This window comes from Anolis carolinensis, chromosome 5 (genome assembly GCF_035594765.1).
Source record: "Anolis carolinensis isolate JA03-04 chromosome 5, rAnoCar3.1.pri, whole genome shotgun sequence".
Taxonomy (NCBI): Eukaryota; Metazoa; Chordata; class Lepidosauria; order Squamata; family Dactyloidae; genus Anolis; species Anolis carolinensis.
The window spans coordinates 197,287,740-197,576,097 of record NC_085845.1 but is presented as its reverse complement, the minus strand read 5'-3'; the positions used below and the strand labels follow the sequence as shown (position 1 = coordinate 197,576,097).

At 40.0% G+C, this 288,358-nt stretch overlaps 12 protein-coding genes across 30 annotated transcripts in view; 9 read left to right on the top strand and 3 right to left on the bottom strand.

Annotated features, from left to right (window-relative positions):
• LOC100567459 (endonuclease domain-containing 1 protein) overlaps positions 1-6,839 on the bottom strand; it is an 8,679-nt gene extending 1,840 nt beyond the window's left edge. The window contains exons 1-3 of the mRNA XM_003220740.3: positions 6,703-6,839; positions 3,842-4,130; positions 1-1,943 (exon numbers count right to left, since the gene is read on the bottom strand). The exon at positions 1-1,943 is cut by the window's left edge and continues 1,840 nt beyond it. Of these exons, the coding sequence (XP_003220788.2) occupies positions 1,398-1,943; positions 3,842-4,120 (825 nt within the window). The 5' untranslated portion in view covers positions 4,121-4,130; positions 6,703-6,839 and the 3' untranslated portion in view covers positions 1-1,397. The remainder of the gene's footprint in view (positions 1,944-3,841; positions 4,131-6,702) is intronic.
• Positions 6,840-11,487: 4,648 nt separating this feature from the next.
• On the top strand, positions 11,488-23,790 carry nudt9 (nudix hydrolase 9). 2 transcript variants are annotated; one of them, XM_062983312.1, is made up of 9 exons: positions 11,488-11,573; positions 13,165-13,291; positions 15,187-15,423; positions 18,036-18,131; positions 19,329-19,415; positions 20,223-20,334; positions 20,937-21,083; positions 21,275-21,359; positions 22,543-23,790. In XM_062983312.1, exons 3-9 carry the CDS (start codon positions 15,227-15,229, stop codon positions 22,698-22,700), a joined length of 882 nt encoding a protein of 293 aa, XP_062839382.1. In that variant the 5' UTR covers positions 11,488-11,573; positions 13,165-13,291; positions 15,187-15,226; the 3' UTR covers positions 22,701-23,790. The 2 variants fall into 2 exon arrangements, with proteins under 2 accessions (XP_062839382.1, XP_016849025.2); XM_016993536.2 differs by having other exon boundaries at positions 13,165-13,427.
• Positions 23,791-25,850: 2,060 nt separating this feature from the next.
• twsg1 (twisted gastrulation BMP signaling modulator 1) lies at positions 25,851-48,109 on the top strand. Its single transcript, XM_062983313.1, has 5 exons — positions 25,851-26,251; positions 30,930-31,093; positions 39,249-39,348; positions 41,687-41,953; positions 43,473-48,109. Exons 2-5 carry the CDS (start codon positions 30,971-30,973, stop codon positions 43,652-43,654), a joined length of 672 nt encoding a protein of 223 aa, XP_062839383.1. The 5' UTR covers positions 25,851-26,251; positions 30,930-30,970; the 3' UTR covers positions 43,655-48,109.
• Positions 48,110-52,521: 4,412 nt separating this feature from the next.
• c5h6orf120 (chromosome 5 C6orf120 homolog) lies at positions 52,522-56,897 on the top strand. 2 transcript variants are annotated; one of them, XM_003220726.4, is made up of 2 exons: positions 52,522-52,645; positions 56,062-56,897. In XM_003220726.4, the coding sequence occupies exon 2, from the start codon at positions 56,067-56,069 to the stop codon at positions 56,628-56,630; it is 564 nt and encodes a 187-aa protein (XP_003220774.2). In that variant the 5' UTR covers positions 52,522-52,645; positions 56,062-56,066; the 3' UTR covers positions 56,631-56,897. The 2 variants fall into 2 exon arrangements, with proteins under 2 accessions (XP_003220774.2, XP_008108477.2); XM_008110270.3 differs by lacking the exon at positions 52,522-52,645 and adding an exon at positions 54,460-55,012.
• A 960-nt stretch (positions 56,898-57,857) lies between these two features.
• phf10 (PHD finger protein 10) lies at positions 57,858-79,820 on the bottom strand. Of its 2 annotated transcripts, none has more exons than XM_003220738.4 (12): positions 79,651-79,820; positions 74,434-74,540; positions 73,765-73,895; positions 72,511-72,594; positions 71,966-72,099; positions 71,424-71,573; positions 70,127-70,236; positions 69,335-69,482; positions 68,541-68,693; positions 62,153-62,261; positions 59,706-59,894; positions 57,858-58,078 (listed from the first exon to the last, which is right to left on the bottom strand). In XM_003220738.4, exons 1-12 carry the CDS (start codon positions 79,717-79,719, stop codon positions 57,993-57,995), a joined length of 1,470 nt encoding a protein of 489 aa, XP_003220786.1. In that variant the 5' UTR covers positions 79,720-79,820; the 3' UTR covers positions 57,858-57,992. The 2 variants fall into 2 exon arrangements, with proteins under 2 accessions (XP_003220786.1, XP_008108476.1); XM_008110269.3 differs by having other exon boundaries at positions 72,511-72,588.
• Positions 79,821-83,248: 3,428 nt separating this feature from the next.
• On the bottom strand, positions 83,249-97,805 carry dcp1b (decapping mRNA 1B). 3 transcript variants are annotated; one of them, XM_062983311.1, is made up of 9 exons: positions 97,507-97,805; positions 91,518-91,558; positions 91,221-91,343; positions 90,565-90,631; positions 89,572-89,707; positions 88,856-88,990; positions 87,496-88,320; positions 85,182-85,433; positions 83,249-84,997 (listed from the first exon to the last, which is right to left on the bottom strand). In XM_062983311.1, exons 2-9 carry the CDS (start codon positions 91,546-91,548, stop codon positions 84,917-84,919), a joined length of 1,650 nt encoding a protein of 549 aa, XP_062839381.1. In that variant the 5' UTR covers positions 91,549-91,558; positions 97,507-97,805; the 3' UTR covers positions 83,249-84,916. The 3 variants fall into 3 exon arrangements, with proteins under 3 accessions (XP_062839381.1, XP_008108474.1, XP_008108475.1); XM_008110267.3 differs by having other exon boundaries at positions 91,221-91,348; positions 97,507-97,712; XM_008110268.3 differs by having other exon boundaries at positions 85,182-85,430; positions 91,221-91,348; positions 97,507-97,711.
• A 2,837-nt stretch (positions 97,806-100,642) lies between these two features.
• Positions 100,643-115,589, top strand: LOC100564321 (claudin domain-containing protein 1). Its single transcript, XM_008110266.3, has 5 exons — positions 100,643-100,801; positions 108,567-108,865; positions 111,575-111,679; positions 112,283-112,420; positions 114,601-115,589. Exons 2-5 carry the CDS (start codon positions 108,580-108,582, stop codon positions 114,816-114,818), a joined length of 747 nt encoding a protein of 248 aa, XP_008108473.1. The 5' UTR covers positions 100,643-100,801; positions 108,567-108,579; the 3' UTR covers positions 114,819-115,589.
• Positions 115,590-119,534: 3,945 nt separating this feature from the next.
• Positions 119,535-138,098, top strand: mysm1 (Myb like, SWIRM and MPN domains 1). 2 transcript variants are annotated; one of them, XR_010006933.1, is made up of 21 exons: positions 119,535-119,669; positions 120,871-120,946; positions 121,092-121,162; positions 122,078-122,155; positions 122,277-122,303; positions 122,874-122,952; positions 123,361-123,459; positions 124,273-125,006; positions 126,032-126,162; positions 126,846-126,949; positions 129,403-129,480; positions 130,160-130,248; positions 130,803-130,857; positions 130,941-130,991; positions 131,458-131,532; positions 132,599-132,787; positions 132,987-133,119; positions 133,986-134,091; positions 134,189-134,246; positions 135,446-135,740; positions 135,773-138,098. XR_010006933.1 is itself a non-coding variant. In XM_003220724.4 (20 exons), exons 1-20 carry the CDS (start codon positions 119,605-119,607, stop codon positions 135,608-135,610), a joined length of 2,463 nt encoding a protein of 820 aa, XP_003220772.1. In that variant the 5' UTR covers positions 119,535-119,604; the 3' UTR covers positions 135,611-138,098. The 2 variants fall into 2 exon arrangements, 1 of the variants encoding a protein (XP_003220772.1); XM_003220724.4 differs by having other exon boundaries at positions 135,446-138,098.
• Positions 138,099-140,693: 2,595 nt separating this feature from the next.
• Positions 140,694-156,794, top strand: cep78 (centrosomal protein 78). Of its 3 annotated transcripts, none has more exons than XM_062983308.1 (17): positions 140,694-141,018; positions 141,645-141,913; positions 143,223-143,398; positions 143,484-143,556; positions 143,683-143,786; positions 144,877-145,051; positions 145,954-146,067; positions 147,315-147,379; positions 147,497-147,602; positions 150,109-150,126; positions 151,096-151,231; positions 151,473-151,518; positions 151,837-151,980; positions 152,674-152,751; positions 153,710-153,876; positions 154,480-154,633; positions 156,064-156,794. In XM_062983308.1, the coding sequence occupies exons 2-17, from the start codon at positions 141,661-141,663 to the stop codon at positions 156,568-156,570; spliced, it is 2,316 nt and encodes a 771-aa protein (XP_062839378.1). In that variant the 5' UTR covers positions 140,694-141,018; positions 141,645-141,660; the 3' UTR covers positions 156,571-156,794. The 3 variants fall into 3 exon arrangements, with proteins under 3 accessions (XP_062839378.1, XP_062839380.1, XP_062839379.1); XM_062983309.1 differs by lacking the exon at positions 140,694-141,018 and adding an exon at positions 141,036-141,171; XM_062983310.1 differs by lacking the exon at positions 150,109-150,126 and having other exon boundaries at positions 140,819-141,018.
• Positions 156,795-167,509: 10,715 nt separating this feature from the next.
• On the top strand, positions 167,510-182,779 carry rab18 (RAB18, member RAS oncogene family). The gene is made up of 7 exons (XM_003220723.4): positions 167,510-167,690; positions 174,759-174,814; positions 177,116-177,177; positions 178,639-178,711; positions 179,317-179,435; positions 179,532-179,598; positions 181,084-182,779. The coding sequence occupies exons 1-7, from the start codon at positions 167,623-167,625 to the stop codon at positions 181,254-181,256; spliced, it is 618 nt and encodes a 205-aa protein (XP_003220771.1). The 5' UTR covers positions 167,510-167,622; the 3' UTR covers positions 181,257-182,779.
• Positions 182,780-185,498: 2,719 nt separating this feature from the next.
• Positions 185,499-200,676, top strand: rbm17 (RNA binding motif protein 17). Of its 2 annotated transcripts, none has more exons than XM_062983307.1 (12): positions 185,499-185,657; positions 185,942-186,082; positions 187,765-187,881; positions 189,568-189,734; positions 190,957-191,054; positions 191,652-191,708; positions 193,959-194,121; positions 194,842-194,993; positions 196,737-196,810; positions 197,716-197,814; positions 199,663-199,735; positions 200,371-200,676. In XM_062983307.1, the coding sequence occupies exons 2-12, from the start codon at positions 185,960-185,962 to the stop codon at positions 200,472-200,474; spliced, it is 1,227 nt and encodes a 408-aa protein (XP_062839377.1). In that variant the 5' UTR covers positions 185,499-185,657; positions 185,942-185,959; the 3' UTR covers positions 200,475-200,676. The 2 variants fall into 2 exon arrangements, with proteins under 2 accessions (XP_062839377.1, XP_062839376.1); XM_062983306.1 differs by having other exon boundaries at positions 196,734-196,810.
• Positions 200,677-205,023: 4,347 nt separating this feature from the next.
• pfkfb3 (6-phosphofructo-2-kinase/fructose-2,6-biphosphatase 3) lies at positions 205,024-283,223 on the top strand. Of its 10 annotated transcripts, none has more exons than XM_062983302.1 (17): positions 205,024-205,174; positions 262,024-262,149; positions 263,169-263,265; positions 264,300-264,366; positions 264,902-264,976; positions 265,077-265,133; positions 266,178-266,302; positions 266,585-266,792; positions 267,058-267,204; positions 267,634-267,738; positions 268,016-268,145; positions 268,690-268,752; positions 270,571-270,752; positions 273,880-274,065; positions 276,422-276,444; positions 278,402-278,452; positions 280,648-283,223. In XM_062983302.1, the coding sequence occupies exons 1-17, from the start codon at positions 205,159-205,161 to the stop codon at positions 280,652-280,654; spliced, it is 1,665 nt and encodes a 554-aa protein (XP_062839372.1). In that variant the 5' UTR covers positions 205,024-205,158; the 3' UTR covers positions 280,655-283,223. The 10 variants fall into 10 exon arrangements, with proteins under 10 accessions (XP_062839372.1, XP_062839370.1, XP_062839369.1 ...); XM_062983300.1 differs by lacking the exon at positions 205,024-205,174 and adding an exon at positions 249,351-249,767 and having other exon boundaries at positions 273,880-274,053; XM_062983299.1 differs by lacking the exon at positions 205,024-205,174 and adding an exon at positions 249,351-249,767.
• The last annotated feature ends 5,135 nt before the right edge of the window (positions 283,224-288,358 follow it).

Below are 288,358 nucleotides of genomic sequence, written 5' to 3'. Positions count from 1 at the left end.
AGAGGCTGGATGGCCATCTTTCAGGGGTGCTTTGAACACGATTTTCTGCTACTTGGCAGGGGATTGGACAGGATGGCCCATGGGGTCTCTTCCAACTCTACTATTCTATGATTCTCTCACTCCTACCTTGGTCACAAATACGGTTGGTGGGGATAAGAGAGAGGGCCTTCTCGGTGGTGGCTCCTGGTCTCTGGAACTGTCTCCCCAGGGAGATCAGATTGGCCCCCACCCTGTCCACTTTCTGCAAAGACTTGAAGACGTGGATGTTCCAACTCGCTTTTGAATAATAGGTCAGTTGTTATTTATTACTGCCTAGTCTTAATTGTTTACTGACCTGATCTCCAGCACCTTATTCCCACTCCTGATTTTTGTCCTGCATTTTGCACATTCCTGCCCCTCCCTTGTAATTTTAATAGCCCCACCTTTCAGTCTCAATATCTGCTGATGTATTTTATGATGTTTTATTTTACTGCTTAACTGTTTTAATTGTATTGCTGTTGTGTTTTAACTTTTATTTATTTTGACCTCTGGGCTTGGTCCCCATGTGAGCTGCTCCGAGTCCCTTAGGGGAGATGGAGGTGGGTTTTAAAATTTTGTTGTTGTTGTTGTTGTTGTTGTTGTTATGGACTTCACTCCCACAATTCCTAACAGCCTACTGGCTGTTAGAAATTGTGGGAGTTGAAGTCCAAAACACCCAGAAAGCTGAAGTATGCCCTGCCCATGCCTGGTTTAAGCCAAACTTTCAGCACCTCTGTCCACTGTGCTGAACTCCTATTTCCAAAATAGGTTCAACATATCAGAGATCTCATTTATCATTCAAGCTTAAACCTGGAATGGAATCATTGCCTGACTGACATGAGAGTCATCTGTCCAGCACTAACTACCCTGTTTCCCCTAAAATAAAACATCCCTGGAAAATAAGACCTAGTAGAGGTTTTGCTGAATTGCTAAATATAAGGCCTCCCCTGAAAGTAAGACCTAGTAAAAATTTTGTTTGGAAGCATGCCCGCCGAACAGAACACCAGAGCATGCAGGATCAATAAACGTATGTACCATAGATAGTTGTACATGGAAATAATGGTAGCTATGCCGTACCACTGGCTTTTGCATTATGGTCTATGGATGTATTGTGGAATTAATGCAATTTGACATCACTTTTACTGCCATGAATCAATGCTGTGGAATCATGGAAGTTGTGGTTTGGCGAGACACCCGAACCCTTGGACAGAGAAGGCTAGAAACCTCATAAAACTATAACTCCAATGACGCCATGACAGTTAAAGTGGTGTCAAACTACAGTAATTCTACAATGTGGATGCATCCTATTTCTGGAGTGGAAATGGAAGGCCACTGAAGCAGTCATTTGGCCCCACTACAAACTCCTGAGTCTAGTGCTTTTATTCGCGCGGACAGTCATCGTCAAAGAGGAGGATGGAATTCCGATTATAGAATTCGGCCAGCTTGTCCTCCAACTGCCCCAAAGTGAGAGTCTGGACTACATTCTCGTCATTCCTGGCAATGATGGCCCAGGATCTCATGTGATTGTTATCTACGACGCAACAGGCAGCCGACCACATGTAGCTGGGCTTGTTGACCCTTCCTCCGGAAACGTAGTTGTTCCCCGGCACGGCTCCCACCACGGCAAAGGTTTCACTGCACCCCTCCGTGTTCCTCGCCATGGTTGTCTGCTCGTAGTTGTTCCAGGTGCCACCGTTCAGCTTGATGTTCTGGGGCACGATGTTGGTCAGGCTGAAAGTGGAGGCCTTGGCGTCCTTGTCGGGCTGGTGCCCGTTGGGGTTCAGGTGCCCCCGGTTGAGGCCGGTCAGGTTCTTGTAATCTTGCAAAACGGCCTGGCTGTTACGAAGCGCCTCTTCTTTGGAACTGCTGTCATATAGGAAAGATCCTTCCGATTCCATTTCAGTTTGGAAGCTTGAATCAACAAGCTGTAGAGAAAAGGGGATTAGATCAGGCATGGGCAAACTTTGGCCCTCTATGTGTTTTGGACTTCAACTCCCACCATTCCTAACAGCAGGTAGATATTATTTGCAATTAACAATCAAGCTTGCTAATTTATTTATTTATTTATTTATTTATTTACAGCATTTATATTCTGCCCTTCTCACCTTCTCACATTGCACACATAAAGGCAAACATTCAATGCCATAACATAGAACAGAGACAGAGACAAGACGCAGGCTCGGGCTGGCCTCGAACTCATGACCTCTTGGTCAGAGTGATTTGTTGCAGCTGGCTTGCTTTCCAGCCTGCGCCACAGCCCAGCCCAGAAGATGGGGAGGTTTCCCATGATATCAGATTAGGTCTCCACATGGAGGGAGTGAAGGATAATTGCAACATCCACATTTGCTTCAAACAGACAAGGGTTCTTTCTCCCACCCTGGATATTTCACAGACATAAATACACTCCACTCGCCTCATTTCCAACAGACATCTGAACAAACCTCTGAGGATTCTTGCCACAGATGCAGGCGAAACATCAGGAAATAATTCTACTGGGACATGGACATACAGCCCAATGAAGCTCACAGCAACCCAGTGATTCTGGCCATGAATGCCTTCAACAACACATTTACATATTGTAGGCAATGTAACAAAGGGGGCAATTAACATTATAATGGGGCAAGAAGTAACAACTACCGGAAACAGATTCATGTACATCTAGAAAAGATATTAAATACAAATTTTAAAATGACACCACAAATGTACCCTTTGAACATGCCCGAAGAAGAATTGGAAAGGAAATATGGAAGATTTTTTTTTTACGTGACAGTGGCAGCTCGGATAGTATACGCTAGATATTGGAAAACCTCAGAGGTACCTCCCTTAGCAGAACTGGAACAATATATTATAGAGTTGCTGATGATGGACAAAATAACGATACAGTTAAGAGGAGAACCTTTAGAGAACTTTGTTAATGAATGGCAACCAATGATCCAACATCTCAATGTAAAATTAATCTAAAAATGTACATAGAGGAAGCTAATAGACTGAAGGCAGGGAGGAAACTGATATTAATTTGGAATTTATCATATTTTTATATGTACTACTCAAATAGAAAACTGTGACCCCTTATTGAAAATATATTGTCTGAGAAATGATTATGAAAGACTAGTAGATGAAAGTATTGCACTGTATGCAACAAACACTTGCAATGTAGGTATACTTAAATGAATGAAAATAAATAAATATTATCTATATATATAAAAGGGTAATGAAATTTCAGCCTAGGACAAAACAATAGAACCACACATTCCAGAAACACTAAACTTGGCAGCACAACCCCTCATCCATGCCTCTACATTCATACAACAAAAAGAAAAGAAAAATAAAGTCCTAATTAGAGGGAGAGGAATAATTGTTTTTATCCCATTGCTGCCAGTTAGAAGGCTAAGCTCCGCCTACGTGGTCTCCTAGCAACCCACTCAGTCCAGGGGACAGGCAGAGTTAGGCCTCACTTAGGCCTCTTCCACACTGCCTATAAAATATAGATTATCTGATTTTAACTGGGTTATATGCCAGTGTAGATTCAAGGCCCTTCCACACAGCTATATAACCCATTTATAATGGACTTAATGTCAGGGGAAAACGTTTACCCTTTACCTTAACTACCTCAATACTTTATTTCCCATACCACCATACTTCGCCACAGCAACGCGTGGCCGGGCACAGCTAGTATATATATAATGGGGCAAGAAGATGTCAATGGCAGCACTTGCCTCAAATAGTGATACATCTTGTTCTGACACAATTAATATGCACATAAATGAACAATAGAGAGAGGTGTTGAGCCAGAACACTCTGGAACTCTTGCTTCTTTTCTTACCTGGGGTTCAACCATCCAAGTACTTGGTCTCTTCGCCGTCCCAGGGTTGTAGATGTAGGCCGAGTACACCGGGATGCGGTTGTCTTTGTCGTACAGCGTGGCGTAACGATACTGGTTCTTGTAACGCTGGCAAATCCGAGCAGGACGCGAAGGCTCAAGCCCAAGACTTGGAGGGACCCCTCTGAAGAAGAAGTGGGGACAGGTGTCCTCAAAAGAGGTCACCACCTCGCCGTTTCCTGGAGCGCCGTACCAGCTGATGAGAAGCAACGCCAGCAACATCCTGTGCAGCCTGTGAGAAAATTGAGAAAATGGGCAAGTCCTACAGCAGATGGAGTTCTGGAGTGAATTGTTTCTCCTCCTTTTCATTTATGGTGGCACCTAGGAAGCTTAGGAGAGTGAGGAAACCCACATGGTTCCAACTCGCAGAAAAGACCAGTAAATGTAATAATAATAATTAATAGAGTAAAATGATAAATGTAACCATACCAATAATAATAGAGAAAAATAATAAATATACCATATATACTTGAGTACAAGCCGACCTGAAGATAAGCCCACCAGGACCCTCACCCAAGTATAAGCCGAGGAGGGGGTTTTTCAGTCCTAAAAAAGGGCTGAAAAACTAGGCTTATACTCGAGTATATACAGTACTTAATTGTTGTTAAATGACTGTGTGTATTGCTATATACATAAGGGTTGTTGAGAGACAAGTATTGTAATGAAAGTTTAAGTGCTGTGAATGCATTCTCCAAAACTAATGATTAACTAGCAACTTAGATGACTTTTTAAAAAGCCACCTGTTCAACTTCACACAGAGTTTTCTTAGACACCTTCCACACAGCTGAATAAAATCCCACATTATCTGCTTTGAACTGGAGTATATGGCACTGTGGACTCAGATAACCCAGTTCAAAGCAGATCTTGATATTGATATTGCCTTGATATTCTGATTTATAGGGCTGTGTAGAAGGGTCCTTAAGTGAGGAATTAAGTTAGTCCTCCGTATCCTCGCATCCTGCATGAACTCAACCCAAAATAATGCGATAATATTATGGGGGGAAAGGAGTCCAAACGCAATCCTTGATTTTACTGTACATCAAGCTGATGTGAAGGGATGCACTTTTATAGTCTCCTGCATTTCATAAATCCTCAGGATCTCTCTGACACTCATTTATATAAGGGACTTTATTTTGCCATTTTGTTACATATAATGAGACTTAAGTGTCTGGGATTTCAGTATCCACAGGGGATCCTAGTGGATACTAGGGATCATTGTATTCAAAGCGGGTTTTGCCAGTTCCTTCCCATGTAATAATAATAATAATAATAACAACAACAACAACAACAACAACACTTTATTTATATTTCACCCTATCTCTCCAAGGGGACTCAGGGCAGATCATAGTACACATACACTGCAAACATTTAATGCCGTTTGGACAGACAGGACAGGACAGAACAGCAAGAAGGGGGTATGTTGTCTTGAAATCCAGTTTTTGTTGCCTTGGAAGTTGAGCTTGGATTCAGTCACAGGGGAGTGCTGTTGCTCCATTCTCTATGATGAAGAGCCATCAGGACTTCCTCCTTCCTTTTGGTCACTGCATTTCTGGTCTTATTTTTAATGGCGTAAAATACCTCCCCCGCAATTTGCAGTACCTAATTTCTCTACTTACAGCTCTAAACTGTTTTTGAACTGCTCAGGTAAACAGTAAGCTGGGTTTGATGGTCGGGTGCTCATCCCAACCAGGCTTCGAACTGGCCACTTTTCGGTTTGTAGATCTTATTACTGCTGGTGATTTACCAGCTGTACTACAGCCCAGCTCTTGATGTTTAATTATTGGTGGTCTCCCATCCAAGCACTAACTAAGACTGACCCTCCTTAGCTTCCCATTTATACTCGCTAAATTCAGGGAGATTGACAAAGACTATCAGTCATGGCCATGTGAACAATGTATTGGCAATTAGTAGCGTATCACTGCCCAGAAGGACAAAAAAAATGGAACCTGTTTCCCAACTTGTTCTATAAAAATGCCCAGGAACAGAATATCTGTATAGATGATCTGTCCTAGCAACAGTGCTTCCAAAACCAGTTCTCTTTTCAGAATGACAATGATAAACAAACATCATGATGTGTATTCTGTCATTGTATTCTACCAAGTGCAAGGTCCCTTCGTAATCGACTAAAGAACTGGATACAGCCGGCAGGCGGTTAGGAATTGTGAGAGTTGAAGTCCAAAACACCTGGAGGGACGAAGTGTGATCATGCCTGGTATAGATGATCTGTCCTAACAGATGCACCTTTTGGGATAGGATGCAAGTCTAAACATGAATTATAGAACCCCAGAGTTGGAAGAGACCTCGTGGACCATCCAGTCCAACCCCCTGCCAAGAAGGAGGAAAATCGCACTGAAAGCATCCCCAACAGATGGCCATCCAGCATCTATTTACAAGCGTCCAAAGAAGGAGCCTCCATCACACTCTGGGGCAGAGAGTTCCACTGCTGAACAGCTCTCACAGTGAGGGAATTCTTCCTAATGTCCAGGTGGAATCTCCTTTCCTGTCATTTGAAGCAGATGTTCCACATCCTAGTCTCCAGGGTTGCAGAAAACAAGCTTGCTCCCTCCTTCCTATGACTTCCCCTCATATATTTATGAGAGGTAATAAATTAATTACTACTACTACTACTGTCTTTCCTCTTTTACCGGAGACCCAAAGCAGCTACACTGTGCCATAGACCTTCACTCGATTGATTGACCTTCCTGCCAACATCTCAATTCAAATTCACTCTGCTTTGACCTCTATGAGCTTCTTTCTTTTCCAATCACACGACTGTCTTTTAAAAAGAAGGAAAGTGCTTTTACCTTGTGGAAGGATCCCTGTGGGTTAGTTGTCAGTCACCACGCAGAGCATGTGGGCATATCTATCTAGGGACCCGGGAGCTGCTTAAATACCTTCCAAAAGGAAGGTTATCTCGTGTGATTAACTTCCTCCAAGAGTCCCTTTGGGGACGGTTTCCAAGCCATGTGGGTGGAAAAGGCAAATCAGAAGAAGGTGGTTCTTCTGGAGGGATTTCTCAAGGCCAGATCAAGGTCCCCTTTACTGTAAATGTCCCAAGATAGTTATGGGACAACTTTTTTATGTAAGCTTCTGTTGTCCCTTTCGTGAGAAAGTGCCCAGATGAGCTGGCAGCTCCTATCCAAATATTTACAATCAGCCTTCCACTCTGCCTTGACCCTGAACTGGAAATGTCACAAACATTGTGCACTTTGTTTCTTCCTTTGGCTTTTAAGAGGACGTGTCTCAGCAAACAGTTTGTCCATAAATGTTGATTTCCCAATAGAATCTAAATCAGAGTTCCTCAGCCTGGTATCCCTCCAGCTATGTCAGATGCCAATCTCCATCATCCGCAATTTGCATTGGGTGTAACAGCTTGGGTTGATTTCTCCACAAAAGTCAACATTGACGCTGAAATACAACACGGCCTGAGCTCTGCAAGTGCAGCATTTTTCCAAATGAGGCAGAGAGTGTTTGAGGATCAGGACATTCATAGGGAGACCAAGGTGCTTGTTCATAAAGCCATAGTCTTCCCAACTCTGTTCTATGCCTGTGAAATATGGACCATCTACAGATGTCACATTCAACTTCTGGAATGATTCCACCAACGTCGCCTCTGGAAAATCCTGCAAATCTCTTGGGAAGACAGGTGGACAAATGTCAATGTAATGAAGTACGAATTTTTGGTTTACAGATGTTATGTTTAATTGTGTGTTTGTGTTTTAAAAGGGTAAGTATTACAGTTACTGCATCTCAGCACTCAGAGGCTGGTTGCCATGGAGAAGTGGGCGGATCCAACTGCTGTTTAGTTGAAGAAGTGCAGAGTTTAAAAAGAGAGTCAGTCTGTGCTCTGATGAGGCACAGGGAAGATTGATCCTAGGTTGAGGGGATCAAGGGGACTCAATTGGTCATTTTGAGTCGGTTTGGTCACTTATTTAATGTAGTCTGTGTCCTGGTAAGGAACAGAGAATCTGTGATCGTATATCACAGGGGTGACTGCGGTTTAAAAGTAGCAGAGAAAGAAGTGACACTTTAGAGAGTTTGACTCATCTCATTCTAGTATTGTAACTGTTAATAAAAATTCCTCCAAGTGAGAAACAATATTGTAACCACTAAGATCTGTGCCTGAATAAACTTGTTCTTGTTTTTCCATCATCGAAGCCTCTGTCGCATATATTATAAACCAAGTTACGCTACCATCTAAAGTGAATAAGAAGAAGAAAGGGGGAAAAAAGTAAAAGGTCTCCTCCCTGAGTCTTTGGTGGTTGCATCCTTACAAATTGGTGGCAGTCGTAATTAGCTCCTTACAAATTGGTGGCAGCGGTGGGATAAAAAAATTCCCCCCTGCCTGAAAGAACCTTAGTTGTTCTTAGTTCTTTACAGTCTCTATTCTGGAAGAAGCAAAGACCACCAGCATTGAAGCGATGCTCCTACGCCATCAACTCCGCTGGACTGGCCACGTTGTCCGAATGCCCAAAGATCAGCATCTCCCAAAGCAGTTACTATACTCCCAACTCAATACAGAAAATGTAAGGTTGGTGGACAGGAAAAGAGATTTAAAGATGGGCTTAAAGCAAGCCTTAAGAACTGTGGCATAGACACCAAGAACTGGGAAGCCTTGAGTGCTCTAACTGGAGGTCAGCTGTGAGTAGCAGTGCTGTGGAATTTGAAGAGGCATGGATGGAGGGTGAAAGAGAGAAACGTGCCAAGAGGAAGGTGTATCAAGCCAACCCTGACTGGGACCATCTTCCACCTTGAAACTGATGTCCTCACTGTGAAAGAACATGCAGGTCAAGAATAGGACTCCACAATCACCTATGGACCCACCGCCAAGACCCTACTCTTGGAAGGCCATCATATGTATTTTTTATCCTTTACAATTTAGCTTGTAAATCGCCTAGAGCATCTTGAATGGAGGGCAATTAATAAGTAATTAAATGATGATGATGATGATGATTGAACACAGTACTGTACTGTCCAAGTTGTGGGTTTGAACTGTTGACCCAAAGAGTGTCACAATCAAATGTGCTTAAACAAAAAAAAAAAGTTGAATTTCAATTTCCTTTTCCCACACTTGGAGAATTCCCCCAGCAGCTGAGCTTTTGGTGTTGTGATGATGACAAAGTATATGTGTGTGGCATGAAAAATACAGAGCAAATTTGCCTAGGATTTGCAGTCGCAGCACAATTGCCACAATATGCAAAAACCCACTCCATGTGAGTCACTCGTCTCTTTGGATCTTCCCTAAAACCAAAGCCACAGAGTTCCCTTTTTCCTCTTCCCACAACCCCAGTTCTCTCACTCAAAGCAACCTTTGCTTGGCATTGTGCTGTTAAAAATTAAGTTATATTTTTTTGGAAGTGTAACTGTAGTCCATTGACTCTTTTGAGGGATTTCTGGCTGAGGAGGAAAGGACATTAAATGCTTCTACACCAGTGGCTGCCAAATGGTGTTCCACAAATGCATTACCGGAATTGCACAAAAAATTATAAAATAAAATGGATTTTGAAGTACAGCAGAGTCTCACTTATCCAACACTCGCTTATCCAACGTTCTGGATTATCCAACGCATTTTTGTAGTCAATGTTTTCAATACATCATGATATTTTGGTGCTAAATTCGTAAATACAGTAATTACTACATAGCATTACTGCGTATTGAACTACTTTTTCTGTCAAATTTGTTGTATAACATGATGTTTTGGTGCTTAATTTGTAAAATCATAATCTAATTTGATTTTTAATAGGCTTTTTCTTAATCCCTCCTTATTATCCAACATATTCACTTATCCAACGTTCTGCCGGCCCGTTTACGTTGGATAAATGAGACTCTACTGTAAAACCGTCTGAGGCCAACTATTTGATTCACAGTTTCCGTCATAGCTATTTTGTGCTAGGTAGGTATATACTGGCGATTCATTTCCATGTTTCATAAAAAGAGTGATACATACATAGTTGATTTTTCACACTGATTTCACATATTTTTTTAAATCTACAGTAGAGTCTCACTTATCCAACATAAACAAATTAAGGACAGGATTAGCTGCCTATAGGAATTTATGAGTGCAGTACTCAGATATAACCTAACAAAGAAGTGTATAGATATAGAAAGGATTAGCTCCTGGCCTAAAGGAATGAATGAATGCATCGTTCACATACAACCATGAGAGGGCAGGGTATAGATAGAAAGGATTAGCTCCTGGCCTATAGGAATGTGTGTATGCAGTGCTCAGATACAACCACTAGAGTGCAGTGTATTGATAGAAAGGATTAGTTCCTGACCTATAGGAATGTATGAATGCAGTACTCAGATACAACCACAAGCAGGCAGTGTATATAGAGAGAAAGGATTAGCTCCTGTCCTAAAGAAATGTATTAATGTAGTGCTCAGATAGAACCACAAGAGGGCAGTGTATTGATAGAAAGGATTAGCTCCTGGCCTATAGGAATGTGTGTATGTAATGCTCAGATGCAACCACTAGAGTGCAATGTATTGATAGAAAGGATTAGTTCCTGACCTATAGGAATGTATGGATGCAGTACTCAGATACAACCACAAGCAGGCAGTGTATATAGAGAGAAAGGATTAGCTCCTGTCCTAAAGAAATGTATTAATGTAGTGCTCAGATAGAACCACAAGAGGGCAGTGTATTGATAGAAAGGATTAGCTCCTGGCCTATAGGAATGTGTGTATGTAATGCTCAGATGCAACCACTAGAGTGCAATGTATTGATAGAAAGGATTAGTTCCTGACCTAAAGAAATGTATTAATGTAATGCTCAGATACAACCACTAGAGTGCAATGTATTGATAGAAAGGATTAGTTCCTGACCTATAGGAATGTATGGATGCAGTACTCAGATACAACCACAAGCAGGCAGTGTATATAGAGAGAAAGGATTAGTTCCTGGCCTGTAGCAACATATGAATGCAGTGCTCACATACAGCCACAAGACAGCAGTATATAGATAGAAAGGATTAGCTCCTGGCCTAAACAAATGTATTAATTTAGTGCTCAGATAGAACCACAAGAGGGCAGTGTATTGATAGAAAGGATTGGCTCCTGGCCTATAGGAACCTACGAACCTAGTGCTGAGAAACAACCACAAGAGGGCAGTATAAATAGAAAGGATTAGCTACAGAGTTACACAAAGTCTGAATTTGCATAAGCCATGATCTGTTTCAATGTATTCAGTTTTTTTCAGAACAAAGGGAGTATATACAGGTAAGGTTACAACAACTGATAATTTAAAAACTCAGTAATAGCTCATTAATGACATTGGATCAGAAAAAAATAGTTTAGAGCAGCCTAAATATTGCAATGCTGTGTAACTCTATACGTTTCTATGTCTATGGTTCATTGACTGAGCGAGAACTTGGACGGGATTGGCTCTTGGACAGTTTAAAGCCCGCCTATGGGTGTGGTCAGGCTGAGATTGACGTTGGGATCTCTGACGTAATGTTTCTCAAGATACGGGACCTAAGAATGGAGAGCTCGAAGACTATTCGTCTGCATCAATGTCTTTTTTATGCAGTGTCAGGCAAACGGGGAGGAAACAGCCAATGGCTGAGGGTGAGGCGGGCATTCTTTTCCTGTAATAACCAATCACGGGGAAGAAATTTCTTAAAGGGGCAGGTCCTTCTGGGGTGCAGAAAACAAGGAAGGAAATTGTATGGAGGTGAGAGTGGGCTTTTCTATAGATGTAAAATATTATGAAATTGGGAAAATATAGTATTTTTCTGCATTAAATAATTTGCAGACTAATAGTAGTACTGTACTAATGTTAGACTAATAATTAGTTTTATTGTAATCATGCCATTATATAGATAGTATACAATATTATAACATGGGTAAAGTGTGGATTTTGTCTTGTGTATTAATAATTTGCATTAATACGATATTAATAATTACACAGTATCAGTATAATTAATATAATCATGTAATTATATATATATATATATAGTTATATATAATTATAATATACATATATCTACTTTTAATTACAGTAGAGTCTCACTTATCCAACATAAACAGGCCGTCAGAATGTTGGATAAGTGAATATGTTGGATAATAAGGAGGCATTAAGGAAAAGCCTATTAAACATCATATTAGGTTATGATTTTACAAATTAAGCACCAGAACATCATGTTATACAACAAATTTGACAGAAAAAGTAGTTCAATACACAGTAATGCTATGTAGTAATTACTGTATTTATGAATTTAGCACCAAAATATTATGATGTATTGAAAACATTGACTACAAAAATGGCTTGGATAATCCAGAGGCTTGGATAAGCGAGGTTTGGATAAGTGAGACTCTACTGTACTTACAACTGGCATGTAATTATTACTACTTTTTATAATTATTCTATAATTAAATGGTGAATAGGGAGTTCTGTTTCAAACACCCTGTAGATTGAACTGCTCCTCTTGCCTGTGGTGTAGGAACCGATCCTTACTCGTTCCATGTTATTTTTGCCTCTAGCACCAAATTTTCTGTTAACGAAGTAATGCCCATTAACATAGCCATGTTGCATCAGTATGCAAAGGGATCCCATGGCATCTCTGATACTTAGTTAAGACAAATAAGTGGGTGACATAAGCTTTTGTAGACTTGAGTCTATGAAATCTTACGTTACCAACTTTCTACTACCCTATTTCCCCTAAAATAAAACATCTCCAGAAAATAAGACCTAGTAGAGGTTTTGCTGAATTGCTAAATATAAGGCCTCCCCTGAAAGTAAGACTTAGCAAAGTTTTTGTTGGGAAGCATGCCTGCCGAACAGAACACCAGAGCATGCAGGATCGGTAAATATACATACTATAAAGTGTTGTACATGGAAATATTGCTAGTAACAAGAAATTCTTGATAGGATTCACAGTTTGTCTGGTTATGCTAGTTTATGACGACAACTACTGTACAGTATATATTAAAAATGTTAATTTCTTGTTCAACAATAAATGTGAATTCTTCTTCATGGAAAAATAAGACATCCCCTGAAAATAAGACCTAGAGCATCTTTGGGAGCAAAAATTAATATAAGACACTGTCATATTTTCGGGGAAACACGGTACAAGATCCCCTTGCAAAGAAGCTGTATAATTGCTCTTAAGTGGCTGTGGACCACATTATTAAATTGTGTATGTTCACTGCAACAGACCAAACATTGGAGATAAATATCTTATTTAAGATCTCTAACCAAATGTGCAGATTCCACTCGGAAGCGTGATGTAACATAACGAAATGGCTATCGCTTTGTTTTCTAGAGAACAAGGAATATAAGGAAACAACATTCAGATGAGTCATAGTTGGTCTCCTCGGTGTCCAGACTGTGCCACAAATACTGGACCGTTCTCTCTGGAGAGACACTTTTTTCCGTGAAGACGCTCCATGGTATGGCAAGGGGATTCCTGGTCCGGACAGTTGCTGTCGTTTCTCTCACTGTGACTCTGTCTGCTGTTGCTGCTAAACCTCCTTCCTGCCGGCATTTCTATCCACTGCTCCCAGCTGCCAAGAATCTTGCCTTCAGGTGCTTATCTCCTTGTCTGGTTTTTCCACTCTGTTGTGCACAGATCGATGGGAAAGTGTATTTATAGTCCTTGATGCTGAAATAGCCAGATATTTTGTGTTGGAACAGGTGGGGAATCACTGCAGAATCACCAGGACCATCAATAAAGGTGGTTCAGTGTTTAAACTTGTAGAATTGGACTGATGGTTTGTAAACTAAAAGTTCACTAGGTTGCTGTGAGTTTTCCGGGCTGTATGGCTATGTTCCAGAAGCATACTCTCCTGATGTTTCTCCCACCTCTATGACAGGCATCCTCAGAGGTTGTGAGGTCTGTTGGAAACTAGGCAAGTGGGGTTTATATATCTGGAATAACGTCCAGGGTGGGAGAAAGAACATGTCTGTTGGAGGCAAGTGTGAATGTTGCAATTAGCCACCTTGATTAGCACCGAATAGCCTTACAACTTCAAGGCCTGGCTGCTTCCTGCCTGGGGGAATCCTTTGTTGGGAGGTGTTAGCTGACCCTGATTGTTTCCTGTCTGGAATTCCCCTTTTTTCTGAGTGTTGCTCTTTATTTACTGTCCTGATTTTAGAGGTTTTTAAATACTGGTAGCTAGATTTTGTTCATTTTCATGGTTTCTTCCTTTCTGTTGAAATTGCCCACATGCCTACGGATTTCTATGGCTTCTCTGTGCAGTCTGACCTGGTGGTTGTTAGTGGTCCAGTATTTCTGTGTTCTTAAATAATATGAGGTGTCCAGGTTGGTTCATCAAGTGCAGGACTGGATAATTCTACATTGGGACTACCAAACACAACACCCAAACATTAATCAAGTAACATGAAAAGCACTGCAGACAAATCCAACTAGAAAAGTCAGCCATAGCAGAGCATACAGAACAACATGCAGAAAACATTCACACTTGCCTCCAACAGACAAGAGTTCTTTCTCCCACCCTGGACATTCCACAGATATATAAACCCCACTTGCCTAGTTTCCAACAAACCTCACAACCTCTGAGGATGCCTGCTATAGATGTGGGTGAAACATCAGGAGAGAATGCTTCTGGAACATGGCCATATAGCCTGGAAAACTCACAGAAACCTAATAATAATAATAATAATAACAATAACAATGTAATAAACTCTGATGCCAACGATATGGTGGTTGCTTTTCCTATGTTCTGTAGAAGGACTGGAAACTTACTGTTAAAAATCAGGAAGAAAACTGATATTTTTTGGAGGAATGTTTGGTAGGCAGAGAACGTATAGCTGAGATTCCTGCAAATCATGAAACATTTCATTCAAAAGCTTCATCTTTTTTTTCCAGCTCCTTAATACTATGACAAAAGTTTACTATACTGGCATTAGCTGATACACTGATATACCCATACCATAGTCTGATATTGTCAGCTTGCACAGAAGGGTAAAACTATACTTTAAGGTGAATATGAACTTCCTGCAATTACAAAACATTTCCGCTTTTCTTCATCTACATTTTTTCACTGTTGAAATTATATATTAGACCAGGCATGGACAAACGTCAGCTCTCCAGGTGTTTTGGACATCAACTCCCACAATTCCTAACAGCTGGCTGTATTAGACCCGGGTATTTTCTTGTATTGCTGGCAATATTTGTAGCCTAGTGTTCGTTATTTACTACTGAAATTATGTATTAGGGCTTGGTGTTTTCTTGTATTGCGGACAGTATTTGTAGCCTAGTGTACATACCAGGGGAGCAAATAATTACTTTGTGTTGTGTGTAACTCTTACCTTTATCTTACAGCCCCTCTTCAGGACACGTATTTCACAGCTGCACTATTAAAATGTCTGCCTGTAGAAATTGGAAAGAAAAGGTGCATATCAAAGCTAGGACCTCGCCATATCCAGGATCGAGGGTCGAACGCTGTGAAGTGCCCAACAATAAAGTGGCCTGGTCAGTTGACTGGAAAGACTACTGCCCTGTGGAATATACAGCTCCCTCCGTTTTGGCAGGGCCCCAGTGGGCAGATCCAGAGATTGGGTGAGTATTCCTGGTTGGTTGACTTGCATTGGAATAAATATAATGCTGGGGAGGGTTGGAGGCAGTAGGAAGGAAGGTCATATTACAAGGAAGCCATGGCTCTCTTTCATAAGGTCACCATACACTGAAGTCAGTTTGGTGAAACAACAGCGGCAGGTTGTAAACTAGAAGGAAAGGCTGGTGTTTGAGGACAACATCCCACTTTGTTTGATTAAATAAAATGACGGGTCGAATCACATAGATATGACCAGAAACTAAAGGTTTGTGAATCTCTTGGAGATAAGCACATTTGTGCTCATACTGGATATTGGAACAATCAGAAATTCAGAGGAATGACGTTTTGGTCAGTAATAACTTCCATAATCATTGGTGAGTGCATTCAAATCTACTCCAAGCTCATATATCAAATCAGAATAATTCCGGACAGCCAAAAATCACTGAAGGATGCAGTCCTTAATAGGGTATCTATTAGGTTTTCCTAACACTACAGAAAAAAATTATGTTCCTGGTTTGAAAGTGTTATTTCCTGTTTAAGTGTGCGTGTTGTGCTTCCACAAGATTTCTCACTGTTTACTCCTGTTAAGCCCTCATTTAGTTGGAGATTGGTACAGTAGAGTCTCACTTATCCAACATAAACGGGCTGGCTAATATGTTGGATAATAAGGAGGGATTAAGGAAAAGCCTATTAAACATCAAATTAGGTTATGATTTTACAAATTAAGCACCAAAACATCATGTTATACAACAAATTTGACAGAAAAGGTAGTTTAATATGCAGTAATGCTATGTAGTAATTACTGTAGTTAAGAATTTGGCACCAAAATATCACGATGTATTGAAAACATTGACTGCAAAAATGCGTTGGATAATCCAGAACATTGGATAAGCGAGTGTTAGATAAGTGAGACTCTACTGTATTTTATGAATACTTTGTGGGGTTCGTCTAGATAGCCTCTTCCTCCTTGAGTTTGAAACCTCCCTGTCTCTTTAAGACTCCTCTCAGGATTAGAGCCTTAGCCAAGTCCCTTCTAGCTCAAGTTACATCAAATCTATATAAAAGTAAAGCCACAAAGTAAAGCCACGTTTGAAATATAACAGATTGAGATCCAATTGAAGCTATATTAAAGTAACATCCAGTCAGAACTTTGGTTGTGCTTCAAGGACTTTAACTCCCTTCACAAAGACTGTAAGTAAAACTCTGGAAGAGAGAAAGTTTGAAATCTGTTATTTAATAAATTATTTTTTACAGCATTTGACCTGTTCCCTGTATCACAGACACCTTCCAAATAAATAGCTAGTGCGGGGGGGAGAACAGTGCAGTACTTACCGTACTTTGAAAGTAGTTGTTACACTTCGTTTTTGTGGCTGCCATGAACTATATTGAATTGGGTGAGACTCCATATTCATTGAAAAATGAAGTTTTTGCTGTTTAACAAACCTTTTTTTTATGATGGAACCAATTAGGAAATGACATTTATAACCCAGGAACAAAAATTGTGTTACATAGTGAACCTGTTTACTTGAAAAATAACTTCTACAATGTGTTTCTCTACTACATTCAAAATAGCTAACAGATTAATAAGATAGCTCAGCCTTACACTCTTTTGCTTGCTGTAAGCTGCCATTTAGCTGGCTTAGGCCCCCAAGTAGAGAACCCAATGTGAGGAAAGAGTTAAAGTTATCCAATACTTTCCTCTGTGGCTTTCGTGTCTCCATGATGTAATTGCTAATTGTCCTACTGCGTATGTCAGGCAAGGTTTGGCTTAATAGTGTAAACTGGCTGCCTTCCAGGTGTTAATTCTTCCAATTTTTGTATGGCATAATTACCCTTACTTTGCAGTTCTGAAATCAAAGATGAATCAATCCAACTGGTTGGTTTAGTCATAGTTGCACATTATTTTGCGTCACCGAATAATCAGACTCTGGCTTAACCTGTTGGAAATTAAACAGAGCCTTCACAGATTGAAATGGCTCATCTCAGGCTCTTTTAGTGGCAAGATAAATATTGCAGACTCCTCTTCCATTTCTGACTGATCAGTGGAGGCTCAGTAATCGAGGGAAAAATGCATACTAATATATACATACAATATAGCAAGCAATCTCAGTGATATACATAACAAATAAGTAGTATAGGAGACTTGTAGAACATATTTCCAACATATTCTCTGCCTCAAACTCTGAAGTTAATCAGATATGTCTGTTTTAACATATAGGCATTTTTGCAAACAGAAACAGAAGATGCATCATATGATGTGCAACATCCTTACAAAAACATTTGCTAACGAGTGCACTGCCTGTGCAAAGTTCAAAATACTTTAAAATATGTTCAGTGATGCAGATCTTGTATCATTCCTGTTGGAAAGCTTATTCACAGCACTGTTATAAGAAAGTTGGGTACTTCCCAAGTAGGCATTAAGGCCTGAAAAAGTTACTTGAACTTAAAAATAGAGGTTTAACTAAAAGCACCAGGTATCTATCACTGTAGACTTCCATTGGGGATCATACAGGTGCCAGAAATGCAAAAAGGTCAAATACAGAGACGTGGAATTTTGGTAATCTGTGTGAAGTATTTTCATAAACTATTTCAGTAAATTTTTTTTTTCCTTGTAAAGGGCTAAAGATTTCTCCCCAAAGTTCAATGAAATGGATGGGCAAGTGGACAGGAGGAGCCTGAATGGTTTATATGTCATGGAAAATGGAAGGCCCAGGTATGTGAATGTGTCAAAGTGCATGCAAAGTATGTGTGTGCAGACATGAAGGTGATTTTTAATGCTGTTTGTAATGTATACAGATGGTTCAGTTTCTCTGCAGCTCACAGCTGAAGGAGCATAATGAGAAGCAATTTTTGGGGATAAAATTATCCTATATGTGGTGTTCAGTCTGTGATTAATCATTTACACAGGGATGTTAACCAGTGGCATCACTAGGGCTGTATTGGACTGTACTACAATATTATATCTAATATATCAGAACATTTGACAAAATCAGCCATTATAAAAAACAACGAAAACATCAGTGTGTTCTCATAGCATGTGCAGATGAAACCACATGATTTGAAGCATCACTGTAATTGGGTAAGAGCAACATCTCTGAGTGGAGCACATGTGCATTAGAACGATCAAAAAGCAAGTTAGCATGGAGGTTTAGCCTTGTAGGTGTATTGATACAGTCTGAGGAAACTGGAATTATAAGAAATATTTTTGTGGCTGTATCTAACTACAGGGATCTATCTGTCTACTAAAACTGTACACAAAAATGTTATGGACAGCCGTTTTAGTTTCATTGGGTACATTCACACATGCCCCTTTTAAAAAATCTGCACATGAAATAAACTAATAAGACACCTTTGAGGATACCCCTTTTAGCTTTAAGAACCTCAGTCATGTTTACACCACATCAGAGAATGTAGAGCCTTTAAACTAGTAGCCTTTGAGTTTCATTTAAAAGGCTTCCAGATTTCAAGAACAGTTTGCCAGGTGGTTTTTCGTGTCAGGAGCGACTTGAGAAACTGCAAGTTGCTTCTGGTGTGAGAGAATTGGCCGTTTGCAAGGACATTGCCCAGGGGACACCCGGATGTTTTGATGTTTTTACCATCCTTGTGGGAGGCTTCTCTCATGTTCCCGCATGGAGCTGGTGCTGATAGAGGGAGCTCATCCATGCTCTTCCTGGGTTGGATTCGAACCTGGCAGCCTGCAGGTTAGCAACCCACCTGTCAAGTCATAAGCCTTTAACCCACTATGCTACTGGGGACTCCTAGTTTGGCAGGTTACATTTTAGTATAGATTTGAACAGTTGCTGTTAAAGAAAGGCAAACTTAACATTTTTGGGGAAACATATGGAAATGTATTGGAGTGGGTCCTTTACATCCCAGCCTTGCATTCATCTGTGTTGTGTTCACATTTCAGGAATCCTGTGGGCAGGACAGGAATCGTGGGCCGAGGCCTCTTGGGACGCTGGGGACCAAATCATGCTGCAGATCCTCTTATAACTAGGTACGTGTTGCCAGTCTAGAGAGAAGATAGAAATGTACATCTGTGTATGAATTTTAAAAATACTGTATGACTCCCATATCTGCAAGGTAAATATTCCTGGACTTGCCACAGAAATATGAAAATGCAGTCAATAGTGAATCCCATTGAACAGGTTCAGGAGCATATGATAGAATTATGGTAAGGGATCTCAAATATATCTAGAGCAGTGGTTCCCAACCTTTGGACCTCCAGGTGTTTTGGACTTCACTCCCACAGTTTCTAACAGCTGGTAAGCTGGCTGGGATTTCTGGGAGTTGAAGTCCAAAACACCTGGAGGTCCAAAGTTTGGGAATTGTTGATCTAGAGAGAACATATTTCCAACACTTCTAGGTCCTCCAGCATCACTTATGGTCAGTATCTGATGGAAACATACTATAGAATCATGCTGGAGAGTTCAGGAGTGGCATTGCAACCTTTTAGAAACTCCAAATGAAGATATCATAGAGAATGTGTCATCGATGCCTAATATTCCCATCAAATCTTTAAAATCATATGTTTGCACTTAATAGTGATCTGGAACAGCCAAAGATGGCTTGTTTTCACAATAAGAATGTCTAGGTGAAGGCAGCAAAGGAGTGATTAATGAAAGCATCTCTCTGATAGCATAGGTTGCCATTACAACTGGATTTGAGCCTAGATCAACTGTCCTATGAAGAAGCATATATTCTTAAGATGACTTCCTTGGGATCTAATTGTTCTAAGTGTTTGGAACTAAACTAATTAACGATTTTTTACCACCACCACCCTGTCTCCGATCATTTCTTGCAGGTGGAAGCATGATGGCAGTGGTAATAAACTGGCTCACCCAGTATCTGGAAAAGACATCTTGCAGTTCATTGCAATCAAAAGGAAGGATTGTGGTGAATGGGCCATCCCAGGGGTAAGAAGAAGAGCACTGACAACTGATTTAAATCACTTATCAAAGTGATTTCAGTTGCTTTTTAAAAGGGTACTGCCGTTCAAAAATGAGTGCATTATTTCCAGAGACATGAGCAACAGGCTATTAATTCTTATATGGCATCTTGGGCTGTTAATAGTATGAAACAAAGATGATGTCAGGAGATCACTGTCAGATCTCTATTATTATTATTATTATTATTATTATTATTATTATTATTATTATTATTAGTTTGAATAACATTTATTGGAAAGAATGAGTTGTGAACTCACTCTTCCTTCCTCCCGTGATAATTACAGCATATACCTTCCTTCTCCAAACTGGTGTTTCCAGGCACAATTCAGAATGCAGATGATGATCATTTGAAGACTTGTATTGGAAAAAGATGGCATATTAATTAATTTCCACTTCCCGCAAAGTTGCTGTAGAAGGCATGGGCAAACTTCGACCCTATAGGTGTTTTGGACTTCAACTCCCACAATTCCTAACACCTGGAAGGCTGAAGCGTGCCTGTGCTATATGAAGGTTGTATGTAGGTAATAAAACATTTCTTGAAATGATGCACAACAAGTGATGTTTTTTAGGGAATGGTAGACCCAGGGGAGAAGTTATCTGCTGCATTAAAACGAGAATTTGGTGAGGAGGCTTTGAACTCCTTACAGAAGACGCCGGCTGAGAAGGAGGAGATGGAGGAGCAACTCAACAGGCTTTTCAACCAGGAAAATTTTGTGGTGAGCCATTTTTTTCTCTTCTCATACCATGGTGATACCATTAAATATTGAATAGAGTAATTAGTGAAATTGTCTTCCACTGCATGGGGAATTGTCATCAATTTCTTACTAATAAGCGCCGGGTGGTAGATAGGGTAGTAATATTTAATTGATAAACATTTTGATTAATAGAGTATTACATTGGCTTTCAGGTATATAAGGGATATGTGGACGATCCACGGAATACAGACAACGCTTGGATGGAGACAGAGGCAGTCAACTACCATGATGAGTCTGGTATGTAATGGTACTAGTTCCCTCATTCAGACATAGATCCTCCTCGTGCTATTAGAAAACTGTGAATGTAGAAGCAGACTTCTTTTTCAGTTTGTATCCAGCATTGACTTCCTTGCTTACAGGTAATGGAGGAATGAAAGAAACTTAAGAAACGTTTAAATACCAGTTGGCACAGTTACTTAAATTTCGACTACACTGAAATGTAAACATTTTCTGCAAACTCATCTGTGGGTCCATCATGTTCACAGGTTTATAGTCTGCGGTGGGAAACTGCTTGACATTTCTTGGTAGGGCATAATAAGGAGAAATCCACCTCCATTGTGTTTATTTGTATAGGGTAATTTCAAAAAGGAGAACGTATTCAAAATATAATGCAGCAATAACAATAGTTTTAGCAGATCAGAAACTCTTTAAGCTAGAAGTAGAGTGAATGAGCTTCAGTGATTACTAGAACAGAGTCAAACTTGAAAAGTTACAAAAGCCTTTATTAAAAGAACTACATTTCTATTTAGGAAAGTTAGGGCCTGGAGACATCTTGTCTCTCTCCATGCTTACAGGAGAAGAAGACAATAAAGTACTTGAGTGCCTGACATTCTGGTCTGGAAACTGAATAGAGGCATATCCCTGAGAAGTATTAATCTAACAAACAGAGACAGGCAGACAAAGAGGGCAATGGGAAGGGCTTTCCCTGCTAACGAACCCATCTGCCTTGTCTATTTCTTTGATGAGGACCATAAACTTGTGCAGGATGCGATTGACACTGTTCCAACACTGTGTGCCAAATCTCATCAGCAGAGAATTAAACATGAACATGGCACAGAATCACAAAACAATAGAGTTGTAAGGGATCACATGGGACATCTAGTCCAACCCCTCCCTAAGGCAGGTATGAGCAAACTGGTCGTCCAGGTGTTTTGTACTCCCAACTCCTATAATTCCTAACAGCCAGTAGGCTGTTAGGAATTGTAGGATTTGGAGTCCAAAACATCTGGAGGGCCGAAGTTTACCCATGCCTGCAATACAATGTGAGAACATCAGCCACAAAAAGTGTTGAATGAAAGAAAGAATTATTGCTTGCCTTTTGCTTTTGCAGTAGAAGCTGAGATGGTGTGTGAAGGGGAAATAAAGGATCTGGAAATTAAACCAAGGCCTTCATCTCTCTCGCTTTCTCTTCCTGTAACAGGTGAAGTAATGAATAAGTTACATCTCGAAGCAGGAGACGACGCTGGGAAAGTAAAATGGGTTGACATTAGTGAAAAGCTTAAGCTGTATGCCAGCCATGCCGACTTCGTCAAGCTTGTCGCAGAGAAAAGAGGAGCGCACTGGAGAGGAGATCCCTAATTTTATCGGCCCTGATGGAGACTCACAACAAAAACCTAAATATGTCAGATGGAATTGTAAATGTTTATACTATTTCAAGGGAAACATAATTGATAAAGGAAGCTAAGTCCTGTTATTTTAACAGGAGACACTTAAATATGTGTTTACTTCTTCTACTAAAATCAACATACTCTTCTCTTTTTTTGTATTATCAAGTCATTAGATAAAACGCTTCCTCTGTCTATTATGTCCAGGAAGAAATTTGTGAGCAAGGATTTATTTTGTTGTGATTCAAAAGCATTTTAAAGCTGCCTTTACATTACATTTACAACTGCAAATGTTTCCATGATTCTCAGAGACTGGAAATACTTTGCTGTTTACATGCTTCCAAAAGGGTAATGAAAATGTTTTATATCATTTAAAATATGATTGATACACTTCCTTTTCTGTTGCGATTGCCAGATTGTTTAATGATCACTTTAATAATAACCACTAGAATCTGGATTTCAACTTCATCAGACAAACCAGCAACTATGGCAATTGTCTTATGTTATCAGAGTTACATATTTTTAGAGATGGGGAAAAAAATCCTCACAAAAGAAAAACCTCATGTAGATTTCAACTAAGAGGCCCTGATCTGAAATGGAAAAGAAAGCTGGAAAAAAATAAATAAAACATACTGGGATCTAAAGGAATCCTGCATATCAATGTGCATGGCTTAGGGATGGTTTCTGATAAAGCTTTTGCTCATTATGCTATACAGAATCAAAGCACTCCTGACGTATTATTTTAGTGATTGAAAGGCACCCAGAATCTCCAGGAAGCATGCTGCCCTTTGAATCCTTGTCATACATGTTATTTGTCTGAAACCACCAGCAGTTTTATAACCTGTTTCCAAGTTCTTACGACTTCCAGGACCAAAAAGTCCCTTGTGCCTCTTTGAAGGTTAGCTTTACCCCTTTGCTATTGTTGAGATGTCTTCATGGTGCGACATGTTTAAGAAGTCATCTTCCTTTCAACACTAACCTGGATGCTTTATAGATGGGTCAAATTTTGCAGCGTATCACCGATAATGCAAAATTGTGATGCCAATAAATGCTCAAATGGTGCATTCCCTGGAGTGATGTGCTTGTCTCCTTCGAACATGACATCAATAAGGGTCAGAATTGTATGCCTGAACTTGTGGTGTCAATTGAGATTGATTGCAAATGTAGAGAGTTAATACTATATGGAATTATTGGAAACTAGGTGGCTCCAGATCTGGCAGTTATATGCAACCTGCAGCCAGTTTTCATGGGATTTAAAGCATAAAACAGTGGAGGATGCTGGGTTGCTATGAGTTTTTAGGTCTGTATGGCCATGTTCCAGAAGCATTCTCCCCCGATGTTTCACCCACATCTATGACAGACAACCTCAAAGATCGTGAGGTCTGTTGAAAAACCCTGTAAGTGGGGTTTATATACCTGTGGCAGGTCCAGGGTTGGAGAAATAACTCTTGTCTGTTTGAGGCAAGTGAGAATGTAGCAGTTGGCCACCTTGATTAGCATTGAATGGCCTTGGAGGATGCCTTTTCCAGGTCCAAATGGTATTCATCGTGATATTGTGTCAATCAGATATTTTCTATAGTACAATGGCAATTTCATGGTTTGTGTATTCATTAATAAATTGCAGTATCACCGTTCTAACACGTCTATATATTATCTGACTTTATAATAATAATAATAATAATAATAATAATAATAATAATAATAACAACAACAACTTCATTTTTATACCCCGCCTCCATCTCCCTGTGGGGACTCGGGGCGGCTAACACAGGGCCAAGCCCAAATTTCCACAATAAACAAAATTAAAAATACATTCACAATAAAAAACGTCATTAACATTTAACATTATACAGATCAAACCAACAAATTAACAGCAATATAATGGCGAGTAAAACTGTCGAATAAGAACAAGATAGCAAAAAGGCTGGGCAGTGCTTTTACAAATGTCCAGCAGCACCAATTTCCATAAAACGGTTCTGTTCTTGATAGATGGAAACACAGCATTGTGAGATTACAGTAGAGTCTCACTTATCCAACATAAACGGGCTGGCAGAACGTTGGATAAGCGAAAATGTTGGATAATATGGAGGGATTAAGGAAAAGCCCATTAAATGTCAAATTACGTTATGATTTTACAAATTAAGCACCAAAAACATCATGGTTTACAACAAATTGACAGAAAAAGCAGTTCAATACACAGTAACATTATATAGTAATGACTGTATTTATGAATTTGGCACCAAAACATCACGATATATTGAAAGCATTGACCAAAAAGAAATTGGCTACTAACAAACTGACTACAAATAAAGATAGAATTGCATAAAAATGAACTTACAGTAGCAACATTGTCGGAAATTAAATCCATAAAAAGTTCAGTCCTTGCTGCCTAGAGAAACAGCTGTGGATCGGGGTGGGAGGCAAACTTCGTTGGATAATCCCGAACATTGGATAAGCGAATGTTGGATAAGTGAGACTCTACTTATCCAACCTTATAAGCCCATCCTTATGTTTTATTGCTGTGTTTTTAGCTTTGTCTTATTAATGGTTTGATTTTAATCGTATGTTTTAATTTTTCATTTGTGCGTTTTCAGTATTTGATGTTTTTGTATGTATACTCTTTTGCATTTGTAAGCCGCCCTGAGTCCCTGCGGGGAGATAGAGAATAAAATTATTTATTATTATTACTGTATTTCCATTTCTCTAACTTGGTGCTTGCTGAGAGCATAACTAGAGTAGAATAGCTTTACTGTCATTGTGATATTGCACAACGAAATTAAATGCCTTCCCAAGCACACACAACAAAACAACACACCCATCCCTCCACACATCAATGCAAAAGAGTTCAACATAGCCACAGTTCTAGGATAAAAGCTATTTCTGGGTTTGTTTGTCCTTGTCTTTGTCACCCTGTATCATCTGTCTAATGTCAATAATATTTAAAAAGTGATATTTTTTATCTAGTGTGATGTAGTTTTTAGTGTAGTACAGGCCTGGGCCAACTTGGGCCCTTCAGGTGTTTTGGACTACAACTCCCACAATTCCTAGCGGACTCAGGCCTCTTCTTTTCCCCCCTCAGCCGCTTAAGAAGAGGCCTGAGTCCGCTAGGAATTGTGGGAGTTGTAGTCCAAAACACCTGAAGGGCCCAAGTTGGCCCAGGCCTGGCTGGCACCATAAGAAATGCCACTAAGTCACTATTAATGACTGAAGCCGAAGGGAGGAAGGAGGAGACGGAGGGCCCTGGCTTCTCTTCCCGCCTCCTCCTCCTCTTCCCTCCCTCCTTCCCCGCCTGTGAGGAGAGCCGCTGCCCGCGCTGAGGGAAGAGAAGGGAGACTCGGCTCCACAGTTTCAGCGACGACGACGAGGACGAGGAGAAGCAGCAGTTGGGCCTGGTCGCGCAGGAGAGACCTCCCGAGACAGTAGTCGCCGCCTCCGCCTGAGGTACCTCTGCCCCGCCAGGACTTCGCAGCCTCAGCGTTGCCTCAGCAAACATCGCAAGTCTTTCGGAGCCTCTGCGTGACTTGGGTAAACTTAACTTACTATTAGTTCGGAGTCACAGTATTACTTGAGTGAGCTTAACAAGTAGTTATGAGCCTCAGCGTTAACTTGAGTGAACTTAACAAAAAGTTATGAGCCTCTTCATTACTTGGGCCGCAGCGTTACTTGAGTGAGCTTAACAAGTAGTTACGAACATAACAATTAGTTATGAGCCTCAGCGTTACTTCAGTAAATGTATCAATAAGTTATGAGTCTGAGTATGACTTGAGTAAAGTAACAAGAAGTTATGAGCCTCTGCATGACTTGGGTAAACTTAACTATTAGTTATGAGCCTCAACATGGCTTGAGTAAACTTAACTGCAGTAGAGTCTCACTTATCCAAGCCTCGCTTATCCAAGCCATTTTTGTAGTCAATGTTTTCAATATATCATGATATTTTGGTGCTAAATTCGTAAATACAGTAATTATATAACATGTATAACATGATGGCGCAGGCTGGAGAGCAAGCCAGCTGCAACCAGCTGCAATGAATCACTCTGACCAGGAGGTCATGAGTTCGAGGCCCGCTCGGAGCCTATGTTTGTCTTGTCTTTGTTCTATGTTAAAAGGCATTGAATGTTTGCCTATATGTGTAATGTGATCCGCCCTGAGTCCCCTTCGGGGTGAGAAGGGCAGAATATAAATGTTGTAAATAAATAAATAAATAAATAAATAAATGTTTTGGTGTTTGATTTGTAAAATCATAACTTAATTTGATGTTTAATAGGCTTTTCCTTAATCCCTCCTTATTATCCAAGATATTCACTTATCCAAGCTTCTGCTGGCCTGTTTAGCTTGGATGAGTGAGATTCTACTGTATTACTTGTGAGCCTCTGCATTACTTGAGTAAATTTAGCAAGTACAGTAGAGTCTCACTTATCCAACATAAACGTTGGATAAGCGAATATGTTGGATAATAAGGGATTAAGGAAAAGCCTATTAAACATCAAATTAGGTTATGATTTTACAAATTAAGCACCAAAACATCATGTTTAACAACAAATTTGACAGAAAAAGTAGTTCAATGCGCAGTAATTCTATGTAGTAATTACTGTATTTATGAATTTAGCACCAGAATATCACGATGTATTAAAAACATTGACTACAAAAATGCTTTGGATGATCCAGAATGTTGGATAAGCGAGGCTTGGATAAGTGAGACTCTACTGTATTAGTTATGAGCCTCAACATGACTTGAGTAAACTTAACTATTACTTGTGAGCCTTTGCATTACTTGAGTAAATTTAGCAAGTATTTAAGAGCCTTAGCATAACTTGAGAAAATGTAACAAGTAGTTATGAGCCTCAACATTAACTTGAGTAAATTTCACAAGAAGTTATGAGCCTCTCAGTATGACTTGGATAAACTTAACAGTTATGAGCCTCAGCGTTACTTGAGTAAACTTACAAGAAGTTATGAACTTCAACGTGACTTGAGTAAACTTCTCAAGTAGTTAGGAATCTTAGTATTACTTTAGTAAACTTAGCAAGAAGTTAGAAGCCCCAGTGTTGCTTGAGTAAACTTAAGAAGAGGTTAGAAGTCAACATGACTTGGGTAAACTTATCAATTATTTAGGAGTCTCTGTGTTACTTGAGTAAATGTAACAAGAAGTTATGGACCTGAGTATGATTTGAGTAAACTTAACAAGTAGTTATGATCCTCAACATGACTTGGGTAAACTTAACAAGAAGTTATGAGTCTCAGTATTACTTGAGTAAATTTAAGAAGAAGTTATGTGCCTCAACATGACTTGAGTAAACTTAACAAGTAGTTATGAGCATTTCTTGAGGTGAAAACATGGTTTTATTGAGTAAACCTCACGGCGAATAAGTAGTTGTGGACCTCAGCCATGACTTGGGGTCAAATGTAGTTCTGGATCTCAAAGGCCCCTTGAATAAATTGTAACAAGTAATTGTGGGCCTCAGAGATAACTTGGATCAGTAGTTACAGGTTTTGGAGATAACTTGGAAGAAACGTAAACTTAGTGAGTAGTTATTAGGTAAAATGGACCTCAGAGATCACTTCAGTGAACTTTAGGGGTAGTTACAGGTCTCAAGAGATAAATTGAATGAACCCAACTAGTAGTTGTGGGCCTCACTGTTGGATAAAACCTTATTCTGGACCATCTAAAACCACTTGAGTGAACTTGTGGAGTAGTTACTTGTCACAGAGATAACATGGGTGAACTTAACATGTATTTATGCCTCAGCATTGGAGGGGAAAGCGGGGTACAAATAAACATAATAATAATGGAAGTTCTGGACCTCAAGATTGCTTGAGTAAACTTAGCAAGTAGTTATAGGCCTCAGAGGTAACTTAGGAGAAGTTATGGGCCACGGCATCACTTGGGGTAAAACATAGTTCACTTGAGTAGTCTATGGGTCTCTGAGATGATTTGAGTGAAAATAATGAGTACTTAATTATGGGCCTCAGCATTATTTGGGTAAAGCATAGGTTTGGACCTCAGAGATAACATGGATAAATGTAAGTAGTAGTTAACTTAGCAGGCACGGGCAAACTTTGGCCTTCCAGGTGTTTTGGACTTCAACTCCCGCAATTCCTAACAGTCTACCTGGAGGGCCAAAGTTTGCCCATAGTTGTCTGATCTTGGAAGGGTCAGCTCTGGTTAGTACTTTAATGGGAGCTCCCCCCCCCCCCCCAAAAAAAACCAAAAAAAAACTCAGGTGCTGCTGGCTCTGTTTCAGAGGAAGGAACTGGCAAAACCTCCTCTTGAGTATCTCTTGCCTTAAAAATCGTATGAAAATCATAGGCTTACCCTAAGTCGGCAGGTTCTTTGAAGGCACATATATATACAGAAAGAGAAAACAACTGTTGTGTTCTTAGTCTGACCCCTTTCCGTCTCCCCTGGGTGCCAAATCCGCTTTAACAGAGTGTGCCAAAAGTAGGGGATCTGCTTTGGTCTCTCTTGGCTTAGTCCTCTGCCTTTTGGCACATGCATTTGCTTTCCGTGGAAACATCTGTTTTCTGTGTGTTTTATTATAAGGAAAACACTTCAACACCTTAGAAAAATTTCCTTCCAGTTGTAAACTCAAATGGACAGCATGGTGATTAACCAACTCAAGTTGTTTCTATAAATTCGAGGTGGAAATTTCACTCATTTTGGCTATGAGTTCCTTGTGTTTGAGTTGGAAACAAGGATCCTAGCAATCACGTTAAAACAGTGGAGTTGTGTGTTTTCTGAGCTATATGGCCGTGTTCTAGTAGCATTTTCTCCAGATGTTTCACCTGCATCTTCAGAGGATCTGAACTTTAAAGCAGCTCTGAGTGTTATTTGCAAGTTTGCTTCACTATGTAAAAAAGAATAACAGATTTAGAAACGTAATTTTTCAATACTTCTAGAAATTATTTTTACATCCATAAAATAGGTGAATACTTTAAATATATTAATTGGCTAAAAGATAGCTTTACAAAGATAGGATTTGCAGCTTCTATTGGGACAGGTTTGAAGAAAAGTCAAATTTATAATGATTTGAATGGACGATGAATATAAACAAGTCCCATGGGATTTGTCTGTACTTCACAGCTTTGATTTATATGGAGATCAATCAGCCTATCTACACATTGGTGACATATTAAAGGGAAAAATCTATAGGTGGATTTGTCAAAAATTCAATTCTGTCACGTAGGTGTTTGACTAAGTATTTTCAAATGTTGAAAAGAGGAAATGCTTGACAGAGAATGGGATAATATGTTATATCCTGCCTTGCAATATTACTGCTGTAAAGTGTCCTGAAGGCACTGTTAAACTACTAGCTTGTAGTTCAGTAAAGATGCACTTAATGAGCATTTAAACACTAGGTTCTCATACGGTGAATAGACCAGCATGGTTTTCCTGATCTACAGCTTCCAGAATCTAGCAACCAGCATGGCCATTAGCCATGATGCTGGGGAATACTGGAAGTTGCTGTCCAAAATGTAACATATCCAGTCATAGAAAATGGTAGAGTTTATTTAAGGAAAAGTGTTTGTGATACTTGTTTCTTGATGCTCTGTTATTTCTGGATTGTACAACTAGATAGCATGGGTTTAGGAGGCTGATAGTTGGGGCTGAGACAAGTATGTAGTATAAGTTAATATGAGTCAGAGGCAGAACCCAGACATTGTCGAGTTTCACCATTCACAAATGCACATGCTGTGCTAATACAGTATCACTCAAGGAGTTCTGTTCATCAAGATTGGGCATTTATCCAGTTCCCTGTGGCGCCATCCGATTTAAAAGCTTGTTTGTAAATTAATACAGCAATACAGCTGGTGCTGAAACACTCTGATGTTATGTTAAAACATGTTCTCATTTCTTTGTGTATCATTACTTCCCTGGCTAAACTGGCAGTTCTGTAAAGGACCTTATTTAGTCACAATGCATGTATCTCAATGGCTGCTATTTGTTTTTAGAACAGTTGTCTGGGCCACATTTGGAAATATGAAGTCTTACAAGAATGAGAAGTCTACAGGAAAGTGTCTGGTTGACCTATGATTATATAAGAGCTTCTGTTTATGCCACATGTGCTTTTGATTTGAGCATCAAAAACCCACAGAAACAAAAATAAAGGAAGAGCTGCTTTAGAAGAATTATGTTGCAAAGATGAAAAAAAATTAAGCTTCCGCCTCAATAAATGTGGGCTCCTTGTGCTGCTTTTTATTTCAGTGCTGCCTGACAATTCCAGAGATCTTCCACCTGCAAGAAAAATGAAGTTGTTGTACTTTGGAGTGCCAGTTATAATTGGGCTGCTGTTCTTTGTCTGGGTCCCATCATCAATGGGGTGCAATAAGGCTCTGTGTGCTAGCGATGTCAGCAAGTGCTTAATACAGGTATGGAAGGAAGTTTTTGTCTTTTGAATGAATTGAGGGAGGAAAAATCCCTGAGTTTGTTTTGTAGTGATAGCATGCATTTATATGAGTATGAACAAAACCACAAACTTAGAATAATTACATTAACTAAATTTATGTAGATTACTTATGTTGAAGATTTTGTGTACCTTCGTTTTGTGTTTACTTTTGTTTTATGGCTCTGATTCATCTTCATTAAGCCATTCATAAAATCAGAATCTATCAAACACTACCCAGTTTTAATCATGAATTTTAACCTTGCGTCTTGTGTTTTAATCTTTGTTCCATGTAGCTTAATAGATATATAACTACGTTTCAATGTGTATATTTTATAGAAATATCTTTAATATGTGTATTTTATAGAATGTTTACAATGATTATGTGTTTTAACTATGTTGTAACCCACCTCGAGCCATGAGGAGAGGCGGGTAAGAATTATTATTATTATTATTATTATCATTATCATTGAGTCAGACTTATTAATAGGATGACAAGGTACTTAATGTTCATTTTAAAATTTGTTCTTTTCCTTATAATATAAGCTTATCTGAAATTTCTGTGTTATGTTACCTTAAACATTAGGCTTACAGAGTTCTGTAAATCTAGATTTCTGTTACAAATATTAAACTAAATGTGAAACCAAAGATTCTTCAAGTATATTTCTTCTTTCATGGATGTTGGGAAAAGCAGAAAGAGCCTTCTCAGCAGCTTCCCTGAAACTTCGGAACCTCCTTCCTAGGGAGGTTAAAATGCCCCCTTCCTTAGTTGGATCTACACTGCTGTATTTGAAATTCCTCTCTATGGCAGTGTAAATCCAGCTATAATTCCAGCCCCAGCTGTCCTTCAATCACTAAGCCTTTTTATTTTGTAGGCTTTCAAAACAGAAAGTGTTAGGGGTGCTGTACTGTATTTTCTAAACTGGTTTTAATAGCTTTTTATCTTTTAAAAATTCTTTTAATGCTGCACATAGAATAATTATATTTAATGCTTAATTTTTGTATGTTTTTAATTTTATTGTTCTTTTAAAATGTAAGCCACTTGGAATCCCAGTTTTTTTGGGGAAAGCAGGATACAAATAAATATAATAATAATAATGGGCTATATTCCAGAATCATTCTCTCTTGTCATTTTGCCCACATAAATGACAACAATCAAAAACAAAAAAAATTCCAGACAAGAAACCATCAGGGCCAGCTAATCGCCTCCCAAGAAGGGATTCCCGCAGACAGGAAGCAGCCAGGCCTTGAAGCTGCAAGGCTATTCAATGCTAATCAAGGTGGTCAGTTGCGACATTCACACCTGCCTCAAACAGACAAGAGTTCTTTCCCCCACCCTAGACATTCCACAGATATATAAACTCCACTTTCCTATTTTAGAACAGACCTCACAACCTCTGAGGTTGCCTGCCATAGATGTGGGTGAAACGTCAGAAGAGAATACTTCTGGAACATGGCCATACAGCTTGGAAAACTCACAGCAACCCAGCAACACAATATTTCTGACCTCAATTAAGTTATGATGTAATTGTTTTCCCTCATAAAGGCTTTTGCAAAATTGCTATTCCTACATAATAATGTGCTTATTGTGTATAATGTAAAATTATACACCACAGCCTTTGTTGAGAGTCAGTGTAGCAGAGTGATTTGAGCCTTAACTTTGGAGAGCAGGGTTTGAATTCTTGCTTGGCCATGGAAATGCACTGGGTGTCCAAGCAAGTGGCCCAGCCTTCTCTAAGCTTCAGGGGGAGGCAAAGGCAACCTCTCTTTGAACAGATTTGTAAAGAAAACCCCATGATCAGTTCAGTTTAGAATCAACATAAACTGGACTTTAAGACACATAGCAACAGCCACTGTTGACCCAATTAATTGTTGCAGCATTTTACATTGTGTCTTGAGAGCCAGCATGGTGTAGAGTTGAGAGTTTGACTATAACTGATGTTTGTTTAAAGAATTGTGTATGTTGTTTAATGGAGCGGTGCAGTGCTGGGAAAGCATGCAGGGATAATGGGGAGATGACTATCAAGGAAATAATGTACTAAAAAGGAGCCAACGCTAAATAATCTGGAAACTTTTAGCATCAGTGTCCTTTTGCAAATCATGGGGAGGAGAGAAAGGAACTGAACTTCATCGGAAAGTAAATTTGTTCTGGACTCTTAGTACTCGAAAGGCATCAGAGTCCAACTGATATTTGAAGTTAAGTAGGATCAGCCCTGATTTGTACTTGGATAAGAGTCTGCCAATGAATACCAGATTCTATAGTGAGATTTCAGAGGAAGGAACTGGTGAAACCACCTCTGAGTATTCCTTACCCTGGAAAATTCTTATGAAAAATTCATGAGGGTGTCATAAGCTGACAGGCAACTTGAGTACACATACCTTATACTATACTATCATAGAAAAAACTGTTCTTATTGACAGGTTTTTCAAATTGTAGTTGATGAGAACTTGCATTTGAGATGTAGCACCTGCTAGAGCAGTGGTTCCCGATCTGTGGTCCATGAACCACCAGTCCCCAAGAGCTAAAATATAGTCCGCGTTCTCACCGTTACTACACCGTTGCAGCAAAAGCGACTGGTCTCGCAAAACCCTCTTATAGTGCAAGGGCAATGGGGATGTCAGGAGGGGAGAGGATGACTACCCACGAAAATAGGTAGTAAGCCTCCTGACTGCTGCTTCTCCTCCTTCCCCCTGAGCGGAGCATGTTCCTTGGTGTCTTCATTTTTTAGGCCTGTTCCTGGGGTTATTTGGGGTTCAGAAACTAGAGCTGATGTAGTCTATCCAATGCAGTTTTCTGAATCAGCATCCCAATAACCAAACCGAATCTAAAGTTGACCAAAAACTGATTTGTAACCCTTTTGGTACTAATGCTGGAGGGTGGTCCCTGGTCAAAATGGTCACTGGTCAAAAAAAGGTTGGGAACCACTGTGCTAGAGGCACGGTTTGAATTGAGAGAACTGAAAAAAATACTAGGTATGATCTAGGGGGAAAAAGCCAAGAATTCTGGGAAAGTCTGCACTTCTGTCTTCATGCTTTTCGTTTTTAATGTATCTTAAACACTATTTTGCTAATCTATGAATTCTTGATGAATCCTGCATCAAGGCCTGCTTTGTGGCACTGAGGATTAAGGCTAAGAAACGTCATGGCTGCAATATGTTTGTCTTTTTACTAATGTTTGGAAAAAGATTCTAAAAATAGTTCAGAGACGTTTCATGTTGACTAAAATATATATAGCTTTCTAAATTTATGACAGAAAGCATCTGTTTTGGAGTAAAGTCTGCCCTATTCACTTTTCCTGTTGGCTGGAATAAACTTCAGTTTTATTTCCTGAAAAATCTATAGCTGAAAAATATACTGCTTCACCTGATTTTGTTTGGAAAGAAGAGATAGAACTTACAACAAGGTGTTATTAAGTCTTCTAATAGCCCTTTCCAGTTTCTTGTTGGAGGTTTAGAAGGTGAGATTCTGTTGGGAGGATACAATGGCCAGTTGAACTGAAGGATTTCAGAAGTCTACAACAGTGAACTGCAGAGTTGACCAGGGCAAAAGCAAGTTGTATAGCAAGGTGGTTGCTTTGAAATAAAAATAACCTTTATCTGCCACCTTGAAAAATAAAATCATGCATCTAATCCAGAGAATAGTAGTCATATTTAAATCCCATTAAAACTTAACAAACATAAGTTACTCATGTTTAACTTTCCCATTGATTTTAATAGGCAGTGGGACCTAGTATTATCCATTATCTGTTTCAGCGGGAATACATGTAGATCTGGGCAGGAAAAATGAGAAGCACAAATATAAAATGGATGGCACCTGGCATGTGGAAGGCACTTCGCGGTTTTAGTAAACCACAAGCTAAATATGAGTCAACAGTGTGATGTGGCAGCCAAGAAAGCCAGTGTAGTCCTGGGCCACATGAACAGGAGTGTAGATCGAAGGAAGTAATAGTACCACTCTATTCTGGTGTGGTCAGTGCTCACCAGGAATACTAGGTACCACAGTACAAGAAGATTGTCAACAAGCTGAAATATGTTCAGAGGAGATATAGATGGCAAAAGATCTGGAAACCGAGTCGCATGTTTCGAGTCATATGAAGACTGGCTCAGAGACCTGTATATGTTTAGCTTGGAGGAGAAAAGATAGGTCTTACTTATCCAACATAAACGGGCCAGCAGAATGTTGGATAAGCAAAAATGTTGGATAATAAGGAGGGATTAAGGAAAAACCTATTAAACATCAAATTACATTATGATTTTACAAATTAAGCACCAAAATATCATGTTTTACAACAAATGGACAGAAAAAGCAGTTCAGTACATGATAACGTTATGTAATAATTACTGTATTTACGAATTTAGCACCCAAACTTCACAATGTATTGAAAAATTGACTACAAAAACATTGACTACTAAAAGACAAACTACGTTGGATAATACAGAACATTGGATAAGTGAGACTACTGTATTTAAATATCTGAAGAGATATCATGGCAAGCAGTGGCAGTCAAAGCAGTAGTTTTTGGACAGTGCTTATCTGCAAGCCATCCTCTGCTGGTGTGATAAAGAATGATAGAACTGTAGGCAATGGGCACAAATGTGTTAATGGTTTCTTACCACATTACAGAGAAAGAAGTCCAATTGGTCCTTTTGATCAGATAGCCTTATAAGCAATGTTTTCATTGCTTTAGGTCACAAACTGATTGATTTAGACTGAAAAATGAGAAAAGAGGTACCACCTGATTATTAGAAAGAGCTTCCTAATGGTAACAGCTGTTTGACATTGGAATACACTGCTTTGGAAGGTGGTTGACTCTTACCCCTTGAAGGTTTTAAACAAAAGTTGGAGGATCATCTCTCAGGAATGCTTCGTTGTGTATTCCTGCATGGCAGGGGATCAGACTTTATGGCCCTTGGGATTTTGCTCTAACTCTTATGATTTTTTGTTACTGGGAATTGAATGTATCTAGCATTTAGTCTGTACTCTAAAGAAAGCAGAGTTCAAAGTATCCACTGACCCTGTTTTAGAAACATAATTCAGGACCTTGGACGTAATTTTTCAAATTTGGACTAAAATCTAGGGACAATTACATTGCCCACCAGTATATTTGCCACTAATTACCTCTGTGAGTGGACCAGTTGTGACTTCCTTTTTGTAGATTGAAGCTGGTGATTGCTGTGGATAGAGGTAACCAGGCCTTGAAGTTGAGACATAGAAGGAAGAAGCAGGAGGAGAGAAAGAGATTAATCAAGATGTATTGCAGTGCAAATTTGTATGTTTGCTTACAGTAGCAGAAGAGATTGCACGAGTTGTACTGATTTCTACAGAACGCAAAAGGGTGGTCCACATAAATATTTATTGTATCAGCTCTGTAACGGATGTAAATGGGATTAACAGTTTGTTGTCTTAAGACATGTTTGTTTTGTAGTGTTTTCCTGGATGACTCTTTTTCAACCTCTTAGTCATTTCTTTTCTGAATGTTTTGCCTTTCGCAACATTTTTGGCACGTTGAATTGTAACGGATGGATGTTCTGTATGTCCTACAAGTAGAAAATCCAGAGCAAGAAAACGTATTCATGTGTAACCTCATTTACTTAAATGGATGGATTAATAATACAGTTGGTCCTCTGTATCTATAGATTCTTTATTCGTGGATTCAGCTATCCATGTCTAGAAAATATTTTTTTTAATTCCAAAATGCGGACCATATTTTGCCGTTTGATATGCCGTTGTTTATAATGGGACTTGAGCATTGACTGATTTGGGTATCCTAGAACTGAATCCCAGTGGATACCAAAGGCTCCCTGGAACAAAAATGCATTGCCATTTTAGAGACAATGGTAGTGAAGTCAAAGGGTTGCACTGTCTGGTAACATTATTCACTTTACAATGTGCAATTAAAAATAACTCCTTAAATTAACAAATTATTTTATAGTATCGTGATAGTCCTTGCAATTTCATGTAGAAAGCAATGCAAGCCAGTACATGTTTTGGTAGCATCACAGGCAAAGTGAGCAATTCAAAGGCCACATGCAATTCAGTCCCATCTATACTTTTTAAAAAGAGGTGCCCTGTTTATCCCAGTGGGCAAGAGGGTATATTCTGAAAAAATCTTTATGGGTGGATTAAATTAAATTAAGATAATTTCAAGTTCAAAGCAGTAAGAGTAATATAATCTTTTATTATAGGTAAAAAATTCTACATTAGAAACATCAAAGCAAATATGTGGAGGAGAGTAAGTACGAAAGAAGATTAAATGTAGAATTGAAATGTGAAACCTATGGTAATTACAATGAAAAAATTAAACAAAACCAAATACTAGGAGGTAAAATTGTTATTACATACAAAGACTATGCCATGCAAAACAGGATAGTTTCGTTCTTGTTAAAGTTTCCTAAATAAATGCAATTCAAAATAAAACACATAAAAGCATCAAATAAAATAACCTTGGCATATAAAATTCTGTAAAGCAAAATTAGAACTAATTTGGACTCTCCTAAAGAAAATAGAGTTTTAGAATTTTAGCTTAAATGATGCGTGTATACCCTCAGTTGTCTGAGGCGCAGGGAATTTTTAATATATGTTATAGTTTTTAAACTGTTAATAGTTTTATATGGGTTATGAATTGTGTAATCTGTTTGTTTAGTTATGATGCTTTTTGTTGAATTTTTTTTGTCTGTAATTTTGTTGCTTTTAAAACTGTATGCCGCTTTGAATCCCAATCATGGGAGAAAAGCAGGATATAAATAAATAAATAAATTTCCATAAATCCAAACTAGTTAATACCATTCTCTTGCATTTCTGGGTATGTAGTAGAGCAGCAAATCAAATTAAGCTACGTAACTATTTTGCAAAATAATAAAGGTATAATACACAATATGCATATTAATTTGCACATAAGGACTTTTCGCTATTCTGGTATTTGGGATTTTGTTGAATTCCATTCCTCTGTATGTCTTACTGATTTTCAATAATTCTTTTTCTAGATTTTCCATATTTTATATGAAACTAGATTATATTTTTCCATGTGACAATCAATGTGATTGTTACCAGCCAATTAAATATCATAGATGTATGTGAGTGGGAAAGTCTTAATAGGATTGCTTATGAATAAAATAAAATAATCTTGCAGTATATGCCATTTTGAAGAAAAGTCTTTCCTGAAAACCCGTATATTGGATACAGCCTATCTTCTGATTTCATCCCAGACTTCAAAAGCATGCACAATAATATTTTCCATACATTTTATTAATACTTAGTGGTGTCAGATACCGACAGTAAATTAACTTGTAGTAATTTTCATTTAAATTGACACATATTTTATTTGCCATCCTTCTGTCAAATACTAGTTCTCATTCTACTTTGCTTATTTCTGATACTATCAATGTCTCCCAACATGTTTCATAATAGTCTCATTTTATTAAATCTGGTCCAGTAACAAGCAGTACAACTTTCTCAACAAACCCTGAAGGCTTTTCATTTCTAACACCATTTTTTTCAAACTGTTCTCAGTCAACTCCATCATATTCAGTTGCGTATGTAATGTTTAATCTGCATAATTGGAACCAAGATGGTTGATCTAGTTTCATCCCAGACTTCATTTTCTAAGAACATCTCATCATTTTCATTTTCATGTCGTAACAAGTCCCAGTGTGCTGTAATATTGTGTGATACTTGTGAAGATTTCTCACCAATGATTGAAAAGCTACCATTATAAAAAAAAACTTACAAGGAAAATGGTCCTCATCATTCATGTCTTTAGAGTTTGTATGTATGTGTATATGTATATACATATAAACTTTACACATATATGCGTGCACACACACGCACACGCACACACACATGGGGGGGGGGGCGGTTCAGCCCCTGAGTTACAAACAGATTCTGTAGGTTTGCTGTTAAGTTGAATTTGTAAATCAGACCAGGTTTATTTTCTAAGTGCAAAATCAATTCATTAACTTTTCATTTTGTTTGAAATGTGATACTGACGTAAGCACTGGTCATTGCTTATTTTCTATTGGGCATCTCCTGTACAAGACACACATTTTTTATTTATGATTTGTAATCGGAGCATGTTAGGAAGGACAGTGAATTTATGGGGATATTTTGCGTGTAGACCCAATGAGATATGGTGTGTTTTGCAGGAGCTGTGTCAGTGCCGACCAGGTGAAGGAAATTGCTCTTGCTGTAAGGAGTGCATGCTTTGCCTGGGCACTCTTTGGGATGAGTGCTGTGACTGTGTTGGTAAGTTCATTGCTTTATTTTTATTGCCTACCTTTCCACACCTGCATGAAATAGCAATGACTTTTAAGGTTCAGATCAGCCCCACCAGTAGAAGGTTAGGTACTAGTCAATTTCATATTGAATTTTGATGGCAGAGTAGAATTGACAGAAAATTAACACACGGCTGACAACTCATATGGATGGGGTGACATGTGCAGCAACCTTTCATATTTAAATCAGTTTCAGAAAATCTCTGCCTTATTATACAGAAGAGTATAAGAACTATTATTACTATAGTGGTATTGTTATCCCACTTTCATCTTTTAAATGAGGCTCTAATTGGCTTACAATACTAAAAACAATATCACAAATTAAAACCTACAGTATATAGTCATTAATATCAAATTAAACAGAGCTGTTAAAAACAAATAATTAACAATCACATAAACCATTAAAATCACAAAAATAATTAAAATATTGCACAGCAACTCGTAGCTCATTCTTAAAATGTTTCTTTTTTCAAAGCCGGGACTGGACAAAAAAAAAAGCTTCAACTGGACAGATGTTTTGTTTGGACTGGGACGTGTTGTGTATACTAAAGAAAGTACAATCACTTCCTCTGCTTTTATAAATATGTAAATACTTACAGCAATAGCAAATCTCTTCTGAACAAATCTCACCAAGAAAACCCCATGATAGGATTCCCTAGTAGCTGTAAGTCAGAAACAACTAAAAGATACACAACAACAAACTTTTAAATGGCAATTTAAATGATTATATAGTGAGTGGCTTACAATAAAAGAGTTATGATACTTGTTTAGTGTTTAAGTTAAATAGAGGGAGGAAATTTATCAGACCACAAGTAAAGTTCAGGTGAAGTAATACAAATTTCCTTATTAACACGGAGAAATCAAGCAAAGTGATAAATGAAATAGAGCTGCAAAGCATATGGACATGATTTCTGTATTTTATCTGTGTGAACAAATAAGTGGCATTTCTCTTGTGCGAACATGTAATGTGGGTTTAATTCTTTCCTCAGATGTTATGATGTTCAGCTGTAATTCTGGCAAATGACTGAACTCATTGCTTAAACTGACAAAATCATAGTCTTGAGCTATGATGAAATAGTGTTTGCATACATTAACATGCCATATTATTTCTTTTCCATTTGCAGGTACACCCATTTTATAAACACAGGTATTTGAGATTAGTTCCTTGCCTTTCTCTTTGGTTTTTGTCAAGGGGGCAGGCTAACATTCTGTTGTCGTCCTAGTGTTTCTTGCTGCCAGCACTGGTTGAATAAACATTAGGAAAATGGTCTTTTCGTGATTATATAGGATATATAATATTAATATGTTTTTTTCCAGCTTGCTGGGAAGTAGGATATCCTGGGATTGCTCCTCCTACTGGTTTTGACAAGCAGGAATATGCAAATAAAGTCTGATGACCACTCCCTAGTACAGAACCAACCTATTTTTAGTTTCCTACCTGCCTGATATAATTATTTGGTGTTGGCCTTCTGTATTCCCTAACTAAAAGAAATAATTGTTTCACTGCATTGCAACTCCAATACTTGACTCCCAATCTGAAGAGCCCATCCTGAGGTTATCTTTCCTCAGACCTTGGTGAAAAGCCTGAGGAAGGATGCTAGATATCAGAAAGGTAGTTCCACACAAGCTGCAATCCATGCAGGTAGATGGGGACTCTAGGCTATATCCACTTGCCTGCACCTACATAATTAAAGAGATGAGATCTCAAGTCTTCCCGTCTTTATTTAATTATCCTGTAGCTAAAAGTTCTTATTGACATATGGGTTCAAGGAGAAGACTCCTGAATTTACCAGCATATAAACTCTGCTGTTCTCTTGGGTCCATGGATTCTGTTCTCCTTCTGCAGGAACACTTAACTGCTTAAATAAGAGAAAACTTCAAACAAGACAAAACCTGAAAATTGACAGATCAAAAGCCAAGACCTGATCTTGACATCAGGATCTCAGATTTCATACATTATCAGCAGAGTTCAACCTGGTGTTCAAATACAGACAATGTTAGTTGGTAGTACCAGGCAGCTATGCCTTTAAGGGAGAGACATTCCACATCTAGGGTGGTACAGCAATGAAAGCCTTCTCCCCTCTTTCCACACGGATTATGGCTATAGATAATGGGACATACAGTACCACTTTACAATCCCTGGTAAGTATGTATATAAAAAGGAGGCACTCTTTCAGACTTCCTAAAAATGTATTTCCTTACATGTTAAAGAAGACGCAATAAGGCTATTGAATTCATAATACTTTTTTTTTTAAAAAATGCGGCATAATTTTGACAGCTTTTCATTTCCTTTTGCTTTATATTTCTAGGTATGTGCAATCCACGCAATTACAGTGATACCCCTCCTACTTCCAAGAGTACCGTGGAGGAGCTTCACGAACCCATCCCTTCTCTTTTTCGGGCACTCACAGAAGGCGACACTCAGCTGAGCTGGAATATTGTTTCCTTCCCTGTTGGCGAAGAGCTGTCGCATCATGAGAACCTGGTGTCCATTTTAGAGACGGCAAACCAAGCCCAGCATCAGAATGTTTCTGTTGCAAATAACAATGTCCATCCGTCTTACTCCAGTGACAAAGGTAAAAAATTGATGTTTACTGAATAAGGCCTTTGCTAGTTGCTTTTATAAGTCAGTTATTAAAGAGAGAGATGGAAAACAAGTGATATATATTTGATTTTGGGAAAGTGTGGATCCCTGTTTAAAGGGCTGGAGATGCAGGCATGGGCAAACTCTGGCCCTCCAGGCCCTCCAGTTGCTTTTATAAGTCAGTTATTAAAGAGAGCGATGGAAAACAAGTGATATATATTTGATTTTGGGAAAGTGTGGATCCCTGTTTAAAGGGCTGGAGATGCAGGCATGGGCAAACTCTGGCCCTCCAACTCACACAATTCCTAACAGCCGATAGGAATTGAAGTCCAAAACACCTGGAGGGCCCAAGTTTGCCCATGCCTGTGCTAGAGAGTTGCAATATGGCAGTAGAGGACCAGAACCAAAATTAAAGATAATTGCTATTCTATACAAAGAGATAATTGTGCCAATCTGTTTCATTTTTATAAAAATGCAAGTGGAAGGAGTCCTAAAGCATGAGTCCTTAATGAAGTTATTTCTCCTTCCATTTTCATGGGCAGTGAGTTCTGAACCACAAAGGCTTATATAAAAATATAAAATACCAGTGAAGCCTCATTTGCTTGTTTTGATAATGGAGAAGTTTCACACTGCTATTATTCTGTGTGGGATCTATTTTCCTGTTAGCATTTTGGATCATATATTGGATCAAGGAAAATATGGTTTCCAATACCCTGAATTTGTTTCCTTCTATAGTCTCTTACTCAATGTGTAATGATATGAGATCAATTCAAAAGATAGTAACGCATGGAAATATTAGAAATTAATTTTAATCTTGTGTGTATTTCACTGCATTACCTAGAACAGAAGGTGGAAATCATGCAGTCCTCCAGAGGTTATTGAGCTCCACTTTTGAACATGCCTCATTATTGCTGTGCTATGTCAGCTTGTTGAAAGTTGCTGTTCCATGATGTTTTGAAGAGCCAAATATTTCCCACCCCTGACCTAGAAGCTTAGAAATTATTAGAAGTACATTCTGCTTTGTTTTTTTCCCCACTGCTAGTTGAAATTTTGATGAATCCCTCTCTACGTATTTGTCCTTTTATGCCACTAATTAGTTTGAATCTAATTATTTTAGGCACATTCCATGCCAGTGTTGAATGTCTGACCTGGATATTTCCCTCAGCACAAATACCCTTTGTTAAGTGGAATGTTGTTACTTTCCTAGTTTCCTTTGGATAAGATATGCAATTTGCAATGGTTCCAAAAGCATGTGTTTTATATCCATTACTTAGTTATGATTATACATCAGGCATTATGGGAGTTGGAGTCCAGAACACTTGGAGGGCCGAAGTTTACCCTTTCCTGGGATACACATGCCTGGGATAGACAGGCCATTGGTGCTGTAGAGTCTTGGGCACTTGGGTGGAAGCAGCAAAAGGATAGTATGGAAAAAGCGTATTTACTTGAACAGTGTAGGTTAAAGAATTCTCAAAAAACTGAAGTCTTTTTCCTTTTTCTTTCCCTCTTAGAGCGTATGTGTACTGTGGTCTATTTTGATGATTGTATGTCAATACATCAGTGCAAGATCTCCTGCGAATCCATGGGTGCCTCTAAATACCGATGGTTTCACAATGCCTGCTGCGAATGCATTGGGCCTGAGTGCATTGACTATGGCAGTAAAACTGTAAGATGCATGAACTGCATGTTTTGAAGCTGGCAAACAAGGTTTTAATATTATAGACACCAAAGGTATTTCTTATCGGTAACGATTGAGCTTGGAAGTATTGCTTGAGACTGTAACAGTGGCCAGACAGTTGCAGGGACCAAGAGATGTATACAATTTTTAATGTGCAAGTTTACACCCTCATCATGTAAACAGTATTAGGAAATGCTTAGTTTCTTTATTTTTCATTTTAATCAGACACCATAGTCGGTGTTTTGATTAGATGGTTTCATGTTGACCTGAATCGATGAAGTTAACTAATAATATCGTGAATATCTTGAGTAACCTGATCATGAAGTTTCGTAAACATTGAAACCCAGAATCCTGAACTATAAATTCTGTAATTATTTGAACTGACCACATACTTCCAAATATTTGGATTTAAACTGTTGCGTAGCATATTGTTACAGACTTGCATAGATTTCTATTATGAGAAGTCTTTTTAAAAAGTTGTCAACTCTAAGAGATCATCTCCATATAGGCCAGTAAAAAGGAAAGAGAATTGATACTGGATTTTGCATCATGATCCCCCCCCCATGAAGCCATAAATATCATTTTTTGAAGCAGATTTGCTAAATTTTATAACATATTCTTTCTTTTGCTTCCCTGAATTCTTGGCTTCAGTGAGGCTGTTAAAAGTGGGCATGCATTGACTGGAAATTCAATGTACAAATAATGCTGAACTTGCCAAGTAATGGTACTTTGAACAGTAGCACAACCTGTAAAGGAAAAGGATTGCAAAGTATTTAATAAATACTGTGTATTATATAACAACAAAATAATTCAGTTGTGCAAGCATCTATCTAAAAATAGTATTTTCAAAAATAAAAATACACCTTAGGATGTTTTCTATTAAAAGTATGCATTTGAGAGTTCATATGCATTGCATTTTCTGAGAACACTGTCTATAAATTCCCCAATTTATTGTTGACGATATGTGCATAGAAATTGACTTTTTGAGACACACACACACAATATTATCTGGCTGTGATATGTGGCTGCATAGAAAGTGTTACGTAGGAACAGAAAGGCATCCAATAACCAGACATAGCAAGCCAAAGAAATAGTTGGTTGTTTAAGGTTTTATAAGGGGACTCTGTCACTCAGTCATATCATTGACAGTCACTGAGCACTCCTTTTCTGGCACTCCGTTTTCTGTCTTTCATGTTTTATAATACTGCGAAAGCAAACAGCACTAATCATATCCCTAACAGGGCAGATCTTTCATTCAGCACCTTGTAGGTGCTATAGGACTGTGCCTACTTTTTGCAACAATAAATATCACTATCCCCTGATTTTTTAAAATTAAAATTCAAGAGTAGCTAGTAACACGTTTCTTCTACGTGGTCTCTGAAATATGCACCTGATGTAGTTTCCTGTGCCAATCGCAGCTGTTTTGGATTCTTGTGAAAAGCTCTAAAATTAAGGGGCTCCAATCCCGCCCATCCTCCCAAGATACAATGTGGTGGTCTGGGTTGGAGCCTCAGTACTTTTTTGCCGCAAAGCAGCATGTTCAGATCTATTTCTCTCATTGGATTTAACAAACTTTGATTGCAGACCGGATTTCAGTTATTCTTTTGGATTACCCATTTCTGTGAGCAGGCCAGTATGACCTCTGCCCTTAAGGACTGTGGTTCCTCTGAGGAGGAGCTCTCCCTGAGTGACTCCCCACTCCCTTTGCCTGCTGTGTTGCCAACCAGGGGACTTGCCAGCAGCAGACCTGTTGGAGTTATTGGCGGTCCAGAAGGCTCTGCTCTCTTTCGAGCCCAACATTCTAGAATGGATTCAAATTGTAACCAACAACACGACCACAGTGCTCTAGGTGAACAAGCAGGGCAGCACTCATTCCCGGTCTCTCCTTATTGTCAAATAACCATCTGGGACTGGTCCATTGCTATGGGCATTTACCTTGTGGCTACTCACGTACCAGGCACTGAGAATTCCAGGGCTGATCTGCTCAGTCAGATCACTCGATCTACCCACAAATGGTCCCTCCACCCTCAGGTGACCAGTATCCTGTTCCGCAGATGGGGGTTCCCCAAACAGACCTATTTCCATTCCCACACAACACAAAGTGCCAGTGGTACGGGGCGCACCTTCCTCAACGACATGTTGGTTGCCTCAGGGATGCCTTTCTCCTAGATTGGACGTCAATATTTTGTTACCTGTTCTGCCTCTACCATTACTCACCAGGGTCATATCCAGGATCAATTTGTTTAACTGCCACTCAGACTGGATCTCCTCTCTTGCCACAGCAGGCAGATCTTCCATGCTGAGATCAACCATCTTTGCCTGATGGCATGCATATATCACCTCGCAGCCATCGCAACCAGCAAGGCATATCCTGGACTTGGCCCACAGGCCTTCCACAAAGTTCTCTTATCGTTATAAATGGCAACGCTTTTCCACGTTTTCTTGGCAGTTGGGTGAAGACCTCCTCGTAGCATCTATTGCTTCACTCTTGGATTTTATTGTCTACTTACTTGACTCAGGACTTTCTCATCATTGAAGTGCTACTTGACATCCATCTCATCCTACAGAAGGGCGGCAGGCCTTCCATCCATTTTATTAATCCCTCTAGTTAAAACTTTTCTCTGGGGATTTAAGAACTTCCTACCCTTGTAGGAAGGCTTGTAGTCAATCATGTTGGCTGGGTGCGCCAGCAAGAGCCCATTCCACCAGAGCAGTGTCTACTTCCACGGCTTTCCTAAGGGGCATTTCTTTAGAAGATATCTGTCAGGCAGTGATTTGGACGTGTCACCCTTTGTCACCCATTATAAATTGGATATCCAAGCCAAGAGAGACGCAGCCTTTGGCAGCTTGATAGTCTGCATCAGGTGCGTATTTCACAGAGACCACATAGAAGGAGGATAGGTTGCTTACCTGTAACTGTGTTTCTTCAAGTGGTCGTCTGTGAAATTCGCACAACCCCTCCCCCCATCATCCCTACATTTGTCATTCTTTGGTACTTGATTGCTGCTTTTTCGGCACCTGAACTGAGGCTCAGACCGCCACATATCTTGAGAGGGTGGGCGGGGTTGGAGCCCCTTAATTGCTTTTTACAAAAATCCAAAACAGCTGCAACAGGTGCAGGAAACTACATCAGGTGCGAATTTCACAGATGACCACTCAAGAAAACACGGTTACAGGTAAGCAACCTATCCTTCATTCTGTATATTTCCTTGTAGATTACAGGCAGTCCCAGAGTTACAAACATCTGACTTACAAACTAATCATAGTTAGGAACAGGAGTGAGACAACAGGAAGGGAGAAGAATCTTCTCCTTGGAAGGAAGGGAAATCCACTCCTGGAATAATTATTATCGGGGGGAGTTATCTCCACTGAAGCTTTCCCATCAATCCTTGTTTCCACACCAAGCCAAAATTTCCAAAATCCCATTTTCACAGGGACAGAAAGTGAGGTGAAATCTAATGAACAGAGACACAGATAGCAAAACAAACTCCACATGGGTGTTAACCCTTCCCTGTGCTATCCAAAGCTTTTAGAACAAACCTACAGAAACTCTTGTTCGTAACTTTGGGGCTGCCTATAATAGCATTAATATTTGCTGAGAAATATGTGGACTGTCAAGCTACGTTCATTAGCAGAAGTCGGTTTCACACATGATGCGTCTTTCCTTTTCCTCAGAGAGTACTTATTGTGAGCTGTGCCTTACAGGGATGGAATGAGAGGGTCAAACAGGAAACCTTACACAAATGGCATAAATAGTTCTCCACATTCATAAAGCTGGCTATACACAACTCTTCAGTCCAGGATCTATGGCCAGTCCTATGAATGAAAACAAGTGAATTACTATATTTTTGCACTGTTTTTTTTTTTGGTCTGATGTTAAGGACTTCACACATTTCTGATTTATCTGAGGGCCTTCTTTTCTGAAGGAAAGTGTAGCCACTGCCAGCTCTCTAATTAAAAGCTCCATCTTGAAAGGTGGGGGGAAATGAGTCATGAATATTGGATGCTTCTAGGTTTTATGCTGCCGCACAAAAACCCCACTTTTGCATAGCCAAGAAACGTGTTCAGTTCCACCCAGTTTATAGCTTTTCAGCAATTGGAAAAAAATTATGACTGCAGATATTCCACCTCAAAATTTTTTAAAAAAATAAGCGAGTCAATATTTTTCTGTTTAAGAATCTGTTGCTATGGATTTGTCAGATGTTCCTAATAGTATAATGAGCATTACAGGAAATGTTAGATGCAAAGGTAGTATTTCCCTATTGTTTTTTTCCCACCTGTTTTTATGAGACACTTTAAAACCTGGAAGTAGCCTTTAGTGAAGATCCAGTTAATTTAAGAGGTTGTAGTTCGTAATACTGTCTTAGAAATTATCTAAGTGTATATAGAGTTAAATGATATACAGTATAAAATGTATTTTCTTAGACTTTACATTTTTCATGTAATATTTTAATAAATGATATCTATTTAGCCGTGTGGTTTTCTTTTGTCATTACTTTCTGCTTCAGGTGTTTTATGGTTGGGCCTAATCATATATAACACATTGCTTGTCATTCTCAGAGGGCAATTTAATAAACTTTTCCCATGTTTTATGATAAAACCAGTTGGGAAATGACATTTATAACTCAGGAACAAAAATCACGTTACATAGTGTCAGGTGACAAGTTAGTATTATTCTCTCATCTTCTCACCAGATATACTTTGCAATGAAGTGGGACACTTAAGTCACCCTGAATTCAATGCAGATAACTCAAATCAGTCGGTTCTTTTATTTTTCTCTTTCATGGACACTATGTTTTTTGGAAGTTTGTTTAGAGCAAGTCCATGGCTTTTTAGGCTTCTTCTTCCTGAACAAATAGGGATTCACTTTTTGAATAATAAGAATTATATGAAGTCCCAACATTTTAAGGTTAACGGGTTTTGCTATCTAATGGTAGTGATGATAACAATTAATAATAATAGTTTAATTTCTTACCCACCTCTCCTCATGGCTCAAGGTAGGTTACAAAACAATTAAAATACATAAACACAGCAAAAATGCTACAAATACACTAAAAAGTACTTCCATAAAACTTACATACCAAAACATATCTGTATGAAATACAGACAAAATAGAGATTAAACAAAGGACTTGCATTAACATTGATGTTTATGTTTAAAAACTGGGTAGGCCTGACGGAACAGACAGGTCTTCACTTGTGTCTTAAATTTTGACAACTGATTTAATGGTCAGAGCACTACCGGCAGGTCATTCCACAGTCTTGGGGTGGCCAATGAATAGGTCCTCTGGGTGGTGGTTGCCATTCGGGTTCTGGCTGCTTGACGTTACCACCCTCCAGAAGACCTAAGTGTTCAAGCCGGATAGTGCAGCAGAAGGTGATCTTTTAGGTAACCTGGACCCAAACCACGTAGGGCGTTAAAGGTCACAACCAAAACTTTGTACTTTGCCCGGACACTAATTGACAGCCAATGGAGTAACTTTAGGATAAGGGTAATCTGCTCACTCCCAGATGTTCCTGTTAACTAATTAAGTTGCTGCATTTTAAACCAGCTAGCGTTTCCAAACCTGGTACAAAAGTGGCCCAATGTAAAGCGCATTGCAGAAGTCCAACCTTGAAATTACTAGCACATGCACTATCATCTTCAGGTCCTCCAAATCTAGGATACTCCAAATCTTTGGTGTATTAGCCAAAGCTGATAGTGAGCCATCATATCTTCCTGACCGTCATATCATACTGACCGTCATATCATACTGACTGTCATATCTTCCTGGGCTGACATTTGGAGTGACAGATCCAGGAGAATCCCAAGCTGCAAACACAGTCTTTCAGAGGTAGTGTAACCCCATCCAGAACTGGTCAACACACCTCCATCCCCAGAAGGACACCATGGTCAATAGTATCGAAGGCCACTAAGAGATCTAGAAGCACCAACAGGGACACAAACCTCTTGTCAGTGTCCAGGCGGACATCACCCACTAAGAAACCATCACAGCCTCAACTCCATATCCTGCTCTGAAGTCCGTTTGAAATGGGTCAAGAAAGTGTGTGTCATCCAAGACAGCTTGGAGTTGGAGGGCAACTGTCTTATCAATCACCTTGCCCAAGAAAGGAAGGTTGCACACTGGTCTGTAATTATTAAGAACCAGGGGATCCAGGGAGGGCTTTTTCAGCAGCACTCTAACTACTGCTTCTTTTTAAACAGAATGGAAAGTTTCCCTCTGTGAGAGATGCACTTATAATTTGTTGTATTTGAAATTGAATTAAACTCCTCACTGGACAACCAGCTAAGATGAACAGGGATCAAGAAAGTAGGTTGTCTTCCTTACTTGCCCCAGCAGTTTATCCATATAAAAAAGAGAAGATCTTTGCAGATAGACTAGGCGAGTTACAAATTTGGTTGTTTCTGCACAGTAAACCATAGTTGAGTCCATTTCCCTTCTCTCCTGTCCTTCAGGAAAAAAAACTGAAGACATACTGCCTGGGGGAATCCAATCAGGGCCAGCTAACACCTCCCAACAAAGGATTCTCCCAACCAGGAAGCAGCCAGTTTTTGGAGCTGCAAGACCATTCAATGTGGCCAATTGCAACATTCACACTTGCCTCCAGCAGACAAGAGTTCTTTCTCCCACCCTGGACATTATTCCACAGATATATAAACCCCACTTGCCTAGCTTTCCAACAGACCTCACAACCACTGAGGATGCCTGCCATAGATGCGGGCAAAACGTCAGGAGAGAATGCTCCTGGAACATGGCCAGGCAGCCCAGAAAACTCACAGCAAGCCCGTGATTCCGGCTATGAAAACCTTCGACCAACATTTTAACACAATAATTTGATATATAAATAAATATACAGTAAATAAATATACTAAGTACAGTAGAGTCTCACTTATCCAATACTCGCTTATCCAACGTTCTGGATTATCCAATGCATTTTTGTAGTCAATGTTTTCAATGCATTGTGATATCTTGGTGCTAAATTCGTAAATACAGTAATTACTACATAACATGTGTAATGAACTATTTTTTCTGTCAATTTTGTATAACGTGATGTTTTGGTGCTTAATTTTTAAAATCATAACCTAATTTGATGTCTAATAGGCTTTTTCTTAATCTCTCCTTATTATCCAAGATATTCGCTTATCCAACGTTCTGCCGGCCCGTTTAAGTTGGATAAGTGAGACTCTATTGTATATCTCACATCCTCTAAGGATGCCTGCCATATATGTGGGCAAAACATCAGGAGAGAATGCTTCTGGAACGTGGCCAGGCAGTCCAGAAAACTCACAGCAAGCCAGTGATTCCGGCTATGAAAACCTTCAACCAACATTTTATCACAATAATTTGATATATAAATAAATATACAGTAAATAAATATACTAAGTATATATATATTAATTATATATGTGTATGTGTGTGTATACATTATTAAATACAGTAGAGTCTCATTTCTCCAAGCTAAACAGGCCGGCAGTATGTTGGATAAGCAAGTATGTTGGATAATGAGGGATTAAGGAAAAGCCTATTAAACATCAAATTAGGTTATGATTTTACAAATTAAGCACCAAAACATCATATTATACAACAAATTTGACAGAAAAAGTAGTTTAATACGCAGTAATGCTATGTAGTAATTACTGTATTTACGAATTTAGCACCAAAATATCACAATGTATTGAAAATATTGACTACAAAAATGCGTGGGATAATCCAGAACGTTGGATAAGCGAGTGTTGGATAAGTGAGACTCTACTGTGTGTATGTGTGTGTGTGTGTGTGTGTGTGTGTGTGTATATATATATATATATATATATATACACACACACACACACACAGTAGAGTCTCACTTATCCAAGCCTCGCTTATCCAAGCCTCTGGATAATCCAAGCCATTTTTGTAGTCAATGTTTTCAATATATCGTGATATTTTGGTGCTAAATTCGTAAATACAGTAATTACAACATAACATTACTGCGTATTGAACTACTTTTTCTGTCAAATTTGTTGTATAACATGAAGTTTTGGTGCTTAATTTGTAAAATCACAACCTAATTTGATGTTTAATAGGCTTTTCCTTCATCCCTCCTTGTTATCCAAGATATTCGCTTATCCAAGCTTCTGCCGGCCCGTTTAGCTTGGATAAGTGAGACTCTACTGTATATATACAGTAGGAATGTCAAATTATATATTTAACATAACATATATTTAATTAATATATTTAATAATTAATATATATATACAGTAGAGTCTCACTTATCCAACATAAACGGGCCGGCAGAATGTTGGATAAGCGAATATGTTGGATAATAAAGAGGGATTAAGAAAAAGTCTATTAAACATCAAAATAGGTTATGATTTTACAAATTAAGTACCAAAACATCATGTTATACAACAAATTTGACAGAAAAAGTAGTTCAATATGCAGTAATGCTATGTAGTAATTACTGTATTTACGAATTTAGCACCAAAATAACATGATGTATTGAAAACATTGACTACAAAAATGTGTTGGATAATCCAGAACGTTGGATAAGCGAGACTCTACTGTATATATAATTTATACATATATACTGTATATATATAATATATATACAGTATATATGTATAAATTATTATTATATATATATTAATTATTAAACATATTAATTAAATATATGTTATGTTAAATATATAATTTGACATTCCTTCCTATTGTAGTAGGGAGCCTGCTCTCCTTTAGCTTTCTGACCCTTCTGTAAGGTCCTTTTCCCCAAAGGAGCCCGGAAGGCTCGTATCTATACTGTTGCTTGTGCATCTACATATTCCTTTCCTAGCTCTAGGACCGTGAGAGCGCTATGACTCTCTCATTTTCGACTCCGCCCAGCCTGTATTAGCCCCGCCTACTTTCCCTTCTGCTGGTCGTTTTGGAAGTCTCGCGGTACCTGGGCCGAATCTCGTAGCTGGGGGCGTGGCTTAGATGCGGTGGGCGTTGTTTCCGCTTCCTCGCTGTCAGTCTCTTCGATGGTGGTGAGTGGGAAAAGTGTGGAGCCGAGGAAGGGGCTTGGGAGACTGGTTAGAGGTAAACAGTGCAGGCCTGGGCAAACTTGGGCCCTCCAGGCGTTTTGGACTTCAACTCCCACAATTCCTAACAGCCGGTAGGCTGTTAGGAATTGTGGGAGTTGAAGTCCAAAACGCCTGGAGGGCCCAAGTTTGCCCAGGCCTGCTCTCCAGGGTGCCTTTTCCTTTCAGGCTTGGATGCATGAGGAGAAATAAAACACTTAGGTGGACTTGCAAATGACTGCACAACTTTCTAGACTTCTGCATGGGAGTGTGTGTGTATATATATATGTATGTATGTATGTATGTATGTATATGTGCACACACACCCATGTAGAAGTTTAGAAAATTTAGTCCAAAGAAGTTGATCCGAATCACTAGGGTCAGCTTATGCATGGCTCAATGTCAGAACTGTATCTTATCTCTCAAATTTATTTACTGTATTTACAGTAGAGTCTCACTTAGCCAAGCTAAACGGGCCGGCAGAAGCTTGGATAAGCGAATATCTTGGATAATAAGGAGGGATTATGGAAAAGCCTATTAAACATCAAATTGGGTTATGATTTTACAAATGAAGCACCAAAACTTCATGTTATACAACAAATTTGACAGAAAAAGTGGTTCAACACACAGTAATGTTATGTTGTACTTACTGTATTTACGAATTTAGCACCAAAATATCACGATATATTGAAAACATTGACTACAAAAATGGCTTGGATTATCCAGAGGCTTGGATAAGCGAGGCTTGGATTAGTGAGACTCTACTGTATTTACCTTATTTATATCCTGCCTTTCTCTACCCCGAGGGGGACTTACGGCGGCTTACAAACGGCACTTGTACAGTGCCTTGTGCATGAAAACATATGCTTGAAATGAAATTAGATTTAAAAAGATACATACATAAAAGCAGAATTAAAATACAGTCGAGTCTCACTTATCCAAGCTAAACGGGCTGGCAGAACCTTGGATAAGCAAATATCTTGGATAATAAGGAGGGATTAAGAAAAAAGCCTATTAAACATCAAACTAGGTTATGATTTTACAAATTAAGCACCAAAACATCATGTTTTACAAGAAATTGACAGAAAATGCAGTTCACTACACAGTACTGTTATGTAGTAATTACTGTATTTAGGAATTTAGCACCAAAACATTGCAACATTTACTACAAAAAAAATGACTACTAAAAGGCAGACTGCCTTGGATAATACAGAACCTTGGATAAGTGAAGCTTGGATAAGTGCGACTCTACTGTACATAAAAGCAGAATTAAAATACATTCCAACGTTAAGACGCATCATCCAAAAACATACCCTTTTTGAAGTAGAGCAGTGAAAGGTGAGAGCTGTGTTCATTCCACAGGAGCCTTAAAAAGTATAATAGTAACATTTTATTTTTAATCCACCCTCTCTCCTCAGAGGGACTCTGGGTGGCTTCCAAAGGCAAAAAAATGGCCAACATTCAATGCCGAATACAGTAACAAAAAAGACGTTGAAGCAAATATTTAAAAATAAACACCATTAACTAAAACAAATAAATCAATCAGCGTCATAAATAACACATAAATAGTTAAGGCATGTATAAAAATACAGTAGAGTCTCACTTATCCAACATTCACTTATCCAACATTCTGGATTATCCAACGCAATCTGCCTTTTAGTAGTCAATGTTTTTGTAGTCAATGTTTTCAATATATCGTGATATTTTGGTGCTAAATTCATAAATACAGTAATTACTACATAGCGTTACTGCATATTGAACAACTTTTTCTGTCAAATTTGTTGTATAACATGATGTTTTAGTGCTTAATTTGTAAAATAATAACCTAATTTGATGTTTAATAGGCTTTTCCTTAATCCCTCATTATCCAACTTATTCACTTATGCCGGCCCGTCTTTTGGATAAGTGAGACTCTACTGTATAATAAAATCTGAGAGTATAAAAATATAGAAATATAGCTCAATAGGATAGAGCAGACATGGACAAACTTTGGCCCTCCAGGTGTTTTGGACTTCACCTCCCAGAATCCCTAACAGAGATCAAGTTTGTCTAATTATTTGAGGGCCCAAGTTTGCCCATGCCTGGGATAGAATAATCATCAACATCGCCTGACAAGGTAAATCAATTGTAAACTGTTCTTCCCCTCCATAGGCTAGCATACAGAAATAAATTTTTAATTGTTTCTTGAAGGAAAGAAGTGAGGGGCTATTCTAATTTCTATAGGGAGGGAGTTCACCACAGAGAAGGCCCCGTCTCTCGTCCCCACCAGCTGCACCTGGGATTGGGGTGGGATCAAGAGGACAGCCCCATCCACTGATTGCAGTGTCCGGACAGGTTTGTAGACGGGGATACAGTTTGTCAAATAATCTGGGCCTGAACCTATTAGGGCTTTATAGGTAACTTTATATTTTGCCCAGAAGCAGATTGGCAACGAGTGGAGCTGCTGTAACATGGGAGTTGTTTGTTCCCTGTAATGGTGGACCACTTCCCTCCCTCTGCCGTGATGGATTTCCTGGCCATTTTGAATTCCTGCGTGGGGAAATGCCCCTCAAGTTAGCATTGCTGGTTCCCCTTTCTGTGAAATGACCCTCGACTTATCCATGGGTCATATCAAAATCTATAATTTTGGACCCAAAACCTGCCCTTGACATATACGAGGTCAACATAAACATGAATACATAATTAGCTTTGAGGACCATAATATACATAGTATGGATCTTCTGCACTACGTGAAGTTGACCCTGAATTCTATATATTTGTTGGTTGCCCATAAAAAAGTATCACCCACATAGGGGTTTTCACATGGTAAAGTCCCTAGGAACATAGTGTAATAGAGTGACAAATGATGACTCCTCTTGAATCAGAGAACTGGGTGAGACCCCAGGGGCCATCCAGTCCAGCCCCATTCTGCTATGCAGGAATACATAAAAGCATTCCTGACAGATGACCATTCAGAGACCACCAGACTCCGATGCAGTATATTCCATTGTCAAAACAGGTCTTACCATCAGGAAGTTCTTTCTAATGTTTAATTCAAACCTTTTTTTCTTGCAATTTGAATCCAAGGCTCCATTGTATCCCAGTCTCCAGAGCAGGAAGCAAACATGCTCCATCCTTCTCAATGCGGCATCCTTTCCAGTATTTAAACGTGGCTCTCTTGTCCCCTTCTTTTCCAAATTGAACATCTCCAGCTTCCTCAGCCGCTCCTCGTAGGGCTTGTCTTCCAGACCTTTGACCGTTTTGTCACTTTCTCTGGCCACCTTCCAGCCTGTCAATATCCCTTCTTTAACTGTGGTACCAAATCTCAAATTGTGAGAACCTAAATCTTATTCTTGTAAAGCATTACTTCCATGTGATGAGGTTCATTCTGTTATTCTGCACAGGTGAGATGGCCGCTCCCTGCGAGCGATTGCTCCTGGTTTTGCTTGCTTCTCAAGGCCTTCTAACCGCAGCAAGTGCTTACAACGAGGACGACGATATACCAGAAGAATGGCTTCTTCTCCACGTGGTTCACGGCCAGATCGGAGCTGGGAACTACAGCTACTTAAGACTGAACCATGAAGGGAAGATTGTGCTCCATATGCAGAGCTTGCAAGGCGACGCGGACTTGTACGTGTCCGACGTGACCCTTCACCCCAGTTTTGACGATTATGAGCTTCAATCTGTCACATGCGGCCGGGACATGGTGTATGTCCCTGAGCACTTTCGCCGCCCAGTGGGGATAGGGATCTATGGCCACCCATCTCACCGGGAGAGTGAATTCGAGATGAAGGTGTTCTACGATCCAACGGTTGTGCACTCGCCATTTAGTGGCGGCTCTTACAATCCCGAAGAAATGGAAACGAGCCAAAAGCATCCACCGTCAACCGAAGATGACTCTCAGGATGAAGAATCGGTCTTCTGGACTATACTGATTGGGATACTCAAGCTAATCCTTGAAATCCTCTTTTAGCTTTATAGACATGCTTTTTTGGTGGGGTGAACAACACATAAAAACTGAATGAAGACTGTCATCTGAACATTAGTACTAACTGGTGTGTCTTGTGGTGGGGAAGGGAAAATAAAGCCATAACTGATTTTGTATTGTAATCTTTGCCCAGAGAGCTACGCTGTAGCATCTGCAGTATTTTTTACAGTTTTCCCTTCACTGATCAGGTTTGAGTATTAGGAATGTTCTAATTCACTGTGACTTTGAATAAAGTTTTATTTTCTATATGAAGATTTTCAGAAGTTGAGAAATACTATGAATCTGCACCCAATATTTCACTATATTACAAAATGCTACATCTGAGGGAGTAGACATTGTCTACCAAAGTTCACGTTATGAACTTTGCTCTCTCAGTGAGTTTCTTACGCAGGCATGAAAAAACTTGTGCCTTCCTTCACATGGTTTCCCATGCTTTCCTCCACCAGCTGTTAGGAATTGTGGGAGTTGAAATCTAAAACACCTGGAGGAAGGCCCAAGTTTGCCCATGCCTGTGAGTCTAAGACGTTACAAGGTCCCTTTGTATACTGAGATGTAGGCATCCACGGTTACAACATCCTTAATAATATATTTAAACCTTGTTTAAAAGCTTCCAATAAAAAAGGAGAACACACTACTCCCAGGTCAGTTCACTCAATTATTAAACACCTCAAAGCATTTATTTCCTAGAATTAAGCAATTCTAGAGCCATCAGTGGGTTGACGCATTTGTATCAAAGCACATCAACAGCTATCTAGTTTTCTGGATTTGATAGATTTAATTATTCCTTTTCCTGTAACTGGAAAGAAGTAGCTATTTTCCAACAGGAGGAACACATTCTGAAGATGACAGGCTCCCCTCACACTGAAAACCACTTGGAACTGCCATTGGTTCATTCAAGCATAGCAATGTCAACTCTGTGCTACAAGATGCTTGTGAATTCTTTACAAAACAGATCTTATCCCCCACTTCACTGCCATTCTGTTTTTGAACAGCACTTCTCTTAATTGTCAACCTTTTCCTCAAGAGGAGGACACAAGTGATTGCTATGCAATGTATCTGCTGTGCAGCTTTTTCTATATATATACAAATACAACTCTGGATCCTTTCAACAAATTGTATGTGGACAGATAAGACACTTTTCCTCTTTCTGGGGCTGTCAGTTGAAAATCAGAGCCATGAACAGAATGTACCCAATAATCCTCCCCACTGTACTGAAATTAAAAAAACTTTATTTGGTGAACAATGTTTCGAGTGGTATTTTTCCTTAGACAGAGTGGTTGGTAGAATAGCACCAAGCTGAGCACTTGTTTTTTTGTGCAGTTTAGACAGAATGTAATTGTGTGTTTTTCACCCTTCTTTGCTGTTCTTTCCTCTTCTCCCTCTGCCCCTGGGGATCGGGGGCTGCCGCTCACAACAGTCGCAGATCCAGCGACCTACGAAGCAAGAGCTTTGCGTTAAAAGGAGGCAAAATGTGTAATAGTGGACAGACTGCAACAATCCCTAGTTTGGAACAAGAAAGGAAAAAAAGGTGGGTTCAAGGGCTGGAATTCATGACCATAGTCAAGAATGCATAACTTATGTATATTATTCAAATTTACAATCCCAATATATTCAATATAGTTTGAGGTCTGAACAGTGATGACAAACCACAGAGCACTGGTGCACATTAAGGTCTTTTGTTTGGACTTTTGTGGGCAGTTGTCTATAGCCACTGCATTTTGAAGATAGTGTAGATCTACATTAAATGGTCAGTGTAAATGGGTTGGGATGCGGGTTTTGGTATTTACATACAACTATTGGTTCAGAATAAGACTACTTTTTCCCCATTTCTATACCACTGAAAGTATGTATTTAAATAAAGCTAAGATTCACCCCCTCACTTCCCATGAAGTCATGGGATCTCTTTATATTTCAATTATTCAGATGATATACCTTTTTACTCAGATGGTATACTAATCACATTTCCCTGATTTGATGTTCAGCGAGAGAGTTACTTGTGTTAGTTCCTTGTGTGTCAGACCCGTTTCCTTGATAGAAATGATGTTGCCTTGATTCCACAAAGAACCAGGTGACACATTTTTAGCATTACAAGCAGCCCTCAAAATTAAAGGAATATGTTGTTCTGTGCCTTCAAGTTGTTTCGACTTATGTCAACCCTAAGGTGAGCTTTTCACAGGGGTTTTTTTTGGCAATAATACTTTGTAACACAATTTATGTTCCTGGGTTATAAATGTCATTTCTGAATTGGTTCAATCATAAAAACATGGAAAAAGCTGCAAAAACTCGTAGGGAGTGGTCATCTCACTTGTGTGGGATACAGAAAGAACCTCTGTCACTTGGAAGTAATGCTTTACATACAGGCAGGGCCGGCCCCACCATGGAGGCCACGTGACGCCGCCGCCTCGGGCGCAGGTCCCGGGGGGGTGCCGTCAGGCTGGGCGGGAGGCGGGGCACCGCTCTGACGGTGCCCCGCCGCCCGACCAGTGCGCCCTGCCCTTGTGGCTCCCTCTTTCGCCGCCCGGGGAGGGGAGGAGGGATCCCATCCTCCCCTCCGCGGGCGGCGAAGCCTCTCTCTTTCGCCGCCCGGGAAGGGGAGGAGGGATCCCATCCTCCCCTCCCCGGGCGGCGAAGGCTCCCTCTTTCCAACCCTGGCGGGGCCAGGGCGAATAGCATGGGAGGCGGGGCCAACCCTGGCCCCACCTCCCACCCAGTGTGCCACGCAGCGTGGGAGGTGGGGCCAGGGCACGCTGGGTGGGAGGCGGGGCCAGGGCGCAGGAGGCGGGGCTGGCGGGGGGCGCTTTTCAGGACCCCCGCTTAATATTTAAATTTATCTCCGACCGGCCCTGCATACAGGCATGGGCAAACTTCAGCCCTCCAGGTGTTTTGGGCTTCAGCTAACAGTAGGCTGTTAGTAGTTGTGGGAGTTGAGATCCAAAACACCTGAAGGGCCATAGTTTGCCCATGCCTGCTCCAGCTTTTTCTTTGTAGCCTTGGAAGCAGAAGGTAAGAAGCAAGCTGAGCTTAGTCTCTGAATAAAAAGTAACTTGGATAAATAACTACCTGAGGGGATAGCACCAAGTCCCACGCAAAAGGTATGATAGCCACGGTCACAGAGGTCGCAGAACATCATCTCTTCCTCATGGTGAGGCTGGCCGCATATGATGCACGTCTTGCATTCCATGCACTGCCAGGGATAGGTCTTAATGATCGCCACAAGCTCCGCAGACATGTCCAGACAGGAAGGGTGGCCTGCATCAAAACCAAGACTGTTACTACAATAGCCAGATAAAGCACCTTTTAATAGAAATGATTTAAGGATGGATTTCTACACACCTACATATCTCCATTCATTCTAGTGTTTTATAGAGATACTGGCCAGAATCCTATATGGTCTTTATACTGTATTTCCCCCCAAAAAATAATACCAGGTTTGCTCCAAAAGATGTATTAGGGATATCTTTTTTCATGTGCAATAACCTACATTCATTTATGTTCAAAAATTGACATTTACTCAAAGACAGTCATCTTCTGGAACATCGTCATCATGTTGTCGAAGGTTTTCATGGCCAGGATCACAGGGTGGTTGTATGGTTTACAGGCTGTATGGCCATGTTCCATAAGTATTCTCTCCTGACGTTTCGCCCACATCTATGGCAGGCATCCTCAGAAGTTATGAGGTATATATAGGGTTAGAGAGCATACTTCTGGAACATGGCCATACAGCCCAGAAAACACACAACAACACCATCGTCATCCTGTTATGTCAACAATATTCTTTATTTTATATTTACAGTAGAGTCTCACTTATCCAATATAAACAGGCCGACAGAATGTTGGATAAGCAAAAATATTGGATAATAAGGAGGATTAAGGAAAAGTCTATTAAACGTCAAATTACATTATGATTTTACAAATTAAGCACCAAAACATAATGTTTTACAATAAATTGAAAGAAAAGGCAGTTCAGTACATGGTAACGTTATATAGTAATTACTGTATTTATGAATTTAGCACCAAAACATTGCAATGTATTGAAAACACTGACTATAAAAACATTGACTACTAAAAAAATGACTACAAATAAAGATATAATTGCTGCCTAGAGAAACAGCTGTGGAACAGAACGTTGGATGAGTGAAGGTTGGATAAGCGACACTCTACTGTAATTACATACTAATTTTATTATAATTCGATATGTCTCTCGTGTGTTGCAATGGACGTACTACTGGCAAATGCATTTGTCTGGTTGACAGTCTTAACTGAGGCTCATTTTTGGCATATTTACGAGTATCCTGAAGAAAAATCATGCTAGGGCTTATTTTCAAGTCAGGTTTTATTTTGGGGAAAACAGGGGAATGTGTAAGCTAAGAACCATAGTTACAATACTAAACAGCAAATTCCAGCTCAATCCCTTTCTCAACTCCTCGATCGATTGGGAAACATGTCTATTCCTTCTCTTGATTCTGAAGGGCTTTGTTTGAGAAGGAAGCACCATGCGGCTTCTCTCTGCCTTGAGATGCCTTACATGGCTCTTCTACCAAAGGTAGATTACTTTTCCTTTTGACTATCTACTCTTTTTATCTGAGATGTATTACCTGCAACAATAAAATTAAGTGTTTACCTTTTTCAAAACATATCAGAGCATCTGGTGTATTTCCTCTCCTGCTCCCTACCATAAGTTCATCTATAGTACTGGCTACGTGCACTCTACTCTGCTAGAGAAACCAAATATTCTACCATCTTGATTAATGGCAAGAGATCCCTGTCAATCACAAGGGATTTGGGACTTCCTAAATTAACAGCTATGTAGGAACTTCAAATACATAACAGTCATAGGATCGTAGAATCATAAAGTTGGAAGAGACCTCGTGGGCCATCCAGTCCAATCCCATTCTGCCAAGAAGCAGGAAAATCGCATTCAAAGCACCCCCAACAGATGGCCATCCAGCCTCTGCTTAAATGCCTCCAAAGAAGCCTCCACCACACTCCGGGGCAGAGTTCTACTGCTGAACAACTCTCACAGGAAGTTCTCCCTAATGTTCAGGTGGAATCTCCTTTCCTGTATTTTGAAGGCATTGTCCCATGTCCTAGTCTCCAAGGCAGCAGAAAACAAGCTTGCTCCCTCCAGTCACACTTGAAATTGCCACCCAGAGTTCTGCCCAATGCTACAGCCTTTTAAAAATTGCTCCCCAAGAAGTGAATTTGATTTGGGCTGGGCTGTGGCACAGGCTGGTTAGCAGCCAGCTGTAACAAATCACTCTGACCAAGAGGTCATGAGTTCGAGGCCAGCCCGTGCCTGCGTCTCTCTCTGTTCTATGTTATGGCATTGAATGGTTGCCTTATATGTGTGCAATGTGATCCGCCCTGAGTCCCCTTCGGGGTGAGAAGGGTGGAATATAAATACTGTAAATAAATAAATAATAAATTTTGTATTTCGCCCTCCCCCCCCCTCCAACTGCTTTCATCCCTTTAAATAAGAGATAGTAAAACTGGGTTGCATTACTTACCACTGTTTTCACACTGGGAGCAGTGTATAAGGGCTTCCGCCTTCCCTTTCTTGTTGGACTCCTTACCCTTCAGACAAATCCCACATATAGCATTTGGAAAGGCCTTTGGCTGGAAGGGTAGAAGAGGGCTATAAATTCATTCCAGAAGAACTGATACAGGTTTGTTTTTTTTGTAAAAAAGAATAGAAGCTCTTGATTTTTATTTCTACAAATTCTTCTCAGGGGACGTGAATCAAAGGGGATGATGACAAATCAAGAAGCACTGATCATAACAAAGAAATCGGGGAAAGAAATGAACAGAATACTTTAAAAGTATGTGCAAAGAGAACTGCATTAATATTTTACCAACCTAACCCCAGGCCAAGAAAGCATATGCAAACCAAGCTGTAATTTGCCAGGAATCCTGTGTTACCTTTTACTTACTGTAACTTTTACTTAAGCTTAGCTAGGTAGTGGGCATTCTAAGGAAGCCTATTGATTAACGGCTAAGATGTGAATTGGGACATTCCAGGTGTTGCCTTCATCTACAGAAAGATAGTAAAAGTGTGCTAAACATTCTACTGCATTTCTAGATTTTTTAAAATAAAGCTGAATTAATTAATCACTTATATTATATGTTTCATCAAGACATGTTTGAAAAAAAATATTAGCAGATACACAAAAGAAAAGTGCTGGTAATTTCTCTGCTTTTTTAGTTTCGGTTGGATTTTTTATGTATTGGTACAATTGTAATTATATCCTAAAGGCACTAGACTCTGTCTGATCTCAGGAGCTAAAATTCCAGATCATGTCAGCTATATTTCACTAGCAAAACCACCTCTGAGGATTCCTTATCTAAGAAAACCCTAGGAAAATTCATGGGGTTGCCACAAGGCAACAGGTGTCTTGAAGACACATATATACATTTGTAGGTATTTTACACTCCTGATGATTTCATTATTACTTTGGCTTTGCTTTATTTATTCAGTTTAGATATTTGAGTGGGTTTTTTTGTTATATTTTAATGGTTTTATGTATGGTGAACTGCTCAGAGAGCTTCATCTAAGTGTAGGGAAGCAATACGTCAAAGGCTTCTTTGGCCTAGTCTTCAAGGCAAGTCCCGAATGTGTCTCTGCCCAATCTCTCTAAAAGCATGGTACCTAGCTCTGCAGAGCCTTATGAACTGACATCTGTTCACAATGTCCTGAAGCTCACCTTACATCGGAGAAAGTGGACAAGCTACAAATGGTACTTAGTTCTGAAATGGGGAAGAGCATTTGTCTTCTCCTCGACTATAGTCCAAAGTCTGAGCACAGAACCAGCTATTGAAATTAACCAGTTAAATTATTTGCACTATTTCCCCCCCCCCCATTTAACTACATTTTATATGAAAGAGTAATATGTTCTGAGAAACAATTCATAATCATATATATATATATATATATATATATATATATATATATGAACTTTAAACTGTGTAAACTAGCCTAATCCTGTTTTTGTTCTCTCTCCACATTGAAGTCTCAAATGACATTTCAGTAGACAATTTGAAATTTAAACTAGTCTTCCATAAATAATACCAACATTACTGGTATAAGTATTTATGTATTACAGGGCAGCTAGCACTCCTATCCTTTTGGCATTCCTATGTCTGCATAGACAATATCTGCTGGTCGCGAAGAAATAATCAACTGCTGGAACATGCCCAGAGAAGACAATGGGAGACCTCATAGCCCCGTGCTAGGAGAATGACTGAGTGAAGAAGCAACATGAGAGCTATCTTCAAATAAACAAAGGGGCCATGTAGCAATTTGGTTTTCTGGTGTTCCAAAGACTAGGATCTAAACTAAATGCCATGAACAGCATCCTGACAGTATGAGTGTGACAGAGATTTAACTCTGAAAGATGGTGGTTCTTCCTTTGTTAGAACTTTACCAATTGGTATGTCTGTAGCAAGAGGTTGCCTACACTGGTCAGATTGGATTAGATTAATTTTGCAAGACCTTTTCAGGCTACGATTCCTTTGGTGTTCCTTCCCATATGATGGTGGCAGCATGGAAGTTTACAAGTGTGGCATTGTTTCCTTGGTATTAGCATGAGACTACATGAAAACCAAACAGATCTCTACAGCCAAAAGAACTGTAATCTGGCATGATTTTACTAAACAAAAGGAAAATATTCTTCCTGCTCACCTCCCTAAACAGTTGCCAATCTACTTTCACAGCAGTGACATAGACTTGCACTGGACAACTATCGTTATGTGACCAGGAGATGGCCTATAAACCAGATTTACTAGAGAGCAAAATTGTTCTTTTGTACTCAAACACAACACAATGCGAGTGGGGGGGGTGTTAATCCTCACTTTCTAAAATATCTAAAGTTGCAGTTTTAGGTTGGCATTTCCTAATAATCTGAAAGAACTAACATCTTCAAGAAAAAGAACATTCCACGCTACTATGCATTAGCCTGGTTTCAGGTTTCTGAGCTGATTAAGCCTGAAAGCGAGGGCAGTAATTTGGTCGGCCTCCAGAGTTTTCCTTTAAACACCCACAGGCACTTATCAATAGCTCTTTTCCAAAAAGATGACAGAGGCGGGAGTGAATAATTTTTGCTTATTTATTTTTTTAAAAAAAGCATAGTCCACCTGTTTTATACATAAATATAAACCAAAATGATAAAAGGAGTCTAACATTCACAAATATCTCTACAAAATAATAAATACCATGGAAGTGAAAACATACATAGAAAATCCTTTCTATTGGCTATCCTACTCCTACTCGGATACCTTTCTATATATACCCTGCTCCGCCCGGCAAAAGGATTACACCTCAGTCCTGCAGTGTCCATCCTGCTGCACTGTTACATTCGACCGGTAAGATTTCTTGTGTTTTAAGCTAGATCAATACAGAGGAAACAGCAAGTGCATTTTTCTAACCTTCTTACCATATTTATATTCTACTCCTATGTGGTAGTGTAAGGAAATTCTTTCAATAATCCCAAACTATGCTACCTGTGAATTACTACTTCCGTGTTATGGTGTGCGAAAGTCAATACTTTATTGCAGCCTAGATGCTGAACACGGCACCCGTGAAAGTACTCTCGCTACTAAGCTTCCCTCCCTTCCTATTTCCACAAACCAAAGAGTAAATAGTCACAACATACAAACTAAAAGAACCTCCCTATAAAAAATGAAATATAAGGGAAAGCCTATTCACATTTCAAAGCAATTCAAGTGACATAAGAATGAAATAAAAATGGCTTGGGGATGGGACACTGGAAAATGCTGCCTGCCACACTGCAGTCCTGAACAAAGGATGAGGACAAAGATTCACTGCCAAGCTACATTTTAAGGTTAAGGCAGCACACAAACTGTTTAATTCCCACCGAAGACATAAGGATAGTTAATAGGTAACATTCCTGGTTCAATAAACCAGTTTGACGAAGCCAGATCTATGATGGCTGCTAATGCTTGGCTTTGGAGAAGATTTCCTGGTCTGTCAAGCTACTGTTCTGGTTTTCAAACTATGGAAAGTTGTGCATCAACAAACCAAGAACTCCTCTCTGATATTGGACATTCCTGGTTCAACAAACCATGGTTTGCTGTCACAAGAACTACTGATTACTGCTAATGCTTGCCTTTGGAGGAGATTTCCTGGTCTTTCAAGCTCCAGTTATGGTTCACAGACTATGGGAAGTATTGTGCATCAACAAACCAAGAACTCTTCTTTGAAACTGGACAAACAAGAGAAGCAAATATGGAGTGTGTTTACCTGCTCCTACTTCAATAAACTATGGTTTGTTGGACCATCAATGTAGCAACCGAATCAATTTGTTGGAATTTAAACTGCTAAAATGTGGCTAGGCCTAAAATAGTAAACAAGCAATCTGTGCTTCCAGAAGTCACACTGTCAGAATATAAGGCTTTCCTGTTTTCACAGCAAATTAACATGAACAAGGGAATTCTGGGACGGGGCAAATGCCGAGTGGGGCGATGAGGATGCCAAGATTGCAAGGCAGTCCCTTGCTTCATGTTTAACTCGCCTAAGTGCAAATCTCCCTTAGTCTCGAGCAAAGAATACTGTCAGTCCTTTATCAGTAAAGTAACAAATAATGGCTCCTGAGGAATAGCAGGTGGGGAACCATTCCCCCTATCAGGAGGCCAGGAAATGTTTTAAAAGCTTAATAAAAAGGAACGTGCCTATTTAAAATGGAAACATGGTCTGTTGTAAACCATGCTTTCCATTCCATGTTAGCAGTATGCCTGCATATCCTAAAGATTCTTTCAATGTTTAAAATGAAAATTACAATATAAGGATTATTCTCTCTGGATAGTGAATAAAATCATCATAAATATTGGAGGTTCCTGGGGAAAGCCACTGATGCTCCATTTAAATGTTAACTTAGGCACATGATGTATCAATACCTGCTACAGACAGTTTAGCAATCTCCAGCAAAGTTAAAATAAAACATATCACTTGTTTAAAACAAGTCCGGAGTGAAAGTTAGGCAGAAGAAAGAGTAAGTGCCATAATTTTGGGGGAGAGGGAATGGGCACTATTATTATCTCCTCAAAGCAGTTTATATTGTATTCTTGGAGCCAATGTACTGGGGGACTCTACCAAAATTCCCATGAAATAAATGGTAGCTGCAGTAAGGATTACTACAATATGGATAGTTTTGAATCAGTGGCCAAGAATCACCTGGATATATTTTTAACTCAGTATAAAATCCCCAAAAAGGGATTTTATCTTTAGGAGCCAAGAGCTTTAGCAGTCAATTCTTGATGCTGTAACTTCGAATAAAATACTAGCCAAACTATATATCACAACCTTTGTTCACACAACACCAAAAGTTCAAAAATGCTACAATGCCTTCTCAAGCTATTTCTTTGGGTTACGTAAATTACTGGCATGTGTTTGATTCAGCAATAAAATAAACATTTTGCAATGTAAGTATGTAAAAATAGAGGCGTTCTGCGAAAGTTTAAATCTCCCTTAAAAATAATTTCTGACAGGAGAAATGGGCGTTACTTAACATTTCTGTAACACAGTCTGAAATTACGTATTTATATAATTTATATAATAATAATAATTCCTGGAAGCCTTTTCCAATGAAAGCTGTGGAGCACTAACAGGTAAGTTGGGGGAGGGGGGATTTAGATTATTTTTTTTTAAAGAATTCGACGTAGCTATGAATTTGGGTTAAGGGTTCACAGAACTTTAAAACTAGGTTACTTGTGCTACACAACTTCTCAGACTAGAGGTCACTTAAGGACCTTTTCTGGGAAACAAGAATTACCTTTCTTAACTTTCTTCCTGTACCTTTGCAATACACATCCCTGACCTTCTAATCACAGTATAAAGCAAATCCTCCATTAGTTTCAGTGGAAACCAAGCAGCTTATTGCTTATTTTCCTTTACTTCAAAATAAAATCCCATTGAAATATAGGATGATACATTTAATCCTAAACTGAAATTTCATCAGTAGTACTGATGACTAAAATACTGAACATAATAATCACTGCTTTAAAACAGCGATTTTAAGTCCTGGGCACATTTAAGGTCCAGAGATTCTGGACTTCTTTGAATAACTTATTTTCTTCCTCAACGGTATGTGCATGATATCAAGAGCTGGTTTCCATGTCCCTTAATTGGACACATAACGTGAGAACCAAACCCACAGACCTTACTTTGTAGTACTAACTGTTTTCTAGCTTTGTGGTTTAGAACCATTTTCTAAACCATTTTCAGGAGTTTTACACTACAAGATCAGGTTGAATCTACTGGTTCTGACTTTGTCCATAACTCCTTACCTTCACTAAATGCAAAACTGAGGTGAAAATACTGCCTGGGGTAATTTTATTAGGTTAAGTAGATTTTCCCCTACAAACAAGTTCTGGATTTTTTAAAGTCTCTGAGCTTCCTACATATTAGAGTCATTTAGTTGAAGTTATTAACAAATAATATTTTAAACAAATAGTTATGTCTTTCATCTGGAAAATCTAACACAATATATTTATGCCATGTTTTAGCTACACTATACAGTGCCAGCCTGAGGAGCAAACTAAATCCCCAAATTATATTTGCAAAGAACAAACCCACCTGTTTTACAACTGAGGTGGGGAGGAATCTTATTTTCTTTTTAAATGCGTTTTTCATGCTGCCATTGCTTAGGAACCAAATTTGGGTACAGAAAATAGAAGCCACTCCACAGCCAAGGTAACAACAGTAAGGCCCCAAGTAAAAATAAAGCAACAGGAAGTAAGGAAGCGAACAGGAATGCACAACAGGAGAGCAGCTAGTCAAGTATAGTAAGCAGAAGTTCCACATTTCTGAAAATCAAAGTTAAAACGTTTCAAGGAGAGAGGCTGGTCAGTAAAGAAGCTGAGTCAGGGGCTTTTTTCTTCTACCTTGTACCCAGGAACTGATTTGGATACAGATCGTTTGGAACCCTCTTTTCTTGGAGTGGAATTTCTCTCTCTTGCTTTCGGTCTTGCCGGCAGAGGTTCCTCCTGGTTTTCAAGAGGGCCTTCACCTTCAGAGACGTTGCCAGATGAATTGTCCTGGAACAAAAACACCATAATTATACAGTAGACTCAAGCAAGCTGAACCTTCATGCGACAAGCAAAAAAACTCAAAAAATATTTTTAATCTGTTTTATAATACAGTAAAATTGTCACATTAACTTTTTCTTTATTGCTCTTAATTTGCATTTAATTACTGTACTTCAATATTAATATGAATTCAATAAACAGTTTATGGTATAATATGGGGTATGGTATAGTTAAGTCTATTTTTATTAGTAACTCTCAAGCAGTCAGAAACTACGTTTATCTGGCATCTACCCATCTCCAAGGAGGCTGGTTAACTGAGTGCCTAGTGTATTTGTTTGCACTGGGCTAGGAAAGAACAAAAAGTTCTTTCTAAATTTTGAAACCATAAAGCCAGCCCTCGGCATCAATGGATTCTATATCAATCATCCAACATTTTAAATCAAAGCATAATCAAATTGATAAAAGTCAAAAATGCAAAGGTAGAGATAGATACAACTGTAACTTAGTATCCTTGCTTAGATGTGAGAAATCCCAGTTCAAATGTATCAGTCTGCCATGTCACTTGCTAACTTACCATGATTAACTCCCTAGCTGTGTAGACACATTTAAGATTATTGAACAAAACAAACTCAGACAATATTTTAGCTCACCGAGTTGCCTTTGATTTTCCGCTTTTCATCTCGCTCATCAGCATCATCTGAATCTCCATCGCTGTCCAAAGCAGGCAACTCCGGATCTAATGGAGGCTCATAAAGAGCTGTATTTAGTGGCAAATAGCGGAGCTCATCCGGAGAGTATCTGAAGTGGAATAATGAACAACAATGTTGTACTTATCAATATATTTTAAGCAACTGCATAATGACCAAGAATAAAGGCTAGTTTAAACCCAAAATATTCCCTTGTAATTGTATCGAAATGTTATTGGTAAGTGTGTAAAGAGTGTTTAATACAGACATAATATTTATATTTTATAAGTATAGAATATATTCTAACTGTGCAGAGTTCATACAGTTACAGTTCATGACATTAAAATGTTTGACTAAACAAGAGCCAACAATGCATTATGATAAACATTAAAAGGTCTGAGTTTAATTATTAATACTAACAGCCTGATACTCTGAAATTAATCTCACTTCTATAAGAGCTTTCATAATATTGGTGTTGGGGATAAATCAATGAATTCAGAGGAATGGGGCTTCAAAGGATTTGACTGTCAAATGGACACAAATTACGGACCCCAAGCGAACTCTGAACTAGTCCAGCAAGGCAAATCTTACACTTTATGGTTACAGCTTTGAACTTATAGAAAGAGACTGCTACACCCCCTTTATCAAACTGTCTCTCCACAAGGATCTCATTCCCTTATACGTAGCTTTATCAGTTTTTATGGACGGCGCCCCACAAAAGCAGACTGATTTGAGCTAATGCATCATTTACCATACCTTTTATAATATTCCTGAAACTGGCCTGGTATGAGGGCCACAGGATAAGGGCTAACTTTTGTCCTTTCTGTAGGTAAGATTTTGTATTTCCCTTGAGGCACTTGGATAACCTGCATTGTTAATACAAAGACAAGGGTCTCATTTTCTATCTTTTCTATCTTCTAAGTGATGTACTTTTCTATAAGATGAAACAGTATCAAAACCATGCACTTGTCCACACACATCCATGTGTAATGTACAGTTTAATCTTGGGGATATCTATGAATGGTTCAATTCCCACAATCTATTATGACTCAAGAGTGGGTTACACAACTGCTAATTAAAACTTCTGTCTACCAAAATCATCATTAGCATTCTGTGTGTTCTCACGCACATGCAAAATAATTTGACATGGAGCAATTATATACCTTACATAAATGTATTCAGGTTATTTGCTAGATCACATGGTCAGGCACATTTACAAGGGTTATTTGCTATTTGGCATTCAGTTCCAAATTACAAATCTAGCAAGCAATAGTTTAAATCAGCTTAAGGACAGGAAGAATCAGAGGAATTACACCCCTTCTCTTAATTGTATTACATTATCTGTGTGGATGGGAAAAAGGCAGGAAAGAGCAAAATAATGGTTCCAAAGCATATAAACGGCTAAAGTTTTATAAAAGGTGGCTGTATTTTCCCATGTGCCATTTTCCCATTTTTATATTAAAATTACCATATTTTCAGCCATAGCTGTGTACAAGATAAAATGTTAATAATGCACTTATAATTGAAATACACTCAGTTGAAATTTAAGTTAGAAAATAATACTGTTTTCTAAATGTTCTTCTTACTTTTTAAAGCAAATTATTACATGGAGTAATAAATTAATGACGTAGCTATAGTGAAAAGCCTATGGCTACAACAACACATCTGATCTCAAACCCTGAAGAAGGCTGAGCCTCATTAATACTTGGATGAGAGACTACCTAGAAACACATTTTGTTGCAGACTGCTTCAGATGCTTTATTCACAGAAATGCGATTAACAGATACATAAATTAAATTTTTTAATAAATATCAGAGCACAGAGCAGGTGTGTCCATAGCAATTTCAATCTGAGTGATTTCTAAACCTATTTTTATCCTTGCATCAAATCTGATTTCCTCAATTTATTGCAACTGTGCAGGCTATTGCTTGAGCCAGTCCGTGTATATTCCTTCCCTGCAGTAACACTGTATACAACCATGCTTCCTAAGAAAAATATAACCGACATCTCTACTATAAACAGTCATTTGAGAAAGCAAGTAAAGACATCTTACATGTGTCTGTAAATCAAAATAGGCCCTTCTTTCTTCCATTCGTTCACGGTTCAAGTTGCTGTTGAACTCAGCAGCTTTCTTGGCAGCTTTCTTAATGTATTCTGGAACTTTACTAGCTTCAACTTTTTGGGTGTTCTGCTGTTGCATTTGCTGAAATAAAAATTTCCTTTCATTAGTTCACAGCTTGCAGAAATTTGCATCTCAAAATACACTAACTGCGTATACTCATCTACAAGTCTAGAAATTTTAGTAAAAAAAACAACCCAAAAAACGTGGGTTGATTTACCCACAGGTCAATCTAAGTGTTATTTTAAATTGGAGCAGAGTTGCATAATGCAAGAGCTTAGCCCATATCCCAGGAGAACATAAAAGGAGCACTTGCCCCTCTCTGAGGAATGAACCACAACTTATTCATGGATCACATTAAAATCCATATTTTGACCCCAAAAACTTGCCCTTGATTTATACATAAAGTTGACTTATATACCGTAATATCATGCTACTGAAAAATCTAAGGGAACTACATCTGAATGTGTACTTACAGAATATTCTTTGTAATGATCAGTTATTCGTTGACGTTCTTTCTCTTGAAGGATAACAGAGTATTCAGCATGTTTGGCAGGATATTCTTTAATCATGAGATCAATTACTTCATCACTGCGTAAGGCCGTTAGACCTATAGTACATCAACAACTTAATTAAGTGATTTTGTGGGGGGAAAGGTTGGAAAATTAAGATTTCTATTTTTAAACTTGTTAAATTTGTTGTGAAACCACTATAATGTAAAGCACCAGGACCATATATGGTCTGCCAACTGCACATTGATCCAAGCCATTAAAGTTCATGGCACATCAGAAATAAGTTCTTACAGTCAAAGCAAGCATTTCAGATATTTACCCATGTTCTTCCTCCATTTCAAAAAAGTTCCCAAACTATATTCCAAAAGGTTTTCAATACAAACAAAAACAAATAATTAGAACCTTACTGTAGTGAGATGCGAAGCCCTTTGGGATGAGAAACCATCTATCAATGTCACATATTACTTACTTAATAAAAAGAAATAAAAAATATCATCTTGAGTACTCACCTAAAGTACACTGTGTTTCTGTAATGACGTTTAGTTCTCTGAGGTAGAGTTTCTCTTTGTGAGATAGATCTCGTCTTTCTAAATCTCCAGGAAAAGGGGGGGGGGGGGGGAGTGAGAAAAGAAAAAGAAATGTAAAGAATTGTTGTAAATATAGTTAACACTTGTGTTGAATATACCTTAACATTCCTCAAATAGGATATTAAGGAAACAATACTAGGGATCAGTAGTAAGAGAGGATACACAGATCGCTAAGCCTTATGAACATTTTTGTCTGGAATGTAAAACAGTTGCTTACCCAAACCTATTTTCCTTCAAAGTAAAGCGTAAGTGCAAATCTACTGATACAAAAAGGTACATAAATTCCAGAGTATCCTCAAATGAGGTGGCAGCATAAAAAGCCTCAAACCTCTGAGAAAATTAGGATGCATCTACACTGTTGAATGAATATAGTTTGACACCACTTTAATTCAATGCTATAGAATCCCAGGATTTGTAGCTTGGTGAGAAACCAGAACTTTTGGGCAGAAAAGGAAAAAGACCTTGTAAAACTAGAACTTCCATGGTTCCATAGCATTAAGCCATAACAATTATAGTGGTGTCAGGATGCATTCATTTGGGTTTTTTTCTTCTTTTTTGCAACTAATTTTCTATAAACTGTACAAGGTTTTTCACAATCTTGGTATCAACTATGTTAAAGCCATATTAAGAGGAAGATCATTCGATTTCCCCTGTTAACAAACTTATAACTTGCATTTGAAAGAGAATGACTAGCTCAAGGTTACCAGCAATCCAAAGAAATGAAAGAACTGTTACTGCAAGGAACAAACAGAAGATCACCTAAAGTTTTAAGGAATGAAAATAAAACCGTAAAACTTTCAGTGCTCAAAACATCCTCTTTTTGGGAGCCACAAATATATATATATATTAACCTATTAACTTCTTTTGGATAAATTGAAGCAGAATGAGAAAAGAATTAAATGCTATCCGCATTATTTCAATGAACAGTTGCAAAGGCAGTTTGGTTATTCTGCAGTTAAGGCAAATCATCTTATAGGGACTAATGCACAGAGAAGTATTCACAGAATACCACAGATACAGACAAGCATCTTCACAAAGAGATTGATAGTGCACCTCTGCCTTTATTACCTGAACATGGGAGCAAGACCAATCAGTCATTGGCTCATGTGAATGGGCCTGAGTATTTGAAATATGTGCACATTTTAATTAGTAACAATCTATCAATAACATGAATACCTGGATACTTTCGCTTAAAGGAGGTTACACCCAAGTATTCACTGACTTGCTCTTGAAGCATGTAGTATTCTCCCGTTTCATCAGGCGGCCATTTGTACTCTATCAGGTTTTCAGCTGGAAAGTAGCTAAAGCTTAAACACAGAAAGATCAAGCCTGAAACAACTCCATAATATGGCATGTCATCCAACTTGCAGGGTTTTCTGCATTTATATTGTTTTATATTCATGTGATAATCTACAGTATTCAGACTAACAATGTACCAATGTCCTGAATAGTCAAATAAATAAAGAAGCCCTGTACTTTAACTATTCAATGTTACAATGTCCCATTTTCTGGATATTTTGTTGTTTCACCTTTCTAGCTATAGCTAGGATACCTTAACCACTCTGGGATATACTTCCAGCTCTCCATTTTCAAAGAGAAAAACACCAAAGTCCTACTCATAGATTCTTGTAGTGACCATACATGACCCAATTTCAGGGATCTAGTCCATGCAGAAATAATCTAAGAACACCAGGACATTGTGAATAATCAAATAAATCCAGTGAAGCCCAAAGATTTAAAAGTTTTACAATTACATTATTATTAATGTAATTAAGGAATTTGTTGGGAAAGAACATATACTAACTAAAACAATCTGGTGAAAATATGTTTTAAATCGAGTAATACCTAAGATCTTGGCTTGAAGTTTCACAACTTCGTGAACTGTCCCCTGAGCCCATTCGTCGTCTTTTAGATGGTTGGCTGCCATCGTTTGAATTTTCTTCAGTATCATCCTGAGCCAAAAGCACAAATATTAAAATGCTGAAAAGCCATAATACACAAATTGCATATCTATTAAACTTTAATGTAAGGGTACATTAAAAACTTAAACCAAAAATTTTAATCTAATCCCCAGGTTTGTTAGATTTTTATCCAAACTGTATACCAGTTTATAGGAACAGGAGTCCAAACCTCATATTTTTTAATTTTAAGAAGTCTCTAGTCTTACTGGAAGCTGACATGAGGAAAAATAGGCAGTCATCAATCTACTTTACTGCTCTCTAAAAAGCAAGCATGGTAGTACCAAATAATGTGGGGTTTTTTTGTTTGTTTTTTATTTCTTTTTGATACATCATAACAATTAACTATTTTTGCCATACATAACTTATTTCAGTATACATTGTTCCAAAGGTAACTATTTCTTAAATTACATTTTAAACAGTTCTTAGAAATGTATCACCCTCCACCCCCACCCTCCCCCCATACCCCCCACCCCCCTGGAACAGCCATTCAAAATTGTCAATACATCAGTTTAATCGTGTGGAACGCAAGGTTCAAGGTACGGTATCTTTCGTCTCCGTCTATTTTGTCGATTAGAACAGTCCATTTCCTTAACCAGTCTTGATCTTTTAGGCTATTTGTATACATTTTTTTCTTTTGAATGATGAAATCGTTAATTATATATTCTGATATATAAGTCCACCAGGTTTCTACATCCCATTTTGTATCATCCCTCCATCCTCGGGCTATCGTGGCTTGTATTGCGGCTGTCATATATTTTAGAATCTCTGTCCAGTTATTATTATCTTCCCTTACCTTTACTGTGAGAGACATGTATCTAGCTTTATCCCATATTAATTCTTTCCCTATTATTTCTTCCATTATTTTTCTTATTTTTCTATAGAAGTTCTGAATTTTTCTACAGTCCCACCACATGTGGGAAAATGTACCTATTTCCCCACAGTTATGCCAACACTTATTTGAAGTATTTCCCGTTATATGTGCTACTTGGAGTGGGGTTCTATACCATTTAGATATTATTTTCCTTTGTGTTTCTTTAATCCTTATATGCTTAATTTTAGGAATATTGTCAATCCAAGTCCCAATTAATTTCTCAGTGAAGTTTTTTTCTTGTTTCCAATTATCTATAATGGTTATTTTTGTATTGTAAGTTAATGTGATTAGTACATCATACAATAGCCCAGTTATTCCTTTATCTATTTCTATTTTCCTTTTAATTATTCTATCCAGTGGGGTTTCGACAACTTCTCTTCTTTTCATGGCCTGGGCTTTACTGGACAGATCTAACCATGCTATCCAGTTCCCTTGACCACATTTATCTTTTATTTTATCCCACTTTAGTATTTCTCCTTTGGGATTCATGATGTCCCCAATCCTTTTGAAACCGTTTTCCTTCAGTGCCCTAATTAGATTTGTGAATGTCTTGTCCTTATTTTCCAATGTTTCTAGTGAGAAAGGGTCAATTTTATTTATTTGTAATTTATTTTGCCATTTTTTCCAGATTAACAACATTGAAAAACAAGGGCCCGCTTTTAAATTCTTTAAGTCTTTTCTATCAATTCTCTCTCCCAATAATGTTCCCCTTTGCCAATTATTTGCTTCCTTTTCTGTTTGCACCCATTTTTTTGACCCTTCCAATTCGAATTCTAATAGCCTCGCTAACTGGCTTGCCTCGTAGTATATTCCCAACGAGGGAGCTCCCCAACCACCCATTTCTTGTTTACTATAGTATAAAAAGTTGGCAATTCTATTTTTGTTTCCTCCCACTACCCATTATTTGATAGAGTTATCCCACTTCTTCAACAAATTGGTAGGAATATTCACCGGGAGGGTTTGGAACAAGAATAAAAATTTGGGCAAGATCTTCATCTTATAGATTTTTAGCCTTGTAGATATGTCTCGGAATTTCTTTCCCCATGTAATAATTTGTTTGCTTATGTAACAAATAATGTGTTAGGAAGAATCACTGACATTTTCAGGCCCTCAGTTTTGAAACTGTAAAACAATCTCTGCAGTGCAAATATTTATAGACTTGGTTCAAGGATGTTTCTCTCAATTTCAACAGATCAAGAAATCTCTTTTGTGTCACTCTTTTTCAGTCTGCATTCCACAGTAAATCCACTTAACCATAGATAAGCCTAATTACTGCATTCAATGGCACTTAGTTCTAAGTGGATATTCCAGGACCACACCATTAAATGACTTTGTTAAAAAGATAACAACTTCACATCAAATAATTTTCTCTCTTAAGCAAAGGAAGGCATGAGTCCATAACTGAGAGGGAATATAAAAGCTAGCCTACCCAGAGGGGCACAGTGGTTTGAGCACTGGACTATGGGTTCATCTACTACACTGTAAAATGAATGCAGTTTGGCAGCACTTTAACTACTATGATTCAGTGCTATGAAATCCTGAGAGTTGTACTTTAGTGAGGCACCAGCAGTCTTTGACAGAGATATAAATAAAGATTATTATTATTATTATTATAAACATTGTAAAAATACCACAAATACACGTTAAAAATGTGTTTCTATAAAATACATATTAACATATTAAGAACAGAGATGAAACACAGGACACGAGTTTAAAATTCATGCTTAAATCTGGCTGGGTGGTATATTTATTATTATTATTATTATTATTATTATTATTATTATGTTTGTTTATATCCTACTTCTCTCCACACGGAGATTCAAAGCAGCTCACAATTAAAAACATTTCACTACAACGTTTTATCTATTTTATATGTAATATATATGACATCTCTATACATACAATATTTATATATATTAAATATATGTAATTTTTATGTACAGTATATATATATATTTATAGCTCTTCTTTCTAAGCTATTTTCCTAACGGAGGAAAGGAGATACATGTATATATATAGAGAGATGTAAAGGTAAAGGTTTCCCCTTGACATTAAGCCTAGTCGAGTCCGACTCTGGGGGGTGATCTTCATCTCCATTTCTAAGTTGTCCGTACAAGCCTCCAAGGTCATGTGGACAGCATGACTGTATGGAGCACCGTTACCTTCTCACTGAAGCAGTACCTACTGATCTACTCAGATTTGAATGTTTTCAAACTGCTAGGTTGACAGAAGCTGGGGCTAACAGCAGGAGCTCACCCCACTCCCCCGATTTGAACTGCCGACCTTTCAGTCACCAAGGTCAGCAGCTCAGCAGTTTAATCCGCTGCACCACCAGGGGCTCCCATATATTATATGATGTCCCAGTGGCGCAATGGGTTAAACCCTTGTGCCAGCTGGACTGCTGAACTAAAGGTTGCCGGTTCGAATCCAGGGAGAGTGCGGATGAGCTCCCTCTGTCATCTCCAGCTCCCCATGAAGAAATATGACAGAAGCCTCTCACAAGAATGGTAAAAACATTAAACATCCAGGCGTCCCCTGAGCAACGTCCTTATATTAATATATATATTAGAAAGAAAATACTTATAAATACAGTAGTCTCACTTATCCAAGCCTCGCTTATCCAAGTTTCTGGATTATCCAAGCTATTTTTGTAGTCAATGTTTTCAATATAGCATGATATTTTGGTGCTAAATTCATAAATACAGTAATTACAACATAACATTACTGCGTATTGAACTGCTTTTTCTGTCAAATTTGTTGTAAAGCATGATGTTTTGGTGCTTAATTTGTAAAATCATAACCTAATTTGATGTGTAATAGGCTTTTCCTTAATCCCTCATTATCCAAGATATTCGCTTATTCAAGCTTCTGCCGGCCCGTTTAGCTTGGATAAGTGAGACTCTACTATGTATATGTATATATATATATATTCATAGAGAGAGAGAGAGAGAGAGAGAGAGAGAGAGATAAAATATACTTATAAATATAAAGGTAAAGGTTTCCCCTGACGTTAAGTCTAGTCATGTCTGACTCTGGGGGTTGGTGCTCATCTCCATTTCTAAGCCGAAGAGCCGGCGTTGTCCGTAGACACCTCCAAGGTCATGTGGCTGGCATGACTGCATGGAGTGCCGTTACCTTCCCGCCAGAGCGGTACCTATTGATCTACTCACATTGGCATGTTTTCGAACTGCTAGGTTGGCAGGAGCTGGAGCTAACAGCGGCCACTCACACCGCTCCCCGGGTTTGAACCTGGGACCTTTGGGTCTCCAGCTCAGTGCTTTAACGCACTTCACCACCGGGGCTCCTTATTTAATATATACTGTATAAATATTTCATATAGAGAGATCATATAGTGAAAGCAATGGTATTCCCCATAGTAACCTATGGATGTGAGAGCTGGACCATAAGGAAGGCTGAGAGAAAGAAGATAGACGCTTTTGAACTTTGGTGCTGGAGGAAAATCCTGAGAGTGCCTTGGACCGCAAGAAGATCCAACCAGTCCATCCTCCAGGAAATAATGCCCAGCTGCTCACTGGAGGGAAGGATATTGGAGGCAAAGTTGAAGTATTTTGGCCACATCATGAGAAGACAGGAAAGCTTGGAGAAGATCATGATGCTGGAGAGAATGGAAGGAAAAAGGAAGAGAGGACGACCAAGGGCGAGATGGATGGACGGTATCCTTGAAGTGACTGGCTCGACCTTGAAGGAACTGGGGGCAGCGACAGCCGACAGGGAGCTCTGGCGTGGACTGGTCCATGAGGTCATGAAGAGTCGAAAACGACTGAACGAGTGAGACGACGACGAGAGAGATTATATATATATATATATATATATATATATATGTATATGTATATATGTATATGTATATCTTGGAAAGAATACACAAAACAGAGTAAACAAAGGACACGAGTTCAAAATCCATGCTTGAAATATGACAAAAATGAAAGAAATGACTCAAAGGCACACAACAAGAACAACAGGTCATTAAAAACATGATTAAAGACCAATTAAAAAAACAGTTAAAACATGGCTACAACACAACAAATGGTAGACGACTAACCAAAACAGCACCCCACTCACAAATACACAGGCAAAGAATAGCTCGACAATGAGAATTGTCTGAGGGAAAAGGCCTTCAGGTCTTTGAGGGGATCCAAGATGGCGGCCGTGGCAGGCCTCACTGGCTGCAGGCGCTTCTCTGTGAGGCTTGAAGGGGGAAGAGGCTCTCACCTTGAGGGACTGGGCTCCAGGCGTGGCCGGGTCGCTGTCACACACCCGCGGGGACAGAACGGCCGCCATCACCGCCGACGGCCGCGGCGAGAAGGGCCCACCATCGGCCTCTTTCTCCTCCTCCTCCTTCTCCCTCCTTAACGCGTCCCTACCTCCGCTTCCGGTTGCTCTCGAAGGCTATCAGAGCGCCGTGGCATGACAGCGCCACCTTCGTCCTAGCGGTGGTATTGCAGCCGCATCCCAAGGGATTGATTACTCCTGTAGACTTCTCACTCAGCCAGCCTTAGATCGAATACTAACATTTAGGAAACACTGTGCGAACACCACATAATCCTGATTTAATCATGAATTTTAACTGGTTAACCAAATCCCCCTGCCAAGTCTAGGCAAAACAAAAATTAAAATCCCTCCAGAACTGCAAGCACAATCTCAACCAAATTTGGATTATTCACACTATCATTACCTACCTTTACATTGCAATGGCAGCAATAGCTGGCATAGTGGAAGAGACTAAATTGGTCTACCCACAGCGGGAAGGCAAAGGGAATTTGACCCGGATTACAGGTGAAAACTAAGGAAACTGTGGAAATCGAGGTGTCCACTGTCAGAAGTATTAAAAATTAACTAGGTATTTTTAATTACAAAAATGTGAGTCAAGCACTGAAAGGGTTAAAATTTGGTGCAATGACTCAGCAAAAGACGCAGTTCAATATAAGCAGGTGTGCCTGTAGCTCAGTAGGCTTCAGTGTGAGTAGGGCTCAGTGTGAGAAAGCCTGTGTTAGTAGGCCTCAGTATGAGAAGGCCTCAGTAGGCCTCAGTAAAAGAAGGCCTCAGTGTTAGTAGGCCTCAGTATGAGAAGGCGTCAGTGTTAGTAGGCCTCAATATGAGAAGGCCTCAGTGTTAGTAGGCCTCAGTGTGAGCTTTGTGAGAGCGAAGCTGTTTATCTGCATGAGAAAGAAGCCCAGTGTGGAAACAAAGAAGGAAGTCAGACTACACAGAGAAGCCACTGAAATCCATAAGCATGTGGACAATTTCAACAGAAAGGAGGAAGCCATGAAAATGAACAAAATCTGGCTACCAGTATTAAAAAAAACTCGAAAATCAGGACAGAAAATAAAGAACAACACTGAGAAAACATGAGAATTCCAGAAATTAATCAATCAGGGGCAGCTAACACCTTTGAACAAAGGATTCCCCCAGGCAGGGAGAAGCCAGGCCTTGATGCTGGCAAGACTATCAATGCTAATGAAGGTGATTAATTACAACATTCACACTGGCCTCCCAGACAAAAGCTCTTTCTCCCACCCTGGAGCTTCCACAGATATATAAACCTTCCTCAGCTAGGTTCCAACAGTCCTCACAACCTCTGAGGATGCCTGCCATTGATGTGGGTGAAATGTCAGGAGGGAATGCTTCTGGAACATGGCCATTACAGCCCGGAAAAGTCACAACCCAAAGAAGGAAGTATAAAGAACTTTATTTGTGTTATGGAAACCTTGTTTTTGTAAATAGTGCAACTATTTTATTTTGCTATAAAGAAAAGCCTCCTAAGGAAATGATAACTTTGATCTATTTTTGCTCTTTTTATCACTTTTGGCTACTGGTGCTGGATCATGCTGCTGCTAATACATTACTCTGCTGTGCATTTATGGAGAGGGTCTTTTGTTTATAAGCCCACTCGCCCAACATCCACCCCTGGTTCATCTAATCCAAGCTATGCCAAAGAACCCACGGAACAGAAGCAAAGACAAGAAGCTGTGTCATTGTTAGACCTTGGACTGTATATGAGCAAGACTGATTCTGATGACCAAGTGAAAGCTCAATTAATGCAAAATCCAGACTCCATTGCCAGAATATGTATTTCCTGTGGAAAAGAAGAGGCATCTAAGATTTCAACCCAAACAGCTCAACAGATTTCCCTAGCTAACCTACTCATTTCATGTACAAGTACTGTGTGGTGTTTAGAGGAGAAGTTGGGGGTAAAGGTGCTCATCAGAAGCTGGGTGCATGAGTTGTTAAACAATTTATACGATAGAAAGATGCTACAGACGTCTTCAATAGACACCAAAAACAGAATACCATCAGAACAACTTGTGCTTGGCTGAAAACTTTTTGCTAATTCACTGTGGAAAACGCCTTGATGTAACCGGTTGTCATGAGAAAGGAAATAATAAAGCAGAAGAAAACAAAAGAAAGTTCTGCCGATTGTGGAAATTATTGTCCTTTGCGGCCGACAAGGGGGAAGCAATGATTCAGACCTATTACATGTGAAGAACCTTTGCATAATGATGGTAATTTCAGAGCCTTGTTGAGATGTCATGCCAGATCAAGAGAAACTCAAAAAAATTTTTGGCTATGGGCATGGCGCAGGGCATTGATTACGCTTGTAGACTTCTCACCAAGTCAACCTTAGATCGAACACTAACATTTAGGAAACACGGTGTGAACACCAAGCACAAAGTAGCTGCACACAATAACAACCTGCAGAAACTTACTGGCAGCACATGGAGTGCAGACCCAAAATGAGTAAGAACATTAGCCCTGGCCTCGTCTAACTAAACTGCTGAGTATGCCTGCCATGTTTGCCACAAGTCTGTCCACACAAAGCAGCTGAATATAGCATGGAATGAAACATGTAGAGTAATCACAGGAAGTCTCAAATCTACACCTGTTGATAGACTCTATAACAGGCATGAGCAAATTTCAGCCCTCCTGGTGTTTTGGACTTCAACTCCCACAATTCTTAATAGCCTGTTAGGAATTGTGGGAAATTGACATCCAAAACACCTGGAGGACCAAAGTTTATCCATATCTGCTTTAAAGCTACTGACAATGTGGTCGCTGTTGCACCTTTTTGGTTCAAAAATATTTAGCTGCCTCTGCTCCCTTTATTTTATCAGTTTTATACTTGTTTATAAAATGCTTTTGACATAAAATAAATATATCCAGGATCTAATCCCAAGTTTTCTGCTTTAAACTGGATTATATGAGTCTGCACTGCTAAATAATCTGAGATAAACAGAAAACCTGAGAACGGATCCTGGGTTATAGGGCCTGTCTGGAAGAGCCCTAACACAATTTTTGTTCTTGGATTACAAATGCCATTTCCTAATTGGATTCTACCATAAACACATGGGGAAAGTATTAAACTGCAAAAACAGGAGGGGCATCGTGCTATAGCATATTTTGCTGTAGTCTATCAATGAATTATCTCATAAGAATCTCAACTAATTCACACGGCAGCCACAAAAACAAAGTTTTTGCGATATAAAGACGATTTTCAAAGTACGCGCTGCACAACTGAACAGAAAATAACACTTTCAAACCTGGAACAGATTTTTTTTAAATGTGTTACATAGTAAAATCAAAGTATTCCTGACAGGTAGCCATCCAGCATCTGGATACAGGGTTATTCTATAGCATGCATGGCAAATTTCATCCCTCCAGGTATTTTGAATTTCAACTCGCACAATTCCTAACAGCAGGTAGACTGTTAGGAATTGTGGGAGTTGAAGTCCAAAACACCTCGAGGGCCAAAGTTTTCCCAGGCCTGCTATAAGCCCAGACTCTGATGTAATAACATGCATCCAAACCATAATCTGTGTATTCCTTTTTATTTTTTCCTCAAAAATTGATAATTGAAACCATTGTCCATCGGGTCATGGAAGACTGTGAAAATAAAATCATTTGTCTTTTTTCCTATTTTTAACAAAACGTCTTAAAACGATGGAGCTATCTCCTAGAAGCACAGAGAAGTACAGTATTGCAGTCCTGCACCGGTTTAGATCTACATCTAAAGGCCAAACAGCTAGAAACAGAAGCCTGTTTTCTAAAAGCTAGAATTTCACCATCTGCTGCCTTGCTATGAAGGGTCTGGTTGCTAAATAGAAAAATATTTGCTTACAAAAGGAGGGAATTTTTTAATTTAAAAAAAGAAAAAAATGCCATTTTTCATCAAAGGTTATTTGGGAATGAGTTGCCATACGCATTTTGCAAAGTACCTGGTTTTAATGGGGATTTAATGTGCTCAATTTTCTGTTTTGTAGGCTTTGATATACAAATGGATGTGTGTTGCTATGAGTTTACTGGACTGTATGACCATGTTCCAGAAGCATTCCCTCCTGACGTTTCGCCCACATCTATGGCAGGCATCCTTAGAGGTTGTGAGGTCTGTTGGAAACTAGGCAAGTGGGGCTGATACATCTGTGGAATAATGTCCAGGGTGGGAGAAAGAACTCTTGTCTGTTGGAGACAAATGTGAATGTTGCATTTGGCAACCTTGAAGCAGCCAGGCTTTGAAGCTACATGGCTATTCAATGCTAATCAAGGTTGCCAAATGCAACACACACACTTGCCTCAAACAGACAAGAGTTCTTTCTCCCACCTTGGACATCATTCAACAGATAGATAAACCCCACTTGCCTAGTTTCCAACAGACCTCACAACCTCTGAGGATGCCTGCCACAGACATGGGCAAAACATCAGGAGAGAATGCTTCTGGAATATGGCCATGCAGTCCAGAAAACTCACAGCAAACCCAGTGATTCTGGCCATGAAAGCTTTCGACAACACAAATGGATGTGTGTCTGTTTTCAACAAACAAACAATGGAGAAATACTGATAGATTGAATGACTATTAATTGAAATCCATATGAAAGAGCCACCACTCCTCATATTGTCCCTTATCTTTCTACCCTGCTTTCATCTTCAATCAACCATGTTTGTAGGTTTCGAAATAGTTTCAATAAGCTGTGAAAAAGAATGACAAAAAGTGGGTAAACTGTTTGGGAGGAATGTGGCTTTTTTGTGATCATGGAGCTCTCTAAATAGTAATCTGTTTTTTAGCGCAAGCTTTCTGTTGCTCAGCAACAAGTCCCACTCTTTGCAGATATTACTGCATTATACAAGAATAACTATGTTCGAGGGAGGAAAAAAATCCCAGCAAAGTACCCATGTAGCCAATGCCCGACATATATTTTAAAGGAAACCCATCGAATGAATCAGAACGCTAATGACAAAATATCAAAATGTAGGCCATCTGACACAGAGTCCAAGTAAGAAAAAACAGCACAAGGAAATTCAAATTTGTGGCCCAGTCCCAGCTCCAGGAAGGCACTATCAGTTTCCGTCCATTAAAATCGTCACCCGCTTGTCAATAAGCATCATTTAAAAGTTTGCAGGACATCAAGGGCTTCTTGTTTCCCATGTCTCCCATTGTTTTAAAAAGGCAAGTGGAGGACAGACTTCGGATTAAAAATTATATGCTTCACAGAGGTTTTTTCGAGTCTTCTCTTCTCGATTTGGCAACGTAAGCGTCATAGATGATGTTTAGGAAATTGTCGTCATTCTGGGGGAAGGAAAGGCATATCATTTGTTAATGCAAAAAAAACCCCCAAAAACCGGAATGTAAAACCATTAATTGCATGCAGGATCCTTTACGCATTCTCAGTTAACAAAGGGAATTGTTGGGCTCACACATATAGATTTTTATTTAAATAAAGGGTATGCAGATAAGAAATACGGATGTTTACCCGAATCAGATGAAGAAGCGTTTCCTGTAGCTGCAGCTTTGTCAGTGGACTTAGGTTTCCAGCCGGAGGTTCTGGGTTCTGCAGAGGCAGAAGAAGGTTTGCTGAACCGGGAATGGTTTCGTGGTTCACAACTGGCAGCCAGCCGCTTTCATTTGGTTTTGGTGGAGCCGGGCCTGACTGGCTGAAGACCATTGGGGACATTAGGAGCGAAGGAGCTACGGTTGCAGGGATCCGCTGCGGTGAGATGACCTGCTTATGGGATGGGAGTGACAGCAATATGGGGTCATTACACAGGCCCAAGCACACATAGGCAAAAACAGATAGAACGATATAACATGGATCTCAACACTAGACAGTACTCCAGATTAACTCTATAATGAACTTCAGGCAGAAGTTGACCGTACAGTTGCAATGAAGATGAGAGATGCTTAGAATGGGTTGCTGTGAGTTTTCTGGGTTGTATGGCCATGTTCCAGAAGCACTCTTTCCTGATGTTTCACCCACATCTATGGCAGGCATCCTCAGAGGTTGCGAGGTCTGTTGGAAACTAGGCAAGTGGGGTTTATATATTTGTGGAAGGTCCAGGGTGGGAAAAAGAACTCTTGCTTGTTGGAGGCAAGTGTGAATGTTGCAATTGACTACCTTGATTAGCACTGAATGGCTTTGCAGCTTCATCTCCTGGCTTCTTTCTGCCTGGGGAATCCTTTGTTAGGGGGTGTTAGTTGGCCCTGATTGTTTCCTGTCTGGAATTCCCGTTTTTTGAGTGTTGCTTGTTTTTTGCTGTCCTGATTTTGGATTTTTAAAATACTGGTAGCCAGATTTTGTTCATGGTTTCTTCCTTTCTGTTGAAATTGTCCACATGCGTGTGGATTTCAATGGACAATTTCAACAGAAAGGAGGAAACCAGACAATAAACAATTGGGGCCAGCAGGAAGCAGCCAAGCTTTGAAACTGCAAGGCTATTCAATGCTAATCAAGGTGATCAACTGCAACATCCACACTTGCCTCAAACAGACAAGAGTTCTTTCTCCCACCCTGGACATTCCACAGATATATAAACCTCCCTTGCCTAGTTTCCAACAAACCTTATAACCTCTGAGGATGCCTGCCATATATGTGGGTGAAATGTCAGGCGAAAATGCTTCTGGAACATGCCATACAGCCCGGAAGACTCATAGCAACCCACCGATTCCGGCCTTCGACAACACAATGCTTAGAATATTTTAATCAAACCTGCAAAAGTCAAAAATATAAATGCAGAGGGCCAACTATTCTACCGCAGTTACTATAGTGGTGTAATGTGACAATCCTAAAAGGCCAACAGTTAGGACCAAAAGCTGTGCCACATGGTTTGGATTTAAACAGCCACTTTATGTAGGCAGGTAGTAAGGAATGTTGTCATATTCTGGGTGGAAAATCTAGCAAGCGAGCAATCAGTCTCTTGTTCAGCTGTCAAGGAGTATCACACAAGGAGTTTATTCTATAAAAGAAATGAATGTTCTGTGTCCATGCAAGCCACTTTTTTGACCAAGAAAAGCAGAATTTTGAGGGTCTACATAAACCAAGAGCCTGTGAGAAAAAGAGGAGGCCGGGAAGCAATAAAGAGATTTTGTGAACAGGAGCTTCTTTGTCAGACACTTTGTTTACTAAGGTACGCCTGCATTCAAACCAAAGGTGTAAAATCAGACCACTTCATGTAAATCAGGGGTTCCCAACCTGTGGTCTGTGGACCACCTGTGGTCCCCAAGAACTAAAATATGGTCTGCGGCCTCACCGTTACTACAAGAGTGACTAGTCTCACAAAACCTCCTTATAGTACCGAAGCAATGGGGATGTCAGGAGGGGAGAGGCTAAAAACCCACGAAAGGTTTGACCAAAAGCCTCCTGACTGCTGCTTCTCCTCCTCCCCCCCCCCCCCCTTGAGCAGAGCCATTCCATGTGGGGCCTGGAAGCAGGGGCGCCTTGGTGTCTTCGTTTTTAGGCCTGTTCCTGGGGTAATTTGGGGTGCTGATTCAGAAAATTAATAAATATGGTTTTCTGTGGGCAAGCAGATGGCAGCTACTGCATGGCATAAGTTCTGTATCAGAAACTAGAGCTGATGTGGTCTATCCAATGCAATTTTCTGAATCAGCACCCCAAATAACCAAACCAAATCTAAAGTTGACCAAAAACTGATTCGTTACTCTTTTGGTAGTAATATTGGAGACCACTGGTCAAAGTGGCCCCTGGTCAAATAAAGGTTGAGAACCACTGATGTAGATAAATATTTTCAGTTCAATTTGCCCTAGAAAAATGCACATTGCTATGGGTCTACCTGAAAAAGAGGAAGCTGCTTTTCGGTGTTTGAAGCTTTGTCGATCCAGGAATCCAAAGGTTTCAGAGAGGGGCCGCTTTGGGTAACCACAGGAAACTTAGCTGCCAAGGTTGGTCGACTGGAGACATGTAACTGTTGCTCCTGCTGCACTATTTGGAGTTTTTTAAGCAACTCTTGTGGGGAAATTACTCCAGAACTTCCTGGTGGGTTTCCGGAGAGAGGAAGAGGCTGCTTAGGAAGTTTTGACTGTTCCTTTCCAAGGGCTGGAGGAGACCCCAATGTCTGACCTGGGAGGGAACCATTGAAATATAACATAGGTGCCTGGGTTGTACTCTTGACTTGGGGGACTGAGGACGCAGGAGCAGTCCGGCTGAAGAGTGATGCAGGCGGACATGGTGGTACAGAGTTGCTGGCCTCCATTTTAGCCACCTGCCCTGGCTGACCCTGCAGTTGCTGCAGCAAGCTCTGTGTGGTGGCTGCATTGTGGACCAGATGAGATGCTGCACCGACACCATGAGGAGCCACGGGCTGGAAGAGTCCAGTGAAAACCTTGCCGCCGTTCTCACAGAGTCGGCTCTCAGGGAGTTCTGAGACCGGGTGCAGCTCGGCCCCACCGCGCACCATGAGTTTCTGAATGGCCGGGCAAAGCTGCTTCTCCGTGGAGGGTGAATGCCTGCCCGGCTCCTCGTAGGACAAGGAACGGACAACTCTCTGTCTGGGAGGAAGCTTCTGTGACAAGTCTGGGACATCTTGGCATGCACTAGATTTTTCCAGTTTCCCAAAGAGTGTTGTCAGGGACAAATGATGCGGTTCCGGATCCGTTTTCTGTTGGGGGAAAGAGAAGAAATTGTGTGGAAGTCACCATCACGAAGACAGAGGTACAATAAATAAAGAAAATTAATAAAGGAAAAGATAGAATGGTTAGTCCTAATTGTCCCTTCCTGACGTTTCTACAAAGTCTTGACGGCATTGCAATCGTGCTGTTTGAAATGGAAATACAAGTAAAGAATTCAGACTAAATGGTTGATAACAATTGCTTAAGAAAACTATTGGAAGGAGGAAAGTGATGACTGGGAAATTGTTCCTCTTACCAGCTATGACTCCAAAAATGTTATTTTTATATTTATTTATACTCCGCTTTATATCCCCCAAAGGGCTATGAGACCCTGTAATAGTGAGACCCTGCCAATATCATCAAAGTGCTGGATGAAGGCCACTGTAAGATCAGAAACAGACATAATGACAGATACAGGTTTGCCACTAAAGTATCATTTCAATGCTGCTTGGAAAGTTTCCTATGCAGGTTTCCTTATTAAGTCAAATCAAGAGGAGTATGAATCAAAAGGGCATATATACTTACGCAAACCTGGTTCTGCTGGGATGCACATTGGTGAGGAGTTTCACTGGGCTTCACTGGTATCGGTTTTATCAAGTTGGGGTTGTTGTATATTGCAGAAGAGCTGGTGATTTGCTTGGGTTCTGAACACGTCTTGCACTGGAACACACAGACACACACAAACCATTAAAAAAAAAACACACACACACACACACACACACTTCTTCCCAAGAGTTCTATCCTCATGAAAGCAAGTATGCTGAAAAGTAAGAACTAAAAACATACTGAACAAAGATAACTGACAGAAAGCCAATGATAATTTCAAAGAAGAAAAGAAAGGTGTGATGTAAACACTGTATATGCTCATGTATAAGACAACCTCATATATAAGTCAAGGGTAGTTTTGGGGCAAAATTATGAATTAACATGTTTTAAACTGCTTTAAATCTTTTAATCTGTTTTTGTTATTTGTTCAACTGTTAAATACATTTTTAGCCTTCTAAATTGTTTTAGTATTTACTGTGTTTAAATCTGTCAGACTGATTTTTGGTTGTGGGCAATTTCCTGACTGTCCTAACACTCACTGAGAGTTAGGCCAAGGATACAAGTCCTGTATTAATTTTTGTATTAATGATACAGAAAACAAGAAAGTGACAAATCTACAAGAGAATTGCACAGCAGGATGTGGGAATGAGAAAACAGTCAAAAATATAATGTCGCTGTGCACAGATAAGCCTCACCTTGGTATATTCGTCTTTGGCTTTAGTGAGCATCCGCAGGATATCCACTTCTTTGCTATCACCTGAATTCAGGCTTACTGGAGAAATTCCCATGATGGTTCCCTGCTGTGCTTTCAGCTGTTCTTGCTGAGTTAAACTGGAAATGAAGGATGAAAGAATAAAGAAAATTTGAGTTCATTTCTAATTGTCTCAAATAAATGGGGATATTTTAATGATGGTCTCAGAATAAACAAACAAGTAAAGTTTGGCTGAGGTTGATATAATCTGATAATTTCCCTTATTTTGTGCTCAGTGTACAATAAAAAATCAAGTTGGAGAGCAGTTAAGTAAGTCCTTAACTGCTAGAAAAATACTAATTTTCTACCCCAGCTATATCGTAATTGCTGGGATCTGCTGTGAATTGTAAGATATCGTATTTTGGCTGAAGTAAGGTTCAATGTTAGTAGATGAAATGTGGTTAGCATAATCTATTAAACATGGTTTACAATAATAAAACTTGGCAACCAATCATTTATTGAAATAAAGCAGACAGATACTTTGTTTACAAAGTAATAACTATGCCATGCCAGTTAACACGGTGACATAACTAGTAAATTATAATAAGTAGCTATCATCATAGTCACACCAGCCAAATCAGGCTCATTGACAGAGGTTTAGAGTCTTTCAGCCATTCAACAATGTGGGCAGCCATGAGGGACTAAGAGACCACGCATATTTCTGAATAATCTAATAATCACTTATAATTAGCAGCATTATGGTTTATTATAACTGCCAATGAAGCTTAAGGTACTTGCACACAAGCTCTGTGTTTATATCATATGTAATAAACAGGGATTATAGAATATGATGTAATCTATCTATCAGAAAAAGGAGGCTCTCCAGATATCTATATATATTCCCCTAAAGTCATGAGATCCTGTCAGATCTTGGAAGCCAAGCAAAACACAAACAGAGAAAATTCCAAAAGGCTTTTTTTTGCCCTCCAACACTTACTTTTTCATGAGCTCGGCAATTCTTTGGCATTCTTCTTTATCGTAAAACCAAATTCCATAAATGGACACTGTAAAATGCACACCAAAGATACCCAACGATGAACACAGTATCATGATGATCACCACCCATTTTTGGTCAGTGAAGCTAAATAAAATTTTCAGAGGGTTTTCTAAAACTTTAAAAATGTGATACATCTGAAACAATAGAATGTCATCTATTACAACAGCTGTTATTAAAAACAAAACTGCATTAAATATAGTGCAGGTGCAATCAAAGAAAAGCATCTTTGGATGGAAGAATTTTGAATAAATTCTTTACCTGCTTCACCTTCTCAACTGCCAGCTGCTCCCTGCCCCCCACAAAATGCTAGTCTCACGCACCATTCTCTCTAAACTTTTGCTAAATCCACTCACAACCCAAAGTCCCCCAGAGGAGAGAGAGAGAGAGAGAGAGAGGAGAGGAAAAGAGGAGAGAGACGGAAGAAAGAAGATTAAATGATGCACTCATAGTTGGAATACTTAAAAAGGACGCTTCTTTGTGTTCTGGTGTCCCTCTGAATGGCCTCCAAAACTGGAGGAAACTTTTCTCCATTTTTATTCTCAGTACAGGACACAGATGAGATTGTTCTAATAACTGAGAATTTCAGTGTTACTCACATCTGGCATTTCTATATAGAAGGAAAGGGTCTTGTAGCTGGAAGTCCAGGTCTTTAGTTATGGGTTCGGTCCGGTTTTCCATGCTCAGTCTGTTCATAATGGTGAATCCATACTTCGGTGAAGCTGTTCTGAAAGTTAACATACCCAAAACCATTATACTGTTTAATATATTTTGCCTTATTCACATTATTTTGTTGTTTTAAATAACTTAACTTGTTTTAATGCTATTTGTAAGCTGCCTCGAGATAGGTATAAATGTTTAACAACAATGATAATAAAAATATTTAAAATTCTCACCTTGTGTAAACAAACAGTGTTCCTTCCACATCAGTTTTTTCCTACAATCAGATTAAAAATGCATAAATTAACAGTATATACACAAGATATTTAATGGAAGTAGCAGATAGACATCCTAAATGGATTCTGGTTCAAATGCTTCAGCCCATAAAACATGCCTTTAATGTTCAAGGTGGTCAATACATTCTGGTATATACGGTATACTTTTTTCATATTGGTGAATATAATTCAAGGACATATTTGTGTCTCCCATGCATTACCTTTTGCTTGTGTCCACTGAACAGCTGTGGAAAATTACAATTTTGGATCTCCCTCCCACAGCTAGCATGGTCTGAACTGTAACTTTTTCAAGTTTTGGTACTGTAATATAATAATATGTAAGCGGTGAAATGCTGCTTTATAAACAAGCAAGGTCAGCTGTTGGCTAATTTGTGATCTTACAGCCACACATATTTTGTCAGAGAAAGTATTTACATTTTCTAGTCCAAAACACCTGGAGGCCCAAATGTTGGAAACCACTGCTTTACATAATAGTCTATTGCAGGCATGGGCAAACTTCAGCTCTTCGGGTGTTTTGGACTTCAACTCCCACAATCCCTAACCCAACCAAAGTTTGCCCATGCCTGGTCTATTCTGTAAAAGCAAACCCAAGTCATTTCCGACTTACGGTGAACCTAAGGCAAACTTGTCATGGTTTTTTTCCGAGGCTAAAAATTTGTGGAACGTGCCCAAGGTCTTCCAGTGGGTTTTTAAGCTAAGCAGGAATTTGAACCCTGCTCTTCAGAGTCCAAGGCTCAAATTACCATCTATATTTTAAGCACACAGCTACTGAAATTGATGAATCTAGGATGATGTCCTACTTAGGAAGTGCTCTGAACCAGACTGATTGACCCAGATTGGGATGGAGAGAACAGAGCAGCTGGGAGTCCAGCTTTCCAGAGATACACAAGCGGGGCCTCTGTCAGAGTGAATTTTAAACATGCTGCTAATAAACAAGATACAAATCCACCCACAAACAGACATCAAAAGGATGACGTAATTGGAAGAGACATCTAAGAGTTATTTAGTCAAATTCCCTTTCAGAGCACAAATCCAAGCTACCTTCCCTTAGATGTAGCTATCACACCTGGGTTTTTTTTTTAAACTTCCACAGAAGAGGACTCATTTGCCTTCCCAGAGGGTAAACAGCTCACAGTCCTCCCAAAAAAGGAGACTGCACTACATTCAGACACATCTGATTTCATTGTTGGACAGCTCCCACCATCCAGAATTTCTTCCTAATGTTTAAGTGAAATCCCCTTTCCTTTAATCCATGGCTCTGTGCCTTAGTTTTTCAACCAGCAGAAAACAAGCTTATGTCCTTCTCAACATGACATCCTTTCAATTATTTCAATGTGGCTCTTACGTCACCTCTTTGCCTCCTATACCAAGACTCCTAGGTCCTTTTCACACATACTGTTTTCAAGCCAGGTGTCTATGTGTGTGGATTTTATTTCTTCTGATTAAGTGTAGCACCATACATTGCTCCCTGTTGAAATTCATTTTGACAGTCGTGGCCCAGCTCACTCAACTGCTTGGGTCATTTTTGATCCTGCTCTTGTCCTCTGGATATTATCTGTTCCTCCCAATTTGGTATCATCTACAAATTTGATCAATAAGCTCTCTATTCCATCGTCTAAGACATTCATAAAGATAATGAATACCACTGTGTCCAGGACAGACTAATCGGGCACTGTATTAGTCACTTCTTTCCAGGATGAAGAAGAACCATTGGAGAGAAGCACCCTTTGGGTTCAGCCGCTCAAAACATTATCAATCCATCTAATAGTAGAATTGTCTAGCACACGTTTTACTACCTTGTGAGAATATCATGAGGGACCTTGTTTTCTGCTGCCTTGGAAACTAGAATCATAGAATCATAGAATAGTAGAGTTGGAAGAGACCACATGGGCCATCTAGTCCAACCCCCTGCTAAGAAGCAGGAAATCGCATTCAAAGCACCCCCGACAGATGGCCATCCAGCCTCTGCTTAAAAGCCTCCAAGGAAGGAGCCTCCACCACGGCCCCGGGGAGAGAGTTCCACTGTCGAGCAGCTCTCACAGTGAGGAAGTTCTTCCTGATGTTCAGGTGGAATCTCCTTTCCTGTAGTTTGAAGCCATTGTTCCGTGTCCTAGTCTGCAGGGAAGCAGAAAACAAGCTTGCTCCCTCTTCCCTATGACTTCCCTTCACGTATTTGTACATGGCTATCATGTCTCCTCTCAGCCTTCTCTTCTGCAGGCTAAACATGCCCAGCTCTTTAAGCCGCTCCTCATAGGGCTTGTTCTCCAGAACCTTAATCATTTTAGTCGCCCTCCTCTGGACGCTTTCCAGCTTGTCAACATCTCCCTTCAACTGTGGTGCCCAAAATTGGACACAGTATTCCAGGTGTGGTCTGACCAAGGCAGAATAGAGGGGGAGCATAACTTCCCTGGATCTAGACGCTATTCCCCTATTGATGCAGGCCAGAATCCCATTGGCTTTTTTAGCAGCCGCATCACATTGTTGGCTCATGTTTAACTTGTTGTCCACGAGGACTCCAAGGTCTTTTTCGCACACACTGCTGTCAAGCCAGGCGTCCCCCATTCTGTATCTTTGATTTCCATTTTTTCTGCCGAAGTGAAGTATCTTGCATTTGTCCCTGTTGAACTTCATTTTGTTAGTTTTGGCCCATCTCTCTAGTCTGTCAAGATCGTTTTGAATTCTGCTCCTGTCTTCTGGAGTGTTAGCTATCCCTCCCAGTTTTGTGTCGTCTGCAAACTTGATGATCGTGCCTTCTAACCCTTCGTCTAAGTCGTTAATAAAGATGTTGAACAGAACCGGGCCCAGGACGGAGCCCTGCGGCACTCCACTTGTCACTTCTTTCCATGATGAAGACGACGCATTGGTGAGCACCCTTTGGGTTCGTTCGCTTAGCCAATTACAGATCCACCTAACCGTAGTTTTGTCTAGCCCACATTTTACTAGTTTGTTTGCCAGAAGGTCGTGGGGGACTTTGTCGAAGGCCTTACTGAAATCCAGGTACGCTACATCCACAGCATTCCCTGTATCGACCCAACTCGTAACTCTATCGAAAAAAGAGATCAGATTAGTCTGGCATGACTTGTTTTTGGTAAATCCGTGTTGACTATTAGCAATGACCGCATTTGTTTCTAAGTGTTCGCAGACCACTTCCTTAATGATCTTTTCCAGAATTTTGCCTGGTATTGATGTGAGGCTGACCGGACGGTAATTGTTTGGGTCGTTCTTTTTTCCCTTCTTGAAGATAGGGACCACATTCGCCCTCCTCCAATCTGCTGGGACTTCTCCCGTTCTCCAAGAACTCTCGAAGATAATTGCCAGTGGTTCTGAAATAACTTCCGCTAGTTCCTTCAGTACTCTTGGGTGTAGCTGATCTGGCCCTGGGGACTTGAATTCGTTTAGAGAGCCCAAGTGTTCCTGGACAACTTGTTTCCCTATTTGGGGTTGGATTTCCCCCAATCCTTCGTCCATTCCGTGTTGCTGAGGTTGAAGATGGCTTTCTTTTTCTGAGAAGACCGAGGCAAAGAAGGCATTAAGTAGTTCTGCCTTTTCCCTGTCCCCTGTCGCCATCACCCCATCTTCTCCTTGCAATGGCCCTATCGCCTCCTTTTTCTTCCTTTTTCTACCAACGTAAGCAAAAAAGCCTTTTTTGTTGTTTTTTATGTCCCTGGCAAGCCTGAGCTCATTTTGCGCTTTAGCCTTGCGAACCTTTTCCCTACAGGTGTTGGCTATACGTTTGAATTCTTCTTTGGTGATTTCTCCCCTTTTCCACTTCTTGTGCATGTCACTTTTGAGCTTTAGCTCAGTTAGAACTAGGACTCGGAGCAATAGGTTCAAATGACAAGAAAGGATATTCCATTGAAAATTATTAGGAAGAACTTGATGACTTCTTTTTCGTGTCAGTAGCGACTTGAGAAACTGCAGGTTGTTTCTGGTGTGAGAGAGTTGGCTGTCTGCAAGGGGACACCTGGATGTTTGGTGTTTTACCATCCTAGTGGGAGGCTTCTCTCATGTCCCTGTATGGGGAGCTGGAGCTGACAGAAGGAGCTCTCCCCAAGTTGGATTCTAACCAGCAGTCTTCAGGTCAGCAACTCAACCTTCAAGTCAGCAGTCCTACTGGCATAAGAGGTTTAATTGCCACCAGGGGCTGTTCCTGGTTGTAAGAAAACAGTGGAACTCTCTGCCTCGGAGTAGGGTGGAAGCTCCTTTCTTGGAAGCTTTGAAACAGAGGCTGGATGGCCATCTGTCAGGGTTGCTTTGATTGTGCATCTCCTGCATGGCATGGGTTGGACTAGATGGCCCATGTGGTCTCTTCCAACTCTACGATTCTATGATTATTATTATATTTATTTATACCCTGCTTTATCTCTCCTGCAGGAGACTCAAAGCAGCTTAACATAAAAGCAACAGAATACAATTTAAGATATACAAATATGCAAAAATTAAAATAGGATTAAATATAAACAGCATTTTAAAAGTTTCCCAGTTAAAAACTATTAATACATATTCAAAATCAAAAACCACAGAGCATTTAAAGACATTATTCTGTTAGGATTGGTGCTACTGCTACTAAAGACAGGAGTTCCTATTGGTACCTTTTCTAGGTATTTGGAATGGTTCTGGGTAATGCTGGATATATGGAAGCCAGGACAGTCAGCCCTCTACATTTGCAGGTTTCACTTTTGTGAATTTGAGTATTTCCAGATTTGATTAATATGATCTCTCGAAGAACCTCCAGGTTCTCCAGCATGATTTCATAGTCAACTTCTACCATGGAGTTATTCTGAAGGGCCAAGAGATTCCTGGAGAGAACACTTTTCTAGGCATTTGTAAGTCCTTCAGCATTATTCTGTGATTAACATTCAGATGAAATCAGATGACAGAGCTGTGCTGGAGGACCTTGAAATTCCTGGAGAGGTATTCTTTCAGGTAAATAGAGTATCTCCAGCTAATGTGAAAGGGTCCCTATCTATCTATCTATCCACATAATAAAAGCGAAAATCTGTATGTGTGTATGTGGCATGGGTGTCCATTTACACAGACAGCCTCCCGCCTTCACAAACAACTACAACTCCCTCCAATGACATTGCAGGTTAAAGGGGTGCCATGAATATGTCCAAGAGCACTACCAATGTCCTCCACAAACACCATACTGCCCACCACCCAAGTGAAGGCTTTCATTCAGGGACAATTTCATCCTAGATTTTCTCTTTTTCCTCCACCAAAAAAGTGTTGTGGAATTTGCATGACTCTGAAGTATCACTCTGAAGTGAAGTATCTTGCATTTGTCCCTGTTGAACTTAATTTTCTTAGTTTCGGCCTTTCTCGCTAGTCTGTCAAAATCGCTTTGAATTCTGCTCCTGTCTTCTGGAGTGTTAGCTATCCCTCCCAGTTTGGTGTCATCTGCAAATTTGATGATCGTGCCTTTTAACCCTTCGTCTAAGTCGTTAATAAAGATGTTGAACAAACATCTCTCTGCAGCCAGAGAGCACACTGAACTCGACCTATGATACCTCTAGAGAGCAAACTTGCCCAACATGACAAACTTTAACCACTGATGGAGTTTTAGGGGGTAAACCTGGCGTGATGAGAGTTGTAGTTCACCCAGAACTTTATGCATTTTGGACAATAAAAAATTGACTTCTTCAAATAACTCGGGCAACGCCGGGTACCCAAGCTAGTATAAATTTGGTAGGGGACAGCTGAGAGAGTGTGGTGGAAGGTCCTTTCTTGGAGACTTTTAAACAGAGGCTGGATGGCCATCTGTCAGGGATACTTTGATTGTGCTTTTCCTGCATGGCTAAATGGGGTTGGACTAGATGGCCCACGTGGTCTCTATGATTCTACGTGTCCTCCTTAAAGGGGCCGCCGCCCCTTTTCGGCTTCTTTTCCCAGCCTCCCTCAATGGCGGCCCTCCCTCTGGTTCACGCACCCACTCGCTGGCGCGGTGGCCGAAGGTGTAGAGCGCCACCTGGCTGGCCACGTCCACGATGCTGCTGATGTAAGGGTCGTGCCGCTGCAGAGCCGCCAGGCTGATGTCCAGCCCCTTCCCCAGCGGGGCGGCTCCGGGCAAAACCGCTCCTGCCGCCGCTCCCGCCGCCATCTTGCTCCCCTGAGCAACACAACACCAAAAACACCAAACAGGCCCGGAGAGCCGATGGCCGAAAGATCGATCCATCGGCCGTCCTGTTGTCGTTGCTGAAGAAACCAAACCAAGGGGACCAGGCTCGACTAATCGAGTGCGGAGACGGAAAAGCTAGGGATCGTTGTTGCCCCTGGCAACGCAGCTCAGTGATATCCACTCCAGGAGTGGTTGCAACGAACTCAGGCCTAAAATAAATAATAATGAGAGAAATACAGTAGTGTCTCATTTATCCAAGCTAAACGGGCCGGCAGAAGCTTGGATAAGCGAATATCTTGGATAATAAGGAGGGATTAAGGAAAAGCCTATTAAACATCAAATTAGGTTATGATTTTACAAATTAAGCACCAAAACATCATGTTATACAACAAATTTGACAGAAAAGGTAGTTCAATACGCAGTAATGCTATGTAGTAATTACTGTATTTACGAATTTAGCACCAAAATATCACGATGTTTTGAAATCATTGACTACAAAAATGCGTTGGATAATCCAGAACGTTGGATAAGTGAGACTCTACTGTAATACACTATTATAATTGTATATTTCTATTACATGGTTAATAACATAATATATTGTATGTAAATATAACTTGTAAGCCGCCCTGAGTCCTCTTCTGGGTGAGAAGGGCGGGATATAAATGATGCTAAGGAGGAAACCATGAAAATGAACAAAATCTGGCAACCAGTATTTAAAAAACTCAAAAATCAAAACAGTAGATGGGAAGCAACACTCTGAGGGCAGAGGAGCCCCAAGGACGGCTAATGACTCTGAACAAAGGATGGCCCCCAGGCAAGAGACAAACCTTTCCAATGCTAATTAGGGTGATTAACTGAAACATTAGCGCTGGCTTCCAACTGACAACCGACTCTTGTCACACCCTGGACTCTCCACAGATATATATTTTTTCCTTCCTTGCCCAGTTTATCCATGCCTCACAACCTCTGAGGATGCCTGCCATAGATGTGGGCGAAACGTCAGGAGAGAATACTTCTGAAACATGGCCACACAGCCCGAAAGACATACAACAACCCAATAAATAGGATAATTATAAAATATTATTATTATTTTTAGTGATGCTAGCTATTTGTGACATTTCTGGGTTAAACTCTACTGGCTTTTATGGTGACATTATTAATGTATCATCATCATCATTATTATTGTATTATTATCATCATTACTGTATTATTATTGACACAACGACGTTGTATGACACAGCAAACAAGATAAATATGCTGGATATCGTATCACAAAATCACAAGTCGAACACTTCCCAAGTGTCTAGGACTGTGTGATGTATTTTCGGATGATGCGTGGAGATCCCAGTAGGGTGGCCTTTTGCAATTGGCAGATCGTAATTTTGTCAATGTCTATTGTTTCCAAATGCCGGCTGAGATCTTTTGGCACGGCACCCAGTGTGCCCATCACCACCGGGACCACCTGCACTGGTTTCTGCCAGAGTCTTTGAATCATCATTACTGTATTATTATTATTACTACTGTATTATTATTATTATTATTATTATTATTATTATTATTATTCCATGTCATGCTATTTGTGACATGTCTGGGTTAAACTTTACAGGCTTTTATGGTGACATTATTAATGTATCATCATCATCATTATTGTATTATTATCATCATTACTGTGTTATTATTATTACTGTGTTATTATTATTACTATTATTCCATGTCATGCTATTTGTGACATGTCTGGGTTAAACTCTACAGCCTTTTATGGTGACATTATTAATGTATTATCATCATTATTGTATTATCATCATAATCATTACTGTATTATTATTATTATTACTGTATTATTATTATTACTATTATTCCATGTCATGCTATTTGTGACATGTCTGGGTTAAACTCTACAGCCTTTTATGGTGACATTATTAATGTATTATCATTATCATATATGTGTGTGTGTATGTATATACACATATATATACAATATAATTTACAATAATATATAATAATTATAACATATTGTATATACATATAATATTCATAATATTATATTGTAATATGATATAATACTAATAATACAATATAATATTAATTATATATTATATTTTACATGTAATATTACTAATAATATTACAATACAGTAGAGTCTCGCTTATCCAAGCTAAACGGGCCGACAGAAGCTTGGATAAGCGAATATCTTGGATAATAAGGAGGGATTAAGAAGAAGCCTATTAAACATCAAATTAGGTTATGATTTTACAAATTAAGCACCAAATCTTCATGTTATACAACAAATTTGACAGAAAAAGTAGTTCAATACGCAGTAATGTTATGTTGTAATTACTGTATTTACGAATTTAGCACCAAAATATCATGATGTATTGAAAACATTGACTACAAAAATGCGTTGGATAATCTAGAACATTGGATAAGTGAGACTCTACTGTAATGCTTATATTGTGCTATGTTAATAACATAATATATTGTCTGTAAATAGTATAACTTGTAAGCCGCCCTGAGTCCTCTTCTGGGTGAGAAGGGCGGGATATAAATGTTGATAATAAATAAATAAATAAATAAAACACTGTTTCTCAATCAAGAAATGAAAGCAAAATATGCATCAATAGGATAATAATAATAATAGCTATTTCTCAATCCTAAAAGTGGGGTATACATAAATAAGATAATAATAAATGTATTTGTTTTTCAATCAAGGAATAGAAGTGTATGAATAAATAGGATAATTATAAAATATTTATTTCTCAATCCTATTCCCCGTGTCTACGCTGTAGAATTAACGGAGGTTGATACCACTTTAACTGCCACGCCTACAAACCATGACATCCTGGGAGTTGTAGTTTGGGGAGCTCCCAGCACTGGCATAGAATGCAGAAATGGTGACTACACTACCCACAGTGCAACGCGAAGGCGCGGGTCTATCGGCTTATCTGAGCGCAGCGGGAGATAAGAGCGCTGGACTACGCCTCCCAGCATGCTCCGCGGCAGAGGGCGGTGGGAGGGGGCGTGTGGAGAAGCCTCCGAGCAGGAGGAGGCAGCTTGGCGGCTCTCGTCAGGCGGAGAGAGGAGGAAGAGGACAATGGGAGGGGAGTAGGTAAGGAAGGACCAAGGGGGGACCCCCCCTTGTGGAATGGTTTCTTCCAAGGCCGAAGACAGGGGTGGATGGAAGGGAAAGTCCATTGCAGGGGAAAGGGGTGGCGTGAGGGATCCCTAGAGCCTTGTGTCCTATCTCTCTGTCTTATCTATCTAAAATATATCCCTAGGGGTATTAAATAGACCCATCCTTCTATATCTCCATCAGATATCTATTTAGTATCCTACATCCCTAGAGATATTAAGTAGAGCTATCGATAGATCTATGTAATATCATATATGTCGGGGGCGTTGATATTTATATCCCAAGATATTTTGAGCTATCTATATTTTCCTCTCTATATATCATATATTTCTATAGCATATAATATGTTCCTAGAGCATGAATATATATCCCAAGAGTTATTAAATAGAACTATCTATTTATCTATCTCTTTATTACCTATTTAATTTCATGTATTCTGAGAGATATTAAATAGATCTATCTGTATTTCTATGTATTTATTTAATATCATTTCTTTCTATAGGATATATATCATATGTCCCTAAAACATCTATTATATATCATGCATTCCTAGAGCATTACTATATATATTAAGATGTTAAGTAGATCTATCTAGATTTATCTCTCTCTATGTATATCATCTATTAAAATGTCATATACTTCTATAGCATATTTTAAAAATATTTCTAGAGCATATATATCAAATATCCCAAGAGTTATTAAATAGATCTATCTATCTTATCGCTTTATTACCTATTTAATATATTCCTAGAGTATGTTGATTTAATATCATATATTCCTAGTGATATTAAATAGATCTATGTGTGTGTATTTATTTTTTATTTAATATAAGATATCCCTGGAGCATTGATATTTATATCCCAAGAGATATTATATAGATCATTTATATTTATATCTCTCTATGTATATTTTCTATTAAATACATATTTCTGTAGCATATATATCATATATCCCTAGAGTATGTCTATTATATATCATTAATATATAATATATATACCAAGAGATATTAAATAGATGTATATCTATCTATTACTTTATTACTTATTTAATATAATATATTCCTAGGGCATATTAATATCATATATTACTAGAGATGTTAAATAGATCTATATGTATTTATTTATTTTCTATTTAATATAATAGATCCCTAGAGCTTAGTGTTTTATATCTGTCTCTATTCAGTGTCCTACATCCCTAGAGTAACTAGATCTAGTTATATATCTGAGATCATATATCCCTAGAGCATTAATATCATATATCCCTACATGTCAGATATCCACAGAGATTAATATCATACATTCTCAGAGGTATTAAATAGTTCTGTTTATTATTATTATCTATTTAATATCATACATCCCTGGAGCATTGTGTCCTGCCTGAGTATCTTTAATATCATATTTAAGACAGGGTGTGTATCCCTTATTATCAAAAGTACTTGGAAACAGAACTGTTTCAGATTTCCCCCCTAAGATTTTGGAATATTTTCATATACATTATCTGGGAGATAGGACCCAAGTCTAAAAACACCTTGAATACATAGCCTGAACATATTTTTATGGGCAATATTTTAAATATTTTTTTTGCATGAAACCAAGTTTAGGTATATTAAACCACCACAAAGGAAAGGTATATTTTTTAGTTTTTCCTTTTGTTTTGAATCATGGATATCTTGTGCTTTAAATGGTCTGTGGATGTACAAGAAAGATGTATTGACTGACTGATGTATTTTATTAGGTATATTTTGATATATTTTGATACCTGGACAAATCCAAAAGGAACACTTTTCATCTGTTTTTAAATATATTTTCTGTTTTAAATATAAATCTGTTTTTAAAAAATCCTTTTTATTTTTGCATCAGAGTTTTTCAATGGCGAGAATCCTTAGGATGAAATTCATAAATGCACCTTTGCAGATTAAAAAAAGGTTAGGAATCCTACCCTTGCAGTTAAAACAAAATTAGTCATATGGATATGATTGTTCAGTGAGGGTTATTCCACCAGGTGCATCTACACTGTAGAATTAATGCAGTTTGACACCACTTTAACTGCCGTGGCTTAATGTAGTGGAACCATGGGAACTGTGTCTCTACAAGGACTTTTAGCCTTCTCTGACAAATCACAGTGGTGGCGTAACAAACTACAACTCCTATGATTCCTTAACATTTAGCCAAGGCAGTTAAATAGATACCAAACTGCATTAATTGTACGGTATAGATGCTTCTTGAACAAATCTTGAGGTTATCCATAATAGATAACAGTCCCAATCAAGACAAAAAAAGCAGGAAATAATGATGACGATGATAATAATGCATTACAACTGAGTACCCAGCTTTCACTCCTCTAAACAGAATTATTATCCTTTTGCAAAGGCGAATTGCAGGCTACCATAGGAAAGTGTTTCGTTGTCTTTTTTGGACAATTTTCTTGACTCTTTGCAGAGGAAATGATCAAGGAAAACAACACGTACCGACATGAATGGACTTTGTGTCCCTTCCTATTGGAACTTCCTGCCCTCAAATGCTATCCGTCAAAGGAAGTATTGTTTCCGAAAGACTGTGAGCCACTGCATACAACAATAGACTTGTCCTATTAAAATGATCTAATGTGTCTTGTGTCCCATAGTAAGGACAGAAAAGCACTGGGTTACAAATGTTCTGGATTTTTCCTCCTTTGTATGTCCTAAAAGGAACACATTTCCTAATTACGTTCCCCTTCTTTTCTTCTTCTTCAAGAAGAGAGTGAGTTTAATAAAGCAACACACCTACTTTGCTCACAGGTGGAACCTGGATGTTGAAAGGATTCCATAAAATTAAAATAGATTTAATAAAGTACTGGGCGTGATATGGTAAATAAGAGGATGGGTTGGCCTGGGTGTGTATTCATTAGTATTAATGAGAGTGGATTGCCTGGAGGCTTGGGGTGAAAATTAGTTCTTCTGATCCTTTGGTTAAATAATAAGGGTGCATCTACAGTGTGGTTTTAACGCAGTATGACATCACTTTAACTGCCATGGCTCAATGCTATGAAATTATAGGTGTTGTAGTTTTCCAGGATCTTTAGCCTTCTCTGCCAAAGACTGTTGATGCCTCACCAGACTACAAATCCCAGGATCCCATAGCACTGAGCCACGGCAGTTAAAGTGGTATCAAACTGTGTTAACTCTACAGTGTAGACGCATTCTGGGACAGGACTCCAGGAAATCTTGGTTTGAATCTGTACTCAGCCATGACAACCCATTGGCTAACCATGGGCAAGGCACACACTCTCAGTCCAAGAGGAATGCAATGGCAAACTTCTGATGGAATCTTGCTAACACCTTAGAACAGGGAAGGTAACAACAAGAAATCTTTTCTTGTTTTCTTGTTCTTATTAAAATGCAGATAAATTGCTAAGCTGCCTTGCATTTGGGTGTCTTTTCCCCAATTTCCTTTTTTTGTTATCAAGAGATCTCAGTATTTTCTTGCATTTAGGACAAACTAGATTGACTTGTGACTTGTGTAGATTGACTTCTTCTCCCTCCCCCCTTCTCTCCTAGCTTTATTGTAAAAACTTAGCAAATGACGTGCCCTGGGGACACTGTTGTGCAAATACTGTACATACTTGTAAAGGCGGTATTGTTTTTTCTGAAGAATCGCTAATAACCTTGTGTCACAAGCCTCTTTCCACACAGCAAGATGTTCTCTGTAGAGGTGGGTGGAGTGTTGCAAACAAGACTAATGCAGTATATCTCTATATGTGGCAGTAAATTACACTAAACTCAGTAAAGTTTCCTTCCAGACACACATGCTGCTTTAGAATAGGCTCTGTTGAAATCAATGGGATGGATTGTTAGGATTACAGAGTAATCTTGTGGTTTTACAGTTCAGTGGTGTGTATGGATGTAATGCTACCAAATAGATTGCTGCGGTTTGTGTGTGGGATTGAGAAAGTTTGCATGGGAGGAGTTTGAGTTTTGGAATGTAATTACCGGTAGTCATTTATTAGTATGTGACCATTTAGATATCATCATTGTCATCGTCCTGTTTTCCTCTCTTAAATGATAATCAAAGGAGCTCACAACACTAAAAAGAATACGATTCACAATTTGAAATCTACCAAAAATGAGGACAGTACCCCAGTGGCTGTAATGTGGCTGCCATCATAACTGTATAAATTCATGAGGAATGTTAGAATTTAGGATTATGGTTAGCCCTTCACATTCACTGAAGTTAGGGAGACCTACATATTAGATGTACAAGCAGTGGAACTGAAAATAATTTTGATATAATCCTCACCTGGTTCACCAAGAAGATTAATGACTCAGAGAATCTTATATATACAGACTCACTGTTCGGTGCTCAGAGGTTTTAATAATTACATGGACTTTCATGTCTTAGATCTCACATCTGAGCTTGGAAGTGGCGGCTGTGACTATAATAATAATCATCATCATCATCTTTATTTTTAACCTGCCCTCTCTCACCAAGGGGACTCAGGGTGGCTTCCAAAGGCAAAAAAAGGAAAAAATGGCAAACATTCAATGCCATGTGAATAACAAAATAAAACATTAAAATCATTAATCATTAATTAATTCATTAATTAAAAAATCATTAATTAAACATAAATCATTAAAATAGACAGTTAAAATAAACAACTAAACATCTAGGCTAAAACAAATACATCAATAAGGCATCATAACTAACACACTGAACCGTTAAAATCTGTATAAAAATATAACTCCTCAATAAATCAGGGGTGACCATTGTCGATATCTTCAGGAGAGGTAAAATCAAAAGATAAACTACTAATATTCCTTGCCATATGCTAGTTATTTTTAAAATAAGAAACCGCTGTCTTCATAATGCAAATAACTTTATAATGAGCACAAAAACATTCAAATAAATATAAATAAACTCTATATATACACCACCACCATCTCCCAGAGGGACTCGGGGTGGCTCACAAAAACATGGAAAATATTAAAAGTGCAAAACAATAACATAAAACAATAAACAGCCAACATAAACATCAGAACTTCACAGTGCTCACTGATTAAAAACAGTAAAATACAGTGATTGCTGCAGGTAAAAACAACAGTAATCAATCTCAGTCTTGTAAAATGCTTGATAAAGAATCTGAAGGTCCTCATATATTTTCGTAAGAAATCTAAATATCATCAAAGGCTTGCCAGAAAAGCCATGTCTTCAATTGTGTATGGAAGGTTTTGGGGCTGGGGGCTAGCCTGATCTCCCTTGGGCCACCACCGAGAAGGCCCTCTCTACGTCCCCACCAACCACATTTGAGATGGAGGTGGGACCGAGAGGAGGGCCTTTCTGGAAGATATTAAACCCCGTGCCGGTTCATAGAAAGAGATGCAGTCTCAAAGATAGGTTGGACCCAATCCCTGTTGAGTCATTCCCAAATGCAGTTAGATTCGTCCCGGAATTTGGTACATTACTCCAGATCTGTCCAGTTCCTGAACATTTGTCCCAGGAACAAAGCAGCTGCCCTTAATGCTTCCTGCTATTTCTTTCAGAGCAGATACATTTTGAAGGATGTATTTATTCAAGATTTTAAATATCTGATGCATACGTAGCCTTCCTGAGGTGCTCCAGGGCCATTGGCTTAAGCTTTTACTTTTTGCCTGAGTCAATTCTTTAATTTTCTGGTTTGTGAGCTTGCCTTATCCCTGATTACCATTTCATTAATCATAGATATTAACTTGCTCCTTTCCTATGGGGGTTTTCCCCTCTTCCAAATATAATCAATCAAAATCATATTGCAATTCTCTGCTTCCTTTATGGATGTGCTAATTGTTATTTCTTTCTTTCTTTCACCCTTTATTTTGTATACCAGCTCCTCTTCCTTCTGTATTAATACAGTAAGCCCATAGTCCCAGCACCTTTTATCTGCGCTTAACTCTGCGTAACCATCTGCTGCTTTGCAGAGGCTTTTAATTGCCTCCATAAGCCTCAGACCCTGTTCCAACTTTCTCTTGGCTCTTCTTCACTCTTACTTTCTTCTTAAGATCTCCATGTTAAAATCACCTATGAAATGTTTTGGAGTCCCTTTGATGTCCTAGTATAGGAACAGCCCTCGACATTTGCTGGGACTAGAACAGGCATGGACTTCAACTCCCACAGTTCTTAACAGTCTACTGGCTGTTAGGAATTGTTGGAGTTGAAGTCCAAAACACCTGGAGGGCCCAAGTTTGCCTATGTCTGGACTAGGGGCACAGGGACCCACAAAAGTGAAAAATTACTGTATATATTATGCTTTCTAATATATCCACATTTCCTTTAACCACAGCTTTTATGAATGTATTTTTACATAACAACAATAGATCTTATGTTGAATAGCAGTGTTCTAAAATGTCTATATACCCAGCTCCATTACCTAGCAGTTCCTCATGGTCTTGTTTTCTAGACCTTTGGTTATTTCATTTGTCCTTCTCTGGAGACGTTCCAGCTTGTCTGTATCATTAAACTGCAACCCACCAGTGCTTAATGCAGATTAAACATAGTCTTAAGTCTTAGGGGCTAGCACAGCAATTAAACCCCCAGCTATTAAAGATCATGCTGACCAGAAGGTTGGCAGTTGGTAGTTCAAGCCACTGGTGGGGTGAGCCCCCACCACCAACCCTAGCTTCTGCTTACCTATCAGTTCAAAAACCTCAATGTGAGTAGATAAATAGGTACTGCTTTGGTGGGGAGGTAATAGGCACCCCTGAAAAAACATGCCGGCAATTCAATGGACGAGGGGCTCTTCAGCAAGGAAAAAATGAAACAGCACTTTCTCATGGCCAAATCGAGCACAGCCTCCAGATGCCGGAAATGGAAAAAGAGGGAAGCCTTGCCTCTGTTTATGTACTGTCTGTCTTTGTCAATTGTATAACGGCATTGAATGTTTGCCATATATGTGCCTGTAATCCGTTTTGAGTTCCCTCGGGGAAATAGAGCGGAATAAAAATAAAGATTATTATTATTATTATTATTATTATTATCTTGTTCTTTATGGGATTCATATCCCCCTTTTGACTCTTGGGAGTTTACAGTAAAACCAACTTTTAAAAAGACTGTAAGACCATATCTGATGCCTTACTTATTCAAATTGCCTTTGGGGGGAAATGGTCTCCAAGCAATTCTATGGTATACTTCCCTTGGAAATTATTATGACATGCTAAGATTAAATGTTAAGATTAAAGCTTCTTTGAGTCTTCTTCTAGAGAGATAAAGCAGGGTATAAATAAATATAATAATAATAATAATAATAATAATAATAATAATAATAATACACGTTAGGTAATTTAATGGCAGTCATATCTGCAGTATTAGGTATACTTACATTATTATTATTATTACTCTACTTTTCTCTCTTGATCACAACCCAAAGCAACTGCTTAACACTTAAAAGGTCCAGATATTTAAAAGGCAGTTTAATTAAAAGCATAAATTAAAACCACAATAACACCCATTCAAGTACGACAGCCCTGGCTAGATATTCCAGATATTAATTTGTATTTATGAAACAAAACAGTATGAAAAGATAGCAGAAAAAGTGCTTAGCGCCTGGTGCACAATCAGTTTGTTTTATTTCTTTAGCAATCGAAATTGAAGATTAAGAAGCAACTGAGCATTTGATTCTCCTGTGTCCAAAACCCTAGAAAAGTCTTTGTTGTCCAGTGGAAGACTGAGACGTAGGCGGTTCCCATCTTCAGTTCTAACCCTTGGGTTTCTCTGCCTGCTTCTTCTGTCCTTAATAGCAGTTGGGACACCATGATGGATAACCGCTTTGCCACCGCCCTGGTCATTGCCTGCGTCCTCAGCCTGATGTCCACCATCTACTTGGCCGCCTCCATCGGGACAGACTTCTGGTTTGAATACCGCAACCCATTCCCTCCTGAAAACAATAGTGAAAGCAAGGCCACCTGGGACGAGCTGTTTGGGGAGAACGCAGACGAGAACTCCTATACCGATGCCCTCTTCCGATGGAACGGCACCATTGGCCTGTGGAGGAGGTGCATCACAATGTCTGAAAACTCTTACTGGTACAACTCACCAGGTAAAGCCATTCAAAATGAACGATGAAAATGTGTCTTTCTTTGATTCCCATCCCATTACAGCCAGGCATGGGCAAACTTTGGCCCTCCAGGTGTTTTGGACTTCAATTCTTACAATTCCCAACAACTCACTGGCTGTTAGGAATTGTGAAAGTTGAAGTCCAAAATAACAGGAGGGCCAAAGTTTGCCCATCATGCTTGCTCTTGATATTGGTGGAAAAGTAACCAGTAAATGTTACTTATCACAAAGTCATGTGAATGTATTGGGCTAATGGATTATGACCTATTAAGATCACATCCTATTAGGGATTATGAGCTGTTAGGATAATAACCTATTGGGTAGCAGAGTTTCGGGAGTGTTCCTTTATTTTATTGGGTAATGGATGATCACTGGGCACATAAATATGTTGTTTCTATTTGATGCTCTCAGCAGACAAAGATTCAAGCAGTCTTCTTTTAAAATAACATGTTTGTTTCCTCATAACTTCATGTATTTAAAGATACAGATACATTTCTTGTTGAGTTAAACTTCAAAACGTTCCAGTTTGTATCTTTAACTTGTAATCTTTAACAGTCTCTTCAAAACTATATTGCTCTGTATAGCTCTCTTTTATAACAGTCTACTTCCAAGCAAAGTAAAGTCTCAGCTGTCTTCTAATTCCTAACACTGGCATCTGCACTCTAACAGACTCAAGCCCCAACTGACTTCTAGCTCCTAACACTGGCATCTGCACTCTTAACAGACTCAAACCTCAACTGTCTTCTAACTCCTAACACTGGCATCTGCACTGTAACAGACTTAAACCTCAACTGTCTTCTAACTCCTAACACTGGCATCTGCACTGTAACAGTCTCAAGCCTCAACTGTCTTCTAACTTCTAACACTGGCATCTGCACTGTAACAGTCTCAAGCCTCAACTGACTTCTAACTCATAACACTAGCATCTGCACTCTAACAGACTCAAGCCTCAATGTTTTCTGTCATCCTTTTAAAAACTGAACACTAAACCAGTCACATGGTCTGCAGCCCGTCCGACTGCCCCAAGCACATAGAGCTAAGGAAACTGCAGATCAAACAAGACATACACTTCAGGAAATAAACATTACGAAACAGACAAACGTCAAATAGAGGAGGCTTGAGAAAGTTGCTATCTCCAACAGAATGGCCCCCCATCTCCACTTTGTAAAAGAACATAAGCAGCTGGGGGAAATGGGATCAATAGCATTCTAATCTTAATGCAATTTACTTTCTCAAAATACACTCCTCCCAAGTCGCTGCTGGGGAAGAGCTTGACCTATGCCTCTTTTCCTCTCCTCTTTGGAAGTTATGAAACCGTTTTAAGAAAAAAGCAGAACAGTCAGGGGATTTGCATCTGATCTCCTGCATCATAGCTGTTCTGCTTCTGAGAAGGAGAGGTTGCTGGATGCAAACTACAGATTAAAAACACAAGCACACCATTCTTTACAGAGCTTGGGAATGCTACAATTTTGGGCCACTAACCATTCATAATTGGTCCAAAACTGTAACTTTTTCACAAAAGCAGTATTTCACCCACGCAGTACTATTTCAGAGCATGTTTCTTACTTGCTCTGTTAATTCCTAGTTGTAAGACGAACAAATTAGTGTGAGAGAAGTCTACAATTATGTCTTCTAAGTAACGCCTGTGCTTTTCCCTAAGCCCATAATAACTATTTTGCCTTTAACAGACATGTGGTTTTCTTTTTTTTTAAGGATGATTGTGGAAAATTAGAACCTGAGGCCATAGCTGCTCTGTCAGAATAGTATAAGTGGTATTAGGCAACTTAAGCCTACAGTCCGTTATATGGGATTGCGGGAATAAGCCCAAATGAACATAATAGGGCTTGTTTTTGTGTAGCATCTTGTGACCCTGAATGAACTTCCAACAGTCAACAAAAGTATAGCAAGTATTCATGCTCATTTATTTGTCTAGTTTCTGTCCCATCTTTCTCTCAGCATAGTGTTTTAACAACAAATTAAAGAAAACTACAGCTGAAACCTATTTGAAACAATTTGAAGCTATTAAACTCTTTCAAAAGAGTTTAAAAACACATTAAAACTAAATAAAAATGATCAAAGCACAGCATACCCATTATATGAACCTTTGGGCAAAATAGTTAAGAGCCAAAGGCTTGCCTCAGTCAAAAGGTATTTGCCTGACAGTGGAAAGATAACATTATGTAACAGGATTTTTGTTCCTGGGCTATAAATTCCATTTCCTGATTGGTTCTATCATAAAAACATGGAAAAGGTTTATTAAACTGCAAAAACTTTGTTTTTGTGAAACATCCTGCAGCACATTTTGCTCTCATTGAATCTCAACCAATTCAACTTAGTTTGTGGCAGCCACAAAAACAAAGTTTCTGTAATATACTAACTACTTTCAAAGTAAGTACTGTATCGCACAATTAAACAGGAAATAACATTTTCAAACCAGGAACATTTTTTTTAAATGTTACATAGTGTAATAGACAACCTTCCCCTGAAGATCATACAAGTTGAGCAAACTCATGGAGAATAATAAGTGGAATAATAACATGATAATTTTATTTATTACCTGCCTTTCCTCATTGCTCATTTTAAAGGCTTACATGTTTCCTATCACCAACTCTGATCACCATATATGTATAAGATATAGACTAGCAAAGTAAATCATACTCTAATAAAAACTTTCCTTTTTGTGTTCTGCAAGGTGAGATGGTGACAAAGTGTGTCAGCTTTTCCCTTTCGGATCAATTCATGGAGAAATACAAAGATCCTGGAAACCATAACAGTGGCACTGACTTGAACCGGACCTGTAAGTATTATTATTTTCTGTTTGGTGAAGACAAAAACAGTTCGCTCTGGAAGTAATCCCTACTGAATTCAATGAGATTGCATATATTATTAGATCCTTATGGTGGAGAAAGGCATTTTTGCATCAGAGTGGAAATGGTCTACATACATTAAAATAAATGAAATTTATCATGTTAGCCCTCTTCAAATATCAGCAAGTGGCAGACATGCCATCTGGCTTAAAGCTACCAAGTTACCCAGTATGTTCTCAGTCTGCATGTGATTCCTGTGTTCATATACAATGTAATGAGAACTTGCACATTTACGTCTTAGTCTTCAACTTCCAGAAGTCAGAGTAAAGGAATTTCTCCCAAATTCTGAGCATAGTTTTGTATTTAGTGCTGGGTTTTGCAAAAGTCAATGGTATTTCAATTTAATGAGATATTTCTGCCAGGCTTAGAATAGTCCTGGTGGCCAAATTTTGGGAATGCTGTGATAAATAAGCAACTAGAAACTGGATCGAACCATTTTCGCATCTCATAGATACTGCATTTTGGCACAACCAGGTTGGGAGATATTCCCTAAACCAGATCTCCTAACTATGATTTCCTCTTTCTTTCTTTAGATCTCTGGCGCTTGCAGTTCCTCCTGCCCTTTGTCAGCCTCGGACTCATGTGTTTCGGGGCTCTCATCGGGGTGTGCGCTTGTGCCTGCCGCAGCCTGTACCCCACCATTGCCACAGGGGTCCTTCACTTCCTTGCAGGTGAGTTTTCCATGTAAATATCATAAAACAGAAGAGACCCCAAGAGCCATCCAGGCCAAGCCCATCCTGCCATACAGGAACACCCATCCAAGCCCTCCCAACAGATGGCCATTCAGCCTCTGCTTAAAAACCTCCAGAGAAGAGACTACAGCGGACTCCAAGATAGAGCATATTCCACTGTCGAAGAGCTCTTACCAGTGTTTAAGTGGGATCTCTTTTCCTGCTATTTGAATCCATTCTTCTGTGCCCTAGTCTCTAAAGCAGCCCCTTCCTCAATGTGACATCTTTTCACATATTTGAAAATGGCTGTCGTTTTCACTTTCAGCCTTTCTTTCTCCAAGCTAAACTTATGGTTTCAAAACTTTTGATCATTTTGATTGCCATTCTCAGGACAGCAGCTTGTCCATGTCCTTCTTGAATTGTGGTGCCCAGAACTGGACATGGGGTTATTATTTTAGGACCAAAGCAGAACAGAGTGGGACTGTGATTTCCTACGCTATTCTCGACACTATAGTCCTATTGATGTCGCCTTGGCTATTTTAGCTGCCACATCATACTGTTGACTAGCTTCTGATGTACTTAAAGATGATGTGTTAGATTCCTCTTCTCAGAATGGCTACTGAAACAGCTGCTCACCATGTCGTAGTCAAAAAGCAGTATGGAGTCATACACAGTAGTCAGTCCAAACAAGGATGAAGCATATGTATAGTTCAGAGTTGTTTCCAATAACTTCAATGTTGAGTAATCTCACTAATACAGAAACCATAATCCAAAATGTGGTCCACTTGCCAAAGTCAAGCTCCAATCAAGAGTTCACCAATAGAGGTCCCAGCTGTAACAATTACACCAACATTTCTCCCAGCAGCTAACTGATCCAACCTCCAGTTACTTGTGCCACTTTCCCAAGTGCTCTCACCTGTTGGCCATCCTTTGAGCCAACCGACTACATCTCATTTGCAGCCTAGCTGGAATACTTAGCTCCTGGTCTGCTTCCTGAAGCTCCAGACTCCGTATACCTACCTACCTTCTATAGAGGTAGATGTGACTGTGTCTCCCCCTGAGAACCTGTTCAAGCCTTAAGATCCTCCGGGGAGGCCCTTTTCACGGTCCCACCACCCTCACAATCGCAGTTGGTGGGAATGTGGGAAAGGGCCTTCTCGGTGGTGGTGCCCCAGCCTTGGAATGCCCTCCCCAAATAAATTATAGACAGGTTCCCTCCCTAGCATCTTTTAGTAAAGAATTAAAAACGTGGACATGGAAGTAGGCACTTGAAAATGATTTATTACAATTCTACTCTGATGATGGTCTTTAGTTGCACCAATGCCAACTGGCTTGACCTGGTTTTGAGTCTGGTGGGCAACAGGCTTAAACCCAGCAAAAATGTTTAAATTCGTGTTATTTTTATTGTGTTATTGTTATGTCAATCTGTCAGGGTTTTGTTTTTGTTTTTTGGTCGTTAAGTATTGTTTTATTTTTGCTTTTTTGTATTGTGGTTTATTTTTCAGGTTTTTGATATTATTGTTTATGTATCATGTGGAAATTTTGTAAATTGTGTTTTGCACTATGTTTTTACTTCTTGTAAGCTGCCCTGAGTCTTGTTTGGAGGGGGGTTGGGATATGAATAAAGATTATTATTATTGACACAAAGACATAGTATGGCACAATAAACAAGATCTATATGCTGGATTTCATATCACAAAATTACAAGTCGAACACTTCCCAAGTGTTTAGGACTGTGTGATATATTTTCAGATGATGCACACAGATCCCAGTAAGGTGGCCTTTTTTAGTTGACAGATCGTAATTTTGTCAATGTTTATTGCTTCCAAATGCCGGCTGAGATATTATTTTATTGTATGACACAGCAAACAAGATAGACATGCTGGATTTCGTTTTTGCTGTGTCATACAATAAAAATAATATCTCAGCCAGCATTTGGAAACAATAATAAATAATAAAATAAATTATTATTATTATTATTATTATTATTATTATTATTATTATTATTATTAGGTTTCTCAGTGTCAGGCTGCTCATGTTGCTGCTCTGAGTTTGTCCTTGACTCAGATGCTGTGCAAAGGATCCCTGCCTTCATCGTCATCATAAACTCTGGCACTATGCTATAACTTTCTTATTGCATGACTGAAGTTTTGTTGTCTGACCATAGTTTCTCCTTCCAGGTTTGTGCACACTGGGTTCGGTTGGCTGCTACGTGGCTGGGATTGAGCTGCTCCATGAGAAGCTTCCTCCTCCGCGGGCTCAGGGCCACTTCGGCTGGTCCTTCTGCCTGGCCTGCGTCTCTGCGCCGCTGCAATTCATGGCGGCAGCCCTCTTCATCTGGGCTGCTCGAACGAACAGGAGGGAATTCACTCTTTTGAAAGCATACCGGGTGGCATAGGGAGGCTTCCATCTCATCCCAATCTTCTTCCTTTTCATCTTAAGACTTTTTTTGGTAGCCTCCATCCTCTTCTCTTTGTCGTTAGTTGTTCACCCACTAAATGCATGCCTCCTTGCCACTTGGAAGTGAAACAGGTTTTTTAAAAAGCTGAATAGACTTGACAAGCCACAGTGCTAGCATTTTTTTCTTGACCGAGATCTACAGGGTTTTAATAAGTTCCTTGTGTTGTTTTTTAAAAAATATATACAGTTATTTTGTTATTCCCAGTGTATTACATTTCTTTTCATATTTAAACATCATCTGCCACAATATTTAACAAAATTTTCAAGCCATAAAGGTTTAAATAAAAAAAAAACTCATTTTGGCAGTATATGTATCATGAGCCATTAAGAGATGAACCAGTGCAATCCTCTCCATAAATGTAGCTTTGGAACTTAGATTGTGATATAGTTTCGTTCCTCACATCGACTACTGTGTGCCCACCATTCTTTTTTGGCCTGATTGTTGTAAAATGACTAATAGTTTTGGGCTTCCTAAATCTTGCAAAATGACTTATTCCTTTCTCCCTTGCTCCTCCTTGCAAGAGGAATGTCCCTTACAGGGTCTGATTTCTAATTTGACTAATGTATATCTGTACATAAATCCGAGTCTCAAATCCCTTTATTTATGCAAGACATGACATTTTTGTATAAGCATTACTTACGTCAGCTAGACGAAAACTTTTGTTGAAAAAAATAAAAATAAACCTGAGCAAAATGCTCACGAATCCTACTCATGTTGTATTTGATGGAGCATTAGAGCCCTGTTGCAAGCAATAATCTAGTCCAAAGTAGACAAAGTGAATTAGTTACTTTTGTAATTTACATTTGTAAGTCTCATTGATTTAATGGGTTTACTTAAATTGGAAGTAGCAGGTGGATTAGAGTGTTGTTTGGGTGCTGGATTAGGACTCCCGAGACCAAGGTTCAAATCCCCACTGTGCTATGGAAATCAATTGAGTTGCATCTACATTGTAGAATTAATGCAGTTTGACATAATTTCAACTGCCACGGCTCAATGCTGTGGAATTGCGGAAGTTGTAGTTTGGTGACGCACCAACGCTATCTGTAAGAGAAGACTAAAGACTTTGAGCAAAATGTGATCTTTCATACATTGCTGTACTGCAGCCTCCAGCATCCCTCGCCATTGGTTATGCCAGGTTAAGGCTGATGGAAATTGCAGCTCTTTAGAGCTGCATTTTGTTCCATCTTGGTGTATAAATAATATTTTCTTCCACCAGCATCATTATATTAGCAATTGTTTTGGCAACCGAAGACTGTTCTTCATCTTTATACACTACCTACATGGAAAATCTTTCCCTTGAAATGAATTACAAATCCACATTTATTCCATAATGGGTAAGAACAGAAGATTCTCTTTTGATCTTCTGTTCTCCAAACATTTTGGATTATGAGGCCTATCATTCCCACTAACAGTGGGACATACTGGTAGGGATTTCATTCACCTGGAAGCTGCCATAGATTTCTTTCCTATATTTCCATTTGTATTTGTATGCATATTTGATTTCTTTTATTTTATTTCGCCTTTTTCTTGACATAGGGACTCAAGGCAGTCACATTACTGATTGTGGTGAATTGTCTTGTTCCTGGTATATAAGAGTAACATGCTTGTTTGTTAACTAATTTTGTTTGAATTTTCACAACAAATAAAATAATTAAAAGAACAAACAGTAAAATAAGGAACAAGGCAAAAGGCTCTGATATAAAATTACCCCATAATATCCCACCATCTCTGCCAACTAAGACTATCCTTCACTTTAAAAAAAGATAAAATATAATTTTAGAAAAGTATTAAAAACACAACTGACTTAAGATAAAGAAGTAAAATGTCTGTGTTAACGTATCCCCAAAGCTGATTTTGTAATATCACTCACATAAAAATATTTTTCTGAGAGAAATTCTGTCGTATGTGAAGGAGCAAGAATCCCAAGGAAAATTCCTTTTAATTAAGAGAATGAGCATAATAATGTTGGAGAGCTTTGTATCTTTCTGAAAAGAGTTGGATAACATTGGTGTCTTTAAGTGAGAAAATACTTACAAGAGTGTGTGTTGCTGAATCAGGGCTGGAAGCATGGAGACCCTCGGTTCTTGTTTACTCAGGATTATTCCTATTTACTCAGAGCAGAGCTTGCCCTCTAATAAGAGTGCTTTGGGATTTCTGCCTAAATCCTGCTGAAGTTGACGAAACCAGTTAGTGAAAACTAACATGAGGTCTACTGTGTTCAGGTGGATGCATTTCCAGGTAAGTGGATATAGGACTGCAGGATTCATACTGAAAATGTGGCCGGGGCTCACCTTTGCTCAGCAAAGTGCTTAGGGACGGACCTTTATGGCTTTGAATGAGTAGGAGGAACAATCCCCTAAATGCCATCATTTGTTAAAATGGAACGTGTCACCGTATACATAAGTTTTGCATTTCTATTGCTCTTCATACAAACAGCCTATTCATTATAAAGGTTTAGAACAGATCTTTCCAGACATTTCATGTTAGTGACACACTGTTTAGACAGGGATTGTTTTGCACTAGCAAGCCAGTGGATTTTGTTTTACACCAATCCATTAAAAGAGATCTGGAGATATGTATAAATTGTAATAATGAAATATATGGGGACGCAACATACAGTAGAGTCTCACTTATCCAATATAAACGGTCCAGCAGAACATTGGATAAGTGAAAATGTTGGATAATAAGGAGGGATTAAGGGAAAGCCTATTAAACGTCAAATTACATTATGATTTTACAAATTAAGCACCAAAACATCATGTTATACAACAAATTGACCAAAAAAAAGCAGTTCAATACACAGTATTTACAAATTTAACACCAAAACATTGTAATGTATTGAAAACAATGACTACAAAAACACTGGCTACTAACAAATAGACTAATAAAGATAGAATTGCATAAAATGAACTTACAGTAACAACACTGTCAAAATTTAAATCGGTAAAAAGTTCAGTCCTTGTTGTCTAGAGAAACAGCTGTGGATCTGGGTGGGAGGCAGACTATGTTGGATAAACCAGAACGTTGGATAAGTAAATGTTGGCTAAGTGAGACTCTACTGTACCTCATCAAAACATATTTTTTCAAATACGATTTGTAAGATAACATTTCCAATATTTTTGTCATTTCCCATTACGTTTGTGCAACACACACGTAATATGTTGTGACCCATCATCATCGGTGATCACTCGTGTTTATGATTATCTTCCAAGTGTGGTATCTTGGTGATGGGTCCATAGATGACTGCAGAGACCTATTCTTGACCTGCATGTTCTTCTGCAGTGAGGACATCGATTACCAGGTGGATTGGTGCTTAATTTGTAAAATCATAACCTAATTTGATGTTTAATAGGCTTCTCCTTAATCCCTCCTTATTATCCAAGATATTCACTTATCCAAGGTTCTGCCGGCCCGTTTAGCTTGGATAAGTGAGACTCTACTGTAATAATAATAATACTAATACTAATAATAATAATAATAATAATAATAATAATAATAATAATAATACAGTAGAGTCTCACCAATCCAAGCCTCGCTTGTCCAAGCCTCTGGATAATCCAAGCCATTTTTGTAGTCAATGTTTCCAATATATCGTGATATTTTGGTGCTAAATTCGTAAATACAGTAATTACAACATAACATTACTGCGTATTGAACTACTTTTTCTGTCAAATTTGTTGTATAACATGAAGTTTTGGTGCTTAATTTGTAAAATCATAACCTAATTTGATGTTTAATAGGCTTTTCCTTGATCAGTCCTTATAATCCAAGATATTCGCTTATCCAAGCTTCTGCCGGCCCGTTTAGCTTGGATTAGTGAGACTCTACTGTAATACTTTATTTATACCCCGCCACCATCTCCCCGAGGAGACACGGGGCGGCTTATTTATTTATTTATTTACAGCATTTATATTCCGCCCTTCTCACCCCGAAGGGGACTCAGGGCAGATCACATTACACATATAGGCAAACATTCAATGCCTTTTAACATAGAACAAAGACAAACAAACATAGGCTCCGAGGGGCCTTGAACTCATGACCTCCTGGTCAGAGGGATTCATTGCAGTTAATTGCAGCTAGCTTGCTCTCCCGCCTGCGCCACAGCCCGGGCTTACATGGGGCAGAAGCCCGAAACAACATAATTGAACAAAATAAACAACAACATAAACACAATTCACAGTATAAAAAGATAAAAACGGCAATACAATGTAAAACGAGAATATTGTAACAGTTAATAATATCAGTCAACCACCAGGCACAGTTCAATCATCTACATCGGTGGAGAAACTGAAGAAATAATGCAACAATAAAATGAATTAAGTGCATAGATAAGGACCTAATAAAATACAGAATAGAATTATAATACTACCTGGGGCTGATTATCTAATGACTGTCTCACCAAAGACCAACCGAAACACCTGACACTTGATTCCACCTTAAATTAATCGCTTGGGGAGGCATTGCTGTCCAAGACTGTATGTTGTGACACACACATACATATGCACATGTGTGTATTGGTGTTTGTTCGTCAAACTCACGCCCCATCTCCTGACAGGATTGTTTACTTCTCCCCTTTTTCTCCCGCCTTCTATAGCGCAAAGCCTGGCAAACCAGGTCTAAAAATGGCGACGGGAGCTTCGGTTCTCTCACTACGCATGCCCAGTTGGAGACGGAAGTTCCGGCCTTTGGGCGCTGCTTCCTGTTTCTTCTCAGGGCGGCCAGGATGGAGGCTGTGGAGGAGTTGGATATCGATGTGGAGGGAGACGTAGCGGCCGCAGCGCAAACGGGGTAAGCGAGGCAGGCTTGGGGCCTTCAGCTAGGCCTCAGAGGCTGAGAGGGAGAATGGGACACTACACTCTTGTGAATTCAGCCTAGAATCGCATTGGCCTTTTGAGCTGCAGCATCGCACTCTTGGCTCACGGTTAGCTTGTTTGCTAAGACTCTTAGGTCCCTTTCAAACCAGCTGTCGATCATCTATATCAGATAAGGACCTCCAGGTGTTTTTGGACTACAACTCCCACAATTCCTAACAGCCGGTAGGCTGTTAGGAATTGTGGGAGTTGTAGTCCAAAAACACCTGGAGGTCCCAAGTTGGCCCAGGCCTGACTAGAATCATAAGAAATGTCACTAAATGTAATGATGTTTAATATTGTTTTCGTGTTTGTGTATGTTAAATTATTGTAATGCTCTTAATGTTAGCCCATTTGAGTCTTCTTATGGAGAAAAAGAGAGATATAAGTTGACATAATACAGTAGAGTCTCACTTATCCAACGTTCTGGATTATCCAACGAATTTTTGTAGTCAGTGTTTTCAAGATATCGTGATACTTTGGTGCTAAATTCATAAATACAGTAATTACAACATAACATTACTGCATATTGTACTACTTTTTCTGTCAAATTTGTTGTATAACATGATGTTTTGGTGCTTAATTTGTAAAACCATAACCTAATTTGATGTTTAATAGGCTTTTCCTTAATCTCTCCTTATTCGCTTATCCAACGTTCTGCCGGCCTATTTACGTTGGATAAGCGAGACTCTACTGTAATAATAATAATAATAATAATAATAATAATAATAATAATAATAGACCCAGCCCAGGTTATAGAATCCTAGAGTTGGAAGAGACCTCGTGGGCCATCCAGTCCAACCCGCTGCCAAGAAGCAGGAAAATCACATTTAAAGCACTCCTGACAGATGGCCGTCCAGCCCATTTCAAAGCCTCCAAAGAAGGAGCCTCCACCACACTCCGGAGCAGAGAGTTCCAGTGCTGAACAGCTCCCACAGTCAGGAAGTTCTTCCTAATGTTCAGGTGGAATCTCCTTTCCTGTAGTTTGAAGCCATTGTTCTGCGTCCTACTCTCCAGGGCAGCAGGTGTTAACACTATGTTACTTTCACAGTGTATCAGAAATATTAATCCAATTCTTGCTTCTGAAAACATAAAGTTTCTTTAAATATGCAAATAGGTAACATGTTGCTTTTTTCCAGAAATTATGACGATCCATCATCCAGCTTGCTGCAAGATCATTACTTGGATTCGACGTGGAGAACTGACATGGGACTTGTAAGTTTGAATTAGAAATAAGCTGTTACTCATTCTGTGGCAAACATACTATATAAGGAATATTGACGCATTTCGAGAGGGATAGTTTGAACGTTAGCATATTGGAGGGGAAAGGCTGAATAATGATTATATATTTTTGTCTTAGCCATGGAGTCTTGATCACACAATTAGTGAAGAAAACAAGGCCGCAATTGAGAAGATGTTATTGGAAGAAGAGTATCCTTTTGCCATTAATTTTAACCAAAGGAAAAAATGGTACTCTGAAGCAGGTTTCAAATTAATGTGCCACCATTATTACTGTTTAAAAAATGATTTCTGAGAATGCAGTTTGAACGTCATCACCAGGACAGTACATTGAATGCCAAAAGCCTTATGTTGTTTAACAGCATTGTTGTGCTGTTTCTATTCTTGTATCAAGACCCTATTAATTAACATATCTTACATTTATTGAGTTCTAAATACATCTGTATGTCAGAGCTTACTACATACAAGAAATTTGTAGATTGTTATAACAGGAAGTTTTTGTCCCTGTGGTGTTTGTTTTGCTGTCTGTGCTCTTGTTTGGGAGATTTCATCTCTGTGATAATTGGATTTTGAAAAATTTGGCTTGTTGTGGAAACAAGGATTGGCAAAGAAAGCTTCAGTGGAGATCCTTTTCCCCCATGATAATAACTCTTCCAGGAGTGAATTTCCCTTCTGAGGGATAGATTTCTCCCTCTTCCTGTTGTCTCAGCCCCATTCTTAAGTAGGAGTCATTTGTAAGTCAGATATTTGTAACTTCGGATTGCCTTTAATAGGTATTTGAAATTTTTAGAAAATTATTTATAAAAATTGGAACATAATACAAGAACCTAATGCTGTTTGAGGACTGCAAGCCCCCCCCCCTCCCCCCCCGGGAAGCAGCTGCTTTGGATTAATTATGTTTTGTAAATAGACACACAAATAGGTTCTCTTCAAAGAACTGGGCTTTATATGGACGTATCTGCAATTGTGCTGCAACTTTGCTGGTACAGGTAACATCCACTAGATTATAACAGCATAATGTAGGAGAAAAAAAATAATAAATTATGAAAACTGCATAGATCAGAAACAGCGATAATGATGCCTTAGAAGATCCTTAATACACTTCAGATACTATTTGTCAAGTAAATCGCTTCCGGAAAAGCTTTGGCAGGAACTGAAGGAAAGTGATAAAAAGTGCATGAAAAGGTAAGTGTTTATGGCAGGGAGGAGAATTGGAATTATATATTAATTTCAAGATGGGAAGAATTCTGTTAAAAATTGATATAGTTTGTGTTGATTTTTGGTTTTTCTTCTGTTTTTTTTACAGTCCACACAAGAAAGAGGCGAAACTCATGTATGTCTTTCTAACATTACATTTAAGGGCAGAATGGCAATGCTGTATTAAGTTAAAAGTCAAATACTATTGATTCTTCTAGAAAGAAATAACTCCCTTCAATAATTTTAAGAATTCCTGTGCTTGCTTTTAAATCTTCCTTTTTTGTGGTTGAAAAATTGCAACATAATTAGTCTAGCTTTATTATTGTGTGCCTCCAAGTCATTTCTGACTTATGGCCACCCTAAGGCGACCCTTTCATAGAGTTCTCTTGGCAATATTTTTGCCTTTGCCTTCCTCTGAGGCCAAGAGAATGTAACTTGCTCGAGATCAACTTGTGGGTTTCCATAGCTGAATGGGGATTTGAACCCTAGTCCCTAGAGACATAGTTCAATAATAAATAGATCAATCGATTAAATGATTAATCTTGTCCTTTATTTCTTTTTTAAAGGGAAAGATTTATCATGTTGTTGTGTGCTACTCCATAGAGCTAAAGATATATGACATAAAAGTTACAATTTCTTAATGCACACCCCCTCACACTGCTTTATGTCACATACATTAAATTCAACCATATTCTATTTCTATTAGGTTACGCTCTCCGCCAAAATCAGCTACTGGATCATTGAAGTGGACAACAGAAGAGAAAGAGCTTTTTGAACAAGGACTGGTAGGTATCATTTATGGGTTACTTATTGACTGGGTTTAAAAATGGTATTATATTTAACACTTTCTATGGTACATTTTAATTTTTAAAAAATGCGATATACTACAATTTTACTTGTGGCCATCTCTAAGCTGTCAAATTTTGACTTTTGGCAGCACCAAGATGAACATATCATGGGGATTTTTGGGCAAGATATGTTCAGAGGGGTTTGCTTTTGTCTCCCTCTGCAGCTGAGAGAATGTCACTCAGTTGGTTTCCATGGCTGAGCAGGGGTTCTAACCCTAGTTTCACTGGTCCAGATAAATGCTATACACATTAATCTTGAGGGTTTTTTTAAAGGATTTAAAAATATACGATATGGTTTGATTTACCTAGGCATTCTGAGCAGAATTAATATTTATTTTCCATCAGACTAAATTTGGCAGAAGATGGACAAAAATTTCCATGATGATTGGAAGTCGCAATGTTCTTCAAGTAAAGAGTTATGCCAGGCAGTACTTTAAGAACAAGGTAAGCTTTATAAAGATGACCAATGGCAGGCTAGCGGACTAGCCATGTAGCATAAATCTGTGTTTAACTAGGGCTGATCTGGGCCAGCTTTTAAAAGCTATAAGCATGAAAAAAAAAAAGATTTAGTAATGTTGGTGGAGTGTGGGTACTTTCTGCACTGGATTTCCAAAATCTTCAACCAGCATGGCTACTGATTTCCTGGTAAAACTGTAATAATAATAATAATAATAATAATAATAGTTGTGGTTGTTTACCTTCCTCTCCTTACAGCTCAAGGAGGTGTACAACATAGTTAAAACACACAGATAAAATATAATATCATTAACATGCATATATTAAAATACACAGAACAAAAGTAGTGTTCTGTACTTTTTATTTTTCATACAAACATGTCTTTGGTATTTCTAAAGTACTTTGAAGAGCTCAAGTAGCACACAGGCCTTTTGAGCCACATGCACAACAAAAAAGGGCAAGTAAAGGAATGCCTTTGAAGCCTTCAACTTAGTGGTCTCCTGACCTAACTTTGATCAAGACAATTCATTTTAATTGGTGAGTGAAATCCAATTTACTAATAGATTGTCTTTCAAGGAAAAGAAGCTTCCTCTTTCCTCTTGCGGAGCAAATTTCATGCATGAGGAAGGGGGAATTCCTTTTTGTTTCTCCAAAGAGTATGTTCTGCCAACTTAGAGGGGTTATTTGGATATAAATAATAATAATTACTTGTATTGATATCAAAGAATTGACTGTCATTCTCATCTAATCTCTGTTCATTTGAATGTTATTTAATGCTTAACTCTTCTAAATATCTTTAAGGCCAAGACTGATGGCCCAGAGAAAGTGGAGCAACGGGGACCATATGTCAGCATTCCTGTTCCTAGCAGCAATGAGGATGATGAAGGAAAGACGGTGGCATGGGCAACTACGCTCTTAAGAGGCCGGGCAGATCCTAACTTGAATGCAGTGAAAATTGAAAAATTATCAGATGATGAAGAAGTAGATATTACAGACGAAATGGATGAGCTGCTTTCTCACATTCCTCAACAAGAATCTGGGAAGTGTGAGTTGTTTGATACTCCAAAGAGTCCATCCACACAAAGTAATTGGACAGTGCCCGCTTTGGATTCTGAGGAACACACACCGGCTGCCCTTCTCTTAACTGCAAAATACAGTCCAAAGCCAGAGGAAAGCCCAGCTGAGACTCCAGAGACTGTGGTGCCGTCTTCGGAGAACAATAGTCATGATCCACTGAAGCCCGAGAACGAGGAGGGTGACGAAGTAAGGACACCTGATTGGTTTTCCTGCCCAGAGCTTTGTGGAGAACAAAGAGATTTCAATGAAAACAGTATTCTTGCCCATCCTTCTGAGCAGCCAGAAGAGGATAGCCACATGAACGCTGAGGAGCTTAAGCCGCCTGATCAAGAAGTGGAAATAGACAGAAATGTGATATCAGAAGAAGAAAAACAAGCGATACCAGAGTTTTTTGTGGGACGCCAGGCTAAAACACCTGAACGCTACCTGAAAATTAGAAACTATATTTTAGATCAGTGGTATGTAACAAATCCCTCTTGTGAGAAAATTCACAGTTTGTGGATGACATCTTCCTGACCAACATTTTCTATCCCCTTGTAGTCCAAAAATGAAATGTTCAGGGCCTACTGGCCTGAAGATTTAGTTAACTTTGCACACAAGAGTCTGCTTTTCAACCAGATGATTGGAAAGCTGTGCACGAATTGTAATTTTGGGGAAAGGCAAGATATAAATAGAGGGGAAGATTATAGAAATGAAACCACTTAGTCAAACCTATCACTGACTACTGGATAATCCAACATCATTCCACAATATTGCTGTCATGCTGACAAAATGTAAGGAAATACTTCTGGAATTTTATATAGAATTTTAAGAAGATTTTGAAACCAGAAGTAATACAAACAGAATAGTGTTTTTCATGTTGGAACCTCCAACTCTGTATTTGGTTGACAACACATAATCAGCATAAAAGAAAACCCCATGTCCTTATGAGGGAAAAAATATACTGTTTTTAGAAGGGATGCCCACAGTGTTTTATACAATGCCTGAAAAAAAACATTTTTCTCATGAGATATATCTGGCCCATGCAGCAAAGATTCTTTGGAAATGTGTTTCATAGCCGTCCTTGTGTAAGGATTAAAAGAAATGTGCACTGTAACTTTGGGTTCCAATTTGCAAAATATTGAAATTTTTGATTTGTTTAATCTCACTGTATGGCTTGTAATTATTACCAATACGAGCTTTTCAGGAGCAGGTTTGATGTTTCAGTTAAATCTGATTTCATTTTAAAAATGTGTTTATCCCATCTTTCAAAAATGATAGCTTTCCCAGACTTACTCTATACTCTCAGATCATTAAGAAAACCTTCTGAAAATATAGAGTATGTAGCTGTGTCTGAATGGGATAGATCAAATTTAACAAACTTGTAATTGTATTTGCCTGAATTGTGGGCTAAATGTAACATTTCAAACAGAGCACATTGAATGTCTGATCTCAAACCATCACTTAACTTTTGTCTTTTGCTTGTGGTTCTATTTTACGATAGGGAAAGAAGCAAACCAAAATACTTGAACAAAACTTCAGTACGCCCAGGGTTGAAGAACTGTGGTGATGTCAACTGCATCGGACGCATACACACATACCTGGAATTGATAGGAGCAATTAACTTTGGATGTGGTATGACATAAACTTTGATTTTTTGTTTTGCATTTGTATCCTGCTTCTTAACAGGAATTCAAGCCTCTACCCCTCTGCTTTCATCCCTCATTTCTTTTCTTCTCTCCCCTCATACTTTTCCCCCTTTCATGGGTCCCCTTGGGAAGATAGGGTGGGATATAAATAAAGACGATGATGTTGATGATGATGACTTATTATTTGAGAATTAAATCCATAGAACAAACAGACTAACAGAAATGTGTATGAATTGTGGTATCTTAACAGGCTGAGAAAAGGAGGTCACTGTGATTGGGATCAGGAATTGTTTTACCTTATGCAGGACTTTTTCTGCTCTTCCAACAAATATATATTTATTCCCATATATGTCCTACCCTTTTGAATCTTTTGCAGTTATTCTACCTGTGTATGAAGACTTAAGACAGAGTTCAAAACACTTTGGGATCCTTCTTTGGCTTAAAAGGTGCTCAAAGTGTTGTTCATATAGCTCTATAAATGGGCTTTCCATTTCTATGTTGGTCTTGGAGACCACACAACATACACCAATGCATGGGAGAGGCTTTGATTAATGACACTGTGGCTTTGATATTGTGTTAGTATTAGAAATAAAACCACAATAAAGTTGCCATTAGGTTGCTGCCACTAGGAGTTTTAGCCTAAATAACCATATTATATTAATTTTACAGAGCAGGCTGTTTATAACAGGCCACAGACTACTGACAAAATGCGCCCCAGAGAAGGCAAGGATGCTATTGATGCGTATCAGCTTGTGCAACGGCTGCAGTCTATGGTAAGATGAAAGAACATATGGCACCAGAAGTCTCATTTTTTCCCCTTCTTTGTAGCTCTTTGTGTTTTGATGTTTACAGCACATTATCTACTTCATCATAATCTTCTTGTTCCTGATAGATAACTCTGGCCATAATACATTTTCTACTGAAATTCTGCAATTCCTACTGTGTTTACTTAAGGCTTCATAAGTCAAATATTTCTTCAAACTATAAATGTTTGCCAAATATGTAAAAAGTGCCTCTAAACTAAAAAAAACCTGTATGTTTCTGATTTATGAATGAAGAAAAAATCAAATGATTTTTTATAATCTTTTAAAAAGTGAAACGAATAGAACAATGTGTTGGCGAAGGCTTTCATGGCCAGAATCACTGGGTTGTTGTGAGTTTTCTTAGCAAGTGGAGTTTATATATCTGTGGAATGTTCAGGGTGGGAGAAAGAACATTCCCCAGATATATAAACCCCACTTGCCTAGACCTCACAACCTCTGAGGATGCCTGCCATAGATGTGAGTGAAACTTCAGAAGAGAATGGTTCTGGAACATGGCCGTACAGCCCAGAAAACTCACAGCAACCCAAATAGAACGATATATATACAAGCCATATTCATCCCTATTCCTACCAACTTCAGCCAACTTATTAATGGGAGTTACTATACACTTTCAATATCAGTTAATGCTACCTACTGTATTGAAATGGAAAATCTGACTGTGTAGACTGCCAGATTTGCAGATTTTTATGTTGAATCCATATCTTGGAAATCATGAATTCCATCTATAGTATTAGCCACTTGCAATGAATTACTGTAAGGGGGCTTATCGAGATTTTCGTGAAGTTATATTTAAAAAAAATAATGTAAGGAATGGGATTGTTTTAAAAAAGAAATTGAGCATAATTTTTCTAGTTTTTTCCCCCTCTCAGATTAGTTTTAAGTAGCTGGGATTTTGTTTTTTCTGAAACGAAATCAGGGCGACACAGTTATACGATAATAATAATAAAGAACATTTTGAGGGCTTTGCGATGGATTACATATTTAGCTGTTGGGTTTTTTAAATTCCTTGGCAAGCTTTGTCCATTTTTTCATTAATATTGTTGAGACCAGGCAAAATGTGTAAAGTGAATTTCACAAAGTTAGTGTTGAACCCTTCTGATCACAGTGCCATGCAAGAGTCCAGAATATAAACAAACAGTTTATTGTAAAATATGAAAAGTATTGGAAAAATTCAAGAATAGGGAAATAGGATGTATATTCAAAAAATGTTTAGCAGTAAGTAAAATCCAACAGTAATCCAAATACAGTAGAGTCTCGCTTATCCAACGTAAACGGGCCGGCAGAATGTTGGATAAGCAAATATGTTGGATAATAAGGAGAGATTAAGGAAAAGCCTATTAAACATCAAATCACTTTATGATTTTACAAATTAAGCACCAAAACATATGTTATACAACAAATTTGACAGAAAAAGTAGTTCAATACACAGCAGTGCTATGTAGTAATTACTGTATTTACGAATTTAGCACCAAAATATCACAATGTATTGAAAACATTGACTACAAAAATGCGTTGGATAATCCAGAACGTTGGATAAGCGAGTGTTGGATAAGTGAGACTCTACTGTATCTCAATCACAAGAACAGCTTAAGACCACAAGCATAAGGTATCCATAGAATATATCATAGGAATATTGAAACCACCAATATACTTGAATCCCAAAACCAAAGGCTTAACTTGGAACATGGACCAGGAACTCAGGCTTAGCTTCTTACTCTAAACACTACGTTGCCTGAACTAACTTGAAAGTAAACAGCTTGCCAATTAAAAGCCAGCCATGAAAGCATTTTGAATTCCCTGAAATCTCTCCCCAGCTTTCCCACACAAACACTCTGCTCTGTGATGTCTATTGTCTGCTCTGATCTGTAAATGAAGGTCTGTGTTGATTTCCATATTCCAGGAGCTTCAGTACCACTTAATTCTCTGCTTGACACTTCCTTATCTAGTGTCTCTGACTGCTTGGCCTGACCTTGAAGGCCTGCACTTTCACAGTCAGCTTTCTCAGAGAAAGAGGAATCATTCCCTTGACTTAAAAGTTCCTCACTTGGTGCCCCCGGGAATCCCACAATCCTCTCTAAGACATCAGTGAACCCATCAGTCTCAGGCTGATCTACAACAGTTAGAATGGGCTAAGAGAAAGGAGGGAGCTGTCATCCCCTGTCATCTATACACTCAATGAAATAGTGCAGACCATTCTGATGTGAGATGCTGTGGAGATACTGGTGTGTAGGTGATTCTCTTAAAACATAATTGGCTGGTTACGGAATATCGACACTTGAGTCAAATCAACCCTGGTTCACCAATGGCCTGCATTCTACTAGTTATTAGGAATGTGACTGTCCTGATTTGAATAGCCTTGGCACTATTTAATACTTATATTGGTGTCTTTCTGTTTGGTGCAGCGTACAAGGAGGCGGCGAGTCAGAGACCCCTGGGGAAATTGGTGTGATGCCAAAGATTTGGAAGGACAGACATTTGAGGTAACATTACTGAACGTGACAAAGATAAGTGGACCTGTGACAAAAGGTTTCATTTATAGCAACTGTGGCACTTGAATAAGCTACCAGTATCACTTCCAAAAAGTTATAACCATAGTAAAGGTAGTAAGTAAAGGTTTTCCCCTGACATTAAGTCCAGTCGTGTCCAACTCTGGGAGTTGGTGCTCATCTCCATTTCTAAGCCGAAGAGACACCATAGACCACCGAAGAGCCGAAGAGACACCATTGTCCATAGACGCCTCCTAGGTCATGTGACTGCATGGAGCGCCGTTACCTTCCTGCCAAAGTGGTACCTATTGATCTACTTACATTTGCATGTTTTCAAACTGCTAGGTTGGCAGAAGTTGGAGCTAACAGCAGGTGCTCACTCCGCTCCCCGGATTCGAACCTGTGACCGTTTGGTCCACACATTCAGCAGCTCAGCCCTTTAACATGCTGTACCACCAGGGGCTCCCATAGTAGATCTTCCATATTCACTGGTGTTTAGAGTTCAGGACCCCAACCAAAGTGACATATTGGACAACAGTGATTATAACTAACTATCAGACATGTTGCATTCATGACAAAGAGCCCGTTTTGCTTAAACTCTTTGCTTTTAGTGAGCTTAATTTTCTCTTAGTGTGCTAAGTTAGTTTGCCTAATCGAGATGCTTCGTTTACAGCACCTTTCTGCTGAGGAACTAGCAAAAAGAAGAGAAGATGAGAAGTTTAAAGTGCCAAAAGCCACTAAAGGACAAAGACATACCAAAAGGTTTCACTTTTTTATGTCTGTAGTGTCTCATCTTGCATGTATTTTTGCTTATAAGCAACACTTGGGCAGTAAATCTGTGTTTAAACCTTAGTTAGTTAAATCAACTACTGTTTAGACAAGAAGTGAGATATATTAAAACTTTCCTCTTCCATATATAGCAGCCATGGGCAAACTCAGGCTTTCCAGGTGTTTTGGACTTCAACTCCCACAATTCCTAACAGCCTCAGGCCCTTTCCTTTTCCCCCTCAGCCGCTTAAGCGGCTGAGGGGGAAAAGGAAGGGGCCTGAGGCTGTTAGGAATTGTGGGAGTTGAAGTCCAAAACACTTAGATGGCCCAAGTTTGCCCATGGCTGCTAATATACAGGGTTGTTGTATGTCTTTCAGGCTGCTAATATACGCTTGAACAAATTAGAATAGCATGTATTGGAATGGATTATAACAATACTGGGATTGATAACTTGAGTAGTGAAAAAGCCATGTGACTCTATGCTTGTAAATGAGTTTTGCTTCTATTACCTATATATCTTCAGAGAACTTTTCTTTCATTTTTTATAGTTCATTTGATCCCTTTCAGCTGATCCCTTGCTGTTCCTTCACAGAAGAGAAACCAGTAAGTACGATTTCAAAGATAAAACAAGAGCACGTCTTTGTTTTACTTAAGCCAGCTTTTCCTTATCGCTTTTATCTTTTTAGGAGCCATTCCAAGTGAGAGTAACTGCAGAGGCACTTCTGATTATGGATTTGGTAAGAGTTGGGTGAAAGATAAAATTACAATCCTTTTGTTCTGTTGCAGCAGACCTGGCAGTGCCTTGGTCCTCCAGGTATTAGCTGGATTTTAGTTGTGTTGTTGAAGGCTTTAATGACCAGAATCACTGAGTTGCTGTGAGTTTTCTGGTCTGTATGGCCATGTTCCAGAAGCATTTTCTCCTGACGTTTCACCCACATTAATGGCAGGCATTCTCAGAGGTTATGAGGTCTGTTGGAATTTAGTTGTCAGAGTCCCAGCTTACACAACCCGTGGTAGATGATGAAAGTTTTAGTTCAACAACATCTGGAATATCACATGTAATCCACCTTGTTATGCACACTTTAGTACAGACTTAGGCTGCCTGATGTGGAATACTGTTGATTTGTCTTTAATATGTCAGCTAATGTTTTCCTGCAGAAACTCAAAAATAATACTGAATAACTCTTTTCTTCAATTTTCTAGCACGCTCATGTATCCATGGCAGAGGTAATAGGTTTGCTTGGTGGAAGATACTCTGAAACGGAAGGAATAGTTGAAGTAGGTATTACTTACGTTGATATTTAATTATCTCTCATTCTAATGAGCCCTTTTTTGGTAACATGGCCTAACGCAGGGCGATCTAGCTTAAAAATATTATTCTTTGGTCTACAGTTCTCTGTAGACCTCCATCTCAAGTGCAGTTGGTGGGGACAAGAGAGAAAGAATCCTTTAATGAACATATTTGAGGACCTAGAAACTATTTCACCATGCACTTTATGAGACTGATACTGATTGCAGTTGTTTTATACCAGCAGCTATTGTTGCATTTTACTGATCTTAACCAGGGGGATTTTGTGATGTTTATGTTGGTTGTTATTGCTTTTGTTATGGTTTTGCACTTTGTATTTTGCGTGTTTATATCTTTGAGTGCTTTGTAAGTTGCCACGAGTCCTCTGGGAGATGATGGCGGGGTATAAAGTTGTTTATTATTTATTTTTTTGACACAGCAAACAAGATAGATATGCTGGATTTCGTATCACAAAATCACAAGTCGAACACTTCCCAAGTGTCTAGGACTGTGTGATGTATTTTATTATTATTATTATTATTATTAAACTGAATAAAGCAATATGAGGTTTACATAGTTTTTTACATATTCAGCACTAAGCATTGGTTTCAGAGACTCCTTTTTACCTTTCGTGCTAGGATCGTACAAATCCTAAAATTCATTTGTGACCATCCGTGTAAGAGTTTTGAAAGAAACTCGGATACCTTTAGGATTCAAGAGGCCATTATCTCTTCTGGCAGTCTATGGCGTTTTAATCATATTCTGTGTTTATTGTGTTTTAACTAAATTGAAATTAGTTATTTTAATGTATGTATGTTTTAATATATGCTTTTATGTTTTAATATGTGCTTGTATACATGTATTTAACTGATCTGCCTTGCCTTTATCTAAAAAGGAAAGGCAGGTAGTAAATAAAATTATTATTATTAGAAACACAACAAGAAGAGTCCACAGCAGACCTTTTTTTAATAGACCTTTTTAATAGAGGCATATTGCCACTGACAATAAATCACTGGCTTTTGGATATGTTTAATCTTCCATATTGTTTTACTTCAGGTCTGTACAGCAGAACCGTGCAATAGCCTCAGCACAGGGTTGCAGTGCGAAATGGACCCAGTGTCTCAAACGCAGGCCTCAGAGGCACTCGCTGCTCGAGGCTTCAGCGTCATTGGCTGGTATCACTCTCATCCTGCCTTTGACCCTAATCCCTCAATACGAGATATTGACACACAGGCAAAATACCAGGTAATGTTTGGGAGCAGGGCTTGTTATATTGCTAGGTGGTTTCATTATGAACTTTTGGGAAGAAAACGTAATAGGTAGTGTCTGTGAGAGCTCATTTATTGATCTTGGACTATTATATAATGTATTGACATTTTAAGTCATGGGCTGGGGGATTTATCAGAAATTTTGTTTAATTCCCACTTATATTTTTCTCCGTCAGAGCTATTTCTCAAGAGGTGGATCAACGTTTGTTGGGGTGATCATAAGCCCTTACAATCGAAACAACCCTCTTCCATATTCCCAGATTACTTGTCTGGTAATCAGTGATGAGACAAGTTCTGATGGATCCTATCGTAAGATATTTATGAATTTATTTCATCCTTATCTGCTGCTCATTTAAATTACAATTTAAAAACAGAAAAATAAGAAATTTTACCAAAAAAACTCCTGTCTTTGAGTTGTCATAAACCAGATGCAACTTGATAGCACATATCAACAACATGGAAATGTATGGGGAGTTTTTACAGACCTTAAGCTTAACGTTTTGGTGAAGAAACCAAAATAAATGTCTGTGCAGATATTTGTAAATGTATGTTTTAGTAATTTGAATGTGTTGTGGTGATGGAAAGGCAAGGTATAATCTGAGGTTTGCCTCCTTTCTCTGCTTTCGAAATATGGCACCATTTTGTCTAGAAATGAAGATTTGTTTGACTTGGCATGTTTAAAAGGGCATGCTCCTATTCAAGTGGTAATTTGACTACAAGAATGGAAGTAAGAGTTAAAGAGGAACAAGCAACCACTACATATAAACATTTTTTGTTTTTAGTAATTGAGAATTGCTCTCCAAAAGCCACAAAATACCTTCAAGTAAAGTAGCACAGCCTCTAAACATCTTATTTTAGTTAAAAATAAAGGCAGAGGTTGGTTGAAACCAGAAATGAACTTTCTAGTTTCATTCCTTCTGATTTTGGGAGAAAATGGCATATCCTGCATTGAGTCTTTGCAGGGAGACTTTTTTGACCCTTTGAAGCTGCCTGTCCTGATTTAGGGCTTGGGATCTGCATACATTTCCTTTCTCCTTCCCATGTATATGTATTCGTTGCATCTTCTTTTTGACAAAGATTAAGACATTTGTTTCTATAAATAAAGTGATGCATTCCATAAGAAAAAAGCATGTATATTGTATTAAACGTGATTCCTTTGTGTGTGTGACTTACAGGTCTGCCATACAAGTTTGAAGTCCAAGAAATGTTGGAGGAACCTCAGTGGGAACTAGTATTGGAAAAAACTCGATGGATAATTGAGAAATACAGGCTGTCTCATAGGTGCGTGATTGCTTAATTTCTACAATTGGTTAATAAGCTAAATTTAAATTATTAGTCCCATGTATCTGATATGGTTTTGACTTAATTCTTTCAATAGCTGTGTGCCCATGGACAAAATCTTCCATAGGGATTCAGACCTGACATGCCTGCAGAAGGTAATCATAACACATTCTTTGTTTCTTAACTTGAAAATCCCCCAAACCTTTGTTAACAATAGAAATGTTGGATAGAACTGGAACTTAGTCATATTTAGGTTACATCCATTGAAACCAGTGAAGTATCATCAGATTAATGTTGAAGTTCAGTTTAATAAAATCCAGTTAATTAAATATGGGCTAACTGGGCTGGAAGAATGTATAAAAAGAAAGTGGTTATGCTTTGTTTGGGTTGCTGTGAGTTTTCTGGGCTGTATGGCCATGTTCCAGAAGCATTCTCTCCTGACGTTTCGCCCACATCTATGGCAGGCATCCTCAGAGGTTGTGAGGTATATTGGAAACTAGGCAAGTGGGGCTAATATATCAGTGGAATATCCAGGGTGGGAGAAAGAACCTCTTGTCTGCTTGAGGCAAGTATGAATGTTGCAATTGGCTACCTCGATTAGCATTGAATGGCATTGCAGCTTCAAAGCCTGGCTGCTTCCTGCCTGGGGGATCCTTTGTTGGAAGATGTTAGCTGGCTCTGATAGTTTCCTGTCTGGAATTCCCGTGTTTTCTGAGTGTTGTTTGTTATTTACTGTCCTGATTTTAGAGTTTTTTAAAATACTGGTTGCCAGATTTTGTTTTTTGTCTGGAATTCCTCTCTAACAACCACCATGTCAGACTACACTGAGAAGCCATTGAAATCCACAAGCATGAAGACAATTTCAACAGAAAGGAGGAAACCATGAAAATAAACAAAATCTGGCAACCAGTATTTAAAAATCTCTAAAATCAGGACAGTAAAGAAACAACAACACTCAGAAAACAGTAGGATTCCGGTAGGCTGTTAGAAATTGTGGGAGTTGAAGTCCAAAACACCTGGAGGGCCAAAGTTTGTCTATGCCTGCTAACCTGTTCTAAATTTAATTTGTTGAAATAATTCAATAAGAAAAACAAAAGGGTGGGATGGAATTTTTTACTAAGGAAGCTAAAGAAGGTTAAGACAGAAAGGAGGGGGAATTGGAGTTGTTATGACTAACTGAACTAGACGGGATGGATAGATAGATGTAGATATAAATAGAATGCAGCAGTTGACATCATTTCATTAAATAATTCAACAATGATTTACCACATTTCAAGAAGTCAGAATAGATGCCGGTTAGGTGTTCTTTATAAATATCACTATTTTTTGTTTCTGTCCATCACTGTTAAACTAGCTTCTGGAGTGCATGAGGAAGACCCTGGACAGTGTAGCAAATAGCTTCATTGCTGAAGAATTCCTGGCACAACTAGAGAACCTATTCCTTTCAACCTACAAGAATGAGGAGTGGAATGATGCTGCTGAAGAAAATACCACGTGTCCGAACGACCTCCCTATATAATGGTACTGAAAAATATAAGCGCTCACTTTAAAATAAGGCTGCAATGCGAACGAGTGACAGGATCTAGTGTGGCTGAAGAAAATGATAAAGATGGAATGAAGCAATCATGGCAAACTAGGTGACCTCTGACATGGACTCACTACAAACTATGTGAACTCTGACGTGAATAGAACAATTGCCCCATGTTGGTTGTTCAATGATAATCTTCCGGTTCATTCTGGTGTTTGCAACACTACTGTGCAGTCTGTTTCACTGTTCAATGGAAACTCAGGTGTTAGCAAACATATTTGTTCAATTGATAAATTCAGCTGTGTTGTATATTGCTGAGAGCTGAAAAAAAGCAACAAACAATATTTTTCATTTATTCAATTGTTAGTACTCCTCACGGTCAGTTCCTGCCTTGAGCGTTGTTTTTTGATGCATCTCCAGTCCAGTCTTGTTAAATTGAATAGCAAAGGAAGATCAGAAGAAATAACCCATCATACCAAATCTTGCTAACTAACAGATTGTAGATTTGAGAAATTGGCTATGCCTGTAAAATAAGACATTCCTGCTCAGTGGTCAGACAATGAGGGAAAAAATCTGCCAAGCATGGCTTGCTGGATATTAATGAGCCTAAAAAAAATTATTAAGACCATTCCCCAGAAAACCCAGATATATAATAATAATAATGATGATGATGATGATGATGATGATGATGACAATGTACATATCCGGCATTGCCTGGGTATCGTTGGGAATGCTGCCTGTCTTTCTCTTCCTTTCCTTCCCTCTCCTCATACCTTTTTCCCTTTGGGTTGCTGTAAGTTTTCCGGGCTGTATGGCCATGTTCCAGAAGCATTCTTTTCTGGTGTTTGGCCTGCATCTATGGCATTGAATGCTAATCATGGTGGCCAATTGAAATATTCACATCTGACTCAAGCAGACAAGAGTTCGTTCTCCTTATTCCACAGATATATAAACCCAATTTTCCTAGTTTCTAACAGACCTCACAACCTCTGAGGATGCCTGCCATTGATGTGGGTGAAACATCAGGAGAGAATGCTTCAGGAACATGGCCATATAGGCCAGAAAACTCACAGCAGCCCAGTGATTCTGGCCATGAAAGCCTGACAACACTTTTCCCCTATCTTTTTCTTCCTTTGTTCCCTCCTTTTTCTTTCTCCTTTCCCTCCATACACATGCCATCTATCTTTCTTAGTGACAGCACAGAAGGCCATTTCACCTAGCAACAGCCTTTATAGTACAGACATACACACATGCCGACATTAACTCTTAGATAGATAGATGGATAGATTTCTATTCTCTTTTGATTCAGCTGCTTTGCACTTTAATCAAGATATAAAAGTAGAATATAAACAAACAAATACAACAGCAGCAACAACAATAGTATATAAAGGACACAAAGGAGCCAGAAAGCCTCAAAAGGATTAAAAGAACAATAGTATTAGGTGGGCCTTTTTTTCGGAGCCAGATCTTACTATCTAAGTGCAAATTGTAGATTTGCAAAATTTGCAATGAGTGTATAATAAGCCGTTCTTGCTCAGTGATCAGAAAGTGAGGAAAGCTTACGGAGTAGTATAAAGTAAGGATATTCCCCATAAAAATAAAGAAATACATACTAAAATACAAAATATGTAAAAGATACAATGGAGCCAAAAAGCCCCAGAAGAATTAAAAGAACAATAATAGCATCACACTCCAGGTGGGCCTTGTTTTGTGAAGCCAAGCATTGAAATTTACCTCCTTTAGTCCTTGGCTTTGCTAGGCCAGGTGTAATTAAGCCAGCATGCTAATTGTGCGTCGTAAGCATATCCATCCAAGTATGCATGATAACACTTTTTCCCCTAAATGGAGACTATATTCAATCAAATGGTCAACATAATAAAGATTCCAGAATCATAGTACAATAAGTGAAGTTGTCTCAACGTGGCAGTAATCTTTTGGGTTAATTTATACTAGAGTTGACCCATTGAGAAAACTAGTCAAAAATGATTTAGTTTTGTCCCTAAATGTGTATCTGTTGCATATGCTATAGCCACTTATTTATCCTAGTGAAAGACTATAGCACGTATGGGCCAACTTGGGCCCTCCAGGTGTTTTGTACTACAATTCCCACAATTCCTAACAGCCACTGACTGTTAGGAATTATGAGAGTTGTAGTCCAAAACACCGGAAGGGCCCAAGTTGGCCCACGCCTGCTCTATAGTGTGGTGCCAAGTGATATTTCAAATACTCTTTTTATAAAAAATGTATACATCCATGTTGTAAATGTGTGTTGTAAATATTGTGTATTTGTACAGAAAAGACTCAATACGTTTACTTGACCCCCCGCCCCCTTCCATGTAAAAGCACAGTAGAGAGACATCCGCCTCGTAATATTACATTTTATCCCAGTAATCAGGAGTAAAACTCGTAAGTATAAACAATGGAAAAAAATTCTTCTCACAGCCATACTTCAATAAAATGTGGAAATGTTTCAACTGTATGTTCTGTTGTTTCAAATTGATCTTTTTGGTACATCAGATAAAGAGAAAAGATTTTGCACATGAAATTAGTATAGATTTCTTTTTTTTAAGCTTCATTTTGTGCTGTACCTTTGAAGACATTTGTACCTTTGAAGTAATTCTACACTGTAGAATTAATGCAGTTTTGACACGACTTCAGCACAATCACAAGTGGGTCTTGATTTATCTATTAAAAAACAAGCCTTCCTTTCCAGGCTTTTAAAGTGTGAAGTGTTTTAAGTCATTTTAATTGATGTGTATGTTTTAACTCTAAGTATTTATATACGTACTGGATTTTTAGGGAAAAAATGCTGTGGGCCTTTGTGGGGTATACACATTCCAAATAAATAATATAAAAATAACTAATGAAATATTAAATAAATAATTACAAAGAGCAGGATATAAATATTCGAAATAAATAATATAAATATAACTAATTAAATATTAAATAAATAATTACAAAGAACAGGATATAATTATTCCAAATAAATAATATAAATAGATACCCACACAGATAGGTAACGTAAAGGTTTTCCCCTTTACCAGTCATGTCTGACGCTGGGGGTTGGTGCTCATCTCCATTTCTAAGCCGAAGAGCCGGCATTGCCCGAAGACACCTCCAAGGTCATGTGGCCGGCATGACTGCATGGAGCACCGTTACCTTCCCGCCGGAGCGGTACCTATTGATCTCACATTTGCATGTTTTTGAACTGCTAGGTTGGCAGGAGCTGGGGCTAGCAGCAGGCGCTCATTCCGCTCCCGGGATTTGAACCTGGGACCTTTTGGTCTGCAAGTTCAGCAGCTCAGCGCTTTAACACACTGTGCCACCAGGGCCCCCTCACACAGATAGATACCTACATAAAAACTCCAACCATCACACAAGTTAAAAAAGAAGCACAATTAAAGAGCTGGCAGACTGTGCAAAAAGAATCTGTGAACCCTACTTCCTCCAAGGTGAACTGAGCCACCTAAACTGGACCCTACAGGCCAATGAACATAAGAAAAGCTGCAAAGCCAAGAACAAGCCATGAGAGGAAAGACAAAGATCCACCCAGAGGAAAAGTGCTCTTACCATACAAAAAGGGAACCACTGACCGCATAGGCAAACTGATGAAGAAACACAACCTACAATCTACAGACCCACTAAGAAAATACAACAAATGCTACATTCAGCGACGGACAAGAGGGATCCTCTCACCTCTGTAGGAGTCTACCATATACCATGCAGCTGTGGACAAGTCTTATAAAATTATTATTATTATTACAGAGGGACCACCAAACATAGCACTGCCTAGACACGAATCAAAACACGAAAGGCACTGTAGACTGATTGAGCCATAGCAGAGCACTTGATGAACCAACGTGGACACAGCATATTGTTTGAGGACACAGAAACTTAACACACTTAACACTACTATGTCAGACTACACAGAGAAGCCACTGAAATCCAAAAGCATGTGGATAATTTCAACAGAAAGGAAGAAACCATGAATATGAACAAAATCTGGCTAAAGTATTAAAATCAGGACAGTAAATAATGAACAACACTAAAAAACGGGAATTCTAGACATGAAACAATCAGGGCCAGCTAACACCTCCCAACAAAGGATAACCCCAGGGAGGAAGCAGCCAGACTTTGAGGCTGCAAGGCCATTCAGTGCTAATCAAGCTGGCCAATTGCAACATTCACACTTGCCTCAAACAGACAAGAGTTCTTTCTCCCACCCTGGACATTCCAGATATATAAACCCCACTTTCCTAGTTTCCAACAGACCTCACAACCTCTGAGGATGCTTGCCATAGATGTGGGCAAAATGTCAGGTCAGAATGCTTCTGAAACATGGCCATACAGCCCGGAAAACTCACAGCAACCCAATAATTGCAGCCTTGAAAGCCTTCGACAACGCAAATACAGTAGAGTCTCACTTATCCAGCACTCGCTTATCCAACGTTATGGATTATCCAACACATTTTTGTAGTCAATGTTTTCAATACATCATGATATTTTGGTGCTAAATTCGTAAATACAGTAATTACTCCATAGCATTACTACTTTTTCTGGCAAATTTGTTGTATAACATGATGTTTTGGTGCTTAATTTGTAAAATCATAACCTAATTTGATGTTTAATAGGCTTTTCCTTAATCTCTCCTTGTTATCCAACATATTCGCTTATCCAACGTTCTGCCGGCCCGTTTATGTTGGATAAGCGAGACTCTACTGTAATATAAATCATTAAATATATTAAATATTAAGTCAATTCATAATAGTATATTATAAATAAAATAAATAAGGATTTTCCTGTCTCTGTGAAGAGACCTCAGCCCGAAATATAGAATTTTTGGCTTTTAAATATATATATATTTTCAAATATATATATATACCCCTTTATAACGAATGTGTCAAGACCAGGTCAAGCTTTCCCGCCATCTTTTCAAAGTCACGTGACAATCTCTCAGAGGCAGCGGGAGACTCAATGGGAATGGCAAAATAAGGGGAGGAGCGTTGGCGAGGAAGGGGGCATGGTTTTATGGGATGGCCAATCAGAGTTTCCCTTCAACGCATCACGTGCGGGCGGTAGCGGCAAGGGGGTGGAATTATATGTGAGGAAACAAGGTAGTGGACGGTTCTTACGGATCAGCCAATGAGAAGCCTCTTCTCTGCGTCACGTGGGAGGGGTACGAAAAAGGGCGGGGTTATGCGTGAGGAGAGGGGGAAAAGGCGTGTCTGTATGGCTACGCCCTTTTTCCCTCCCTCTCTTCCAATCAGAGTCTCTTCTCCGCGTCACGTGGGGGTGAAGAGTAGGTAAAAGGCAGTTGGGAAACCAAGGCAACGGTCGCACGCGCGAGGGGGAGGAGCCGAAGCCAGGACTTGATTTTTTTAGCTTATAATCAACCAGTTGTGAGTAACATTAAATGGATTTAATGTTCCTTATGCCTATGTCCTTTAATATCTATGTTTGTAATGGTTTTATGTTATTGATCTATGCACTTAAAGATATTATCTATGTATTCTAATTACGTTGTGGCCCACCTAAGGCTTTGAGAAGTGGGGGTAAGAATTCAAACTTATTATTATTTAAAAGGCCTTTGACACCTAATTTGATGTTGGACTGCCCATTTTATAATAGCCCCCATTTCTGAGGTGTTGCCAATGCTGTTTTGCACTTTATTGTCCATTTCTACTGGCACATTCTGTTCTGGATTTTATGAATTAGTCTCCTGTTTTAATATTGCATGTTTCTTGTATGCTTCTTGTCGATTTTAACAATTGTTTTATTGATATTGATGTTTTACTGGTATAATTGTTTTATAGTTGTGTTACTAATATTTGATTGTTTTATCGGGCTAGGCCCCATGTAAGCCATCCCGAGTCCCTTCGGGGAGATGGGGCGGGGTATAAAAATAAAGTTGTTATTATTATTATTATTATTATTATTATTATTATTATTATTTGTCTGTACAGTAGTAGTTACAATAACATTAATGATATAAATGTGTGTGTGTGTTTGTTTTCCTTCTTTTTAGCATTGACTCTCCAGAAATGATCAAATCAGTCCAAATCAGGAGGCAGTGCAGCTTGGATTTCTACTCCCATTATGAGCACCTGTGTGCAGTTCAAGACTGCGCCCCTCTGGCCTCTGTGCAGGTCAAGAAGCCTGAAGGTGTGCTGGATATCAACGCAGATCGCATCAAAGGCCCTGACTGGTTGCCTCTCCTGGCTGCTGTCAGGCACAACAAGACCTTGACTTCCATCGCCATCAAAAGCTTTCATCATCAAGGGCATGCAGACCCAGGTAGGGATTATTTCAGTGGTGAAGCATCATGCTATCTTTGTTGTCAAAGGCTTTCATGGCTGGAATCACTGGGTTGCTGTGAGTTTTCCGGGCTGTATGGCCATATTTCAGTAGCATTCTCTCCAGATGCTTCCACTGCATCTGTGGCACGCATTCTCAGAGGTTCTGTTGGCAGTGAGGCAAGTGGAGTGTGTATATTTTACTGCATTTATATTTTGCCTTTCTCACCCCAAAGGGGGAGCCTCTGGTGGCCTAGGGGATAAAAGCCTTGTGACTTGAAGGTTGGGTTGCTGACCTGAAGGCTGCCAGGTTCGAATCTCACCCGAGGAGAGCATGGATGAGCTCCCTCTATCAGCTCCATGCAGGGACATGAGAGAAGCCTCCCATGAGGATAGTAAAACATCAAAACATCTGGGCGTTCCCTGGGCAACGTCCTTGCAGACGGCCAATTCTCTCACTCCAGAAGCAACTCAGGTTGCTCCTGACACGAAAAAAAAACCCCAACGGGACTCAGGGCGGCTTACAAATTATTTGTACATACAATAAATTGGGCCCCTGGTGGTGGCGCAGTGTGTTAAAGCGCTGAGCTGCTGAACTTTCAGACCGAAAGTTCCCACGTTCAAACCCCGGGAGCGGAATGAGCACCTGCTGTTAGCCCCAGCTCCTGTCAACCTAGCAGTTCAAAAACATGCCAATGTGAGTAGATCAATAGGTACCGCTCCGGCGGGAAGGTAACGGTGCTCCATGCAGTCATGCCGACCACATGACCTTGGAGGCGTCTACAGATAACGCCGGCTCTTCAGCTTAGAAATGGAGATGAGCACCAACCCCCAGAGTCAGTCACGACTGGACTTAGCATCAGGGGAAAACCTTTACCTTTACAATAAATTATATTATTAGCATAGCACAATATTTATTTATTTATTTATTTACAGTATTTATATTCCGCCCTTCTCACCCCGAAGGGTTTTTGCAGGGTAGATGTAACCAGATCATTGTGGCATTTTCAAGACAAGATCATATTTGATATAAACCTATATGGACATTAGGCATCCATGTATCTGATAAAGTAGAACTCAGTCCCCTGTCTGAGTCCCTGTCGAAATAAAAATTGTTCATCTGTTGTAGCAAAAACAATAGACTTTCCATACTCTAAAGACGAACAAATCTATCCATCTGAAAGTGAATCTGATTGCAAAGATGAAATGGCATGATGGGGTGCCAATGTAAAAATTTAGTTTGATATGAATTTCATATTATCTATGTACTTGTATTAAATGTCATTTAATTTGTTGTTGTTTTTTGGCAGGTAGTGAAAGACAGGGGCCATATATAAGAAGGAGAATTCCAGCTATTCGATCCAAAGACTTGACTAACCAACTGTGTAAAGCGATCAAAGGCTGTCTGATGATATCAAGTTCACTGAGAAATCTGGAACTGCAGGGGTTGCTTCTGAGGGAAAAAGACTTAGCATTATTGACAAAAGTAAGGCTGCTCGGTTGTAACAAACGAGTTTAAGGAAAAGGGATATCTGTTCTGTGCCTCCTTTAAGGTGTTCTTTGCTTTGTAGGGGTTGGCTAGCACCACTTCTTTAGAACGACTGTCTCTGGCCCATTCCCCAATCGGTGATGGAGGTTCTGAAAGTGAGTTCCCAGTTTTTTAGAATTGAATGTGAAACGAGTTTGTTTTTTAAATGACTTTATATTTAGCCTATTAGAGATGGCAACTTGAAGCTATATTAATAGTGAAATGTGTTCTCCTGCTTTCAGTCATTTGCCAAAGTGTGAAGAATTCACAGTGCATCAAATCTATAGATTTTACAGGATGTAGTTTGACGTGGCGAGGAACAGAACACATTGCCAGCATCCTAAAGGTAAAACTGGTTTCTATGAAATCGATTTTGAAGCTTGGTTTTTAATTGTGAGTCACGCTGTTCCCAGCTGGATTTTGGAATTTTAGTTTAACATGATTTTATGTTTTTTAATCTTGTGTTTTGATTTAAAAGTATTGTTCAACTTGTTTTCTGTTACATTTTTATTTTATCTTGATAATTTGTTTTACAGTTGTGTGATATAGTTTTATATTGCATCACTTGACAATAGGAATAGCTGGTTTAAACAGTGACTGTATTTAGATTGTTTTTAGAGAGCAAATAGTTTTAATCTTGCTATTTATTAATACTTATATTATTATGTCATTTTAATTATACTAAGTAATTAATTTTTTTGTTATATTAATTATTGCCATTTGTTTTCTGTATTATTTGATTGCTGTAAGCCGCCCTGATTCCCTCCGGGGAGAGGGAGCGGGGTATAAATAAAATTTATTACTATTATTATTACTCCTTTCTTTCTTCTGTGTTTGTGTATGCATATACATATTTTAGATTGCATGTCTTTGGCAGGAGGACCCACTGTTTTTGGTTGTTTTACTTTTTAATGTATTTTTATTTAGTTGTATAAGTTTATTTTGAGATTGTTTTATCCATTGTTTTGATTTGATTTATCATTGTCTGTTTTTGGCATTGAATGTTTGCCATTTAGTTCCTTTTGTCTGAAACTGTCCTGAGTCCCCTCAGGGAGATAGAATAATTTCTGAATTATTATATTCTGTATCAAATTGTTTGCTGCTATCCTTAGGATTTTTGTTATTTGCCATCAACTCAGGTTTGACTTACCGTTATCCCATCTCATGAGTTCAGAGAAGTAGAAAACAAATCCCAAAGCATTATTTTTTGTTTAGACAGCGATTTGCGAATATTACCTCCTGAGGTTTACAGCAAGACATGAGGTTGGGTAGCCTCTAAGGAATTTATCACACGCAATTTGTTTTCAGAGTAAAGAATGAAATGGAATTGAAATGCATATTTGTGATCTTAACTAAACACTGTAGCATCATTTTTTATTTCTCCAAACTTGCCTCTTCAATATCCGTTTTTATATCTATGCTTTGTTTTTGAAAAGCATCAAGCTATGAAGAGACACGAGGAAGTCTGGGCTGAGAGCCTACGATACAGAAGGCCTGACTTGGACTGCATGGCCGGCTTGAGGCGCGTCTCTCTTAACTGCAATGCTCTTATTGGCGACCGAGGGGCTACTACTTTAGCTGAATGCCTCGGAGAAGACCTGTGGCTGAAAGGTGGGTGCCAATCTAGAGCCAGGTGTAAGAATACATCTTTAAACATTTGCCTATTTTTCAAGACTCCGTCCTGAGTACAGAGTGAAAATGCCAATATCTCTCTCTTTCTCCTTCAACTCCAACATGATCTTTAATCCTCATTCAGGCAGGTACAAAACCCTTCACTGAATGCTTAATCTTATTCAGTCTTAATCTATTACTTATAACTTTTAGATAAAAATATTGTACAAAAACATGACTGGAGGACTAAAATATTTATCCTGGATGGAGGTTGAATATGATTTGGTATTAATATTTTCTTGATGTTTACTTTTTTGAAATATTGGATCATAGGCCACCAGAACTTTGTGACCTCTCTTCTGAATTAATTTGGAAACAGCTCTGATCACTTCTCTTGTCATTTCACCAGGAGCAGAATCTTGGATTAAAAAAAAATACAAGGGTCTAGTGAGAGATGCAATTGTAGGAAGTGAAAGCACTGGTTTACTGCTCTAGGGTGCAGGAATTATGCAAATAACTAACTAGTTAACTGAAAAAAAATGCAAAAAACAAGGAAAAGTGCAAATTCATAAGAGGCCAGAAGTCACTTTGAAGGCCTACCACCAATAAAAAAAAATAGTTCCCATTCCAGCAAACTGAAAGAATGGCAATTCATCCTTTTTGGGCCCGAAAAGGATCAATGTATGGAATCTGAAAGGGTCTAGAGCTATAAAAACATAATTGAGAGCTATACACAGTCCCAGGGCAGCATATTTTTATTTGGCTTATGGTTCTGTTGACTTCAGTCCACTTCATCAATTGCATTCTTTGAAATCTATTTGATTTATGTAGATAGTGTTAATGTCTCTAAATTCTCACAGGCCATTACAGAATGGTAATGTTAAATCACCTTAATGTTCTAGCGCTTGACCTGCAGCAGTGTGGACTTACCAACGAGGGAGCAAAATCGTTCCTTGAGGCACTTAAAACTAATTCCGCACTTGTGGTTCTGGACATCAGAAAAAATCCGTTAGTAGGTTTGTATGTTTCTCTTTCACTGTCTTGAAGAGGGAGAATTTGAAAAGTTCAATAATTCCCTAAATAATGTTCCTTCAAGCTGAAATACTGGGAAATTAAGTGTATTCTTTGTACTTTCGAGTCCCCTTTGGAAGGGCAAGACGGGCCTAAAAATGGTACACTAGTTCTCTAATGGTATAGCTCTCCAGCCATAAGCACATTGACTTCTGACAGGAGAATTGTCACGTTTACCTGTGCTAACAACCTGCACAGCAACCCACAAATGGAAAACATAAGGGCCACTTTAATCTTTTCTTCCTTCTTGGCGTTCAAGCCTTTCCTTATGTTTTCTTAATGCACCTTCCCATAGAAATGGGAAGTAAATAGCAAATGCCTGTAAGGAGATGGCTGAAACTCCTTGTTTATATGAAAGAAGTGACACTACTTCAGAACAGCACTCGATAAACCTTTAGGGGATTGGCGTGAATGCTCTATTTACCAGGGTAAGCTTCTGGTTTGTCTGCATCAGTCTTTATTCAGCTTAAGTTCCAAAGTTCCAGAGCAATTTTTGGGGCATTCTAGTCATGGACAGACTGTGTCTTAAGCCTTCAGAGAAGAATTTCAGTCCTCTGGGAAACAATATACAAGCCGAGAAAGCACCAAAGTATAGTGTCACTAAGGGTGGCCATTAGGGGAGCTCTAGAGGGTTGGATTCAGCACATGGCCTGACCCTGAAGTCTCCCCTGCTTTAAAGCCTTCACATTTTCCTTTACAGTCATTTGACTTGAAACAACAGCTACTCATAAAAGCAGTAAGTGGCTAGCTGTCACGATTTTTAGTAGAGAGCCAGTACAATGTAGAGTTTTGAGTGCTCAACACTCCTGGAGGCCAGGGATTGAATCCTAGATCAGTCATGGAAATGCACCGGGAGCTCTTGGACATGTCTGTCTGTCTGTCTGTCTCTCTCTCTCTCTCTCTCTCTCAGCCTCACATGAAGACCAAGACAATGTCTTGGGTTTGCAGTAAGTCAGAAATGGTTTGAGGGCAAGGTCTCTAATCTTGTGATGACAAAATGTGCTTAGGCCAAGTAGGTTAGTCATGTGCTAGATCTAGGGCTGAGCCACTGAGACACTGTGTAGGCTATCTCTTCATTTCAACACACTGATCTCTGATGCTAGGAAGTAGGAATAGGAACAGCTGCATGAATAACACATGATATGAATTGCTGTTAAATAAATATCACCATTTTATTATTCTTTCTTTGTAGATAATGCTTTGATGAAGAAAATAATTGAAAGAGTTCTTTTGAATGCTGATGGAAATAATTTGGAGGTATATTCTAGTGGCAGACTTTGACTTGTATATATATGGGTAAATGCGTACTAATTCTAAAAGTATGTGTATCTTGAATTAAAACACCTCTACACTATGTGTTTTTCTCTTTTCCAGTACAAGTGGCTTCCATCACCATCTTCAAAAGATAATAAAAATAAACAAAAAAAAAGAACGGTTGTCTTGGGAAACGGCAGGAAAGGAAAGGCTACCATTCGTATTGGTAATTATATTCATTTCCTTTGTTTGGAAGTTGCAAGTTCATTAATTCGTTCATTAATTTCTTGACTATGGTTATACAGTAGAGTCTCACTTATCCAACATTCGCTTATCCAATGTTCTGGATTATCCAACACATTTTTGTAGTCAATGTTTTCAATAAATCGCAATATTTTAGTGCTAAATTCGCAAATACAGTAATTACTACCTAGCATTACTGCATATTGAACTACTTTTTCTGTCAAATTTTTTGTATAACATGATGTTTTGGTGCTTAATTTGTAAAATCATAACCTAATTTGATATTTAATAGGCTTCTCTTTAATCTCTCCTTATTATCCAACATATTTGCTTATCCAACGTTCTGCCGGCCCGTTTATGTTGGATAAGTGAGACTCTACTGTAATTTGTTTAGAGCTGCTGGTGGTTAAAATAGTGAAATAGTAAAATAAACAGTGACAAATTCTTAATGTGTTGCTTATGAAGATTGCCCTTGATGTGTTGCTTTGGAAATAACTTATCAAACAGTGCTACTGTTATGATTTAATTTTGTGATGCAGATGATATTGCAGTAACAACATATTCCAAACAATTCAGCTCTCAGCTCTCAGTTTGCATTCTGCAGCTGTTAAAAATGGACTGTCTCAGTTTGACAGACAGAGAAGAGAGGACCAGGTTTTAAACATTCTGAAATATTTTTATCAATTACAGTATTCTGTTACTGTTAATATGATCGCACGTAACTAAAAATTTAACTTCCCTAACCATCCAATGTCTTTTTTAAAATGATAAGACTGCTTTGGTATTAAGTATTTCCCTTCCACCTCTTTCAATTCAATCCTGTGCACATTTCCATGGAATTAAGTCCCATAGCACACAGCGATGCTTTGCTGGGTAAATATTCATGTAGATGAGACATCTCCAATTCCAGACATTTGAAGCTAGTGCAGAGAAGAAGTGCCCTGTATTGGCAGGTAGCCATCTTTATCATTGGAGTAAAAGAAAACAGCTGGGGTTTATTTTAACAGCAAACAGCAGAAAATATGCTTTAATTGTCTGTTGCCAACCGTAATCAATGTCAAAGACGGCAGTGGAGTGGATACACTTGGTCTCGTTTTAACAGGAGGATTGGTATGGTGCGTCAGGACCATCTTTCATTGCTGCATTGCCTGATCACCTTGATTTGCGTGAATTGGAAAGGAAGACATGAGGCTTTCCTAATACATTTTGGACCCCTTATCCACATTGTAACTGCAAAGACAATTGCCACCCCTCCTCCAGCTCCATGTTAGGGAGGAAGATGGTGGCTCCTTGTTTTAATTGTCAAAGTGCCATGAGTCAATGTGGTGGCAGCAAATGGAAACATGGTTTGCTGTGCTAGACTGAATTCTGAAAAATATGGGATTTTTACACAGTATGTAGAGGTGTCTTGCTTTTGAGACTAAAAGAGAAGTTAATAGTTTTTGTAGACTTAAATCTATGAAAGCTTATGCTACCAGCTTCCCTCTCAATCTTTCAGGTACAGAAAGGCTAAAACCTTTCTATTCAGGCAGGCTTTTAAAGATGGTGTTTAAGATCAGTTCGGGGGGTGCTGTGGTTTTAACTTTGAATTTCTTTTAATGGATTTTAACTGTGAATTTTTAAATACTGTCTATATTTAATCCTGTTTTAATGTTTGTATATTTGCATATTTAAATGGTTATGATTATGCTTTTATGTTAAGCCACTTCGAGTCCCCTTCGGGGGAGATAAAGCGGGGTATGAATAAATATAATAACAACAACAACAACAACAACAACAACAACAATAATAATAATAATAATTGGAAAAGCTTACGTGATACAAGGATTTAAAGACTGAACTGCAAAAACTCTGGCACAAGCCAGTAAAGGTGGTCCCAGTGGTGATTGGCACACTGGGTGCAATGCCTAAAGACCTTGGCCAGCATTTAAAAACAATCTGCGCTGACAAAATGACTATCTGTCAGCTGCAAAAGGCCATCCTACGCGGATCTTCACACATTATTCGCCGATACATCACATAGTCCTAGACACTTAGGTAGCGTTCCACATGTGATCCAATGCAACAGCCAGCATAGTGATCTTGTTTGCTGTGTACTAACCTTATTGTGTAAATAATAATAATACATAATACATAATCACATCTGATATTCCAGACTGACAAGGCCATATATTTGAATATGACTACAAAGTGTGTACAGAATCTTGTATTACATTTGACTAAAAAAGAAAGCTCATTCTCAAGCTTTCATTGTAATCAGATTTATTAGGTTAGGAATTGCTTATGTTATCTGTTTTGCAAATTTCATAGATTAGATTAGGTATGTAATGTAATATATGTGTATTGCTTCAAGAGAAAGGTGAGCTAAAAATTAAATATAATTTAAAATAAATATGAGATTTTAGGTGACACGGAAAAGTCTAAAGGTAATTATACTGTGCTCTCATTTAATTTATCTTATGTGGCTGTTTTTCCAATATCTGCTTCAGTAATTTGGAGACACAGAGGTAAGCATACAAAAGTACAAAACCTGTAAAATTTCAGGAAAGAAAGGCTACAGATCTCTATCGTATAAGCTCTTATACTTAAGTGGGGGTTTCTTTTATGTAAAGATTAATATTAAGCATAATTTATTTCTTAAGCATGCCTAGCTATATGTATGCCAGTGAGGTGAAAGCAATGAATTCTCTTCCCATAAAAATGTACTTAAACAGTTTTCAAAGGTACATGGAAGAAAGACAAAAAAACAACAACAGAGTTTCATGGGTCCCTGCGGGATCAAGGACCACACATTAAGAATCACATGCTGCAAATGAATATTTCTGCCGAAGATATAATTTTCATAGCTATTTCAGTAAAGTATGCTATGTGGCTGTAATGTAACTATACTTCTTTTTAGGGTTTGATATAATGGTTTTATAGTTGAATACCTCTTAAACTGGTTGGTTTGGTTATTTTTCACTTCCTTTACAGCAGTGGTTCTCAACCTGTGGGTCCCCAGGTGTTTTGGCCTACAACTCCCAGAAATCCCAGCCAGTTTACCAGCTGTTAGGACTTTTGGGAATTGAAGGCCAAAACCTCTGGGGACCCACAGGTTGAGAACCACTCCTTTACATCATGTTTTGGAGCTAATGAATATGAAAAGGGAATCCTTGTGATTTGCTTACTTGCGAAAGTATTTCAACTTTTAGGAAGCTGCCGGTATGTGGTAGAAAACAGGCAAGAAGAAATTTATTGATAGTCTGGCAATATATTTTTTCAAGTTATCAAGGTATCTGTTAGCTTTGGAATGTAACATGCAAAGTCCAGAGAAGAAACTGTCTCTGGGTGTATTCAGAAGCACATTTTAGGTGACTGATAGCCCGTGTTGGTTTTAAATTGAATTTAACTCAATCTCACATGTTTCTAAATCTTGAAAGTTCTGGTTTTTTCCCTCCTATACAATATCTTTCCCCTCCTTTTCTTTATGGATACAGGATTTGCTACAAAAAAATCCTCAAGTCCTGGTAAGACAGTATCACCTGATCAAGACCTCTATGCGCCAAAACCATTGCCTCCAGGGACACGTGGATTCCTGCCTTGGCGTACTGCTGAACGTGCAAAGCATCACAGGTAATGTCTCTTTAAAGTAGTGAGAAAAGTGTACCATGCTACTGTTAGACTATTTTAAGCAGAAGAATTGGAAATGTGAGACTTTAGTCTGGGAAAGTGTTAGGTGCACAAATTCTGAATGATAAGTGACTTAGAGGTATTCATACTTAAATCGGTGAATGAGTATTACAGACTCTTCTTGGAATCTTCTCTCTCCCCCCCCCCCCCCCCTCTTTTTCTCAATTGTTTAATTTATTTTTAGGGCTTCACCTGGGACGAAGACCCATGAATTTCCTTTGCAAATCCAGGTAATATGTCTTCTAGAATGAAGCAAAAACAAGTGTAAGTTTATATTGGGGTTGAGAAGAACAGTGTAGATGCAATTGTTTATTATTATGTTGGAACTATTCTTCCTTAATTTTGCTAGGGGAATTTAGCCTAACGTTTTCCATTCAGTAACAAATATAGTTATTGATTTGTACCCAAGGGATATGTCGTATGAATGTTTTTGTATTGTTTTTATTTGAATTGTTTCAAATACATTGTTAGCAGCCTTAAGTTCCATTATTGGGGGGAAAACAGAATACAAAAGAATAAAATAAGTAATGAATATTTTGTGTGTTCAGACTGGCATCCCACTGAAAGTTACTGTGGAAAGTGTTTCTCCATCTGAAACTGAGACAGAAGGTGCTATAGAAGATGTTACATGTGAACCTGGTGCCAAAGAATCTCCAGAAATCATGAAATTAAAACAATACCATCAGTTACAGGTATGGATACTGCCTTAAGTTTTATTAAATGTAAATGTAATGCAATGGTCTTTTAGGGCCAGGTAGTATGATCGTCATGTAATTGTTGAGTATTCAGAGTGCTTCTAAAATACATGTCTTTAAAAAGGGTATGAACACCTTGCACAAACAAAGCTAAGAAAGTTGTATAGCACAGATAGATTTAACTCGTTGGTCTGGAGCTAAAGTGACAAAAACTAGAGAATATGTGTCTCTGCCACAAATACTTGGATTCTTTGGGAGTTCAGACATAGCTAGATATGGCCATCTTGTGTCTATTGGGACATAATCAAATTATGGAAGTATTTCTGTGACATGTAGCTGCATTTCATTCTTCTACAGAAATAATTAAAAGCGAAAGCTTCTTGTTGTTCAGCTAACAAAGCCTCTGAATGAATTAAATTTTGTTTTAATCAGATGCCTTTCTCAAGCCTTGAATTGGCCCAGTCTGATAGTGATGTTTCACAGAGATCTTCTGTGGCCTTGACACTTAATGTATTTTTAAAGTGTAAGTGCCGCATACTGAATCCATGACTCTTTCAAACAAATCATGTGATCCCCACCACTAAGCTTTGCCTATTATCTTAGCACGGTGCGCTGTCTGGCAAATTTGGAAAATTCTAAATATATCTGGAAGAAATTATGAAATTGATGACTACTTTTCATGTTTGATAGATGGATTATGAAGAGTGCCAGTTAAAATTAAAGGAGGAACGAAAAGCAAGAGTAACTGCTGAGGAGCAAATAATGGAGGTAATACACATTCTGTTCATTAGCATTTCATTGTTTTCCAAAAGCATACTCTGTGATTCTATTATAACCATCTAACCAAAGTCCCATTTATAGATCACTTCGGTCTTTTTCTCATATAGACTGAAACTAAATATTCTCACATTTTAGGTTTTGAGTGTTTTCCAAATTAAGTATAATAGAACGTTTGGAGATATGTTTGATAGCAGTCTGTCAGCTTTAAAGTAATAATGAGCAAATATCCTAATGTACAAGATGTAGTTTTTCCCTATTTTGCAGTCTACTTCAGAGTGCAACCCTTTATTTAAATGAGCATGTATATGTAATATTTGGGTAGAAATAAGAAATTAGTTTGTTCTCTATTCAGGGCCATATAGTACTTATTGCTGCTATTATTATTATTATTATTATTATTATTATTATTATTATTATTATTAGGCCCCTGAGTTGTATCATATAATTATTACAGGATTTCATCATAAAAACCATACTCTCAATAAACATGAAACTACTCTACTCTTTGCTAAACAAGAATCCTGAAGTGTGTTCAAATTTGGTTTTTATACCTCCATTCATCTACACTATAGGTTTCGAATTTACATCATAAAATACAGAACAAATGCTCTTCTGTACCTTTGAAAAGTTTATAGATTTGTATAAGTGATGACTAGAGAAAGGCTTCCATATTACCTCAAACCAGATACAACTCAATGCCATTAAAAGTATTTACATTTTAGTCCCAGCATACTATAAAATTCCTAGAGAGACTATTATTTCCTGTCATTTGCTCCTTCCAGTTAAAGTTACAGCTGTCTATATTGTGGGTTTTATGGTTTTTCACCTAGAATTTGCAGTGTGTACAGTACTGCAATGCCAAAATGTAAGATACATGAAATGTTTCCAGTTGTTTCAGGAGAAACATTTTAAATTAAAATACATTTGTTTGGTGGTTTCCTTTTAGCTAGAACTGGAAAATACCCGTTTAAGAAATCTGAATTACTCCCTGTCGGAGGTTCTCCATGCGCAGTCTGTAGCCAGCACTATTTTGGAAGATGAAGGAGTTTTGGGTAGCATTGAGAGCTCTTTTCAGAAATTCCATGCATTTTTAGATCTTCTTAAAGATGCTGGGTAAGAAAAGCAGTTTGCATTTTTGTTCTTCCCCATTAGTTGTAGCCATAACTTGTTTGCATAATATAAATTCAAAAGCAACCTCAATGTTTCCTTTTCTAAAGGCCCCTTGCCAAAAATGTTATATAATAATTCTTAAAAAACAAAAGCCATTCTATTAAATTATCATTTGTGACATTCTGATTCCTGGACATACTGAATTGATCATATAGGACCTTCATTTGGCTGTAACTTAGTACTGCAGTCCCTTCTCCCTTGTGATATTATAACCTTTTACTGGTGGTAAGGATAAACAGTAAGATGGCCAAACAAGGGGTAGTTGGTATTTGTAATAAGGTTGAATTTCTTGTTATTGTTTTTGGAACAACCTTTATAAAACATGGTGTGAGATTCAAAGTAAACGCAAAGAAATTTTCGTTCAAGATTTTATGAAATCCCACTGGGTGTGAAATACTCAGATATCATCTTCGGGGAATATATTGAGCTCCAGTTAAGTGGTTTTTATCATTTCATCATTGATAATGTATGCCTCAGGAAGTAGGAAGACATGATGTCCTACCCTGGGCACTTATCTTTGATCCTATGGTTTCTTGTATCTTACAGACTTGGACAGCTTGCAGCAATGGCTGGAATAGATCAATCAGATTTCAGCTTATTACGCCATCCCCAAATGACTTCTACTCTAGCCAAACCTGCAGGAACCCCAAGGGAGAAATCATTTGAAGAAGAAAGACAAGAACACATGCAGAATTTTAAAGTAAGTTTGTGACACATGAGAAATACTGCCTGTCCCAACTGCATGATGTATGCATTTAAAATCTTCCTTTTCTGCTTTTCCCTGCAAACCTTTACATTTTTTTTCTTTTCTCTTTCTGCTCTTAAAAATACTCTTGACAAGTTACTTGACAGTGCTAGTATTTTGAGTTAAGAGTTCGATCACAGAACATGGTATCACTGTATTATCTGGTTAGCAAGGCAATAATTTACAAATTATTTCTGTGCTAGGGGCTGGCAGATCATTTGCTCCTCTAACAGCATCTTGTATTTGGTGCTAGGAAATGAAGGGTTTTTTCTATCTGCATTAGTCTATACAGTGGAACCTTTACTTAAGAGCATCCCAATGTAAGAGTGATTTGAGTTAAGAGTTGTCGCTCAGCCTGTGTTTTGTATTGACATAAGAGCAGCGATTTGGGTTAAAAGCTAGCACCAGAGTATACAGCTTTAGGACTTCAAAGGAGCAACCTCCATGCTCTTGTCTGCTTTGGGATATTGTGGTCTGCTTTGCTCTTGTCTGCTTTAAGGAACCCTGGGTTCATTTTGTGTGGCTTTTATTCCTGGTATATTTCGCTTCATGAAGAGAGAGAGAGAGAGAGAGAGAGGGAATGTGAATGTGCATTTATACATTATTTGTTATTTATAAAGTACATTTTCTTATTTAAAAACACATAACAAAAAATGGAGGGGTTTGTGGGGGGGGCAGAGCGAATTCATAGTCTTTCAGTGCTAGTATTTTGAGTTAAGAGTTTGATCACAGAACAAGGTATCACTGTATTATCTGGTTAGCAAAGCAATACAATAAAACTGAAGGGAGATTCAGAAGTAAACAGTATGAATGGTTTGATCGGTGTGGTGCAAGGATACAATCAGTATCAGTCTTCCAAAATGACCATTCATGATAGGTATAAACCTCTGTCTCCACCTTCAAAATACTTGTCAGGACGTAGCTGTAAGTAGGCAGTTCTAAAGGAATGGTTGCATTGCTGTTTCAGCCAAGACAAAAATATTGTGTTCCCTTCCATATTAAGCACAGTGATTAAAACATTTGCTTTCATGGACAGGAACCCATCGCATGAGGTGCTTGGCCAAAATATCAGATTATTTATGCATGACAGACGATTGAGGAGGGAAGATGCTCCTGACAACACAGATACTCCACTGTGAGCTAAAAATGCAATGTGATAGAAATATGTACATTTTCACAAATTAGAGGAACGGCGATGGACTGGAACTTTGTAAGGAATTGGAACATAGCCTTAGCTAAATAAGTGAAGAACCAATCTATGACACAGATATTCATTCCCACGTATCAGCAGTTCAAAGCAGGAATCTTAAAGTTGTTTTCTCTGTTTTTTGTGTGTTTACTGTATAAGGCATCTGAGGTTGATTTTAATTTTGTCTTCTTCCTAGAATGCTGGCTCAGTTGTTCATCCTGTTCCTGTCAGCTTCCAGACAGATTTAAGTCCATGTCAGGTTGTAAATAATGTCCTACCTGCTGCAGCAAACACCCAACAACTTCCACTCATTAGTCAGACACAGCAGAGTTTATGGCAAAAATCCGAAGATAAGATTGATAGCTGGAGAATGGATGAGGAGGCATCAAAATCCAGCCTGGCAGCATCTTTGGAGAAACACAGTCAAGCTGTGGAGTTTGAGGCAAGAGATTCCTCCGCAAGACAACCAGTTACTAGTCAGCGCTCAGTCTCTGAACCCAGTATAAATGTCTATAGTGGGTACAGTGATAAATTCAGCGCCCTCACAAGTGACAATAGTAAAACTTCTTCAAAAAGACTTCCTTATACATCAGGCTTAGCTTCAGGAGATCAAAGCACACGTCAAAGTGACCCATCAAGAAATGACATGGCAGGGTCCGATTCGGACATACAAGAAAGCATTCATTCTGTGGGAAGCCTATGAAATCTTAATTCCATTCAATAGGTTTTGTGACAAATGCAATACCCAAACGTTTTGTGCCACAAGCCACGTACACTGGATTGTATCTATATGACATACTGGTTTTTTCCCAGTATGTATATTTTAGCAATAATATTTCTTGGCAGCATCCAAGAGGAACGATTGTGTGTGTTTTTGTATGATTTTTTAATAATACAAAAATAAAGGATCTTATGTGATTCAGATAAGACTTATGCAATTTTCTAATGTGTCCAAATTCTATGACAAGTGAATAAAACAAGTATTTTTTAAACTATCTGCTATGCCTAAAATAACACAAGAGGGTACAAGGGCACATCCCTCTTCAGAAGTACATTGAACCAATATTTGGACTCTTGTAAGAACTACTGCATGTCAATAGCAATATTTTTTTCACCTCTCTTCGTGGATCAAGGTGGGTTACAGAATAATTAAAACACAAACATTGTAAAAATACGTTTCAATATGTGTATTTGTTTAAAAATATGTGTATTTCTATTTTTTAAGTCATGTCAGAAGTGACTTGAGAACATACTGCAATTCACTTCTGGTGTGAGAGAATTGGCCATCTACAGAGATGTTGCCCAGGGGACACCAGGATGTGTTACCATCGTGCTGGGAGGCTTCTCTCATGTTCCCTTAAGCTAGAGCTGACGGACAGGAGCTCACCCCGTCTTGTGGATTTGAACCAGCAACCTTCTGGCCAGCAACCCAACCTTCAGGTCTGCAATTCAGCTGGCACAAGAGTTTAACCCATTGTGCCACCACAGCTCTACATGCATTTCTATAAAAGATACATATTAAAACATATTACTATAATATATATTAAAATACTCAAATCAGAGATGAAACACAGGACAGGAGTTTTAAAATATTTATTTATTTATTTACAGTATTTATAAAGGGGACTCAGGGCGGATCACATTATATACATATAGGGCAAACATTCAATGCCCATATACACATAGAACCGAGACAGAGACAGACGCAGAGGGAATTTAACCTTCTCCTGAGGGGATGTTCGATTCTGGCCACAGGGGGGAGCAACTGCTTCATCATCTACTGTAACAGCACTTCCTCATTCCAATGTCATAAATTAGTTAAATTTGCCTCCCCACTTTATAAGTGGTGTGGAGAACTCAGGCAGGGGGGGAATTCTGCTCTCTCTTCAGCTAACCCAGTTGGCTCCGCCCCCTTCATGGCAACCACTCATGAGAGCAGAGTAACTGAAACATTAACCCTTTTTAAAACACAGTTAAACATGGCATCTGTAAACTAAAATTCATACTTCTTTACACCTCCCAACCCATAAAGATTATTTTTGACTTTTCTACAACCCAGAATAGTTAAAAATAATATGGATGGCATTTATATCATATGTCTATACATTTTAACATATAATCTTAACATACTATCATGAAACACATAATAAAACATTTCAATTGATACAGTCATGCAATCACTATGCATCAACACTTCTATACATACATGTTCAGTATTACCATCTTTTTATTGTTAAGATCTACAACCCAAATCAAAAGACATTTAAAAACACATTTTCCATAAATCATACTTCTAACAGTTTAATTTTTATTCATACACTGGACCAGTCAACCTTCCAATACTCAGTACATTTCACAGGGATCCTCTTCATGCCACCTGGCACAGCATATAGACGTTTCACACTGTGGCGCATTCCAGTGGTTAACATGTTGCCAGTGACAATTACACTCATCCTTCCCAGCAACACAATGAACTCCCTTTGTCCCAAAATGTCTATTGCGAAACTTCCAAGAGTCATTCAAGAAGTCCTGGGAAACATAGTTCATGTACTTTCGTGGAATCTTGAAAGTAAACTGATGATGGTTGAAATTGTGAATCTCCAACACATAAGGGTCTTTAGAACTCTCTCCCTTGAAAAACAACCTTTGCCGGTTTCTTGGTTCGCTGCGATTGGCGATGACCCACAGGCTCAAGATGTCTGTCTGTCTTCGGTGTGTCCATTGGTCCTTTAGACTCTCCCGCAAGCAGTAATTCCAATTGACCAAATCTGGTGTTTTCCTGAGGTAAATCTTTTGTTAAGGCACAGTCACTTTTCAAACCATAACTCTTTATAACAACATTCATTTCTTTATAGTGCTCAAGTAAATTATTCTCATCAATGACTGGCACTTATAAATTCTTCACCACCTCAGTTTGCTCCACTCCTGTGTCACTACGGCACTGAACAGGGATCTCAGCCACTGGTGCCTCATTTGCCTCAGCCTCGCAATGAATCTCAAGCTGCGACTCGGACAATTTCTCTTGGAGGTCTACGATTCCTCCATCTCCAGCAGAACCCTCTGCTTGGTTGAAATGAGAGCTTATAAGATCATTAGGGTCGTTGTTTTGAGATGCCTTCGACTCTAAAGGATAAACTTCTACTTTATAGTACTTGAAATACTCTCCATACTCCACAACCTTTCTCTCAATTGGTCGCTGTCCCTCTATACATCCATACCAATTGACTAACTTATTCCAGGCTACAATAGGAATCACCTCATAGTCCACTTTTGTCGCACCTCAGGCTAAGTTCACCTTGCTATAGATACCCAGTCAGACACACAGGTAGTCTTTTGAGGTTTTTTATTAAGCAAAGCAGAATATAAATCAAGCAAGCAATCAAAAGGTAATTCAAAGTTGTAGTGAAAGAGTCAATAGGTCCAATAGATTCACAAGATATATAAATGTCTAATAATCCAAAAGGCTAGGTCCATAGGTTCAAAGAGCATAGCAAGTACAATAATCCACAAGGCAAGGTATTAGTCCATAGAGTCCAAAGAACAAGGCCCAAGGATCCAAGAACACTGGCAAGGTAAAACATCCACACAGATGAAGCGATGAATTGCTCTGACAAAGAGTAATCTGTAAAAACACACTTTAATAACAACTCAGAAAGGCGTTTCTTTTCCCACAGCTAGACTTTTTCCCACATCTAGACTCTCGTTTGCGCACTAAACGCTCACTTCTACGAAACTGGGAACCCATCCAAGACAAACGGTCCTCTCTGGATAACTCATTGCCTGCGCTACCGTTATCTTGCACCTGGCCTGGAGCTAAACCGTTTCCCTCATTATTTTCCAAAGCTGAAGTCTCTCCCTCATCATTTCTCAAGGGAAGAATGTCAGCCTGACCGTTATCTGTTTCTCCTGGAATCAGCAGTTCATCCTGCTCAAACCGAAACTGCATGTCTGAGCTAACTTCAGCCTCAGACTGCTGATCTTGAATCCCAAAACCAGAATCCCCTTCATCTTCATCCAGAATCTGGCCAGCCTGTGGCTAGGATACAATAACTTTATTAATGCGATATTTTTTCAAAGTCTGAGTTTCCGAATCCACAAAAAGCTTCGCGTTGTCAATGGGTCCTGGGTAGTAATTAGGCTTTCCCGCATAATACAGATCCCAGAGTTCAAAACCCATTTACTTCTTCCACTTCATGAACCACTTAAAGTCAATCAGGCACCAATAATCCCCTGAGCACAATGGCATTTTCAAAGTGGTGCGAGCTCAATCCGCTGCATCTCCACATCCTCCTCCTCCTTAGTGTATTTAGGAAACCTCTTTAAGGCTAAATCACTAGGATTAATAATGGGAATCCATGGTGGTGACACCACAGAAGGCTGAGAGAGTATCAACCTTTGTCTTTCTATTTCTAACTCCATTTTTCTCAACTCTGCCTGTCTTTCTCTCTTTCTTTCTTCTGCCTGTCTGTCTTTTTCCTTCTCTCTTTCTTTTGCCTGTCTGCCTTTCTTTTTCTCTCTTTCTTCCATTTCTAATCTCCTTAGTTCCAGTTGATATTTAAGAGTCAATTCTGACATGGTTACTTGCTTTGAGTCAGAACTTTCTTCCCCCTGACACACCTCTGTTACCTTTTTCTGTCTTTTGGTGGCCATTTTCTACAAATTTTACCTCACGAATTTCTCTGTGAGCGATCTTAGGCACCAAATTGGAGATGTTACTCGAAATATCCCGCCGCTTGCCGCCAATTTGTGGAGAACTCAGGCAGGGGGAATCTTTTGAAATCCCACCGCTGCCACCAAATGTAAAGAACTCAGGCAGAGGGGAATCTTTTTTAAAAATCCCACCTCTGACACCGATTGTGTAGAAGGATGATGTTTCTATTAATTAATTATTATATATATTATATATATCCGCTGCCACCAGTTATTAAAGATGTCTTGTTTAAACGCATGACTGGACTTAACGTCAGGGGAAAACCTTTACCTTACCTAATTTATATTGTGTCCCATTTGCCATCCCACCCCTGCAATAAGAGACCAGACAGCAGTGTAGATTGAAACATGGCCAACTTTTATGTAAAACATCTGAATTAACTTTACACCTATCCCTTTCCCCTACTCCCTCCCCCCTTCCCACTCCTTCTCACCCTTTTTACCCTTCACTAACTCTCACAATCTCTCTCCTTTTTATTTCTTCCTTTCTCCCTATCTCCCCTTCTTCCTTCTTCTTGACCAGAATCGGAGCGCACTTGGATTGAATCTTCGCTCTCAGTTTCAGAGGTCTTTCTTCTTCTTAATTGAGATTGCAGTATTTTCTTCTCAATGCTAAGGATATCCTTCATACATTTGTTGATTTCATCGGTGCTTTTCAGCAACTGTTCCAGCATTTTTGTATGATGCTTTATCCATTCATTTTCCGTTTCTAAAGCGCCTGGTGTCTCTCTCATGGCCTGACTGGCCTGGAAAAAATGACAAACAAGATCATTTTATTAACTTAAGGAAAAGATCTTGGAATCTGAAAACAAGACGATCACAAAGTTATATAAAAAAACTATTGGAATGGGACACTGAAACAGAGCACGTAAAGATATGCATGACCCAATGGGCAAGGGATATTGGAAGACCAATCTTGTATGAAGAATAGGAAAAGATCTGGAATAAAAATATAAAATTCAACTACGCCTCGGACCTAAAAGAAAACCAGTACAAAATGATGTATAGATAGTACATAACACCGAAAAAGTTAGGACATTATAAGAAAGATATACGCACAAAATGCTGGAAATGCCAGGAGCAAGAGGGAAATTTCTTCCATATGTGGTGGGCATGCACAAAAACAAAGAAGTACTGGAAAGAAATACACAAAGAATGCCAAAAAATACTGAAAAAAGACATTCCATTCAGACCAGAATTATACCTGTTAGGGCTGACAAATACAAAATTAGGAACAAATGAGGAAAGGATCCTAAATTATCTAGTCACGAGTGCCAGAATTGTTTTTGCTAGACTATGGAGACTAAACCAAATACCAATAATGGATCAATGGCTATTGAAGATATGGGACATAAGGAACATGGATAAACTGACATTCCTAATGAAGAAACAACAAGGGAGTCCAATGAAAGAAACGGACTGGTCGAATTTCGAGGAATACATAAGACAAAGAAAGGAATAAAAGCGTCCTAAGAAACAGGATATTAGACAAAAAGTGAAGAAAACACTTAAAGAATAGTAGGGCAACTGGTATAAGAAGAAACGGAAATTCATTGACGGAAACCTGCAGAGTTCACCAAAAGAAGAAGTCCCACTCCTAATCAAATCATCCCACATACTCCTTCGCCCTCCCCCCCTACCCTGCATGAAGCCCCCCTTTCCCTACACCCCCCCCAAGCCAACTCACCCCCCTTCCCCCACTGTGTGATTAATCCCCCGGTTTTAAACAATGTAATAAAAGCTTTTAATAAAAAGTATTAAAAAAACTTAAGGAAAAAATAAATAAACAGAGGTTTATCAAAACGGCCATTTTACTATCCCTATCTTTGTGTCTCTTAACAGAAGCTTGATGTGTAGATAGTAAGCATAGAAAGCATAGAAATCTTACCTTAACGTTTTTCATAAGTTTCCGTAAAATGTAGCATGTAGATATACCAATCACGGTGATGAGTAGCAACGCACCACAAATAAACATCTCTATGGTCTTTTCTGTAATGTCTAAACCAAAAATGCTAGTACAGACATTGGAAGGATCCCTCTTCCACAGCTGCTGTCGTTCCTGTGGTGGCAAATCGAAACCAGTTGTTGCCCAGGCTGGTATTTCATGACTGAGAACATTCTCCACGAAGACGACAGACCCCAACAGAAGCACAAAAGAGCAGCCTCCTAGAAACATCCTGACTGTGTGGTAGTCAACCAGAAATACGTCTGTTAGAGAAGCTTCAATATGAGAACATCAGGCATGGAGAAATTCTATGAGGTCATAAAGGTCTCCTGATCTTTATAAGAAGTCTATGATGTCACGAATACATCAAGGCAGCAGCCCAAGAGAGAGATAAAATTCTTGCACATATTTACATATTGCTACTCGTAAATGACAAACAGTTTGGGAAAGTACGTTGATATCTTACAAATCATGTTTTTTAAAAAAAGGCTTTTATGAGATACCGTCTCCAGCTTGGATCGTTACGTTGACGTGGTGCTGGGGCTTGAGTGCCTCGATGAAGCCATGAGCTATACAGTGCAGGGCCACCCAAGGTGGGAAGGTCATGGCAGAGAGGTCAGACCAAGCATGATCCCTGGGGAAGGTAATGGCAACCCACCCCAGTATTCTTGCCATGAAAGCTATATGGATCAGTACAAACAGAGAAATGTCAGTATATCATCGGAAGATAGGACTCCCAGGTCGGAAGATGGTCAAAATGCTACTGGGGAGGAGCAGAGGACTAGTCCAAGTAGCCCCAGATGTGATGACTCAGTTAGCTCAAAGCCGAAAGGAAGGCTAACGGCCGACGGTGCTGGAGGTGAAGGACGAATCCGATGTTCTAGAGATCAACACACTATAGGAACCTGGAATGTAAGATCTATGAGCCAGGGCAAACTGGACGTGGTTATCGGTGAGATGTCAAGATTAAAGATAGACATTCTGGGAGTCAGTGAACTGAAATGGACTGGAATGGGCCACTTCACAAGATGACCACCAGATCTACTACTGTGGACAAGAGGAACACCGAAGAAATGGAGTAGCCTTCATAGTTAATAATAAAGTTGCAAAAGCAGTGATCGGATACAACCCAAAAAATGATAGATTGATCTCAATTCAAGTTCAAGGCAAGCCATTTAACATCACAGTGATCCAAACATACGCCCCAACCACAGCTGCTGAAGAAGTAGAATTAGATCAGTTCTACGAGGATCTGCAGCACTTAGTGGATAACACACCAAAAAGAGACATTATTCTCATTACAGGAGATTGGAATGCTAAGGTGGGCAGTCAAATGATAACCGGGATCACAGGCAAGCATGGTCTGGGACAACAAAATGAAGCAGGACGTAGGCTGATAGAATTTTGCCAGGAAAACTCAATGTGCATAACAAACACTCTCTTCCAACAACCTAAAAGACGGCTTTACACATGGACTTCACCAGATGGTCAACACCGAAATCAGATTTACTACATCCTTTGCAGCCAAAGGTGGCGGACATCCATCCAGTCGGTAAAAACAAGACCTGGAGCTGACTATAGTTCAGATCACGAACTTCTTATTACAAAATTTAGAATCAGACTAAAGAGAATGGGGAAAATATACAGACCAATTAGATATGATCTCACAAATATTCCCAGTGAATATGCAGTGGAGGTGAAGAATAGATTTCAGGGACTAGATTTAATAAATAGAGTCCCAGAAGAACTATGGACAGAAGTTCACAACATTGTTCAGGAGGCAGCAACAAAGTACATCCCCCCCCCCCCCCCAAAAAAAAAAAAAAAACCAAGAAGGCAAGATGGTTGTCTGTTGAGACACTGGAAGTAGTCCAAGAAAGAAGGAAAGGAAACAGTGATAGGGGGAGATACGCACAATTAAATGCACAATTCCAGAGGTTAGCCAGGAGAGACAAGGAACTATTTTTGAACAAGCAATGCATGGAAGTGGAAGAAGACAATAGGATAGGTAGGACAAGAGATCTCTTCCAGAAAATCAGAAACATCGGAGGCAAATTTCAGGCAAAAATGGGCATGATCAAAAACAAAGATGGCAGGGACCTAACAGAAGCTGAAGAGATCAAGAATAGGTGGTGAGAATATACAGAAGATCTGTATAGGAAGGATAATAATATAGAGGATAGCTTTGACGGTGTGGTGAGTGAATTAGAACCAGACATCCTGAGGAGTGAGGTTGAATGGGCCTTAAGAAGCATTGCTAATAACAAGGCAGCAGGATCCCAGCTGAGCTGTTTAAAATCTTGGAAGGTGATGCTGTCAAGGTGATGCATGCCATATGCCAGCAAATATGGAAAACACAAGATTGGCCATCAGATTGGAAAAAAATCAATTTATATCCCCATACCAAAAAAAGGGAAACGCTAAAGAATGCTCAAACTTCCGTACAGTGGCCCTTATTTCCCATGCCAGTAAGGTAATACTCAAGATCCTGCAAGGCAGACTCCAGCAATACATGGAGCGAGAGTTGCCAGATGTCCAAGCTGGGTTCAGAAAAGGCAGAGGAACCAGAGACCAAATTGCCAATGGAGGAAACAAGGGAGTTCCAGAAAAAAATCTACTTCTGCTTTATTGATTATTCTAAAGCCTTCGACTGTGTGGATCATAATAAACTGTGGCACGTTCTTGGTGGTATGGGGATTCCAAGTCACCTTGTCTGTCTCCTGAGAAATCTGTATAAAGACCAAGTAGCCACAGTAAGAACAGACCAAGGAACAACAGACTGGTTCAAGATTGGGAAAGGAGTACGGCAGGGCTGCATACTCCCACTCAACCTATTCAACTTGTATGCAGAACACATCATGTGACATGCGGGGCTTGAGGAATCCAAGGCCGGAGTTTAAATTGCTGGAAGAAACATTAACAACCTTAGGTATGCAGATGATACCACTCTGATGGCCGAAAGCGAGGAGGAGCTGAGGAGCCGTATCACCAAGGTGAAAGAAGAAAGGGCAAAAGCTGGGTTGCAGTTAAACGTCAAGAAAACCAAGATCATGGCAACTTCACCTATTGATAACTGGCAAATAGAGGGAGAAAACGTGGAGGCAGTGACAGACTTTATATTTCTAGGCGCAAAGATGACTGCAGATGCAGACTGCAGCCAGGAAATCAGAAGACGTTTCCTTCTTTGAATGCGATTTCCTGCTTCTTAGCAGGGGGTTGGACTGGATGGCCCATGAGGTCTCTTCCAACTCTACTATTCTATGATTCTATGATTCTTGGGAGGAGAGCAATGGCCAACCTTGACAAAATAGTGAAGAGCAGAGACATCACACTGGCAACGAAGGTCCGCAGAGTCAAAGCAATGGTATTCCCCATAGTGACCTATGGATGTGAGAGCTGGATCATAAGGAAGGCTGAGCGAAGGAAGATAGATGCTTTTGAACTCTGGTGCTGGAGGAAAATCCTGAGAGTGCCTTGGACCACAAGAAGATCCAACCAGCCCATCCTCCAGGAAATAATGCCCGACTGCTCACTGGAGGGAAGGATACTAGAGGCAATGATTAAGCATTTTGGCCACATCATGAGAAGACAGGAAAGCTTGGAAAAGATCACGATGCTGGGGGAAATGGAAGGAAAAAGGAAGAGAGGCCGACCAAGGGCAAGATGGATGGATGGGATCCTTGAAGTGACTGGCATGACCTTTAAGGAACTGGGGGCAGCAACGGCCGACAGGGAGCTCTGGCGTGGACTGGTCCAGGAGGTCACAAAGAGTTGGAGACGACTAAACAACTGAGCAGCAGCATTAAATATATTTTATATATATATTTATATAGAGAGATGTCATATATATACATATATATATATATATATATATATATATATATATATATATATATATAAAAATTATATACAGTAGAGTCTCACTTCTCGGCCGTGGCTCCCCGACTCTGGAACTCCCTCCCCAGGGAGATTAGGTTGGCTCCCTCTCTACCTTCTAATGAGATAGTCATTAATTAATCAGCCCCAGTGGGTTTTTAATAATTTATCCTGTTTTTATTATGGTCTTACCATTTATGTGTTTTAAATGAAATTTTTATCTTGTATTGTTGTTTATATTGATATATTGTATTATTGTTTTATCTTTTTATATTGTGATTGTATTGTGTTGCTTATATTTTGTTCTTATGTTGTTTGGGCCACTGCCCCATGTAAGCCGCCCCGAGTCCCCGCGGGGAGATGGTGGCGGGATATAAATAAAGTTTTATTATTTATTATTATTATTATTATCCAACACTCGCTTATCCAAAGTTCTGGATTATCCAACGCATTTTTGTAGTCAATGTTTTCAATATATCATGATGTTTTGGTGCTAAATTCGTAAATACAGTAATTACTACATAGCATTACTGCGTATTGAACTACTTTTTCTGCCAAATTTGTTGTATAACATGATGTTTTGGTGGTTAATTTGTAAAATCATAACCTAATTTAATGTTTAATAGGCTTTTCCTTAATCTCTCCTTATTATCCAACACTTGTTTCGGCAGGCTTTTGAGTTCTGTTATTGATGTTTTAAAAGGTGCTTTTAGGATGTTTTTAAAGATGTTTTTAAATTGTTGATTTTAGCCTGTTCTTGTAAGCCGCGCCGAGCCCTAGGGGAGTGGCGGCATATAAGTTTGAAAAATAAATAAATAAATAAATATTCGCTTATCCAACATTCTGCCGGCCCATTTACGTTGGATAAGAGAGACTCTACTGTATGTATGTGTGTATATATATATATATGAATGACATCTCTATATAAGGGAGAGATATAATCCACACACAAACAGTGCTGGGGATTTAAGAGGCAAAGAACTCCATCTGCGCATGCGTCGCCCCAGCCCTGGCCCCTTTCCAAAGTAATCTGAGAAAGGGGCGGCACCCAGTACCACGTGACCCGGACGCGGAAGACTTCCAGCGGCCGGATAAGAGCGAGAGGGTGGGGCCTGTGGGTAGGGGGCGCATGCGCAGAAGACGTGGCAGCTTTGGCAGGTACAGGCTGAGGCGGAGTTGTTGTCGCTCGGCGGAGGAGTCTGGGTTGCCGCCGTCGTTGTCGTTATGGACGAGGACATTTTGACCACGCTGAAGATCCTCATCATCGGCGAGAGCGGCGTGGGGAAATCCAGGTAGGCCTTTGGGCTTAACGGGTAGGCCTCTAGTTGAAGTCCAAGTAGGCCTCGGGCCTTTTCCCTCAAGGAAAGGGGTGGGGCTCAAAGCCTCCTGAAGCCACGCCTCCTCGTTGGGAATCCTATCTGGGCCAACTTGGGCCCCCCTCCCTCCAGGTGTTTGGACTACAGCTCCCACAATTCCTAACAGACTACCAGCTGTTATGAACTGTGGGAGTTGTAGTCCAAAACACCTGGCGGAAGGGAGGGCCCAAGTTGGCCCAGGCCTGTTATAAACATTTAAATTGTGTTTTTTAAAAAAAAAAAAAACTTGGGTCCCAATATTGTGGAAGGCGACCAAAAGGATTAGGGGTCTGGAGACCATGAATCCCTGTGAGGAGCGTCTTAAAGAACTGCAGCCTGTAGAAGAGAAGGTTGAGAGGAGCCACGAGAGCCATGTATAAATATGTGAAAGTATGTCATAAGGAAGAGGGAGCAGGCTTGTTTTCTGCTGCAGTGGAAACTAGGCCTCTGAGCAATGGGTTCAGATTGCAGGAAAGGAGATTCCAGCTGAATATTATGAAGAACTTTTTGACCATAAGAGCTGTTCAGCAGTGGAACTCTCTGCCTCAAATTCCAGTGGAAGATCCTTCCTTCGAAGCTTTTACAGAGAGTCTGGGTGGCTATCTGTTGGGGGTGTTTTGTTTGTGTTTTTCCTGCATTGAAAAAGGGGTTGGACTAGATGGCCCATGTGATCTCTTCCAATTTGATTATTTTATGATTCTAACGTCAAGGGGGAGAAAGTGCAAAAAGGCGGCTTTAGAGGAGAACACAAAGGAAGCAAAAGTAATGGTCACTGAACAGTCACATTACTCTAAAACAAATGATGAAGACATTGAAAGCGTTTGAGATTCTTCATGCCTTGCTCAGCTATTAATCAGAATGGATGCTGCAATCAGAAAATTCAGAAAAAGGACTATAGGTGCATCTCCATTGTTCAATGAATGCACTTTGACTCCGCTTTCACTGCCATTGCTCAATGCTATGGAGTCCTGGGAGCTGTAGTTTGAAAAGGTCTTCTCTGCCAACAGTGCCGGTGCCTTCCCAAACAACAACGCCTAAGATCCCATCGCAGTTATTGTCAAGCTGCAATTTAGATTTGATTGTGTTTTTCTTGCATGGAAGAAGGGGTTGGACTAGATGGCCCATGCGGTCTCTTCCAACTCTATTATTCTATGATCCTATGAAGAGGCAGAGCTTTGAGAAACACTAATAATAATTTTAACAATCTATTACTTCCCCTTTCTCCCTGAGGGGACTCAGGGCGGTTTCCAACAAAAGTAACAAAGTGACAAACATTCAATGCCAAAACAGACAAGCGACAAATCAAATCAAAACAGTAAAAACAACAATCTCAATATAATCTTACAAAACTAACAGAAAACACCCAAAAATTAAACTTAAAAAAATCTTTGCCCCTGGGGAAGATTCTGAAAGGGGAAGGGGATATCTTAAAGGGAAGTCTATTTACAGTATGCAGGTAACCTCTCCTAACTGTGGGGGCACAATACACCTCCTCATAATTTGATATACCACAGAGATCTACTCCACCTGGGTGAACTACCTTTATACCAACACTCAATGAAGCACAGAAGGAATTTAATTAGGATCCCTCCAGGGCTAGCAGTTTAGATAAACTTTTAAATTGAAATTCTAATTTCAATTAATTCTAAATTAAACTTCAAAATTTGAAACCATTGGAAATCAAAGATGCCTCTATATCAGATAAATTAGACTAAAATGTCTACTCATAATTTGGTGGGAGGGGAAAGAATAACTGCATTGGAGAAAATTCAAGGCATAATATTATGTTTATTTATATCCCACTTTTTCTTTCCATACAGAGACTCAAAGCGTTGCAATACAACTTAAAATATACAAATATTTAAACAGTATTAAACATCATTAAAAGCATATAAAACCACAGCAGCCCCTGATGATCTTTAAAACCTTCTTCTTTAAAAGCCTGTTTGATTGAAAAGTTTTTAACCTGCTGCCAGAAGGACAACAGGGAGGGAGCCATTCTGGCTTCCCTGGGAAGAAGGGAGTTCCAGAGCCAAGGGGGAGCCATCGAGAAGGAAAGTCCACTCTCTCATTCCCACTAACCGAGCTTGAGATGGAGGTGCGACTGAGAGAAGGGCCTCTCCTGAAGAGCTCAGAGCCCAGGCAGGTTCGTACAAGGGGATGCGGTCAGCCAAATAGCCTGGACTTGAACTGTCTAATGAGATACCTTAGAGATTATTACCAAGTCTAAACATGACATCCATTTAGTATCCATGTACATCTTATTCACATAGCCTCAAGGTAATTTTATGCACCATATTTTAATTATTTCCATGCATGACACAAAATTTGAAACCATTGGAAATCAGAGATGCCTCTATATCAGCTACCCATCTAGATCATTTTGGATTATAGAATTCCAGATAAGGGAAGCTTTACCTATATGATTATAATTATGACCTTGTTTTCCTATTGTTTGTTAGGGAGGGTGTGGCACTGCCATTTGCACATGCTCAGAGGCCCCACTTCCTTGCCAAGCTGCTTTTATTTACAGCTTATGAGGACACTGCCTTGCCCAGTTTATTTGAAATATGCATCTGAATAGTTTCCCTTGAGGTTTGTTTGTGTAAGTGTCAGCCATTTATCAGGCATGACCTCCAGTTTTGGACTCTGCCTTTCGATTTTGCAAGCAAGTTCCACAGCTGAGGTTCTTTAGAAGCAAGAATCCCTTCTTCTGTTGCAACCTTTCCCTCTTTCCCTTGTAACCAGATCTTGGGAAAGCCACTTCTTGAGCTACAGCTCTCAGCACTTTGACCTACAATTCCTGAAACAGCCTACCAGTATTTACAATAGTGTGGATCCTTCTCTTCAGTGGTAGGGAGTTGTAGTAACTTGTGAAACATAGCGAGGCTGCTATGTAGAGGTGAATTTACAAAACTAGTCCAAGTCAAAAGCTGGTCTCGTCTCTCCTTTTATGGCCTAGCTACCTTTGAAGCAATTTTCCAGTTTGAGTTTGCTTTCAAAAATCAGATTCTCTGTTTTGAGGGCCTCTTCTGTTTTGCTTAGCTACTGCTTTTTATCACCTTACATTTGCTTCTATTGAGACTTGTGTGGATTTTATTTCCCATCTAATCCTGTGAGGGTCCAGCTGAAATAATAAGACTGTCCTAAGATCATCTGATCGATTTATGGGTCATTGGAGACTAGAATCTGGATTTCTTGCACACATTTTTTTATTATTTGCATAGACTTTTCGCACCATACCATATTAGCTTATCCTTATACTCATTATTATTCTTTGCCTTTTTCACACAGAGTGCTTATTACAAGTTACGGTTCATACTAATATAGTGAGGTAGACAATTTCCTTGGAGAAATAACATAATGTGCCCTAATGTTTCTATTTTTAATGATGGATTGAGCCATACTGCTTTATGGTATGAGCTTATAATTTTTCAAGACACAGTAAAAAACAAAGTAATTATGTGTAGTGGATGGACAAGTGCAACTATGTTTAAAGCTTACTCGTGGTTATTATTTTCCTTTATAAATGTGATCCATGTCTTAATGAGTTTTCCTTTAGGTCATGCATTTTTATGATATCATAAATAACACTTCCCAACATACATTTTGGTGCTTCAAGTGTTAGCCCTGTTTCTGATTCCAAAAAATGGTACCAGCATTCCCCTATCAGTTCCAGATTTTGAGATAGAGAACATATTCCATATACCAGTCTTGTGCTCGCCCATAGAAAATCATGTTAACCATATCTAAGAAACCAGAACCGATGTGATCTATCCGGTGCAATTTTTCTGAAGCAGTGCCCCAAATAACCTCAGGAACACCAAGAAAAAAGGCACTGTTTTCAAATGGCAAAACGTATTTTGATAACTAAATCTGTTCTGAGTTTACAAAGTTAGATAAGATAGAGGGCATACTTGTTGTAATGTGTAAAATACAACCATCCATATGTTTGTATTCTCCATTGCTTTCCCACTTAATATACAAACCTATAAAATGGTGAGGAGTCTTTAACCCTCCAGATATTTTGGTTTACAGCTCTCTCTTTTTTTTTTTTGCCATTGGCCATGCTGACTGGAATGTCTGGGAGTTGAAATTTAAGGCACCTGGGGGAGGACAAAGGTTCTCTACCACTGTTAGAAGATGTTGCAAGCACTTGGGCTTAGTGTTAGCAGAGATGACTGGAGCATTTTTGAGAGATTAAGTCATCTTCAGCAAACTACATATATTGCTTACTGTAATCTTCCATGTGCTCCCAGGGACAACTGCTTATGCTAGGCATACTCGACCTCCGGCCCTCTGGCTGTTTGGGCCTCTAATACCCAGAATTCCCAACCATTGAACATGCTGGCTAGAGGTTTGAGGATGTCCAGCTTATGTATTTTGAGGCTCCAAAACTACAGTTAAGTTATTGGAATGCTTGTGGCTAAGTTAAAAAGTAAACTGAGGCTACGGGTGCCACTACACTCTAGAATTAATGCTGTTTGACACCACTTCAATTGCGCTGGCTCAGTGCTGTGGAATCACCAGGGATTTGTAGTTTGATGAGACAACAGCACTGCTTGGCAGAGAAGGCTAAAAACTTTTAAAACTACAGCTCCTGTGATAGAATAGCATTGGGTAATTCGTCCCTTACAGTATCGTCGACTGCCATTCCACCGGCCACTGAGTAGGAGGCCACCAGACAGTGGGCCTTAGTTTGGGGACCCCTGCTTTAAGGAGATCCTATTGTGGGGCTTTCTTGTCACGATTTGCTCAGAGTTGGGTTTTTCTTTGCTGTCCTCTGAGATGGCCAAAGATTACCCACTGAGTTTCCATGGCCAAGTGGGGATTTCAGCTCTATTATCCAGGTTCATACTCTACACGTAAACCACTACGCCATGCTGGCTCCTACAAGGCCTGTATTTATTCTTTATTTAGGTTATTTAGAGTATTTATACACTGTTCAGCCACAAAGGCTCTCATGGCAGCATACAAATTCCTAAGACATGACACAAAAAGAAAAGGGGAAGATGTTAAATCCAGCAGATACTGCCTCTTCTTCATAAGGATGATGAGAGTTTCAGTCAAGTACGGTTGAGTTTGGCTCCCCAAATGTAAATTACTACTACTGTAGCACTGTTTTTAATATCTAAACTGCTGTGCTTAAGTTAATCAAATATCTTATGCAGTTGCAAACCCAAAGGTGCACTGTTGCATCAAGTGTTGAATTGCCATTTGGAAAAGTGAAAGTGCCATATGGTGAATAAGCTGAATAATTTAATGAAGAAACCAGACAGACCCATTTAGTACATTCTTATAGAAATCTCTATGGCAATCCTGGAAGGCTGGCTAATATTAACTGCTTATCTACAGTACGAAGAATTTGAGGGCGTGTTCATTTGCCCATGGCCACCTAATGAATTTATAGCTTAGTTTTCAAAGGGAAGCTCCAGCTGTTCACTGCTGACTACTGCATTGTAAATTACATTCTTGGTGCTCAGGGGTATGACAAACTTGAATGTTAGCTTTCTTTCAGTTCTGTTGTATTTTTAGAATGGTTGCCACTGCAGTAAATAAATAAGAGTGCCGAGTCTGCCAGAACTAAAGCAAACAGCTTGATCCCTAAATTACAGAGTACATGAAATATAAATTGCCAAAATATTGTTATTGAAAACATTCATTTACATGAGAAAAGTCCACTAACTCTCGGTTTCAGATATAGAGTTGTCTCTTGTCTATTGTTGTGTTTTATATTGCTATTGTTTTTATTTGGGCTCGGCCCCATGTAAGCCGCCCTGAGTCCACTTTGGGGAGATAGAGGCGGGGTATAAAAATAAAGTTATTATTATTACACAAAAGTAGCATACCTGGGTGTGGTCCTGTATTAGCAAATGTAATTGTACTTTCATCTGTTGTGAATCCAGTGGTATACATTAGTTTATTTTTGGGTGGTTTTTATTAGATTCAAGAGTGCAATCTAGCCAAGTTATACTGGAATAACTTGGTATTTGTTAACAAAAAATACTATTTGGGAAGAAGGAAGGTAAACCATAACAGTGCTTTTTGCACCAGAAACTAAACAGAAACTAAAGACATTTATTCTCCTTAAGCTTTTATGAATTACAACCCACTTTACCACTTGCGTCTGAGCTGTAGTCCATGGAGGTACATGTGAAATCAAACTCGTTATTCTTTAAGATGCCAAAAGACTTGCTATCGCTACTGTTTTTGCTAATGTCTTAGGGTGAAAATTGGGCCATGCCCCTCTATAGTTGCCAACCTCAGTTCAATTCTTTTTCATTGAGCTGCTTGTGCTACTCTTCAAAAAACAGGAGCATGAATCCTCAATTCTGCTATTGGTCCCAAATAAATGGGATCCACTGAATAAGTTAAGTTTAATTTAGTTGTTTACTACTTTGGAAGAAAGATGACATACGAATGCAGTAAATAAATGGTTTCAGAAAAAGAAAAAGTGGGCTGTAACCTATAAAAGCTTATTCTGAAATGAACTGGCTGATATTCAAGGTATCACAGGGACTCCTTTTACTTACAGTTTAGACTGAAATAGACCAATATTGCTGTCTATAAATTGAATGCTGTGATCAAGAACCTTAAAACCACTGAATTCAATTCAAGATTCCTTAAATATAATCAATACTTTCAATGGAATACTAAATTCTGGTCTTCAGAAGGTTTAATCCATACCAAAAGGATCTGATTATCCTTAAACCAGGGCAGGGTAATTGCAGTGTGGATAGAGGCCAGTTTCATGGCTTTTAGCTAAAATCCAGCAGTGATTAGAATGTACTCCAAGTAGTGTTTGGTCAACGTTATGATGAACCTGCAGTGGGAGCCCACTTTCCTCAAAGCTGTCTTAAAACAATGCTTTGTGAGGGGGGAGTTTTGTTCGTTGCTCTAATTATCTAACTTGGCAAATTTGAAACCAGTAATGAAGGTCTATTCACATGCAATGCTCACATTTTTTTTCTTTCTCTCCTCCCATCTCCTTCCCCCTTTACACAGCCTTCTGTTACGCTTTACAGATGATACCTTTGATCCAGAACTTGCGGCAACAATTGGTAAGGCTCTGTTATCTTCAGTACTAGAGAAAAAATAATGTACCTGTTGTCAGTGTTGACATTTACCTGGCTGCTCAATAACTACAGTGAGAAATTTGGTTCTAATCTGGGCGCTAAATCAGATCTGTGAAAATGAGAAATATACGAAATGATGTAAAATAACACAGAAAGAAGCTAATAGTGTAGTAGAGTCATCTTTTTCTTAGTACAGTTGTGGGTTCAACTTTTGCAGATTAAGCATGATCTGTTAAGTATTGTGGTAAATCTACATACAAGTTACTCCATAGGACATAAAATAAGTCTTTAAACACTTATTGCTTGGTGCTTGGAATGTGATGACCTTTAAAAGTTGTTAGGAAGAGCTGAAACTTTTGCCAAAGTCAATATTGGGTTTCAAAATTGAAATTTTTGCAGTTTAACTGTTCCTTTTGAGTTAGCTTGCATTTTTTTGTATACCCAGAAGTCTGTAGAAGGGTGGTTGCTATATTTAGTACATCACTTTGTCTAGGAGATGTTCATATTTTTAAATTGTGGGGCTTGTATAGTTCAGCTGTGGCAGTCAAGTAGATCAGAGGTGAAAGCAAGGCCATTCACAGTAGTAACATTTCAGAGTCTGTATTGTGGTGATACTATTAATAGGCTACTGAAAAGGCACAGAAATGTTAGCTCAAGCTTTTGTATAGTGCAGAGCTTCAAAAACTATTTTAGTATTAAATTATTTTGGGTTTAGTTTACAAGAAGTGGAGAAAAGCCTGCTAAGGGAGTAAGATGACACTGGGGAAATTCCATTGCAGTCACTCATCAAAAACAGCTGCTACTTAGCAGGCTTTTGGAAAAAAGGAATTGCAGGTCCATGTTCTAAACAAGATGGCATCACAGTTTCTTTATAGAGGGTAACTTACCATATATATTAATTTGACTTCATATATAAGTCAAGAGTAGGTTTTGATGCCAAAACTATGGGTTTTGATATCACCTGTAGTCCAGGGTTCTTCCACAGAGGGGAAACCCCCAAAGTGGCCTGAGGAACCAGCCATCCCTGGCTGCTACAATTGCCATTTTCCCCATCCAGGCATTCAGAAAGACCAGAAATGATGCCACATCTCAGAAAGTAGAGGGTGCTTCTTTTAGGTTCTCCTGGGACTGACTGAGCTCATGCATTTTGCTGCTTTACTCAGAGAAGGAGGTGGGTTTGTGTGATAGGTCCAGTACTTACATTGACCCATTTGATAAGTCAGTACAGATTTTTGGTGATGGATTTCTTTGACCAAAATGTTTAGACTTATACATATGTATATAAAGTACATCATGATAGTATGTATTATAGAATTGTGTGGTTAAAGAAGGCCTCCAGGTAAGTCGGCATAAACAGTTACTACAATAATTTCTTCCTTGAATTCATGTCTTTATTTGGCTCTGATCTGTTCAGTTCCCTTTAATTGAGTGATGTTCAGGGCCTGCAGGGAAACCACATCTTTGTTTTTCGGATTGCATTTGTTTTTTGGCCCGTTCACGTGTATTCTCACATAGAAACAGGTGTGTCCATTTGTCAGATGGAGTTTTCTGATTAGCTTTTGTAAGCCAGGAAAAACAAAGCTTTCTATTTTTTTAGTATAAGCTCTATACCAGGCATGGGCAAACTTCAGCCCACTAGGCATTTTGGACTACCATTCCCAATAGCCTACCAGCCTGGAAGGCCAAAGATTGCCCATGCCTGCTCTATACTATATAGAGTACCATAGAGACAATCTTCAGACAGTTTTTGCCATGTTAATTTGTTAATCTAAGGTCCATTTTAAGTTGTAAATAGAATTGATTCAGCTTGCAATTTGGTGTAATTAGCCAATGAACATCTGTTTCTTTTCTCCATTTACTGTGATAAGATAGTTTTCACTTTCACTTTATAGAAGTGTTCCCTTCAAAAATTATATGTGCAGTTGGCTCCTCAGTTCTGGTCCTGTAGGCGATAACTTCCTTGAACACTGAATGCCTCATATACTGGCAAATTTTATGTGAAATTTAATGACACTGGGATAATTCTAGAATTCAATTTTCCTACCAGTAACTTTTTTGTATTTTGTACTCTTCTAGCCAATTTGATGTAATTTGCAGTGAAAGCACTGGATGCTGGTCTCTTTCCAAAACACTGCAGTAGAATTAGGAAGCAAAGAGCACAAATTTGCTTTCAAAAGAAACTCATTTCAGAATTAGTATGCAGCATGTTTAGCCTGTCTATGTGATGTTATTTTTCTCTAAACCTGTGCTGGATCTGAGGGAGTGCTAAATATTCTTGTCTTTTAGGCGTTGACTTCAAAGTGAAAACCATCTCAGTTGATGGAAATAAGGCCAAGCTAGCAATATGGGTAAGTTTTAATAAGAAAACCCCGTAAGGCTTTCCTTCATTGTTGAGTCTTGCCAAGAATTGTATTGGCATTTAAAGATTTTTGTGCCCTGTGCCAGCAAGTAATTGTGAGATTTTTTTTGTTGGAAAAATATGATTACATTAGGGTACAGATAAATAGTAAGTGGAATGTCTTGTGCTCCTTGGCATAAAAAATCTAGGCATTTAAACATTTTGTATTGACTTACTTGTAAACCAAACACTCAAATGGATCACTTTAAGCAGTACAAGTAAAAACGTCATATTTTTATTTAAAGTGTGCTACTCTGGGGACAGACAGTAAAGTAGTGATTTTATATAGAGAATGTCAAAGATTCCCTGTAGCAATGAATTCTAAGCCTAGAAATACAGTAGAGTCTCACTTATCCAACATAAACGGGCCGGCAGAACGTTGGATAAGTGAATATGTTGGATAATAAGGAGGGATTAAGGAAAAGCCTATTAAACATCAAATTAGGTTATGATTTTACAAATGAAGCACCAAAACATCATGTTAGACAACAAATTTGGCAGAAAAAGTAGTTCAATACGCAGTAATGCTATGTAGTAATTACTGTATTTATGAATTTAGCACCAAAATATCACGATATATTGAAAACATTGACTACAAAAATGCGTTGGATAATCCAGAACGTTGGATAAGCGAGTGTTGGATAAGTGAGACTCTACTGTATGTGGCAAAATTATTTACAGTTGATGGGTGGTAAGCTGAGAAATCTTCATGATTACTTGAAATTCTTTTATCTTATCAAATGAATATCTGTTTATTTAACTTTGAGTACTTAAAGCATACATTCAAAAATGGGCTGTTAGATTGGTTAGGGACCAGCTTGGTCCACTGGATTTAATTGATAAAGAGAAGGAAAAGTGGGAAACTAATAAAAGGACGGAGGGCTTATATTTCAAACGAGAGCAATATTGATATTTTATAGTCATTCTTCCTTTAGAGTTCTGTATTTAGAATTCAAATAATCTCCATTTTTTGAAGGAGAACAATGTAGAGTTAAGTCTAGATATAGGAAAGAGAAACCACTTAAATATTTGATTTGAATGGATAGACTCCTGTCTCTTTTGCCATACCATACAAATGTACTCCTTTCTAAGGAATTGTGGAGCAATGTCTATCACAGTAAGTAAAATGTGAGGAATGCTAAATATTTCAGTACAGTAGCACCTGGAAAATTTTATGTGACTCAGCCTTGCTATATAGACAGAAAATGATATAGGAACTTTATCCAATTTATTCCTGAAACGATTTGTCTCAAAAAGTATAGAGGAAGAAATCCTTGTAAGGCAGAAAAGACTGAAAATCATAAAATTTAGTGTCTTTTTTTTAGAATGACTTAACGTAGGGAAGGGAAGGAGTAGGGAAATGTTCAACTGTGTCAAGCACATGCATTTTGAAACTTTTTGCCTTCTTTAGGACACCGCCGGTCAAGAACGGTTCAGGACGCTAACTCCCAGCTATTACAGAGGAGCACAGGGTGTTATATTAGGTAAGCCTGCCTCTGCATATCTGGAAATGTTCTGGTTTTTTAAAAGTCTAAATGTTGGCCTTCCTTGGTTGGTTTCATGATGACATTTTTGACCCTGATATCTGTCTCTACGTTTGTGGTAATTGTATTTACCTATCAAATTATGAAGAGGGGAAAGGTTGAAACAGCCTCCATCCCCAGTATGGCTTAATATGAAGTGCTGTGCTACCTAAAAAGAGAGCAGTTTGTGGAGGAGGAATTTCAAACCACACAGTTGCAGTTATTTTGTTTTTGTGGATTTCTTCCAGTAAGCCCTCAAAGGTGCTTGGTAGAAAATTATATGTAGCGTAGTGTGACAGAGGATTTTAGTGGTTCTTCTGCTCTCCCCTCCTCTGAATCTTTTTAGAGTTAGGAGTGCAGTTGAGCTGGAATCTCGGTGAATAGAAATGGTGTGGTTTGGAGATTCATTTAAAGTGGTGACTCTCTGCTTTCTAAATTGTACTGCTATAAGTAAGCATAATTGTTTTGTAGAGTGGCAGGACAGGTATATCAGTCAAAAGGTAAAAATGTTTGCCAGCAACTTTGAAATGTATTCATTACTGAGCATTGTTTTATCTTGATTTCAGTTTATGATGTTACAAGAAGAGACACTTTTGCTAAACTAGACAACTGGCTCACTGAATTGGAAACATACTGCACAAGAAACGATATAGTTAAAATGTTGGTTGGAAACAAAATTGATAAGGTGCGTAGCTCTTACCTAATTATACATTATTTGTGGCTTATAAGCCTAGTTTGTTTTTTGTAATTAATAGTTCTGGTTCGGGTTTTTTTTTTATAGGAAAACAGGGAAGTTGACAGAAATGAGGGCCTCAAATTCGCTCGGAAACATTCCATGTTGTTCATAGGTAAGTTCTTAAAAAGACATGGAAAAGTATGGCAGAGTGATCTGTTATATAACGAGATGTAATGGTTGCCTTTTTTAAAAAAGAACTAGATGTAATGATCAAAATTGTGCTGTAGAATGGTAGAAACGAAACTTTTAAAATATATTCCCACTCAAAGTATCCTGGAAGTTTCATAGCTTCTAAGAATCTCTTTTGCTCTATTTAGATCATGATTACGTGTTTGTAACTCTGTTTCTAATTTTAAATTGAATATAGTTGTTTTGCAGTATGCAACTACAGTAGAGTCTCACTTATCCAACATAAACGGGCCGGCAGAATGTTGGATAAGCGAATATCTTGGATAATAAGGAGGCATTAAGGAAAAGCCTATTAAACATCAAATTAGGTTATGATTTTACAAATTAAGCACCAAAACATCATGTTAGACAACAAATTTGGCAGAAAAAGTAGTTCAATATGAATTTAGCACCAAAATATCATGATATATTGAAAACATTGACTACAAAAATGCGTTGGATTATCCAGAACGTTGGATAAGCGAGTGTTGGATAAGGGAGACTCTACTGTACCAGATAGTTTGATATTTGGCTTTCTCAGGTAAATAGGCCCCAGTTGCTAATGCCCTGCCAGACTCAAGAATGTGGCTGGGACTATGCCACAAAATCATTTGCACTAATGCAGCAAAGTGCTGTGGTAGTCGCATACTACCAGAGCACTACATGAAAACTTTGATGACTGCCGCTTCTTAACTATATGCTAAAATGATGGGAACAGTGTTGTACTTGCAGAATTTGTTGAACCATATTTTCTTGAACCAAAAGAAACATAAACCTTTTAGGGGTGATGAACCAAAAAAATCAAAATTTGCTCTGTATCATGAACCACTGATCAATGTTAATTTTGGATTATGCTTTTTACCAGTGTTTGGTTTTGAGCATTTTAACTACGTATATTTTATCATAGTAAATACAGGCACTGATGCAAAAAAAAAATTACTTAACCCACCTTTGTATTAGAGTAAAAGAAAATGTGTAAAAGAGAACACCAAAAACAATGAAAGAGGTAGGTCAAAACGGTAATTATTTTGGACTTAACTTATAAACCTCATGACTAGTTTGCACAGATATCACAACCTACAGTTTGGGGAGTGCTAGGAGACGTTTGTGAACTGACATTAAAAACCTGTGGAGTCAGTTGCTTTGTTAGCCTTTGGTAGTTAACTGCATTGAGAAGATTCATTAAGTGTTTTTAAAACAGAATCTATGGAAAACACAAAAGAAGACCTGTAACTGCAACAACAATTTTTCTAGAATGTATATGAATTCCAGATAAATCTTTTGGCATCATCTGTTCATTCTGTGCCAAGAGATGGAGTGACACTTGTGCTCTAAGCTTGGTTATATAGTCTTGTGAAAGAGTCTTTTCAATGAGGGGGAAAGACTTTAACATTTTGTCTTTTCTTCCTCCCTCCCCAAATCCACCCAGAGGCAAGTGCAAAAACGTGTGACGGTGTACAGTGTGCCTTTGAAGAACTGGTTGAGAAAATCATCCAGACGCCCGGACTGTGGGAAAGCGAGAGCCAAAACAGAGGTGTAAAGTTATCAAACGACGAAGATGGCCATAGAGGGGCTTGTGGGGGCTATTGTTCGGTGTTATAAACTCTGGAAGACTCGACCTTTTGCGTATTTAAATGGATAGTGATGTCCTCTGTACATAAACTCATACCTGCTATTCTAGGGACCTTGCAGTTTGCACATAACTTGTGTATCAAGGCAGTCGTCATTTTCTTAGGGAAATGGTGTTCTGCAGCTTTTCCAGTTCAGAAGTGTTAATGGTAAGCATGACTAATTTGCAACATCTTCGTTCTTTTTGTATGTAGCATAAGGTGATGTGTTGCAGGAGCAAATGTGTTCAGATATCCTAATTTTATCATGAAACTTTTTTCTGAAGCCTATTACACAAATATATTGGCTGCACTCTGCCTGAGTGTAGTATTTAATTCAAATTCTGCTGCACTATTTGAGATACACAATGCTCAATGTGTGTGGAATCATCTTTGATTAACAAACTCTAATAAGTTTAACAGCATGGCTATAATACCCTTTTTAAGGTTAATGAACCACACCTTTTCTAGGTTATAGCCCATCCCAGCTCAACTCCACTTTCTTGGAAGAGGTGCTTCTAAAGTAACTGGAGGAGGGGAGATACTTTTTAAAATTGTCACTTCATTGAATAAATCATCAAGCATTTTAACTCTGAAATTTAGAATGGTAGTCTTGCACCATGGCTTTTAAAGCATCCTTTTGGACCTGCAAAATAAATCTTGTTGGGTATGGGCTTAACAGAGGTCCCATTGTGAATCACTTCTCCAGGCTGTGATGAATGCTTCTAAATGTTGTTGATTTGGTATCCGTCGCCCAAAACTGTTGCTACTTGGTAGCTGAAGGCCCCGAATTGGGTGACAATGCTATTTGTGGCTCTTCCATTTTTTTTTTGAAGCATAAGTGTTAAAACTGTCTTCTGGAATGTGCTTATTTTGTTTCAGTTTGCTGTAACTAACAGTCAAAGCCTTGCTTGTTTTCAGGGAACTTGCATAGTCTGGGGTTTTTTTCCTCCACAGTATTTGATTTTCTAACACCTTCCTTGTGTACAGGTGAATTTTGTAAATCGCAATTCAAGGACTCTTGGAGTGATGACCCTGTAACACTAATGACTTCAAATAGTACAGAGAACTGATTTGTTTAACAATATGAGCTACTGTGCAATTTCCTGTAAATATATAGCCTGAAATATCTTTATAATTTTTTTGTAAACTTAAGTACTACTCATATTATCATTGGTCTTCTGAAAATACATTGGCATTTACCACTTGGATGTACTTCACTTAAAACTTGCTTTTTTCAGTTTTTACACTTGTTAGAAAACTTTACTGAAACATTGAGAACTGTTCAATAACCAAACCTTGTTAAGTAAAATAACTAACTTCACACTCTACTATCCAACAAATTTTAGACACAAATTCCAAATTTAGTTTACAGCACATTTGCTAAACAGGTTACTGAAGGGTTCTAGAGATGGGCCATCCATGGAGGTACAACAGAATTAATTTTTATTTGAGAGAAGTGTGTTTTTAACATTGGAATAAAGATTGTGAAGCAGGAACATCTGCCAGTTAATCTTATCTCAACTGGTTACGTTTTGTGTGCTGTGTCTTTGTTCTCAGACATTTCTGTATCCCATTTACTTTGTGTCTACATTAAAACTTTGAGCTGGAGAATTTTTCAAATGAAGTTCATCGAGGAGATCAAAATCTTTTTCGAAGAATTGTTCCACCATTTGAAGAGATGAAGCATTCTTGTTTTGATTAAGAGGAAAGAAAACTTCCCTAGGCACTGAAATATATCTCTAGTTAGGTTCGTTCAAAAGTACAGTTACATCCTTGTTCAGCAAGCTAGCAAATAAGCCCTTGGTGGCGCGGTTGGTCAAACCCTTGTGCCAGCAAGACTGCTGACTTGAAAGTTGGCTTGCTGAACTGAAAGTTGCTGGTTCGAATCCAACCCAGGGAAAGCACGAATGAGCTCCCTCTACCATCTCCATGCGGGGACATGAGAGAAGGATGGTAAAAACATCAAATATCCGGGCATCCCCTGGGCAACGTCCTTGCAGATGGCCAATTCTCTCACACCAGAAGCTATTTGCAGTTTTTCAAGTTGCTCCTGACACGGAAAAAGCAAAGTAGTACTTGATGTGTTCGAGTAGACCTTAAAATAAAACAACTGAAATCGATAGGATTTAGGTTGGTTACAAGTAACATTAGGAGCCATCAGTGGTGCAGTGGGTTAAAGCGCTGAGCTGCTGAACTTGCAGACTGAAACGTCGCAGGTTCGAATCCAGGGAGCAGAGTGAGCACCTGCTGTTAGCCCCAGCTTCTGCCAATCTAGCTGTTTGAAAACATGCAAATGTGAGTAGATCAATAGCTACCGCTCCGGTGGGAAGGTAACAGCGCTCCATGCAGTCACGCCGGCCACATGACCTTGGAGGTGTCTACAGACAACGCCGGCTCTTCGGCTTAGAAATGGAGATGAACACCAACTCGAGTCAGACACGACTGGGGAAACCTTTACCTTTATCTACAAGTAACATGCCCCAAAATTTCAGTAGCTATTAGTAACTGAATAAATCTGGGTCTGTTCCTTTTCCCTTAGTCTTTTATCTTACACTGCTTTGGTTCTACAGATCCCATTAATGGAGTTTTTTTTTAAAATCCTGTGACTACATATATCGGAGTTATTTACTGAAGCTTGAATCAGACTTACTTACTTCCAAACTTGGCTTACTGGCCCCTTTTCAGAAAAAAATACTCAGTGCCCCACTGAAAATAATCTACCATTTTTTAAAGAACAAAGAGAAGGATGTAGTGACAAATACGCATTCTTTTACATATTCATATTTTTACCTACATCCCACAATCTACAACATGTTAAAGATGTAAATAGGAAACCTTTAAATTATAAAGTCATGTATTAAAATGAACCATAGTAACATTTGTATTACATACAAAATTAAGAAAATGAAGGGTTTTAAAATAAAAACTCTGCATAATATTAAAAATAATCCAAAATGAAGAGGACCACAGAATGGCCCTGGAGGACCTCAAAATCCCTAGAAGGTGTTTCCTCACATAAAAACATTAGCAATTTCCTATTGTTCCCCCCCCCCCCATTTTTATGGTTTTGATCCCCTAACTCCAGTATTGAAAGCTCTAAACGGCAAGAAGCTCATATACTTAAAACTATTTCAAGATGTTATCCTTCATCAAACTATGGCAGTGGACCAGTTTATTAGGGCAAATCTAACATGCATAGTATTTGGAACCACTATATTAGATCTAATATTAAAAAATGCATAATAGTTGGAGCCACTGCACTAAATTATATGCATAATAGTGGGAATCACTATATTAGATCTAATATAAATATTAATATACATGGTAATCGGAACCACTACATTAGATCTAACAAATAAAATGCTTAGTAATTGGAACCACTATATTAGATCTAAAATAGATAATATACATAGGAATTGGCGTCACTACATTGGATTTAATATAAATAATATACTGTACATAGTACTGGGGGCTACTATATTAGATCTAATATAAATAATTACATAGTAATGGGATTAAATCTAATATAAATATACTATATCAGATCTAATATGAATAATACATAGTAATGGGGACTACAATATTAGATCTAACATAAATATAGTTATATATATATATATATATATATATAGAGAGAGAGAGAGAGAGAGTAATGGGGACTACGATATTAGATCTTTTATATATATATAGTAATATAAATAGAATAATATAAATATAATGCGATTTCCTGCTTCTTGGCAGGGGGTTGGACTGGATGGCCCATGAGGTCTCTTCCAACTCTACTATTCTATGATTCTATAATGAGAGCTATATCATATGTAATATAAATAATACATAATAATGGGGACTACGATATTAGATCTAAAATAAAAATAGTTATATATATTACTCTATTATTGTATAGTGTTATAAATAGAATAATGTAATGAGAGCTACTATATTAGAACTAATATAAATAATATACATAGTAATAGGAACTACTATAGTAAATCTACATATAAATTGAGTTAAAATGTCAAAATAGATTTCACTGACCTGAGTTGCAGTTGCAGCCATGCGCCTTTAGGTGTCAGTAGAGAACCTTCCCTCTTTGCTGCGCAGTTAGAGTAAACACTAACATTAGCCCTGTTGCCAGTTTACGGAACTAGCGTAGATTTTACCTTCGGCGTGTGAGGCCGGTAGCCCAGCTCCGCCCCCTGCGCTACGAAGTTTACGCAGCCGCTGCGTCCCGCCGTTGGGACGTTCAGAAGAACGCCAAGGCGCTCTCAGGGAGGGACGCTGATTGGCTCTTCCCGCCCGTGACGCGAAGCTTCCCCTGTCCCACGGAGGAGGCGCTTCCTTCGGTTTCGGGCTTTACGCGAGGCCCCGGCTTTGAGGCCTAGTGTGCGGAAGGGTAAGGAAAACTGGAGGCCCCTACTATTACATGAGGTAATAGTATTTTGGAGTTCTGGATAAGATGTACTTGACAGAGACGAAGCTATGGCCTTATTAAAAGCAAATCCATAAAGCCTCAAGGCCTGGCCCAACTTGGGCCCTCCAGGTGTTTTGGACTTCAACCCGGTAGGCTGTTAGGAATTGTGGGGGCTGAAGTCCAAAAACACCTGGAGGGCCCAAGTTGGGCCAGGCCTTTTTTTTAATGATGATGTGACCATTCTCCCTTGTCTTTTCCTTTCCTAGCTCTGAAGCAGAACGAAAATGTCACTCTACGATGACTTGGGAGTGGAGACCAGCGATTCCAAGACAGAAGGCTGGTCCAAAAACTTCAAACTCCTGCAGTCTCAGCTGCAAGTGAAGAAGGCGGCACTCACCCAAGCAAAGGTAAGGATAGAAAGTTGTTTTTGTTCAGTCAATATCAACAGGATTTTCTGCACATTCCTAGAATTCTTAGAGTTAGTGCAAATTCAGTTTTCATCAATGAAATAATATTATAATAAGGTTGTTGTATGTATTCTGGGCTGTATGGCCATGTTCCAGAAGTATTCTCTCCTGACGTTTCGCCCACATCTATGGCAGGCATCCTCAGAGGTTGTGAGGCATGTATGGAACATGGCCATACAGCCCGGAATACATACAACAACCCTGTGATCCCGGGCATGAAAGCCTTCGACAACACAATTATAACAATAATATATTTTTAAACCATCCTTTCTCCTCGAGGGTACTCAGGGCAGCTTCCAAAGTAAAATGGCAAACATTCAATGCTTGTAGAAAACATAATAGATAATTAACAGACAATTAAACATAAATTAATCAAAAATATCATATAAAACATATGAATAAAACATCAAAAACCAGAATTAGATTAAAATGCATATCAAAATATAGATCTCCATAATTTAAAATAGTTTGTTGTTAGCAAGGTCTCAAATGTAACATCAATGGTAGTCTACTTTCCTTCGTCTCCATAAGCTAATTCACATAAATGGGTTTTAAATCGTTTTTAAAAGAGAGGATTGATGGGGCTGATCTAATTTATTTAGGGAAGGTTCCAGAGGGATGGGGCGGCTACGGAGAAGGCCCCCTCGTTCCCACCAACTGCACTTGAGAAGGGGGTGGGACCAAGAGTGGGGCTCCCTCCACTGATCGCAGTATCCGAACAGGTTTATACACAGGGATACGGTTTGTCAAATAATCTGGGCCCTAACCGTTTAGGGCTTTATCGGTAATAACCAGCACTTCGTATTTAGCCTGGAAGCAGACTGGCAGCCAGTGGTGTTGCTGTAACATGGGAGTTGTCTGCTTCCAGTACGGCCCTCCGGTTAGCAATCTCACTGTCAATCTCTGTACCAGTTGAAGCTTCCAAACTATCTTCAAAAGCAGGCCCATGTATAAAGCGTTTTAGTAGTCCAAACGGGATGTGACTAAGGCAGGCATGGGCAAACTCCGGCCCTCCAGGTGTTTTGGATTACAACTCCCACTATTCCTAACAGCCTACCAGCTGTTAGGAATTGTGGGAGTTGTAGTCCAAAACACCTGGAGGGCCAGAGTTTGCCCATGCCTGGACTAAGGCATGGACTACCATGGCCAGATCTGGCGTCTCAAGGTACGGGCAGAGCTGGTGCACACGTTTTAATTGTGCAAAGGCGCTCCTGACCATCGCCAGCACCTGAGATTCCAGGGTCAACAATGAGTCCAGGAGCACTCCCACACTGAGAACCTGTGTCTTCAGAGGGAGTGCGACCCCGTCCAATGCAGGTTGTAATCCCGTACCCTGGTCCGCCTTCCAACCAATCAGGGGTACTTCTGAATTTAATTTCAAATGAAATGTTGGAAAGTTTGTTATAAGCTAGCATTGTGTAGTATTTTTAGTCCTAACTCAACCATGAAGGGTGATCTTGGAAAGTGACATTCTCTCAGCCTTATGGCTGTCATATGTTGGAAATGACTTAAAATCACACAGCAACATGGGTTGCTGTTAGTTTTTCAGGCTGTAGAAATCTCAGAGTCAAGATTAGTTGTCTGTTTATAATATCTTTAATGTTTTTGTGGTGATTTTGTAGAGCCAAAGGACAAAGCAAACAACAGTTCTTGCTCCTGTCATTGACCTGAAACGAGGCAGTGCTTCTGATGAACGACAGATCGTAGACACCCCTCCACATGTGGCACCTGGTCTGAAGGTAAGGATGCAGTTATTTAGGGGAAAACCAGGCTTGGTAAGAGAAAAGATGGTTTTAAGATCGCAGATGGTTCTTTGATGGATCTCTTCCTGGAAGAATAACCTCTTTCTTTCCTCCCATCAGGAGGAAACATCCCTCTCTGCTTCTCACTTGGCAAGGAGGCTCCATTGAGAGACATGAGAGAAAGGGCATTCATTCATAGTAGCTGCATCATTCCTATGGATCAATTTACCCTCCTCATAGATTTGTATTTATTTATCCTATCAGAAGTGAATTGAGAATACAGTTATAATGTATAAAAAACCACGAACAAAGTTAAAAACATGGTATTATGCTGGCCACTTGGAGTGTCTCTGGTGTCGCTGTAAGAAAGTCCTCCATTGTGCATGTGGCGGTGCTCAGACTGCATTGTAGTAGGTGGTCTGTGGTTTGCCCTTCTCCACACTCGCATGTCATGGACTCCACTTTGTAGCCCCATTTCTTAAGGTTGGCTCTGCATCCCATGGCACCAGAGCACAGTGTATTCAGCACCTTCCAAGTTGCCCAGCCTTCTGTGTGCCCAGGAGGGAGTTTCTTGTCTGGCATCAGCCACGGATTGAAGTTCCAGGTTTTAACCTGCCACTTTTAGACTCTTGCTTGCTGAGGTGCTTCTGCAAATATCTCTATTTCTTGATTTAAGATGTTGGCATGCTGGCTGATATCTGAACAGGGGACGGGCTGGAGATGTCAGTGCCTTGGTCCTTTCATTACTGGCTGCTACTTCCCGACCAATATCATGTGGTGCAATACAGGCTAAACAGTATAATTTCTCCAGCAATGTTTGGTGTAGATATCCTGTGATAATACGGCATGTCTCATTAAGAGCCACACCCAATGTTTTAACGTGGTGAGATGTATTCCACACTGGACATACATACTCAGCAGCAGAGTAGCAAAGCACAAGGGCAGTGTCTTCACTGTGCCTGGTTGTGATCCCCAGGCTGTGCCAGTCAGCTTTCATGTGTTATTATTTCTTTTTGCTTGATAATCAAGCAGTTCTCTTAGATGACTTTTATTCATTATTGAAGCTTTAGTCTGCCATCTATATTTGACTGTTTCACTTTTGTTTGATTAATATGGTCTCAGTTTGATCTCTTTTGGGAATTTAAGTCCAAAACTATTGGCAATCAAGAGGTTCCCCATCTTTGTTCTTGGTAATATTCTTTCCTAAGCTTTAAACAAATTTATAGGCAAGATTCAGTGGCCTGAAATGAATGCAGGAGCAAACTGGCAAGCACTCCCAATTTGGAGAAGAGATAGATATTAGTAATAAAGGAATGAAAAAGTTTTCCCACATTTAAAATAAATCTATATTGCCTCTTTGAAGCAGCATTAAAAACCCATGTGTCGCTAGCATGGTGTAACTTTCTTTGCAGTACAGTTGGACATTATATTTTGGAAATTATATTTTGACATATATTGTGTGCAGCACATTTTGAGTATAGCTGCAACCTTCAATTGGGAATGGGGGTGCGCCTTTTTAGAGTGGTGGAAACACTTTTTCAGAGAGGTGTTTCCAAGCAGAATTTTAGAAATTACCTTGAAAGTGGAACCAGATGATCTCAGAGGGCCTCTTCTGGATACAATTCTGTAATTCTGCTGGATGACTTTACTTAACATTTTGCTTGTCTCTATTTTTGTTCTTAGGATCCTGTTCCCAGTGGTTTTTCTGCTGGAGATGTATTAATCCCTTTAGCTGACGAGTATGATCCTATGTTCCCCAACGATTATGAGAAAGTAGTAAAGCGCCAGCGGGAAGAAAGACAACGACAGCGAGAATTGGAGCGGCAGAAGGAGATTGAGGAAAGAGAAAAGTGAGTTGTCTGTGCCTCTATTGAGTAGCAGGTTTGCCTTCTGGGCTCTTTTGATTGTTTTGAAGTCTTTCAGTTGAGCAACCAGATCAATTGAAGTAAATTTGTATCTTGAAGAAAGCAGATAGAAAGAAAATAAGTCATTTTAGATACAGTGTTGGAAAAGGGTTCTGAAGTTCCAATGGACTGCTGAAAAGACAAATGAATAGGTCCCAGAACAAATCAGACCTGAACTCTCCCTAGATTACGTTGTGCCTCTTGGACTTCGGCTATATTATGAGAAGAGATGGCTCTCTAGAAAAAACAATAGATCACATTCCAGATGAATAATTCAGTCAGGGAGCCATGGTCCTGAGTCTGCAAGATCTAAGCAGGGCTGTGATGTAAGTTGAAACTGGTGGTCCCGTTATATGCTTGTATGTCATTTGTGCTGGGATACCATTTCCATGTGTGACTGATGTTGCCACACATATAATTCTGAATGTATTCAATGACATTTTGAAATCGGCATATAGTAAACCAATATTGATTTGATTGTTAAGGATTCTGAAGGCATAGTATCTGGCACTAAAACAGAAGGAAGCATACCACCATTAATTGCTTTTGAACATTTTTTATACCTGGGTACAAAATTACTTCATACAGACCTTAGATCTGGCGAAAACATGGTCCCTGTGTAGACCTCCAGATGCCCATTTTTTTTTAAATGAGGCAGTTCTTTAGTGTCTAAATCAAGCAGATCAAACCCACTACAAAACAGAGCACCTTTTCTTTCTCAGCTCTGCATCCCAATTTCATTACTATCACTCCGGAGGGAAAAAAGACTGAAAAGATATCCGGAACTGATATCACATCCCTTCCAGTTTGGATATGGTTGTCTGAATGTATGTGAAAAATGGTGCCTGGTGCAGTTACCTGCATAAATAGAAAAGAAATGAATTATAAATAATTGTTTATTGTGTAAGACTGTGTAAATGGTTGCTGTGAAAGGAAGATGAAAATAATATGTACTACAGAACCTAGTTATAAGTGTTTATGTACTGTAATTGTCTGCAGACGACAATGACTGTTGTGACCTGCCAGGTATTGTTGGCCTTCAACTCCCTGCCAGTGGGATCCAATAACACCCAGATGGCCACAAGTTCTTTATCCATCCTGTATTATCTTATAATTGCTGCAAGATCATCATCTTAATATCTTCTGAAATTTCTATTCATTTTTCAAGGAGGCGCAAAGATAGGCACGAGGCGAGTGGGTTTTCCAGACGGCCTGATCCAGATTCTGACGAAGACGAAGATTACGAAAGGGAGAGGCGGAAAAGAAGTATGGCACTACCTTAATTACAAAACACACAAATTAATGAAGCACTGTAACATCCCAATATCATAATAGTCTTAGCTCAGCGTGGATGGTATTTTGCTTATTTCCTCAATATTTGACGAGGCCAGTTGGGATTGACATTTGGCTTCACCCCAACACCTGACTTTAGTAACCTCCCCCCGCATTCCTACGGCTTCCAGCCTCATCAGATGCAACTACTTGGGAATGGGCTTATCTTAAAGTGCTGAGACTTCTGAATAAGCCCCCATTGGGCTAGAGAAAGGCAGTGGATCTAGATTCTAGACCCATTTTGCAGTACTAAGGCTGGCTGTAGATTTGATTTTAGAGTCCCCCAAAGGTGGCCAGCTTCTGCCTGAGAGAGATTGGCTGATCTAAAAGCTGTAATTATTTCAATCAATTGTTCATAGCGATTTAAAAAATAGGCTGGATAAATGATCTTCCCTGTTCATCAATCTATTGAATTTTCAGTATTACGTCTGTTTCAGCCAAAACAACACAGAATCCTTTAAAGGCACACACTTTTGTTGTCTGATATAAGGTGGATTCTTTTTCTCCTCATGTGATTGGTTTCTTACACAGGCATGGGAAGAGCTGCCATCGCGCCACCTACGTCGTTGGTTGAGAAGGACAAAGAACGTACGTATATTTAATTTTTCCAGTGTCTGTCTTACAGGAACCCTTTTCAGTGATGCTTAGATGTTATGGATATCTGTTACAGAGTGCTTTATTGGCCATTAACAGGCAAAGCCCGGATTTTCCACAATGAGAATGATAACCCAATGGATTTTGCACTGAACCAATACATAGTCAGAATGATTGTAGAAATGGGAAAATTTGCTGGGGTCCTTGAAAGGAAGGCATAGATTATTCAGATCCTGATTTCTCTATGACTAGGTCTCTCAATCTCAAAGTGAGGTTCAGAAATATGTGTGGAATTGGAGGATGAAAAAACAGAACATTGGAGAGAAGTCAGAGTTAGGCGGATGCATTCAGAAATCAGTTTCAAATGCTGTGTTGTGTTTGGATCTTGATATGTCCTGATTTATCCAAAAAGACGATACAGATAGGAAATTTGTGCAGTTGTTCAGTTTTGCATTTGTGGATGCCTTTTAAAGTATTGTATATACAAAACTAGGTCTATACTGTTCCTTAGTGCAACAGAGCTATTTTATTCTGGGCTGTTATATGCGGTCAGAGTTCACTTCCTGTCAGGATCCAGGCTGCAGAGCACCAATAACCATGCGCAGAGACCAGAATCTATCTAATATCTTTATTAAAGAATTATATAAAGTCAATAAAAACAAGTGAAGAATAAAGTTCAGAAGCAGACCTTTCAGGAAAGGCCAAATATAGTCCAGGAAAATAATGTCCAATATAAGATATTAAAGTTCAAAGTTATAATCCATTAACCGAAACACACACTTTGCCAAGCAATAGTGGGGGAGATGACAAGGTCTTTAGTCCATTGAAGCTTGACAACAAGGCTGGATCATAGGCTTGGTTCTTGGCTGGATCAAGGACTTGGAACGTGACAACTTGAAGCATGAAACAAGGTCCGTGGCAAAACGTGAAGCAAGGCAAGACTTGAAACTAGATCCGGGAAGCAGGGAACAAGGAATACGAAGTCCACACACGATCTCTCTCCTCAAGCTGAACAATTGACTCCGCAAGGTTCCCCTTGCGGCAAAACCCCTATATAGAGTCTTGTTTTCCCGCCAATAGAACACTTTCCCTGGAGAACATGAAGTGAAACCCAACTTTGTCCAGATGCATGACTCCTTAGAATTTCCCAAGGGAAGCAGACCTAATCAGCTAATTGTCTGGCAGCGATTCTGAGGCTCCGGCGATTAGCCTCCCTGACTCCTCTATCTCTATTATAATTGTCCTTTGGGAAAAACGGGGGAGAATTCTGCCCAAGGCTTGTTTGGTCAACTTCCTGAGGACAAACATCTTCCAGGTGGCGAAGCTCCGATTCAAGCTGAACCGGTGGAAATCCCATGTTTTCCTCCTCATCTGCCACAATAGCACTAGGAACGGGACTACAAGGCCCATGAGACATCACACTTCCAATGGATTTTGCACTGAACCAGTACATAGTTAGGATGGCTATAGAGATGGAGAAATGCTACCTGAAAAGCACGAAGAGCTGAAACCTAGGGGATTACTTCTAATTGAACTTGTACAACCAAGAGTAGAAATTTGTGCCAGTCATAATTATAAACAGCTTTATTAAGGAGAGGGGTTCTAAGAGTGGCTTAATTTCAGGGGTGGCAGGTTAAGAGGCTGCAGTTGACTCCTAGGAAACCTTGGAGAGACACTTCTTGCTGCACCACCTGCAAAACAAATCCAGTGCTTTGCCCACAAATGCTCTTAGGGCAGTGGGTCTCAACCTGTGGGTCCCCAGATGTTTTGGCCTTCAACTCTCAGAAATCCTAACAGCTGGTACACTGGCTGGGAGTTGTAGGACAAAACACCTGGGAACCCACAGGTTGAGAACTACTGTCTTAGGGTATGTCAGGACATTTTTTCCCATTATTTTGGGGCCTCCCAGACCCTTTGAGACCCATAGAAGCCTTTTTAAAGCAACAGTAAATAACTAGAAGTCACTTTCTGTTCACTTCCTATTTCAGAAAAAAGGCACCTCATGGCTTTGAGTGTCTAAAACATGGAGCAAATACTTCCAAACCCCTTAAAGGGCATTTGGATACAAAAGTTGGATAAAAAAAGTCCTCTAGGGCGACACTTATTATAATCATGATTTGAAGATATGTTAAATCATCTCACTATCATAAAAGGAATCGGAGACACTTAACTGTAACTTAGTGAATGTCCTGAGACAATGCACAGATATTCAAATATATGTTTGTCCCTTTGCCTCTCTTCCAGCCCCTCCATCATTCCCCTATGAAGAAGAGCCACGGTCTCGTGGATCATCATCGTCTTCATCATCATCATCTTCAAAAGCAGCCATTCCGCCCCCCATGTATGATGAGCCCGAGAGGCCTCGATCTCCAACTGGACCCAGCAATTCCTTTTTAGCTAATATGGGGTGAGTATGACCGCTTGGTGTTTATTATAAAAAGGCAGTAGAGGGCAGCATGGTACAGCAACCGGGCAACTTTTGCTCATACTGACCATTTAATGCACTTCGAAGCTGGCTTCAAACTGCAGTGGTTAGACAACAAAGTGTGTGTATATCTGTTTATTTTGGAATTAGTATCAATACAAAACCTTTCATGCAAGCTATTGTACTAAAGTCAGAAATACATTTCTCTTTAATCACTTCAAGTCCTCGTGATGAAGATTCATGTACTCCCCGTCTTAAGTGAGCTGTTGCATTTTACTTTTTGTATTTCAGGGAAGTAGCCAAGTTTTATCTACCAGGAGATAATATACATTGTGTATCTTTTATCTAGAATTCTGAAATACTCCAAAATCGTCCTCAGTGGTTGCTGAGATAGTGGCAACTTTGCTTTCTCATGTTCCAGATACACAAAAACTTTGTTTTATATACAACAATTATTTAAAATGTTGTATATCTCCAAGATACCTCAATATATACATTTATGCAGACACAGGTATTCCAAAATCCAAAATACTCCTGGTGCCAAACATTTTGGATAAGGAACACTCAACCTGGAGTTATTTCCCTACCTTCTTTTAAATAAAAGAAGCAGGGTAAGGATGTTTTAGAATTTCCTGCTGCAAAATGATATTTCATCTAAGCCTTTCCATACAATTTCCCATTTCCTCTCCCTTTTGACTTCAGAGGCACCGTGGCACACAAGATCATGCAGAAATACGGTTTCCGGGAGGGACAGGGTCTTGGGAAGCACGAACAGGGCTTGAGCACTGCCTTGTCAGTAGAGAAAACAAGCAAGAGGGGCGGCAAAATCATTGTTGGTGACTCTGCTGATAAAGGTAAGAAGTAACAATGAGGGTCACTCATTTGCAGGTGAACAGAAGTGACCAAAAGATACACAAAGTTAGCAGAGAGGGGTTTGTTTATCTCTCACCATGTGGGTTCATTGCAGATTGCTAACAGCTGGGCAAGCTAATCATTAACTAACTCGTTGATTCTTGTCCTTTAATCTGCCTTTGGTTCCCTTCTGCCTCCACCTGTAACAGGTTCAGGTGTTCTCAGTGAACATAATCTTCGGCAAAATGCCCTAGCAGGTTTCAATATTGGCATATCTGATAAGGCCAATTTGTAACGATCATGGAAATTCAAGTTCTGTTTGTTGCCCTTCGATTAGTTCCCTGCCTTCTCTGTGCCACTTTAGAAACAAACTTCACCACAATGCCCTTGGCCTGACAAATGGAAATGTGCTTTCAAAAATGTCAGCTTTTCTATTTTTTAAGCTTGGCTTTCTGTCCTGAAAACTACAACTCCATAACATTGAGCCATAGCAGTTAAAGTGGTGTCAAACTGCATTCATTCTTTAGTTTGCAAATGCACCCTACATTAGTAAATGGCTGGCTGAGTTATCTCCTTCCACAATGTCACTGATCGGAGGTTGAGGAAACCTCAGTCTCCTACCATTGATTTGCAGTACATGGTTAAACCAGTAAAGGTATTGCAAGAAAATTATGCTAAGTGTGAGTAAGTGAGGTTAGCTTTCTTTATTACATTTTTTTTTAAAGACCCAGAGGTCAATAAGGAGTTTTAGTATTTGTTGTAAGTCTGCATTGTTCAGGCTGCTTTCTTGTGTTAATGTTAAACATTTTGCAAAGGAGGGACACTTAAGATAAACATGCAGACATAGCTATCTGTACAGAGGTGACAGCGGTCAAATTGTTCACACATCTTATGTTTATGTGCACTGTTTAACAAACAAGGCAAAAGCATTGCAAGAGAAAAATACTTTTTAACTGATGGGTGAAATATTTGTAATTCCTTATCTTCTTGTTGGGAGAAGGGACAAGAACTGTGTAACCGTTTTAACAACTCATCCAGTTTTTGGGGTATGAAAATTTGTTCAGAAGTAGTTTGAGATTACCTTCCTCTGGGGCTGAGAGAGTGTGACTTCCCCAGAGTTATCCAGTAGGTTTCATAGTTGAAAAGGGGTGCAAAGCCTGGTCTCCATAGTCATAGTCCAATGCTCAACACTGGAATACTAGCAGACCAAAGAAGAAAAAAAGTATAAAAGTGCACCATTAGATGCCCTTGCAGTCACTTCCTGAAGTCAGTCAGAGCAGGAATGTTTTTATTTGCTGACAAAGAAAACAAAAACCCACATTCTCTCACAGCATGCCATGACTTATCTGAGCAAAGCAGGAACACTGGTTTATCTTCAGAGATACCAGAATCCTGAGCAATAAAGGAAGGTGATAAGCAAGAGTTCTTGATTCACATGTCCACAATAACCCATCAATTTGATATATATTTGCATCTTGTAGGAACCCAAGTGAGAGCAGAAAATAGTAGCAACCACTCATTCGCAGTGTACCAAAATGGTTTTTAGATTCTGATGTATTATCATGTTTGAATATGTCAATAGTGGTTAGCTATTTTGTTTTCTTCCTCCTTTTAATAAGAGCGTACTTATGCTAGTTTGGAATTGCAGAACACTCAGAGCCTCTTCCTCCTCTGTGTGCAAAGATAATCTAGCCTGAGATTACTAAATTATATATGTAATATGCTTTTTGTTTTTTGACTAGCAGATTCATCCAAGAAATCTGATTCAAATCCTTTAACAGAGATATTAAAGTGCCCAACCAAAGTGGTTCTGCTTCGGGTAAGTGCCAAATGCTTCTGTTCTTGCGCTCTTTCCGGCAGTTCTGGTTTGGAATATTTGGTTGGTATTCTGAGGTCCAGAGAAGGAGCCATAGCTTAAAAGGCGTAGGAGAAATGCCAGCTGGTTTGATTTAGACTTCTCCCTGTTCCTAAGGAGGATTGACAGGTGAATATGCGATGGAAACTACCAGAAAAAAAGAAAGAAAAAATAGTCCCCGGGTAAAGAGTCAGAATTTTGCCTGAGTCATTTTCCCATCTCATTGTATTTGCAGGAATTAGCTGAGCCTGAGGTTGTAGCTCATGCTTCAGGCTTTCCTTTTTGATTTAGGAATATGTGTTTGCGTGTATGCGTTAGCAAAGTAAAGATCCATGGGCACTGCATAGTATATAGAGCAGTGCTTCCAAAGCAGTTTGATGTGTTGTTGCTGTTGTGCCTTCGAGTTATTTCTCATGTACAGTGTCTCTATGGCAGTGCTTCTCAACCTGTAGGTCCCAAGATGTTTTGACATACAGATGTTTCAATTCCCAGAAATCCTAACAGCTGGTAAACTGGCTGGGATTTCTGGGAGTTGCAGGCCAAAACCCCCGGGGCCCCACAGGTTGAGAACCACTACTCTATGGTAACCTGTCATGGTGATTTCAAGGCAAAATTCGTCCAGGGGGTTTTTCCTCTGCCTTCCTCTGAGGCTGAGAGAGTATGACCTCCCGAAGGCCACCCAATGGGTTTCCAGGGTTTAGTGGTTTGAACTCCTGCTGGGACTTAAACCACAGCATTGGTGGGATGGCTGTGCAATGTTTGAACCCCCTCTTTGTTGTTCCTTGCCATTTAGGAAGAAAAGCACTTTCCAGAAATAGTGGCATTTTCTTTTCACCGAGAATCTAACCATTGACTTTTCTTATTTTCAGAATATGGTTGGAGCTGGTGAGGTGGATGAAGACTTGGAGGGTGAAACCAAGGAAGAGTGTGAAAAATACGGCAAAGTTGGGAAGTGTGTCATTTTTGAGGTACAAACTATTGTCACTTACAAACAATTCTTATTTGCTCTTGGTATCTATAGATAGATAGATAGATAGATAGATAGATAGATAGATAGATAGATACCAATTTTTTACTGAATACTGTACAGTAAGTACAAAAATGAAAGAAGGCAGATCATGCGCAATGTTAGAAATAGATGATGGAAGGGAGAAATCCCTAGAGTGGGCCAAGATACCACATCTGTATCTCCCTCTGTTAGGAGAGGACAAAATTTATTGTCACCCTACTCCTAACAACATCATTGTCGTTGTCATGCAGTACTATCATCATACATGGTGCTTTACTAGAAAAAGAAAAAGCATGACAAAGAAAATCTAAAGACATGACATGCCAGAAATATGGCATGGCAAGTGGAGAGGGGATTAATTCCAGCAGATATTGCCTCCTCTCTGCCTCTGAAGCCAGAGCAATGGCCGTGAAGGTAAAAGCAGGACCTTTTGACTGTCTCCGGGTCTCAGGATGAGAGAGCCTTTTCTGTTCCTCCATGGAGAGATGTCTTAATCACAAATGACTGTAGCACTGGTCTCATTAAAACATAATTGGATTTTCCTTCTGATATGCAACATATCCCTTCCTCAAACAATACCATGTCCTTCATGTGCAGTTCTGCATTGAAGCATCATTCGTGTACATCAGTATGGGTTTATATGTGCAAAGCTTCCCTGGAGATCTTTAAACAGAGGTTGGATGCCCATCTGTCAGGATTGCTTTGATTCCTGCATAGCAGAATGAGGTTGGACTGGATAGCTCTTGGAGTCTCCTCCAGTTCTATGACAAGCCTATGTTCCTGAAGTGGATAGAGAAAACAGTTTGTCCCGTCTTTGTTGACATAGTGCTATTCTAGGGTGTTTTTAAAATGTACTGTAAGCTTTATTAAACTGATTGTCATCATCCACTGAGATTTTCAAGATTGGGATAATATTTACTGTGTGTTCCAACATGCTGCTTACCCTGTGTATTCAGTCTGTGGCGTACATCAACTTGGCAGCCACAAAATAATTTGATACTATGGTTGTACTTCTATAATGTCAGTGGGTCAAAAGCCACTGAGCAGGCAACCTGAGTCAGTTGGAATCTCTTGCTGAAAGGGATCCTTGGAGAGGGTTCACTGTCTGCATCCCAAAATATGGACACAGTGTGCTCTCTAAGTATGATTCAGGCACTACATTCATCCAGTTGTTCTTCAGAAAGGATGAGCAAAATACTGCCATTCACTTCCTGAGAAATGTTTTTATTTATTTTGATACTTGTTTTCATCCAAAAGCGTTCAAGATAGTCTGTGTCACCCACTTCCCTTTTTTAAGCGAAAACAACTGCCCAAGATCACTTTGCATAGATTACATGTCTGAATGGCCAACAAATGAAATGTTATGTGTTATTAATACACTACTTTTAAAATATTATGTCATCTGAAACAGTTTTTAAAAATTGACTCCAAATTACCTAATAATTTGGAAGTTGTCAGTGAATGCTATTCATTCTACCAACGGTGCAACATACACATATGGGGAGAAAGGCGGGGTATAAATCAAGTTAATAATAATAATAATAATAATTACAGTATATAAAATTGCGAGCATATAATAATTGCTTTCAGTGATGTGTAAGGGAAGCATTATTAAACCCTCATTTTCACACAAATAGTATGTTAACAGGCAGTGCTGTTACTTGCAGTACTTCAATTATTATCATTAATAAACCTGGAACAAAATGTGAGGTATACAGAACTGCACAGTACTCAAGTCGAATATATTTGATTGTATTGATCTTCAATTTGTGATTTTTCTTAACACAGCTATGTGTGTTTGATTCAGATTCCAGGTGCTCCTGATGATGAAGCTGTGAGAATATTTTTAGAGTTTGAAAGAGTTGAATCTGCAATTAAAGGTAACAGTCTTTGTCTAAGGTTAACCCAGAAGTACGTCCTAAACATAATAGTATCAAGATAACAGCATACATTCTGGCCTGAAATGTTATCCAATAAAAAATCCAGATTTATGATGATGTTATGATAGATGTTTAAAAATATCTTCTAAGCCTTTGCTTACACTGAGGTTTGCTGAGTGGGGTTTTTGTAGATTTCGTGTGTTCTCTTCACAGGCTTTGTTCTTATTTCTCTTATTTATTTTTGAAGTGTCCCTTTTATTTTCAGTTAGTCATAAAGTAAATTGTATTTTTTTATTTCCTTCTCATATAAAAATGTCAATCGTAAAAGGACCTTAGTGAGCCAATGAACCATATATTATTCAGAGTTTTGGAAATTTACCTTTTGACTATAACTTCCAGAATTCACAAGCTAACATGGTCATTGATCATATTCATTCATGAAAGAAACTTTGGAGTTGGACTCTTAAAGAGGCAGCTTTTCTTAGCTTTGATATTATCCAACTCTAACCATAATATATTCTCTTCAGTTTATTGTTGACTCATCTATGAAAGTACAATTCCATATAAACAAGAATATGTATTTATCAGGTGAACTTATCTGTGTTTGACGGGTACATTTTGCACTTGGCTTCTAGCTGTCGTTGACCTGAATGGAAGATACTTTGGAGGACGGGTAGTGAAGGCGTGCTTCTACAACCTGGACAAATTCAGAGTCTTGGATCTTGCAGAGCTAGCCTGATTTCCATTTTTCCACCATGGATTGAAAACTAATTCAATACATCGAACGTCTCACAACTTTCAGCAGCAGCTGAGAATGGAGCAAACGATGGCATCTTTTTCAGCAAACTGGAAAACAGTCCCTGAGTGGCTTTTTCCCCATTCATTGTGATGGACACAATTTATTTTTATTGTCATATAAAATTCCTTAAAGATACAATCTATTTCCGGTTTTGGCTGTTACCTTTCATCCAGGTGAAGTTTCATGAGACGTGATTGTTAGTGATTTCATGTGTGATACTCCATTACCACTCAGTTGCAATCTTTGAACAAAACGTAGGATTACTACATTATTCCAGAATTCTGCTGTAATTTTCTGATGAAGGGGGGTTTGTATCAACCTTCCATTTTCTCTTGAGTTTCATAGAGCCAATTTTGAAAGACAACTGCACTTATAGAATCATAGAATTGGAAGAGACCTCAGAGGCCATCTAGTCCAGCCCCATTCTGCTATGCAGGAAAAACACAATCAAAGCCTTTCTGGCAGATGGCCATCTAGCCTCTGTTTAAAAACCTCCAAAGAATAAGGTTTGTGGGCACTATGTTTTATTTGGGGAAAACAATCCCCATGTGGTATCCTGCCCCCCAGGAATTTCTTAACATAATGTGAAAGGCAATTTCTTCACTTGTTTGGCATCTACTGGGCCACAAGAGAGGGCTTTTTCAACAAGAAGTGACTTGGAAATTGACTTCCAAGGAAACATGAGTGGCAAAGAAAATGTTTTATTTTGGGTGTGTGGGTCACTGCAACTGAGTGAGCCTTGTCAGTTGCTATGACTGAACTAGATAGACATAGACATTAAATTAGGAGCCCTCGGTGGCACAAAGGGTTAAACCCTTGTGCCGGCAGGACTGTTGACCCGGCAGGTCAGCGATTCGAATCCGGGGAGAGGGTGAGCTCTCTCTGTCAGCTCCAGCTCTCCATGCGGGGACATGAGGGAAGCCTCCAGGGATGGTAAACATCAAAACATCCGTCTGTCCCATTGGCAACATCTTTGCAGACATCCAATTCTCTCACACCAGAAGCTACTTGCAGTTTCTCAAGTCACTCCTGACACACACACACACACACACAAATAGACAATTGGTTTATTTCAGTATCAGGCTGGTTCTTGACCTAACTTGACAGTAGTAAGGTATGGAGATCTTCAAACAGAGAGGCGGAATTTCTAATCTAGAAGTGATGAATGCCCCTTTTTCCAAAATGTCAATGGTGCATCCATATTAGAGACTCAACCTCTTTGTTAGATTTCCTTTTACCTATCTCTACTAGTAACAAAGCTTGTTTTCTGCTGCTCTGAAGACTAGGATGCAGAACAATGGCTTCAAACTACAGGAAAACAGATTCCTCCTGAACATGAGGAAGAACTTCCTAACTGAGAGAGGTGTTCAGTAGTGGAACTCTCTGCCCCGGAGTATGGCGGAGACTCCTTCTTTGGAGGCTTTTAAGCAGAGGCTGGATGACCATCTATCAAGGTTGCTTTGAATGTAAATAGATATTCCATGGCTGAAAACATGCTGCCGTTTCCAGGATGCTAGTTTAGTTTTGTACATAATTCTGCCATGTGTTTGTAAAGAAAATCTGGATTTTAGACTTTCTGTTTCCGCTATAGTTCACAAATGTTTAAGACAGCATCATTTTATTTTCTTTTGTACACTTTGCCAACAAAAAGAAAGGCAAGGCAAATTCCAATGACAAATTCAGACTAAGTTGAGTTCCTTAGGCCCTACCAGACACTACACCAGGCCTGGAAATGGAACCAGAAATGTACTTTCCTAATCCTAATGCTTGTGAGTCCCTCTGATCTCCCAGGAGAAGAAAGCATCCTTTTTTCAAGTGAGAGGGAGATTTAGGTGTTGCCTGTTGTAAAGCAGTAAATACTATCGTGAAATGCATTTTGATGTAATGGTGGAAGAACATTTAACACATTTTAAGAAAACATTCTTATCTTGGAACAAAATTGAAGGCCATATTCTCTTGTCTCCCTGAACTGTATTAAATAATTATGTGCTTTGAATAAGCAGATGTTTGAGAGAAGCAGAAAGCTAAATTCTCATTGTATACTGGATTGGCTACAGGCTGAGGCCCCTTCCACACGGCTGTATAAAATCCACATTGAACTGGATTATATGGCAGTGTGGACTCAGATAACCCAGTTCAATGCAGATATTGTGGATTATCTGCTTTGATATTCTGGGTTATATGGCTGTGTGGAAGAGCCCTTAGTCATACTTGAAGTAGAAATCAATGGGATTTAAGCCATGACTATCTTGGGCTTGGGTTGTTCTATTTCAGGAATTGTGGGAGTTGAAGTCCAAAACACCTGGAGGGACGAAGTTTGTCTATGCCTGGCTTATTTAGTGATGGTGTCTATAGCCACATGTACCATTGAACTACATTCATGCCAATGAACTTGATTTGCTTGCTCTAAATTTCGTAAAAGTAATTTACGTGGTCTTCGACAATGCTGAAAAAAGACATGGAGCCGTGCCGGACCAGACTGAAGACCTATTGCGTCCTGTTTCCGGTGCCCATGGAGCCCTCTAGATCCCCATAAGCCGGACACGGGTGCAAGAACAGCCTCCTAATCATTTTCACCAGCAGCTAGTAATGCAAAATCATCCTGTATCTCAGTGTGGAGCTGGGCTCCAAGCTACATGATTCATGGTTTTATGCGACGTGAGTTTGTGTAATCCCCACGGAAAGCCCTCTTAAAAAAATAGCCACCATAATGGAGCTGCAGAGCAGATTCCATCGTGTAACTGTGCTGTGTGAAATTGTTCTTTCTTTTGTCCGTCCTGATTAAAAATATGTAACCCTTCGAAAAGTGGAATGCAGATGCAACAAATTTTTATTGTGCAGATGTCATGAGAGACAAACTGGCAGGATGACACATAATTATGATGAGCAATGAAGTTTTTTAAATCCTGTGCAGACTCTTTCACACTTTTGCGTTATAGGTCCAATTTGTCCTGGTAATATCAGCCTAGAATTCCAAAGGAGAAAGTCTCTATATGAACATTTCCCAAAACATTGTGCCCTTTGGGTAAAAAAAGGTTTCCCAATATAGCTTTTTCCCCCAAATCTGCTAGCTTCAAAATGTGTGGGAGACTGCAGTTCTATGGGAGACTGTTTTACGGCTAGGATTTTCAGTGTTTTTTGGAAAGCACCAAACTGATATTGGCACCTGCATCCATGTAGAATGAAAGTTGATAGATCACCTTGCCAATAAAATGCTAATCCATGATTAGAGATATGAAGACCTGGGAACAATTGTGAAAAAATATTGTTTCTGGAAAAATAGATGGTGGATTTTTTTAGACGGATGAATAGAACATTTTAAGATAAAGTATTCTATACTTATTGCCCTTATCTTATTTTTAAATACCTTTATGTGAGACTTAAGAGTTTCTCACATCATTGTGATATTGGAATGAGTGCTTGATGTATGGAAAACTAGAGACAAAACCATGTTTGCTGTTTTATTCATGTCGATAGCTCCTTTCTACTTTATTGCAGAGGCTTTGTCTGATCCTTGCAAACCAGCAAAACGTAAGAGAAACTCCTTAGAAAGTTTGGGAATCCCTTATGGCCTTTCCACATAGCTATATAACCCAGAATATCAAGGTAAATAATCCACAACATCTTCTTTGAACTGGATTATCTGAGTCCACACTGCCATATAATCCAGTTCAATGTGGATTTTATACAGCTGGATGGAAGGAGCCTTAAGAGTTCAGGACCTTACACTAATAATTTTTGTTCCTGGGTTAAAAATGTCATTTCCTAATTGGTTCTATCATAAAAAAACATGGAAAAGTTTATTAAACTTTGTTTTTGCAGGACATCCTGCAGCACATTTTGTTAGTTATAATTTTTCAATGAATATAGAGTCTCAAGCAAATCAACATACAGTAGTTTGTGGGAGCCACAAAAACAAAGTTTTTGGAGTGTAACAACAACTTTCAAAGTAAGGACCGCACAATTAAACAGGAAATAACACTTTCAAACGGGGAAATGAAACAAAATGTTTCAAATATTGTTACATAGTGTTATTAAACAAATTCAGTTTGCTGTTACTGTCTGAATAAACCATTTTTTCACCACCTGATAATATTATGCCAAACATAATTAAATGTTTTTTTTTTAATCTTCCTTAAAGTTACAAAATCTTTCAGTCTGTAAAGGGTGCATTTTTAATTATTCCAAAAGTATTTTGGTTCCAGAAATTATGCTCTCCTTTTGCTTTCTCCGTTGAATGTTTCCCACAGGAAAAGAGAGTCATAGACTTCACTAAATAGGAGAGTTATGCGGGCAGCCTGTGGCTAGGTTTGTCAAATAAATATGCCTTTAAGCCACACTCAGGTTTGGAGGATGATAAACCACGTACAGAACTGGGCATAGAAAGAGTTAAGCCAGGCTCTCTGGGTGTGCATCCTGCCAGCCTGCTTCCTCCTTTGCAATCAAAGGTAGTGACGTTGCTAGAAGAATTGACCAAATTTGTCAATTTCCTTGAAGATCCAGCAATTCTGAGGAAACCCAAGGGGTCGATCATAAAGCACCCGGAGGGACGCATCTTTAGCATTTTAACCAGCTGTGCCTCTCTCCATCTCTAAGTGGGAGATCACCAACATCTGTTGCTATTATGCCTTTCCGGAAAGGTAAGAAGTTGGTTTGGTTTCTTTTTTCAACCTGGAAGGCGGAGCTGCTTTGGCCTCCTAAAGTAGAGCTGCTTTGGGAACCTTGTGCCAGTCTATGTCTCTCTCTTGATCTCTGGGCCAAAGCCCAGGATCATTCAACTGCTTTGCTGCTTTTCAAGTCTTTCAGATTAACCCACACCTGGGTTTGCAGCTTGAAAGTGCAGGTAGAGGAAAAGCAATGGTATCCTAGGACTTGTTGAAACTACTTCACTTCCTCCACCTGCAGGAAAAGAAATTCCACCGAAACATTAGGAAAAACTTCCAGATGGCTAGAACTGTTTTGCAGTGGAAGAGACTATTTAAGAATGTGGTAGAGTCTTCTTCTCTGGTGTTTTTGAAAAAGAGGCTTGATGGTTATCTGTCAGGAGTGCTTTGATTGTGTCTTCTGGCTTGGCAGAATGAAGTTGGACGGCATGGCCCTTGGGATCTCTTCCAACTCTGTAATTATATGATTGGAAGATTTAGAAATCTTTAGTCAGGAATCTCTAGGTTCTCCAATAGAATTCTAAGACAACTTCTGGAAAACTTTAACATTTCCACAAATAACCTTTTTGTGTCTCAAGAATTATTATTATTATTAGTATTATTATTAGTATTAATGTTATTATTACTATTTATTCTCTACTTTTTCTCCACAGTGACACTCAAAGTGTATTATTATTATTATTATTATTATTATTATTATTTTATTATGACACAGCAAACAAGATAGATATGCTGGATTTCGTATCACAAAATCACAAGTCGAACACTTCCCAAGTGTCTAGGACTGTGTGATGTATTTTCGGATTATTATTATTATTATTATTATTATTATTATTATTATTATTATTGTTATTACTACTACTACACAGGAAGATTAGTACACAGCAAACAATATCACTATGCTAGCTGTTGTATTGGATCACACGTCGGACACTTTCCAAATGTCTAGGACTATGTGATGTATTGGCGAATAATGCACGCAGATGGTGGCCTTTTGCAGCTGAGAGGTGGTAATTTTGTCAGCGCCGATTGTTTTTAACTGCAAGGTCTTTAGGCACTGCACCCACTGTGCCAATCACCACTGGGACCACCTTGACTGGGTTGTGCCAGAGTCTTTGCAGTTCAATCTTTAAATCCTTATATCGTGTAAGCTTTTCCAGTTGCTTCTCATCAATTCTGCTGTCTCCTAGGATTGCAACATTGATGATCCATACTTTGTTTTTTAACATGATTGTGAGGTCAGGACTGTTGTGCTCCAAAACTCTGTCAGTCTGAATTTGGAAGTCCCAGAGTAGTTTTATGTGTTCGTTTTCTATAATCTTTTCAGGCTTGTGATCCCACCAGTTCTTTGAACACAGGCAGATAGGATTTATGGCACAAATTCCAATGGATCATCTGAGCAACGGTACTATGCCTCTGCTTATGGTTCCTCTGCATGATCTTTTTGCCGCAGCTGAAGATGTGATCCATCATTTCATCTGCTTCCTTGCATTATTATTACTACTAATACTACTACATTATTATTATTATTATTATTATTATTATTATTATTATTAGTCATTTCCCTTAACCCCAGCAAATGTAGAAGGTTGAGTGTATCTTAAATGGATCATATGCAAATCATCCTTTTTATAAATATAAAGTAGTATAAAGGTTTTAGTACATAAAAATTATGGCTCAGAGTGTATCTTTGCAAGTATGCGGGATACAAATACCAGAGCCGTGGGCAAGTTAGGGTGACGGGAAATCAATGGAAAACCTCAAGAGCCTCCAGGTAAAGCTATCAAGGGAGCTTTAGTGAAGAAACCTTTCCTATCCAAAGGCAATAATATCTTGAGGCTGAAAGATAAACTGGTCCATCCAGCATCTGTTCCATTTGCCTCTCTTTATGAAAGGTATTATTTTGTCCTAGAGCTCAGCTCCAATTCACCCGTCACCAGAAAATCTAACAGTAAAGGACAGCTGCCATGTAATCCAGTTACATGCAGTTAATCTGGATTCTGAAGTTGCATTATATGACAGTGTAAATGGGGCTCAAATTTTCTGATTTCCAGGGGAGGACCAGATTGAAATGGTTATCAAACAGATGAAAGGGACAAACTAGGAGTGCTTCCCAATGGAAAGATTGCCTTTCAGGTTCCAGCTGAAAGACCATCACCAGCTGTTCCATATTGTCTCCCTTAAACTGATTTTGTTAGGAATCAAATACACCTGGAAACAGAGGGAAAATGTGGAAGAATTCAAGGCTTGGAAGTAATGCTTTATAAATGACATCATCAAGAGGAACTAATTCCTTTTTTCAGTTGCAAGGGTTTTTACAAAGTCACATTTTGAAAGCAATGGAATGCACAAGAATGGCATTATTTTATCAGCCCTGAGTCATGTTGCAAAGGTGAATAATGAGTCATGGTTTTTTTATTTAATTTCAAAAGTTAACAATTGTCAAACATTGAGCCAAACTGAATACAATATGACTATCATATCTTCACTTCACTTCACTTTATTTCTTAATTAGTCGCTCTCCACCATAGTGCTCTGAGCGACTTACAATTTAAAATATAATTCCACAATATAAAAACATTCAACATAAAAACATTCAACAGTGACTATCTGCTGGACGAGTGTCCATGTTTTCAGTTATCCAAATCTGATAAATATAATCATCATCATCACAATCTCTAGGCATTTCCTAGGTTCTCCGGCACAATTCTCTGGCATTCCTTGGCCAGAAATCCTTTATTTTCAATAAGGTTTGATGTTATCCCTGGTTTTCTGTTTTAATGCAAAGTCTGGGGATGTATCCTTGGGAATGTTATGGCCAATATCCATATTTGAGAATGAACATCTGTTAGATAAAAATAGGACTTCTTATTGAGTGCTGTAAGACTGGAAATGGTAAAATCGTGGAAAAAAATTTGGAAGGACTTTCTATACAGAGATGTATTCCAGCATTAATAGAAAGAGTAGATATATAATTAGATTAGCAAGAGGAGATATCAAAGGGAACATATCTGAAAACATTTAGAATCTGTTCATTCCTCTTTGTTACTTATATACATTCAAGACTCAAGCTAACATTGGAACAAGCAAATTTTTGGAAAAGGACATTTCGAGCATTATGAACAAAATATAATCAATAGGTTAGGTCTTCAAGGAAGATATACGGTGCATGAACATGTCAATATTAATACAGTGTAATAAAACTTTAAAGGCTATGGCTCAATGCTAAGGATTCCTGGAAGTTGTAATTTGGTGAAACACCAGCACTCTTGGGCAAAGAAGGCTGAAGACATTATAAAACTATAAATCCCAGGAATCCACAGCATTGAGCCATGGCACTTAAAGTAGTGCCAAACTGAATTAGCTCTGCAGTGTAGATGTTCCTATGTAGAGTGGGTCTGCATCCACTGGGGTTTGGTTCTAGGATTTTGCCATTTTATATCAGGGTGATGTTTTACTATGTCATTGGGATTTTGGTATCCATGTGAGGTCCTGGAACCAAATGCATACCGAGATCCATTGTACTCCTTCAATAGCATACCAACTAGCAATGGGTTACTGTTCAAAAAGTTATTTTCCAAGTTCTAGGAGAATTACAAGCTGGAGGAGATCATCACCTGGGTTGTTTGTTAAATTCTATGATTGCATCAAGGTCATTTCACAATAAAAGCCATGATTACAGGGAAGGTCTGAGATATTTTGCTGCCTGAGGCAGGGCAACAAACGGCACCCTCTGTCCTCTCCCAAGGTCAAATATTTATCCACCGACTTTATTTTATCCATCAGGTTAACATACTGCCTTTCCCCTAGTAATGGGACTTGTAATTTCTGGTAAGGAAGACTGAAGGTGGATCACAGCAGGATTAAAAGGCAGATATTGTCATGGTTTGCAAAGGTACTGTGCTGTGTTAACTGGAAAATGAATTACATGAAGCCGATTGGCTGAGCCTGCAAAAACCTGGAGATTGATTTGATACTGTTTCTGTTCTGCTGCTGCAGAACCATTTTGAACAAGTTTTTTTAGTGCTGACTGAGTACTGCTGGTGAGAGTGCTGTGTACTCAGAGAGGCCTTGCTGTTTTGAGGTCTGTTTGCTGCAGAGAAGAACCAGGACTATATTCTTCTCTGAAGCAGATTTGTGGACTGAGAAAGGACTCTTTAGGACTATGGACTTCTGTATGTAATCAGAGGGACCATTGTAAATACAGTAGAGTCTCACTTATCCAACATAAACGGGCTGGCAGAATGTTGGATAAGCGAATATGTTGGATAATAAGGAGGCATTAAGGAAAAGGCTATTAAACATCAAATTAGGTTATGATTTTACAAATGAAGCACCAAAACATCATGTTAGACAACAAATTTGGCAGAAAAAGTAGTTCTATACGCAGTAATGCTATGTAGTAATTACTGTATTTATGAATTTAGCACCAAAATATCACGATGTATTGAAAACTTTGACTCCAAAAATGCGTTGGATAATCCAGAACGTTGGATAAGCGAGTGTTGGATAAGTGAGACTCTACTGTACTACTGTTTTTGATCTCTTGGAATCAGTAAAGTTCCTGTATTTTTGTTCTGCAAACCTGAGTGGCATGTTATTGTTCTACAGGACTCTGGATCGTGGGCACATGTAAGAGCTCCATTTATCATCATCAATCCGTAACAGAGATTATGTAGGGTACATCTAATAATAATAATAATAATAATAATAATAATAATAATAATAATAATAATAATCTTTATTTATATCGTGCCACTATCTTAACATTAAATAAAATAAGACAATTTGAAAAACGCAGAATATCTGTAAACAGAACTAGCTGCCATCAATTCACAATTAAAGTGCCACGGTGTCAATCTCATCTGGGCCCATTTCAGCCTACTTGAGGTCAAAAGCCTGTTTAAAAATCAATGTTTTTAGGCTTAATCAGAAACATTGAAGCATGGGGGGATAATTTAATCTATTTTGTGGAATTGATGCAATTTGACCTCACCTTAACTGCAACGACTTAATGCCATTGAATTGTGGGAGTTGTAGTTTTACAAGGTTTGTAACCTCCTCTGTCAAAGGATACTGGTACCTCTCATCAAAGTACAACTCTCAGGATCCCATAGCATTGAGCCCTGGTAGTTAAAGTCATGCCGAACTTAAGTAATTCTACAATATAGATGCACTTTTAAGATATAGAAAGCTAGAATGATTTCATGGGGGCAAGGGAATGCAGGGTGCATTTGTCAGAATTGACCTGAGGCAGATCCGAACTACCCGAAGGCTTCTGTTTGTGTGCATTTTGTACAGAGAATTGTGGCATGGCTTTTTTGGGCAGTGGAATATACTTTTACACAATCCGGGTTAAGGAAAACCTGTTTTACTTCCTAAGGAAAGTACAGCGTGTTTTGCAAAGCTTGTCATTAGGAAAAATTTAACTGATGATATCTTTGAGTCATGCTCGGGGAGGGCAAACTGACTTGTGTTATTTGGTGCTTTCAAGTAGATCTGGACTTACGGCAACCCTATATAAGGATATTCATGGAGTCAGAGGAGATACCCAAAAGTCACCCAATAGATTTCCAGGGCTGAACTGGGATTTGAACCCTGAAATGTCCTGGAATTTTAGAATCAATTCAGCTTGACACCACTTTAACTGCATGGCTCAATGCCGTGGCTTTGAATCTTGGTGTTCCTGGAGACATAGGGTGTGTCTACACACTGGAATGAATGCAGTTCAGCACCACTTGAACTGCCAGGGGTCCATGCTATAGAATCCTGGGAACCCTATATGAAAAAGAAGGGTAAATAATAATAATAATAATAATAATAATAATAATAATAATAATAAGTAAAGGTAAAGGTTTCCCCTGACGTTAAGTCCAGTCGTGTCCAACTCTGGGGTTTGGTGCTCATCTCCATTTCTAAGCTGAAGAGCCGGCGTTGTCTGTAGACACCTCCAAGGTCATGTGGCCATTGGCATGACTGCATGGAGTGCCGTTACCTTCCCGCCAGAGCGGTACCTATTGATCTACTCACATTTGCATGTTTTCAAACTGCTAGGCTGGCAGAAGCTGGGGCTAACAGCGGGTGCTCATTCTGCTCCCCGGATTCGAACCTGCAACCTTTAAGTCGGCAAGTTCAGCAGCTCAGCGCTTTAACACACTGCACCTCCGGAGGCTCCAATAATAATAATATTATTGTGTAATAGTAATAATAATACACTTTATTTATATTTTTCTTTATCTCCCTGGAGGGACTCAGAGCGGATTACAGTACACACATATAAGTCAAACATTCAATGATTTTTACATAGTGAACAACAACAACATCCAATACACAGACAAAGGTACAAGGCCTCCCCATTTTTCATCTCCGGCATCTGGAGGTGATGCCTAACTCTGGCCATGGGGAGGTGCTTTGTTCCATTTTTCCATGCCAAGGAGCCTATTGTCCATAGACATCTCCAACCGTGTTGCTGGCATGTTTATATGTCTGCATGGGGTGCCCTTTTACCTTCCCGCCGAGGCGGTACCTATTTATCTACTTGCATTGCAGCCTTACGAACTGCTTGGTCGGCAGAAACTAGGGTTAACAGCGGGAGCTCACCCTGACTTGCGGCTTCGAATGGCCAACCCTCTGGTCAGCAGATTTCCTGCAGTTAGCAGTTTAACCTTCTCCACTACTGCGGCCCCAAATACCTTGTAAAACTACAAGGGCCGGGCTGTGGCGCAGCTGGCTAGTAACCAGCTGAAATAAATCACTACTGACCGAGAGGTTGTGAGTTCGAAGTCCGGGTCGGGTTAAGCCCCCAACCATTAAATAGCCCGGCTTGCTGTTGACCTATGCAGCCCTGAAAGACAGTTGCATCTGTCAAGTAGGGAAATTTAGGTACGCTTTATGCGGGAGGCTAATTTAACTAATTTACAACATCATAAAACTGCCAGCAAAACATGAGGAAAGGAATGAGGAAGTACAGCCACTAGTGGACAGCGAAGCAACAGCTCCCCCTATGAAGCTGGAAAAAAATATTAAATGCCTCTGTGTCTGTCTATATATGTTGTTTGTCTGTTGACATTGAATGTTTGCCATATATGTGTTCATTGTAATCCGCCCTGAGTCCCCTTCGGGGTGAGAAGGGCGGAATATAAATACTGTAAATAAACTTCCATGTTTCTGCCCCAAATACTTTGTAAAACTACAACTTCCATGATTCTGCCCCAAATACCTTGTAAAACTACAGCTTCCATGATTCTGCCCCAAATACCTTGTAAAACTACAGCTTCCATTATTCCGCCCCAAATACCTTGTAAAACTACAACTTCCATGATTTCGTAGTATGGAGCCATGACAATTAAGGGACCACAAAGGCCATCTAGTCCAACCCCCTTGCCTTGCAGGTCTAGCCCAACACTCAAACCAATTCCCAGCAGCTCTGGTTAACTTTCGAAAGTTTGAGGTTTTTTTTTTTTTTTTTAAAGGTCAAGAAGATCATATTATGTAAGAGAGAAGATGATGTTATCTAAAGAGATATGAGAAAAGATGATGAGCCAGAAGAGCATAAACCCTTAACATTGATGAACAGATAATCTGGAAAGTGTTGTAAAGAGGCGTAGGTCAAAGAACAGTAACTGCTTAAGAGAAATAGAAAGTGGGGGAGAGATATAAAGTAGTGTTAGGATTATAGGTAATTATAATGCTATACAAACTATAGTATCACACACACATACACAGAGCTAGCTGATTTGAAAGTAATGTATTTTCGGAACAGTGCTTGAATATATGTAGATAGGGTTGAATAAAGATTAAGTAAATATTCTGAATGAGAATTTCATAAGCTACCTGTCCTCCCTGGGAAAAAACACCAGGTGTTGGCATGGAACATAATGTTCAAATGGGTTCTTATACAAGCAAAATCCAGTCTGCGTCAGCTCAAATAATATAAGAACAACAAAAATATTGAAGTGTCTTAAAGATGAACACCATTGTTTGTTGTACACTTCAGGATAAATAGACAGACATATAGAAAAAAGCTGGATAGATGCTGGGTGGCAGCAATAGAGAAATAGATGCAGGATGGATGGATGGATAGACATGAAACAATCAGGGCCAGCGGACACCTCCCAACAAAGGATTCCCCCAGCCAGGAGGCAGCCAGGCTTTGAAGCTGCAAGGCCAATGCTAATCAAGGTGATAAATTTCAAACAATCACACTTGCCTCAGGGCCAGCTAACACCTCTCAACACAGGATTCCCCCAGCCAGGAAGCGGCTAGGCTTTGAAGCTGCAAGGCCAATGCTAATCAAGGTGATCTATTTCAAACATTCACACTTGCCTCAGGGCCAGCTAACGCCTCTCAACAAAGGATTCCCCCAGCCAGGAAGCAGCCAGGTTTTGAATCTGCAAAGCCATTCAATGCTAATCAAGGTGATCTATTTCAAACATTCACACTTGCCTCAGGGTCAGCTAACACCTCTCAACAAAGGATTCCCCCAGGTAGGAAGCAGCCAGGCTTTGAAGCTGAAAGGCCAATGCTAATCAAGGTGATCAATTTTCAACATTCATACTTGCCTCAGGGCCAGCTAACACCTCTCAACAAAGGAGTCCCCCAGGCAGGAAGCAGCCAGGTTTTGAATCTGCAAAGCCATTCAATGCTAATCAAGGTGATCAACTTGCCTCAAACAGACGAAAATTCTTTCTCCCAACCTGGGCTTTTCCACAGATATATATATAAACCCCACTTGCCTAGTTTCCAACAGACCTCACAACCTCTGAGGATGCCTGCCATAGATGTGGGAGAAACGTCAGGAGAGAATGCTTCTGGAACATGGCTATACAGCCTGGAAAAATCACAATAGATAGATGCAGAATGGCAAGGCATGGGCAAACTTGGGCCCTCCAGGTGTTTTGGACTACAACTCCCACAATTCCTAACAGCCTACCGGCTGTTAGGAATTGTGGGAGTTGTAGTCCAAAACACCTGGAGGGCCCAAGTTTGCCCATGCCTGATATAGATAGATGGATGCAGTTATATCAGTTATATCTATATGCCTGATATAGATAGATATAGTTATATCTATATGCCTGATATAGATAGATGGATGCAACTGAGACAAATACAGAGACTCTCATGCTTCCTCCCTGACTTTTGGGACTGTCTCCTTTAGATAACACAGGATGGAGCTCTCCCGCTGCCCACAGGTTTGGTGCCATTTCCAGCAAGAGTGACTATTATCGGAACTTCCTTCGTGCTTTGCATGACTCATGGTGTGGATCCCATTTTTGACAAGGATCCTGTCCGGTCAGTGGGAAGGCATGTATGCCTTTCGGTGCATGATGATGTAGTGTTGCTTGTGCCTTTCCCGTGCAAGGGCTGTGTTTTGCACACCAACCCACATGTGTGCATGCCTTGCGATTCTCAGTAGGATCAAAATATGTTTTGTTTCTTGCAGGCAATGTTCCTTCTTCATTGGACATGACTTAACAACCACAACAATAAGTACCATTGTTGTTATTGTTGTTATTGTTGATGTTGTTACCCATTGCCCCAAGACTTGAAGCGGGGGTGTAAATGTAATATATAACTGAAAAACAAAATGAACAAAATCTGGCTACCAGTATTAAAAAAACTCTAAAATCAGGACATTAAATAAAGAACGACACCCAGAAATCAGGGGAATTCCAGACAGGAAACAATCAGGGGCAGCTAACACCTCCCAATAAAGCATTCCCCTTTGTTGGGAGGTGTTAACAGACACTGATTGTTTCATATCTGGAATTCTCATTTTTTAGTGTTCTTTATTTACTGTCCTGATTTTAGAGGTTTTTTTTTAATACTGGTAGCCAGATTTTGTTCATTTTCATAGTTTCCTCCTTTTTATTTTATGCATGGTTTTTCCTTTATTTTATCGCTTTTAAACTTATTTATTATGCAATGCTTTTGACACGAAATAAATAACTTTCATGGGAACTCTATTCTCCAATCCTATTGAATGTGTAGGGCCTTTTGTAATAATAACAATAACAATGACAACAACAGCAATAATAAGAACAGTCACAACAACAAGCACCATCTACATGGTACAGTGGTGTGATGTCTCATGGGCCATGTAGTCCCCTTCCTAGTACTATTGTGGCAGACGAAGAGGAAAACTTGGGTTTCCCACCATTTCAGCCAGAATTGGAGCCTTTGCACCTGCAGGATGTTTGTCCTCCAGAAGTCAGCCAAACAAGCCTTGAGCAGAATTCTCCCCCGTTCTCTCGTAAGGATAATTATAATCGAGATAGAGGCGCTAGGGAGGCGAATCGCCGAAGCGCCAGAATCGCTGCCAGACAATTAGCTGATTAAGCCTGTTTCCCTTGGGAAATCTTAAGGAGTCATGCATCTGGACACAGTATGGGTTTCACTTCTTGTTCCCCAGGGAAAGTGTTCCTTGGCGGGAAAACAAGATCCTATATAGGTGTTTACCCGCAAGGAGATCCTTGCGGAGTCAATTCGTCAGCTTCGGGAGTGAGATCGTGTGTGGACTACGCTACTCCTGTTCCTTGTTTCCAGGACCTTGTTCTTGTTCCAAGCCTGCCTTGTTCCCCGGACCTCGCCACGGACCCAGTTCTTGCTTCTTGCTTCTTGTTGCCTCGAATCAAGTCTTGTTTGCCAAGAATCTAGTTTGTTTTCCAGCCTTGTTGTCAAGCTCCATTGGACTAAAGGACCCTGTCATTTCCCCACACTTTGCTCGGCAAAGTGTGTGTTTCGGTTATTGGATTATAACTTTGGACTCTAATATCTCATATTGGACATTGATTTCCTGGACTATGTTTGACCTTTCCTGAAAGGTCTACTTCTGAACTATATTATTCACTTGTTTTTATTGACTTTATATATTCCTTTAATAAAGATATTAGATAGATTCTGGTCTCTGTGCATGGTTATTGGTGCTCTGCAGCCTGGGTCCTGACACATGGTGTAGGTGTATGAATCCAGGAGCGCTCGACTCAAATCCCCACTTGACCAAGGCAATGGCAACCTTCCTCTGAATACATTCTGATAAGAAAACCCCAGCATCACCATAAATTAGGTTTGATTTCAAAGCAATTATGCACACAGTAAAGACGTGAAAAGGCCCCCGGTAGCACTGTGTGTTAAAGCACTGAGCTGCTGAACTTGTGGACCAAAAGGTTGCATAAATAAATAACATGATCTAGTTGCCATTCTTCTTGGGAAACTGAGGCCCTTTCCACACAGCTGAATAAAATCCCACATTATCTGCTTTGAACCGGAATATATGGCAGTGTGGACTCAGATAACCCAATTCAAAGCAGATATTGTGGCATTTTCTGCCTTGATATTCTGGGATATAGGGCTGTGTGGAAGGGCTCTTGGTTTCTCCAGTTTAGTTCCCAAGTCAAATGATGAAAATGTCTTCTTTTGTGTCAAGACAAATACACAGAAGAGAAGGGATTTCCTGAAAGTCTCTTTGCCCCAATAGCAACATTACCAGGAATAGTAACCGGTCTCTTTCCCCCGCTGCTTTGCAATTGCTCTTTCTGAAATGATACAGAGGTTTTAAGCAGGACCATGTGGGTGTTCTCTGCTATGGAAAAAAATAATAGCAGGCATCCTACAGTGGTACAGTGGTGTAGGTGTACCATGTCATGCACCATGATCACACACATTTTGCCGCCGGTCCATGTGCTGCAAAGCCCTACCCATCACCAAATGCACATTTGCTGTACAATGTGGGACCCGCTAAGTGACTCAAGGACATCAACTAAGTATGGGAAATTGACATGCACTTGAGTTCGGTATCTCTTATTCTTCTCTCTCTTATCTGCCTGGAGCTTGGATTGCATCTGTGCACGTGTGTGCGTGAAGCACGAGGCAATACAGGACTCTCCTTCCGCACCACGTTTCAAATGTGTTGACTTTCTTCCTCACAGCTTTTCCCGTTGCATGGCTTTCACACCATGACATGGAAAATGGACATACTGTGGTCTCGAAGATGGTGATAAATAAATGGATAAATAAATGCACAGTACTGCACTTAATTTTTGTGTGTGTGTCAGGAGCAACTTGAGAAACTGCAAGTTGCTTCTGGTGTGAGAGAATTGGCCATCTACAAGGACGTTGCCTAGGGGATGCCTGAATATTTTTGATGTTTTTATTGAGTGTTTCTATACATAAAAAGATTGAGAACAATGGTGGGTATAGGAAAGATAGAGGAAAAAGAGAGGAAAAAAAGGAAAAAATATAGAAGAGATAGAAAAAATAGAAAAGAAAAAGAATAGGAAAAAATATATTAAAAAGTGTTTGTCTTCCAATACATTCCTTTCAGACATGTTTCATATCCATCTTATATAGTTTCCGCTGTTTATCTTTTATGTTTATAAGTACATTCAAGTCTCACTTATTCAACATTCAATTATCCAACGTTCTGGATTATCCAATGCAGTCTGCCTTTTAGTAGTCAATGTTTTTGTAGTCGATGTTTTCAATACATCGTGATATTTTACTGCTAAATTCATAAATACAGTAATTACTACATAGTATTACTGCGTATTGAACTACTTTTTCAGTCAAATTTGTTGTATAACATGATATTTTGGTGCTTAATTTGTAAAATCATAACCTAATTTGATGTTTAATAGGCTTTTCCTTAATCCCTCCTTATTATCCAACACATTCGCTTATTCAGCGTTCTGCCAGCCGTTTATGTTGGATAAGTGAGACTCTGCTGTATCGTTATCTTTCTGACTTCTTATATTGATTCTATAATTAATGGTGTTCTTTGTTTGGATGTTTGATGCCCGGATGCTTGATGTTTTACCATCCTTGTGAGAGGTTTATCTCATGTCTCCGCATGGGGAGCTGGAGCTGACAGAGGGAGCTCACCCACGCTCTCCATGGGTTGGAATCGAAACGGCAACATTCAGGTCAGCAACCCAACCTTCAAGTCAGCAGTCCTGCCGGCACAAGGGTTTAACCCACTGCGCCACTGCGAGCTCCTGTACTTAAATGAAATGCACAGATATAGCACGGGTGACTAGGAGTCTTAGAACATAACAAGCTGAACACGAGCCAACAGTGTGATGCAGCAGCTTAAAAGGCCAATGCGATTCTAGGCTGCATCCATAGGTGTCTGGGATCTGATCAAAGGGCTTTGTGCTTTAACGCCGGCAAACGTGGATGGTTGATTGTAGCCGCGATTATAATAGAGAAGTGAAAATGTTGGAAAAGGGAAGGAGATGTTCGACCCTTTCACCCTTGTTATGACATCCTTGATCTCCATGACCCTGCAAATGGCATCTGAGGTTGTTAAAGGACTCTTCTTCATCATGGGGTTGCTGTAAATCAAATTCCACCAAACAAAACAAAGGAATTGCAGGGGTTAGGTTGGTGTAAAGAGCTCTTTTGCCCCTGAAAAGGAAATCACACTTCCACAAAGAGAATCACAAAGGGAGCAATTCTCACGTAAAAGTATGGTCTTTTACACCTTCAGTTATTCAAAAACAGTCATTTCCGAAAGGCCACTCCTGGCTTGAGGAAAAGGGGCATTTTAGCTTTGGGGGAAGAGGTCAAATGACGCATTGTCTCCAAACATTTCCCTTCAATGTAATTGTCAACACCCAAGTTTCTAGAGTTGTAATAACTTAAAATTTCGAATGAATTTTTGGAAATTTTGAGTGTTGGAAAGCAAGGAAAATGGGCAGGCATCTTGATTAATCTACTGTACTCAGGTTGGCAAATTAATGCAGTTTATCACCATTTTAACTCCAGGGAGTTGTAGTTTCCCAATGTCTTTAGCCTTGCCCACCAAAGTGTGCTTATTTTTCCATGTCAGGAGTGACTTGAGAAACTGCAAGTTGCTTCTGGTGTGAGAGAATTGGCCGTCTGCAAGGACGTTGCCCAGGGGACACCCGGATGTTTGTTGTTTTACTATTGTGTGGGCGGCTTCTCTCATATCCCTGCATGGGGAGCTAGAGCTAACAGATGGGAGCTCACCTCGCTCTCTGGTTCAAACCATCAGCCTTTTAGTGAACACTCCTGTTGGAACAAGGGTTTAACTCATAGTGCTATTGGAGACTCCACCAAAGTGTGCTGATGCCTCACCAAACTATAATTCCCACCAATCCAAAGCATTGAACCATGGCAGTCAAACAGCATTAAATATAAAGTGTAAGTTCAGTCCTAGAGGTTCATATAGAGTTGCACTGCAGACCTAGAGATTCCTAGATTTGCTCAAACCTGTGAACAAACAGATCTGCAAAAGTCAAACCCACTAATGCGTTGGACCAGTTGTTATATATGAAATGTTTATTGCTATAAATAAAAATTTCCCCATGTTCAGGAACATCTGTTTCTCAGAAGTCTTTAACCCTGATGGCACCTATTTTTGCTATTTTTGTTTATGAAACTGCATGTTCCTTGGGAGGTGCCTCTCTGTGTTTTTTATTTTGCAGGCTGTGGGCCAAAGAGTTGCTGGCATCCCAGTCCTGGGAATGTTCTCCTCTTTTGCTGGCTCATAAGTTCACGTGCCAGCATGATTCTATGATTCTATGATAGAATCATAGAATCATGGAAGAAACCCCAGAGGCCATCCAGTCCAACCCAACCCCCTTATTCCATACAGGAAGACACAATTGAAGCATTCTCAACAGATGGCCATTCAGGCTCAGCATAAAAACCTCCTGAGAAGGAGACCACTGGATTCCCAGGCACCAATATTCCACGGCCAAACAGCTCTTATCATTTTTTTTCGTGTTATGACCGACTTGAGAAACTGCAAGTTGCTTCTGGTGTGAGAGAATTGGCTGTCCGCAAAGACGTTGCCCAGGAGACACCTGGATGTTTCTGTGGAGGGCTTCCCTGATGTCCCTGTATGGGAAGCTGGAGCTGACAGACAGGAGCTCACCCTGCTCCCTGGATTCGAACTGGCGACCTGTTGCCGGCACAAGGGGCCTCAGCGGTGCAATGGATTAAGCCCTTGTGCCGGCTGAGCTGCTGACCTGAAGGTTGGATTGCTGATCTGAAGGTTGGCGGTTCGAATCCGTGAAAGTGGTGAGCTCCCATCTGTCAGCTCTAGCTTGCAGGGACATGAGAGAAGCCTCTGGTAGCACATCCAGGCATCCCCTGGGCAATGTCTTTGTAGATGGCTAATTCTCTCACACCAGGAGCGACTTGCAGTATGTTCTCAAGTCACTTATAATAATAATAAGGTAAAGGTTTCCCCTGACGTTAAGTCCAGTCGTGTCTGACTCTGGGGGTTGGTGTTCATCTCCATTTCTAAGCCGAGGAGCCGGCGTTGTCCATAGACACCTCCAAGGTCATGTGGCTGGCATGACTGTATGGAACCCCGTTACCTTCCCGCAGGAGCCTCCGGTGGCCTAGGGGATAAAAGCCTCGTTACTTGAAGGTTGGGTTGCTGACCTGAAAGCTGCCAGGTTCAGATCCCACCCGGGGAGAGCGTGGATGAGCTCCCTCTATCAGCTCCAGCTCCATGCGGGGATATGAGAGAAGCCTCCCACAAGGATGGCAAAACATCAAAACATCCGGCCATCCCCTGGGCAATGTTCTTGCAGACGGCCAATTCTCTCACTCCAGAAGCAACTCAAGTTGCTCCTGACACGAAAAAAAAAACCTTCCCGCCGGAGCGGTACCTATTGATCTACTCACATTGGCATGCTTTCAAACTGCTAGGTTGGCAGAAGCTGGAGCTAACAGCGGGCGCTCACTCCACTCCCTGGATTCGAACCTGCGACCTTTCGGTCTGCAAGTTCAGTGGCTCAGTGCTTTAACACACTTCGCCATCGGGGCTCCAATAATAATCAATAATAATAAAACTTTATTTATTTACTGCCCTGTCTCCTCAGGGGACTCAGGTTCTGACACGATTTTTAAAAAGTTCTTATTAATGTTTAGGTGGAATCTTTTCTGCTGCAATTTGAGTCCATTGTCGATAATATTATCTGTGCATTTCATTTTCATTGCTTCAATGTAGCCCTATGCCTTTCTCCCCATTGAAATGCATTTTGTTAGCCTGTGTTTTCCTTTTGCAGGGCGTGGGCCAATGTGGGGCTGGCATCCCAGCCCTGGGAACGTTCTCCTTCTCCTGCTTTTGCCCTTCCTGGGCTCTGAGGTTCATGCGCCAGGCCAGGCGGGTAAACAGCTGGTGGGTGTGTGCAGGAGCCCTGCCGCAGCCTGTGCACGCTCCTTCCGCATGCGCCAGGAGCAGGAAGTTTTGCCTTCCTCGCCTGCATTTGCCTGACCTCTCCATCACCGGCCCATGTGAAAGGCGCATGCAGGCTCATTGTTGCGCCGGGCTCCTTTCACATGCCTCCTCCATGGAGCCGAGCTTTCCAAGAAGCCCAGAGAACATGCAAAGCCCATAAACAAGCAGCCCTGTGCGCTCCCAATGTGCTTTTCTTGTGCTCAGCACTTTAGAGGGAAAACATATTTTTGTCAAGCGTCTCAGCCCAGGCAGCTTGTTTTCCCCCTATTAAGGAGACCAAGCAGTTGCATAACATTGCATATAGACAAAGGAAAGGCTTAAAAGGCAGCAAATATTTTTCATTAATTTACTCAGGGTTGTTTCCTAAAATTTGGGGTATACAGAGACAGCAGCTTTTGGCTTGTTTATATTGTGTTTATTTATTTCATACTGATGAAGAAATTGTACAGTAGGCTCCATATAGTGCAGTTTGAAACTGCAACTTTGAATCTCCTTTGGGAGAAAAAAGTAGGATATAAATACAGTAGAATCTCACTTATCCAACACTCGCTTATCCAACGTTCTGGATTATCCAACGCATTTTTGTAGTCAATGTTTTCAATACATCGTGATATTTTGGTGCTAAATTCATAAATACAGTAATTACTACATAGCATTACTGCGTATTGAACTACTTTTTCTGTCAAATTTGTTGTATAACATGATGTTTTGGTGCTTAATTTGTAAAATCATAACCTAATTTGATGTTTAATAGGCCTTTCCTTAATCCCTCCTTATTATCCAACATATTCGCTTATCCAAGCTTCTGCCGGCCCGTTTAGCTTGGATAAGTGAGACTCTACCGTACATTAAACTATTTATTATCATTGTTATTGACACAAAGACACAGTATGACACAGCAAATGAGATATAAATGCTGGATTTCGTATCAGAAAATCAGAAGTTGAACACTTCCCAAGCGTTTAGAACTGTGTGATGTATTTTCGGATGATGTGCGCAGAGCCCAGTAAGGTGGCCTTTTGCAGTTGGCAGATCGTAATTTTGTCAATGTCTATTGTTTCGAAATGCCGGCTGAGATCTCTGGTTTCTGCCATAGCCTTTGCAGTTCAATCTTGAGGTCCTGATAGCAGCTGAGTTCTTCCTGTTGTTTTTCATCAATCCGACTGTCACCTGGTATGGCGACATCAATAATCCAAACCTTTTTCTTTATTCACTGCATACTCGCTATGATGTTGACCGGCTCTATCTGCCTTGAAGATCTGGTGGCAGAGAACTTTTTCAAGTAAAACAAGCAGTCAAAGAAGAAGAACATGCCCTGGGAGAATACGTAAAGCAAAGTGAAGAACCTGCTTTGATTGAAGGTAAAAATCAGAAACTCCTCAAAGCACAGCAGACAAAAAACCAGTACAAGAAAACCGCACTACGAACTAGAGCTGACAGCTGGCACAACAAAACATTGCATGGAAAGTTCCTTGACAAAATTGAATGAAAAGCTGACAAAGAGAAGACCTGGCTATGGATCATGAATGGGACACTGAAGAAGGAGACAGAAGGCCTGATCCTTGCAGCCCAGGAGCAAGCCATCAGAACAAATGCAATTAAGGCCAAGATTCATTGGAACTTATGTCTCAAGTACCACCTTCCAGCAGTAAAGAACTGGTGGGATCACAAACCTGCAAAAGTATTGGAGAATGAGCACGCAAAGATACTGTGGGACTTCTGAATCCAGACTGACAAAGTTCTGGAACACAACACACCAGACATCACAGTTGTCGAAAAGAAAGAGGTTTGGATCATTGATGTCGCCATCCCAGGTGACAGTCGCATTGACGAAAAACAACAGGAAAAACTCAGCTGCTATCAGGACCTCAAGATGGAACTCCTTGTGGGACACTTCTCTCATGTCCCCGCATGGAGCTGGAGCTGATAGAGGGAGCTCATCCATGCTGTCCCCAGGTTGGATTCGAAACGGCAACCTTCAGGTCAGCAACCCAACCTTCAAGTCATCAGTCCTGCCGGCACAAGGGTTTAACCCACTGCACCATCGGAGACTAGATATACCTTGGGGAACAGGTGCCAACTTGTCTTTGGCGCACAAGTTAGTAAAGGGTGACCTTGTGCAAAGTGGAGCAATCGTGCCAATACAACTTTCAGAACAAGGACTGGTGATCCTTCGTCTTTTGAGGGTTGAAAACTCAGTGAGTAGTCTGGGAAGCATTTGGACATATTGTGCTGTGCAGAGGACAGCTATTAAAGGAGGAATGGGAGAGCTTTCCTAGCTCCTTCAGCACATACAGTATTGCCTGGGCTATGACGTTGCTTGCGTAGCTAGGGATTGTATAAACTGACTGGACAGTAATAAGGAACACTTTCAGCACAGCCAGAAAACAGATCAGGTTACAAAGGCTGCAACTCCATCCTCCCAAGGGACAGGAGTGAAGACCCACTGAATGCGACCTACTTTTTAAGTATATATTTAGTCTCAGGGGTAGGAATCCTGCTGCTCCAGAAGAGTTCTTGGAACTCATGTTCCACCAGCTCCTAGTGAAGAGTGCTGGGAGTTGTAGTACAACATAGGGAGGGGATATATTTATTAACAGAGCAAAAACAGGGATAAGAGCTCTCTCTTTCTCTTTCATACAAACACCCATTCAATATTTCACAGTTGGAAACTGGGATGCTTTGCAACATCTGAGTGTGGTCAAGATGGCACAAGGTAGTCATGAAGTGAAGAGAGGTTGCTGCGGTTTGCTTTTGCCTGAATAATAATAATAATAATAATAATAATAATAATAATAATACTTTATTTTTGTATCCCGCCGCCATCTGAAGGAATTCGGGGCGGCTAACATGGGGCCAAGCCCAAAAGAAAACAACGTATAAACAAGTTAAACTATACAGCAGAAACAGTAACAATAACAGTATAACAATCAAATAAAAACAGATTCAAGCACGAATTATACAGATAAAACCATGACAACAAGATAAAAGAAAAAGTCATAAAAACAACTTCACCACCAATGAATAGGATTCATTGGTTGAGTTGATTGGGATGATGTATTATGTGTTATATTTTATTGTATGTTATTTTGTATTTGTATTGATTTTGGAAACCGCCCTGAGTCCCCTCGGGAAGATAGTAGCATATAAATAAAGTTTTATTATATTTTATTATGACACAGCAAACAAGATAGATATGCTGGATTTCGTATCACAAAATCACAAGTCGAACACTTCCCAAGTGTCTAGGACTGTGTGATGTATTTTTGGATGATGCGTGCAGATCCCAGCAGGGTGGCCTTTTGCAGTTGGTAGATCGTAATTTTGTCAATGTCTATTGTTTCCAAATGCCGGCTGAGATCTTTTGGCACAGCACCCAGTGTGCCCATCACCACCGGGACCACCTGCACTGGTTTCTGCCAGAGTCTTTGAAGTTCAGTCTTGAGGTCCTGATAGCGGCTGAGTTTTTCCTGTTGTTTTTCGTCAATGCGACTGTCACCTGGGATGGCAACATCAATGATCCAAACCTTTTTCCTTTCCACAACTGTGATGTCTGGTGTGTTGTGTTCCAGAACTTTGTCAGTCTGGATTCGGAAGTCCCACAGTATCTTTGCATGCTCATTTTCCAATACTTTTGCAGGTTTGTGATCCCACCAGTTCTTTGCTGCTGGAAGGTGATACTTGAGGCATAAGTTCCAATGAATCATTTGGGCCACAGAGTTGTGCCTCTGTTTGTAGTCAGTCTGTGCGATTTTCTTACAGCAGCTGAGGATATGATCAATGGTTTCGTCAGTTTCCTTGCATTTTGGGTCATCAGCTGATTTTTCGATTATGATTATTATTATTATTATTATTATTATTATTATTATTATTATTATTTTATGACACAGCAAACAAGATAGACATGCTGGATTTCGTATCACAAAATCACAAGTCGAACACTTCCCAAGTGTCTAGGACTGTGTGATGTATTTTTGAATGATGGGTGCAGATCCCAGTAGGGTGGCCTTTTGCAGTTGGCAGATCATGATTTTGTCAATGTCTATTGTTTCCAAATGCCATCTGAGATCTTTTGGCACGCACCCACGTAAAGGTGGCACCTGCGGGGGGGATTATTATTATTATTATTATTATTATTATTATTATTATTATTATTATGCCTCCTTCACTCCTTTCCATCATAATAAATGCAAACAGCTTTTGCGTTTTCCATAATACGATTGAAAACGTACGGCAACTGCATACAGTAGCTTAGTCTGTAGATTTGCAGCTACTTGATGATGTCACCTGTGATGTCATCAAGTAACTGACTTTTGCAGGCAGTTGCCATGAAAACAGAATCCTTGTGATGTCATCAGGGAGACAGTTGGCTCATCCATCAGACAGGAGAGGAGAGGAAATATCTGCCATGGATCATGGTGAAGAAGAGGTGAGTTTTATGCCAAGGATGAGAGAAGGATTCGTCAAGAAATAATGCATAGAGGCCATATAGCAGCGTTTCTCAACCTGGGGTCGGGACCCCAGGGGGGGTCAGAAGGGGTCACCAAGACCATCAGAAAATATTTCTGTTGGTCTTTGGCAGAGAAAGCTGAATATCTCTTTGCCTGTCCTTCTCTTCCTTTTCAGAAACAGATGGCAAATCTTCCAACCAAAATCCCAATTTGCCCAATTCTATCATTGGTGGGGTTCAAGGGGCTCTTTGATTGTAGGTGAACTATAAATCCTAGCAACTAAAACTCTGAAATGTCAAGGTCTGTTTCCCCCAAACTCTGCCAGTGTTCACATTTGGGGATATTGAGTATTCGTGCCAAGTTTGGTCCAGATCCATCATTGTTTGAGTCCACAGTGCTCTCTGGATGTAAGTGAACTACAACTCCCAAACTCAAACTCAACACCCACCAAATCCTTCCAGTATTTTCTGTTAGTCGTGGTAGTCCTGTGTGCCAAGTTTGGTTCAGTTCCATCGTTGGTGGAGTTCAGAATGCTCTTTGATTGTAGGTGAACTATAAATCCCAGCAACTACAACTCCCAAATGACAAAATCTATCCCCCTCAACCCCACCAGTATTCAAATTTGGGTGTATTTGCGCCAAATTTGGTCCAGTAAATGAAAATACATTCTGCCTATCAGATATTTACATTACGATTCACAACAGTAACAAAATTAAGTAGCAACGAAAATAATTTTATGGTTGTGGGTCACCACAACATGAGGAACTGTATTAAGGGGTCGCGGCATTAGGAAGGTTGAGAACAACTGACATATAGAATCACTGACCGTTGATTAGTTTGCTTTTTTTCAAAATATTATGTTGGAATATACAATATATCTCAAGTCGAGGATATCCAAAGGGCCACATCTCCAAAATGTAAGCCACCTTGGGAGAAAGGCAGGAGGATAATTGTGGTAGTAATAATACAACTATTGTGGAATAGTGGTTTGAGGGTTTGGTTCTGAAGATCAGGGTTCAAATCCCCACTCAGTCATGGAAATCCACTGAGTATCCCTCGGGCAAGTCACACTCTCTCAGCCTCAAAGGAAAGCAAAGGACAATCCTCCTCTTGTTCTGTGGTTCAAATTTGAACGCGCTGTGTACATATGCCTAATTACTCTTGATTCACGAGTGGAATTTTTGGAAAATGAAAATCTCCATAATCTTTTGGAGATTTTGTGATCTTTGGAAAGGCATGGCCTTATTAGAAGCCACAACCATAACCTTTTGGGAAAATGGCATTCATGCAAGGCAATTAGGTTTCTCAGTTGTTAAACTGATGTACCTAGATGTTAGGGACAAAGATATGCCAATGCACAAAACACACACACATATATACAGCAGAGTTTCAGAAGTGTTCTTTTTAGTTGACTCAAAACATCTACTCTCTCTTAAAATGCATCTGCCTTTAAATCATGCTCTCAAGAGGCAAAAATAATTAGACTTCTTTAAAAGTAACATAGTTGGTTTACTCACAAACTTCATGTATTCAGCATACAGGTACTTTGCATATCAATCCAGTTACAAATAGAATTTGAAGTAGTTTCTCTGTGTAGGTAACACAGGGCATCTTTCTTAGAATCAATGGTTGATAATCTAAAGCATCTCTCTGTTCTGAGAGTCTAATAGAGTCTCTGCCTAATCTGAAAGTCCAATGGAGTCTATACACTCTGAGAGTCTGAAAGTATACATCTGTTCCTACTGAGGTCTCTAAGCATACTGTTCCCACATTGACGTCTCTTAGCATACTGTTTCTAAAATGGAGTCTGAGTCCTGAACAAGCCCAGATCTGATCACATGATCTGTAGCCCTTCCCACAACATAGAGTTAAGGACAACTGCAATCCAATACACACATATACAACACGTAAGCAATCTCAATTATATACATAACAAATAACTAGTGGAGGCTTGAAGAAAGTTGTTACTGTGTATGAAATAATGTATGAATTATCACCATATCCCAACAAAAATCTTATAGCAAGAATGGTCAAAGTACAAACCACTTCTGCAGCTCTCAGGCACCTAGAAACCCTTGTTATAATTCACCTTCTGGTGTCAGACAAAAGTGATGCAAAGAAGTTACGTGACGAGGAAGTTGTGGTTGCAGATGATGGCTCTTTCCTCATAAGCAGAGACGCTAATGGCAGAAGTCAACTCAGCAAGACCGATGCTGAAGGGACTCTCCGCCCTTTACCCTTGAACTCCTGCAAAAAGTGAAGGCGAAACTTCACAGTAATCATAGAATCCTAGAGTTGGAAGGGACCCCAAGGGCTACCCAGTCCAACCTTATTCTGCCATATAGGACAATGCAGTCTAAGCATCCTGGGAGATGGCCATCCAGTCTCTGCTTAAAAGCCTCCTGAGAAGAAGATTCAACCAGACTCCAAGACAGCAGCATATTCCACATTTAGGTCTTCCTAAATGTTTGGGTGGAATTTATTTTCCTGCAGGACAGCAGAAAACAAGCTTAGCCCCCTCCTCAATGTCACATCCTTTCAGATATTTCATCATGGCTAATATTGTGTTCCTTCTCAACCTTCTCTGGTCCAAGCTCCTCAAGGCCACTCCTCATAAGTCTTGGCTTCTAGAGCTTTGACCGTTTTGATTGCCCTTCGCTGGACATGTTCTAGCTTGTCCATATCCTTCTTGAACCTTGATGCCCGGGACTGGACACAGGGTTATTTCAGGTGAGGTCAGACCAAAGCAGAATAGAGTGGGACTTTGACTTCCCTCAGTCTCAACACTATATTCCTATGGCTACAGCTTACAATCGCATTGGCCTTTTAAGCTGCGGCTTTACACTATTGACTCATGTCTGCAAAGACTTCTAGATCCCTTTCACACATAATGTTTTCAAGGTGTTACTCATCCAATATCTGTGCATTTCAACATCTGTTAAATATGGAACACCAATTCAAGAAGTACCTGGTGTTCAGAGGCAGCTGCCTATGAATTTCCCAACAATCCCTGGTATCCTTGTTGCTTGCAAGTGCTCCTGAGGGTCACATGTTCTGATACTACTTAAAACATTTAATGACTTCTCTTCTTACCCTATCTTTGCCACTAACTTTGTGTTATGACTTCTAGATCAGCGGAGACCTTAGCACTATAATTCCCTTCCTCAATCTTCCTCAATTATCTGTGTATGACCTGGATTAGATTGATTTACCTGTAGCTGTTTTGGCTACAATAATGAGATGCCTGCTACCTGTAGATATGGTATAGATTTGCCAAAATTGTTCGAACACATATCCACAAAGTGAATGGCTGCATCCAGGAATTACAATTCATCTTTTAGATAGGTTTCAGGTCCCCTTTGCACCAAGTAATTCCGAAAACAAATGAATTGATTGACTCAAGGGAGCCATGGTCGAGTTAGCAAGATCTGAGCAGGACAGTTGATGATCAAGGCTCTTGGAGATTTTGCATTCCCAGGTTCACCATAAGTTCATGCTAACCTAATGGCAGGCAACAATTAATGTGGTCCTCAAAATGTCTCAGAAGGGTTAAAAATGGATCCTAGCCCACTAAAACTATTCTCATCCATCCAAGATTTCCTATATTTTAAAAACTTTCCATTTTCCTAACCCTGACTTCTGGAATGTTATCAATGTGGCCAAAATAATAATATACTTAATATATTTTATTTATATTCCACTCTATTTCCCTGAGGGGACTCTGGGCGGATTACAGAACACATACCGGTATATGGCAAACATTCAATGCTGTTACATAATTAACACGAACAGACAATACATAAACAGAGGTAAAGGCATTTCCCATCTTTTCTATTTCCGGCATCTGGAGGCTGTGCTTGACTCTGGACATGGAGTCGATGCATCTTCCATGCCGAGGAGCTTTATCGTCCTTAAACGTCCTTCCGATCGAATTGCCAAGGGCGCATTTCATTACCTCCCTGCTTAAAGTGGTACCTATTTATCTACTCACATTTCTGTTTTCGATCTGCTAGTTGGGCAATGAGCTGGGGCTGATGGCCGGTTCTCACCCCAAACTGGGCTTGAACTGCCAACCTTTCGATCGGCAGAATTTTCTACAACTTAGCCCGTTAACCTGCTGTGCTAAGCCTAGCTTCACAAAAAAAAACCCCTCTTTCCCACTATTGTATATCAAGTAATTGAAAAATAAGTGGTTTGACATGTTGATTTATTAAGAATCGGGATGCCTGTATTTCAAAAGAGGATGAAATGGTATAAGTTTACAGTGTTTACAAATTATTTCGTAAAATATGATCCACCCTTTGTGCCCCAACATGTTCCACTGGACCATGCTTGGGCATAATTTACTTCTTGATATTTTTCACCCCAGATAAGTTTTGTTTATATGATCTCGATCACGTTCAGGATGCGTTGCTCAACCCTCTTTTGCGTCTCCTACAGTACACTTGGGTTAAGAAAATTTCCTGTGTTTCGTATTCTTCACATTATTGAATTGTTGGTGCAGTCCTCTCGGCCGACTCGTTTCAGCGGTAACATGATGACACACTAGATTACAAAACAAGAGGACTGTACATCCGGGAAGAAACAGATGCAGTGTATCATCCAAACCAACCTTGCGTCATCAGATATTATATTATAGATGTTAAAACTCCATGCTTGGAGTGTCGCCGAAGTCTAGTAATTTTACAGTGTAGATCAGGCATGGGCAAACTTGGGTTCTTCAGGTGTTTTGGACTTCAACTCCCATCATTCCTGACAGCCTCAGGCCCTTTCCGCTTAAGCGGCTGAGGGGAAAAAGGAAAGGGCCTGAGGCTGTCAGGAATGATGGGAGTTGAAGTCCAAAACACCTGAAGAACCCAAGTTTGCCCATGCCTGATCGCAGATGTCAGGGCAAGTGGTGTCAAAAAACACAGCTGTTTGTGGTCTTATCTGATCTGAATCACAATGGGATGGAAACCAGATTAACTCTTTCTCCTGCCAGTGTTTAACTTGTTCCCCCCAAACCTCACCCCCTGCAGCTATTTGCCCCTTGGCCCTATTTGCCAGAAAGCCCAGCTTGCCCAAAGCAAACCGTCCCATCTGTTTTCCATACAATGGGGATGTGGAGATTGGCCACTCCTGTGATACTGATCTTACCTTCTCCTTTTTAGATAATCAGTGAAAATATTTAGCCAAAATCTACATATGGGGAGCTCCGGGCGAGATGGCAGGCTGTTATCTCCCCATAAGAGCCTTCCTGGAGATTGGAGAACTTCAGGAAAGGCTCTATTTACCTTGTATTTGTTTCTTTGTGCTTTTTCTAGGTGAAGTGGCCCTCTATGATTTATTTTTAGCATCAGAAGTAAACAGTTGTAATGTATTTAAAAACACAAAATTTAAAACTTGGCATAATACTAAATGTATTGTGCCACTTGGAGTGCTTCTGGTGTTGCTATAAGAAGGTCCTCCATTGCGCATGTGGCACAGCTCAGACTACATTGTAATAAATACGGTAATTACTATACAATGTTACCGTGTACTGAACTGCTTTTTCTGTTGATTTGTTGTAAAATGTGATGTTCTGGTGCTTAATTTGTAAAATCATAATGTAAGTTGACATTTAATAGGCATTTGCTTAATCCCTCCTGATTACATTTTCGCTTATCCAATGTTCTGCTGGCCCGTTTATGTTGGATAAGTGAGACTCTACTGTACATGCAGCTTAAGTCACTGACATCTGAAGACATGAGAGTATTTTCATGGCAAATTGCACCTTGCTGGAGAAGAGTCATCTAACTCAAGAGTGCCCCAATAGAGTGCTTTATCAAGAAATTCCATTTGTCAAATTGCATTTTCCAACAAAGAGGATGTAGTGTTGATGCAACCATAGCCTGCAGAAAAACAATAGTTTTGAAAGAAATAAAACCTTGGGAGCAATGCATGCAATGTTTTGGACTTAAATGCAGGCGATGCATGGGATGATTTGGACTTTCGTTAGAAATGTTGTTGGTCTTCTCAGAGAAATGAAAGTAAGGTATGAGGGCTGATGTGGAAGAGTGGTTTTCATCTTGGAATGTGATTCTCTGTATGTTTGCTTGTCGGTGTGCATGGGCCCGGGCTGTGGCACAGGCGGGAGAGCAAGCCAGCTGCAATTAACTGCAATGAATCACTCTGACCAGGTGGTCATGAGTTCGAGGCCGCTCGGAGCCTATGTTTGTTTGTCTTTGTTCTATGTTAAGGCATTGAATGTTTGCCTTATATGTGTAATGTGATCCGCCCTGAGTCCTCTTCGGGGTGAGAAGGGCGGAATATAAATGCTGTAAATAAATAAATAAATAAATAATAAATAGATAGGCAGGCAGACAGATGGACAGACAGATATCACCTAAAGAGTACACTGAATGCTCTTAATCCATAGCAGGCTCAAATCTCTGAATTATGTAATAGTGAAATGGAGCCACTGTACATAAAACGAAAACATGTTTGCTGTTCCTTGCTTGAGTAACAGCACCCCCATTTCTATGGGAACAGGGGCAGGGAAGGAGGCTCGCCTTTGAAATACTCTCAGGAGATCATGCATAGAGATACCAAAGAAAGATTCAGGAACAAGCAGAGAATGTCAACCATTCCTTTCCCTTGCCTTCACAGCTGGAGAAGTTTAAAGCGGTAGGAAGTTTAAAGCTGATCCTTGCACCATTATGCTATATACTTTGTGAAGAAAGAGAAGGGTGAATAATATCCACCCCATTTTGGGAACTTCTTCATCATCTTTGAAACATTTCCGTTCTTTGACGGCTGAGAGGGAAAAGGAAGGGGCCTGAGGCTGTTAGGAATGGTGGGAGTTAAAGTCCAAAACATCTGGAGGGCCCAAGTTTGCCCATGCCTGATCTACACTGTACAATGAATGCCATTTGATAATACCGCTTGAACTGCCATGGCTCAATGTTATGGAATTCTGGGATTTTTTGTTTTAGGGAGGCACCAGAATTTTTTGGAGGAAAAGGCTCTGTAAAACTACAACTTCCATAGCATTGAGCTGTAGCAATCAGAGCGATGTCAGGCTACGTTAATTCTATGGAGATGCACCCCAAGTTTTAAACTTATGGGATCTGCTATGTTAAAATCACAAGATATCTTTTTGATACTCATCTCACCATCTCTCCAAACACTGAAACCATTACTGGAAGTGACTAATTTTTTTCCCCTCCTGAGCAACTGACCGCCTTGATTTGTCCGATTCCCGTCTGTGACCTCATCACTGAATAAATGCTCCTTCCTCTCTTCAAAAAGCCTTTTTGATTCTGCACACAGACTCCGAGAGGAATGAAAAACTTCGGAAATCTACTGTGTTCTTATGCTGCTGGCTTGAAAAAAAAATGACTCCTATTAAAATGCATCCGGAAAAGTCTATTTCAAAAAACCAAAGTGCCCCTGTCAAGATCCTGTTGACTGCCAACATTCCTATTCTGAATGCAAACTTTTCTAAACCCTTCAAGCCCAGCAAACCCTTGCCATGGAGATGGCCCTGTGTTGCTTTTCCAACTCCTGCCGCTGGCTGATGGCCACACTGGGCCTTTGTTGTTGTTCTTTGCAACTTGATTATTTTTCTCCTTGGCTGCCTGCCAACAAAATAGGTTGCTTGGAAAAGAGATCTGAGAGATTTAACTGTAGCAGAAGATTTCTCCCATCCTGGAGAAATCGCATTCATAGAATCATCAAATTCTAGAGTTGGAAGAGACCTCGGGTGCCATCCAGTCCAACCCCATTCTGCCAAGAAGCAGGAAAATTGCATTCAAAGCACCTCAACAGATGGCCATCCAGCCTCTGTTTAAAAGCCTCTAAAGAAAGAGCCTCCACCACACTCTGGGGCAGAGAGTTCCAGCGCTGAACAGCTCTCATAGTGAGGAAGTTCTTCCAAATGTTCAGGTGGAATCTTCTTCCCTGTAGCGTCCTAGTCTCCAGGACAGCAGAAAACAAGCTTGCTCCCTCCTCCCTATGGCTTCCACTTACATATTAATACAATAGAGTCTCACTTATCCAACACTCGCTTATCCAACGTTCCGGATTATCCAATGCATTTTTGTAGTCAATGTTTTCATGATATTTTGGTGCTAAATTCGTAAATACAGTAATTACTACTTAGCATTACTGCGTATTGAACTACAGTAGAGTCTCACTTATCCAAGCTAAACGGGCCGGCAGAAGCTTGGATAAGCAAGTATCTTGGATAATAAGGAGAGATTAAGGAAAAGCCTATTAAACATCAAATTAGGTTATGATTTTACAAATTAAGCACCAAAGCATCATGTTTTACAAAAATTTTGAAAGAAAAAGCAGGTCAATACGCAGTAATGTTATGTTGTAATTACTATATTTACGAATTTAGCACCAAAATATCACAATATATTGAAAACATTGACTACAAAAATGGCTTGGATAATCCAGAAACTTGGATACGCGAGGCTTGGATAAGTGAGACTCTACTGTACCTTTTCTGCCAGATTTGTTGTTAAACATGATGTTTTGGTGCTTAATTTATAAAATCATAACCTAATTTGATGTTTAATAGGCTTCTCCTTAATCTCTCCTTATTATCCAACATATTCGCTTATCCAATGTTCTGCTGGCCCGTTTATGTTGGATAAGTGAGACTCTACTGTACATGGCTCTCATCATGTCTCCTCTCAGCCTTCTCTTCTGCAGGCTAAACATGCCCAGTTCTTTAAGCCGCTCCTCACAGGGCTTGTTCTCCAGACTGTTGATCATTTGAGTCAACATCTCCCTTCAATTGTGGTGCCCAGAATTGGACACACATTCCAGGTGAGATGTGACCAAGGCAGAAGAGAGGGGTAGCATTGACTTCCCTGGATCTAGACACTAGACTCCTATTAATACAGGCCAAAATCCCATTGGCTTTTTTTTGCCGCTGCGTCACATTGTTGGCTCATGTTCACCTTCCTGTCCACAAGGACTCCAAGATCTTTTTCACACGTACTGCTATCGAGCCAGGCGTCCCCCATTCTGTATCTTTGCATTTCATGCAGGTCTTCCCCTAAAGGCCTCTTGTTCTTCGTTGGCTTGTGGGTTTTGGCATTTATCACATTGCCTGGCGATAAAGGCCTTTTCTAATACAGAGGAGGGGGAAATGTTGCCCTCCAGCTGTTTTGTATTTCAATGCAGTCAGTGGCTCTAAGGTTCTAAGAATGATGGGATTTGCAGTGCAGCAGCATCCAGGAGGGCCACCCTTTGCCAAACCTCTAAACTTGGCTGGAAGCAATTGCTCTGGGCTTATAATGTACAAAGAGAAAAGAAAGTTGCTTTTGACCAAGCCACCTAGCATGTTTGTACATTAACTGGCAGCAGGTCTTCAAAGTTTCTATCAAGAATCTTCTTGGCACTTGGGCTGCTGTATGGCCATGTTCCAGAAGCATTCTCTCCTGGTGTTTCGCCTGCATCTATGGCAGGCATCCTCAAAGGTTGTGAGGTCTGTTGGAAATGAGGCAGTGGGGTTTATATATCTGTGAAAAGTCCAGGGTGGGAGAAAGAAGTCTGTTTGAGGCAAGTGTGAATGTTGCAATTCATCACCTTGATTAGTACTGAAAAGCCTTGTAGCTTCAAAGCCTGGCTGCTTCCTGCCTGGGGGAATCCTTTGTTTGGGAGGTGTTGATTGATGGCAGTCTGGAATTCCCATGTTTTTGAGTGCTGGTCTCTAGTTGTGGTCTTGATTCTGGTGTTTTTAAAAAATACTGGTAGCCAGATTTTGTTTATTTTCATGGTTTCCTCCTTTCTGTTGAAATGGTCCGCATGCTTTTTTAAAACTCCAAAAAGGCAAACCTTGGTGTGTAAACAGTTTAATATGTGATTGTATATAATGAGACTTGAGTATTTTGGTCTCCCGGGGGGGGGGGGGGGGAGAGGAATCCTGTAAATAAACATAGGTGATAGCGGTTAGTGATAACACAAATAGGTCTCTGATAAGGAGTACAATGACACAACACAGATCACGGGAAAAATAAACATCTATTTGGGTATCAAGACCCACTTTGTGTTGATGTGAACTCTTTAGAGACAATTGTGATGACGTTCTGATGGAATTTCCTTTCAGAGGCCAAAAATGTGTGCCTTTCCCCGCCCTTTTCCTTGTAATGCTAAATGAAACTGCCTCTTTTTCTGTGCAGCTTTTACCTTAAATGACAGAGTTGAATAAACAGCATATGACACTAGGCTCTGAGTAATAGCCAAAGCAGCTGCCGCAGGGAGATTTCCCCCGAAAAAAAAAAATCACAAAAGGAAACTGATTGTGAGGCTCTGCTGGGAAAATGAGGAGACGTTTTTGGAAACTGGACACTTCCAGTTGCTATTTAGTCTTTTGGGAAAGAAGCTTCAATTTGATATTAGTGGGAAGATTTCTATACCGCGTCTCCAAAGGAGAAGGAAGATATTTGACATTGGTCTTAAATTAACCTGATGTGAAATTACACATGAATCTGTGAACGGTTCAGGATGGAAAGTGGAATTGTTTTCATTCCAAAATATGAACAGATCAGCGTTCACTTTCAGTTTTCATAAATGCTGCACTGTCTTTGTTGTATTTTGTTGGACTACAACTCTCAAAATTCTGCCATTTCCCCATCTCAGAAAGGATGTCCTCTTCATCAGTTCTAACTGTATATTTATATTACATGTAATATTACTAATAATATTGCAATATAGTCGTATAGTACTATTTAGCAGTTTGAAAATATGCAAATGTGAGTAGATCAATAGGTACCGCTCTGGCAGAAAGGTAACGGCGCTCCATGCAGTCATGCCGGTCACATGACCTTGGAGGAGTCTATGGACAACGCCGGCTCTTCGGCTTAGAAATGGAGATGAGCACCAACCCCCAGAGTCGGTCACGACTGGACTTAACGTCAGGGGAAACCTTTACCTTTTTTACAATTTAATAATATATAATTCTTATATAGTGCTTATATTGTGCTATACTAATAATATAATATATTGCATGAATATATAACTTTTAAGCCGCTCTGAGTCCCCATTGGGGTGAGAAGAGTGGGATATAAATGGCACTAATAAATAAATAAACAAGGGCAAGAGGGAGGAATCTCAGGGTGAGAGCACTGCCTCGAAAACTGTATCCATATCTATATCAATGCATCATAGATTGTGACTGATGTTTCAGAAATCTGAATAATATACACTTAAATGATTGTGCAGGTCCTGGAATTTGTCACATCAATCTTGTACCTATTCCAGTGACATCACAAAGTGTCACCTCTCACTATTGTGTAGGGAATTCTGGCATTTATAGTCCAGAAAGGGAACTTTAACATTATCTGCTACATACACTACTTGAAGGAACCCCCCGGTGGTGCAGTGGGTTAAACCGCTGAACTGCTGAACTTGGTCACCAATTTGAATCCAGGGAGTGGGGTGAGCTCCTGCTGTTAGCCCCAGCTTCTGCCAACCTAGCAGTTCGAAAACATGCAAATGTGAGTAGATTAATAGGCACTGCTTCAGCAGGAAGGTAATGGCGCTCAATGCAGTCATGCCGGCCACATAACCTTGGAGGTGTCTATGGACAACGCCGGCTCTTTGGCTTAGAAATGGAGATGAGCACCAACCCCCAGAGTCAGACACGATTAGACTTAATGTCATGGGAAAACCTTTTCCTTTACCTACACTACTTGAAGAATGTGTCAAACTCAACACTGGAATTTTATCTCCCGTCTGGCTTTTACTCAGCCTTATGTACTGCAAGGATCCGGTTCTAATCTAAAGACATTCCAAGATACAAAGAGCATTCCTGGCTCCAGGAAAAGTCTTCCTCCTTTTTTCACCTCCTGGACTAGAACATTACTCTCCTCCCCATTGTTTTTGGTTCCTTCAGTGCCGCAGGGAAGGGTGTGTGTGTATGTGGGGGGATTTATAGTTTACAAAATGGCTTTGGGGTCTTATATAATGCCTTCAATATATAGTGGGCTCTTGGTATCTGCAGGGGTTTGGTTCCAGGACCTCCCATGTATACCATAATCCATCAGTGCTTAAGTCTTATTATATAAACTGGGGCAGTAAAATTGCATCCTTTATATAAAATGGCAAAATTAAGGTTTGCTTTTGAGATGCTTTGTGATTCCTACTCTTAATTTATCATGTATCACTTTGTGGGGTGGAAACTAGCTTTAGGAGGCCCTATTTGGTATGGATGCCAAAAGCTAATCAGTGTCTCTATGCATTAAACTGCATCATATGGGTCTTCACTGACCATATAATGCAGTTTCAAACTGCAATATATGGTATTGTAGATGGGGCCAATAGGATTCACATGCAATTTGCATATTGTGTCTGGTTGCCGGTTGATATTATTATTTATAGTTACAGTATTGCTGATTTGATCCCATTTTTATATTGTGAATTGCCTTTTATGTATTTTTATTTTTACTTTTATTGTGTTGTTGAGCCATGCCGCATGTAAGCCGCCCCAAGTCCCCTTGGGGAAGATGGTGGCGGGATGTACAAATAATTTTTTATTATTGTATGACACAGCAAACAAGATAGATATGCTGGATTTCGTATCACAAAATCACAAGTCGAACACTTCCCAAGTGTCTAGGACTGTGTGATGTATTTTCGGATGATGTGTGCAGATCCCAGTCGGGTGGCCTTTTGCAGTTGGCAGATTGTGATTTTGTCAATGTCTATTGTTTCCAAATGTCGGCTGAGATCTTTTGGCACGGTACCCAATGTGTCGATCACCACTGGGACCACCTGCACTGGTTTCTGCCAGAGTCTTTGAAGTTCAATCTTGAGGTCCTGATAGCAGCTGAGGTTTTCCTGTTGTTTTTCGTCAATGCGACTGTCTCCTGGGATGGCAACATCAATGATCCAAACTTTTTTCCTTTCCACAACTGTGATGTCTGGTGTGTTGTGTTCCAGAACTTTGTCAGTCTGGATTCGGAAGTCCCACAGTAACTTTGCGTGCTCATTTTCCAATACTTTTGCAGGTTTGTGATCCCACCAGTTCTTTACTGCTGAGAGGTGGTATTTGAGGCATAAGTTCCAATGAATCATTTGGGCCACATAGTTGTGCCTCTGTTTGTAGTCTGTCTGTGCGATTTTCTTACAGCAGCTGAGGATATGATCAATGGTTTCGTCAGTTTCCTTGCACAGTCTGCATTTTGGGTCATCAGCTGATTTTCCAATCTTTGCCTTGATTGCCTTTGTCCTGATGGCTTGCTCCTGGGCTGCAAGGATCAGGCCTTCTGTCTCCTTCTTCAGGGTCCCATTCGTGAGCCACAGCCAGGTCTTCTCCTTATCAGCTTTTCCTTCAATTTTGTCAAGGAACTTTCCATGCAATGTTTTGTTGTGCCAGCTGTCAGCTCTAGTTTGTAGTGTGGTTTTCTTTTACTGATTCTTTGTCTGCTGTGTTTTGAGGAGTTTCTGATTTTTGACTTCAATCAAAGCAGGTTTTTCATTTTCCTTTACATATTCTGCCAGGGCATGTTCTTCTTCTTTGACTGCTTGTTTTACTTGTAAGAGTCCTCTGCCCCCTGATCTTCTAGGTCAACATCATCATCATCATCATCATCATCATCATCATCATCATCATCATCATTGGAATTTCTCTTGCCATTCCCAGCATCACTGGCACTAGTGTTTTGCATCCTGTCATACAGGTTGGGAAAAATATCATTGAATTGTTAAAATAGCAGCAAGCAAAGATGGGACAAAAGCTATTTGTAGCATAGCATACTATTTGCTTTCCAGTAGCTCAGGTTGTTTTCGTGATGGCCGTATAGACCTCCCAAAGGACTGGCTGTGTCCAAGGGAAAGGGTCACTTGTGGTTATCTGGCCAGCAGATTAGGCTCCATGCAGCCACGGACGCCTCAATTTGGGGCACTTCCTGGGTATTAATGACAAGATCCACTTGGCTAATGGGTGCGACAGGTCATTATCCCAGGCATTAATCAGCCATTAATCCAACACGGAAACTATCTGTGCCAAGGATGATATTAATAGTTGACTCGAATCTCGCCTCCCTCTCTGTACTTCTTAAACTAGATTTAGGAGGTCTTATTTGGTCACAGAAACAAATGGATACAAAGAGGCATCCCTGTCTCTGAGGAGAAAAGAAACTGTCAGGAAATTCTGGGAGTTGGAATTTAATCTGAGTTCTGGACACAACCCAACTTTGGAGTCTTAGGCTTTGTGTGACTTGCCTGTCCCTGAATCCAGTCCTCTTAAACTGTGCCAACGTAACTCAATGCCCTGAATAATCTGATGCCAGCACAATAGTGCTAGCCTTCAGGTTCCAATGACCCCATTACTTTCATAGAGTTTTCTTAGGCAATGAATAGTCAGAGGTGCTCTTGCCAGTTCCTTCCTCTGAAATACTGCCTATGGCATCTGGTATCAATTGGCCATCTCTCATCCAAGTACTAACCAGGGCTGACCCTGCTTAGCTTCCAAGATCAGGTGCAATCTGCTGCCTTTTATTCAGGCCTTATCACACTGCATTCAGTTTTTTTGCATCACTATTTGTCGTGAAAACTATACAATGTCTGCCTGCCTATCTGTTGTCAAAGGCTTTTATGGCCAGAATCACTGAGTTGCTGTGAGTTTTCCAGGCTGTGTGGCCATGTTCCAGAAGCATTCTCTCCTGACGTTTTGCCTGCATCTATGGCAGGCATCCTCAGAAGTGGTGAGGTCTGTTGGAAACAATGCAAGTGGAATGTCCAGGGTGGGAGGAAAAAACTCTTTTGTCTGTTCAAGACAAGTGTGAATGTTGCAGTTGGCCACCTTGATTAGCGTTGAATGACCTTGCAGCTTCAAATCCTGGCGGAATCCTTTGTTGGGAGGTGTTAGATGGCACTGATTATTTCCTGCTTTGAATTCCCCTGTTTTCAGAGTGTTGTTCTTTATTTATATTCCTGATTTTAGAGTTACTTGTAATACTGGTAGCCAGATTTTGTTAATTTTTATGGTTTCCTCCTTTCTGTTGAAATTGTCCATGTCCTTGTGGATTTCAATGGCTTCTCTGTGTAGTCTGACATGGTGGTTGTTAGAGTCGTCCAGCATTGCTGTGTTCTCCAATAATACGCTGTGTCCAGGTTGGTTCATCAAATGCTCTGCTATGGCTGACCTCTCTGGTTGGATTAGTCTGCATTGCCTTTCATGTTCCTTGATTCATGTCTGGGCAATGCTGCTGCTTTTGGTGGTCCCTATGTAGACTTGTCCTCAGCTGCATGGGATACGGTAGATTCCTGCAGAGGTGAGAGGATCCCTCTTGTCTTTTGCTGAATGTAGCATTTGTTGGATTTTCTTAGTGGGTCTGTAGATAGTTTGTAGGTTGTGTTTCTTCATCAGGTTCCCTATGTGGTCAGTGGTTGTCTTAATGTATGGTAAGAACACTTTTCCTCTGCGTGGCCAATGGATATTCCATGTCAGACATCAGAAGAGCTGCAAGACCAAGAACAAGCCACGAGAGTAAAGACAAAGATCTCCTTACCCCTTACAACATAAATTTCTATAACAAAAGTGTGGAGAACTGGAGTAGAAGAGAGGAAATGGGATAATAGATAAGAATTCTATGGAGTGTATGCATGTTACAGCAGACTTGCTCGGACACGAGAGAGACAAGTTACATACGTACAAGGCGGACATTATCTTCTTCATTTCAGAACGTTGCTGCATCTTTGGTGGAGGTGTCCCAATCTCTCCAGTGGTGTGTGCCTCCCATGCTTCGCTTGTGAACTGTTGCACTGCCTGGTGTCTTGTTTTGCTTAGGCAACAGGAAATACTCATGAAAAAGTACTCCTGTGCCAAAGCTAACAAAATGAATTTCAGCAGGAAGAAATGTAAAGTATCATCACAGTGCCACTCTATTCCAGACCTCACCTGGAATGTCGTGATACCCAGTTCTGTGCACCACGAGTCAAGGGGGATATTGATGAGAAAGAACATGTCCAGAGAAGGTAGACCAAAATGATCATAGCTTTGGAAGCCAGGCCCTAGGACAGTGATGGCCAACCTATGACACGTGTGTCAGCACTGACACGCCTAGCCATTTTTGCTGACACGCTGCTGCATGCAGATTGATTGGATAACTATGTCTTTTGTGGCCAAATTTAGTGTGATTTGGTCCAGTGGTTTTGTTGTTTACTCCATGGGAATTATGCACATTACATACACACACACACACACACACACACACACACACACACACTAGCTGTGCCCAGCCACGCGTTGCTGTGGCTTTTTTTATGTGGTTCCATGTCTTAGAGGGGGGGGGGGGAATCCTTTGTTGGGAGGTGTTAGGTGGGCCTGATTGTTTCCTGGATGGAATTCCTTTGTTTTCAAAGTGTTGCTCTTTATTTTGTGTTTTGAGATGAAAGAGTGATGAGTACCGAATGGGTTTGGACCTTCAAAGAGTGGGTGTTTCCCTGTTCGAGGGGGGGGGGAGGGAATCCTTTATTGAGCGTAAGAACGTAGAGACGTGGATGAGGGGTTGTGTTGTCAATTTTCTAGGTTGGGGGGCCTTTAGTTCTGTTGTTTTGCCCGGTGGAGCGACACCATTATCCTTTATATATATATACAAAACAATATATGTTGTGGCTTGCTTTTCGGCATCTTGCCAAGGCATGCCCACCAAAAAATCCTGGAGAAGGGCCTTGCAGGGCGTGATGGAAAAGGGAGGAGGAGCGAGGAGGGAAATGTCCTGGCTTCTTCTTGTTTGGGGAGGGGGTTGCTTTTTTGCTGTGTCGGCATCCTACTTTGAGTGGCAGGTCTTCCCCAAACTGAGTCATGCAGGACGTGAGAAACGTGCCAGAGCCACAGAGTGAGTCAGCTGGTGATGCGTCTTGCTTTCTCTTTGGCCGGGCCGCTTGCTTTCTAAATCTGCAGGGGTTTAATCCCTGGGCAAATCCCTGCTTGAGTGGTGATGGGTGCGAATCTCACCCACCTGGCACAAAGCATTAGGAGTGAGAAAGTGACTCTATTGTCTGGAAGATGCGGATGGATGGATGCAACTATTAGGGAATTAGAATTAGAAGATTGGAATATGTTCTCCCACGGTGCATCTACACTGTAGAAGTAATGTGGTTTGACACCACCTTAAAGGAGTTAACAGATTTCAATGGGCTGGTTTGTTTAATTCTACAGTAGAGTCTCACTTATCCAACGTTCACTTATCCAACGTTCTGGATTATCCAATGCAGTCTGACTTTTAGTAGTCAGTGTTTTTGTAGTCAATGTTTTCAATACAGTAGAGTCTCACTTATCCAACATAAACGGGCCGGCAGATTTTAACAGATTTTAATGGGCTGGTTTGTTTAATTCTACATTAGAGTCTCACTTATCCAACATTTGCTTATCCAACATTCTGGATTACCCAACGCAGTCTGACTTTTAGTAGTCAGTGTTTTTATAGTCAATGTTTTCAATACAGTAGAGTCTCACTTATCCAACATAAACGGGCCGGCAGAATGTTGGATAAGCGAATATGTTGGATGATAAGGAGGGATTAAGGAAAAGTCTATTAAACATCAAATTAGGTTATGATTTTACAAATTATGCACCAAAACATCATGTTATACAACAAATTTGACAGAAAAAGTAGTTTAATACACAGTAATGCTATGTAGTAATTAATGTATTTACGAATTTAGCACCAAAATATCACGATGTATTGAAAACATTGACTACAAAAATGCGTTGGATAATCTAGAATGTTGGATAAGCGAGTGTTGGATAAGTGAGACTCTACTGTACATTGTGATATTTTGGTACTAAATTCATAAATACAGTAATTACTACGTAGCGTTACTGTGTATTGAACTACTTTTTCTGTCAAATTTGTTGTATAACAATATATTATGTTATTAACATAGCACAATATAAGCATTACAGTAGAGTCTCACTTATCCAACGTTCTGGATTATCCAATGCATTTTTGTAGTCAATGTTTTCAATACATCATGATATTTTGATGCTAAATTCGTAAATACAGTAATTACTAGGTAGCGTTACTGCGTATTGAACTACTTTTTCTGTCAAATTTGTTGTATAAGATGATCTTTTGGAGCTTAATTTGTAAAATCATAACCTAATGTGATGTTTAATAGGCTTTTCCTTAATCCCTCCTTATCATCCAACATATTCGTTTATCCAATGTTCTGCCGGCCCGTTTGTGTTGGATGAGTGAGACTCTACTGTATTTTGATATTTGCATGTGGTACATTTTAAATCGTACTCTTTTCAAATGTTGATTGTGTCACCGTTAGGTAAAAGCAGGACAATGACAACAAATGCCACGGCTCAATTCCATGGGAATCATGAAGATTGTAGTTTGGGGTTCTTTGGCTAAAAAACCTTTAAAACTACAGCTCCACTGATTCTATAGCACTGAGCCATGGCACTTCAAGTGGTGTCAAACTGCATTAATTCCACAGTGTAGCTGCACCCTGAGAAAGAAAGACCGAAACTGAAACCCACGCCTGGCCTGGTGTGAATGAAAGTCTTTCTTGGTTCATGACTAAGAATATAATCAGAAATACCCTGGGGACACAGATGGACTCTAAATGGCACTCAGCTCAGCAGGACAGGAGGGCATCAATCATTATACATTCCTTTTCCTGGAAAGATGTTTTCAGAGGGAACAAAGGTCCTTCCAGACAACACAATTACAGCACTACATGATTTCAGAACAGATATCGTTCCACTCTATAGCATCCTATATAGCAGGGGTCCCCAAACTAAGGCCCGGGGGCCGGATGCGGCCCTCCAAGGTCATTTACCTGGCCCCCGCCCTCAGTTTTATAATATAATATTTTTGTATTAGTTTTAATAATATAATATATTGTATATACATATAATATTGATAATAATATTATGTTACACAATATAATACTAATAATAATACCATATAATAATATTAATTATATGTTATATATTACATAACATATAATAGTATAGTGGTATAGTTCAATATAGAACTATATAATGCTAATATTGTGCTATGCTAATAATATAATATATTGTATGTACATACAGCTGCTCTGAGTCCCCTTCGGGGTGAGAAGGGTAGAATATAAATGTAGTAAATAAATGCAGTAAATAAATAATTGATTTTAGACTTAGGCTCGGCCAAAATCTGAAATGACTTGAAGGCACACAACAACAACAACAATCCTAATTAACTTGACTATTTCATTGGCCAGTAGCAGGCCCACACTTTCCATTGAAATCCTGATAGGTTTATGTTGGTTAAAATTGTTTTCATTTTTAAATATTGTATTGTTCTTTCATTGTTATTGTTGTTGTTGTTGTTTCACTACAAATAAGACATGTGCAGTATGCATAGGAATTTGTATTATTTTCAAATGATAATTTGGCCTCACAACAGTCTGAAGGATTGTGGACTGGCCCTCTGCTTCAAAAGTTTGAGGACCCCTGCTATATAGCATATAGGGGCCGTGGTGGCGCAGTGGGTTAAAACGCTAAGCTGCAGAACTTGTTGACTGGAAGGTCGGCGGATCGAATCTGTGGGATGGGGTGAGCTCCTGTTATTAGCCTCAGCTCCTGCCAACATAGCAATTTGAAAACATGGAAATGTGAGTAGATCAATAGGTAACGCTCCAGTGGGAAGGAAATGGCGCTCCATGCAGTCATGCCGGCCACATGTCCTAGGAGGAGTCTACGGACAACGCCGGCTCTTCGGCTTAGAAATGGACATGAACATCCATCCCCAGAGTCGGACATGACTAGATTTACTGTCAAGGGGAAACCTTTTCCTTTAATGCTGCGTTGTGTTTTTTCGGTTATTGTGTATATTTGATTATTGGTTTTTGTTATTGTTCTTTGATGTTTCATATTTTATCATTGTTTTGTATTTGATTTTGCTGTAAGCCACCCCGAGTCCCCTTCGGGGGAGATGGAGGCGGGATATAAATAAACTTATTATTACCTTTACTATAGTATTCTGGGATTTGTAGTTTAGAGGTACAACCCTAGTATTTTCAGCCAGAGAGCACAACAAACCACAAATCCCATTGTTCAGCCATGGAAGTTAAAATGGAATAAAAGTGCTATATAAATGTGTGGTATGAAAAGGCCTCAGGGGTGCATCTACACTGTAGAATTAATGCAGTTTGATTCCACTTTAACTCTTATGGAGCCATGCTGTGGAATCCTGGGATCTATAGTTTAGTGAGGCACCAGCACTTATTAGCAGAGAATCTAAGCAAGGTACATTATACTTTACTTTTTCTATAGATTTCAACCATCTACAGTAGAGTCTCACTTATCCAACATAAAAGGGCCGGCAGAACGTAGGATAAGCAAATATGTTGGATAATGAGAGATTAAGAAAAAGCCTATTAAACATCAAAATAGGTTATGATTTTACAAATTAAGCACCAAAACATCATGTTATACAACAAATTTGACAGAAAAGTAGTTAATGCTATGTAGTAATTACTGTATTATGAATTTAGCACCAAAATATCACAATGCATTGAAAACATTGACTACAAAAATGCGTTGGATAATCCAGAACGTTGGATAAGTGAGACTCTACTGTATTTTAAACTCCCATTTCCCTGTCATGCATTCTTAGATTAATATTTACATACCTCTATCCGGAATCCAGGAAATACATGCAAAAAACAATCCAAAACTTGTTTACTCTGACTTAAGTCTTTCTGGGTTTTCTCATCCAGGAAATAATATTTTCTTTCTAATATTGTCATCATAAGTGTTTTCTTATAAAGGGCTGCTTCTTACCTGTCGATACAAAAACACCCAGATAATTTACCTTCAACTTTCTGGAGCATGCTTTCCTAGACTTCAAAAATTACTTTTAATGCTATATAAATAAGCATTGTAATGTAACACAGACATGTGTGCACTTTCTTCCTTAAAGATATATGATAAGCACTTCGATTTTGTAATTTTACATTTGCTTACTTCAGAGCAATCCCCATTAAACTCAGTGGGACTTATGGATTGCTAATTTACACAGTGTTGTTATTGTTGTTAAATATACTGCTTTGTTGTCAGTTTGATCAGAGAGTGTGACTTTTCCAGTGGGTTAACTAGGGGAGCATCTACACTGTAGAACTAATGCAGTTTGATGTCACTTTAACCGTCATGGACCTTGCGATTTGTAGTTTGGTGAAGCACCCACACTCTTGAGAAGAGAAGGATAAAATTACAACTCTCAGAATTACATACCATTGAGCCATGGCAATTAAAGCGACGTTGAACTGCATTAATTCCGCAGTGTAGTAGATGCACCCGTGGCTAAACTGGGATTTGAACCCTAATTTCCCAGGACCCAAGTCTGATGCTTAACCTACTAAACATATAGCTATAAATATATAAATAATACATTGAACTGGATTATATGACAGTGTAGACCAGGTACGGGCAAACTTGGGCCCTCCAGGTGTTTTGGACTTCAACTCCCACAATTCCTAACAGCCTACTGGCTGTTAGGAATTGTGGGAGTTGCAGTCCAAAACACCTGGAGGGCCCAAGTTTGCCCATGCCTGGTTTAGACCCTATATCCCATTATTTACATATATTCAGATCCAGGTGCTCCAAAACCTAACATCTCAAACACTTGAGTTTCAAAGCATTTCTGATAAGGGAGGCTCAAGTTATGTTTACTCTAGAATTAATGCAGCTTGACACCACTTTCATGGCCCTGGCTCAATATTTTGAAGTCCTCGGAGTTGTAGTTTGGTGAGACAACAGCACTCTTTGGAAGAAAAAAGGCAAAAGACCTTGTCAAACTACAACTCCCACTGAGCCAGAACAGTTCAAGCGGTATCAAGCTCTGCAATTAAAGTGGTGTTAAACTGCATCCATTCTATCGTGTACACACAAAACCTTGAGTGCCTCCACACTGTAGTTTGACATCACGTGGCTCAACACTGCAATCATGGGAGCTGTAGTTTGCTACTTTGAAAGGGCAGGCCACAGACCTTGTAAAACGACAACTCCAAGCAAGACAGCAGGTGTGTCTATCTATACATTAGTTTTAACATCAATTTAACTGTCATGGCTATGGAGTCCTGGGAGTTGTAGTTTGGTGAGGGTGCAGGGGGGAAGCAATTTTTTTTTCTGGGAGTTGTAGTTTCCCAAGGGCTTTGTCCTTCCCCACAAGAGAACTTTAGTTTGGTGGGAGATTTTTTCTGGGAGTTGTAGTTTCACAAGGGCTTTGTCCTTCTCCACCAAAGAACTTTACCTTGGTGGGAGATTTCTTCCTGGAAATTGCAGTTCCACAAAGGCTTTTTCCTCTTCCACCAAATAACTTTAGTTTGGTGGGAGATTTTTTTCCTGGAAATTGTAGTTTCCCAAGGGCTTTGTCCTTCCCCACCAAAGAACTTTACCTTGGTGAGGACTTTCTTCCAGGAGTTGTAGTTTCACAAGGGCTTTGTCCTTTCCCACAAATAACTTTAATTTGGTGGGATTTCTTCCAGGAGTTGTAGTTTCACAAGGGCTTTTTCCTTCCCCACAAATAACTTTAATTTGGTGGGATTTCTTCCAGGAGTTGTAGTTTCACAAGGGCTTTTTCCTTCCCCACCAAAGAACTTTACCTTGGTGGGAGATTTCTTCCTGGAAATTGTAGTTTCCCAAGGGCTTTGTCCTTCCCAACCAAAGAACTTTACCTTGGTGAGGAATTTCTTCCGGGAGTTGTAGTTTCACAAGGGCCTTGTCCTCCTCCACCTTAGAACTTTACCGTTTTGGGGACTTTCTTCCAGGAGTTGTAGTTTCACAAGGGCTTTGCCCTTCTCCACCAGGGAACTTTAATTTGGTGGGAGATTTCTTCTGGGAGTTGCAGTTCCACAAGAGTTTTTCCTCTTCCACCAAATAACTTTAGTTTGGTGGGAGATTTCCCCCCCTGGAAATTGTAGTTTCCCAAGGGCTTTGTCCTTCCCCACCAGAGAACTTTACCTTGGTGGGAAATTTCTTCTGAGAGTTGTAGTTTCACAAGGGCTTTGTCCTTCCCAACCAAAGAATTTTAGTTTGGTTGGAGATTACTTCCTGGAAGTTGTAGTTTCATATGGGCTTTGTCCTTTTCCACCAAAAAAAAAAAACAAACCCTTTAGTTTGGTAAAGATCAGGCGAGGCATTCCGCTCCCTGGGAGATGTAGTTTCACAAAGCTGAATTGGATTTATTTATTTCGCGTCAAAAGCATTGCATAATAAATAAGTTCAAAAGTGATAAAATAAAGGAAATCACAAGCAGCTAAATAATTTTGAGACCAAAAATGATTTGGATGAGAGTTGGGGAGGAGGGGTTGGGGAGGGAGTTATTTTGATTGACAAGTCCCTGCTTCAGTTCCGCCCCACCACCCGAAGGGGGCAGCAGGGAGTCCCTCTTGTCTTTCCTTGAGAACGTGAGCTCTCCAAAATGCCCCCTCCCCTTCGGAAAAAGGAGGGAGGGGCGGGGCCCGGGGCCCGTGACGTCACAGGGCTTCTCGCCGGCCGGCTGTTGAAAAAGCCGCGCCTGGGAAGCCGGCAGTCAGAGCTCAGTCTCAATCCTGGAAAGGAAGCAGCAACGTTGTCTCTTTGGAGCCTTTTGGGAAGGGGCTTCCTCTCATCGAGTGGCCCCTTGGCCTTGCAGAGCCTTTTCCTTCCCATCCTAAGGGAAACCTATATATCTATATTTGCAAATTCTTTGGTGCAAGAGGACCCAATCCCAGGAGAGGCTTGCAGGAAGAAGGAGAAGCAGGTCCCAGTCTTCTGTGGATCCTTATTTTTGGGGACTCTGACCCTCCTCGTTTCCCTCCCTCCCGCGACCCCCAAAGGTGGAGCCTTCGCTGGGGAAGAAGATGCCCATGGAGCTGACGCAGAGCCGCATCCAGAAGATCTGGCTCCCGCCGGACAACCACCCGGCCCTGCCCCACCGATGTGAGTAGGAAGAAGAGCCCTTTCAGAGGGGAAGAAGGCTGGGGGGCATCCGTGGGGAGGGTTGGGGGACACGAGGGTCCTTTTATGGCACACTTGGACAGGTTTTGCGCCTTTCTCCTGGCCTGGAACCTCAGTGTTTGTGTCTTTTGAGTCTTTAAGTAGACCTGAGCCAAGCTGAGCCAAGGCTGTGATGCGGCAGCTAAAGGAGCCAATGTGATCCTGGGCTGCATCCATAGGAACATAAGAAATCAGGATCAACTATTCATTGGAGTCTTTAAGCAGACCACAAGCTGGGCCAAGGCTGTGATGCAGCAGCTAAAGGAGCCAATGTGATCCTGGGCTGCATCCATAGGAACATAGTATCTGTATTGTGTTGGAAATCAGGATCAACTATTCATTGGGGTCTTTAAGCAGACCTCAAGCCGAGGCAAGGCTGTGATGCGGCAGCTAAAGGAGCCAATGTGATCCTGGGCTGCATCCATAGGAACATAAGAAATCAGGATCAACTATTCATTGGAGTCTTTAAGCAGACCACAAGCTGGGCCAAGGCTGTGATGCAGCAGCTAAAGGAGCCAATGTGATCCTGGGCTGCATCCATAGGAACATAGTATCTGTATTGTGTTGGAAATCAGGATCAACTATTCATTGGGGTCTTTAAGTAGACCTTAAGCTGAGCCAAGGCTGTGATGCAGCAGCTAAAGGAGCCAATGTGATCCTGGGCTGCATCCCTAGGTACATAGTATCTGTATTGTGTGTGGGAAGGCAACCACAAGCTGAGCCATGGCTGTGATGTGGCAGCTAAAGGAGCCAATGTGATCCTGGGCTGCATCCATAGGGAAATAGTACCTGTATTGTGTGTGGGAAGGCAAGAGTTGCTCAGAAATCAGGATCCACTATTCAGTGGAGTCTTTAAGCCGACCACAAGCCGAGCCAAGGCTGTGATGCAGCAGCTAAAGGAGCCAATGTGATCCTGGGCTGCATCCATAGGGAAATAGTATCTGTATTGAGTGTGGGAAGTCAAGAGTTGCTCTCTATTCTGCTTTGTTCAGACCTCACGCTGGAATCCTAACCCTGTGCCAAGGATTGTGTCCAAGGGACAAAATGGTCAAAAAAGATTTGGAAGCCAAGCCTTATGAGGAGCTGGGGATGTTCAGCTTGGAGAGGAGAAAGGCACACGTGTTGTCCGGGCTGTATGGCTATGTTTCAGAAGCATTCTCTCCTGATGTTTTGACCCCATCCGTGGCAGGCATCCTCGGAGGTTGTGAGATCTTTTTGGAAACTAGGCAAGTTGAGTTTATGTATCTGTGGAATAATGTCCAGGGTGGGGGAAAGAACTCTTGCCCGCTTGAGGCCAGCTTGATTAGCATTGAATGGCCTTGCAGCTTCCTGCCTGGTGGAATCCTTTTGTTGGGAGGTGTTAACTGGCCCTGATTGTTTCCTGTCTGGAATTCCCCTGCCAGACTGCACAGAGAAGCCACTGAAATCTACAAGCATGGGGACAATTTCAACAATACTCAGGAAACAGGAAAATTCAAGACAGGAAACAATCAGGGCCAGCCAACACCTCCCAAGAAAGGAGGTAGGAAGCAGCCAGGCTTTGAAGCTTCAAGGGCATTCAGTGACAATCAAGGTGGCCAGTTTGCAACATTCACACTTGCCTCTGACAGATAAGAGTTCTTTCTCTCACCTTACACAGATATATAAACCTTCCTTGCCTAGTTTCCAACAGACCTCACAGCCTCTGAGGATGCCTGCCATAGATGTGGGTGAAACGTCGGGAGAGAATGCTTCTGCAACACGGCCATGCAACCCGAAGAACTCACAGCAACCCAAGAAAGGCACATGTTTATAAATATTTGAAAGGATGTTACATTTGGGGAAAGAGATTCCATCTAAATCTACTACCAGAGTCTGGTGGAGTCCCCACTCTAGTGGTTTTGAAGCAGAGTCTGGATGGATATCTTCCTGGGGTGCTTTGATTGTGCTTCTCTGCGTTGTCGGGGTTGGACTGGATGTCCCTTGGGGTGCCTTCCATCTCTGTAATTCTGTGCCATGGGGGCGTGGGCCCTTTCCTTGGGAGAGACGCCGGTCTTTGTGCGTAAAGATGCCGGCATGGCTTCCCAGATTGCACTTCCTCCCTTCCCGCTCGCCTCGCGTGGGCAGTTAATGATCCCTCGTGGGTTTCTGCCTTTCAAAGGCTCCGGAGCGAACACGGGAAGGAGCTCAAGGAGGGTATTCTATTCTAGAATGGATCCAAACGTCTCCAAAGCCGTGCGTAAAAAGGGCGAGATGCGCCGTGCGTAAAAAGGAGGCTCGTTTTGGAGAGCCTTTGGAGACGCGTGCCTCGCCTTTCTTTCTCCCCTTTATCTCCTCTGCTTCTTTTCTCCGGCTTGAGGGGTAGAAATAATGCGGGTTGAGCCCGGTGTTAATGCGATTTCAAACGGCATTGATTCTGCAGTGTCGAGAGCCACGTTTTCCGGCATTTTCCGACAACCATGCGGCTGACCTGAGATGCTCCCTGTCTGGCCGGCGGCTCCGCCTCCTCCCTTCCCCGGCTGTGAGGCTGAGCACGCCTCGCATGGCGATGGAGGAAGAGGAGGAGGAGGAGGAGGAGGAGAGAGACCCTCCTCGCCATTGGTCCAGCTAGTCGCGCCATAGAGTTAATAGCCAACCCACACACCCACCCCATGGTACCGTATCTTCCTCCCCACTGAGCATCCACATTGTGAGCATCATCTTTCCTCTGCAATCCCACATGGGCTGGCACAGGTGGCAACTCCCTTTTCTGTGTTGCTGTGAGTTTTCCGGGTTGTATGGCCATGTTGGAGCCCCTGATAGCGTAGGGGATTTTAAAGCCTTGTGACTTGAAGGTTGGGTTGCTGACCTGAAGGCTGCCAGATTCGAATCCCACCCGGGAGATGAGCTCCCTCTATCAGCTCTAGCTCCATGCGGGGACATGAGAGAAGCCTCCCACAAGGATGGCAAAAATATTAGAACATCCGGGCATCCCCTGGGCAATGTCCTTGCAGACGGCCAATTCTCTCACACCAGAAGCGACTCAGGTTGCTCCTGACATGCAAAATAATAATAATTTAAAAAATAGCCATGTTCCAGAAGCAATCGCTCCTGATGTTTTGCCCACATCCATGGCAGGCATCTTCAGAGGTTGTGAGGTCTGATGGAAACTAGGCAAGATGGGTTGATATATCTGTGGAAGGTTCATAGAAGAAGATAAGCCCAGGATGGGATATAGCAACAGGGGACAGGAATCTATGGGATGCCAAGAAGCATTCCTCCACACCCCCCTCCCCATCTCCTGCCCCCTTTAGGATTCAAAAAGATGCCCTATAAAAGCACATTGCATACAATCATAGAATAATAGAGTTGGAAGAGACCACATGGGCCATCTGGTCCAAGCCCCAGCCATGCAGGAAAAGCACAAAGTACCCCTGATCCCTATTTATTATATACACTTTTTACAAAAGCCCCAAGCTCATTTTGCACACAACATCTTGCATTGAAAAGCCTTCCAGCTTCAAAGTGGCTGACTAACTCAACCAGAGAAGTCAGCCATAGCAGAGCACTGAATGAACCGACCTGGACACAGCATATTATTTGAGAACACAGAGATGCTGGACCACTCCTACACAGAGAAGCCATTTGAAATCTACAAGCATGTGGACAATTTCGACAGAAAGGAGGAAACCGTGAAAATGAACAAAATCTGGCTACCAGTATTAAGAAATTCCAAAATCAGGACAGTAAATAAAGAACAACACTCTGGAAACTGGTATTCCAGACAGGAAATGATCAGGGCCTGCTAACACCTCCAGGCAAAGGATTCCCAAAGGCCAGGAAGCAGCCAGACCTTGAAGCTCTAAGGCTTTTCACTGCTAATCAATGTGATTAATTGCAACATTTACACTTGCCTCCAAAAGACAAGTTCTTTCTCCCACCCTGGACATTCTACAGATATATAAACCTCACTGACCTAGTTTCCAATATACTGCACAACCTCTGAGGATGCCTGCCATAGATGTGGGTGAAACGTCAGGAGGGAATGCTTCTGGAACATGGCTACATAGCCCAGAAAACGCGCAGCAACCCAACTCCTTTTCCCTTTCTGATGGTTCTATGGGTGCAAAGATATTGAGATTTAGGGTATTTGTAAAAGGTGTGGTATGAAAGTAGAACTTGTATCGAGATCCATCTCCAAAGTGTCTCCTCCCATCAACCTGTCTATCCCATGGCATCTCTCTCAAGGTCCCTGTTGCCACCAAGCCAGGGAGCATTCCTCCACAATCCCATATTTTCCACACAGGGTTGGTCAAGATAGTGACCCCCTTCCTTTGTTTGCTATCTGATGGTTCTATGGACACCAAGATATTGTGTGCAAAATGAGCTTTGGGGCATTTGTAAAAGGTGTGTGTGTAAGAAACGGGGGTCAGAGGTACTCTGATGGTTCTTTTCCTGCATGGCAGGGACTTGGACTAGATGGCCCATGTGGTCTCTTTGAACTCTATTATTCAGTGATTCTATTAATTTCCTTTTACAGGGTACCCTTTTGAATTCCAAAGGAGGAAGGGGGATGTGGAGGAGTGCTTCTTGGCATCCCACAAATTCCTGTCCTCTGTTGCCATGCCCCACCCTGGTCTTTTCTTCCTCTCTTAAGTACTTGCATACCTGCATAAAAGATCTTTATCACTACATATCACTACATATAAGACCATGGTGTTGTTGTAGGTAGAAGAGACCACTTCTCAAAAAGCTTTAGGAGCCACTCAGTCTGACAAACCTGACGAGGATGGAGGTGTTTTCTGGCATGTCTATGGATGGACTTTTTTTCCGCTGGTCCAACCCCAGAGCATCCCATCACTGAGGAATTAAAACGTAGTTGTCTGAGAGAGGACAAAGTACTTGGATTTCTTTGTGTCAGGCTGTACTTAAGACTGAGTATCCTGTTTTGCAGGGGATTGTGGACCTTAAAGAGATCTTGAAATACCCAAGGTGTTGGAGGGCATACTTGTATTTTGCCCCCATTAGATTTTCATTGTCCCATATCTATCTTCCATCTTTGCATTTGGATCTCTATGGGTCATGCCTGGAGAATTTTTCAAATAATTTTTAAAATATGAAATAATTTTTTGAAACATTGGGTTTGTTTTAAATATAACAGAACGGATGACCTTTCACCATTTTCCTTGTATTTCTCCACCACCTATGTCACATTTTGGCAACCTGTTCACTCAGAAATCATGGGTCTGGATTTTCTGAGAGGTCATCCAGTCTGACCCCCCATTTGTGGAAACTAAACTTTGCGCACACATTCAGATGCTGATCCATTTCTGCATGTCAAGGTTTAACTGCCACAAACATCATGGGTGCACCCAATAAAAATATACCAGGTAATGATGATGATGCAGGTGACTTAACAAGTGAGACCAGCCAAATGGAAGGAAACTTACAAAACATCAATCTCTTCCTTGGCCAAAATATGCCACAATCTTGTTGGCAACATCATCTAATGAAACTCCATACACTGTAGCTGGCTATGACAGTTTCAGGCTGGATCATATCTCAATTATCTCCTTAATTCCATAAAGCAAGTCTGGCGTTATTCTACCATTGCAAAAGTTAGGTTTTTTCCTATCATCCCTGACTGATTGAATGAATTCAAACATTTGGCTTTGGTTAAATACTAATCTAATCCCTTCTTTTTTATATTGCCTTTTAAAAAATCCCCAAGTGACTGTAATTCTCCTAAGCAACGCTGGGCTGAGTTGCGGGCGGGAGGAAAAAAACCCTGCATCATTCATTCATTCTTCTGGCTCGATGTCTCGTGACCAGTCTGTTTTAAGTCTTCCGGTGTGTGATGCAACTCCTGGCGCAGCTTGCAGACAGCTGTAGCAGGAGTGCATTGGATGAGAATGGAGTAGGCATGTGCAAAGTTGGGCCTTCCAGGTGTTTTGGACTTCAACTCCCACAATTCCTAACAGCCTACCGGAGGGCCCAAGTTTGCACATGCCTGCCGTAGAACAACCATCCCCATCATTTCAGATAGCAAACACACTCTACACAGTTGCACTTCTCTGTAGATGCATAAACTTCCCAATCTGAAACCTTATTTACTCCAAAGTAGAGCACATCCACTTACTGTCAGCTGCTGGTCTGTTTACTTAGAAGTCTGTGAATTCAGCTGAGATTAGCATCTTCTGTTCTTAATTACTGCCTATTTGACTTTGGTTTATGGTAGCCTTACGAATGAAACACTAAGAAAGGTTTGTTTTTAACATCTCTGCTCAGGTTTTACAGTTTCATGGCTGTGGCTTCCTGGATCGAAACCATCCTCTTATATGGATAATGTATACTATGTAACAAAATTAGGAAAAAAAAAATCTATTCCTGGTTTGAAAGCATTATTTCCTGTTTAATTGTGCGGTCCTTACTTTGAAAGTACAGGAGAGTCTCACTTATCCAACATTCTGGATTATCCAATGCATTTTTGTAGTCAATATTTTCAAAACATCGTGATATTTTGGTGCTAAATTCGTAAATACAGTAATTACTACATAGCATTACTGAGTATTTAACTACTTTTTCTGTCAAATTTGCTGTATAACATAATGTTTTGGTGCTTAATTTGTAAAATCATAACCTAATTTGATGTTTAATAGGCTTTTCCTTAATCCCTCCTTATTATCCAACATATTCACTTATCCAACGTTTTGCCGGCCCGTTTATGTTGGATAAGTGAGACTCTACTGTAGTTGTTATATTTCAGAAACTTTTTATTTGTGGCTGCCACAAACTATGTTGAATTGGTTGAGACTCGATGAGATATTGAAAAACTATAGCAAAATGTGCTGCAGAGATTTTTGCATGTTTCAGGAGTGACTTGAGAAACTGCAAGTCGCTTCTGGTGTGAGAGAACTGGCTGTCCGCAAGGACGTTGCTCAGGAGATGCCCAGATGTTTTGATGTTTCCACCATCCTTGTGGGAGGTTTATCTCATGTCCCCACACGGAGAGCTGGAGCTGACAGAGGGAGCTCATCCATGTTCTCCCCGGATTTAAATCGGCAACCTTCAGGTCAGCAATCCAACCTTCAAGTCAGCAGTCCTGCCGGCACAAGGGTTTAATGCATTGTGCCATCGGGTATACTGCAAAAGCAACGTTTCTACAGTTTAATAAACCTTCCCCATGTTTTTATGGTAGAACCAATTAGGAAATGACATTTATGACCCAGGAACAAAATTCATGTTACATAATGGAATACAGAATCCATCCATACAGGTGGATTGTTTCAATCCAGGAAGCTTGTCTATGTGTATTTATACAGTAGTGGTATATTTGATGTATGATTTCATTCTGGATGCTTGCATTTATATGATGCCCATATGTGTGAACAATGATTGGAGTCTTAACTGGATGCTTGCATTCAGTGAAAACATTAGTATTGAGTAAGGCTTGATTACTGCTTCATAACTTAGAAAAGACATTCTTTTGTAGCTTGAGGCAAATCTTCAAAGAAAAGAAAGAACCAAACCCGGACCAATGAGCCCCATACTCCAAATAAAGATGCAGCAGCTTCAAAGAAATTGTGAATAGCTCACGCTGGGGGTTCTTTGCTGATGCAAACTGCATGAAAGCAGGGATTGCGGAGAGGGTGTGTCTTCTCCTTTAAGAGCCCCATGTGCTCTGCTGGCCCTGAATGGCTCTGATGTGGGAGTGATGATACCTGATTCAGGGCTCCTCCTCCTAGCAAAAGGATGGCTGGCATGGAGAGAGATGCCTGAGTCAGAATTCCTAGTGGTTATCCATTCGTTTTCTGCCCGCCCGCACGTCGCCCACGTAGGATCTCTCCAAAGCTGTCTGCGGGCTTAATGGGCTGAGACGCCCCACTGGGAGGAGGGCAGGATGAGGATGGAGAGAGTGAGAGAATGCGAGGCATCTCCCGGCAGCAGCAGGGAATCCAGGAGAGCTGCTTGTATGTTGCCTGGATGAGCCTTGCCTGCACCAAGTGTGTACGTGCCTTGGTGTGCATGCACATGCGTGACTCACTCTAACATACCTACCTGTGAGAAACGGTTCCCTTTTAAAACAAAAACAAGTAGCATGTCTTCAGATTCACAAAACTGATTACTTCTGTTGCAATTCCATATAGCATTTTGTATTTAAGCAATACCTTTGATCATCCGTACCCATGGATTCCACCATTCACAGCTTGAATTTTTCATGTTTAAGAGCTTGCTAAAGCTCTGTGGCCATCTGAAAAGGGCTTTCTCTTGGTCCCACTACCTGCTCAAGAATATAATCCTAATGATGTAGGATCAGAGGTTCTCCCAAGCCTTGGACCAAAACCCAGAATTGATTAATGGCTCCACTTACATTTGATATGATTCTCAACAATGGTTCATTGTTCAGTTTTGCCATGGCTACAAAGGGATTGGAGCATTCATTTCTAATTTGGTGTAAGTTAGGGTTATGTCTGAATGTTAAATTTATGATAACCCTTGACTAAAAGGTAAAGGTTTCCCCTGTCGTTAAGTCCAATCATGTCTGACTCTGGGGGTTAGTGCTCATCTCTATTTCTAAGCTGAAGAGCCGGCATTGTCCATAGACACCTCCAAGGTCATGTGGCCAACATGACTGCATGGAGCGCCGTTACCTTCCCGCCGGAGCGGTACCTATTGATCTACTCGCATTGGCATGTTTTCGAACTGCTAGGTTGGCAGAAGCTGGAGCTAACAGCGGGCGCTCACTCCGCTCCTGGGATTTGAACCTGCGACCTTTTGGTCCGCAAGTTCAGCAGCTCAGTGCTTTAACACACTTCACCACCGGGGCTCCTAACCCTTGACTATAATTCCCAAAATCTTAAGATTGACTGTTAGTTTGTAGCTTCAAACATAAATGCTAAAAGTCTGGTTTGAACACAAGTTTTTGGTTCTGGATGGGAATGAGATTAGTCTTCCTCTGATATGTGCGTTGTCATTGCTGAATGCTGTGTGGATAAGTGACATGTGCCCATTGTCTGTTGGATTTCTATCAAGACAAAGGATGGAATGTCTTTCTGTACCATTTTGAGAGAGTTTTGTAAAACTCTATCTCTGGATGTCATCCTTTCTTTGCAAGTGAATTAATTCCCCATGTGCATTATATTTATTGGACTATTGTGCTGCTTGCTGAAGGCTGGCGTGAGTCACTCAGAAGCCCTTTCAGAAGAATCTGGAGAAGCCTGGAGGCTTTCTTTACTTTGAGCGGAAATTTAACCTGCATGTCTCGTTTCGACCGAGACTGACTGGAATTTCAAAATTGGAGTGCCATAGGAATAAAGCATTCGTGGAAGTTGCCACTTATGCAACCACACTGGCTGCCATTTCCCACAATATTTTAACACCCAATGCTCTTGGCTGGAAATCTATATACCTCATCCTTGGCAGAGGAGAGGGATTAATTAAATCTGCCTTTGCTCCATCTCTTGGTTAGTAATTGGTGCCCAGAGTGAAAATGGGAGCTCAGAGGTCAGGATGGGTACCACTGCTGGCACTCTCCTTGCTCATTGTTGTTCTGTAGTGTAAATACAATGATAAAAGGCCACCCTGTGAGTACAACTGATGGGGAAATTGGCTTCACTTTGCACTTCTGGTTAATATTTACCACTCAGGCTCAAAAGTGGAAAAGTGAGAAAGCCGGCTTGAGAGTCCCTTGGGAAATGATCTTCGCCTACATGCAGTGTTTTGCATGAAAGCCTGATTTGACTACTAGTAAATGGATGTCAGCTGTTTAATGAAAACTCTCCATTGGCATTTCCTTGAATGCTGCAATGATGCTGCTTTTGTGCATTTTTCATTCATTTCAGGGAGCTGCCTATAAGCTGTCTCTCTCTCCGTTCCTCAAGCATTGAGAAAACTATCTCGCTTTTCCCACCAAAACACCCTGTTTCAGTATTCTGAACTAGTTTGCATTGGCTGACTCTGTCTGCCCTGGTTGAATGGGTTACTCCATTCTCTGAAAGAAAACAAGCGGGTTCAATGCATTCTGCTCCTTTTTGGTGTACACAATAAGGCTCTTGCGTGCTTGGGAAAAGTCAACGCTTTATTCAAGCTTATAACCATAATTAGTAGCCGTGTTCATCCTGAGTTTCCAATTCAGTAATTTCAGTGCAGCTTTGTAGTGCGATCTGTTACAGAACAATTCCTTCATAGATGTTTGGAGGCTCCAAATTATGTAGTCTTGGATATGCTGGGTTTACCTTTTGATATTTACCTTTTGAGTGTTTGGAACTTTTTGTTCCTGAAGAAAAGATGCTTGGAATGCAAGGAAGGCAGGGCATTTTTTTATTTCTTTTGGCTTGGCATTGTTCCACTCCAAAACTCCTTTTGGGCATTTGGTGTGCCATCATTTCAGACTGGGTGCCAACCGCTCATCTTTGTCCCGTGAATTTGTTTTTTCTTGTGTGCCAAAGTCGGCTTGACAGATCCCTTGGTCATCATGTACTCATATACATGCCGTGCAATGTGTTTACATGTTGTTGTTGCCATAGAGATGTGCGAGTTAGGACCAAGCTCCAAAAGGCGAAGGCACCTTTCATGCCAGGTCTGAGAGATGTCATAGCAGAGGGAGGAGAAGGGCAAACAATTGTTGCATGTAAATAGATTTCTGCTCCATTGAGGAATAACCAGAGCTTTGAAGTGACAGCACACCGATTCAAGAACTGGCCCCCAGTAGAGTTGCATACATTTTCATAATTATTAGAGTTATAGGATAATAATAACATAATAATTTATTTATATTCCACCCTATCTTTCCAAGGGGACTCAGGGCGGATCACAGTACACATACACAGCAAACATTCAATGCCATTTGGACAAACAGAACAAACAGAAGAAGGTACAGTATGTAGTCTTGAAGTCCAGTTTTTTTGGTGCCTTGGAGGTTGAGGTTGAGCTCGGATTCAGTCACGGGTGCTGTTTCTCCATTCTCTATGACGAAGAGCCATCAGGACCTCCTCCTTCCACCTTCCTCTTGGTCACTGCATTTCTGGTCTTGCTCTTTATGGTATCGTAAAACACCTCCCCTGCAATTTGCAGTACCTAATTTCTCTACTTACAGTTCTAAGTTGTTTTTGAACTGTTTAGGTAAACAGTGAGCTGGGCGTGATGGTCAAGTTCTCACCCTGACCAGGCTTCGAACTGGCTACCTTTTTATTGATCTTATTACTGCTGGTGATTTACCAGCCGTGCTACAGCCCATTTTGTATCTGTTCCTAGGAGAAAAAGGCAACACCTATAGTATGCCATATGCAAACTCATCCTGCGATAAGTAGAATAAGTGTGACTGTGTTGTTGGATCTTGATTGCCATTCCATGCTTTCGTTTCCAAGCCCCTCTGCAGTGTCTGTTTTGTCTGGCACGTGTCTCTTGCGATGATGAGTCAGATGATTTTGCAAAAATGCCTGAAGGCTGGAGCAACAGAGCGGATCTGTGACAAATCGCAAGCTGTTGCCTTTCCCCAGGCCCTTGGTATTAGGAGAGATCAAGACTATGACAATAGGATTTGCATTTTTTTTTGTTACGGCTTTCTCACTGTGCAGAATGATTTTCATATATCAGTTTGGTAATCCTTAGAATAATTCTATGCCTTCTTCCTTTATTGAAGATAGTGAGGCTGCTGTTTACAGTGGTTTTCTTATGACCATCTAGTGCAGGCATGGGCATGGGTGTTAGAGTCATGGGAGTTGGAAGTCCAAAACATCTGGAGGCCTGAAGTTTGCCCATGGCAATCTAGTGAGTTTATGGGAGAAGGAAATCTGGAAAGGGGGTGGGGTGGGAATTATGGGGGCTGTTTGCATCCCTTGGAGTTTTTAGTTTCCACAAAGTTTCAAAGTGATTTAGATTGTTATTTCTTTTGCCTCAAAGTATGTATGTGATGCTCCTGAGGGCCACAAATTATGGATAAACATGAAGACATTCCCACCTGCCCAATTCCTGCAAAGCTGCCACCAAATCCTGGTGCTCAGCTAGAGATAACTTCTTCAAATGGTGACTTTTGGATGAAAATTGGTCCCCTTAAGTGCTGTAGCTGCCTTGTTAATTAGAACCAGATCTGTGCTTCTGATTGACTTTTTTGCTTTGCCAATGTTTATCCCAGTTGGCTTCTTCTGTAAATTCCAATATTAAAGCTGTAAAAGTGAACCTCCGTTGTCTCACCAGACACTTTTTCCCTTTTCTGTTTCTCTCTCTCCCAAACCCATTTCAGCTTGCGGCCCGCAGCTCACCAATTCTCCCACTGTGATTGTGATGGTAGGCCTCCCGGCCCGTGGAAAGACCTACATTTCCAAGAAGCTGACACGCTACCTCAATTGGATTGGCGTGCCAACAAAAGGTGAGCTTCATTTCTTTAAAACTGGAGTCACAGAGGTAACTTCAAGCGCAACCTCCTATGTAAATGCATCATCCACTAATCCATTACCACTGGTGTTTATTTATTTATTTTTTTGAAATGAACCCTCTTGAGATGGATGTCTGAAGAGATGCTCTTGGAACAGGCTGCATGTTTGGTGGATTTTTCTGAAACATTTTCACACGCATACATGACCACACACATACAATGTACTCAAGAATAATTAAATGAAAATCAGGTTGTGTGGCTTTCTGATAGGCCATGTTTGTTGTGTGGTATACCACATGTCTCAGATAGTTACTTATCTTTCATATCCATCCATTTATAACAGTATCACCCAACAGTTGTGGCCTGCAGATTGAATTTTTGGCTGCTCACCCATGGGAAGGAAATCATGCAACATGGTAATCATATAGTAGCTGATACGGTGCCATGCTTAGGCTATTGAGACAAAAAAAACCTGCCTGTCACATCAGGCAGCTTGAGAAGAAGTGATTTATAGTACGTTTGAAAGTATCTTTCCAAGAAGTTGTTTCTGACGAAATTTCTTTGTACTTGGCCTCAGAAGGGCTCAGGGGAAGCCAAATAGTGCATATAGATAATATTAGTCTGGATGGATCAGTAGCCTCAGTTAGAACAAGCCGTTTTGTATGTTCATGGGACTGGAATATCTTGGGAGACTTGAATGGGGTGACTCCATCCACCCCAGAATAAAAAGAAAAGCAAGATGGGAGAGTGGTGTCCTATTATTGTACATCTCTTTTAGCTTTTTAAGTAATATCCTACTCTATACCTATGTTACTAGTTGTGCACATCAACAGCCCAGAGAAAGTCAAATCTGAAGTCATTCTGTTATCAAAACATCCCTCCATGTCTTGGAAAGATAGAGTCAGTGATTCTTATTAGGATACTCAATGGCTTGTTTTTCCTTGGGAAGCTCACTGAATTTCATTTGTTTGCTTCTTGCCTCCTGACCATCTCCACCTCTTTTTGTCTCACAGTGTTCAATGTTGGGGAATATCGCAGGGAGGCTGTCAAACATTACAGCTCCTATGACTTCTTTCGTCCTGACAATGAGGAGGCTATGAAAGTCCGCAAGTAAGTGTGACTCATAGTGTTGGAAGTTATGGTTTGTGTAGTATGAAATTTTCACTTATGGTTTAAAGCTATTGTATTGTGTGTGTGCTTGCAATATGTAAGTAGTGAAACATTTCAGTAGAGTAAGAGTTAAATGCATGGAAAAAGGTTAATGGCTAGAGTGACACTGTGTAGTTTTTGCAAAAGTTACTGGATATCCATCACTGTTCTGGAATGTGGGCATTGACAAGTTTAGAGATAATGTGCTTTGCTTGTTGCCAATCGAGCCAGACGCTGAAATGCGCTGACCGTGCTGTATAAATACTTGTAAATAAATATAGATTGAGACAAAAAGGTGAATGTGTCTCAATTAACTCCCAACACCAACCTGTAGTGAATTTCTTTGAGTTGAGTGCTTTTTTGGCATTCTTGCAGGCATATGAATGGAGATGCCCTTTCATGCTATTGAGGATATCCCAAGAAGACAGGGCTATCCCTTTTGGAAATACTACCCAGGAAGAAAACTAAAAGAATCAAGCTAGGGTTGTTGTGTGTCTTTCGGGCTGTGTGGCCATGTTCCAGAAGCATTCTCTCCTGACGTTTCGCCCACATCAATGGCAGGCAACCTCTGAGGATGCCTGCCATAGATGTGGGCGAAACGTCAGGAGAGAATGCTTCTGGAACATGGCCACACAGCCCGAAAGACACACAACAACCCTGTGATCCTGGCCATGAAAGCCTTCGACAACACAATTAAGCTAGGATTGGGACTGAAAGGTTTTTTCAGTCTTACATGTATCCGCTTTAGCGGATTGTGGTCCAGTAAATCCGCTTTGCCCAATATCTCCAGTACTTTGGATAGCTCCCTTGAAATATAAATTAACTCCTGCAAACAAGTTCTTGAGCATCACCGTTTATCTTCCTTGGGACAGCCCATCCTGGTCTGGATTATGTATTAAGATGAGACTGGGGAGGCTTTTAGAACAGGTGGATCAATCCTGTCTCCCAACTCTGCAATTTGGAACATCCTTAACCCGTTTTTCTTGTTGTTGCAGGCAATGTGCCTTAGCTGCCTTGAGAGATGTCAAGGTGTACTTGTCTGAGGAAGGGGGTCAGATTGCGGTGAGTAGTTTTCTGGTTGATGTATTTAATATTTCTTTTGAAATCTTAAGGCCTTGCTGCAGGCAGAATGACGTTCTGTCTCCATCTTTTGAATGTACCTTTTCAGCATTAGGTCATGTGTGCAAAAAATAGTTTTTGAAATTGTACTAGACCTTATGATTGTATTCCTGACTCCAGTGCTTTGTATTTTAAACATTTAAGATTCCTTTATTATAAGTTAGGTTCTGTTTTGATTCTACTCTCTCTAGAATCATGCTAAATGGGAGTGGAATTCATCTTTTGCATGCAGAGGGATCAAAGGTTCAGCCAATGGTGTCTCCCAAGTTTTTTATTTCAAATCATGAAACTCTGAAGAGATTGTGACAGTTGACTGACTATACTGAGTCAGATAGCCAAATGGCTTGGTGAGAGGCAGCTTTCTAAATAAAGCCCAGCCCTTCTTTACAAACAAGATAAGACTCTACTCAGTAGTCCAGTTGGTTAGTGTCCATCTTTTCTCCTGCCGGTTCTTACAATTGTGTTTTCTATCATAAAGGTTTTTGATGCCACAAACACAACCCGAGAGAGAAGATCAATGATCTTGCATTTTGCCAAAGAAAATGGATTTAAAGTGAGTAAAAAAAAAAGATGATGATATAAAATTAATGTGGTTGCTTCTATCATAATGACTCATTTTTAAAATATGCACATTTTCCTTCTGTTCCCACCAGGTGTTCTTCATTGAGTCGGTCTGCAATGACCCAACTGTTGTCGCCACCAACATCATGGTAAGCGGGAAAGGTGTCCTTCTCCATCAAGAATGTTGTTGAGAGTTGGATGTTGAATAGAGCTTAGAAAAGGTGATTTTTTGGACTACAATTTCCGGGATTCCCAGCCAACATTCTGGGAATTGTAGGACCTTTTCCAAGTTTTGTTATTCCTGGTGAAGCCTTGAGTTTTTGTTCGGCTTGTTTGAAGTCTATTAAAAGTCATCATACTCTTTAATTGTTCACCTTGAGTACGTTTTCCTTCTTCCTTTTAGTCCCTTTGTAAAAATTAGTCCTGTGATCCATGGAGAGCTCCAGTGCCCAAAGGCTATGAATACGAATGGCTTACTGTATATACTCGAGTGTAAGCCTAGTTTTTCAGCCCTTTTTTTAAGACTGAAAAAGCCCCCCTCGGCTTATACTCCGGTGAGGGTCCTGGTTGGCTTATATTTGGGTCGGCTCGAGAATATATGGTACATTTATTTTCTCTATTATTATTGGTATTATTGCATTTATTATTTTTCTCTATTGTTGCTACTATTACATTTATTTTACTCTATTTTTATTATTATTAATACATTTATTATTTCACTCTGATATTATTATTATTGCATTTATTATTTTACTCTATTATTATTAAAAGGTTACATAAGCACATTTACATTGAAGAAGATGAAAATTATGATTTAATCAGTTGGACAGTCTTATCTTAAATTTGAGCTTTATGTAAATATTCAAAAACATTTAACCTACTGATGCCTCAATTAATGTAATTTTATTGGTATCTTATTTTTATTACTGAAATTTACCACCCTCGGCTTATACTGGAGTCAATGTTTTCCCAGTTTTTTTGTGGTAAAATTAGGTGTCTTGGCTTATATTTGGGTCGGCTTATACTCGAGTATATACGGTACATTTCTTTCTCCATCCCCTGAAGGATTTGGGTCATTGTGGGTCTTTTGACCAGTTGTCCCCTGTCAACACATCAGTCAAATAACCTTGGTTTTATGCCAAAACTTATCTCAGTATATAATTTCTTCTCCCTCTCTCTTTGTATGGCTTTAGGAAGTGAAGCTGTCTAGCCCAGATTATAAGGACTGCAATTCCAATGATGCTATGGAAGATTTTATGAAGAGGATCAGCTGTTACCAGTCGAGTTACCAACCTCTTGACCCAGATGACTATGACAGGTAAGGATAATGTGGTGTTCATGGAATTCTAGATTTGGAAGAGGAAAAATAGTTTGGATACATGTATTATCCCTGCCAAAGTTACTAGGTGCATGCAGAAAGTTCAGCTTCTGTCCAGACTTGAGAAGTCTGACTTTATGGATTTTGATTATTGTAGAGTTGAGTAATATATTCTCTCTAGGAATCTCTAGGTCCTTCAGTAATATCCACTTGGGTATTTGTAAATCTTCCAGTTCAATTCTATGGTTTTTGATCTACCGCATGGCGTTTTTTATTCCCCAGAGAATTATCGCTTATCAAGGTGATTGATGTCGGCAGGCGCTACCTAGTGAACAGGGTCCAAGACCATATCCAGAGTCGCATCGTCTACTATTTAATGAACATCCATGTCCAGCCACGCACCATCTACTTGTGCCGGCACGGCGAGAGCGAATCCAATCTCAAAGGGAGGATTGGAGGAGACTCGGGGCTCTCCATCAGAGGCAAGAAGGTAGGAGTCTGTTTATGGTTTCCTTTAATGTAATTTGACTGCAGTTCATGGGATTCGGTTGGTAGGAATCTAAATTATGCCAGATAAGAACACGTCCTCAAATAATCATGCACTGCTATTGTCAGACCTAAGCAAAGATTGGTATCCTTATTACAGACACAACTGAACCTCTCTTTGTCACTTCTGGAATCAACTCTGGCTATGAGTTGAGATAGGGGTCTAACAGAAGGTCATAATCTCTTCTCCATTTATTTCCCTTCTCTAGTTTTCCATTGCCCTGAAGCATTTTGTCCAGGAGCAGAACCTGAAAGATCTCAAGGTCTGGACCAGTCAGTTGAAGAGGACAATCCAGACGGCAGAAGCCCTTGACATGCCCTATGAGCAGTGGAAGGCCTTGAATGAAATTGATGCCGTAAGTGTTAATGATGGATTTGGAGGTGTAATTCTGATAGAGAAGAGGAGGGTGATTGCTTTCTATAACCTCTTCTGTATCGGCTGTGTGGGGTTCTTTGGTCTCCAAAGAACCATCAAAAGAACCTAAGGAGACTAGAACACAATATAGTATGGAATGGGCACTGTAACCTTTTCCATAGCTTAAGTGTGCACTATAGGGGGTTGTTTGGTCTCCAAAGAACCATCAGAAGATCCTAAGAAGACTAGAACACAATATAGTCTGGAATGGGCACTGTAACCTCTTCCATAGCTGAAGTGTGCACTATAGGGGGTTGTTTGGTCTCCAAAGAACCATCAGAAGAACCTAAGGAGACTAGAACACAGTTTGGGAATGGGCTCCATAGCTTTCCATAACAGCAGAAGAAACATTTCTCCTTGGTTCTTTCAGGGTGTGTGTGAAGAGATGACATATGACGAAATAAAGGAGAAGTATCCCGAAGAGTTCATTTTGCGTGACCAGGACAAATACTACTACCGCTATCCATCAGGAGAGGTATGTCCGTTGGAAGGAGGGACTAGCTAGAAAAATATGGGAAGAATGAGAAGAAAGTGGGTGGAAAGTGCCTTTCTAGACCTTTCCTCTGCTGTTCCTCAACCAAGATGGTTCTCCTGATTGCTGTCTTTGACTTTCTGGTCTCCACAAAACCATTTTTGGTGGCCTGGAGAACATCAAGAAAAGCACCATCTCCTTGTCAACTTAATTTTCCTGTGAATTCTTTTATCTTCTGCAACATATTGATGTTTGCTTTGTTTCCTTGCGTCTCTGGCAGTCCTACCAAGATTTGGTGCAGCGCCTGGAGCCGGTCATCATGGAGCTGGAGAGGCAGGAGAATGTCCTCGTCATCTGTCACCAAGCCGTCATGCGGTGTCTCCTGGCCTACTTCCTTGACAAGAGTGCAGGTGAATTGCCTCAAGCCATTGCAGCAATCCTTAGTCACCTGTGTACCTGTTTCTCTTTGTCCAGACTTGGACAAACTTTGGCCCTCCAGGTGTTTTGGACTTCCAACTCCCACAATTCCTAACAGTCTATCGGCTGTTAGGAATTGTGAGAGTTGAAATCCAAAACACCTGGAGGGCTAAAGGGTGCCTATGTTGCTATATACTGCTATCTTGAAATTGGTGGGACCTTTGGGTAGACCTACTTAGAATTCCACTGCTAGGTATTTTAATGGATAAGTAGAGTTGAACCAGAAAAATATTCTGTTCATCTACTGTATCACTCTGTTTGCAGAGCATTCCAAAGTAAGCACATCCCAAGGAGCTTAAAATCTAAAGAATGTTGCCAGAGGAAAATAGACTTTGAGACAAAGGCCAGGAATTTTTTTTTCAGTCAATGCATTTAGATGTGCCTGGGTTTCATTTTGAGTAGGTCAGCTTGCCCCAACTTGGTGGGCGGGATTGCATTGTCCAGTTGATTACTTTGTTGTCTTGTGTTTTCTTTCAGAGGAAATGCCTTACTTGAAATGCCCACTCCACACAGTACTAAAACTGACCCCTGTGGCCTATGGTGAGTCACATTTGGAATTACTATCTTTGTTGTTATTGCTGCTCCTGCTGCTCCTGTTGTTGTTGTTGTTGTTGTTAAGATTTTCCCCAAAATTTGGACCCAAAGCAGCTTACCATTTTAAAAGCTATACAGTAGAGTCTCACTTATCTAACATTCACTTATCCAGTGTTCTGGATTATCCAACGCAGTCTGTCTTTTAGTAGTCAATGTTTTTGTAGTTAATGTTTTCAATACATTGTGATGTTTTGATGCTAAATTCGTAAATACCGTAATTACTACATAGCATTACCGCATATTGAACTACTTTTTCTTTCAAGTTTATTGTAAAACATAATGTTTTGGTGCTTAATTTGTAAAACCATAACCTAATTTGATGTTTAATAGGCTTTTCCTTAATCCCTCCTTCTTATCCAACATATTCGCTTATCCAACATTCTGCCGTCCCATTCATGTTGGATAAGTGAGACTCTACTGTACAATTAAAAATGGTCAAAATGTAAATATTATATTAATCTATATTGAGGAGACCCCAGTGGCGCAATGGGTTAAACCCTTGTGCTGGCAGGACAGCTGACCGAAAGGTCAGCGGTTCGAATCCGGGGAGAGCGGGTGAGCTCCCTCTGTCAGCTCCAGCTCCCCATGCGGGGACATGAGAGAAGCCTCCAACAAGGATGGTAAAACATGAAAACATCCGGGTGTCCCCTGCAAACGGCCAATTCTCTCACACCAGAAGCAGCTTGCAGTTTCTCAAGTTGCTCCTGGCATGAAAAAAAATCTATATTTAAATTATTGAAACAATTCAGTTAAAATTCAGTTTAAAAATAAATAAAAGAACTATCAAATACTGCTCAGGTTAAAATATTGCAAAACAAATATGGTTATGTCATTTCAGTTTTTGGGTTGGTTTTTTTTTGCACAATTTATATAATTTAGGTGGATTGTGCATGTATTTCTGATGAATGCAAAGCCTGAGCATAACCTCATCCTCTTATTTCATTCCTTGCGCAGTGAGGACAGGGGGCTCAGCCCGGAAAGCTTGGCCTGTTTCCCGGTCAAGTGAATTTTCACCCCTTTTGCACCTGACAAAGTCCGAGGGAACTTGCCTTGCCCTGACCACAGGGCACATGGGTGTGTCAGACAGTGTTCCTATCTTCTGTAATCATTTGGGGCGCTAAACCTGATTAAAGAAAATCCAGTGGGTTATTAGTAATCCAGTGATTTATTTTTTCAAAATCTTTGTGCATTTTGTGTATAGATTTTTTTAAATCATGGAATGATTCATGTTGCCTTGGTCTTCAGCATCATCTTGATTTAGACCACGCCATGACTGCATGGAGTGCCGTTACCTTCCCGCCGAAGCGGTACCTTTTGATCTACTCACATTGGCATGTTTTCAAACTGCTAGGTTGGCAGAAGCTGGGACTAACAGCGGGCGCTCATTCCGCTCCCTGGATTTGAACCTGGGACCTTTTGGTCCGCAAGTTCAGCAGCTCAGCGCTTTAATGCACTGTGCCACCAGGGGCCCCATATACTTGAGTATATACGGGTAAATAAACCAAAATCCCAAACACTTGTTTGAGAGGCCCTGATTTAAAACATCTCCAAACGAATGAGAAGATACCCTTTCCGCCTCTGGTTACTGAATGCTTGATTCAAAGAATGATTAAACTGCTTCATCCGTCTTGGTTATAATTTGGTTTTTTTTCTTCCCTAAAGCATTCCTGATTTGCAAAATTTTCCAGTTTAGTTTCTTCATGGTGAACATTGAGTCCCAAGTAACTGATCGTGTTTTGTCTTCTTTCCTCTGTTTCCTTCAAGGTTGCCGAGTGGAGTCCATCTCTTTGAACGTGGAGGCGGTGAACACGCACCGGGACCGACCGGAGGTGAGCGGCCCCCCGCCGCCCGTTGAGCCCTCCTCCCCCCCGCCCTGTGTGCAGGGAAAGGCCCCGGGTAGACGTCTGTGTTTTAGAAAAACGCTCAGAGACGGATGCCCGCTCCTTGTAAGCAGTGCTTCTTTTTCCTGGCAGTCAGTTTATGTTGGAAGGATGGCGGTCGTGGTAAATACGGCTGGCTCTCCATATCCACGGGGGATTCGTTCCCTTCGTGAATAGCGAAGCCAGTAATGTTCAAGTCCTTTATATAAAGAAACTGAATTCATATCAACTGAGCTTCCATCACATCCTACCTCAGGCATGAGCAAACTCTGACCCTCCAGGCGTTTTGGACTTCAACTCCCATAATTGTGGGAGTTGAAGTCCAAAACACCTGGAGGGCCAGAGTTTGCCAATGCCAGTCTACCCAGTGGAGTCAGGGAGAGGTGAGACATCCTTCCCTGCTTTCTTTTTGATAGGGCTCACCATTATCCATGAGTTGGTCTTTCTATGGTAAGTGCAGGAAGGTGTCGCCCGCAGACACTGGGGTTGTACTATAACAGTATTTTGAATTTTTAAAGTATTTTTGATCCAGATCTTGCAGATCTTGCAGCCCACTGTAGTAGAGTAACTGTAGCAGTAAGTAGTAGAAAAGAACTGCATTTAATAGTTCTTTCTAGGCATTTGAAATGTCTCGCCTTATGTCTTGGCTGAACACTGGGTGGGGTCCTTATAGTTGTATGCTTTTGCAGAATGCCTACTCCCCAAAACAGGACAGTTTATGGAAAAACAAGTATGTGAGAAGGGGTAATTTATTGCCTAGTTGGACATTAAAAAAACTTACGTGAAGAGAGCATGTTCTAGTTAATATGGAGATGCATTTGGTTTCATGACAGGTGACACACACCCTTTCCCAGATCTGTTAGTATATTGCCAGGCAAGGGAACATCTTGAGACTTAAGGGACAAAACCTGAGACCTAAGGGTGATCCCTTGTGAAGGATTTGGCTTTGGTGCTAATATTTGTTGAAATTCGTATCCCACCTTACTCCCATTCATGGATACAAGACTGATGTTACAAAGGGCAGTATTTCAAGGTTTTCTCAAGGGTGGGTACACCCTTGAGCATAAAACCACAGTTTCCCAGTGGATGCCATTGAGATAAAAAGCATGAAAAATCTACTGAGGGAATATACACACACACACACACACGCACACGCACATACATACACACGTTCCTGGATGACATTCTCCCACATCTCTTCCCCTTTGCCCTTGGCTGAAAAAGAGGGATAAGCCCTAAAGGCCGAGGCCCATTAAGAGTTAGCCCACTCCAACTTTGGAAAAGTTTTCTTCTATGCCCCTCAATGCCTGTCTAGGCACAGTTTGCCTTTTGGCGAAAATAAAAAAAATATTTGCATTTTGTGAATTGAGGGAATCCTTGTAAACTCAACGAGATCTTAAGACTCTTTATGGCAGGCATGGCCAAACTTCGACCCCGCCCCAGCTGTTAGGAATTGTTGAAGTCCAAAATACCTGGAGGGCCGAAGTTTGCCAATGTCTGTTTTATGGGAATCTGAATGCTAAAAATCTCAGGAAGAGAATGCAGGTGGCTGTATGGATGTGTTCCTGTAGATGTTTAAATCATAGTAGGAAGGGGACCTTCTGATTTCTTTAAATGCCTTTAGTTAGGTGCTGAGCATTGCCTTGTTAAGCAGCAGTTTGGAAGTGCATTTGAGGCTTTGACACCTTGTAGTATGGAGGTTTGGGAGCACAGGTGCGCTGTGATTGAGGAAAAGATCTTACTGGATCCCCTCATGTGAATGTTCAGGGTCCCTGTACCCAAATGATGTTTGAATTGAGACCTGATACATACTTTGGGTGATAGTTAGATAGGAGATAGCAAACCTTCTTTGTCTGCAGACCTTTTCCAATGGCGGGTAAAAAGTGAGTTGCAAGATCCAGTATTCAGTCTCAGAAGGAACCCCATGAGTGAAGGATGCTGAAACCTCTCCAGACTGGCTCCCCATTTTCTCTAACCATAGCCAAGTTACAAATACATATCGGTGGCACAGTGGGTTAAACCGTTGTTCCGGCAGGGCTGATGACTTGAAGTGTGGGTTGTTGACCTGAAGGTTGCCTGTTCGAATCCAACCCGGAGAGGGCACAGATGAGCTCCCTCTGTCAGCTCCATTTCCATGTGGGAACATGAGAGAAGTCTCCCACAAGGATGGTCAAAACATCCAGGCATCCCCGGCATCATCTTTCCAGAGCCAATTCTCTCACACCAGAAGTGACTTGCAATTTCTCAAGTCACTCCTGACATGAAAAATAAATAAATACCAGAAGCCCACTAAGAGAAGCGTTATCTCAAACCTAATCTAGGGCAGTGGGAGGTTATCTCAATTCTTCAGACCTTGAAAGGTCTAAACAAGCTTTCCTAAATCGTGGCATTAGCAAAAACCATATTGTCCTTTGTTAGCAGCAGAGGCTTTTCTTGGATGGACCCTTGTCTGGTGGAAATTCGTCCTCTTGAAGATTCACTTAAGAGCTGGCAAGGCTCTCACGTATCCCAGTTGATGTGAAGTCTGATTTGGTATTAACGGTTGAAGGGCTTTGCTATCTTTAATGCACTCTTGCAATACTTTTACGGTGCTAGCCATATTTGAGGCAGGATAGTGAATCCAAAGGCAGGCTAGATGGGTTGCCATATTGCTATGCTTTGGACTTTTCACTATAATATGTTCAGTGTGTCTTCGTTAAGTATTTCTTACTATCATCATAAAGTTGCAGTGTTTAGCTCAGGGATGGGCAAACTTCGGACTTCCCTCCAGGTGTTTTGGACTTCAATTCCCACAATTCTTAACAACCTACCGACCGCTAGGAATTGTGAAAGTTAAAGTCAAACACTGTGAAAGTTAAAAACCTGGAGGGCTGAAGTTTGCCCATGGCTGGTTTATATTATCCTTGTTTTTTTCAGAGGTCTGATAGAGACTTTTAAGTTTGAACCCAGGCTTGAAACAGTATGCTGAGTCTCTTTATATGTTGTGTTTGCAAGAGTGGGAGCTCCCATCATTTCAAAATATCTCCCCCAAGTTTCCCCCAACTTTCACCTTTTTTTGGTTTGGTATGTGCTGGCAGATCAATTTAACCCATCATGTGTTGTTTTGCTTTTTCTTTTTGAACTGCTTTCTTCATACGTTTCGCCTTCTTCCTTATGATCTTTTTGTTTTTATCTTTGTCTCGCTCTAATTTAGGATGCAAAGAAGGGGCCTAACACCCTCATGAGACGCAATAGCGTCACCCCTCTAGCGAGCCCAGAGCCCACCAAAAAACCTCGCATCAACAGCTTTGAGGAGCATGTGGCCGCCGCCGCTGCCGCTTCTGCTGCCCTGCCCACCATCTGTATGCCCCCGGAGGTGCCCACCCAGGTGCCTGGACAAGTTGGTTACTTTCTTTTGTTGGTGGTTTTGCCTTTTTTTGTGTATGTGTATGATGCTGGCGGTGATGCTGTTGGTGGCCGAGTGTCGTGGCTGTTGTCATTGCTTGCTTGTGCTATCTGTTGCTTTAAATCTGGGGAGGTAGTACTTTGTTGACGCAGTTTGATCCCTTTTTAAAAGGCCGGTACCTCCGCTGGAATTACAGCCCAAGCTTTTTTCTACTTCTACTTACATTAACCTTTTAAAATTGACTCTGAATTTAATACATGTTTGAGTGTTTTGAGCTTGGTTTGGTATGATGGTAACAGCTCTCCATGCAGTCATGCCGGCCATGTGACCTTGGAGGAGTCTACGGACAACACCGGTTCTTCGGCTTAGAAATGGAGATGAGCAACAACCCCCAGAGTCGGAAACGACTGGACTTAATGTCAGGGGAAAAGCTTTACCTTACCTTTTGTCAAGATCAGTGCCAGGGGTCAGGGTGCGTGATGGGTGGGTTTCTTCCAACACCATCAATCAATCATGCTCCGGACCAGCACCCTGATGAATTGGTGAATTTTTCTGCGCTCACCAATTCTTCCAAAGTCAAGACTCAAAGACATCTGCAGTCTGAAGTTCAAACATCTATTTAATATTTACAGAGATATTTACAAACTGCAAAGTCCATCGCTAGAAGCTGGCATTCTTCCCTTTGCCTCTCGGCTTGGCACTCTCACACAGCTCAACAAGAGATAAGAAAGCACATTCCTTAGTCCAAAGGAAGTTCCGACCTCCAAGGCCGGAAATCATGTCTTATAGGTCACAGCAGGCTGTCAGTCAAACTGGCCTGCTGTTAACTGTTTCATTGCTGAAACACACACTTGCAAAACAGCAGAAACAGTTGATTTACATTTCATAGACACACAACCAAAATCCAACACCCTTTTACCTTTGGTATGATGGCATATGCTTTGAGCCAGTATAAAGAAGGAGCCCTGGTGGTGAAGTGTGTTAAAGCACTGAGCTGCTGAATTTGCAGACTGAAAGGTTGCAGGTTCAAATCCCAGGAGCGGAGTGTTAGCTCCAGCTTCTGCCAACCTGGCAATTTGAAAACATGCCAATGTGAGTAGATCAATAGGTATCACTCCGGCGGGAAGGTAACTGCGCTCCATGTAGTCATGCTGGCCACATGATCTTGGAGGTGTCTACGGACAACACTGGCTCTTCGGCTTAGAAATGGAGATGAGCACCAACCCCCAGAGTCAAACATGACTGGACTTAACATCAGGGGAAACCTTTATCTTTACCTTTTTAAAGATATATCATGCTCGATGTTGTCTCACTCCCATTTGTAAGTAAGATATTTGTATATAGGCAGTCCCTCGAGTTACAAATATCCAACTTATTTATTTATTTATTTAACACAATACTTATATCTTGCACTTCTCACCCATAGGGGAAGGTGTAACTCCAATGTGTGTGTGTGTGTGTGTGTGTGTGTGTGTGTGTGTGTGTGTGTTTGTGTTTGTACACATAGACACATATATACTTATACACACATACATATATGGCTGAAGTTACACTTGAAAATGTACCTGTTCCGACATAACAAATTCAACATAATAGCGAACCTACTGAACCTACCCTGTTCTGTAACCTGGGGACTGCCTGTATACTCATGTATAATTTGACCACAAGTATATACTGAAGGCAGGGCCAAAAATAGGGATGTTGATAAACATCCCTGAGAGAAACACAAATGCAAAGTCTTTCTGCTCCAGACCTCATTTTCATCATCATGCCATAATTTGAAAAGTTTATCAACAACAACAGTTTGTTGATAGCGTAGCAATATTCTTTTACTCTTAATGTCATTAGCTTAGATGCTTGAAGAAATCTAAACTTATGAATGTATCCAAAGTTAAGAAAGAGCCATAGAAACATTGAGTTGGAAGGGTCTCCAAGGGCCATCCAGTCCAACCCTCTTCCTGAAATCTGGAGAGGCTTGAATTGGTAATACTGAGCTCTAGGTGACTATTAATCTGACTCAATACAAGGCAGTTCTATATTATTAAGGGTCATAATTGCTGGCAGTAAACTCTGGGTTTGAGATGTTCCACACTCTTCTACTCAACCTCTCCGTATCCTTGTTGGCCCATCTCTGTTTCAGGACTCTACAATCTCTTGCTGGCATTTTGTAACTTTTGAGCATGAATGCAGGTAGATACTGAAGCCGGGTGCTTTGTGTCTCTTTGTCTGTCTTTCCTTGGCCATCAGATTAACCCCTCCTTGAGCTTTCTGTTGGCTGTCATGAATCAACTTTGCCAACCATACTGATTTCTTTCCCATTTTTCTTTTTTTTCCTTTTGTCTCTCTGCAGCCTTTACTGGGGAAAGCCTGCCTGTAAGTATCTTTTTGCAGGTGACCTCTTTTCACACTCACTCACCTGGCTTTCTTTGTTCCTCACGCTCTGTGATGGTTAGCTTTTCACGCTCGGCTTACTTGATAACTTGCGAAGCTTTCTGGGGTTGATGGGAACACAAAGTGATGGGTTTAACCCACTTTAGCAGAATATTAGACAGCTGTATAATCCTCACTTGTAATGAAAGGAGAACCTAATGCTGTCTGTTATCAGTCTTGCCTGCTGCCATGTTTTCTAGCAAACAGTAGCTTTATACACTACATGATTTGTATTCGGACATGGCCAAGTTGAAAAGAGAATGATTAGACAATCTGTAATGAACCAGATGAACCAAGAGTCCCCATCCCTTGTATCTGTATCAGGTTGGGATGGCTGATCCTTCAGTTTCAAAATGAAACCTAGCTAGAGATTTGAGGCAGAATCTGATATGGACTTTCGTTGGCAGGATAGCGGAATCCACTGGAAATAGGATAGCTGATCTCCCTATTTGTGGATCCCATTCCCTGCCCTCTGTATGTTCTCAGAAGCTACAGAGAACTTCAGGATGGAAGGATGTCCTGCCATTTGGTGGTTATGTTTAAGCCCTGTAACTTCCAGGGTGCCGAATGACCTTCCAGATGTTTTTTGATGCCAAATTCCACCTTCTGCAGCCAAGGTAGTGGAGGTCTGATGGAAGTACCTGTTCATTTGGCGGTCCATGGGTTCCTCAACATTTGGTTCTGAAAAAAAATACTATTTCAGGGCTAAAAAGGCTTTAAATATAACTTAAATTGTAGGTTGAGATTCAGCATAGTGTAGTAACCTAGAGTGTTGGAATCCCAAGGCTTGAGAAGATCAGCCTTCAGGAGCAACCTGAGTTGCTTCTGGAGTGAGAGAATTGGCCGTCTGCAAGGACGTTGCCCAGGGGATGCCCAGATGTTTTGATGTTTTACCATCCTTGTGGGAGGCTTCTCTCATGTCCCCGCATGGAGCTGGAGCTGATAGAGAGAGCTCATCCGCGCTCTCCCTGGGTGGGATTCGAACCTGGCAGCCTTCAGGTCAGCAACCCAACCTTCAAGTCACGAGGCTTTTATCCCCTAGGCCACCGGAGGCTCCAGTTCCTTGCTCAGACATTGAAATCCGCAGGTTGCTTTCAGGCAGGTTACATTTCCATCTCAAAAGAAGGCAATGCAAAGCTCTTTTAGAATACTTTCCAAGGAACCCTTATGATAGGGCTTCTGGGGCGGCAACTATCTTATTTTATATGACATATAATTGTGACAGTTCATTTTCCTATTAAGGGAAACCATGCTTCCACCCCTGATAAAATAATAACTCATGATAGGGCTGAGAAGGACCTCTTCTTTCAATTTCCATTTTATCTTAGTAATGGGAAGAAAGTAGAAAATTGAATTAATGGCCCAACAACATTGCATTAATTAGTCCCAAGTAATAAGGCAACCCCGGTGGCGAAGTGTGTTAAAGCGCTGAGCTGCTGAACTTGCGGACAGAAAGGTCCCAGGTTCAAATCCCGGGAGCAGAATGGGTGCCCGCTATTAGCCCCAGCTTCTGCCAACCTAGCAGTTCTAAAACATGCCAACGTGAGTAGATCAATAGGTACCGCTCCGGCGGGAAGGTAACGGCGCTCCATCTAATCATGCTGGCCACATGACCTTGGAGGTGTCTACGGACAACGCCGGCTCTTGGGCTTAGAAATGGAGATGAGCACCAACCCCCAGAGTCGGACACGACTGGACTTAACATGAGGGGAAACCTTTACCTTTAATAAGGCAGTATTTTTGGGTTTTGTCTTAGATGAGTCTTCCGTTGTTGTTGTCAACACCATTTCGCCTTGTTGGGGGAGAAATCCCTGGCGTCATTGCATTAGTTTTAGACACTTTTGCTGCCAGGCCACTCTTCTTCACCGCTTGTCTCTCTCTTCCCTTTTCACGCTGAAAGACGGCCTCTTTGCCACCTTTTCAACCTTTTTGCTTTACTAATATTTCCAAGGTAAATGGTGTGCTGCTCTGCGTGTTGTGCTTTCCCCCAAACCTACCCTCAGCTCATTGAAATAACAATCTAGATCGTACCTGCCTTGGCTTTTTCTTTGTCTGTGTGTCCCTGTGTGTTTTGGGAGGAGAGCTTAGGTGGAGGCAAGGCTTGTGATTGGTGATGCCCAAGTAAGAATAGAGATTCCTTTTCAGTGACTGCTTCCTTTCCTTGAAATGCTGTCATTTGGAGCAAATGCGTGTCTTTCTTGGGTCCTGCTTTGTGTCTGGAAATACTTACACAGCATTTGCTTTCTGCTGAACCAGATGGGTTATATCAGCATTTTTGGCCCCTGCTTTCCCCTCCCTTTACCTTTGCAGTTCTTTAAGTGCCTTCACTAAGCAAAACTTGATGGAATGTGCTAGTGTTTTGCTACTCTTGTTTCTTTTACTATTATAGAAAGTATTTTAGTTTCTCAGTTACATAGAATTGTTCATCAAACATGACAGAGACATTGCATTTTCTGTAGCATTTACTAAACATATCCCTGAAGCAAAAAGCCAAAGATTCCAGACAGGTATAATGGTACAAAAGGCAGCTAACATTTTGAACCTGCTTCCTATTTGGAAAATCACCCCAAAGTTCAGGCCCCTTCTACACTGCCCTGTATCCCAGGATCTGAGCCCAGATATCTCCTTATCCCAGATTATATGGCAATGGAGACTCTTATAATCCAGTTTAAAGCAGATAACTTGAGATCAGATCCTTGGATATAAGGATAGTGTAGAAAGGGCCTCAGTCTTTCCGTAACATTTGCAGATTTAACTTTTGTGGAGTTGATTAATAGGATCAATGTTGGAATCTGAAGATCCTCCAATGCAATTATGGTCACAGAAAGACTTCTAGAGATTCTTAGGGAGGTGTCTCCAAAGTTAAAAACTTCCAATAGCAGTTTTTATCTATGGTTTTTCCACATTTGAGGGATGTCATGCCCCTAATCCCAGCAAACATGGAGGGCTGGCTGTAATAACTAAACATACCATGGAAAATCTTTCCATAGTGTTTTCGAGAAAGAAAACATTTTGCAATATGAGGGGATTGTATCTATTATCTGTTGACTCTGATCCTTCATTATACTATGTATTCAAATTAGCCCTAAATAAAATGTTTAGTTTTATAGCAGCATGCATCTATGATTATGATTATGATTATGATTATTTCTCACATTTATATCCTGCCCTTCTCACCCGAAGGGACTCAGGGCGGCAACAATTAGATGCCCATACAAATCAATATAAAAACAGCGCATAAAACAGTTAAAACTATTAAAATACATTATGAATTACAAAATCTACATTTCAAACATAAAATCAGATCTGTTCATCCTCATGCTTTGTTCATAGTTTAGTTCGTGTCATCTTCACCATTTATTGATCTACCAGAATGGTTAGCTCCATGAAGTCAAAACAGAAGCCAGCTTTGTCTCTTAATCCAAATTTTTCTCCCCATAGCTCTCCCCAGTTTGCGTGAGAATCAGGGAAGCAGTTATAAAAAGCCAAGGGGTAGTCTTTCCTGCTGAATATAATTTTGTAATGATTTGGTGAAAAAAAATAACACAAGGTGAGCAGGGAAAGCGGGAGTAGACTGCTGTTTGTTACTTTCAGAAGTAGCAGGCATTTCTTCATTGCTCCTCTTTGCTTGCAAAACTTGGTTCTTCCCCTTTTGAATCTTTTGGGGTTGTATTGGTACCTACTTGCCACCAACTATCAGAACAACTACCTCAAGCCCAGAGGCATTGAGCTCTTCCTATAATAGCCAGCATGCAAACCCTTCTCCAGGCCAAGCAAACAAACAAGACCAGCTTTCATTTCACTGGCTCCAGTGACCCGTGCTTACGACACGATGAAATATTTTTCACAATTCAGTCCAGGGGAGGAGATGAAGGAGGGAAATGAATGAAACTCCAGCCTGTTTGTCTTAAGACTCCTTGTGTCTTCAACTAGGTCATTTTGCCCTGTGGCTACTACTACCTCCCCTGATAATGTTTCCACAGCGATCTCTGTGGTGGATTCTTGTTGCTTTTTAAAAGCCCTTTGCATGCAAATTGCGTCTTGCTCCTCTCCTGCTGTTGCATTGAAAAAGTGTTTTAAAAAACTTTTTAAAACCCCATGGGCTCAAAAGTTTCTTTTCCCCCTTTGTCTCTCTTTTGGTCACAGAACCTGAACTGTTCCTAGAAGCAATCTTGAGATTTCTTGGGTCGAAGCTTGAAAAACCGCCGACGGAAGCCCAGCTCCATTGCATCACCATCCATCCTCCGAAGCTTGCGTCTGCTGTACGAACGACTCCATTTGACTTGAGGCTGATGGCCCTGGAAGATGATCTGATCACCTGCCTGCCTGGACTGAATAGAAATTGGAAGTTTTTAAGGGCAGGGGAAATAGAGAAACAGAGACTGATAACCGGGAGAAGGAAAAAGAAAGCATCTCCTAATGTAAACTGTGGATTATGCTGATCTTTGAGCTGTTTCTTCATCTCTCCTCCCTAGTAGACTGCAGTAGGACCTAATGTACTACATTGCACATGGTTATATCCTGATCAGTTACTTTTATTTTTTGTTATGATTTTTGTAAAGCGATATTGTTGCCTTGCTAAGGAAGGAGGAGAGAGAGGCACGGTGTTTGTAAAACCAGACCGTCTCTGTGCACATATGGAAAATATAGCTAGAGAGGAGGTCATAAAGGCTGCTTTTGGAGTCACCAACCAGTGTGTCCGCTCTTGAAACAGTTTGCATGCCTCTTCTATACACTCCGCTTAGGAAATGTGTTGTTTACCTGCAGAACCTATGGCTGTTTTGGGATTGGGAGTGGGCAGAATTTGCAGCGTCTCCTTCCAAAGAGGGAATTTCATTCGCCTTTCTGAGCTGGGAAATCTCTTTGCTCATAATAATCATAGCAGGCAGCTGATGGCCTGGGTTGCGGGTGATAAGTGGTTTTAAGTGGCACGTGACGGTCTGAAAATATTGTTGATTTTGATTTGACCGAATGGAGAAAGGAGCATGAGTGTATTGTAGGCATGGACTGTGGATTTTTGCAAGTTAGCTTTTCATTTTTAAAAAACTTCCTTCTGCCTTTTCACCCCATTTACACAGGGCATTAATCCAGCTGTAAAGGGAGTGTAGAAGACTAATCTGTTGACGTTGCGATTGGGGATGCGCTGAGGATTAGTTGGCTGTTTTTGTTAGTTCTCTAGAGATACACCTTCACCATCGACTCCTTTCCATTTCCACTAGTGTCATTTCCCTACATGCAAGACAGCCTGCCTTCTTCCATTTTCTGTTTTCTCCCCCCTTCCCCCCCAATAAAGTCTCCCAATTGGGGGCTTGAATTGATCTTGATCCAACAAAGGCCAAACACCCCTTAAAATTGGATCTAATAGTATAATTGGATCTATAAAGCAGGGTTGGGCAAAGCAGGTCCTTCCAGATGCCATCGGACATCCATCTCCCAACATTGTCTCACCATTGGCTTTGCTCACCAGGGCTGATGGGACTTGCAGTCTCATTGGAAGGGACCCACTTTGCTCTCTTGTGCTCTTTTGGGCATTTGCAAGAAATCTGGGCATCCAAAAGCAAACGCAGGCTCATTTCGGACCCCTTTCCTAGCCATCATTTGAACATTTTCAGACTAAAAGACTTGATAGGCAAGTCAGAAGTGGTTTGTGTGTTTGCAATTCGAGGAAACGTTTGAGGTTGGCTTTGCAAAGGCGAATAGCAGTGCCTTCAGCCTCGGCCTTGTGCTGTGACAAGTGCTTTAGTATGTTTGTTTTTTTCCTTTTTGTATTGAAAAAAAGTAGTATTAAAGTGACACATATGGCTGACCATTTTTACAGGGATTTGCAGTGTGGAAGGATTTCTAAGTGCGTCCTTGTGTATAGGTAGAACAACCCTTTTGTTTTCTAGCGACAGTTTTAAAACCCCATCCGCTTTGGGGAGGGGAAGAGTGTGTTTTCAGAGTGTTTTTGCACACAACAACGAGGTTTTTATTTCCTCCCAGCTTTTTAGCGATTGGGATTCTCTGTTTCCTCCCTGACTTTAATTTTTTTAAAGAGTGTACATGACTTTATCGCGTATCCAACAAGTGGCTTTTTTTGTGGTCCTTGTTTTGCCTTCTGTCCCGCTTAGATAAACCCATTGCAGGGAAACACCATTACTTCTGCTGCCCTGTGATAACAACACCCTTTAAGCAAGCTGTTCTTTGCTTAGTCTTATAGGTTGTAGAAACTGGAAACCGAGGGCCATATAACTGGACCATATAAGCAGGAAATCCTGGGACAATACTACAGTAGGGGAAAAGGGGAACATTTAATGTTGGGTGAGTTAGTCTTTTCGCAGAACGACCCATTGGGGAGGCTCAGCCATGATGAAGATACCATTGGTTGCATAGAGAAAGGCAATTGAAAACCACACCGATGACTCATTCTTTGATTGTGTTTTTCCTTTGATACTTGAATTTCTATTTTTATCATTTTTAATAGCAAAAATGCTATTTATTTAATATTTAACGGATGTTGCAAGAACTGAGAAAGGAGTGTGCATTTTTTTCAACGTGTGATGTTAATTTTGTATATATATCTATATCTCTGCATTTGGAATAATTTCTGTTTTGTTTTTGGTGGGTGGGAAGAGGGTGTTGCCTGAGACGAAGCAGTGCCAGCGAACTCAACAGGGTCTGCCTTTTGGAAATTTGTATATTTTGCAGTTGCTGGACCAATTAAATATCTTCTTGAAATAAGATGTTCATGCATCTGTGTGTCTGTTCACAAAATGTTTTATTGCTTAATGGGTGTTTCCCAATTGGTATGATTAATTTTCTTGTCCATTATATTTACTATTTGGGTGTGTCCATGGACTAGTTACCCTTTTCACGACCTTCCAATTCTATGGTTTTATTTATTTTATCCCATATTTCATTAAGAGAATGTGAGGCTGTCCCTTTCACACCAACCTTGTGAGGAAAGTTAGCCAAATAATTATCCAGACTAAGACTGACCAAAGAGCCAGATGTGGAGCTTAAATACGAGGGTTGAATGAAAAGTAATGCCTCTACCTTCGTAACTCCTCAACAGATGACAGTACTGGTCTGCGGCAGGTCCTGGCTTGTTCAGAAGACTCTCTACAGTTCCATTTGGCGGGAAGCCTTAGCATTAAATGGTTGTGTTGTTAAAGTATGAAGTATGGAACCCTGGGTAGACGGTCGGTCAGTGCGTCTTAAGCAACGTGCAGTCACTGAATTCTTGACAGCACAAGGTGTCACCCCAAAGGAGATTCATCAGAGAATGCAAGCTGCTTATGGTGATTGCGTTGATGTGAGTACTGTGCATCTGTGCATCGTCGGGTGAGTTTAAAGATGTTGAGGTGGGAACATCTGACTTGTGTGACAAACAAAGCAATTGCAGTTGCAGTGCAGGGAGGAGGGCCTTTCATCTTCTGGTGCCAAGCAGGATGGAGCTGGGACTTCTCTTCCTCCATAGCTAGGGCAGTGGCACTTGCAATGGAGGGAGGACCTTCCATCTGCATCTGGGCTTAGGTCGGCATGATGGAGCTGTGTCTGCCTCCAAAGCCCAGACTATGACAATTGGGATACATGAAAGTCTTTCATCTTCTGGACCGAAGCCTGATGAAGCTATGCCTCCATTGTCTTCTCCCTGTCTGATTCCAAGGCAGTGGCACTTAAGATAGAAGGAGAGACCTTGGCCTGCTTCTGGAGCTAAGCATTTTAAATACTGAATGCCATGGAGAACAAAACAAGCCATGGCTACCTTCCAGAAAGGTCAGCAAGGATGGAGACCACCTGGCTTTCCTTGAGAGGGTGACAAAAGTGAAGATTCTGCTGCAGAAAATGCCTTGTCTCATATACCCAACATCCCACCATGATATAGGTCATGATATAGGTATTCAACTTCTGTTGAAGATCTTGGGTTCCAGAAGGTAAATAGGAGGGGTTGATGTCTTCCTTAAGGCCTTGAGATGTTTGGAGATGAAACCTAGCCGGTTCAACTGAGCTTGGAGAGCAGTTACAAGCCATTGTGGTTGGTATGGGACCAGCAATGTCATCCTTAATGTGAAAGCTGGACAATTGCATTAGCTTTTGACTTCTGAATTGTTTTCAAAGGCAGCCACATATAGAGTGTATTAATCAAGAGTTAATGGATAACTCATCAAATCCTCCTTTTTCTTCCTACAGCAGCCATTGCCTGCCATCTTGAAATACTCTTTTGCCCAAACAACTATATTCTGGAATAATTGACCCTCTATTATTTTAAAGGCCAAGAAGTTCCTTTATTTTTTATATTCTGGAGAAAAATATAATGGTCAAATCATCAGAGATGCAAAATTTTATATGCTGTTTTCAATAATGTTAAATGAGTTTATGTATATTGAACAAAAGTGCTACTACCTCAGCTAGGTACGTGGACAATTTTGGAGTATTGTAGAATATTATATATATATATTTCCCAAAATGACACCATAAAAATCGTCCAGCAGCGTGTGGAAGAATGAGGAAGTAATCCATTAAGGACTCGGTGTCACAGTGGATAATGAAACAGCAGCTCCCCCTGTGGCCAGAATCGAGCACACCCTCATGAAGCCAGAAACTGGAAAATGTTAAAATTGCCTCTGTGTCTTTGTCTCTGTCTCTATGTCATATGACATTGAGTGTTTGCCATGTAGAGTCTCGCTTATCCAACATTCGCTTATCCAACGTTCTGGATTATCCAACGCATTTTTGTAGTCAATGTTTTCAATACATTGTGATATTTTGGTGCCAAATTTGTAAATACAGGAATTACTACATAGCATTACTGCGTATTGAACTACTTTTTCTGTCAAATTTGTTGTATAACATGATGTTTTGGTGCTTAATTTGTAAAATCATAACCTAATTTGATGTTTAATAGGCTTTTCCCTCATCCCTCCTTATTATCCAACATATTCGCTTATCCAACATTCTGCCGGCCCATTTATGTTGGATAAGTGAGACTCTACTGTATATGTACATTATGATCAGCCCTTCAGGGTGAGAAGGGCGGAATATAAATACTGTAAATAAATAATAAATAAATAGTAGGAGCTGTGAACTTGAATCATAGGATCATGTAACAAAGTAAATAGGTTAATCCTCCCCAAAACCCACAAACTAATCAAGCAAAGGAGGAAAGAAAAATTTGGAAGACTGCTAATATGATGATGTCCATCCAATATCCTGTGAGAGTGTGCCAGTTTTATTTCAGGTTCCAGGGGAAAGGAGAATAAGGGGTTTCTTTCTATTCCTCTAGTAAATATCAGATTAGGGACAGTGGAGATTGTTTTCATCAGAGGCCACAACAGTCTTCCCTGCCCAATAAGACGCTGAGATGAGACTGTGATAAGATCGCTTTGTCTACAGCTCAGTTACCAAATTCTTCCACTGTCCTTGTTTTGGGCTCCACAAAAGGGTAATTCAAAGATGTTTTTCTGCTCTTTCCAATAGAGGCGTCATTGTTATCAATAAGCCCTACTTTTCTCAAAGCTAGATTTCAAAAATGTCCTCCCCCAAGCAGTGATTTTCCATTTCAATTCTGTTGAAACCTCATTGTGCTTGACTAAGCAAAAGGGCTTGAAGTATGACCCACATACTCTTGTCTTTTACAGCATGTTGAGCCATGGATGCATCCTACAAAATCCTGGGATTTGTAGTTTGAGGAGGTCAATGAGTAGTCAACACTGCATTCACTGAGGTTGGGAGCACAAAATCTCTGTTAGTGGAAAACTCTTTCTATACACTCTTTCTATATACAGTAGAGTCTCACTTATCCAACACTCACTTATCCTACGTTCTGGATTATCCAACACACTTTTGTAGTCAATGTTTTCAATACATTGTGATATTTTGGTGCTAAATTCGTAAATACAGTAATTACTACATAGCATTACTGTGTATTGAACTACTTTTTCTGTCAAATTTGTTGGATAACATGATGTTTGGGTGCTTAATTTGTAAAATCATAACCTAATTTGATGTTTAATAGGCTTTTCGTTGATCCCTCCTTATTATCCAACATATTCACTTATCCAACATTCTGCCGGCCCGTTTATGTTGGATAAGTGAGACTCTACTGTATACAAAAAACACATTGAGACCACTTGGTCTTACAAAATGCTTCCAGAAATCCCTTTTTTTTGGCTCATGATTTCCATGAGCTTTTGGACGCCTAAAGTCCCACTCTGTGTGCTTTTAAAAATATGCTGAATGTAGATGATGAGGGCTCTTTCTGTTTTATTGTTTGTGTATGTTTAGTAAAGGATTCGGGAAGCAGCCACAGTATATTTTTTTTGCTGTTGGCACACACACACAGCTACTTAGGATTGGACAGAGGACAATCCCATTTTCCCTGGTTCAAGACAATGGAGAAAGTCTGTGTTCCTTCAGCCCACTCAATGCTGATGCTGCCAATAAAACCTCCAGCTGGAGAGGAGGAGGAGGAGAAAAAGGGGCTGTGCATATGTAAAAAGACTTTTTTAGGAAGGCATTTCACTGTCAGAAATTTCCTTAACTGAGGTTTCCCATGTGGCTTCCCACATGGATTTCCAAGTGCCAGAACAGCATGTGGGTTGCCTTCATCTTGATGCATCACAAGGAACAAAGAGCGTAGGCCTGGTTTAACTGGGTGATTTAATCCCTTCATGCCTTTCTGGGAAGAAAAGCAGTCAGGATCATTCCCACATTTGTTCAGCTTAATATACACGACAAAAAAAGGATTGCAGGGAGAGACCAGGGATTGAAAAGTAAGTCAGTTCAGCTGTCAGTGCTTTCAAGTGGTCAGATGTCTTTCTTTACAACTGGAAGTTTGTTTTGTTGAAGGCTTTCATGGCCGGGATCACAGGGTTGTTGTATGTCTTTCGGGCTATGTGGCCATGTTCCAGAAGTATTCTCTCCTGATGTTTCGCCCACATCTATGGCAGGCATCCTCAGAGGTTGTGAGGTATGGATAAACTAAGTAAGGAAAGGAAAGAATATATATCTGTGTAGAGTCCAGGGTGTGGCAAGAGTCCTTTGTCACTGGGAAGCCAGCATTAATGTTTCAGGTAATCACCATAATTAGCATTGGAAAGGTTTTGTCTCTTGCCTGGGGGCATCCTTTGTTCAGTCATTAGCTGTCCTCTGCCCTCAGAGTGTTGGTTCCCATCTACTGTTCTGATTTTTGAGTTTTTTAATACTGGTAGCCAGATTTTGTTCATTTTCATGGTTTCTTCCTTTCTGTTGAAGTTGTCCACATGCTTGTGGATTTCAATGGCTTCTCTGTGTAGTCTGACATGATAGTTGTTGGAATGGTCCAGCATTTCTGTGTTCTCAAATAATATCCTGTGTCCAGGCTGGTTCATCAACTGGAAGTTTGCTGTTTGAAGGTGTTATCTGGTTCAGAATAAAGCCTATTATAACCTGGAGTGCATCTGTACAGTAGAATTCATGCAGTTTAATACCACTTCAACTGCCATAGCTAAAACAATCTAAATACAAACATTGCAAAGTATTAAACCATGATGCCTCCCTGCTTTGAGACTTCTTCCACGAAAGGTCTACATTTCCCTTGTTTTCTGCTTCAATGAAGAGAATCCTCACTGGCTCGCCTGTAAAAAGGAGGGACATCAAATATGGTTCTTTCCAAGCTTCCCTGCAGAAGATGTTGCCGAGAGAGGGAAACAGCACCATGCTCTTGATAAATAATTCGTGGTGACAGTCCCTTGTGGCTCTTGCCCGACTTTGCCTGTTGCTCTCATTTCTCCCTCTCCTTTGGAAACTGGGTTATCTAAGGTTATTGAAATGCTCCTTTCCTCTCTGAAGAAACCTCCCTTTTTAGGTAACTCGTGGAAACATCTACACTATCTGC

Bases quoted from the DNA above. Each gene is read 5' to 3' on its own strand.
- dcp1b (XM_008110267.3), bottom strand. From the start codon at position 97,677: ATGGCGGCGGGAGCGGCGGCAGGAGCGGTTTTGCCCGGAGCCGCCCCG. The intron at 91,349-91,517 runs GTGAGAATTTTA...GTTAACTTTCAG, and splicing joins ACACTGTTTGTTTACACAAG to AACAGCTTCACCGAAGTATG. The intron at 90,632-91,220 runs GTGAGTAACACT...TGCATTTTACAG, and splicing joins TCTATATAGAAATGCCAGAT to TGTCCATTTATGGAATTTGG.
- rab18 (XM_003220723.4), top strand. From the start codon at position 167,623: ATGGACGAGGACATTTTGACCACGCTGAAGATCCTCATCATCGGCGAG. The intron at 177,178-178,638 runs GTAAGTTTTAAT...TGCCTTCTTTAG, and splicing joins AGGCCAAGCTAGCAATATGG to GACACCGCCGGTCAAGAACG. The intron at 179,436-179,531 runs GTGCGTAGCTCT...TTTTTTTTATAG, and splicing joins TTGGAAACAAAATTGATAAG to GAAAACAGGGAAGTTGACAG.
- c5h6orf120 (XM_003220726.4), top strand. From the start codon at position 56,067: ATGGCCGCTCCCTGCGAGCGATTGCTCCTGGTTTTGCTTGCTTCTCAA.
- twsg1 (XM_062983313.1), top strand. From the start codon at position 30,971: ATGAAGTTGTTGTACTTTGGAGTGCCAGTTATAATTGGGCTGCTGTTC. The intron at 39,349-41,686 runs GTAAGTTCATTG...TTATATTTCTAG, and splicing joins TGAGTGCTGTGACTGTGTTG to GTATGTGCAATCCACGCAAT. The intron at 41,954-43,472 runs GTAAAAAATTGA...TTTCCCTCTTAG, and splicing joins GTCTTACTCCAGTGACAAAG to AGCGTATGTGTACTGTGGTC.
- rbm17 (XM_062983306.1), top strand. From the start codon at position 185,960: ATGTCACTCTACGATGACTTGGGAGTGGAGACCAGCGATTCCAAGACA. The intron at 186,083-187,764 runs GTAAGGATAGAA...GTGATTTTGTAG, and splicing joins CGGCACTCACCCAAGCAAAG to AGCCAAAGGACAAAGCAAAC. The intron at 191,709-193,958 runs GTACGTATATTT...CCTCTCTTCCAG, and splicing joins GGTTGAGAAGGACAAAGAAC to CCCCTCCATCATTCCCCTAT.
- cep78 (XM_062983308.1), top strand. From the start codon at position 141,661: ATGATCAAATCAGTCCAAATCAGGAGGCAGTGCAGCTTGGATTTCTAC. The intron at 151,981-152,673 runs GTATGGATACTG...CATGTTTGATAG, and splicing joins AACAATACCATCAGTTACAG to ATGGATTATGAAGAGTGCCA. The intron at 153,877-154,479 runs GTAAGAAAAGCA...TGTATCTTACAG, and splicing joins GATCTTCTTAAAGATGCTGG to ACTTGGACAGCTTGCAGCAA.
- phf10 (XM_003220738.4), bottom strand. From the start codon at position 79,719: ATGGCGGCCGTTCTGTCCCCGCGGGTGTGTGACAGCGACCCGGCCACG. The intron at 69,483-70,126 runs GTATGGTAAATG...ATTCCACTTCAG, and splicing joins TTTCAGGAATATTATAAAAG to ATACTCTCCGGATGAGCTCC. The intron at 58,079-59,705 runs GTAGTTATTTAT...CTTGCTTCGTAG, and splicing joins ACTTGGTGCTATCCCCTCAG to GTCGCTGGATCTGCGACTGT.
- mysm1 (XM_003220724.4), top strand. From the start codon at position 119,605: ATGGAGGCTGTGGAGGAGTTGGATATCGATGTGGAGGGAGACGTAGCG. The intron at 121,163-122,077 runs GTATCCTTTTGC...AATACACTTCAG, and splicing joins AAGATGTTATTGGAAGAAGA to ATACTATTTGTCAAGTAAAT. The intron at 134,092-134,188 runs GTGCGTGATTGC...TTCTTTCAATAG, and splicing joins AAATACAGGCTGTCTCATAG to CTGTGTGCCCATGGACAAAA.
- LOC100564321 (XM_008110266.3), top strand. From the start codon at position 108,580: ATGATGGATAACCGCTTTGCCACCGCCCTGGTCATTGCCTGCGTCCTC. The intron at 108,866-111,574 runs GTAAAGCCATTC...GTGTTCTGCAAG, and splicing joins TTACTGGTACAACTCACCAG to GTGAGATGGTGACAAAGTGT. The intron at 112,421-114,600 runs GTGAGTTTTCCA...TTCTCCTTCCAG, and splicing joins GGTCCTTCACTTCCTTGCAG to GTTTGTGCACACTGGGTTCG.
- pfkfb3 (XM_062983299.1), top strand. From the start codon at position 249,689: ATGCCCATGGAGCTGACGCAGAGCCGCATCCAGAAGATCTGGCTCCCG. The intron at 263,266-264,299 runs GTAAGTGTGACT...TTGTTGTTGCAG, and splicing joins GAGGCTATGAAAGTCCGCAA to GCAATGTGCCTTAGCTGCCT. The intron at 266,793-267,057 runs GTAGGAGTCTGT...TCCCTTCTCTAG, and splicing joins TCTCCATCAGAGGCAAGAAG to TTTTCCATTGCCCTGAAGCA.
- nudt9 (XM_016993536.2), top strand. From the start codon at position 13,294: ATGGCAAGGGGATTCCTGGTCCGGACAGTTGCTGTCGTTTCTCTCACT. The intron at 15,424-18,035 runs GTGAGTATTCCT...TTCCTTGTAAAG, and splicing joins TGGGCAGATCCAGAGATTGG to GGCTAAAGATTTCTCCCCAA. The intron at 21,360-22,542 runs GTATGTAATGGT...TTCCTGTAACAG, and splicing joins CAACTACCATGATGAGTCTG to GTGAAGTAATGAATAAGTTA.